Source organism: Leptopilina heterotoma, unplaced genomic scaffold (genome assembly GCF_015476425.1).
Source record: "Leptopilina heterotoma isolate Lh14 unplaced genomic scaffold, ASM1547642v1 Lhet_538, whole genome shotgun sequence".
NCBI lineage: Eukaryota > Metazoa > Arthropoda > Insecta > Hymenoptera > Figitidae > Leptopilina > Leptopilina heterotoma.
In genome coordinates, this window is record NW_025111117.1 from 6,941 (window position 1) to 295,298 (window position 288,358).

Below are 288,358 nucleotides of genomic sequence, written 5' to 3' on the forward strand. Positions count from 1 at the left end.
TTAACATGTTTACTTTCAAAAGCTGTGTTTTGCGTTGATCAGTGAGTGTAACAAGGTTAAAAGTATATGTAGGGCAATAACAATAATAGTATATAATATAATAATAATATCTTGTGCCATGCTCAGTCTCTGCACATCAAACTGGGTCCCGGGAAGGAAGGGTGAGATCCCATGTGAACAGAATATGTCGACCTAAAGCAGAAAATCATGAGTGCAAAAGAGATATATAGATATTGTTGTTTTTTTCACTCTCATGATTTTCTGCTTTTGGTCGACGTATTCTGCTCACATGGGATCGCACCCTTATTTGGATTCTTCTTTAAGGCGCTTGTTTAACTCCCCGTTTATGAATATATTCAGAAACGTGAAGCAGTTTTCTAAGTTGAAAACGAGTTTTCTATCTTGGAAGCCATTGGAAGTCGTGCTAGAAAATTATTATTATGGCGGGATGATTTGAATGTCAGATTGTAATAAATTGTGATTGGTAGAAAATATGACATTCAAATAATCCCGCCATAATAATAATTTTCTAGCATGACTTCCAATGGCTTCCAAGATAGAAAACTCGTTTTCAACTTAGAAAACTGCTTCACGTTTCTGAATATACTCAGAAACGGGGAACTCCGGTATTTTGGTCAAGCAATTTTGTTTGATTTGGTTATTGGCCTTTTAGTCCCCGTAGTTCAAATAGTCATGTTCTAAATTGATTAAATCTCGACGAATTTTCATGGTCGTATCATTAAATTTGATTGGCTACGAGAAATCTTCCATTTTCACTTCAGAGTCAGTAAAAATGGATTAATTATCACAACCAATCAAATTTAGTAATAGCACCATAAAAATTCGTCTAATCAAATTGCATGGGGAACTCCTCTGACTTATGGTGCAGTCCCATCTAGTGCAGGAAATGTAAAGGCCTAAGCACAACTGCTTTGCGAACGTCGTTCACAAACGCTTAGTATGTGTTAGAAAAGGACAGATATATATTTTTGCGCCCTTTTCTATCTCATGTAATGGCACGGCCACAGTTCGGCTGCCTGCTTGCCTGCAGATCGTCATGATAACACATAAGAGTGAAAAAGACAGACAATTCAAATTATTTGTTCTCTTTCTCTTACTCTCGTGGCGTCTACCTGCGCAGGCAGGGAGCCGAGGTGTGACCGTGCCATAAGAAAAAGCAGGCAACGAGAACAGACCTCATAAAGGCCAACGCAGAATAGATCTGTAACCGGAACCGCAATCGTAACCGTAAGCGTAAGAATGAGTTAGAGAAGGATAAACAATATACCTATCCTTCTTTAACTCATTCTTACGGTTACGCTTACGATTGCGGTTCCGGTTACAGATCTATTCTGCGTTGGCCTTTAGGCTTTTTCAGTTGTGACGTCAGAGTCGATTTCAGGTGTGACGTCAGATAGCTGGAGGGAAAACAAACAGACGACGCAATGCAATTCTTATGGGAGAAATAAATTTGGCATTTTCTTTTCAATATTTTGAAAATTTAATGGATTTTAAACACTTTCTATCTACATATATGTAATTGAAACGAATTCTGTAAAATAATTGTAGTGAAATTAATACTTTACACTTCACAGAAACTTGAAAATATGCTAAAATGTATGTTTTTAAGGTTAGGAACGTCTGCTTACCACTTATCTCTATGTATAAAATAGTTGTAAACAAACGTTTCTAACCTCAAAAACATACATTTTAGCATATTTTCAAGTTCCTGTGAAGTGTAAAGTGTTAATTCCACTACAATTATTATTTTATAGAATTCATTTAAATTCCATATATGTAAATATAAAGTGTTTAAAATTTATAAAATCTGCAAAGCATTGAAAAAATGTATCAAAATTTTTCCCTCCCATAAGAATTACATTGGGTCGTCTGTTTGTTTTCCCTCCAGCTTTCTGACGTCATACTCGAACTCGAAATATCTCGATGTAGGAAAAAAGCCTAAAGGTACCGTCCCATGATGGCGTGAAAGCGTCGGCGTAAAGCGTAAACCATGTGAGTGAGTGAGAACCTGATATCTGTTCATCTCTTTCTATCGCACGATTTCTGCTTTACTTGCAAATTTATTTAAAAAAATGATTTTATCATAGAAATTCTTTTGAAAGTAATGTTAAAAAACATGTTTTATTTTAAAAGTTATCAAATTTTAATTCAAAATGTTTTAATTTTCCAAAGAAGTGTAAAAAGCCTAATGTTTTTGAAATGCTAGTACAGACGGTACAGACTGTTTGTTATGAATGTACATAACCTAGCGTTGTGTTGTCGTGCTTGTGATATTATTATATTCTAAATTTAATGATTTAATTATTATTATATTAAATAATAATGAACAGACAACACAACGCTAGGTTATGTACATTCATAACAAACAGTCTGTACCGTATGTACTAGCATTTCAAAAACATTAGGCTTTTTACACTTCTTTGGAAAATTAAAACATTTTGAATTAAAATTTGATAACTTTTAAAATAAAACATGTTTTTTAACATTACTTTCAAAAGAATTTCTATGATAAAATCATTTTTTTAAATAAATTTGCAAGTAAAAACCTTTTCAACATTTACTTATTCAAAAATACCCGCAATGAAAGTACATTTTCCGACCGTGAAAATTCATCGAGCCGATTGCTTGACCAATCCACCGGAGGTATAGAATACCCCTTCAGGGTACGGTCCCATTCTGAGCAGAAAACAGAATGCAAAGCAGAATTTCGTGAGTGCAAGAGAGATAGTCAGATATCACTATCCTTTCCACTCTCACGAAATTCTGCTTTTCATTGTGTTTTCTGCTCAACATGGGACCGTACCCTGATGGTCCCGCTTATATGCATCTTAGATCGAAGTGTGGATTCCCCATAATGATTTTCTGCTTCACATGGGATCCATTCTTATTTGTCTATAGTTCATGTCCACACGCCCTGTCAAAACAAACTGTGTATAACAATAAATTTTTAGATGATATATGCTTCAGTTTTATTAATTACTAAAAATGTAGTTAATTAAATCTAATAAAAATGGAAAAATAAGGAAAAGTTTTCAAACGCTTTTATCGAATTTTTTGTACTTTTCTGATAAAAGCAATTGATTATTTTCTATGTAACAATTAAAATGTTTTTTTTTAATTTTGTTAATTATCAAAGTAAATATTTAAAGAAATAAAATATTTACATTTCTTGAGGTTCGGAATAAAATCACTTAACTTGCAGGAAGTTCTGTGTCGAAAACTACTTTTTTAAAACTTTTGGTATTAACGGCGTTGGAGGTCGGGAACTGTCAAGTGTTGCCAACCCACTCTCCCCCACTGTCCAGTATGTTTCGTGTAATTTTCCACTTTGATCACTTTTTAAAAAAAAACAAAGAACTTAATCAAAAAAAGGGCTCTTTACCTTAAAATAAAATTAAATAAAGAATTAGTAAAAATTTACTTTGTCTCGATACGATGTTTCTACTAGCCACAATATGGTTATTACGATGACAATTTACAGATGTAGTTGGCTTGATATGGGGAAAAAAATGGCCGCACAACAGAAGGTGGAGTAAAGCGGGGTTGCCTACGTAAAGGCATAACAGTATCATAATACAGGGCAGTAAGTTTTATTTTGTTGAAAATTATAAAAATAACATTTTGCAGTAATAAAAACTAATATAATTAATATAAATAAATGGGGTTTTGTTTATAATAATATACATAATATAAAATATGTTGAATTAAAACGAAAAATATGAAAAACATTTTTTTTAAATTTTGTTATTCATTAAAATAATTTTTTAAAGAGATTAAAAATAAAAATTGCTAATTAGTACCCCTAGAGGTACAATTTATTGAATTGTAATTAATGAAAATAATAAAAATGACAAATATACAGAATTTTGAAAAATTAAATTATTTATACCTAAAAATTGAATTTTTTTGTATTATTATATGTAAAAATTAATTAATTAGTAATTGGAAAATTATATAAAATTAAAAATTATTTATTAATTAAAAAACCGTAAAAATATGTATTATTTTTTTCCTTATATATTGGTTACATTATTAGTTATCATGTTTTCTAGTCTATAAAAATTTATTTATTTTAATCCTTTGTATAAAAATAATTAATGTAATTATGTTTTTTTATTCCTCAATTATATAAGATAATAAAAGAAATTTATCGCTAATAAATTTTCTATTCTAAAACAATAATTACTTATTCTACTATTTTGAAGCCCCTTTCAATAGGCGACCAATTTATAAGTTTATTTTTTATGTTGAAACTGTCAATTTGTATAGCGAAAACAATATTGACGCTCGTTGAAAAATCGTATTATTAAAAACAAATTTTTTCTTAAATCGTTATTTCATATATAATCACAATAAAAAGCCTCCTTTTTTTATAAGTTTCTGCTTTTTCTCTTTCCATTTAAATTATCCAACACTTTCAACTGCTTCATACAAAACTTTTTACTTTGACAATTTTTTATAAAATAATTTGACACTTTCTCAAAAAAAGGGCTCTTTATCTTAAAATGAAATTAAATAAAGAATTAGTAAAAATTTACTTTGTCTCGATACGATGTTTCTACGAGCCACAATATGATTATTACGATGACAATTTACTGATGTAGATGACTTGATTTGAGAAAAAAATGTCCGCACCGAAAGGTGGAGTAAGGCGGGGTTGCCTACGTAAAGGCATAACAGTATCATAAAACAGGGCAGTAAGTTTTATTTTGTTGAAAATTATAAAAATAATATTTTGCAGTAATAAAAACTAATAGAATGAATATAAATAAAGGGATTTTTGTTTATAAAAATATACATAATATAAAATATGTTAAATTAAAACGAAAAATATGAAAAAAAAAATTTTTTAATTTTGTTATTCATGAAAATAATTTTTTAAAATGATTAAAAATTAAAATTGCTAATTAGTACCTCTAGAGGTACAATTTAATAAATTGTATAATTAATAAAAATATTAAAAATGACAAATATACAGAATTTTGAAAAAATTAAATTATTTCTAAAATTTATTCAATATTTTTGTATTATTTTGGAAAATTAGTTAATTAGTAATTGGAAAATTATATAAAATCAAAAATTAATTATTAATTACAAAATCATAAAAAAGTATTAATTTTTACCTTATATATTTGTTAAATTATCTTTAATCATGTTTTCTTGTCTATAAAAATTTATTTATTTTATTCCTTTGTATCAAAATAATTAATTTAATTATGTTTTTTTATTCCTCAATTATATGAGATATTAAAAGAAATTTGGAGCTAATAAATTTTCTATTATAAAACAATAATTACTTATTCTACTATTTTAAAATCCCTTTCTATAGGCGACCAGGTCATATAAGTTTATTTCCGACATCAAAGCTGTCAATTATTTGTATAGTGCAGGGCTGATAAAAATCATGACTTTTTTAAAAAATTCATTTTTTTTATTTAAATCATTTTTTTAAATATTTTAAATATTTAATTATTTTATAAGTAGTTTGTTTTTTAATATTAAAAATTATAAAATTAATAATAATAGGGTGGATGGAAAATTTTATTTTAAGAATTCTCTGACATTTCCTGACTAATTTTTCGGTTTCCCTGATTAATAAATTTTTTAATTATTTAATATTCTGCATTGATAATTAAAAATTTTATAATGCTTTTTAAGTAACAATTTTATTTAGAAAGAAAAACATAAGATAATTCAAAATTGTTTGTTAAAAAAAAATTTTAATGTGTTTAAAACTTTTATTATGAAAAAAAGTTAATGAAAATTTACAATTTAAATCGTGCTCAAAAAGTTATATTTATTTATTTAAATATAAACCGCCAATGCCCGTTTATCAAATATTATACAAAAACTAAATTGACTTTTATCAAAGTTTTTTAATTTGTGGTTTTTTTCGATTTAAATTCCCTGACTTTTCCCTGAACAAAAAAATTCTCTGATTTCCAGTTATTCTGTAATTTGAGTCAAATAAACAAAACTAATAATTATTATGTTTACTTTATTATCTCTGTAATGTATTCTTTTTTATTTTTATGAATTCAAAACTTTAAACCAAAATACTAATTTTGCAAACTTTTCTGTTTCTAATGCATTTTGCAGTTTGATTTAAATCATGATTTTAATGACAAGATTTAAATCAAGATTAAAATCATGATTTAAATCAAGTTGATTTAAATTATTGCAGCCCTGGCTATAGTGAAAATAATATTGACGCTCGTAGAAACATCGTATATTATTACAAACAGATTTTTACTTAAATCCTTATTTCATATATAGAATTTTAATAAAGAGCCCTTTTCTCTATAAGTATCTGCTTTTATTCTTTCTTTTTAAATTATCCAACACTTTCGACTGATTTTTATGAAACTTTTTACTTTGTCAATTTTTAAAAAATAATTTGACACTTTCTCAAAAAAAGAGCTCTTTACCGTAAAGCGAAAATAAATAAAGAATTACCTAATTAAAATTTATTTTGTTTCGATATGATGTTTTTATAAGCCACAATCTTATTTCCACCATAAAAATTGAGAGCTGAATGTGACTTGTGGAAGAAAGTGTCCAGAAATTTTGTGAAGGTTGCCTATACGTAAAAGACTAACAACATCAAAAAACTAGGAATTAGTAATTCAATTTGTCAAGTAATTTAAACGATATTTTGCAATAATGAAAGTTAAATATAAGAAACATAAATACCCGTGTAGAAATGGTGGTCGGGTTCTAGTGGGGACCTCACCAGTTTACCCCATTTGAAAAAGGGCTCCAACTAGAGAAACTGATGGGGTTCTACTCGATTTTGTCACGCTCTAGTTGATAGGGCCCCGACTAGAAGTTCTAGTTCACTTCTACCGGTTTTAAAAATTATTATTTTTCAACTTAACTTATTTATAATTGAATTCTCCATTCATATTAACATTATTAATGATTGTTGCACACGAAAAATCTCGTGCCTATGAGGGTTCGAACCTTGGACCTTGGGGACACCAGACGGATACACATACCTCTCGGCCATGATAGGTTGGATGGACTTCCGCTTAAAGTACATCCCGTTTGGAAATTCCGCCATTTGTCCCTATCTCTAGTAGGGCTCTCGCTAGATTCTGACTAGAATCTCTAGTCGAGAAAAACTAGTCGGGTTCCAATCTAATTCTAGTTAGATGATTCTTACAAGCATTATTTATTAAAAAAGTTTGCATATTATTTGATTACTTAATTTTTTAATTATTTAAACAAAATCTTTTATTTATTAAGTAAATTAAAAAAGAATAAACCATAAATAAATATTAATTATGTGGATATAATTAATTTTTATTAACTAAATATTGTAATATATTATTTATTATTATATTATTTATTATTATTATTATTTATTAAAACAATTATAGTAAATATAAAAATATAAAAAGTAATGTAATAAATTAGTTATGTTTAATTTTTCAATAACGTTATAGATATAATTAATTCATAATATTTTGAATTTTAGGGAGTTATTATTCATCACTCTTATTTAACTCTGCATTCCTAATGATAGTTAATAATAATTAATTATGACATTATTGAAAAATTAAACATTACTAATTGCAGTGCTTTTTATATTTACTATAATTATTATAATTATATTATTCAATTTATTATTGTAATTATAATATTATAGCATCTTTTTAATTATTATTAAATACTTGCATTAATTGTGAAAAACATTTTAAAGTATAATTGCACATACATATCTTTTTAAAAAAAAATTATTTTTACGAATAATATTACAATATTTAGGTAATAAAAATTAGTTATACCCACATAATTAATATTTATTTATGTTTTATTCTTTTAATTTACATATTAAATAAAAGATTTTTATTTAATAAAATTGCTTTATTGGAATTTTTTGTAAAAATATTCTACAATATTTAAAATTTTGTTTAAAAAATGTTAAAAAATTAAATAATTAAATAATATGCAAAATTTTTTAATAAATAATGCTAGTAAGTTTTTCTATCTATTAATCTGAATTATTTATATCTATAGAAAGATAATTTATGTATGTCATACTTGTACACTAGTTTGTCTAGTTTGAAATCGATAAGGTCCTAGTGAGTTTTTTCCAGTCTGAATTATCTAACTAGAATTTGATTGAAGCCCGACTAGTTTTTCTAGACTAGAGATTCTAGTCAGAATCTAGCGAGGTCCCTACTAGAGATAGGGACAAATGGGGAAATTTCTACACGGGAAAGGGATTCTTATTTATGAGAAATGTACATAATATAAACATGTCAAATTTAAAAAAAAAGATTTTGATAAATTTTTTATTTTTTCAATTTTGATATATTTATTAAAATAATTTTTTAAAATGATTGAAAATTAAAATTGCTAAATATTTTCTTTTAAGGTACAATTTATTAATTTGTAATTAATAAAAAATTTCGGAAAATTACATTTATTGTATTTTTACATTCTCATAAAAAATGAGAAAGTCTTGGATTTGTGCGATGTTGAGAAATTTCTAATTTTGATAAATCTTCATTTTTCATGACCCCCTGATGAAACGAAATTCACCCCCGATGAAATTTTCAAAATTTTGTATTTTTTACAATTTTCAAAAAAATATTTTTTTCTAATTTTTTTCTTAAATTTTGTACAAAAACAAACAAATTTTCCCTTGGACACTTTTTTGTAAAAAAAAAATTATGAATTTTTTTCAAAATTTACTATTTAATGCTTTTTTAAATTTTATGTCAGCATGTATAAAGTATAGAAAATTTGTCCTAGGGGAGCCGTGTTTATAAAAATCAGTTCATATTACGTTAAAATACATCGCTGTTAAAATTAGAATCGACAATTAAATCGCTTATAACAATTTAAAAAAATTTTTTCCAGAAAAGTGCAAAAAATGAACTAATAAAAAATTTTTAAAAATTAAGATTTTGCTCTAAAATTACTAAATTGCGATTATCTTGAAAACTAGAACCGACAATATGGGCCCTTTTCATGTGGGCGTCCACATAATTATATACATGTACTTGCGTAAAATCTATTCCTGGTATTTTTTCTAAATTTATGTTTTGGGTAGAAATATATTCTTGATCTTTTTATTTTAGCTGAATCTTGAGTTGTATGTGGGACATTCCAGGCCAAATCGGAAATTATTTTGCTTTTGCATCTCAAATTTTTTTTAGACTTTTTTTTCTTTTAGTACTCTTTGAAATGAGCTACCTTGATTTTTTCAAATTTTTTCATAAAGCGGTTCAAGAGATATAGATTTTTGAGAAATGACGTTTTTTACTTAAATTTTTTTTAAATGCTTAAAACTCGATCAAAATTGATTAAATTGGATGTTTTTATAATAAAAAGTTTTGTTTTCACGCGTAACTTGCAATAAAAATATTTGCAAATAATTTACAATAAGATTTTAAAATTTTTAAAATAAAATTTCATTTTTAACAATGTGTGTATCGGTTGATTTTTTTTCAAACTTTTTTGTAAGAAACTAACACTAAATTAACAATTTTTAAGTCTTGTCCGATCGTATGCAAACACAATTTTACACAGAAAATAGGTTAAGTTTGGAGAGACTTAGTCTGAAAACGCATTTGCTGTAAAAAATTTTGGTTGCAATTGAATCAATTTTTGACCGAGTTAAAAAAAATTTAAAAAAAAAAAAAAAATTTCTCAAACATCCGTATCTCTTGAACCGCTTTATGAAAAAATTTGAAAAAAATCAAGGTAGCTCATGTCAAAGAGTACTAAAAGAAAAAAAAGTTTAAAAAAAAATTTGAGATGCAAAAGCAAAATAATTTCCGATTTGGCCTGGAATGTTCCACATACAACTCAAGATTCAGCTAAAATAAAAAGATCAAGAATATATTTCTACCCAAAAAATAAATTTAGAAAAAATACCAGGAATAGAATTTACGCAAGTACATGTATATAATTATGTGGACGTCCGCATGAAAAGGGACCATATTGTCGGTTCTAGTTTTCGAGATAATCGCAATTTAGTAATTTTGGAGCAAAATCTTAATATTTTAAAATTTTTTATTAGTTCATTTTTTGCACTTTTTTGGAAAAAATTTTTTAAATTGTTATAAGCGATTTAATTGTGGATTCTAATTTTAACAGCGATGTATTTTAACATAATATGAACTGATTTTATAAACACGGCTCCCCTAGGAAAAATATTCTATACTTTATACATGGCTGACATAAAATTTAAAAACCGCTGCCAAGTAATTTTGGTGTCCATTTCATGAACACTTTGCTTCCTCATAGAAATAATAATAATTGAAATATAAGAATTACTTTATTACCTTTTATAAAAATATAAAAGGGTTAAAAATCATTAAATCTTGGTCTAAAAAATGTGTTTTTATATATTCTATAAGAGGGTAATAATTGTTTAATAATTACAGATAATTTAATAAACAAAAATGTTGAAAATGATATTTTCCACAATTTTTGATTTTTCAAATACCAATAATTTCTGCCCGAATCGGGTTCAAAAATAGGTCAATCGAAGCGTTTTTTAATGCTCTTCAAGTTGATAATAATTTTTTGAAGTTACTTTTACATAATTTAAAAAAATTTTTATAAAAGTCTTATTTTTCAAAATTTTAGATTTTTAAAAGTTTAATATCTCCGGTTAATATGGATGAAAAATGTTCAATTAGGGCTCAAAAGATGCGTCTGAAAAAACTCTACAAAACTAAATACAAAACAAAACAAAACTTTTACATTTTTTAACAAAATTTTTTAAAAAAGTCTAAAAAAAATTAAAATTAAAATTTATTAATTTATTAATTTAAAATTTTCCAAAATTTTTGATTTTTAAAAGTTTAATATCTCCGGTTAATATGGACGAAAAATGTTCAATTAGGGCTCAAAAGATGCGTCTGAAAAAACTCTACAAAACTAAAGAAAAAGATTTATAAGTGTCCTAACATTTTTTTAAGTTATGTCCAAAAAACGTTTTTTTACAAAATGAAAAATGCAAAAAAAAAAATAGTTAAACTTCATGAATCGGACTGAAAATACTCTCATTTTATGTCCCCCGGGGAGACCTACAATTTAAAAAAAAATTGAGGCCTTTAGCTCTTTCTCTTTCTGAGATATTGAGGCAAATGTAATGTTAGTACACACACACACACACACACATCCGGACAAATTTTTAAAATCCGTTTTTTGAACATCGGAGATCAAAATACGTAGAAATTTTTTTTTATTTATTTAGAACATTTATACGGGGAGTTCCTGTGCATATATAAAGTACTAAAGTATTAGGCATAATAAAAAAAAATTTATAAATATGTCAAAAAATGACCATCCAAAATTTTGCTAATACAAAGCTTCCTTTATGAGGAAGCAAAAGCATTAAATAGTAAATTTTAAAAAAAAATTCCTAATTTTTTATTTACAAAAAAGTGTCCAAGGGTAAATTTGTTTTTTTTTGTACAAAATTTAAGAAAAAAATTAGAAAAAAATATTTTTTTTGAAAATTGTAAAAAATACAAAATTTTGAAAATTTCATCGGGGGGGAATTTCGTTTCATCAGGGGGTCATGAAAAATGAAGATTTATCAAAATTAGAAATTTCTCAACATCGCACAAATCCAAGACTTTCTCATTTTTTATGAGAATGTAAAAATACAATAAATGTAATTTTCCGAAATTTTTTATTAATTACAAATTAATAAATTGTACCTTAAAAGAAAATATTTAGCAATTTTAATTTTCAATCATTTTAAAAAATTATTTTAATGAATATATCAAAATTGAAAAAATAAAAAATTTATCAAAATCTTTTTTTTTAAATTTGACATGTTTATATTATGTACATTTCTCATAATAATAAAAATCCCTTTATTTATGTTTCTTATATTTAACTTTCATTATTACAAAATATCGTTTAAATTACTTGACAAATTGAATTTACTAATTCCTAATTTTTTGATGCTGTTAGTCTTTTACTTAGGCAACCTTCACAAAATTTCTGGACACTTTCTTCCACAAGTCACATTCAGCTCTCAATTTTTATGGTGGAAATAAGATTGTGGCTTATAAAAACATCATATCAAAACAAAATAAATTTTAATTAGGTAATTCTTTATTTATTTTCGCTTTACGGTAAAGAGCTCTTTTTTTGAGAAAGTGTCAAATTATTTTTTAAAAATTGACAAAGTAAAAAGTTTCATAAAAATCAGTGGAAAGTGTTGGATAATTTAAAAAGAAAGAATAAAAGCAGATACTTATAGAGAAAAGGGCTCTTTATTAAAATTCTATATATGAAATAAGGATTTAAGTAAAAATCTGTTTGTAATAATATACGATGTTTCTACGAGCGTCAATATTATTTTCACTATAGCCAGGGCTGCAATAATTTAAATCAACTTGATTTAAATCATGATTTTAATCTTGATTTAAATCTTGTCATTAAAATCATGATTTAAATCAAACTGCAAAATGCATTAGAAACAGAAAAGTTTGCAAAATTAGTATTTTGGTTTAAAGTTTTGAATTCATAAAAATAAAAAAGAATACATTACAGAGATAATAAAGTAAACATAATAATTATTAGTTTTGTTTATTTGACTCAAATTACAGAATAACTGGAAATCAGAGAATTTTTTTGTTCAGGGAAAAGTCAGGGAATTTAAATCGAAAAAAACCACAAATTAAAAAACTTTGATAAAAGTCAATTTAGTTTTTGTATAATATTTGATAAACGGGCATTGGCGGTTTATATTTAAATAAATAAATATAACTTTTTGAGCACGATTTAAATTGTAAATTTTCATTAACTTTTTTTCATAATAAAAGTTTTAAACACATTAAAATTTTTTTTTAACAAACAATTTTGAATTATCTTATGTTTTTCTTTCTAAATAAAATTGTTACTTAAAAAGCATTATAAAATTTTTAATTATCAATGCAGAATATTAAATAATTAAAAAATTTATTAATCAGGGAAACCGAAAAATTAGTCAGGAAATGTCAGAGAATTCTTAAAATAAAATTTTCCATCCACCCTATTATTATTAATTTTATAATTTTTAATATTAAAAAACAAACTACTTATAAAATAATTAAATATTTAAAATATTTAAAAAAATGATTTAAATAAAAAAAATGAATTTTTTAAAAAAGTCATGATTTTTATCAGCCCTGCACTATACAAATAATTGACAGCTTTGATGTCGGAAATAAACTTATATGACCTGGTCGCCTATAGAAAGGGATTTTAAAATATGTAGTAGAATAAGTAATTATTGTTTTATAATAGAAAATTTATTAGCTCCAAATTTCTTTTAATATCTCATATAATTGAGGAATAAAAAAACATAATTAAATTAATTATTTTGATACAAAGGAATAAAATAAATAAATTTTTATAGACAAGAAAACATGATTAAAGATAATTTAACAAATATATAAGGTAAAAATTAATACTTTTTTATGATTTTGTAATTAATAATTAATTTTTGATTTTATATAATTTTCCAATTACTAATTAACTAATTTTCCAAAATAATACAAAAATATTGAATAAATTTTAGAAATAATTTAATTTTTTCAAAATTCTGTATATTTGTCATTTTTAATATTTTTATTAATTATACAATTTATTAAATTGTACCTCTAGAGGTACTAATTAGCAATTTTAATTTTTAATCATTTTAAAAAATTATTTTCATGAATAACAAAATTAAAAAATTTTTTTTTTCATATTTTTCGTTTTAATTTAACATATTTTATATTATGTATATTTTTATAAACAAAAATCCCTTTATTTATATTCATTCTATTAGTTTTTATTACTGCAAAATATTATTTTTATAATTTTCAACAAAATAAAACTTACTGCCCTGTTTTATGATACTGTTATGCCTTTACGTAGGCAACCCCGCCTTACTCCACCTTTCGGTGCGGACATTTTTTTCTCAAATCAAGTCATCTACATCAGTAAATTGTCATCGTAATAATCATATTGTGGCTCGTAGAAACATCGTATCGAGACAAAGTAAATTTTTACTAATTCTTTATTTAATTTCATTTTAAGATAAAGAGCCCTTTTTTTGAGAAAGTGTCAAATTATTTTATAAAAAATTGTCAAAGTAAAAAGTTTTGTATGAAGCAGTTGAAAGTGTTGGATAATTTAAATGGAAAGAGAAAAAGCAGAAACTTATAAAAAAAGGAGGCTTTTTATTGTGATTATATATGAAATAACGATTTAAGAAAAAATTTGTTTTTAATAATACGATTTTTCAACGAGCGTCAATATTGTTTTCGCTATACAAATTGACAGTTTCAACATAAAAAATAAACTTATAAATTGGTCGCCTATTGAAAGGGGCTTCAAAATAGTAGAATAAGTAATTATTGTTTTAGAATAGAAAATTTATTAGCGATAAATTTCTTTTATTATCTTATATAATTGAGGAATAAAAAAACATAATTACATTAATTATTTTTATACAAAGGATTAAAATAAATAAATTTTTATAGACTAGAAAACATGATAACTAATAATGTAACCAATATATAAGGAAAAAAATAATACATATTTTTACGGTTTTTTAATTAATAAATAATTTTTAATTTTATATAATTTTCCAATTACTAATTAATTAATTTTTACATATAATAATACAAAAAAATTCAATTTTTAGGTATAAATAATTTAATTTTTCAAAATTCTGTATATTTGTCATTTTTATTATTTTCATTAATTACAATTCAATAAATTGTACCTCTAGGGGTACTAATTAGCAATTTTTATTTTTAATCTCTTTAAAAAATTATTTTAATGAATAACAAAATTTAAAAAAAATGTTTTTCATATTTTTCGTTTTAATTCAACATATTTTATATTATGTATATTATTATAAACAAAACCCCATTTATTTATATTAATTATATTAGTTTTTATTACTGCAAAATGTTATTTTTATAATTTTCAACAAAATAAAACTTACTGCCCTGTATTATGATACTGTTATGCCTTTACGTAGGCAACCCCGCTTTACTCCACCTTCTGTTGTGCGGCCATTTTTTCCCCATATCAAGCCAACTACATCTGTAAATTGTCATCGTAATAACCATATTGTGGCTAGTAGAAACATCGTATCGAGACAAAGTAAATTTTTACTAATTCTTTATTTAATTTTATTTTAAGGTAAAGAGCCCTTTTTTTGATTAAGTTCTTTGTTTTTTTTTAAAAAGTGATCAAAGTGGAAAATTACACGAAACATACTGGACAGTGGGGGAGAGTGGGTTGGCAACACTTGACAGTTCCCGACCTCCAACGCCGTTAAAGACACTAATAGGAAATTTTATAATTGAATTGCAAACAAGTACATTTTAGAAGTATTTTAGATGAACTATCTTTTTTAATATTTGTATCCTCAATGAAACTGTCATATTTAAAGTTATTGGTCTGCTTAATGTTGCAAACTTATTTCTCGTAGCAAAAAATTTTTAATTTTTTTGTCCAAAAGACATCTTAAAGACGTCAATGGGACATTATATGCAGCAGTTTTTCAGGTACATTTTTTCATGCTAAATTAAAGAGGTTTTTTAAATGAACAGCTTGTATAAAAAAATTTTTTTCGTAAACATTCTTAGTCTCTACAATAAACTCGAAATTGATATTTTGTTCAATAATGCAATCTTATTTCTCATAGGAAAAATTTCTGCATTTTATATCCAAAAGACGATCTTAAAGACGTCATTAAGACATTATAAACAGCAATTTTTCGGGTAATTTTTTTTATCCTAAATAAAAAATTTCTCAACTTAAAAGCTGTAATTATGCAAAAAGCTGTTTTATAAACATTTCTAATCTGAAATTATCTCTAAATTGTTATTCTGATAAATATTGCAATCTTATATACAAAATTTTCTAAGTTTTATGCCCAAAAGACGTTCGGGGGACGTTATTTAGATATTATGCATAGCAATTTTTTTGTAGGATAATTGTTTGTAAAATGTCAAGGATAAAGTATGAAAAAGATAGGGAAGTTTTTCACAATTCTTGTTACACACCCTCATAATTTGGAAAGCTATTTTTTTAATAAAGGTGTCTTAAAAACGACCCAAAGAAGTCAATTTAATATAGTTAATATTTTTTTTAAGCTTCGAAATAATTTTACAATCGATATTTGTAACGAATTTTTATAATTTGATATGTCAACAAATTTTTATTTTCTTTTTATTTTATATCTAAAAATTAGAATGACAAAAAGACGAAAATATAATTTAATAAAAGAATTTTAATGCTTTATTTTTCAAAAATTTTGTTTTTTTAAAAATCCTTGTAAAAAATTTGTCTTAAATATACAAAATTTTTTAAATTATTTAATATTACACAGTTTTGAAAGTTTCAGTTATAGAAATAGTTTTTTGTCCAAAAAATGACTTAAAGACGTCAATTGACATAGCGTGAAAAATTATCATTTCGACATCCCAAAGGCGACAATTGTCCGGACATAGGACAATTTTAAAACGACTTTAAGACGTCTTATGCACGTCCTTCGGATATACTACGCAAGGACAAGTTATGGACATCTTACAGACGGCTTAAGGACGTCTTTTGACAAAGTCCAAAAGACGTACCGAAAAAGACATCTTCAGGATGTCTTTTGAACAAGTGTGCCCACTGGGGAGGGAGTTTTTCTTCCTCTATTTATTGTTATGTTTCGTTTGTTTAATTTGTAATAGTTTTTGTCGTTGGCGGTCACTCATGTTTTTCGTTGGAGGAGAGTTTTTTTATGATTATGTACAATATCTGTTTTTTACTCGTGTTTTGGTAAGTTTTTGAGGTTAACTCTTATAAGATTCGCATATTTTTGTGAAGGGAGGATTTTACAATCTTTTTCCTTTTTTCGCAGATTTATTATCTGAGGAGGCTCTGCGTCGCGGAGCGAAAGCTCATTTTTATATTATTATTATTATTTACGATCAGACGAATAAAATTGACACAAAATACATCTTTGACTATTTAAATAATTAACACTGATCAACAACTTTTACATCTTATTATTAACTAGCTGCGATACCCGTCTTCGACGGGTTATTAGTTATTGTTATTCCTACTTATATATTAATAGCTGCGATACCCGTCTTCGACGTGTTTCTTAGTATTTTTATAGTTTTCCATATTGAGTATTGATTGGTATTTAACCAACTACATTGAAACTAATTTTCTTGATGATTATTAATATTAATTAATGAAGAAGAAAACGAAATTTTAAGGAAAGAAAAAAGATAATGTTTACAATTTTTAAAATCGCCCAAATGTGAAAACCACCATGGCTTAATAACGGCCCAGTACTGGCAAAGTTGTCACCTAGTCTTGGTCGATATTATTGGGACTACTCTTGTGGTGTTAATTACGGTTTGACGTCGGCAGACGTTAATGGCCCAATATTCACTGCCATTACTTTCCCAGTATTGGCAAAATACAAAAACTAATATAAATTATTCTATTTTTTATTAATTAACTACGTCCCAATATTGGCAATTATATTTTGCCATCATTGCAGATACAAAATTTTTACTATTAATGTGCCATTACTGAGCCGATCAACGTCCCAATATTCTGAAACTGAAAATACCAACGTTTATTCGACGAAAATTTTTACTTTAGCTAATTGCTTATTTTAATATTAACACCCTTTTAAAAAAATTACAAAAGGATCACGGATTTCCCGAAATTCCTGGAAATTCAACTAAATTATTGTTTCCTCGCCTCGCAAGCATTTTTTTCTCTTAATAATCAGAATCCATTTAAAAAAATTGCAAGAGGATTCGAGGCGAGGAAAGTTGTGATTTTTATTTTTTTGTCACGGATTTTCCAAAAATCCGAGAATTCAGTTTTATCCAATACTTTCAATTACAACTTGCCATCATAAATAGAAAAGTTTAGCCTAATAGTCTGATAATAATGTGCCACTATTGGTCCGTGCTAAATCCCGTTACCAGCAATGAGACGTTTTGAATGCCAGTATAGGCCCAGTAGTTTTTGCCAGTTTTCTGCAGACATTCACTGAAAAAATTACATTTTAATTTTAAGAAAATCTTAATATTAAAATCTTAATATTCTTATATTCCCCACTTAGATTATGTGGGAAATATTCTTACAATAAGAAGAAAATTAGTATTGTAAGAATATTTCCTACTTAATTTAAGCGGGGAATATTCTTGGCGCATATTTAAGAAGTTTTTCTTAAAATTAGAATGTAATTTTTTCAGTGCTGACGGGCCCGTTTTGCAGTCTTAGAATTTCGCATTTGGAGCTTATAAAAAACCATTTATTATCTTTTTTCCGAGAAGCACCACGTGGAGGTGACCACTATTGGTTGTTTTTGGCAAGTTTTTAAATCCCGTGCAGAAATTACCCTAACAGGGCCCTGACCCCGCATGAAACCGGGAACCCGACCGGGCCCCGGCTTGGTAGCTCGTCCAATCGGGCTTTTCGTCATGGCGCTGGGCGGGTTCCCTGTTTCACCCCGGTCTGGACCCGGCCAGGCCCCTGTCAAAATTTCTACTCGGGATAATTCTCCAGGAGCTTTGTAAAACTAAAAAAAAATTCTTGTTAATTAAATTCGATAAAAAATATGAAACATTTTTATTTCAGTATTACTAAATTATCTTGGATCATAATTTGTAAAAACAAAAAACATCTTATTTAGAAGTAATAAGTAGGTAAAATCAAAAAAATTAGATATTAATATTTTCAATTTTTATGGGTAAAAATATTTAAACTTTTAAATTTTATATTTAAAATTCCTATTTTTTTCTATTTTTATGATACAATTGAAATTAAAATTACCAAGAAAACAAATTAATTAATTAATTAGAAAATATCAATACCAACTTAATGCAAGAATTAATTAATATTTAACCCTTTGAGTAGCAGTGATACATTTAATTTATATGAACATTTTTTTGTTAACTTCTGTATAACTTTCTTGATTTTAAAAACTGAATATTGAAACAATTTTTTTGGTCAAATGAGGCAAATTTCTTGCTTTAAATACTGGTCTTTAATTAAAAAAAGTTTAATAACTTTCCATAAAAAGCTTGTTTAAAAATCAAAAATCATCATTTTTGTAGAAAAAATTTGATCAGAAAAATCGAAAAAAATTTCAAAATACGTCTTTTTTTGAAATTTTAGTATAGAAATGGGTTGTATTTATCTAAAAAGTTAGTTAAGGATAGTTTTTCATCCATTTTATAAAAAATAAAAATTTTTCATTTTTTTGATTTTTCGAATTTTTTGAAAAAATGTCGTAACTTTCGTTTAAGTTAATATTTTTTAATCGGATAAGGCTATGATTTTAAGTTACGTTAATACCTAATAGACTGCCAAGTTTCACTTCAATCGGTTGAACCGTTTTCAAGTGATGCGCGAACAAAGTTTTGCATACAGACAGACAGACAGACAGACAGACAGACAGATAGACAGACAGACAGACATTTTTTTTTTACATTTTTCGAATTCTCATGTCTCAAGAAGAAAAAATATATAAGAATTTTCAAGATTGGAGCAATGTACAGACAGAAGTCTGGTTTTATTAATATAGATAGATAAACTTTTTTGTTTACAAATTCTTTTCAAACTAAAAGTACTATACTATACTATATTTACTATACGTAAGATTTAAAGTTTTCAATTTTTGATTGGCTAGTATTTTATGTAAATATAATTTTTAAAACTCACAATCAGTCTACTAATTCATTTGAATAATTTATATAAATTTATCAATTTACGCGTGATCTTTGACATTTATTTTGTTTAGTGCTTTGTAAAAACTTAATACTTTTGATTTTAATTTATCATTTCTTGCTCGACATATTGTATTGGGTGGCGAAATATTGACCAGTAGGTACATTTGAAGGAATAGTAATGTCGAGCCAAGAACTTGAGGATAAGTTTTATTAAAAACAAAGTATATGCCTATTAAAACTTTGAGTGATTCTACCAGTGTTTCGCAACGCATCACAACTTTTCGGTCCATACATATTAAAAATTTTAATTTCAATTCATCTTCGGGAATTAGGCTGCGGTTACACCTCTGCAGGCAGCCTGCCTGCCTGCAGGTTGTCATGGTAACGTACAAGAGTAAGAGAGTCAGTGACTTCAAACTTCTCCCTTACTCTCGTTGCTCCTGCCTGCGCAGGCAGGCAGCCTGCAGAGGTGTAACCGCAGCCTTATGGGTCTCTCATCGTCTTCTTCATTTTCAGTTTCGAGTGAGGTTCTGCAGCCTTGTAATCGTCGTGAAATAATGCAAGGAAATAAAACGTCCACGTTTACATCTTCATACCTTGTTGCAAACTGTTAAAGAGAATTATAATTTTAGAATTCAAAGATTTTAATTTGTAACCTTTTCAAAATTATATTATTTCTAAAAAATAATTCTACAATGCCTTTAATATTCAATTATTATCTAAAATTACAACTAAAATTCATGTTGAAATTAATTTTTATGAGAAAATTCTACAAATATTCAATTAATTAAATACAAAAATAAACAATTTATTAGATAATTGAATGATTCTTAAAATTAAATTCTCATGAAGAATATTAATAAACTAGCAAATGATACGCGCGCGGAATGTTGTATTCTATTTATTATTATTATTATGCAAATTACAAAACTTTTTATTTTCAAATATGAATTTTTGAAAAATTTCAGATTCAAACTTACAGGGTTGCCACGCTTTTGCTCATTTCAAATTCCCTGATTTTTCCAGGTTTTCCAGGTTAAAAAACGGAATTTTTCCAGGTTTTTAAAACTAAATTTATATTTTATTTAGATATATATATACGGGCTGTGCCCATTCGTACAGTGTACTAAGTATAATAAAAAAGTATGACAGAATTAATTACAAAAATTAGTTGGCCGCATTTACATCATTCCCAGGTTAAAATCCCCGTACAGGATCCTTAAAGGATCCTCTCGGGATCCTGTGCAGGTCCTGTGCAGGATCCCGACCGGATCCCGTGCAGGAAATTGGAACAGGGTTCCTGTGCAGGTTCCGATGCAGGAACCTTAGCTATCAAAGGTTCCTATAAAGGTTCCTGTACAGGAACACTTGCAGGATCATGTACAGGAAACTTTTTAATTTTTTTAATTTTTATATGTTAAGCAACATTTGACATACATAGACTTCATATTTCAATACGTTAGGCTCGTATAACAATGTTGGACAGAAAAATGTATTGCGCATTCGAGAAACTCATAGAAAACTACTGCGCAGAAGTTAAAAATATAAATAAATTAATTGAGGAAACTGTGTAGGATCCTTTACGGGTTTCTTACGGGATCCTTTATACTTAAGTACCTGCAGTTTACAAAACTACAAAGGTTCCTGTGCAGGAACCTTTATGAAGTTTCCTGTACATGATCCTGCAAGTGTTCCTGTACAGGAACCTTTACATGAACCTTTGATAGCTAAGGTTCCTGCATCGGAACCTGTACAGGAACCTTGTCCCAATTTCCTGCACGGGATCCGGTCGGGATCCTGTACAGGACGGGTACGGGATCCGGTCGGGATCCTGCACAGGACCTGCACAGGATCCCGAGAGGATCCTTTAAGGATCCTGTACGGGGATTTTAACCTGGGTGTTATTATTATCATAAATAGCTCGCAAATTTTATAAATACCAAATCGAGAATATTGCCCGAAGCATTAGTAAACGTATTTATTTGTTTAATGTTTAAAAGGTCTAAAGATTCAGATATTCGATTGGCAATTTTATTATATGATTTGGAAGTACGTAATTTTGAAAAGCAAGAGGGTCCGCTATCAGAATGCGAACGCCACGAAACGAAAGGCATGTTGAAATCTCCAATAATAATTAAAATTGCTGACGGGAAAGAATTGTATACTTTTTCAATTATATTGCAAACAGGTAAGTAAGTATGAAAGGTAGAATTAGGGGGTATATAAAATGTGGCCAAAATATACAATGTTTTGTTAGATAAAAACTTTACGAAAATATGTTCAACTGAATTGTCATTAGTGACTATAAGTGAAGCATTTAATGTTGAACAACATGCCACAAGAACACCACCACCACGAGAACACAGACTGGTATTTGCATTTCTGTCAGAGCGAAAAATATTGTAATTTGAAAATCCAAGTTCCGAAGAGTGAAAAGATGAATTCAACCAAGTTTCGGAAAAAATAATTACTTCATAAGTCACTGTTAACAAAGCTTGGCGAAGATTAACTAGTTTACCCCTCAGTCCCCTCACATTCTGATAGTAAACAGAGAACGACTGGAAAACAGCTGAAAATGTATTACACGAGGCAGCACGGGAAGCATTGGATGGGTCAACAGAATTACACAATTCATTGACACCAATATCATGAAACGTACAGGCATCATGACACACACACTGGTTCACTGCTTCAATCGTCGAGAAGTGGACACCAGTGATGGAGCTCCATGACGATAAGCTATGCGAACATTCGTCTCCCCTCCTTCGCGTCGTTCTTCTAACTCCCTCCTTAGCAATTTCATCTCCTCCAGTTGAATTTTTGTCATATCTCGCGACAGGCGCATATTCAAAATAAGAGGTTGAGTGACAACATCCTTCTTTGCTTTCAGGAATGACATATGAAGTGATTTCGCACTCTCTTCTGAGTCGCAAATGATTTTCACTGGTCTCGGGTATCGCTGAGTCTGCGTAAATGTTCCAATTCTGTTTATTTTTGCTTTTTCAATTGGATTTAGGCAAGACAATTTAGAAAAAAGTTCAATGACCACACTTGAAATATCTTGTTTAGAATTAACATCAGATCTATCCTCTGACAATCCAAAAAGAATTAAATTACGGGAACGAGACAGGCGATCATTTATTTCTGACATGCAATTTCTAGTTAATAAATTAACATTCAATTTTTCAAGAGTACCTTCAATTGTTGTTATTCTCCTAGAATTGTCAGTGGTAACAGATATAGCATCATCAACCCTTGAACTCAAGTCAGGGGCCATCCATAAACCACGTAGCCTCTTGAGGGGGAGGGGGGGGTCAAGCAATTGACTACGACAAGAGGAAAAAATGGCGCTAATACATGTAATAGCGTACTACATGGGGGGAGGGGGGGGGTCAAAATTCCCAAAAAATGGGGCTACGTGGTTTATGGACGGCCCCTCATCAAATTTTGAGGATAAATTATTAATTGTTGTTGACATTGACGAGAAGTTATTATTTAATCCCACTTGAAGTCTGGAAATTGCTTTATTGATAATACTGTCAATATTATCAATAGTCACAGTGCCGTTCACGGTACAGTCCTGAGATGAAACAGAAGCGCTCGGGTCTGTCTGAGTCAAAGGTAACGGCGATTTTGGTTCGTAAAAATTTTTACAAAATTTTTAATTCAAACCTTTTTGAAATTAAACATCTTATAAAAGTTTGTTATAAAACATGGAAATATCGATGACTCCGAGTCTTCGACTCGGAGCAATCGATATCTTCATGTTTTATAATAATTAAAAATGTTGGACTGATAAAATCATCATTTCTTACCAATTATAAGAATTTTGTTACTGTAACTTATTCAAAATTACTTTCATTATTTTAATTCTATTATTCTTTTCCACAATTTTTAACTAAAATTCTTCTTTAAATTAATTATTATTAATAATTTCTGAAAAATTTCTTTCAACATTTTCAAATCTTTTTGTTTACAATTTATTTTTACGAAATTTCATCGTTTATTCAGGTATTTGGAAATTTTTCAATCAAATATATATTAGAAAATAAAAACTTGAAATAACTTCAAAAAAATTCTATTCAACTTTTAAAAAAAATTAAATCTACACAATTTTAAGTTAAAAGTATGTAAAATTCAAACATTCAAAGATTATAATTTGAGACCTGCTTTTCAAAACTCTATTATTATCTGTAAAAAATTGTATTGCATATTTATAAAAATAATTGAATCTATGTAAACATAAATTGAATATTTTTGAAAATAATAGAATTATTGCGAAGAAATTTATAAAAAATTTTTTCAATAATTCATTTCTTTTGGAAAATTTTATTCAAATTGTAGATATTGAAAATCATTGACTGGAGGAGAATTTTTGAAAAAAATTGAATTTGTTAAAAAGAATTTCATTAAAATATTTGAAAATATTAAAATAATTGAATTTTGGAGAAAAATTTTAATATTTATATAACTAATTTACTAATTAATTATTCTTGTTTATTAACTTCAAAATTTGTAATAAAATTCTTTGCGCAACGTTTTTTTCGTTGGATGAAAAACATGTCAAATAATTAAATTTTTAAATATTTCAAAATTGAATGACTTAGAGGCATTATAATAGAATATTTCTGCATTATTAGATTTTCAGAATTTAAAATTTTTCCTACAAATTTTTTGCTTTTTCAAAAACGTCTGTTTTTGCATTTTCCAAAAAAGTTGGGGTGATGTGCAACACCAGTAAAATTCAGGTATGTAATGCATAAATATCGATGAAAATTTCTTTAATGATTAATTTTAGGCTTTTTCAATGCAAACTAATCGAAATCTTCCAAAAAAAATTGCTAAGGTATAGTTGACCTCTAAAAAGTGGAAATTTCACCCAGGAAGAAAAATTTTTTTTGTTTAATTTTTTATTTATTAATAACTGAATAAGGAATATAATAAAAGGAAAATAACTAAGAATTTTTTATTCATCATGTGAATCGCAGTTATGGCACGTAAAAAGTAGTTACGTCCACCCCAAAAAAAAGTGTTGCACATCACCCCAAATATGATATTTTGCAAAAAATGATTTGTACGCAATACAATGCAATGGAAACACAAAATATAAACAGATATTTAAAAACACTTACAAAACCAACAATAAACACATTCTTATCTATAAAATAAATTAAAACCCTTCACGAAACGACTAGAAATGTAAAGCGCGAGAAATATTTCCTTCTTGAGAATTTTAAGTCAACTTACGTACAGCAAACCTAGCTGCGAGCTGTCTCGTGAGTTTTATATCAGAAACAAGCTACTGAGGACACAAACAAATGGCAATACTTGGCTCTGTTTAATATCAAACTGTAGATCAGAAATCGGCGGTGTTGCACATCCCCCCATGTTTCACATCACCCCACATCACCCTATGTCTTTTATAATTTTTGATAAATTTCATTCAAAATTAAAATTTCATGGAATTTTAAATTTAAACCTAAAGTTCATCAATTTATTAAATATTTTAAAATAATTGTACAAATAATAAATTATTTAAAAAGAATTGACAGAAATAAAGAAAATAGAAGATTTTTTTTATTAAAATTCGTTTACGAAGAAAACAAAAAAACAAAAATTCAGAGATTTCTTATAAATTATAAAAATTTAATTTTTCCTAGTATTTTTAATAAAAATCTCTGATTTTTCTGAACAATTCTACTTTTTCTGACTTTTCCCTGATCTGTAACATCTGTCTTAAATAAAATATATTGATTTCTCTGATCTGTGGCAACCCTGTAATAGATACTGATACTAAAATATAATACATAATAAACTATAAACTCAACTCAAAAAAATTAACTCTAAAATCAACTCGTGTTCACTTACCGAACACGAATGGAGAAGCGCCACTTCTGTTTCTTTAAATCGGGTTTGAATTATATTCAACACTTGTTTCTGCTGTCGACTTTCGCTGAGATCCTTAAATTCGCAACTTCGGCTTTCATAACCATAGATAAGAATAGTTTTCATTTTTTCTTCAAACCTAGTCCGTAAAGTATCAATTGGTGTTCCCGTCAATTCTTGAAAATGCCAAAATAAGCAGTTTTTTACGAAAAGAAGTGGCGATTCTTTCAATATGTCATCCGTTGATGGAGAATTCGAATAAGAGTTAATATATAATCTTTGTGACGCATATGTAGACTTTATCGTATCAGCAACTTCGCCGAAAGTCATATCAAATAATTGAATGATTCTTAAAATTAAATTCTCACGAAGAATATTAATAAACTAGCAAATGATACGCGCGCGGAATGTTGTATTCTATTTATTATTATTATGCAAATTACAAAACTTTTTATTTTCAAATATGAATTTTTGAAAAAATCAGATTCAAACTTACAGGGTTGCCACCCCGAGTCGAAATTTATACTTTCTTTAGAGTCGACTATGTACTACGTCAGGTAGTACTTAAGAGAGTATAAGTCGATTATGGTACAAAAGAAATTATGGTCGATTTAAGATCTAAAAGGTGGTACAAATTCCGTATTCACCACGTCGTAGTACATAAATCGATCATAATGAACGCAACTACGCATGCCCTAAGCCTCACTGATCAATTCTCATTGGTCCAAAATGATCAATTCTCATTGGTTCAAAATACCGCGCTCTTTTTTAAATAATATATATATATCAAATTGGAGAATTAAAACATCTGATAATAAATATTTGTTATTAAAAATATTTTATTTAAAATTTTTAAAGTTACAACTTATAATATAGGAAATTCTCTGGAATTTTTTAAAAATTACTATTTTTTAAGGAATTGAATATTTTCTTGACGCAAAATCTTTAAATTACGTAAAAACATATAAGTATTAAAATAATAAAATTTAAAATGAAAAAAACTAAAGTAAGCAAGTAAATAATATTAAAAAGTAAGTAATAAAAAATTATTATCATGATATTAAATTTATGTTTTAAAATTAAAAGTTTCAGAGAATTGCCCATGCACACTTTGCTCATTTCCCGACTGACAAAACCACCTTAAACTATAATCTTGATGGCAATCGTCAATTGGCACAATATTGTCCAATGTAGAAATTCGTTCAATTACTTCTGGTCCTTCATCTTGGCTGTTGATGTCCTGGGTTTTTTCAGTTTTCTTACACCTCTTTTTCTTTACGCTTGTAGAATCACTTTTCTTTTCGACAATGTATTTCCTCTTATTACTGATGATTTTATTTATATAAATATTCAATACTGCCAGAGTTACAGCGTCCTTTGAAACTTCATTTACCCAACCTAAAAGAAAGCAAAAAACTAATTAACGCAATGCATAATAAAAATCTATTAATCTATATTAATTTTATCAAAAACAAATAAATGTTTCAAAATGCATTGAAATATGTTCTGCTTGATATTTGATTTTTAAAAAATTAAAAAATGGCTCAAGAAAATTTTTAAGTATCTTATGAAGCCAATACTAACCGTGTAGACCTTTTATTAATCTATAATCGATAGCAGGCCTGGAGCACCTTTTACCTGAAGCAGAAAAGTGCTTCAAGTTTCCACCAAATACCTCTACTAGTGTATTTTTCACTATTTTTTCCCAGTCATAACTGCCACGATCATTCGCCGTTAAATTAATGTAATTAATTACACTTGTTTTTAAATAAAACCCACAACCTGATGATATTTCCATCTGTAAAAGAGAAATGTTAATTGTTTACATGAAAAAAAATTACCCAAAAATTTATTTACCAGTTTTTTGTAAATTATCGAGACAACTCTTATTTTTTAAAATTGTTTGTATCCTTTGATTTTTTTAAATTTCTACAAAATCTATTTTTTTACACAAGCCTAGTTCCTTCATGGGTAAACGATTTTTTGGAATTTTTGAAAATTATGGAATTTGACTATTTTCTCATACAAACTTTGGATTTTCTTGGTATTACGCACACTTATGTATTTTTATGCGCTGATTACGAAAATCATAGTCACAAAACCCGAAAATTTCGTTTTTATGATAGTACCAAGAAAATCCGAAGTTTGTATGAAAAAATAGTCAAATTCCATTATTTTAAAAAATTTCCCAAAAAAGTTTTTGGTTTTTCAGAATTCATCTTTTAAATAATATAGAATATTTAGTTTGCAATTTTAGCTGGTAGCGTATGCTAAGAGCTTATTTAAAAATTAAGAATTTTATTTACCTTTTGAGGCCCAGGTTCAAAGTAGTCGACTGGTATCTAAAAATGAAATAGGTAATAATTAAATTAAATTAAAATACATTAATTGTTTAATAGTTAAAAGATTCAAAAAATAATAAACTAAATTGTTTTTCATTTAAACTCACCGTCAAACTTTTTACTGGTTCAAACTTCATTTTCTTTCTAAATTCATATTGGTGTTTCGCAGCAGCAAGCATAAATTCCAAAAATTGGATGTTGGATCGACTGACTAAAATACATATAAAATTTTAAAGCGGTTAATAATTAATTATTATATTGCTCATTATATATATCGGCGATTCCACGTCAGACTTCAGTTCACATTTTAAATTTGGGCAAACATATTTGATTTTTATTCTTTAATGAAAAAAAGAGATATGTATTTTTTTATTATTTTATAGGTGACCAAATTTTCAAGAAATGAATTTTCGAAAATTTAGTTTTCTGAAAGTAAACCTATTTTTAATGACATAACTAAAAAATTATTAACTTTGGAAAAATTATGCCAAGAGAAAAAAAAATTCATAATTCGAAAATTTGGCCACCAAAAAAAATAAAAATAAGTATACCTCTTTTTCTCTAAGAAATGAAAAGAAATGTGTTTGTCTAAGTTTAAAATATGAACTGAAATCTGATGTGGAATCGGTCATATATATTTTATATTATATAATAATAAATAATTAATTATATAAAATTTAATTTAAACTGAAAATATAAAACTGATAGCAATTGTTATACTTCACCTGTGAAAGGCATTGAATTTGAGAATTTTGGGACTGAATCTTCAGAGTAATCCACCTCAAAATCCGAAGACGAGCAGTTTGATGCGTCATCATCATTATTATTACTACTTGGTTCCAAATTTTTCTCAGTATTGGTTTGATTTTTCATTACAGTACCAGGATTGCCACTAGGTCCGGGCAGTGTATCACTACAATTCATAAAAAATACACATATATTAACAATGAGGTATTAAAATAAATGTTATTACGTTAAAATTATTATTTTGTTATATTTTCTAACCGTGAATGAATGTTCATAATCGGTCGCACAAATGCAGGATTTGATTGACCCTTTTTCTTCTTTCTCTACAATAAAAAAGTTTTATTAATAAATATTTATTCATTTTATTTATCTCCTCCTTGATTTATTAAATTTAAAACATGCAATTTATGAATTTCAAATAATTTTTCTATTTTGAATTTATTAACTATTATAAATATCATCGAATATTAAGATATTTTTTTCCCCCTTTAGAAATGAAAGATATGTCATTAATGGCGTACATCAGAATGAAAGGGAAGATAATGTAGATGTACAAAGAATAAATAATGAGGAAATTAACATTGAAACAAATCATGAGTAAGTAAAATCTATATGTGTGTACACTGTTAAAATTAATTAATTAATTATTTAATTTTAAATAATAATAATAATAATCTCCTAAGTCACCTTATAGTATCCAGCACTTCAATTTCTGAAAAATATTTATGCATAAATTTTTTTTAACTATTTCTTTCAGAAGAAGAAATGTAGAACCAGAAGGTGTTGAATATGATTCAGATGAAAATAATTCCAGTTCTTCCGAAGACGAATTACCTGAAATTGATGAAGATGATGATGATGAGGATGAAATACTAGACGGACTGCTTAATAGAAACATTCATGAACCGTTATATCGGGGTGCTCCAGTAACACTTGCTCAGAGTATGTTATTAATATTAGCATTATTCTTGCACCACAATCTATCATTATCGTGCATTGCAGATATAATTACTGTAATTAACTTTCATTGTTTGAATCAAAATTTAAAAAAAAATAGTTTATATAAATTTTTAAAATTTTTCTCTCTTAACACAAATAATGGATCTGTTAAAAAAATTTACTACTGTTCGACATGCATTAGAGAATTACCAAATGCTAAATTTCGTTGTCCATCATGTCCAAGAAAAAAAAATTCTTACTTTGTTCAAATAGCTTTTATCGATCAATTAAAAGAAATGTTTAAGCGACAAAATTTTTATAATAGTTTACAATATCGATTTCGAAGACCACTTCAGAATTATTTGTCAGATATTTATGATGGCTCTGTATATAAAGAATGGTTGGAAAATGGCTTTCTATCTAATCCAAACAATATATCGCTTAGCTGGTATACAGATGGAATACCAGTTTTCAAATCATCTAAAATCAGTGCATGGCCCGTATATTTAACCATTAATGAATTACCTCCACAAGAACGAAAAAAAAGGGAAAATATTTTACTTGCTGGATTATGGTACGGTCCTGAAAAGCCAGATATGAATACTTTTTTTAAATCATTTTATTCCGAATTTCAAAAACTTTTAGAAGGTGTCCGAATAAATGTTCCAGAGTTAAATGCAATAATAAATGTTCGCGGATTGCTGTTAACGGGCACATGTGATTTGCCTGCTAAAGCTAGTTGTTTAAATTTTACACACCATAATGGGGACTATGGCTGCCCAATATGTTTTTATAGAGGTGAAACAATACATTTGCTTAATACAGGTGGTAACATTCATGTTTATCCTTATGCTCATAATTTTTATTTGAGAACTTTAGATGAATGTAAAAGATTGGCAGAAACAGGAACAGAGAAAGTACCCGACAAGGGTGTAAAAGGTCCCACCAGTCTTTCTCTTTTAATGCCTGACTTTATAAAGGGAATGGCTATTGACCGCATGCATGGAGTTGATGGTGGTGTAGTGAAAAAAATTTTAACTTTATTATTTGATGTTAAATACAGGGCTTATGACTTTTCTTTAATAAATGCTGTTGATACAATTAATCGAAGATACTGTACAGGATTTGGTGCATTGGAAAGCATCTGAGTTAAAGTTGTGGTTTTTTATTATTCGCTTCCTGTTTTTCACGGTGTTATGGAAGCAAATTTTTTCGAACATTATTCGTTATTAGTTATCGCTTTATCCACTTTTAATTCCAGTGTTATAACGTTTGCTAAAGTTGAAGAAGCTCGCGATTTATTGCATAAATTTATCAGAGAATTTCCAAGATTTTATGATATAATTTTTTTAACAATTAATTTCCATCTATTATTGCATCTTCCTGACGACGTTTTAAAATTCGGTCCATTATGGGTACATTGTTGCTACGAGTACGAAAATATTAATGGAAAATTACTGCAACTTGTGCATGGAACAACTCATTTAGATTCACAAATAATAAGGTCACATAATTTATTTGTAAGAATGATAAATAAACTTCAACGGTTAGAAAATGGAGATATTAAAGATTTTTGTTTAAAAAGAAAGAAACAAGTAAAAATTATTGAACAATTGTTTCCCAATTGCTATAGTGCTGGAACATATAAACATCGTTTTCAACTAACTCATATTATACAAGATGCATGTCGAAACTCTGGAATTGTTTTTAATAATTTTAAAGTTTTTCAATATTTACGTTTACTAAAAAACAATAAACTATATGTAGGACAAATTTATAAAGAAAATTTGCAAACAAATTCCTACACGGTACAGTACTATAATAACAATGTTCTCAAACTTGGTTTGGTAAATTGTTTTTTGAAAATTATTCATTGCATTTGCGAGGTACGATTTTGTCAATGTCCCTGTCAGCATTATGCCATCATTCAAACATGTAACATTTTGGAAAATTTTTACGCTCAGGGTGATAATACTCTATGTGATAGTCGTTCGTTTTTATTCAAATGCGAAATAACTGATAGGTCAATAGCTATTCCTATTCAAAATATTTTAAAGGTTTGCATTAATATGAATATTGAAAAAGAGATTTTTATTGGAGTGCCTGTTAACGAAGAAGAACTTGAATAAGAAAACTTCCATATAAAATTTGTGGATATTTGAAGCATTTAAATGTATTAATTAACTCTACTACGACTTGCTCTAAAAGTTTTGAATAAAATAGTGTTTAAAATTGGTAAACGATTTTTCTAACGTATGTATAAGACTCTGCTTTAAATATGCATTGTAAAAAAGTAAATATTAAATTATTATTTGTAATATATTACTCGAATATAAATTCAAGTTTGCGTTCCAAAAAAATAACTCATCGTTGAGAAAGAGAGTCCAAAAGATAATATTCAAATGCCTCATTGAATATTTTGGAAGTACACATTTTCATGCGGCGCCTGCACTTTTCTTACCTGGTCTGCTAATGGTAAGGTAATTTTATAACACCTAACCAGGGCCGTTTCTGAAGTAAGCGGAGCATTTCAAATTGTTAAAATGGCCCTGATTCTACAATTGTATATAATTTATTTACTTCGTTTTCTTAATTTAAGAATTTAAGTGTTAAGCATTATAATAAAACATGCAGCGAATTTCACTTGTAAACAGCGAAACTTGTGGTTTTTTAAGAAGTTTCTTTTTATAGTGTATACCAAATAATAATAATTATTAATTATATTTTTCCATTATTATTGACACGGTAAATTGCAAAAATTATGAAAAATTGCATCTTTGTAAATACATATTAGGATATCCAAAACTTGTATAATTATCCATCAAAAAATTATTTAAAAATTAATTTTTATTATTTATTATCCAAAAAACTTGAAAGAGATTCAACTAATTGGTATATAACCTCCAACTAAAAAGTAGTTTATAACTAATGTGTTTTTTCGTAATAGTAGTAAACGATTGTAATTTTTATCTAATTTTTATAAGCAATAGTTCATATTACTCTTTAAAGATTCTTGTATACTTGCTTTTGCCTCTTATATTATAATGTCTCTCAAATTCGTAGAAATTCTTTCATAGCATATACCTGTCGAACAAGAAGACTATATAGCTATCGAAGTTTGTACTTTGTACGTTGAGGGCAGTATTGAACTATGTGCATATAGTTGTCCCTATTACCGACTTGAAGCAGTGAAATGTCTCCTACACATTCTATATATTTTAATTATTTGAACAATTAATTAATAAAATCATGGCTTATTTTCCATTTTGGAAATTAGTAAAAAATATTTAATAATTGAAAAATATTTTATTATATTATATATATAAAATTGTTATTATATTATTATTAAATTATTTTTATTTATTCAATAATAATAATCTCTATTTGAAATAATAAAAAAAATAATTCTAGAAAAATAAATAATTTAAATAAAAATAATAAACAAAAAATTAATTGAAAAATAAATAAATAAATAAAATAAAAAAATTAATTATTGAAAAATAATTAAATTTTACTATTTTTACAGGCAAATTTCACTAAAATGGAATTAGCAGAATTTCTCATAAAATTCTAGTTATTATTTAACATAACATAGCAATGAATTTACAAATAATTACTTTTGACTATATCAAATTTGAAAAGTGTATGGGTATAATACAATCTAGAATATGTAGTTAAATTTTTATAAATCAGGGATTGAAAATAAATTAAAAAGAAAAAAATAGTAAAAAACCACTAATTTAAAAAAATTTATGTATATATATATATATATATATATATATATATATATATATATATATATATATAAATAATAGTGAAATATACATATGAGGGGCTGGATGCTATAATGGAAAATTTTAAGTACATACTAGTTTGTGTACATTAAAAAATATTTTTAAAATTGACTTAAATATTTTAAAGTTCAACATTCCGCTAAAATTATTCTAAGTTCAAAATTATTATTTCTACATATATAAATCCGTATATAATTGAAAATCGTTTAAAAGATTCTAAAAATCGACCTTAAATTTTGTCCGAGTACATAATCGACTATAAAGAGAATATACAATTCAAGACGGGGGGATCTTAAGAGTCTAAAAATCGACCTTCAATTTTGTCCGAGCACATAATCGACTATAAAGAGAATATACATTTCAAGACGGGGCGAACTTAAAAGTCACTAAACAGACTATACTAAACTATAGTAGACTGTAAATCAAACATGCTAGATCTTAAAAGTACATAAACAGAGTATAATAGCACAAAGTACATTTTAAATCAACTACAAATTTCGACTCGGGACGCTTTTGCTCATTTCAAATTCCCTGACTTTTCCAGGTTTTCCAGGTTAAAAAACGGAATTTTTCCAGGTTTTTAAAACTAAATTGTCGAGTCTAAGATCATCATTCCCTATATCTTCAAAGGTTTTAGGGAATTTGTCCCGAAATTGTTTCGCAACAATTTTTAAATCTTGCTTTCTAATAGGAACATCGTTAAATCTCATATCTCCAATTACAGCTCGAACGATTCCATTGATTTCATCATTATCCGTGGTCCCATTGCTACATTTATTTAATAAATCTGGACTTATTTGTGTCCAAGGTACAATATATTCACTCCAATCTGAAAATTTTTTTTGCGTTGCATCCCCATCCATTAATAAGTTTAAATTTCCAAGTGGAGAAGATACGTGTCCCATGTATTTTCGCATTGAATTATAGCCGATTTGTTTAAAACTGGAATATTTAAAATGAGGTCATTAAAACTTGCAGTGAACCACATTTCATTTTCCTCTAATAATAATATTGGCTTATTTTGATTCGCGTAATATTGATGAATGTCCTCGCTTTCTGTGAGGAACGTGCCATCTTCTTCGGAAGTGAATTGTGTCCCGCTGATTTTTAATTTTTTGTTTCCTTTTTCAATAATAGTTTGTATATTATCCTCCGTGGAGCATGTTATGATAAATTTTTTTTGTCTATTTGCAGACCAGACTTTTATTTGAAACATCTAAAAAAAATTGTAAGCTTTAATATTATTTATAAACGAATTGTCTGTCTGGGAAATGACTAAATTTAGTTTTTGTAAAATTTTTAAGAAAAAGAACCATTTTTTTAAGAAGGTATTTAATTGAAAAATTGGGGCTGTAGCGATGGTAGGTAATTAAATTCTACAAAATTTAATTCTACGCTTGATAAAATAGGTTTTTTGTGACTTTTTATAAATTAATAACTCTACGCAATTAAATTCAACACCACATACTTAGGGGAGAGTGGGGCAAAGACGCTAGGTTTACATTTATCGATGTATATTTTTTAAATTAAGCAATTAATTTATGCGGTCTTTGTTTTTCATTATTCTAAAACTAATCAACAAGAAAATTTAATAGTTGTTATTTAGTATATATTATTATAATTATAAATACATTATTTAATGAAATTTAAAAACAATGCAAAAAATTGATTGTATTACAACTTAATTTTTAATACCAATTGAAATAGACAAAAAATAAAGGAGATATTTTAAAAAACGTCTTTGCCCCACTCTCCCCTATACAAAAAATAAATACATCTTAATAAATAGATTTTTAAAAACATTTACGCAATTAAATTATTAGGATTTGAATTTTTTGCACAAATTAATAGAGAATTAAACTGTTCGCAAGAAATTATAATTGTTGAATTTTCTATCGTAGAATTTAATTTTCTATTCGAATTGCAGACGCCGTTTATAACAATTTTTCAAAAGTTCTTCGACAATTCATTTATTTGAATACAAAAATTAAATTTTTTATAATAATTTCAACTGTAACTTGGTGAAAATAAATTTGATCAATAGGAAGGTATCAAACATAAAAAAGGCTTATGTCATATTTAAATGACATAAGCAACTTAAAATATGACATAAGCCTTTTGTATGTTTTGGAATCAAATTTTTTAAGAATTTGAAATTTTTAAAAATTTTAATAAACATATCTACAAAAGTAAATTTTAAAAAATTTTCAATTACTTTGTTAAAAAAACATGTAAATAAATATAATAAAACAATTCTAATAATTACACTGAGAAAACTGGAGTATTGGACTAAACATCTGGAGGGACAAATCGTTGATATTTGAGAGTTAGCTATTGGATAACAATCTAAATGTTCAAATACACCATTGACAGATATTCGTGCCATTTCTCTTGGAGGGAAAATGAGTTTATAACAGAGGGACAAATTAACCATCTTGAGAAATCCCTTCCTTATCCGGCGCGAAATGAATAAATATGGCAACCTAACCCCTAAATTAAATACATAAAATGTCAGAAAAATAATTTCGCGCGCATCAGATCGTACACATTTTCTGCGCAACTTTTAATCCTCAGATATAATGGGAGAGAATATACAAGTAGATTTCCATTATCAATTCAAAATTTATTTTAGAAGGACTATTCAACTCTCTTCATAAGCAAAGGAAACATACACTTTTTGAACCTCTGAATTTGACTCTCCAGTTTTCTCTGTGTATATATATATTTTTAAATATTCTAATGTAATTTTTTGAAAAAAATTAAATCTTTTAAATTAATTTTTACATGAATTAAAAAAACCATTTTTCTTCAAAATGTTAAAAATAATTCTAAAAAATTTTAATATTATTTCTTATATGTACATATTTGAATTTTTGGAAATAGGTAGGGGAGAGTGGTCCTAAGTTGGCCGCCTAAGCAAATTGGTCGAAAATAGTAACAAAATGAAATTTAATCACTTCGGCAAGTATATATTAGTGTTTAGAGATCGTTTTGCTATAATTTTGTGGTATTTAGAACGTTATGAAATGGCTTTTGTAATCTTAATACAATAAATAGTGAAAAACTGCATTTTTGACATTTCAGAAATAGCGGTCCGAAGTTGGCCACCCCCTGGTCCTAAGTTGGCCACCACTTTTTTTCGCTGGTGTATAAGGAAGAAATGCATATTCTTTTCAATTACGCAGAAATTTTACAAATTTGATACATTTAGGAGAATAAAAACGCATTATTGAACTATTTTTGATTAGAAAATGAAGCATTATTTTATTTCATTTATTTGCAGTGGTGGATGGCTGTGGAGACAGGTGTTTTTGTACTATATATATTTTCTAATGTTTTTTAAACCATTTTTTTTGTTTTTTGTCTTTGTTTAATTCCTACGTTACACTTTTACGGTTTTTCTCGTGATGAAAAACACAAAAAAGAAGTAAAACATAAATAAAAACAATAAAAAACAATAGGTGGCCAACTTAGGACCACTGTAAATTTTTAAAAGTTTCAAATTATTACGCTAATAAAAAAAAATTAATTAAAAAATCAACAGAACTTCTTATTACAACATTAAATAAAGGAACTAGCGCACACACGCATTTAGAAATTTTTAATTATTTATCTCTTGTAGCTGCTCTCAAAAAAAAAAGAAAAATTAAATTTTCGGTCGAAAACAATATTATTGTCCTCACAATGCGTAGAAGAATCTTAGATTATAATTAGGTCCATAAATTATATCATGGTTTATCAATATATCATACCACAAAGTTATAGATTCGTCCAGTATACCATCTCTGAGAAATGCAGGGTGGCCAACTTAGGCCCACGGCCAACTTAGGACCACTCTCCCCTATGTAATTGAAAATATAACATATAATTGAATGTTAAAAAATTTGAGTAACATTTCTGAAAATAGTTGAATTTCTAAGAAGAATTTTTATAATTTACAAAGAGAAATAAAATTTTGACCAGGATTTCTTTAAATTTTTTAATTTAATGATATTCTACGAAGAATTTTTTTACTTTGTAAAATAATTGAATTTCTGCAATGGTTTGTAACTTTTCCAAAATTCAATTTAATAATAGTTATTTATGATACAACACTTTTTGCAACACTCACCTTCCTTTTCACCGAATTTTGCAAAAATATTGATAACATTTGGGCAATATTTCTATAGAAGTGTATTAGATATGGGGGGATATGATATGTCCTTCATTTATAAATCTCTTATTTAAAACCTATTATATTTTTCTTCATTACAGTAAATGATTTATTAATTTCAATTTAAAATACTTTTCATTATTATTTTTTAAATATTTATTGAAAAAGAATTTATTATAAATATTATTCATATTCAATACATAAAAGTTTTAATTCCGTTTTACGTTTTGCTTGAACGCAGGGTTGCGAAGTTACGCGTAACTTGGAGTTTTTGACGTAAATTACATGGGTATTTTACATGTATAAAATTGGTATTTTACCCCCCACCAAAAAAATGCATTGCGTTTGAAATTTTTGAGGTAAATTACATAGTAAATTACTGGTTTTGATTGGCTATGCTCATAGAGAATTTCCAAAAAGTTTAATGTTTTGGAAATTCTCTATGAGCATAGCCAATCAAAACGCTGGACGTTTCTGAATATACTCAGAACGGAGAAGGTGTACAAGCGCCTTAAAAAGGTATTTAACTTGGCTGTTATCTATTCCTTACGTAGACTTACGAAGTATTGGAAAAATCAGGTATTAGATGGAATTCATTTTTTTAATTCCAATCAATTCCAGCCTTCTTGCCGGGGGAATAAGAAAATTTAACCCCAATTTCAAAAACTCAATAATAAGAGGTAAAGATGGAATTTTTAAAAATAAATAATTATTCTATGAATTATTTATTTTTGTATTTAAATATCTTAATTCTGATAAGAATTGATTTAAAAAAGAAATTTAGTTAAAACTTTAGAATATAATTAGCGGTGTTAAAGTAGGATTCTTTAGAAATGATTAAATTTCAATCTTTGAAATTCTAATTGCTGTAAAAGTATAGGTTATAATTTAAATATAAAAAATTATTAATTTGTTAGCTTCCTTAAAAATTAAAAGTTTTGAATAATATTCCCACATAGCACAATAGTATGAGGTAAGGTTATGTTGAGTACTAATCGTAAGGCTCATAAGGTTACACGATATTGCTGTGGTAGACCTAACGTGAACTAAAAACTTCCGCCATGGAGGTAAGGTTATATGTTAGGGTGTGGTAAGTATATATGATAAGGCTATGGTAACCTTACACGTTAAGGTTGAGATAACCTTACACGTTAAGGTTGATGTAACCTTACACGTTAAGGTTGATGTAACCTTACACGTTAAGGTTGATGTAACCTTACACGTTAAGGTTGATGTAACCTTACACGTTAAGGTTGATGTAACCTTACACGTTAAGGTTGATGTAACCTTACACGTTAAGGTTAAGGTAACGTTACACGTTAAGGTTGAGTTAAGGTTATATGTCAAGGTTGAGGTAAGGTAATTATTAAGTTGTAAGGTTGAGGTAAGGATAAGGTAAGGTTGTGATAAGTTTACCAGTTATGGAAAATATTGATAAAATAATTAATAACTAGCAACATATACCTCACTCGCTAACGCTCGTTCGGTTGTATTTAAACTTATTAGTTTTTACTTATTTTTTTTTTTTTATTTGAACTAAGTAAATATTTACTGGACATAAATATTTTAATTTATGGTATCTATTAAATAGTTATTTGAACCAAATACAAATTACTTAAGTCAATTAAATAGAATAATTTAATTTAATAAATATTGCTTTAAATCAATTATAAAAATTACTTGATTAAATAATGCATAGTTTTTAATTAAAATAAATATTTATTTGCATCAATAAAATAATTTTTTTGAAATAACTAAACTTAGAAGGTTAGATTTTGAATGTTAGCCTGATTCTCTGAATAATTAGTAAGAAAAGAGCGAAGATACGTCCATTCTTTTCTTACTAATAGGATTTTCTGTAGGTAATGATCAGGGTGTTTTTTTGAAATTTTTACTGCACTATTCTTACGCATGTCACCGTCACCAATATTGTTACAATATATATTGTAACAATATTGTTACAACAAAGTCTAGACTTTGGGTTTTTGCAAGTCTAGACAATATAGTTGTATAATAATATAAATTTTTCTTTCTAAACCAGAATTTGAACATTTACAAAATTAAAACCTTATAGTGGTTAGAAAATGTAAAAAATTATTAATATTTATAAAAATATAAATTATTTTATTTAAAATCATTGTGTAATAAGACAAAAATTATGAAGTGACATTTACAAAAAATGTCATTGTACATTATACGAAATGTTATTTTTACGTATTCTCTTACTAAACCTTTCATTTTCGTCCGCTATCCTGGATTCGCCATTTTGTATTTTTAAAAAGTGACTTTGGATTCATAATCAGTGGAATTTTACTGAAAATCAGTTGAAAAGTACTAAAATATCAGTCATTCTTCACTGATTATTATTTTATTGTGATTTATTTATTAATATTGTAAATTTCTGTCAAACAAATAATTTTACTAAAAGTCAGTTGAAAATTACACTTACAGTAGTGTTTCATTCGAGCAACACGATCCGAGAAACGAACAAAAAACGATTTTCTTTTTGTTTTGATAACCAAGCTGTCATGTTCGCTCGTCTTATTGAAGTAAATTTTCATAAATGTTTATTTACATTATTCGAAGATAATTAAATCTTAAAAAATTACTATAAAAAAATTCTAATAATATTAGTTTTTAAAAATATTATAATGTTATTTTTCGAAAATAATTGAATTTCTTAAAATAATTCTTATATCCTAATTTACCTTTAAAAATTTTTTTTTAATTTTTGGTAATTCAATTATTTTCAAAATTTGCAATTAAAATTCTTCAAAAAATTGTAACAAAATACTTGAAATAAATTAATTATTTTCAATTAAATTTTGCACAATTTCAACTATTCAAAAAGGTTTCTATTGTAGACATATTTGAAAAATTTAATTGTGTTAAAAAATTATTCAAAGAAATCTAAGTATACTTATTTTTAATTATCTATAACTTAATCTATTGAATTTAGAAAAATTACATCAAGAGGACAAAACTTTGTTCTTTCGTCTACTTTTGAATAATGTTTAGAAAACTAAATTTTTATTAATGTTTATTAAAAAATTATTTTATACCTAAAAATGTTAAATTTTTTTAATTTAGGCATGATTACAATCACAGGCACACAAAAAAAAAGTTGTCTGTTCATTGAACAAGACCTACATTAGAGTGGTCGTTAATTTGCGAAATTTTGAATTTCTTTCATTCCACCCCCTAATTCGCTTCCAAATGTGATAAAAATGAGCTACGCGAAAGAAGAGCTCATTTAATTAATATTAACCCGTGCCTGTAGAGGGTTAAAGTTTAAATGGGGTTTAACATAGGTTTAGTGCATTTATTCAGACTTTATATTCTAACTTTTGTTTTTATTGATTTTTTTGTTTACAACTCTGCATATTTACAGTTTAGGATGTGCTAAAACCGAATATGTAGCCAAAAATAAGTTTTGACAGGTGACAGCTGTCAAAAATGCTGTCAAACTTTTGACAAGGAGTATTTAAGTATTTTATTTAATTATTTTACATTCATTTAAATAAGTTTAAGTATTTTCTAGACAATTGAGATCAAACTAAGTGGCAACATGTCTTTTTGACAGTTGACAGCTGTCAAAAAATGTCAAACTTACAAAATTTTAGTTTTTTTTAGAAATTTTACCTTTCTTTTTTCAAATAAAATTATTCTTTAGACTACTGAGATCAAACCGAATAACGGAATATCATTTCAACAGATGACAGCTGTCAAATATGCTGCCAAACTTTTGAAAATGAGATTTTTTGAAGTATTATGCAATATTTTACTCAATTTTAATTTTTTTTAAACACTAAGATTTATTTAAATGGCAACATGTTATTTTGACAGATGACAGCTGTCAAAAATGCTAACAAAGTTTTAAAAACGAGATTTTTAAAAGATCCTTAGGTCAAATAGACAGTAATTATATTTTGCTATTTATTTACTTGGGAATATGTTGACAGTGGAAAATAAATGAAACGTAAGTTTAATATGATTTATAGTTTATTAGAAAACTTTACTAAAATAATAGAATTACATGGTATTGGGCTGCGCTATTTATGGTTAGTATTAATAGACCTAGCTATCAACAGTTGAGCCTTTTTTTTTCTTTTAAAAATCTCGTTTTTAAAACTTTGTTAGCATTTTTGACAGCTGTCATCTGTCAAAATAACATGTTGCCATTTAAATAAATCTTAGTGTTTAAAAAAAATTAAAATTGAGTAAAATATTGCATAATACTTCAAAAAATCTCATTTTCAAAAGTTTGGCAGCATATTTGACAGCTGTCATCTGTTGAAATAATATTCCGCTATTCGGTTTGATCTCAGTAGTCTAAAGAATAATTTTATTTGAAAAAAGAAAGGTAAAATTTCTAAAAAAAACTAAAATTTTGTAAGTTTGACATTTTTTGACAGCTGTCAACTGTCAAAAAGACATGTTGCCACTTAGTTTGATCTCAATTGTCTAGAAAATACTTAAACTTATTTAAATGAATGTAAAATAATTAAATAAAATACTCAAATACTCCTTGTCAAAAGTTTGACAGCATTTTTGACAGCTGTCACCTGTCAAAACTTATTTTTGACTACATATTCGGTTTTAGCACATCCTAAACTGTAAGTATGCAGAGTTGTAAACAAAAAAATCAATAAAAACAAAAGTTAGAATATAAAGTCTGAATAAATGCACTAAACCTATGTTAAACCCCATTTAAACTTTAACCCTCTACAGGCACGGGTTAATATTAATTAAATGAGCTCTTCTTTCGCGTAGCTCATTTTTATCACATTTGGAAGCGAATTAGGGGGTGGAATGAAAGAAATTCAAAATTTCGCAAATTAACGACCAGTCTAACCTACATGTCTTATAGTATTTTGGCCCCCTGAATACGAATATGAAGTCAGAATTGCTCCAGCACCCTCTGTTTTTTTTAAATCGAAAAAACTACCCTTAAGTCTAAAATTCAAGAATTAAAGTAAAAAAAAATAAAAACACGGCTTTCTTCGGAGTAGAAGAATATATTTGTGCGTTTTCTTCTTTCAACAACTCAAATAATGTCAAAATTGCTCCACCACCCCTGTTTTTTTAAATAGGAGAAACTACCCTTAAATCTAAAATTCAAGAACTAAAGTCAAAGAATGAAATAACCACTTTTTTGCGAAGTAGAAGAATATATTTATGCGTTTTCTTCCTTCAACCACTCAGAAATATTGTCAAAATTGCTCCACCACCCCTGTTTTTTTAAATGGGAGAAACTACCCTTAAATCTAAAATTCAAGAACTAAAGTAAAAAAATATGAAATAACCGGTTTTCTTAGGAGTAGAAGAATATATTTATGTGTTTTCTTCCTTTAACCTCTCAGAAATAATGTCAAAATTGCTCCACCACCCCTGTTTCTTTTAAATGGGAGAAACTACCCTTAAATCTAAAATTCAAGAACTAAAGTCAAAGAATGAAATAACCAGTTTTTTTGCGAAGTCGAAAAATATATTTATGCGTTTTTTTCTTTCAACAATTTAGAAATAATGACGAAATTGCTCCATCACCCCCTGCCCTTAAATCTAAAATTCAAGAATTATAGTAAAAAATGATATAACAGGTTTTTTCCAAAGTAGAAGAATATATTTATGTACTTTTTAAAAAAGCATCAGCATTGCTTCATCACCCTCTTATTGATTTATATTGAAAAAACTACCCCTTTAAGTATGAACCCAGAGTATACTAACAACAATAAAAACAATTAGTTTTAGACAAAAGCATACGTTCCTTTATTTTTGTTCTCATAACTAAAAAGCAGAATCAGAGTTAATTTATCATTATTTGTTGTTGAAAGAAGAAAACGCATAAATATATTCTTCTACTCCGAAGAAAACCGGTTATTTCATTTTTTTTCACTTTAGTTCTTGAATTTTAGATTTAAGGGTACTTTCTTCGATTTAAAAAAAAGTAGGGGTGGTGGAGCAATTTTGACATTATTTGAGTTGTTGAAAGAAGAAAACGCATAAATATATTCTTCTACTCCGAAGAAAGCCGTGTTTTTATTTTTTTTTACTTTAATTCTTGAATTTTAGACTTAAGGGTAGTTTTTTCGATTTAAAAGAAAACAGAGGGTGATGGAGCAATTCTGACTTCATATTCGTATTCAGGGGGCCAAAATACTATAAGACATGTAGCTCTTGTTCAATGAACAGACAACTTTTTTTTTTAATAATAAAAATTAAAAATAATTATTTTTAATTTTTATTATTTAAATACACAATTAAAAATAATAATAATACTCCGCAAAAAAGCCCAACTAATAGAAAAATAAAAAAGTAGGTTAATTTTAAATTTAGATCCAACTATTACAATGTTATAGATTTATTAAGTAATATATAACAAGTAATATTATATATATTTCTCTAAATAAAGATGTCTATTGACTTTTTAAAATTGATTTTCTTAAAAATTTCTTTATTAAAAGTATTAATATTTAAATTTTATAGTAATTGCTGTTTTAAAAAATCAATCCGGGAATATTTATTTTTGGTCCGGGAATTTAAAAATAATAATTCACTAGACACCTTGAATTAATTTTTAACTTGATATAATAATTTTAATTCACTAAAATGAATTTAATTTTAGTTTTTAATAGAATTAATAAAAAAGAATTTAAATGTTTTTGGATATCGATTTTTTTCAAAAAATAGGTTATTACTGTATTATTTTTAGTTGTCAGTTATGGGAAAGTCGAGAAGCAGTCGAGAAGTTCGGTCGATGACAATTAGAAAATTAGACGATACGATTTGACAATTAACAAAAGAATAAACAAGATGATCGTTTGAAAACCAAAGACGATAACCAAATAATCGCTCGAAAAAATGAAATTCGCGGATCGAAGTGAAACACTAACTTACAGAAATATAAGTCATTTTTCACTGATTATCCATTTAAAAAATTATTGTTGATGTCTGCCAAACAAATACAGGGTTGCCACGGACCTGGAAAACCTGGGAAACCCGGAATTGTCATGGAATTTTTTTTCAGTCATGGAAAACCTGAAAAATCTGGAATTGTCAGGGAATTTTATAAAGCCTGATACTAAAAGCTCAATTTTTTGTATTTGAGTCGTAAAAATTTCAAGTTTTCAAGTTGACATACAACTTTTTGATTTTAAATTTAGTGCTTACAATTGAAATCAATATGGCATTTCTAAATTTTAGTTTCTTTTGGTCTCTATCTTCCTTTAACCCTTTAACGCCCGAATTATTTCCACCAATTTCATTTCAACCACACTTGGTATATAATGGTTTTTGGGGTCGCTGATTACGAATCTGAAGTCAAAATTGCAAAATTCAAAATGGCGGATCCAATATGGCGGATGAAAAAATAAAAAAAAATGGGATTCATATGAAACTTGTCACTCGGGGGTTTTTTGGGTCGCTGATTACGAATATGAAGACAAAATTGCAAAATTCAAAATGGCGGATCCAATATGGCGGACGAAAAAATTAAAAATTAACAGGACTTATCTGAAACTTGTCACTCGGGGGTTTTTGGGGTCGCTGATTACGAATATGAAGTCGAAATTTCAAAATTCAAAATGGCGGATCCAAAATGGCGGACTATCATTTGTTCTTTTTCATTCAAGTCATGCGCTCCAGGGTTGTCAATTGTTTTTATTGATTGCCCAGCTGATTTTCATTTGTTCTTTTTCGTTCGAGTCAAGCGTTCCAGGTTTCCTTTCACAAATGGATTAAATTTCTTACTTTTATTTAACATAATTCGCCCTATTAAATCCACCATTATAATTCTTAACATTCTAACTTCAGAAACCACAAAAATCCAGAGCATCAAAATTTAATGTCAATTCCATTAATTTGTTATTTTTTTTCATATTGTATCCGCCATTTTGAATTTTGCAATTTTAACTTCATATTCGTAATCAGCGACCCCAAGAACCCCCGAGTGACAAGTTTCATATAAATCCCATTAATTTTTATTTTTTTCGTCCGCCATATTGGATCCGCCATTTTGAATTTTGCAATTTTAACTTCATATTCGTAATCAGCGACCCCAAGAACCCCCGAGTGACAAGTTTCATATAAATCCCATTAATTTTTATTTTTTTCGTCCGCCATATTGGATCCGCCATTTTGAATTTTGCAATTTTAACTTCATATTCGTAATCAGCGACCCCAAAAACCCCCGAGTGACAAGTTTCATATAAATCCCATTATTTTTTATTTTTTCGTCCGCCATATTGGATCCGCCATTTTAAATTTTGCAATTTTAACTTCATATTCGTAATCAGCGACCCCAAGAACCCCCGAGTGACAAGTTTCATATAAATCCCATTATTTTTTATTTTTTCGTCCGCCATATTGGATCCGCCATTTTGAATTTTGCAATTTTGACTTCATATTCGTAATCAGCGACCCCAAAAACCCCCGAGTAACAAGTTTTAAACGAATCTGATTAATTTTTTAAAATTTTTTTGTCCGTCATAGGAGAAAATGTATCTTGACATTTTTTTTATTTATTATTATTTTATTTATTTATTATTATTTTTTTACTTTTGTTTTTTTTAATTATCTGCTGGAAGAGTTTTACTAGAGCTAAGAATTCAAAATTTTTAGTAATATGTATTAGTTTCAAAATTATGATGACTTTAATGCATTTTTGGTACAGCGTATGTACCACTGGGCGTTAAAGGGTTAAATAATTTTTAAATTAATACATTTTAGAAACCCCAAAATGTTATGAAACTGAAGCTACCAACTTTTATGCAATGAAAATTTTTTCTTTTGCTAATTGTTTTTTAATGTAAGAAGCCCTTTAAAAAATTGCAATCGAAAAAAATTGCTTCTGAAGCAAGGAAATAATAATTTAGTTAAAATTTCGGGATATTTGGAAAATCTACGAAAAAATAATTAAAAATCACTAATTTCCTTGCCTTCCTTAGATCCTCTTACAATTTTTTTAAATGACTTGTCACATTAAAATAAATAATTTGTAAAAGAAAAAATTGCTTATGAGGTGAGGAAATAATAATTTTGTTTAAATAATATATGGATTTTTCGAAAATCTGTGTAAAAAATCAAAATTAATAATTTCCCCGACTTCGATCTTTTAAAATTTTTTAAAAGGCTTCTAACATTAAAATAAATAATTAGCAAAGAAAAAATTGTCATTGAATAAACGTAGGTAACTTCAGTTTCATAAAATGTTATTAAAATGCTTTTTAAAATACTGGTTTAATAATTGTGAAAAATTCTAAACTTAACTAAATTTTTAAATTTAAAAAGATTTGCTCCTCATCTTTCTTCGGAGCGTATCTCAAATAACCTTACAAATTTTAACTTAATTTTTTGTTAATAATGAAATTAAAAATTAATAACTTATTTTGTTAACAATTTACTTAAAGGATTTTATACTTTTTGTCGTAATTAGCTAAAAACATACCAAAACAATTTTATTTCTGGTTTGGAATTTTTTAAGAAATGGTCTGGAAAACCTGGAAAAGTCATGGAATTTTAAAATCGATGTCTTGTGGCAACCCTGAAATAAATAAGTAAATACACAAGTAAATAAATAAGTTCCATTACAACACAGACAGCGCAGCATTAGCGAGTGAGGTATTTACGTATATTTAAAAAAATTTCAACAGACACTACGTGCATCAACGAACCTTAAAAAATTCAACAATTTATATTATCAATCGTTTATTAAATCTATACATATATGTGATTTGTGTATATGTAGGAGTTTATATCTGCATATGAGCAGTATACATGTGTATGTAATTTATGAACATGTGTGAGTATACATGTACATGTGATTAGTGTATATGTGTGAGTATACATGTGTGGGTGTTATGCGCGCATGCTTGATATTCATAGAACACTACTGCGCATGCCTGATATTCATAGAACACTACTGCGCATTCCTCACATTGATAGAACACTACTGCGCATGCCTGACATTCATAGAACAATAGTGCGCATGCCTGACATTGATAGAACACTACTGCGCATGCCTGATATTCATAGAACACTACTGCGCATGCCTGATATTTAAAGAACACTACTGCGCATGCGTAATATTGACAGAACACTACTGCGCATGCGTAATATTGACAGAACACTACTGCGCATGCCTAATATTGACAGAACACTACTGCGCATGTGTAATATTGACAGAACACTACTGCGCATGCGTAACATTGACAGAACACTACTGCGCATGCGTAACATTGACAGAACACTACTGCGCATGTGTGACATTGACAGAACACTACTGCGCATGCGTAACATTGACAGAACACTACTGCGCATGCGTAACATTGACAGAACACTACTGCGCATGCGTGACATTGTGAATATGTATACATTTGTGTTAATATTATTTTTAAAAGATATACATATATATACGGCTAGGGTCGGTCGGTCGGTCGGTCGGTCGGTCGGTCGGTCGTTCTTCAACTTAATATAATAAGAGATATAATAAATAAATATTATTAAATTAGAAAGTTAAGTTTGTTGCTCTTCTCTATTTTGGAAACCTGACATGAAGCAGAAAATTTTGAAAACAAATTTGGGGAGACTGGGATTCGAACCCGGGATCGACGCGCATAAACCAATCATTCTAACTAACTGAGCTAAGTGCAGAACTGTCAGAAGGAAAATCAATTTTACCTTTAAGGTGAAGCAAGAATATGATTAACTCCTTAAAGGCAAAATTAATTTTCTTGCTACCAGTTCTCCACTTAGCTCAGTTAGCTAGGATGTTAGGTTTATGCGCGTCGATCCCGGGTTCGAATCCCAGTCCCCCCAAATTTGTTTTCAAAATTTTCTGCTTCATGTCAGGTTTCCAAAATAGAGAAGAGCAACAAACTTAACTTTCTAATTTAATATTTATTTATTATATTATTAATTATTTTGTCAATATTTTCCATAACTGGTAAACTTATCACAACCTTACCTTAACCTTACAACTTATTAATTACCTTACCTCAACCTTGACATATAACCTTAACTCAACCTTAACGTGTAATGTTACCTCAACCTTAACGTGTAATTGTCACAAAGCGGGATTCACTCAAGCTCTTTGTATATTCAATTGAATTTAATTCAATATGTACCAATTTGTCCAAACGAATTCGCATTCGAAAGAAATGGCCAAGGAATGCATTGAATTCGTGCTAACGAATTGAAAAAAAATTAAAGACTCAAAACTTGTCCAGTGAATTGGTACGAATAGAAGGTTCGGAAGTTCAATACAGCTTCACAAATTCAGGAAAATTGCATCATGGCTCCAATTCGTATTTGTCACAAAGCGAGATTCACGAAAGTTCTTTGTGAATTCTTTTTAATTCATTTCAATTAGTTTTCGTTTACTGGGTAACGTGTAAGGTTACCATAGCCTTATCATATATACTTACCACACCCTAACAAGTAACTTTACCTCCATGGCGGAAGTTTTTAGTTCACCTTAGGTCTACCACAGCAATATCGTGTAACCTTATGAGCCTTACGATTAGTATTCAACATAACCTTACCTCATACTATTGTGCTATGTGGGTTATTAAAAAATTCAAAAAAAATAATTGAATTTTGGAAGACTTGCAAATTTCCATAAAAAGTTTTTTCAACGGTTTTATATTCAAAGTATTTCGAAATTTTAAGCAAATAAAGAAGAATAAGTATTTAAATCTTTATTTTACATAAATGACTTAGGCTTTTGAAAACAAATAGTAATTAAAATTTATTGAAGATATACTTGAATTCCCGAAATAGTTTTAAAAAATTGAAACAAGTGGGAATTTTGTAAAATTTTATACTTTAAAGAATTTTATTTTTTCATTCTTAAAAATCATCTATAAATATATAATTGTATTTTTAAAAATACTTTATTTTATGAATTTACAAAAATTATTCTATTTAAATAATTCTATTCTCGTAGTTGAATTCTAATAGAAATTATAAATAAAAAAAATAACTGTTAAAAGTTTAGGAAATAATTGAATATTTAAAGCGTTATACAAGGAATTTTAGAAATTAATTAAAGTTTTTAAATTAAATTCCTTGAAAATTTATAAGTTGCAAAACTAAAAAAATATTAAAATTTTTATTTAAAAAAATTATTAATTACATTATATTTCGTTAAAAATTCTTAAAGTTTTGAATAATTTAATTCAAAAATTCTGAGAAAATAATTAAATTTTGGAAGAATTACAATTGCAATTTTTTGAAAAAATTAAATTTCAAAAGATTTTTCATTGAAACTATATGAAATTTTAATTCCTGTCGAAAAATAATAAATAAGAATAAGTTTTTATTTTTTTGTTTAAAAAAAAGTATTTAAGTTTTGAATATATAATTTAATTTTAAAAAAATTTCTTTCTTGAAAAAATGTAGGTAATTAAAATTTTTTAAAAATAATTGTAGGGGAGCGTAGGGGAATTGGAGCCCCTTAAGGAAAATTATTTAAAAAACCAACTTATCTTTATAATAAATACATTGTTTTCGTCATTTTCTACTCATTTCGTTATTTATCTTTAATTATTATGTTCAATTAGAAACTTAAAAAGAGAAAGTAAATTGGAAAAAATACATTTTTTGCCATCACCCAATTTGTGGGGTATTGAGAGCTTTCACTTGAAATTTAAAAAATTTCTATTTTTTAGGAATATTTTTTGTTTTCTAATAGAAAAAAGTGTTAATACTTACAATGAAACCAAAACTTTAGACTTAGAATAAATTTGATTGTAAATTATAATTGAATATAAAATTTTTGAAAAAAATTAAATTTTGTATTTTTTCCACCAAAAATTATTTTTTAATTAAAAGTTTTTTTATAAGGTGATATCTTTTACAATTTTCAAAGAAATAATGAATGCCGTAGCATGGTAACGAAAATTCTTTGGGCTGACACTTATTCTCCCATTACCCCACATAATTCTTACAGGCCAAAATTTGAATAAAAAAATAAAAACATAAACAAATTTTATTATTATCTCGATTTTTAAACATGTATACATATCTACACGCATATTAACCTATAATATATTGAAAAAACATAACTAAATAACACGATTTTAACTACTTATGGTGATGTTTAGAAATGTTTTGCATTTTACAACGAAAACTCAAAAAATACATTTTCCCTTGTCTTTACTAAAAATTTGTCAAGAATGTGATCGTTTGTTTTGGAATGATATAAACAAAGGTTGTAGAAGATTTTCTAGACATTGCAGCGAATTTTAAGGCTTTTAAGTATACGCGTGAAATTTAAAAGCTCCCATTACTCCACGCTCCCCTATTTCCGAAAATAATGTTAAAAAATTGAAACAATTGAAAATTTTGTAAAATTTCATTAAAATAAATTTAATATTTTAATGGATTTTTATTTGTTTATTTTTATAAGTTATTTTGAAATATAATCGTATTTTTTTAGAATTCTAATTGTAAAGGATTAAATTTAAAAAAAATTTAGAATAAACTTATTATCAGAATAGTGCTGTGGTACTCGAGTATACCAATATAAGTTCAATTATTTTATCAAAAATATTCAAGTTGCTGTTAGAAATATTTTCAATAATTAAATTGAAAGAAAAACTGTTAAAAAATTATATTTTTTAGTCTATTATATTTATTATCCTTAGCCTAATTATAGTGAATAAAATAAAAAAAATATAATTTTATATGACACTTCAGTGAATTATATTTTTATCCTATATTATGATAAACATATATTTAAATTAAAAAAGCCAATTATTTTTCACTTTAATAATAAATATTCTCATAAATTATGTTATAAACATTATTCTCAATTAAAATAATTATGATGAATAATTGAAAATTTGATACAAATAAATATTTAGTTCTTTGACAGAAATTATTTTATTGATGGAAATAAATATTTATTTGAATTCAGAAACATGCATTATTGCACAGAAAGAAATTCTATATTCTAATTTTTGTTAAAAACAATTTTTAATTTTAGTAATTTTGGTTTTCAATTTAGGGAATCACACAGCATCTAAACTTTTCTAAAGGTTGAGATTAGCTTGACTACAATCTTAGAAATCTTTAGTTACGAAGCCCATTACAGTTGAAGTAATTCTTTAAATTTCGACTGTTTTCCAATGTTTGACGCGAAAGTTGACTGAACATTGCATGAAAGTTTCAAATTTCTTAAACTCCCATGCAATGTTCAGTCAACTTTTACGTCAAACATTGAATAACATGCGGAATTTATAAAGAACAACTTCAAATTTCATGACCTTCGCAACTCAAGATTCCGAAGGTTGCAGTCAAGTTAATTTCAACTATCAGGAAATTTTTGGTGTCTTTATTTCTTAAAACTATACGAAAAATAGTAAATCTATATCAAAATTAGAGAATCCCAAGTAACCTGTAAGTTTGCAGCAAACTTACACCACAAGATTTGCAATCTTACACGTAAGCTTGCTGCAAGTTTGCTGCAAGTACAAAAAGGTCCTACATGCTGCAGGATTGCACAGCAAGCTTAGGACAAGCCAACACTGCAAGTTTCTTGAAAATTCCCAAATATTCAACTATATAATATTAAGCAAATTATTTAATATTTAATTAATTTTAATATATTTAAAATTTATTTAAAATAATATAATGGTAACAACGTTATAATAAAAATGTTATTAATTTCTCCAATCCACAGAATTGTAGTTGTGTACTATTATCCGTGATCAGTGGATAATAGTAAAAAATTGTAAACGTCGTGGCAGACATTAATTATTATTGATATTATGATCTAAGATACTATTGTGAAGCACCTTCTTTCTTCTTTCTTTTAAAAACCTCTTTAATAATCAAATATATCATCTATCAGGGAATTGGAAAAGTAATAGAAGTTTCTCTTATAATTCTCTAACTCCGTGATAGATGGCGAGAAATACCTCTCTCGCGCACGACTTGTCTCGCGGAGAGTACAAGTATCAGTCCCCTAAACAGGTGCTTCACAATAGTATCTTAGATCATAATATCAATAATTAATGTCTGCCACGACATTTCCAATTTTTTACTATTATCCACTGATCACGGATAATAGTACACAACTACAATTCTGTGGAATGGAGAAATTAATGACATTTTTATTATAACGTTGTTGCCATTATATTATTTTAAATAAATATTAAATATATTAAAATTAAATAAAAACTAAATATTAAATAATTTGCTGAATATTATATAATTAAAGATTTGGGAATTTTTAAGAAACTTGCAGTGTTGGCTTGTCCTAAGCTTGCTGTGCAATCTTGCAGCAAGTAGGACATTTTAGTACTTGCAGCAAACTTGCAGTAAGGTTACGTGTAAGATTGCAAATCTTGTGGTGTAAGTTTGCTGCAAGCTTGCTGCAAACTTACAGGTTACTTGGGATCGTACCGAAAAAATACTCTACACTGAAAGAATTTTAGGCAGGCTGCTGGCTTTTCATGTCCGAAATTAGTGCCCCTTGCACAGGGCTCGCAGCTCACCTCAAAAAAGCGAGCATCTACTCCCGAAAGGTGAGCAGCTGCCCCTGAGGAGTTGCTGCTTACCTTTCGGGAGTAGATTCTCGCCTTTTTGAGGTTATCTGCGAGCTTGAAGCAGCGAGCTCTAACGGCACTCATGTAAAGCCTGCAGCCTGCCCAAAATTCTTTCAGTGTATAGGAGATAGATGATTGTTTCGATACATATGTGATTGCACAACCACAATGCAGTCATTCGCTTTGATTGGCTTATCATATTCTAACACTAACTTAACGGAAATACGCATACATACAAACGAACGCTGACGCTGCAATACGAATTGAGTATCTATATATACTAACTTCGCGAGAAATGTTAATAAGTATATTTAATATTAATTTTCTTTAAAGTTATACAAAATATTTTCATTTTTTAAAATAAATTTTTTTAATTATAATTAGTTATAAAATCTCTATAAAATTTTTTCTATTTTCGAAAATAAATTTATATTCAAATTTTAAATTATTTTATTATTTATTTTATTATTTAATTTATAAATTTTAAATTATAAATAATTGTCAAAAAATTTTCAAAATTAAATTCAAACTTAAGAAATTTAATTTTGAAATTGTTTATAAAATTTACAGTAATAACAGTTTAAACCAATAAAAATTAGAATTGATTAAAACTCTGTTTAATTGAATATTAAATTAATATTAAAATTTCGAGAAATTAATGTTTTAATCGTTTTTGATTTTTATAAATTGTCATCGATCAATATTTTGATAAGTTAAGATTTACTGCGGAATGCAAATTAAAAGAAATTAATAAATGAAAGTTTGGATAAAATTTTTTTTACATATTTGAAACAGCGGAAGGTAAAATAGGCAAAAAGATAGGTAGTAAAGATGAGTTACCAATGATCGAGGCGTTACCGCCAGGTAAAGCAGTTCTCTCTTCTTTTTCTTTCCTACATTGCTCGTTCATACTAAGTTATCGACGTGATACGTCTTGTTTGTTTCTTTTCCGAAAACTTTGATTGCTTCGACACCAGGGTTGTGCAGTGACGCGTCACTCGAGGTTTTTGACGTAAATTACATGGGTATTTTACACATGTAAAATACGTATATTTTACCCCACCATAAAAAATGCATTGTGTTCGAAATATTTGACCTAATTTTTTACTTAAACTGAAAATCAGTTATTTTTAACTGATTCAGAAGCAAAAAGTCAGTCACTGATTGGGGGCCGTTCAAAAAATACGTAACGCTACCCGAAGAGAAATCTGTTGCGAATAATGCATAGAGTAAAGGTTGCAGAGTTGGGCCAACTTTTACAAAGTCCCCTGCCGGAAGAATGGACTGAAAAAGTACTGAAAAAGTACTGAAATTTTACTGGCCTCCAGTACAATTTCAGTCCGTTTTTTTTAATGTTTCGGTAGACATTTTTAAAGTCCTTTAACAATAGTTTCAAATGTAGGTTATGTCAACAAACCATTGTTAACAGTCTAGAAGTGAAAATAAAAAAAGGTTAACAAAATTTTCAACGAAATTCCCGTTAAATTTTAAACTTATATTGCAACCCCTGCTTTAACAATAGACCCGAAAGCCTATTATTGTATGGGATTATAATTTTATGGCCTAAAAAGTTTACAATTTAAACAATTCAATTTTCAAAACAAAAAAATTTTAATCCGTGATGTTTCATGATTACAAATATCTAAAATTCAGTATAAGAAATTTTTAATTAAAAAAGTTATAAACTATCTAGCAAACTCTAATTGTTACGTAAAAACGGATATTATTTTTGAATTTAGGTTCACATGAATATTTAGCATACATATATAATAATTACTTGTAAAGAATCTGAGTTCATGAAAAACAAATATAATGTTGAAATATAAATAAAAAATATTTTTAACATTAACAAAGAAATATTCGTCCTTCCACTTAATGACGGTCAGGCCATAAACATCACCTATAGCGACCCTTTTGCAGGTAATTTTTCCCAGTACAATTTCAGTGCCGAAACGCAGCAAATTTTCACTGAAATAGCACTGAGCTCTCAATACTAATTCCCCAGTACAAATTCAGTCCATTCTTCTGACAGGGTCGGTCTAACTTCTCGTGCCAGAGGTTGGGCCAACCATACAGATGATAACGGTTCACCGTCTAATGGTGACGATGGTTGGCCCGACAACTCATAAGGAAGTTGGCCCAACTTAAAATGCAAATGTTGTGACAACCATATACATTTCAATGGTTGGTCCAAACACTGACGCCAATGTTGGCACAACTTTAGATGCGTAAGTTGGGCCAACCACAATTTTCAAAGTTTGTCAAACTTTAACTACCAAAGATAAAAAATTATTAAAAAACTAAATTATTTATACAATTAACACGTTATTATTAGCGGGAACATCAGATATAACCTTTACCTATTATTATTAAACACAATTTTATCCCTCACAGCACCGGGATATTCAGGATATCCCAGAGACGTCCTGGGGATATCGATTTGTTTTCGGAAGTTTGGATATCCCTGGATTATCCTCTGGATATCCATGGACGTCCCTAGGATATCCCAGAGATATCCAAACTTCCGAAAACAAATCGATATCCCCAGGACGTCTCTGGGATATCCTGAATATCCCGGTGCTGTGAGGGATACATTCATTTTCAAAAATATCTAACGCTCGCTGGGATCGAACCCCTAACCTAACGCACCGAAGACTTATACACTGACCACTATGCTACGCTTACATGGGAATATATAACGTTAAATGTATATAAAAGCTGCAACAGCCGGGCCAACCGTGGCCCAGAGTTTGGCCGACCCAGAAAGTATAAGTCAATTACACTGCATTTGATAAAGTTTTGCCAACCGTCGGGCCAACCGTGGCCCAGAGTTTGGTCGACCAAGAAAGTTTAAGTCAATTTAACTGCGTTTCTTAAGTTTTGCCAACCGTCGGGCCAACCGAGGCCCAGAGTTCGACCGACCAAAAAAATGTAAGTCAATTATACTGCTTTTCACAGAGATTTAATGAATTGTTCATTAGTTTTAGACGCTTGTATATTGATTCCCAATCTTCAGTTGGAAGTAATATACCTCCACCAAGATAGGTCTGAAAGTTTAAATATAGGGGAGTGTTGTTAGAGTTGAGCATAGTTTTGACTTTTTCTTCATATCTTCCTCCGTAGAATGAATTTCGCGATTTCGCGCATATTTTTGGAAAGATCAACTCAAATACAATGTTTTTGCTGAACATTGTAAAAAAATTCGACCAAAAGATTCAGAGTTATAAGCAATTCAAAAAAAAAAAAATTTCAGAGTTGATCATGGGCGCCAGAGTTGGGCCACTGTTGAAAATCAATGAAATATTTAGGTAAATGATTAAAAATGACCTTCAAATGATAGAATGACACTTGGAAATGAGGAAAGGAACCATAAACTTAAAATAAAATCCCATATTATGCATTTTCATATAACTTTAGATAATTTATTCCTCATGAACGAAATCCAAAATTGAAAAAAGGTTATCAAAAATTTTTTTTCTCTCTCTTTTCAATTGAAATGAAGTTTTTAACACCTCTTTAAATGAAAAAATAAATTTCTGTTGCAAGTACGCTTTGTAATTGCAAAATTTCCCTCATGGCCCAACTCTGACACACGCGTCGTTTTGCGTCATAGGGGCACAGAACACAAACGCGTGACACAAAATCCAAAATACTTTACACATTTTCACATATCATCCTAATGAACTATTTCTGTAAACTTATTTTGTCTTTGGCACATTTCTTCTACATTTAGATCTCTTTTTTTGACACCACAAAAAAGTTTTTGTTTAGCCTATATCACAAATTGGTACGCTGGTCAAGTATAGGTTCGTATACTTAACTGCGACTCATATGAAAAGATGGCTGACACTTAGTAGCAGGAATTTACGTAAGAAGATAGATGTCGCTAGTGCAATAAAACGAAATAAACGCGGTGGCCCAACCCTGAACCCTGTCCAACTCTGACAACTCTCCCCTACATATACCGCCAATTAAAACGAACAACCTTTATTAAAAATAATTTTTTAATTATAAACCGTCAGTTGTTTATTAATCTTCGGAGCACACACCTCTTTTTTCGAACAAGAAGCACACTTCAGGGTCATTGTGACCTTGTTCATTTTTCAAAACTCTAAAATTTAAAAACTTATCATTAAAAAAATTGTATAATATTTTTTAAACATTGAAGAATAAGTGTCTACAATTAAAAAATTTTATTAAAAATATTTTATTATAGAAAAAAAATAATTAAAGTAGACAATTTTTCAGAAAAACGACAAAAATGAGATTTTTTAAAAAAATTGTAGTTCTTGTAATTTTTAATATTTTTGACTAATATTTTACATTTGTACTCTTGAATAGTAGTACAATAAAAACACTTTATATTTAAAATTCTTACACGTGTCATTCAATTGTAAAAAAAAGTCTGACCAGTTTTTACAATAAGAAATATTTTTTATTAAGTGTGTTTCATACCCTATTTTTGTTTTAAATGATGTTTTTTTCTAAAACTGACATAAATTTAAAGTGTTTTTAGCTAGAGATTGTTTATTTTAAAACAATTTTTTAAATTATTACTTTATTTACGTTTGAAACAAAGTAGTCTTTCCATGGCAAGATTAGGCTCAAAATTTATGTAAAAGAAAGTAGCTTTATTCGAAAATTTCCCCTAAAATATCAAAGGATACAAAAAATTTAAAAAATAATATTTATTGTATCAATTACAAATGAAGAAGTAAATTTTTACGTAATATTCTTGAAAAGTTTATCTAAAACTACAAATTTCCATTGAATGAATATCATAATTAAACAATTTTTATAGACATTATAAATAAAAATTTTTGAAAAATTTATATTTCGAATCGGGTGGAGAAAAAAATTTTAGCTCATAGAGCTTGTTAAAGATGAATTTGATTAATTATTAAATAAAAACAAATCTTTATTTTGAGCAAATTCAACTTTAACTGTATTGAAGATAATTTCAACGAGTTAAATAGAATAAGACTCAAAATTTATCATCCCAAGGTAAACGTTATTTGCTTTTCGGGAACAAAATTTATATTCAAAAGGTATTGGATCCCTCTTTCAGGTTTATTATTAATTCAATAACCCCGGTTAGACGTTATTTTAATTGAAAGAAGTAGAAAAAGGATTAGGTGACAACAGTTAGAAAACCGTAATAAAACACTACTTGCAATATTCCTTGTTCCTTCCTTGTTTCTTATTTATTTTATTCTTTAATAGTTTTTATTCCTCCTTGTTAATTATTTATGTTCAGTATAAGACTTTTTGCTTATCTTAATTCAAAATTATATCAAAATTGATTTTAATATTCAAAAATCGGGGTCACCGATTTTGAACTTTTAATCAACTCTGATATTTGCAGTAGTAAAGACAATTACAAAAAAATGCTTTTATAATCACGAGATAGAGGTTTGTAATTTAACACTCTGTCTTCCCTTTTAAATGAGTTACTTTTATTTCTTTTTAATAATCACATTTTAATAGTAATATTTCCTTTAAACAATTCTTTTTTTTTAATTTAACTTCTTTTTAACTTTCATTCCTTTTTAATGCTGTGGTAAATCACTTTTCTCACTTTATTTCTTTAAAATTACATATTTTTTATATATAATTAAATAATCATATAAATTATCAATTCAATTTGATTAAAATCAACCCTTATTTTGTGGACAAAATATAAAACCTCCGCCTTTTGCGGGAAATAAAACTCAAAAATATAAAATCATCGGCTCTGCGGGAAAAACAAATTAACACTCTACCGATTTTCGGGAGGAACACTTAATTCTACGCAGCTTTACTGCGGGAGGAACAAATTCGGACTCGTTTTATTTAAAACGATCGAAGGTATGGATCACACCTTAAAATCAATATAAAACGACAGAGTGGGGATGCCGGTGCACACGGCTCGCCAAACTTCGTTGTTGCCAGGCAAGCTTTTTGCAAGCTTGCAAATTTCTTAAAATGGCGTGATATAGTTCGATGCTCTGTATCCTCTATTGCCAATGTTTAAATGTATACTTTTTCTTGGTATTTTACCAATACAATTAAGAGTCTTTTCTGTGGAAAGTAACTTATAACAAAGTAGACAAATTCCTTTTGAAATAAGAGTGATGTCCATATTCTTTCAACCAACTTTAGAATTATAATTTTAAAAATAATATTGAATATTATTGGGAATGAAAACAATTGAAGAATGATTATCGTTATTTTTTTAAGTTTGGATATAATTTAATTAGGAAAAAATAGTTAAAAAAAAAAATTTCAAATTAATTAATTAATTAATTAATTAATTTTCAAATTAATTGATGAATTAATTATGTAAAAATCCTCTTATGTCCTGATAATATGTGTATTGAGTACTTAATTCTATTTACAAAAGTCCCAAATTTTTAATGAAATTATACAATATAACAAATTTTTAATTAACGAAAAAATTAAAAAATGTTACGAAGTCATACGTAACAGAGCTCTTCTTCGCGGAGTACAAAAAGGTAAAAAATTTAAGTCAAATAAAAAATTTCAATTATAATATTATGTTAATTTGATGTAGACTACCTTATTTATTACCTTGCCTTTGTAGGTGTCATATTTTTTCAGTTTAATTTTTTTAACTGGATTAGGTCCACCTGTATTAGGTATATCTGGATGAGGTACACCTTGATAGAGTCCATTTGGATCATGTACATCTTGATCAAATCCATCTTGATTAGGTATATCTGGATGAGGTACACCTTGATAATGTCCATTTGGATCATGTACATCTTAATCAAGTCCATCTTGATTAGGTCCACCTAGATTAGGTCTATCTGGATCAGGTACATCTTGATCAAGTCCATTTGGATCATGTACATCTTGATCAAGTCAATCTGGAATAGGTCCACCTAGATTAGGTCTATCTGGATCCTTGATCAAGTCGTTTTGGATCAAGTCCAACTCGATTAGTTTCACCTGGATTTGGTATACCTTGTTCAGGTCCAAAAAAAAATTTTTGTCCAAAAACTCACAAAATCGTCCAAAAGGCTTTTGGACGATTTTGTGAGTGTAAACTATTTTCATTATATTTTATAGTTGCTGGATTAAGTAAAATGTTATAGATATTATTACTGGACGAGTTGTTCAAGGTTCTTCATTTTTGTCATTTAATGAAAGAATTATCCGGTCTTGCATTACTTTATGGTTCTTTAAAATTTCTGCATTGGTTGTCTTTTTTGCCAGTTCTATTTTCGCTTTCTAAATTTAACGTAAAAATAAGAGTATTTAATGTTTGTAAAAAAGTTTATAAGATAATGAATATACAATTACATTGTTTTTTTTAAATTTGTTACCTCTTATTGAGTTATTGGCCTAGTAAAAAAAATTGGGTATAACCGATAATAAGTTGGTCATTTGTTATTTTGCCTATGGGAGAAAACGGCCGCCATTTTTATATAAGTCGAACAAGTGACTGACTTTTATTCCCTGTCGTCTGCTATCTGAAATCGCCACTTTTGTGCATTAGGAATAAAATTATCGTAAGTAACATGGGAATAAAGGCATCCCAATTTGTTTACGATGATTTTTGAGACACGAGTGGAGGTCTAGAGCGTCCTTCGACTTCCACTCGTGTCACAATAATCACCGTAAACAAATGGCTGCCTTTATACCCTTGTTGCTTAATATACTATTTCAATAATTTTAATTGAAAATTTGGAAAATAATTGAATTTTTTTGAAAATTTATTTATTTTGCTTTAAAATGGGTACTCCCCTATTGAAAATCCCCATATGGGAAACCACATGGGATCCTATGTCAAAAACCATGTAAAACCCTACTTCCATGAAGGAAACCACGTGGTTTACCATGTGGTTTCCCATATCAAACCATATGGGAAATTGAGACAGGATTTTAGTTAGGAATAGACATGGGAAATTTGAACAGTTCATCTATGCATAAAACCATATCAAATCCCACATGTTTTTCCCATGTCAAATCCTAAACCGAATCCCATGTGAAAAACAGTATCATTTATTTATAATTATTTTCCCAAGTCAATCCCCAAGTGAAAAACAGTATCATTTATTTATAATTATTTTCCCATGTCAAATCCTAAACCAAATCCCATGTGAAAAACATTATCCGCCTTATTGAATATCCCTACATGGGAATCCACTTGGAATTTTACAAGGGATTTCACATAGGATTTTATATGGGAATTGACATAGGATTTCATGAAAGATTTCACCTAGGATTTAATGAGATATCACATAGTATTTTATTAAAGATCCAATTAAGAAATTTTCAAAGGATTAAAAAATTATTTAATAAAAAATTAAATAATAAATAGTAATAGTGTTACAAGTCATCAAAAAAGTAAAAAAACGATCATTTGAAACACGTACTCTCTGCTACAGGTTCTCAGCTTTTATATACTTCCAGAATCGTCTCAACAGCGAGAGAAGTCACTTTCGCCACCTAGCGGTGAAAGTATAGGAGCGACAGTAATCTTTAACATTACTAAGGAAACCATGTGGAATACCACATAGAATTCCATGTGGTTTCCTACGTGGGGATTTACATGGGATTTTACTTAGGGATTCATTTGGGAATTTATTTCTACTTAAATTCCTAAGTAAAATCCCATGTAAATCCCCACGTAGGAAACCACATGGAATCCTACGTGGTATTCCACATGGTTTCCTTAGTAATGAATATTAAATGTAAAATCCTATTTACCTACATAACACTTTAGTACTTTCGGATATTTGTGATAAATATGGTTTAACAATTTGTACTGCCAAAGCTCTCACAATACAGTCTCTTGTATGTGGTTAACAGAATATTGAAATATATATTTCAATAATTTTCAGAAATTTTTAAACTTTCTACAAATTTTTAACAATTCTTTATTTCAATTATATCTTTACTTTAGTTGTTCAAGTATTACTTGATACTTATAATATATTCTCTCATTACACTGTAATGCAACCACTATAAAAGTCAGATGCTATTGGTGGATCCAGAGGGGAGTCACGTATACTTAACCCCCTTCCCAAAAGCCTTATTTTTAGGTGAGAGAGAGAAAGAGATAACACTATGGCTGTTTTCGGCACTCACCCAGGGTTAACCCCGAGTTAAAAATTATCCAATCATGAAAAACATTCCGTTGGTCTAACTAATCACCATTAACCCGGAGTTAACTCGGGTCGAGTGTCGAAAACAGCCTATATTGACGTCTCTTTCTCTCTCATGCAATACCTCCTTCAAGAACAGTTTGTGAATCCGACACTGTCAGATTAGATCATCACGTAACGTTACGTGATGATATTCTATGTAATAATGTATTGCTGTTTTTAACACTGAAATTATGAATATGCGCAAAAGTGCGCAAGTTATATTAAAGTAGACATCTCAAGCTAACATACGGTATATTATTTTTGTTGTTAACGAGTGGAGACACGGAGAGACATTGAACGGAAGTAAAAAGTTTACTGAGAAATACCATTTTTTTAACTTCAATATATTAAAATACAAATTATGCCTAAATAAAATTTGGCTTTTAATTTTTTTTAAGTTTAATACGTACTTAAGTCAAATAAAAAACATTAAGACCAACTTTCAAGAATTAGAATCTATAGCATGCACTTCTATATAGTTCAGTTTCTGCAAAAATGCTCTTAATTTTTAAGTTTTGAAAGTAATAATTTGTGTTTAAGAGTCATAATGCTCTTCAGATTTCTTATGTAAATACTTTAAAGTATCAAGATTTAAAAAAAAAATTTAAACTTCTACAGCAATATTGACTTTTGGGCACTTTTTGTCGATTCTGGCCCACAGTAGCACGTCAGGTTAATGGCAAAAAAATACTGAAAACCTTTAAAAACACGTTTTTTAGTGTCTTTATATAATAGATTTAGCGATTTTGTCTGTAAATGTCATAATTCCCGGTTTTTATTAAAAATCCCGGCATTTTCCATGCTTTTTCCATGTGTATAAAATTTCAGGCTAATTTCCGGTTTTCCCGGTCAGTGGACACCCTGGTAATTTCAAATCTCTGATGAAGTTGCTAAGCTCTTCTTGCGTAAAGCCTTCTTTAACCTTTTCTTCCTGATAACCATCTGGAATATAAATATCATCATTGCCTTCTACAATATTACTAATCTTATCACTTATATCGGAAAGTACATACTCTAATGGTGAACTGTCGATTTCCATACTTGCAGAAGAAAGAGTTAAATGACTTAAAATTTCGAATTTTGTCACAGATACTACACATGTGTAAATTATATTCTTTTTATTATAGCCCTTTACATTTGTCATGCAAAAGTAGCAATCTTCCCGATTCAATGGTTTTTTCCACAATGTTGGTTTTTTAAACTTCAGGTGTTTATCCTCTTTCGTATCATTCCAACGAGTTAACATTGTGTAGCAGGAACTGCAGATTGTATGTGGAACCCATTTTTCATTCTGATTGATTATCTCAAAATCAAAACAATCTTTGTAAATTTGTTTAATGTTTTCATTAATTAATTTGCGATTTTTCGGGAAATCAAAATGTCCGCATACGTAACAAAATACATCTGCATTGCTGTCACATGTATGTTCTGAGGTTGACACTCCAAAAAGAACTTTTGAAGTTTTTTTATTGTTTTGATTTTTGAAAGCCATGATTCGTAATCAGCGATCTTAAAAACTCGCGAGAAACAAGTTTGAGACAAATCTAATCAATTTTTAAACAATTTTGTATTTTACATAAATTACATAAAATTTGACATGTTTTTTGAGGTTAGAAAAAAATCCTGACGTGATGGAGCAAATCCGACTTCGGATTCGTGTTCAGCGCATCAAAATACATAGGGGTATGGTACTGTGGACTTTCGTGCAGGGTACTTTTCTTTTTTTGTGGGGCTGTGTAATTAATTATTTACTAAATAAGTAATAAACATTTAATTTGCTTAAGAAATAAATTAATACCTATCATTTATTTGAACATTCAGAAATTTGAAATTATAAAAATTTAAGAGAAGTTAAATAATTATAATTATTGAATAATAATAATAGAACAATATAATTCTTAGAAGCAAAGAATTGATTTAAAACTGTAAGAGGGACTTTAAATTTTAAGAATAAAATTATAATCACGGTCACTAACTTCCGTTGATTATTTTCGAAAAATTTAAATAAAATTCTTCAAAAAAATTTAATTATTATTTTTTAAACGATTGAGTCTGAATTTGTTCCTCCCGCAGTAGGGCTGCGTAATATATTGTTTCTACCGAAAATTGGTAGAGTTTATATTTTGTATTTCCCGCAAAGTCGGAGGTTTATATTTTATCCCCAAAAGAAGGGTTGATTTGTGAATTTAATAATTATAGTGAATTTATACGACATAAATTGTGAAGTGAAATATTTATAATAAAAAAAAGTTGATTTACATATTGAATTGAAGTTTTGTGAAAGAAAGTGATTTGAGTAGTAATAAAATAGTAAAGAAATAGTTTGAATTGAATAAAATAAATTAAAATAATTAAAGTCTCATTGATATTAAAAATATCAACCTCCGTCTAATGCACTTAAAATCGATTGATTAAATAATATCATCAAACAAATATTTAAATGCATTGACCCTGTAGTTTGAATATTGTACGTTGATTTGAAATTATTAATTTATCATTGTTGAAATAAATCAAAGAAGATTCTTTATAAAGAAATTAGAGAAAATAAGCGATAAGCAATTTTGATGACAATAGTGTCATTTTTCAAATGACATAACTTGGATTATTTGAGGAAAAACACAGAAGTCTAAGGGTAATAACAATATATAAAATATGTTATTTTTATTGGTGAGTAAAATTGTCAAATAACTATTATTTCATAACGCAATTATAAAAATGGCGTTATTTGTCTCTCCATAGGCCAATGTAAAGTTATTCTTTTTAGTACGTAGTTACGAAAATACTGCGAATGACAGTTCAGTTCAAAAAAGAGCTTTGTTTGTGCTTGTTCAAGTATTTTTGTAACGCTCGAGTAGTTGCAATTCCGTCCAGAAGAGGCGTGATTATGTTTTCGTTCAGTTAACTACATTTACCGTGTCTTACAGCAGCAACACAGTATCTGTCAAATACTGAGAGTTTCTAACCTCCTTTTCGTGATCACTCGTGTGAAAAATTCTGTTTTTATTCTTTAATGATATTATTTTTATTAATACGTCGAAGTGTACGCTCCGCCCCTAGACCCCGTCGGGGGGAGACCCCCCGAACCCCCCCGCGCGATCAGCTAGTAAGTACGCTTGACAGTGGTTCTGTGTTCCGAATCTTATGTATGCGTTTCTCAACATTCTTTTCAGTTATATATGTTTTTCAGTGTCAACGCCTTTTTATGATTTTGTTATGAAAAGTATCGTGCGCAACACGTGTGGCGGCATTTTGGAACTCGCGCTTCTTTTTCCTCACTCCGGTGAGGGCATTCGGCGCCCTCACCTACGACTCGATACGAAAACTTAGCGCTCGTTCCAAAAAGGCCGCTAGTTAACACTTTTTACGCAATGTACTATTATTCACACACACATTGAGAGTCATACACAATACTATTTTACATGAATTTAATAAATTCTAAAAATCCTTTTTCTGTTTATATTAACTAAATATAAAATGTGTAATAACTATTGCTAAAGAGTTATAAAGAGTTATAGCTAATTATTTGGAATAACTTTAATTGTCAATATATGTAAAAATATAAGATACACATTATTATTTTTAATCTTGGAGAATTTAAAGTTGAATAAACTGTGAGAATCACATTACCCACACATTGTAGTGTTTTATTACAATTAACTTTTTCACACCTGTTTTTTTTACTTTATTCCTTTTATTTAAATATAAATACCGTCTTTCCGGGATTATTGAACAATAATAATCTAAGAAAGGGTCCACTACCTTTAAGTAAATAAATTATTTTCGAAGGGCAAATAACGTTTTACCTTGAGACATTTTTATTTAAATTTTTGTGTTTAATTAATTTGTTAGCAAATTGTTAAAACTAATTTTTGTAAAAATAAGTATATTGACCAGAGTTTGCATTCAAAATTAATGTTCCTAAGTATCAAAAGGATGATTTAAAATAAAAAAAATATATATAATTTATTCCAATATGAACTATAAATACTTTGAATAGTAACACGCTTTCAAAATTAAAAAAAAGAAATTTAAATTACCCACCGGATGACCAACTGAAGAGCCGCGCCATCTTTGAAGGTAAAGTGGAAGTCGATGCACAATGAAGCAGTAGACGCCGTCTTGTCAACTTTATGTCAATCACATAACACGGATAGTAAAAACATTTGTAATTAATTTTTTTTGCACATTTTCAAGTCTAAGGCCGCAGTCCCATGGCAGCGTTTTGCGTTGCGTTGTAATGAGAGAGAATGCAGCAAACGTATATTTGCGTCTTTTTCTCTCCCATTACGACGCAACGCAGAACGCTATCATGGGACTCCACCCTAAATCATCGTAGTTACGATCTATTAGTTAAAATATTTCGTCCTGGAGAACACAAAGTTTATTATGTGTTATTATGGAAATGAGACCTCGTGGAAAAATTCCAAAAATTCCTATAAAACTGTACGTATTTATTTTTAACTTGATAATTATTTTTCATCAAATTTCTCTAAAAAAAGGTGTAGTAACATCAATAAATATGACCTTTTATCATATTTATAAATGAAATGTCAACATTTCATTTCGTTCTCAAATGAGACCTTGTGCAAATTACGAGTCGTGGAGAGGCGTGCGATCTGTAAATATCACACCTTGGACTTACCCTTAAATTAAAAAAAGAAAAAATTTCGGAGAAGAGTTTTATTATTTATAAAGATCACTGAAATTGTTAAGAGAATTTTTTTATTTTGAAGATAACCCTATAATTTGACATAAAATTTAATTTTGAATCAATTCTTTTTGATAATTCTACGAGAATTTAATTATTTTGATACAGAAATCAGTAATTCATTAAATAATTAAATGTTTTTTTTATATTGAATTATGGTAAACAATTTTATTTTATGAAATAAAATTAACCCCTTAACTGCCGGCTGAAAAACACTAAATGTGCCCAGAATGCCAAAAATAAAAAATCGTCCAATTTGTCTGAAACTTGTTACTCAGGGGTTTTCGGGGTCGCTGATTACGAATCTGATGTGGGTATTTCAAAATTCAAAATGGCGGATCCAATATGGCGGACGGCTTTTAAAAATTAATCCAAATTACCTAAAATTTGTTACTCGGGGAGTTTCCGGGTCCCTGACTACGAATATGATGATGGTTTTTCAAAATTCAAAATGGCTGAACCAATATGGCGGACATTTTTTTTTAAATTTTGTATTCGCTTGAAAATTATCATTAGGGGGATTTCAAGGTCGCTGATGATGAATCCGATGTCAGTTTTTAAAAATTAAATATTGCAAATTTAATATGGTGGAATTTTTTTTTTTAATTTTGGATTTTGAATTTTGTAAAACTGACATCAGATTCGTCATCAGCGACCCCAAAAACCCCCGAATGATAATTTTTAAGCAAATCCAAAATTCTTTAAAAAAATGTCTGCCATATTGGATCCGCCATTTTGGATTTTAAAAAATCATCATCATATTCGTAATCAGCGACACCGACAACCCCCGAGTAACATATTTCAGGTAAATTGGATCAGATTTTAAAAAAGTCATCCGCCATATTGGATCCACTATTTTGAATTTAAAAAACCGACAGCATATTCGTAATCAGCGACCTCGAAAACCCCAGAGTAACAAATTTCAGGTAAATTGGATCAATTTTTAAAAAGGTCATCCGCCATATTGGATCGGGCATTTTGAATTTTGAAAAACCATCATCATATTCGTAATCAGAGACCTAGACAACCCCCGAGTAACAAATTTCAGGTAATTTGGATCAATTTTTAAAAAAGTCGTCCGCCATATTGGATCCGCCATTTTGAATTTTGTAAAACCATCATCATACTCGTAATCAGCGACCCCGTAAACCCCCGAGTAATAGATTTCAGGCGATTTTAGACATTTTTAAAATAAAAATGCATTGTATTGTCCATGGCAAAGATTTTAAAGAATTTGCTAAAAGTGTTGTTTTTAAAAATTTATAACATTTGTATAGTTCATTGAATTTAAAAAAAGAAACGTGCAGCGCATTCTGCATAGCGTTGACTTTTTAGAAATCATTTTATTTTTAATTTTCAGTCATGTTTGACTTTTTGACATCAGTCTTTATCATGGCAAAGATTGTCAGTTTTCCAGGAGTCAGAGCAAAGTCCGAAATGGCAAAGATGTTTGTCATCGGCAGTCAAGGGGTTAAAAATTGTGGATCCAATATGGTGGACATTTTTTTAAATTTTGTATTCGCTTGAAACTTGTCACTCGGGGATTTTTGGAGTCGCTGATGACGATTTCTATGTCAGTTTTTCAAAATTCAAAATGGAGGGTCCATTATGTCGGATATTTTTTTTTAAATTTTGGATTTTCTTGAAAATTATCATTCGGGGGTTTTTGGGGTCGCTGATGACGAATCGGATGTCTGTTTTTAAAAATTCAAAATGTCGGATCCAAAATGGCGGATATTTGTTTAAAAAATGTTTGTTTTTATCATAAAAGCAGAACAAATTTTACAAATGCCGGTTTCATAGAACAGCTAAAAAATAAAAAGAGTGCAAAAATTGAAATTCCATTGAAATGTCCGAATGCATTTCACCTTTCCAATAAGTGCATGGGTGAAGTGGATCTCCACGGTAAGCCATATTAGATCCGCAATTTTGAATTTAAAAAAAACTGACATCGGATTCGTCATCAGCGACCCCGAAAACCCCCGAATGATAATTTTCAAGCGAATCCAAATTTAAAAAAAAAATGTCTGACATATTGGATCCGCCATTTTAGATTTTAAAAAATCATCATCATATTCGTAATCAGCGACCCCGACAACCCCCGAGTAACAAATTTCAGGTAAATTGGATCAATTTTTAAAAAAGTGATCCGCCATTTTGAATTTTGAAAAACCATCATCATATTCGTAATCAGAGACCCTGACAACCCCCGAGTAACAAATTTCAGGTAATTTGGATAGTGATGAATGTCAAGATGCAATATTCTTGATTATTGAGTTTTATCGATTGTTATTGAAATGATCTTGTCAACAAAATATTGAATTTTCTTTTGTTTTTCAATAAACTGTATTGCCTTGTTTTGTCGAATGAGACAAGCGATATATTGTACAATATTGATTATGAAAATTGTCACTTTGACAGATGAAACTTTTTTGATTTTTTGAAGATAATTTTTTAATATATTGAGTTTCTGTCATCGAAAATATTTATTCGACTCCAAAAATGGAAGAATTGAATTCCGATAAAGGAAAAGCTGATTCATTGTCAGATAGGTAAACAATTTCTTTTTGTTTATTAACCTATAAAAATTCTGTTCATTTTAAGTTTATCAATAAAATTAATTAAAAGTAGTTTTTGTTTGTTTGACCGTATTATATATTTTGTAGGATAATGAAAAGGCCTAGATACGGTTTTTTTATATGATGTTTATTTTATAATCCCGACTAGTTTCGAACCATATGGTTCCTCATCAGGGGATGAACAATTTTACAGAAAATTATCCAAATATTGGACACATCATAAAAAGATTTCAAAAAGGATTAAAATATCTGAAAAATATAATTAAAATTGTTTTAATTTTAATTTAAATAGATTTTATGAGGTTATGTTTTAATTTGTGAAAAAAAATTAAAAAATTTTCTTACCCTTTAGAAGAACATTACAAGTATAGAAAAGGAAAAAAAAATTTTTTATTGTAAAAAAATTTTTTTAAAAAACATTTTATATAAAACAATTTAATTAATTTTATAAATTTTGTAGAAACACATTTTTTGCAAAAAATGTGCTTCTATGAACAGAGAGTTATGACAGAGAGGTTGGGTTGTGTATTAGGGTCCAGGTATGATAGGTAAAGTAGATTTCTATGTTATTAAACTTTTTAAATTATGTTTTAAAATAAGTAATTAAATTATAGTATATTTTATCTAGATTGTCAATATCTGTTCTATAATTAATACTATTAGTATTATTTTTTATATAGAACATTTCCAAATTTTTTCTTTTCCAGTTATTTATTTCAATTTGTAAAATATTTGTATTGTCAAAATCAAAAGAATGTTTATTATCAAAAGTATGATTAGTTAAAGCCTTTTCATTATCCTACAAAAAAAAAAAAAAAATTAATTAAAGTTTTATTGTTCTATGATTAACAAATATAATTTTGAAAGCAGTGGAACGGAAAACAAAAGTGAACGCAGTAAAAGACTGAAAACGAATTTTGAAATTAAAAATGTCGATATACGAAATAAGGAAGGAATTTGCAAACTTTGCCGCGAAGAAATGTAGAACGAATAATTAAGATGAAGAATTGTAACACTTCTGGTTTAATGCGTCATTTAGAAAATCACCACAGCGATCTATTTAAAGATATTTATGGTTGCAACTCATCGGGTTCTGCAGGAAAAAAGGTTAATAATATAAAATCATGTTTCTCCAACACTTATTTTTCAATAGTTATTTTTTATCTAATTAATGTTAAAATTTTTTTAATTTTAATTTCCATGATTCAGAATCAATTAATTTCTTTTACTATATAGCTAATCATAAAAGCAATTAACAATTTTAATAAATCTTTTTGAAACTAGATATCATTTGAGTTTTATTTTAATTAATAAATGAGCAAAAAATACTATTAAAATTACAGTAAATATAAATTTTTATTTTGTACCAAGAAATTTTTTTTTAAAAATTACAAAAAATTGTCTAATTTTATAGATAAAACTTTCAATCAAGAAACCTTCGAACAATTATTGGTGACGATGTGTGCAAAAAAGTGCCTCCCATTTAACTTTTTCGACGACGCTGAATCCAGAAGTGTTTTTGAGTATTTGAATAATGCAGCACAATTACCTCAACGCAATAAATTGAAATCGCTATTTTTATCTCACTATGAAGAAACCAAAAAAATTGTATTAGCAATTTTACAAAATAATACTTCGAAAATGTCATACACTGTTGATGGATGGACGTCAATACGGGGGAAATCGTACTACGGCATTACTGGACACTTTATCGATGAAAATTGGATTTTGAGGTCTTTGGTAATTGATTTCGTACCATCAAATGGAAAACACACAGGCAAAGACATCGCCGATTTATTTTTAGAAGTTTTGAAAGAAAAGGGTTTATAAGAGAAGTTACAAGCAATAACTGTGGACAACGCGTCAGTGAATACGACTTTTATGGAACAGCTTGTGAATCTACTAAATACGACTTTTGGTATGAATTTGAATGCCACAGATTTGCATTTTCGTTGTCTTGCACACGTAGTCAACTTAGGTGCTCAAGATTTGTTGCGCGAACTGGAAATTGACGAAGATTCTGAAGAAATTGAGGATGACGACGGTGAATCTGTTGATGGATTAGAGAACGATGATGTAGAGAACGCAGAAATAACTCGAGGGTCAAAAGTCATGATTCGACTAAGAAATCTTTTCAAAAAACTGAAATACTCCGAACAAATTCGAGAAAAATTAAAGTCAGCTTCCGATGTACTGGGAGTGAAAATGTTGTCTCCAATTTTAGACGTTGCTACAAGGTGGAATTCATCATATGAAATGATTAAAAGAGCTCTGCAGATGAGACCGGCTTTGGATTTTCTTTGCAGTAGCAGTGATTCAAAATTGAAATCCTGCGTTCTTACGGAAACAGAGTGGACACTTTTAACAAATGTTCGCAAACCTCTGCAATGTTTTAAATCATTGTCAACAACTCTTTGCGGTGAAAAATATATCACTCTGCCTCTGGTCGTATTAGGGCTTAATTTACTTTTGGACAAATTGGAACATGATATAACACGTATAAATCAAAATCGAAAAAGAACGTTAATTGACATTAAATTTCGAGATGCTCTCCAGAGTGGTGTGGACAAAATTTTAAAACATTACCGGAAATTCAATTAGATATACAAAGCAATTTTGATTCTTGATCCAGGATTTAAATATAAAATGTTTCAAAAGACAGAATGGGGTCGGGAAATGGCTTCTGAGTCTTTAAAAAAAGTTTGAAAAGATGTTCGAAGACTTGTACGCACCCAAACAATCTGAAAATCAACCAGAAGATAACTTTCAATTGCTATCAGGAAACAGAGCAGAACGAGCTAATGAAGATGATGAAGATGATGAAGATGAATTCAATATTCTCACGTTTTTTAAACAAGTTTCTGTACCTGCATGGCGTGAAGAAATTGATGCATATTAAAAAGCACCACTCGCTTATAGGAATACGGATATCGGTCTCTGGTGGAAGCAAAATCAAAATAGGTATCACAATTTAAGTCGCATGGCCAGAGATCTCTTCAGCATTCAAGCGACTTCTGTACTGGCAGAACGCCTATTTTCGAAAGCTAGATTAATTATGAGAAAACACCGGAATCAATTGAATAATGAATCAGCTAGAATCTCTATCTGTCTCAATTCCTGGATGACATGTAGTTTACATTCAAATATTAAAGAAAAGCTTAACCGTTCTTAGAGTTTCAGATCTGAGTTGTTTAATTAAACAAAAACCTCTTTGCTAATTATGTTAATTGTAGATTATGTTAATTTAATAAAAATTATTATAAAGATTGAACACTTTCCCTTCTGCTCTAAATTCTTTATTAGGTTGGATACAGTTTTTCTAAAAAGTATTTTCTAATTTTTTATTTTCTAAAAAATTTTTTTCTACTAAAATTGAATTTCTAAAAAGCTGTTTTCTAATGAAGGTGATTTTATAATTTTTTTTTTCTAATAAATGTAATTTTCTAAAAAATTCTTTTTCTAATAAAGGTAATTAAAAAAAAATTTTCTAACAATACTTAGAATTTGGTTAAAAATTATAATAAAAGATAGAAATTATGCAAATTTTTTAACAAAATTTAAAAATAATCTAGTTAAAAATCGTAATTAACAAATAGAAATTATAGGGAATTTTTCCTAAAAATATTTTAAATTTTTTTAAAAAATGTTTTATAAATAAATTAATTTTGGAAATTTTGGTATAAAAATGATTTGATTTTTTTAAATGAACAGAATTTTGTTAACAAATTGTGATAAGAAATAGTAATTTTATAAAAAAAATTTCTACTTTTTAAAAAAGAAACTTATATAATATTAAAAACAAAATTGTAATAATATTTCAGATACAGAGAATATGCAAAATTAATTTTTATTTTATTATTATACAAAATAATAATAAACATAATTTTTATTTCAATTACTTATTAATATACGTATTTTATTTAATTAATTTCATATTTAAAAGAACAATAATCAATAATATTAAATTATATCGCTTAATTATTGACTTTAGGGATTCATTTGTCAAGAATAGGTTGACAATTATTCTTGAAGTTCAATACAAATTATTGATCTTGTTTTTTTCTCGACTTTATCGATTTAATGCATCACTAAATTTGGATCAATTTTTAAAAAAGTCGTCTGCCATATTGGATCCGACATTTTGAATTTTGTAAAACCATTATCATATTCGTAATCAGCGACCCTGACAACCCCCCAGTAACAAATTTCAGGCAATTTTAGACATTTTTAAAATAAAAATGCATTGTATTTTCCATGGCAAAGATTTTGGAAAATTTGCTAAAAGTGTTGTTTTTAAAAATTTATAACATTTTTATAATTCATTGAATTTAAAAACAGAAACGTGCGTCGCATTTTGCATAGCGTTGACTTTTTAGAAATCATTTTATTTTTAATTTTAAGCTATTTTTGACTTTTTTACATCAATTTTTATCATGGCAAAGATTGTCAGTTTTCCGGCAGTCAGAGCAAAGTCCGAAATGGCAAAGATCTTTGCCATCGACAGTCAAGGGGTTAATTATTACAAAGAAATTTGTAAAAAATTAAATATTGTAACAAATTAAATAATTTAATTTCTATATAATTTACCAAGAAAAGCATTGACTTACATAAAAAATTAGAGGAAGAAATTCCTCATTTCCTCTACCTTGTGGAGGAAGATCATCCTCTCTTGCAGGAGGCATCCGTCTTCAGCGGTTGCCTGCTTGTTCCCCTGGTATTTCCTCCTCTTCTTCGACGACAGCCTCCTCCTCTACTAAATCGTCTGCCTCATTAGCTGCGTCCTCTTCTTCTCCAGGTGAACACCTGGAGGAAATCGTTCTTCAACCCCCACGTGTACATGCCCGATTGCGCGCGGGGGTGAGTGAACAACAAAAATTTGCCTTGGCAAAAATTCTTCTTCCTCATCAAATCCTGACCGTCTGTAGTTTATTTTTGCTAAAAATGAAAACAGTTGAGAATTATTTTTAATAAGAAAGAAAATATAATTTTTTTTATTAAATTAAAAGAAAAAACTGTTTATTACGAAAGTAATAAAAAATGTTTTATTTTAAACTATAATTAATTTACTTACCTTTTAAATATTTTGCTTTTAATTAAACTATTTATTTACTAGTAAATTACACCATGCGGGCAAAAGGTTGTAGAGAACTGAGAGTTGCTTCTTCTTTCTTTGTGGTTTTTCATAAAAGTAGTGCTCGTTTGTGATATATAATATGTGCATTCATCGCTTATAGAAATAAATTAATATAAAATCATCAAAGAAACATTATCCAATTAGGAGAATAGAAATTTTTTCTTGTATTTGTTATAAACAATTAAGAGACTAAAAACTTGATTTTTTAAAATTTACTATATTTTATAGTTTAAAAGTTATATTTATGGGGCAAAGAATATTCTATGATACCTGTAATTAATATATTGAAAAAAATTATTTGTTAATTAATTTAATAATTAATTAAACATTTTTAATAAACAAATAAATAACAGAAATGTTTCTTATAGCAAATTTTTTATTTTTTATGCAATTGACTAGTAAAACCTTTCATTCTTTCAACATATTCCATTATAATGTTTAAACAATGAAATAACACTGTTGAATTATTTAAACAATTTTAATTAACAAATACCTAATATTGACAATTTTTACAAGGAAGTAATCTTTTTTTACACAAAATCATGTTAATACAACTAATTTACATTTAAAAGTAGTAGAATAAAAAAATAACAATTCAATAATCGCTTATTTAAACAATTTTAATTAACAATTAGCTAATATTGTTAATTTTAACAAGGAAGTATTCTTTTTTTACACAAAATCATTTTAATACAATCAACTTACATTTAAAAGTAGTAGAATAAAAATATAACAATTCAATAATCGATTATTTAAACAATTTTAATTAACAAATACCTAATATTGTTAATTTTTACAAGGAAGTAATCTTTTTTTACACAAAATCATTTGTCTGACATATTGGATCCGCCATTTTGGATTTTAAAAATTCATCATCATATTCGTAATCAGCGACCTTGACAACCGCCGAGTAATAAATTTCAGGTAAATTGGATCAATTTTTAAAAAAGTGATCCGCCATCTTGAATTTTGTAAAACCATCATCATATTCGTAATCAGCGACCCCGACAACCCCCGAGTAACAAATTTCAGGCAATTTTAGACATTTTTAAAATAAAAATGCATTGTATTTTCCATGGCAAAGATTTTGAAAAATTTGCTAAAAGTGTTGTTTTTAAAAATTTATAACATTTTTATAATTCATTGAATTTAAATACAGGAACGTGCGTCGCATTTTGCATAGCGTTGACTTTTTAGAAATCATTTTATTTTTAATTTTAAGCTATTTTTGACTTTTTTACATCAATTTTTATCATGGCAAAGATTGTCAGTTTTCCGGCAGTCAGAGCAAAGTCCGAAATGGCAAAGATCTTTGCCATCGGCAGTCAAGGGGTTAATTATTACAAAGAAATTTGCAAAAAATTAAATATTGTAACAAATTAAAGAATTTAATTTCTATATAATTTACAAAGAAAAGCATTGACTTAGATGAAAAATTAGAGGAAGAAGTTCCTCATTTCCTCTACCTTGTGGAGGAAGATCATCCTCTCTTGCAGGAGGCATCCGTCTTCGGCGGTTGCCTGCTTGTTCCCCTGGTATTTCCTCCTCTTCTTCGACGACAGCTTCCTCTTTTACTGAATCGTTTGCCTCATTAGCTGCGTCCTTTTCTTCTCCTGGTGAACACCTGGAGGAAATCGTTCTTCAACCCCCACGTGTACATGTCCGATTGCACGCGGGGGTGGGTGGACAACAAAAATTTGCCTTGGCAAAATTTCTTCTTCCTCAGCAAATCCTGCCCGTCTGTAGTTTGTTTTTGCTAAAAATGAAAACAGATGAGAATTATTTTTAATAAGAAAGAAAATATATTTTTTTTCATTAATTTAAAAGAAAAAACTGTTTATTACGAATGTAATAAAAAATGTTTTATTTTAAACTATAATTAATTTACTTACCTTTTAAATATTTTGCTTCCAATTAAACTATTTATTTACTAGTAAATTACACCATGCGGGCAAAGGGTTGTAGTGAACTGAGAGTTGCTTCTTGTTTCTTTGTGGTTTTTCATAAAAGTAGTGCTCGTTTGTGATATAATATGTGCATTCATCGCTTATAGAAATAAATTAATATAAAATCATCAAACAAACATTATCCAATTAAGAGAATAGGATTTTTTTTGTATTTGTTATAAACAATTAAGAGACGAAAAACCTGATTTTTTAAAATTTACTATAGTTTATAGTTTAAAAGTTATATTTATGGGGGAAAGAATATTTGTAAATACCTGTAATAAAGATATTGAAAAAAAATTATTTGTTAATTAATTTAATAATTAATTAAACATTTTTAATAAACAAATAAATAACAGAAATGTTTCTTATAGCAAATTTTTTATTTTTTATGCAGTTGACTAGTAAAACCTTGCATTCTTTCAAGATATTCTATTATAATGTTTAAACAATGAAATAACACCGTTGAATTATTTAACCCATTAACGCCCAACTCGTGAAAATTCTTTGGTCATTTTCAAGCTACGTAATTATAAATAAAACGGTTGACAATTTAAACCAGAGGTACATTTTCTAAAGGTTTTGGATGTGCTCTTTCCGATTCCGGTGTCAAAAATAAATTTCGTCCAAACCAAAATTAAATATGGCGGTTTTAATGTCAAAAAACACAAAAAAAATTCATTTTTTCAAGTTTGACATTTTTTTTCACCTTGAAAAAGTATAAGAATAAAATTCTATTTTCAACTATCGGTGCATAAAAATTATACACTTTAAAGAACCGTAAAGTAGAATTAAAAATTTCAAGATGGCGGACCAATATGGCGTCAAATCTAAAGTAAAATTTAAAAATTTTGGGCAATATTGGTCAAATTGCCCAAAATTCAATGGATTCGCCTGAATTTTGTTACTCGGGGGTTTTTGGGGTCGCTGATTACGAATATAAACTTCATTTTCAAAAATTCAAAATGGCGGATCCAATATGGCGGACGAGTTTTACAAAATTTTTATCGAATTCACTTGAAACTTGTCACTCGGGGGTTTTTGGGGTCGCTGATTACGAATCTGATGTTACTTTTTCAAAATTCAAAATGGCGGATCCAATATGGCGGACTAAGTTTTTAAAACTGATCAAATTCACTTGAAACTTGTTACTCGGGGGTTTTTGGGGTCGCTGATTACGAATATAAACTTCATTTTCAAAAATTCAAAATGGCGGATCCAATATGGCGGACGAGTTGTACAAAATTTCATCGAATTCACTTGAAACTTGTCACTCGGGGGTTTTTGGGGTCGCTGATTACAAATATGAACTTCATTTTCAAAAATTCAAAATGGCGGATGCAATATGGCGGACTTATTTTTTAAATCTGATCAAATTCACTTGAAACTTGTTACTCGGGGGTTTTTGGGGTATTCTATTTCACGCGTGTATGACTTTTTAGCACGTTTTGCTTTTGGCGGCATTTCTAAAAACCCAACCGTTAAAATTCAATAACTGAATGCAACAACTATACACAAAAATGACAATATCGTGCTGTATGAAAAAACTGCCTCTCTTTAGGATAAAACAAAAAAATAAATAATTTATGCCATTATAAAGGGCTAGAGAAACATAACGTATGTAAAAAATAATATTCCTATTATACTTCAGATGCAACCGTGGACCACCAATGGCAATTGCAGAATGTGCATATATGTATCGCCTACTATATATAAACTTGCTTTCTTTCTAATTACACTGAAAAAAATGATATTGTCGATTTTGTCATACGAGTATAGTAAGGTATTATAGATGAAAAAGCAATACTGTATTTCTGTTCTTCACATACATATTACTGTCTCTCACATACATATGGCTGCTCTACACTCCATATGGCTGAAACAGCAATACTGTATGTCAGTTCCATATACACCAATATAATATCTGAGAATTGGTTATATTTACATCAGTACCATAAATATATTTTTTTCAGTTTATGTGCATAAACAACACCGAGAACCAATTAAATGAGTTTTCCAATTTTGCTGTCCGCCAAGAGATTCAAAATTATCTCAAAAACCCCTGAGTAACAAAATTTAAGTCAATAGATTGAAATTTGAAGATTCTTGTCCGCCATATTGCATCCGCCATTTTGAATGTTTGAAAATAAAGTTCATATTCGTAATCAGCGACCCCAAAAACCCCCGAGTAACAAGTTTCAAGTGAATTTGATCAGATTTAAAAAATAAGTCCGCCATATTGCATCCGCCATTTTGAAATTTTGAAAATGAAGTTCATATTCGTAATCAGCGACCCCAAAAACCCCCGAGTGACAAGTTTCAAGTGAATTCGATGAAATTTTGTACAAATCGTCCGCCATATTGGATCCTTGTCCGCCATATTGCATCCGCCATTTTGAATATTTGAAAATAAAGTTCATATTCGTAATCAGCGACCCCAAAAACCCCCGAGTAACAAGTTTCAAGTGAATTTGATCAGATTTAAAAAATAAGTCCGCCATATTGCATCCGCCATTTTGAATTTTTGAAAATGAAGTTCATATTCGTAATCAGCGACCGCAAAAACCCCCGAGTGACAAGTTTCAAGTGAATTCGATGAAATTTTGTACAAATCGTCCGCCATATTGGATCCGCCATTTGAATTTTTGAAAATGAAGTTTATATTCGTAATCAGCGACCCCAAAAACCCCCGAGTAACAAGTTTTAAGTGAATTTGATCAGTTTTAAAAAATAAGTCCGCCATATTGGATCCGCCATTTTGAATTTTGAAAAAGTAACATCAGATTCGTAATCAGCGACCCCAAAAACCCCCGAGTGACAAGTTTCAATTGAATTCGATGAAATTTTGTAAAACTCGTCCGCCATATTGGATCCGCCATTTTGAATTTTTGAAAATGAAGTTTATATTCGTAATCAGCGACCCCAAAAACCCCCGAGTAACAAAATTCAGGCGAATCCATTGACTTTTGGGCAATTTGACCAATATTGCCCAAAATTTTTAAATTTTACTTTAGATTTGACGCCATATTGGTCCGCCATCTTGAAATTTTTAATTCTACTTTACGGTTCTTGAAAGTGTATAATTTTTATGCACCGATGGTTGAAAATAGAATTTTATTCTTATACTTTTTCAAGGTGAAAAAAAATGTCAAACTTGAAAAAATGAATTTTTTTTTTGTGTTTTTTGACATTAAAACCGCCATATTTAATTTTGGTTTAGACGAAATTTATTTTTGACACCGGAATCGGAAAGAGCACATCCAAAACCTTTAGAAAATGTACCTCTGGTTTAAATTGTCAACCGTTTTATTTATAATTACGTAGCTTGAAAATGACCAAAGAATTTTCACGAGTTGGGCGTTAATGGGTTAAACAATTTTAATTAACAATTAGCTAATATTGTTAATTTTTACAAGGAAGTAATCTTTTTTTACACAAAATCATGTTAATACAACCAATTTACATTAAAAAGTAGTAGAATAAAAATATAATAATTCAATTATCGATTATTTAAACAATTTTAATTAACAAATACCTAATATTGTTAATTTTTACAAGGAAGTAATCTTTTTTTACACAAAATCATTTGTCTGACATATTGGATCCGCCATATTGGATTTTGAAAAATCATTATTATATTCGTAATCAGCGACCCCGACAACCCCCGAGTAACAAATGTCAGGTAAATTGGATCAATTTTTAAAAAAGTGATCCGCCATTTTGAATTTTGTAAAGCCATTATCATATTCGTAATCAGCGACCCCGACAACCCCCGAGTAACAAATTTCAGGCAATTTTAGACATTTTTAAAATAAAAATGCATTGTATTTTCCATGGCAAAGATTTTTAAAAATTTGCTAAAAATGTTGTTTTTAAAAATTTATAACATTTTTATAATTCATTGAATTTGAAAACAAAAACGTGCGTCGCATTTTGCATAGCGTTGACTTTTTAGAAATCATTTTATTTTTAATTTTAAGGTATTTTTGACTTTTTTACATCAATTTTTATCATGGCAAAGATTGACAGTTTTAACAGAGTTGTTGTTAAATTGATAGTTTAACAGAAATGTTTCTTATAGCAAATTTTTTATTTTTCATGCAGTTGACTAGTAAAACCTTTCATTCTTTCAACATATTCCATTATAATGTTTAAACAATTAAATAACACCGTTGAATTATTTAAACAATTTTAATTAGCAAATACCTAATATTGTTAATTTCTACAAGGAAGTAATCTTTTTTTACACAAAATCATGTTAATACAACCAATTTACATTTAAAAGTAGTAGAATAAAAATATAACAATTCAATAATCGATTATTTAAACAATTTTAATTAACCCTTTGCGGCATAGTGGTAACCCAGATTACCACCTTTTATATTCTGAAAATATCTGTTTATATACAGTCTTTTTCAAGTAAAATCAAAAAATCTTTTTTTATTAAGGGGTAACAACACCCAGAGCCTATACAAAATACGGTCTATTTCAATTAATTATTTTAAGAAAACGGTTCAGTACAATGTTGCTAGGTTTTCTGCAACGTTAAACACATGAATTAAACTTAATTTAAAAATAAAAAAAAAATTTTGTTTTCAAAATGGCACCTTCACAACAGTTCAACGTAGATTACGTTTTTTAAAACAACCTCTGCGGCCGGAAGCTTTTCTACGTTCCATAAGCACCTAGGCAAAAAATTCAAACGAATTATGAAAGAGGATGACATTTACTAGAAAAGTACATAGGATATTTTAAAAATATCAATTTTTCGCAAAATGGTATGACTTCGATGACAAAAATGTTATTTTTTGTTAAAAAATCAAGGTAAAAATGGTTATAAAACGGAAACGCATTAACCGATCTAAAAAATCCTATGTACTTCGATAAAGAATGTTGTTTTAAAGCTACAGTCTAAATTTTAATTGAATCGCTTGGAAATCGTTACTCGGGGGTTTTTGGGGTCGCTGATTATGAATCTGAAATTACTTTCAAGAAATAAACGTTAATTTATTGAATAATTGTATCGTCGGCATTTGCGTTACCCGATGTACACCGCGGGGAGGTTGCACGATCGGATTTTGTACATCGTTTAGCCCTGAAAAGGGCAGATTGGTAAATACTGTTCAAAACTTTATAATAATCAAATTGAGCTGTTTATTTCCTAATAAAATTAACTAACTAATTAAAATCAGCGGATTTTAATTGCTATTATAAAGTTTTGATGTGTCTTGCTTTGGACAATTGAATTTTATTTTCAGCAGTGGTAAGCAGCGAAGCAATTTCTTGTGGGAAGCAGGCAGAGTGGTACATTGCAAGTTTTACACATCCATGATGTTCGCTTTTGGTCGGCTTTAGTACTGCAATGAGCGCAGCGTCTAGGTGAAGCGATAATTTCAGGCATATGAGCTGATTGACTTTTTCTTTTTTCCTCTGACACTTTTGGTTTGTAAGAAGAGATTGTACTCAATTTACCTTTCTTCCCAGTTGAACTTGGTAGTTTGTGTCCTACCAATTCATCTACTAAACGTAACCTGAATTCTTTCGAAGTCAAAGTTGGGTTCAATCTCTTCTCTTTGTACAAAATATACGCATTGACAACAATGACATCTAAGAAATGGAAGCATATTTTATGCCACCATTTCTTAGATTTCCTGTCAATGTTATATGTTGACAAGAGATGGTCAGCCTTATCTACATAGCCCATGTGTTTGTTGTAGTCAAAAGCCATTATAGGACAACTGGTGGGTTTCAGCGTGCCATCTTTTTGTTTCCGATTTACCGACGCAGTTTCACGAGGGTCATGATAGTTAGACAAGAAGTAGACTGCCTTCTTGTCCATCCATTTGACCCATCGATTACCCGTATTCGATGTTCGGAATTCGCTATCACCATGTTTCATTTGTTTGTCTTGCACTTCACTTTTTGGCAATCTTGATCGATTCTGACGTACAGTACCGCAAGCAAAAATTTTATCTTTTTCCAGAGATATCATAAGATCTACCCCTGTGAAAAAGTTATCAAAATAAACATGGTGATTGTTGCCCTTCAATTCGCGAGTGAGATCTTTTACTACTCTTGCTCCTAACTGCTTTTCCGTACTTTCAGTTTTACCTGTGTACATCTGAAATTCGCATACATAACCTGATGGATCTGCTCGAACCTAGCACTTATATCCCCGTTTTATAGGTTTGAGTGGCATGTATTGTTTCATCCTACTGCGACCTTTGAATTTTATCATAGATTCATCGACACTTTGGTATTTATTTGGCATAAAATTTTTTTTAAAATTTTCATTCACCTTATCTAGAAAAGGCCGCAATTTATATAACTTGTCATAAGCCGCATTACCCTTTTTTGGTTCTGTACTGTTATCGGTGATGTGTAAACAACCAAGAAAAAATCCGAATCTAACAACAGACATCAACGAACTTATGTAAGGATCATTTAGTTGCGAAATGGCAGACCAGTAATGCCGATAAGAAGGAGAATTTTTAACACCCATTAAAATATTAATGCCCAAGAAAATCAACAATTCTTCTTTATTAGTGGGTGGTTGTTTATATCCCTTTTGTTGCAAATAACGATTTGTTTCTTGAACAATCAAGTCAAGCAAATCATCGGAAAATAAGCAAAGAAATATTTCTGATGGCGTTTTGACATTATCGGGAATATTAGGTCCAACATTTCTAGTAAAGGGAGCATCCCTTTTCCTCTTTCCTGATTTTACCCACTTTTCATCACTATCTGAGACATCGTCTGCAGAATCTTCTTCATCGAAGATAGCAGAACTACTCTGCTTAGTAGCTTTATTTCGTTTATCCCTAATGTTCAAATCATCATCAATATCGGAAACACATAAGTCATCAATAGAGTCACTATCACTTGGAATATCGACCAACTCCACTTCTTCCTCCATGTTCTCAGTCAAATATAATTATAATAGCAGCACAATGAGCACAAGAAAGGAAACAAAAAACCAACGGGCAAAGTCACGAAAAATAGGATACTGAAAATAATATAAAATACAAAAACAAATGACAATCGCAATAGAAGACAAGCTCTAAATTAGTATTATTTGACTGCACGAATATCCACGTTATTGGTAACAAAAAATAAAGAAAACACTTCTGAGTTAAAAGACACTGTACATACACTGAAATCAAATAAATGCTGCTAAAAAACGAACAAAAGACTGAAAGTGGAAAAAAAGTTCTTTTCACTAAAAGCACGTTCACGCACTAAGCAAGAAATAAAAAACAGAAACACAAATGAAAGACGAAAAACTTATACTTTTTCATAGAATATAAGTTTAAATAACAAGAAATAAATAAAAAACACAAAGAAAAATTAGCCCTAATTCAGAATTATTTGACTGAACGCATACCTACGTTGATGATAACAAACAATAAACAAAACATTATTCAGAGTTTGACAAAACAAATGAGAAGTGCAAAAAGACAAGTTCTAATTCAACATTATTTTACTGAACGCATACCTACGTTGATGGTAACAAACAATAAACAAAATACTATCCATAGTTTGACGAAACAAATGACAAGCGTAAAAAAGACAAGTTCTAATTCAGCATTATTTGACTGACCGCATATCTACGTTGATGATAACAAACAATAAACAAAACATTATTCAGAGTTTGACAAAACAAATGAGAAGTGCAAAAAGACAAGTTCTAATTCAACATTATTTAACTGAACGCATACCTACGTTGATGGTAACACACAATAAACAAAACACTATTCATAGTTTGACGAAACAAATGACAATCGCAAAAAAGACAAGTTATAAATTAGCAATATTTGACTGAACGCATATTTACGTTGATTATAACAAACAATAAACAAAACAGTGTTGAGAGTTCAAAGGCACTAAAATACTAACTGGACTAAAGCAAATAAATTTTGCAGAAAGCGAATTGCTTCGCTGCTTACCACTGCTGAAAATAAAATTCAATTATTGTTCAAAGCAAGACACATCAAAACTTTATAATAGCAATAAAAATCCGCTTATTTTAATTAATTAGTTAATTTTATTAGGAAATAAACAGCTCATTTTCATTATTACTATAAAGTTTTGAACAGTATTTACCAAACTGCCCTTTTCAGGGCTAAACGATGTACAAAACCCGATCGTGCAACCTCCCCGCGGTGTACATCGGGTAACGCAAATGCCGACGGTACAATTATTCAATAAATTAACGTTTATTTATTGAAAGTAATTTCAGATTCGTAATCAGCGACCCCAAAAACCCCCGAGTAACGATTTCCAAGCGATTTCGATCAATTATAAGAAATTCGTCCGCCATATTGGATCCTCCATCTTGAATTTTGGAAAACCGACTTCAGATTCGTAATTAGCGACCCCAAAAACCCCCGAGTAACTATTTTCAAGCGATTTCGATCAATTCTAAAAAAATTCATCCGCCATATTGGATCCGCCATCTTGAATTTTTAAAAACGGACTTCAGATTCGTGATCAGCGACCCCGAAAACCCCGGAGTAACTATTTTCAAGCGATTTCGATCAATTCTAGAAAAATTTGTCCGCCATATTGGATCCGCCATTTTGAATTTTAGAAAACGGACTTCAGATTCGTGATCAGCGACCCCGAAAACCCCGAGTAACTATTTTCAAGCGATTTCGATCTATTCTAAAAAAATTCGTCCGCCATATTGGATCCGCCATCTTGAATTTTGGAAAACGGATTTCAGATTCGTAATCAGTGACCCTAAAAACCCTCATAAGCATTTGTGATTTTTAAATTAATGTCATAATGTTATGCATGCCGCAAAGGGTTAACAAATACCTAATATTGTTAATTTTTACAAGGAAGTAATCTTTTTTTACACAAAATCATTTTAATACAACCAACTTACATTTAAAAGTAGTAGAATAAAAATATAACAATTCAATAATCGATTATTTAAACAATTTTAATTAACAAATACCTAATATTGTTAATTTTTACAAGGAAGTAATCTTTTTTTACACAAAATCATTTTAATACAACCAACTTACATTTAAAAGTAGTAGAATAAAAATATAACAATTCAATAATCGCTTATTTAAACAATTTTAATTAACAAATACCTAATACTAACCGCACTATCCGCGCGCAAGCGCGCGGGAATGTTGTGTGAAACTGCTTATTATAAACAATTAAAAAAATTTAAAGAAATAATTATTATTACCTAACAAAGAGATTTAACTAACTAAAATTCAAATAATTTCACTCAATGGTCTCAATTCAAATAGAATTTACATTACTAGACTTAAACTATGGATAAAACAATTCCAATTAGTATCTGGGTCATCTTTTGCATTGCTTATTTTATAAACACATTTTAATTTAAATACATTTTTAAGAAATAATAATTATTACACACTGAAAAAAGTTTTACTTGAAATAGCGATAAGTTTCTCTAGAATAAGGAAAGTATTAATTGAAGCACTGAAAAATTTCGCTACTAAAGTGAAATCTGTAGTTTATCCAGCTATTTTTTGCCGTGCATAACGAAAAAAGAATTAAATTAACATCAGATTTATTAAATTAAAAAAAACGTATTCAAACAGAAATTCATCACTTTAAAACTTAACCAAATTCACCCCAGAAATCACTGAATTCGATAATTTAGAAGAAAGTCAGACAAAAGCAGGGTTCCTACAGTATCTGTAAATCATGGAAATGGTATGGAATTTTTAAAAGGCTTTTGAAATCAGGGAAATCATGGAAAAGGTCTGAAATTTTTAAAAGTTTTTAAATTTTTCAGTTTTCCATCTTTTTTCTTGAAATTCAAATAATAATAAAGCTTAATCCCATAAAAGAGAGGAAAAAAGTTGAATTTTAAAAAATTCAGATTTTTGAATTTTTGATAATTTTAGATTTTTAACCAAAGAGTCCAGACTATTTAATAAGTATAAAATATATTATATTATAATATATATATATATATATATATATATATATATATATATATATATATAGTATATTATATTTTTATAAGTATTTTCCAAGAGCACAAAAATAATGAAGCTAAATCCCATAAAAGAGAGAAAAAAATGTTGAATTTTAAGAAATTCGGTTTTTTGAATTTTTGATAATTTTTGATAATTTTTGATAATTTTAGATTTTTTACCAAAGAGTCGAGACTATTAAATAAGTAAAGTATTTTCCAAGAGCACAAAAATAATAAAGCTAAATCTTATAAAAGAGTGGAAAAAATGTTGAATTTTAAGAAATTCAGATTTTTGAATTTTTGATAATTTTCGATAATTTTAGATTTTTTACCAAAGAGTCGAGGCTATTTAATAAGTAAAGTATTTTCCAAGAGCCCAAAAATAATGAAGCTAAATACTATCAAAGAGAAGAAAAACTGTTGAATTTTAAAAAAATCGGTTTTTCGAATTTTTGATAAATTTTGATAATTTTAGAATTTTTACCAAAGGGTGGGGACTATTAAATAAGTAAAGTGTTTTTAAAGAGCCCAAAAATATTGAAATTAGATTTAAAATTCCACTGGAATTTCGTAAAAATTTGACCTGGAAATCATCGAAAAGGTATGGAATTTTAAATTCGGATTTCTGTAGGAATCCTAAAAAGGAAGTTCTATTTTGAATTTCTATAATTTAATGTCAAATTTAACGCATTAGAAACGAATTACAAGTGAATCCGATAAATTTTGTTAAAATGCTATTACTGCTGTTAAACTTTCTTGTTGTACGAAGAAAATTGAATATCGCAAAAATTGTTACATATTTTATACTTTTATTTTCAAAATAATTTAAAAATTAAAAATAATTTTAATAACGAAACTTTTAATTATTCTAAAAATTAAAAAAAATAATTATTTATTTAGCTTTTTAAACGAAGAATTCCGTATCTTTCGAATCTAACATAACTGCAAAAAATTAAATTAATTGAAAATGATAAAGTTAAACAACATTCAATTCTAATTTCTTTGGAAAACAAAAAATCTGTAGTAAAAATACTAATTATAACTTGCATTAATTATTTAATTACAAGATGTAATATAATATAATGAAGCAGGGTCAGAATTTCTCAAACGGATCACCTAAAACTAAAAAATTTTCTTTTTAAACCAAAATAGTTTTTTTGACGCCTAATATGGCTAAGAAGAATCCCTTAAAATATTAAGCCAAAGAAAAATTTTTTGTAAAAGTTATTAACAATTGAATTTTTTAGTACTGCTAAATTAACAAATTTTTTTCTCGAGTTCCAGTTGACGGATTTTAAAATTAAAATATGGGTTTTTTTCGTCTTGAATTGCACTATTTGAATATATTTTTTGTATTTAAATTTTTTTATTTTTTATAATTTTTTATATAATTTGTTTATAAAATATTAATAAACAAATATGTTCTTCACGTCCTAATAAAAAAATTAAAATTGTATTCTATTCCTTAAATGTCTCCGAGTCTAAAACTGTTTAGAAAAAAAATGAGCCTCAGTTAGAAAAAAAGTTATTAATTAAAAACTGCAGCTGTGTAGAGCTTTACATGACGTTAAACTGGCCCCGCGCACATTGGCGTTTTTTTACAATTTACTGTTCAAAATTGCCGGTAACCTACAGATTTTATCGGATTTGCATGGGCTTGGTCTTAAATTAAAGGGGATAAAATTTCTAAGAGATCCCACTAAACCAATTTTTGAATTTTAAATTGTTTATATTTTTTTTGTTACTCAAAGTTAACAATTTACAATATTTTTAGAAAAAATCATGTTTATTTTTTTATTGCAGATGATTGGAATCAATTTAAACTAGTCCAGCATGACCACCATAATACAATTTATTTAAATTGTTGCAAACAATGTTAATTAACAAATAGATAACTTTGGATCTTTTTTATAAAAAATTTTTTTTTTGCAGAGAAATTTATGTTTATTTAAGTAATCTATGTCGATTTTAGTAAAAAATGATTTTCAATTTAAAAATTATTATTGTTATTGACAATTATTATGAACTATAATCAAGTTTCTTTAACATTTGTAAACATTTTAGGCATTTTTTAAACATAAAATGTTTATATAATATGTACATTCTTTCAAAAACTTTAATAATTTATTAGCACAAACAATGACATTTTCTTCAAACAAATTATTTACTTTTTAAACAAATAATTGGCTTATTTCTTGGCTTAATATTTTCAGGGATTCTTCTTAGCCATATTAAGCGTAAAAAAAAACTATTTTGGTTCAAAAAGAAAATTTTTTAGTTTTAGGTGATCCGTTTGAGAAATTCTGACCCAGCATCAAATTAAAAAAAAATTCTAAATTTGTTTTTAGAAGCAACGAAAAAAAATGCCAGGTAAATTTTAGGCGTACCATAGCCCCAAAATTTTAATTCTATACATTGGTTGTTTAATTGAATTTTTAACTTTATAATTATCATTTTCTTAGCAGGTATGTGTCCATAATTTAATGTTAACATTATTTAAATATAGAGAAAAGATATTTGAAGTAATATATTTTTAATTGAAAAAATTGACAATATATTTTTATTGATTAGTTGAATATTCTATGAATCACGTATTAATTTAAAACATAAAAAAATGTTAAAAGTTTACAAAATTAACATTAGATTAAACAATATTTTTATGTAATAAAAATTATAAGAAATAAAAATTGTATTAAATTACTATTTTGTAAAATATACTTGGTGGATTCCACGTCAGTTCAACACACTTATTTTCATAACTTGTTGGGATTTGGCTGTACTTTTGTAAATTCATTACTTTTATAGTGATAAACAACTCCACCAAATATTTTTTCAAAATTTTGAAAATTACCAAAAATATGGCATTTTCAAAATTTTTGTCTTTTTTTTTAAAGTGCTATAACTTTGGTTTTAATTAACCGATTTTGGATTTTAAAAAAAGGATTTCTTTGGGTTTGAGTATATTTTAAGTTAAAATTAATATAAAAAAAAAATTCAAAAAAATTTTTTTTTTGAAATTTTGAAAAATTAAAAATCCGTTTTTGAAAACACATCATCTTCGATTTTTTTCAAAATTTTACTAAATGTTAGGGCAAATGTGCTTTACATGTCCTGTAAGTTTTATCTTGGGATCTCAAAGGGATTCGGAGTAAAAAAATAAAACGTAACCATATATTCACGGGCTATAAGCTGGTGACCTTTTTCTATGAGCCATGTAAAAATCAGAGTGGAACCATGAGAATTTTTGAGGAAAATAATAATTTATCATTATTTTACATAGAAAATGATTATTTATAATTAATTTCTTCAAAAAGTTCCATGGTCCCACTCTGATTTTTACATGGCTCATATGAAAAAAGGTAAGCTTTCGATCGGAATAGGTTACGAAAAAATAAAAAACACCGATTTTGAGATACAGTAGAACTTGGTTAATACGATTCTGTAGGGACCGCACTAAGAATGCGTCTTATGCGGGAAAACGTATTAGGTGGGATATAAAATGTATGTCTTTAATTGCAGGGACCACCATAAATGAGTGTCTTAAGAGGGAAATCGTATTAAACGGGATCGTATTAACCGGGTTCTACTGTATATTGAAATTAAGAATTTGACCTTGAATTTCAAGGTCAAATTGACAGAAAACAACTTTTTTTTCATCACCAGCTTATAGCCCGTGAAAACCCCTTTCAAAATCACTATTCATACTTTAAATTTGATTAATTTCACTTATAAATATATTGAATCGAAAAAAATGTATTTTCAAAAAAATCAAAATTTTGAAACTCCATAACTCAAAAAATATTTTATCAAATTAAAAAAAAATTAATATTTACACTTCTACTAATAATAGTAACATTTTAGCAAAGTTTAGAGAAAATTCATTTTTTCATCTGGGCAGTTGAGGAATTTTGCCCCATATGTTCGTAATATATGGTTACACTGAGAGAACATTATACTTAAATGAAACACAAAAATAATGTTAGACATTTTGTTTAATTGAAATTAGTTTGTAAGTTTAATCTCAATATATAAAAAATATCTACTGCATTAATTCAAAAGTATTATTTGTTTGAATAATTATATTTAATTTAAACATATTTTCTGTTACGGTTTAAACAAAAATTATGTTTAAAAATTTTATGTTTAAATCAAACTTAAAAGTTGACTACAGATAATTTAAAATCAATCACAATTTATGTTTGATTTCAATATATAATCTCTTAAACTGAACCAGAAAAGCCGGAAAACAGATACCCCAGAGTCTGCTGCAATAGAATCTTTAAATTGGCAAAACTAAAAGGGAAATCCGTCCTAAAATATAATTGGGCTTTGCAAATCGAAAGTATGCTGGATGAAGTTGATTCAATAAAAAATGTGAATGTGTTGGATGTGAATATTTTAGTGAGAAATACTCGCAAAATTATAGAAGCATATGAGCTCTCCTTAAGGGCAAAAGATAGAGAAAGACTCGAGGGCTCGTCAAGTCTTCAGATTTATCCGCACCTGCCCACAGAAGAGAAAAATAAATATTATTTGAGTGCGGGTCTACCAATGGTTATGACTCGGTTAATAGGCCAAATAAGGTTAGCGCAAACTAGACGGCATGTAATAAAATATAAAAAAGAAAGATTTGTAATCGACCCAACAGTGAAATGTTCTGTGTGTAATCTCGACGAAAATGAAACTATGTTTCATATTCTAGCGGAATGCCCATTATATAGGGGTTTAAGAATTAGTACATTTGGCGACTTGGATGCAAAATTCTCTGAGGGGCGGTTGTGGATGGATCTTTTGACTTCGAGCGAAAGAGGTAAACTGAGAGTTTTTGCGAATTTTGTGTTAAAGGCTCTGAGAGCGCGAGCGATTCTTGTATAAGCAATATTTGGCGTATGTTATAACTTAAGTATGTTTTAAACTTGTATCTTACTTTGTTTTTTTTTTGTTCTATATTGTATTTTATTTTATGTTGCTACTCAACGGTACTCCTTTGTATAAATTCTGAGAATTTTAAAACAATAAACTATATATATATATATAAACTGAACCAGAAAATATGTTTGAATTAAACTTAAATATGTTTGACTGTATAGCAAAGATATTTTAAGTTTGATTTAAACAAAATTTGTTTGAATCAAATAATTTCTTTTCTCAGTGTACGTTTTATTTTTTTACTCCGAATCCCTTTGAGATCCCAAGATAAAACTTACAGGACATGTAAAGCACATTTGCCCTAACATTTAGTAAAATTCTGAAAAAAATCGAAGATGATGTTTTTTCAAAAACAGATTTTTAATTTTTCAAAATTTCAAAAAAAAAAAATTCTTGAATTTTTTTTATATTAATTTTAACTTAAAATATACTTAAAACCAAAGAAATCCTTTTTTTAAAATCCAAAATCGGTTAACCCTTTGCGTCACAGTGGGTCGCTCAGCGATCCACCTTTTCCTTCTCAGTTTTCAGTATTTCTATGGCATATTTATTAATAAATTTATGGTTTTTTTTCCGGGCATGTTCCTCATATCTAAACAAGTCTAAGAAAACTGTTGATTCACAATTTGTTAATAATAAAAATATTATAAACAAATAAATAACAAAAAATAATGCTTCTTTTTCCGAAAAAATTCATTTTCTACTTATCCTTACTAATTTTTGAGATGATAATTTTTTTTCTTTACAAATTAGATCCTAAACTATATTTACAATTACTTTTTTGAAATTTTTTTTTATAATTTTTAATAATAAATAACAATTTTTTGTAATATTTTATGAAATAAAAGTATTTTAGATGAAATTTCAAACCTATTTTCATAAAACTCGTTACTCGGGGGTTTTTGGTGTCGCTGAATACGAATCTAGCATCAGATTTTTAAAATTCAAAATGGCGGATCCAATATGGCGGACGCGAAAATTAAAAATGAACTGAATTTGCTTGAAACTGGTTACTCAGGGGTTTTTGGGGTCTTTGAATACGAATCTGGCATCAGATTTTTAAAATTCAAAATGGCGGATCCAATATGGCGGACGCAAAAATTAAAAATAAACTGAATTTGCTTGGAACTGGTTACTCGGGGGTTTTTGGGGTCGCTGAATACGAATCTGGCATCAGATTTTCAAAATTCAAAATAGCGGATCCAATATGGCGGACGCGAAAATTAAAAATAAACTGAATTTGCTTGAAACTGGTTACTCAGGGGTTTTTGGGGTCGCTGAATACGAATCTGGCATCAGAGTTTCAAAATTAAAAATGGCGGATCCGATATGGCGGACGCGAAAATAAAAAATGAACAGAATTTGCTTAGAACTCGTTTTTTTGGGGTTTTTGGGGTCGCTGAATACGAATCTGGCATGAGTATTAATAAATTTATTAATAAACTTAGAAGATTGAAAACGTTCGGATAAAATTAAAGAGTAAAATCAAAAGTGAATGAATCCTGACAATCCACAGTCAGGTAACTCGTTTAACGTAAAATCCTCTTTATAGTATTTCTGTCTATAAAAAAAAGAATTAATTTTTTGATACTGAATATAATGTACCATTTTTGACAATCCGATTGAACAAACTGTAGATATTAGTAAAGATTTGCTAACCGATGAGTAACTGAAAATGTCAATCTTAATGCAGGATGTGATGTAAAAAAAACACAAACAATAATACTGCTTCTACTCAACAAAATACCTTCTTTCAACGTAAAAGCTATATTAACCTGTTAAGAGAATCGTTAGTAATAGTTTCTCGAATGTCGTTTGTTTGAATGAAGTTGATACTTACCTTTGGAGGGAATCGTTCGTGTTAGTCTGTCATGTCGTTTGTCATTTGTTTGTTTGAAGTCGGTACTTACCTGTGGAGATAATCGTTCGTGTAAGTCTGTTGATTGTGATTTGTCCGATTGTAGCCGATACTTACCTGTGGAGGAAATCGTTTGTGTTAATTGTGCCGATTTTTATTTGTTTGATTAAAGTCGGTACTTACCTGTGGAGAGAATCGTTCGTGTAAGTCTGTCGTTTGTTTGTTTGAAGTCGGTACTTACCTGTGGAGATAATCGTTCGTGTAAGTCTGTCGTTTGTCATTTGTTTGTTTGTCCGCCATATTGGATCCGCCATTTTGAATTTTGAAAATCTGATGCCAGATTCGTATTCAGCGACCCCAAAAACCCCCGAGTAACGAGTTCTAAGCAAATTCTGTTCATTTTTTATTTTCTCGTCCGCCATATTGGATCCGCCATTTTGAATTTTAAAAATCTGATGCCAGATTCGTATTCAGCGACCCCAAAAACCCCCGAGTAACGAGTTCCAAGCAAATTCTGTTCATTTTTTTATTTTCGCGTCCGCCATATTGGATCCGCCATCTTTAATTTTGAAAATCTGATGCCAGATTCGTATTCAGCGACCCCAAAAACCCCCGAGTAACGAGTTCCAAGCATTTTTTTATTTTCGCGTCCGCCATATTGGATCCGCCATCTTGAATTTTGAAAATCTGATGCTAGATTCGTATTCAGCGACCCCAAAAACCCCCGAGTAACCAGTTTCAATAGATTTCAATGAAATGAAAAATGTATGACTCAAAGGGTTAATTAGAACTAAAGTTATAGCACTTAAAAAAAAGACAAAAATTTTGAAAATGCCATATTTTTAGTAATTTTCAAAATTTTGAAAAAATATTTGGTGGAGTTGTCTATCACTATAAAAGTAATAAATTTACAAAATTACAGCCAAATCCCAACAAGTCATGAAAATAAGTGTGTTGAACTGACGTGGAATCCACCACTTTGATAATTTAAATTTATGTTGTAGTCTTTATTAATATAGTAATTATTTCTAATAATTATTATATCTGTCAAACATTATGAAAAATAAATATTATATTTTTAATAATTACAGTATTTAGAGTTTTGCAAGTTAAGAAATTATTAAAAAGTTAAAAAACTAAATATTCTGTAATTAAGAAATTTATAAAATTAAAATTCAATTGAATGTTATATCAAATAACTTTTTTTAATAATATTGAAATAATGTTAACATTAAATTAAATTATAAAAAAGTATTTACCTTCAGAATGAATGATAGTTGAAAAGTTTAAAATTGAATTAAACACATAATAATATAAAACATAACCATTGAAACACATCAAAACACATTAAAAAGTTTGACATTAAAAAATATAAAAATGCCAATACTTAATAAAATGAAGAATATATTTCAGAACTATGGATACGGAAAATTTTTTGAAAATCCTACAAAACCGTAGGTTGAAAATGTACGGAAAAATTTTTTCAGGAAAAGTTCTCGAACTGTACCTGAACACCTGAACAGTGAGAAAAGAACATGAGAAAAAGTTGAGGTCTAATCCTGCATTACACTAAAGAAATTCTTGAACTTTTCAGGAATCTACTGTGTAGAGCAGGAGAAATTCTCGAAGTTCACAGCAGATTTTTGAAAAATTCAGGGACATCTTTAGTGTAATGCAGAATTAGACCTTAACTTTTTCTCATACGAGAACGATCGCGCGCTGCCGCGCGCGCGTTTTTTCTCTTGCGCAATCCTTTTTTTAATTTTTTAATTTTTTTGAACAAAAGTACTTATAAAAGTTATAGAAAACCTTTTTATAATCAAAATAATCTATATGTTAATTAAATTTTGTAACATTTAAAATCTTCCATAGTAAATTTATATTTTAAAAAATAGTGATGAAAGAAAAACGTTACTAAATAAACAATTTTTAACTATTTTTCACTTAGCTAGCAAAAAAACATCTCTACTGTCAAAGAAAGCCATAAACAGAGGATATTAAATTAAAAATTTACTTTTGTTTCTTAAAATCGTTCCTACTTTTGCTATAAATTTTTGTCCGAGACTGTTACTCAAGAGATATATCTTTATTTTTTTAAAGTCATCTTTTTTCTCAGTTCTTTACTTATTTTTGCTTCCTCTTAAAGGAAGCCTTATAGAGATGTCTATTTCCGAATTTTTTAGAATCAATTATTTTTACAAATTTTCAAGTGTAGTATATATAATTCGTCGAGAGGAACAAATGTCCGGATGTATGTGTGTATATGTCACCGATTCTTGTGGACAAATTTTCTCTTACACGTCTTGACGAATTTTGATAAAATTTTGTAGGTGTATTACGGTTACGAATACCAAAAATCAGACAGAAGGATTTTCAAAAATATCCAAAAAAAAATTTTTTCAACAATTTTTTAAATTTTGAAAAAATTAATTTTTGGATTTTTTGAAATAACTTTTTTCTATATTAAAATTTTAATTAATTCTTGTCAAAATTGCATTCCTGACATAAAAACGAATCGATTCATGTATATAAAGTATATATTTTATCAATATTTATAGAGTTAATAAATATTTTAATTTTTCTACAAAAATTGAAATTTTGTATTTTTTGAAATTTTATCTTAATACTTTAAAATAATTATTATAAAATAAAAAATTAAACAATTGGTATATATTATATTCAGAAAGCTTTTTTATCTTCTTTCAATTATTGATAGTTAAAAGTGCCAATAAATTTTTTGGTATTTTTTTTAACTTTACGTTCTGTAGGCCTCTGAAAATAATTTACTAAATCATACTTCTGTCTCAGAAAAAAACAAAAGAAATATTTATAAAAAAATGCATGTGAAAATAAATGGATTTATACAATATAGAATAAAGTAAAGATAATTTTAGAAATGTAGAAAGATTTATAAAAGTCAAACTTACTATTTCGACGCCTCCCGTTCATATAATGCTTATTGAAAAACAAATGCAAGATCATTCTTATTCAGTTTTTAGTGCAAGACAATTCTTATTCGATTTTCCGTGCAATAAAATGCTTATTCAAAATTCTATGCTAAAAAGTACAATCTGAAATTAGCTTACACTATGAGTTTTATAAAATTTTCAATTGAATATAATTTTTAATTACAATTGCTTAAACAATATTTCTTAATACGTAAGAGATAGTCAAGTATTAAATTTTCTAATAACAATAGATACGCACTGAAATTCTCAGATATTTAATTGCAATTTAATATTAAAAAGATGATTTAGGGTTACATTTATTGTTCTGTCAGTGGCAATTGTTTTGCACACAATTTTGAATAAGCATCTTATTGCACGGAAAATCGAATAAGAATTGTCTTGCACTAAAAACTGAATAAGAATGATCTTGCATTTGTTTTTCAATAAGCATTATATGAACGGGAGGCGTCGATTTATTCAGTATGATTAATTAATATTAATAGAAAAGAAATATAAGTGTGGTTTCTGTAAATATTATACAAAAAATGTAAGTACTCCGTCATTTCGATGAAAATAATTTATTTCAATATATGCTTTTCTATAAGATTCATGAGATGCAAAATTTCGTTAATAATCTTGAGAAATATTATCTTTAAACTTTTTTCAAAGTTCATTTAAATGAACTGGTTGGCAGTACATTAAAATACGTACAAATAAGTGTCTTAATTATCTGAAGTTTGAACTATTATTTGAAATTAGGAAATTAAAACGTCTTTGACCAATTGATAAGAAAGAAACGTGTAAAGAAATCTTACGTGTGAATCTTATTACAAAAAAATGACGCAATTTACCAATAAGAAGCGTCGAAGAAAGTCTCACGCGTAAAGACAGCCATACTGAGACACACTCCTTTTTTAAGAAAAAAAATATATAACGACTCAGACATTTTTAAAGAAAAAATATTTACTTTTATTTCAATAATTCAGTGTAAACATAATTCTTGATTAGTAAATTAGGTCTTTGATTTCCTAAATATATAATTAATGATTCCCAAGATTTAACTCGTGAAAATGCAACATATACTTGCCCATGATTAAATACATTTTTACGAAGGTCTACACCAATCTTGTCAAAAGTTTGTCCTTGGCTTTTATTTATTGTCATTGCGAATGCTAATTTTATAGGAAATTGTCGTCGTTTGAAAGTAAAAGGATAAATATCCTCACAATACAGCGTAATACGATTTATAAATACAATATCTCCAACCTTATCACCTGTTAAAATACGACAACGTAGCAGATTGTTTGATAGTTCTAATACCTGCATTCGCGTTCCATTACATAAACCTTCATTAATACTAAGATTTCGAAGTAGCATGACAATACAATTGGCTCTTAATCGTAATTCATAATGCGGGAAATTTGATGGATTTAAAGTATTCAAATACTATGTTAAAATAGCATCATTTATAAGTATAAATTATCATTATCACAATTTTCGGTACTATCAACACTTGTATAAATTCGCTCACTTTTATTATCAAACAGTTCGAGTACCTTGTTGTTAATTTCATCAACATCAACATTTCGAGCAGACAATATTGCTACTTTTGCTAAATCATCGTATTTTTTATTGATAATTAATTCTCCAAATATTTTATGAATGATATCACCATTCTCTACACATTGCTCTGGTGCTAGTATATTATTATCATTATCATTTAAAGTACCATTTCCAACTGATAATAAATATTCTGAAAATTCTATTTCACCAGGTAAAGTTCTCATATTTTCTGTTAATGATATTACCTTAAAATGACTCCATAATGTGCTAGATTTAATAGATAAATTAACTAATTCGCTTCTAGTAGCATTAACTTTAACAGGCAATAATTGTCTAAAATCACCACCCAAAAGCATAGTTTTTCCACCAAATGGCATATCAACATTCATAAAATCGAGTAATGTTCTATCAATTAATTCCATAGCATATCTTTGCGCCATTGGAGCTTCATCCCAAATAAAGACATCAACCTCTTTCAAAAATGTAGCTTCCTTAGATTGACTTTTAATATTTGATGTAGACTCCGCCGCTGGTTGTCCACTGCCGAACATCATCGATGTCTTCGATGTGCTGGGAGAAGTGGATGCATATCCACTGCCAGACATGATTGACATCATGGATATGTTCGGTAGACCTTGTCGTGGTGGCGGGGCTTTCAACTAAAGGACAACCAAACAGCAAGAAAAAATGAATTCAAAAAATTCTGAGAAGGTACCCCATGTGAGCAGGCCGGAAACGGGAAATCTCACCATCGGTCCCAGGACCGATGCTCAAGTGCGCGCGGATTGTGGGGGCGCACAATTTCTTGCAGTGCCACGAGTGATCGTGGAAAGGGTAGATCCACAGAACATCGTGGAAAATAAAAAAACAAGGAAAGGAAGCACGTCGAGCCTTCTGAGTGTGTCAAGCTGCAGTAGCGGAAAAACCGTTCATAGCGCTATCCACTCAGAAGTAGACGACGAGGCGATAAAAGAGACTCGCGAGATATGCTTGCGGCTCAGAAAGGAGGAGGCGACTTGTCTCGAAAAAATGGAGTTGGAGGTCGCAAAGATGATAAAATCTTGCGACATTCAGAAGACCGTCAATAGGACGGTAAAGGATGGACTCAAGGTCATCGACGTCCTGCTAAAGGAGGCAAGGGCAAAGCATGCCGCGGCCGATGAGTCGGACTTCGATTTGGCATGCGTTCTGAGCGGTGCGGAATGCAACCGCAAGGACCGTAAGAAAGAGAGAGAGCGTTTCTATAGGCGTAATCTCAAAAGCGTCTTAAGAGATGCTCAGAAACGGAAGAGAGAGGGTGACAGTCCAGAAGAGACTCGAACCAAAACCGATAAGAGGAAGAAGGAGGAAGCTCCTCCAATGGAAACGGAAGTACCAGATCCAAAGATTCCTCAATTGGAAAGAATTGGGTCAAAAAGATCCACAGTTCTAATCCGAGTCGGTGAAGAATTGACGTATGCTGACGTTCTGGGTAAGCTTCGCAAAGAGGTCAACCCAGAGGACAGCCATACGAGAATAGTAGCAGCAAAAGCTACAAACAAGGGGGACCTTCTGATTAAGTTCAGAGGAGACTCCGATAAGGACGCTTTCACCGCTGAGGTCACCAAGGCGGTTGGAAGCATGGGTAAGGTGCAGTCATTGGATCGAAGAGTTACACTCGAGATCCGTGATTTGGATTGCCTTACCCAAGAAGCTGAGGTGCAACAAGTGTTGTCTGAAGCAATGGGTAAGCCAGTAAACAGGAGAGTGACGGTCTTAGGACCCAACCGCCGATGGATGAAGCTCGCGGTTGTAGTCACCAACCTGGAAGAGGCGAACAGGCTGGAGAAATTGGGACACGTAAAAATTGGTTTTATGTGTTGCCCAATCAAAAGAAGAGTAATGGTCGTCCGGTGTCATCGATGCCTGGGATACGGCCATATTGGAGCCAAATGCCAGAAGGAGGACAGATCAGCTGCGTGCTTTAAGTGCGGTGAGGCCGGTCACAGGTTCTCCAACTGTAAAAACAACTCAAGTTGCTTTTTGTGCAAGGAAAAGATTGGCAATAAGGTGTCAACCACCCATATTGCAGGCAGCGGAGGATGCGGAGTCTTCAGGACGGCCCTTGAGGAGGCGAAGAAGACTCTCGCAAGAACTAAAAGCAAATAAGAAGTATTAAAAGGAGCCAAAAAGCGTGATTTAAACAGCTTTTAATTTGTTTGTTTGTTTTTTATTAATTTATTTTGTGATTTATTTGTCCTTATACATTTTTTTGTTTAATTTGTTTTGTGTTTTTTATTCGTCTTTAAACAGTTTTATCTTTTCAACATTATATACGTGTTTACTTTTTTTTCTTTTCTTTTTTATATCCGTTTACAATTTTATCTTTTGACTTTTTACACTTCTTAAAATATTTGTTTTTTTTATTATTTTTGTGCTGTGAATTCCGCTTGGACTTTGTAATAGTTTTAATCATTTTTTTTAACTACGGACGCAGGAGGACCGCAGAGAAAGGGAGAAGGTCGCATTAGCGACAGAGTTGGAGCGCCACCCTCGAAGGCTAAAGTCTTACGACAGTTCCGAGGGAGGGTAAAGGGCTCCAGAAGAAGGGTTACTGGTTTTAGTGGGTCGGGCTGGTAGTAGGTCGCCAGTTTATTAAATTTATTATAACATTTATGTATTTATCTTTTTTTTTTAATATTCCCTTTTGTTTCATTGTACCAACCCCACATAACCTTGGAGTGCGGAATCCAAGGTATCTGTAGGCAGATTTCCCAAAAGTCCCTAAGCAAAAAAAAAAAAAAAAAAAAAAATATTTGATGTAGAATCATAGAACAATGGAACAGACATCCCAAACGTTTTATGTACAGTTTTACCACGGAGAAGTAATATTGCGGCAATGCCTGTAAATGCCATAGTACAAACACATTTTCCTTTACTTCTTAACAAATGGTATAAAGTTGTATAAACAAAAGTTTTTCTGGATCCACCTGGTCCATCAATTTAATAACATGAAGAAGATGGTATTCTTTTATCTTGGATAACTACATTTAATACTTCATCAACAATATCCTTCTGTTTGGAATTCAGTTTCACATATTGCATTTCACCAATCTCTTTATGTTGTTGTAATGACATTTCGTTGTTCGTTTGATTTTCTGTTTCAATACTTATTTCATTTAACTGTATCATTTCAGGAAAATTGCGAATATTTGATCCTTCATGCAACAGAAAGTTAATTATATCATTATATGCTCTTTTATGAGCTTCATTAGATGGATAATTTTCCTGATAATCTTCAGACATAGCCTCTTTAAACTTTTCCCAAAGTTCGTTTGGATGAACTGGATGGCAATAAATTAAAATACGCACAAATAAACGTCGTAATTGTTGTGGCATCATCCATACTTCTCCTTCTGTCAAAGCACGTTCCCATTCTTCATCATCTTCAATAAGGCCTAATGCTAAACATGCACTACGAAAAGTGTCATGTACAATATTGTTGACAGTTCGCAGATGATCATAACTTGTAGCGCCTTTAACTACTATTAAAAGTAATCTAAGATGAAACAGTTTTGATTGACTGGGCGAAATTGAATGCATCCGTCCAATGTCATTAAATGACCCTTTACGCTTCACCCATTTTAATGTATATTCACCACGTTCTCTCTTAAAAACATAATAACATGGAATTTCTGCATATGTATATTGTCTAGCTTGTGGATCACGCCTATTTAAATCGAAGTATTCTAATAACATAGTCCGTTTCTGTAAAGCTTCATTTATAGCATCATCATTTGCTTCTTCACTAATGGTTACAGTATGCCGATTAATTAAATGAACAGGTAATCGGAGAACAGAATGACTCTTACTCTGTAATGGTCTACCAAATATTCTATCACATGCTTCAACAGGACTAACATATCGAGTTTCAATAAAGTTTTTTATTTCATCACATTCTAAAGAACTTGTATTATTACTACTATCGGTAATTACTACAACAGCAGCATCATGTCCCTTAAAGATATATTTATACAAATATTTTACGGATTTAATACTTGAAACTACTTCTGCATTAATATGACAATTAAATAACTGAAGTAATGTAGGATTGTATGGAACAACGTATTGATTATCTGTAGTTCCTCCATTTAGGCGATCGTATTGTCCTGCATTTAGGCGGCGATACGTTGGGTATCCGTTTTCATCCATTATTGTCTCAGAACAGAATTGCTTTGGGAAACCTTTCAAACATTTACTATTATTATCTTTACACCAATTTCCACATGGGCCATGAATCATATTTTTCATAACGATGTCATGAAGTATAACATTTTCTGATTGACTTGGAATTTCTGTCGAAATATATTTGTCTACAATCTCGGGTGTTGTTATTTTATAATTTTGTTTCAAAGTCACTAATAAATGCATATGCGGCAATCCTCGTTTTTGATATTCAATGACATACACATAAGCAATCACTTCGCCAAATAATTGTTCCTTTACAATAGTATTAATAAGTTTATCTTTTTTTATGGTAAAAACACGCGATACAATATCTGGTCTGTCAGAGGCAGTTTGGTTAGGTAATAAATTTTCCTTTATTTCACGCCAGTTTGGATTACACGTCATCGTAATAAAAAGATCAGGTTTACCAAATTTTCTCACAATAGCCATTGCATCTTGGTAATGCTGTAACATATTTCTCGGAGAACCTGTGAAAGATGATAGAAGTATTACAATTTTCCCAACTTCATTGTTCGAATCATCAGCTCTTCTTTGTAAATGATCAATTAGACCTTCGTAAGTATCGGCACGAAGTTTTTTTTGATTATTTCGACAGAAATTTGTCCTATCTTTTTCAATTTTCACATAACTGTCGACAATCCATTGCTGAAATAATCTACCACCCTTTAAAAATACATTGTTGTCCCTAGAAGCCATTCTATGCCTGATGTATGCAGCTCTTGATACACGTTTATTTGTATTAGCGCAGGTCAGATTTTTGTCCCAACCTCTTGTTTCATGTGGATAAAATAAAGGATATATCCATGGCTCAACATTGGGATTCATAGAATTTATATATTCTAAACTATTTGTATTCTTATTATATACGGTAACATATGATTCTGGAATATCACCATCAGCAGTTGTAGTAAAAATTGCTGCAACTTCATTGACACTTTGTAAATTATAACGTCTACTATCCATCCCAGGCTTTAATGAAAATAATAATTGCATCTCAGGCTCAATTTCTGCATTATTTTCAGTCATTGTTTTTTTAATTTCTTCATGCATCATACGGTAGGACTGTGCAAATAGGTTACAATCCCGAAGGGCTGTATCAATTCCATCAACAATATCTCGGTTTAATGGAACATTATTCTTACAACGAATTTTGGAAGCTTCGTTTTGATCAACAATAAATAACTGTCCAAATGAAGGAGTATCGTTTCTTTCTGCATACAAAGATGTATTCATTTGATAATAAACCTGACCATGTATATTGAAACAATATGGTCCTGGTCGTCTTTTGTCAAAATTAACTAAGTTAGCGTTGAAAGAAGCAAAACCAAATGAATTATTGTAAGGTCGTATATTATGAAGAAAATGCCCAGATAATTCGTGGGTGCCATCAAATAAATTTTGTAATATGAGTGGAGGAGCAGGTAGATCTTCAAGAATGACTTCGCCATGTTTACAACAATCATGAAATGAGTTTTTTTATTAGATACTCTTTCTGCTTGGAAATGTTTAGCATTACAATGCTCACATGAAATGTTCATCGCACCAGCAAAATGTTCTTCTATATGCGAGACTGAAATACTGTCAGAGAAATTTTGATTCTGTGCAGAAGCCCGTTTCTTTGGCGATGAGTTTTTTGATAAGCTACATTTTTTTGACTACCGGAAATATTAGTATTTGACAAATTTGCTGTAACAGTTACATTATCTTTTGCCAAAGATGTAGTAACAGATGTAGAGGATTTTTCTAAATTTATATTTGATTTTGACACTGTAATAACACTGTCCTTTGTTTAAAGTGATTGAGGGTTGAGAATTCTATTATTCTCTTGTTTTTTTTGTCGAAACTTTCTTTGATAAGCAGCTTTCTTTTGACGTTTCATGACTTGATGTTGTTCTTCTTCCTGTAAAGAACATATTATTGATCTTTTTTTTACTTGATTTTCATTTTTTAAATTAGTATATTTTGTAACATTTCTTGAATCATTACAATCATCATTAGTTTTTGATTTTATAAATAATTCACTGTTAACTTTATGTTCACAAAGTTTAACATAAGAATGATCACGTGTAATGTTCATTTCATTACAATAACCTATCTCTATATGTGACTTTGAAATAATATCAGACTGATTTTGTTTTTGAACAGAAGTATGTTAATTTTGTCGAGAGGTGCGCTTGTAAGCAACATTTCTGTCAAGAATTGACATTTTAACTTTAGAAGTAGAAATATTTTCTTCTGCTGATGATAAAGCTGTAGATGTGCTTTGGGGCCTCGTATTTAAAGTTTGCTCTGCACTAATGAATTCATTAGAATCCAATGATTCAGAGCGAACAATTTTATTATTTTCTCGCTTTTTTTGTCGATATTTTTTTTGATAAGCAGCTTTTTTTGACGTTTTATGATTTTATATTTTTCTTCTTCTTCAGGAAAATGAACCATAGCTCTTTTTTCTTCTTGCTTCTCAGTTATTATTAATTTTGTATCTTTCATTCCATTGCTTGAATCAATAGAAATATTATTAACATCATTTGCTGGAATTAAAGGCAAATTTTCTAAACTATCAACAAAATTTTTTTTACAAACATTGCTGGTTGAATTCAACGATGATAAATTATTGTCAACAATTTTATTTTCTTCATTTTGGAAACTTTTTCTCTAGCTCGATTCCTAAGAAGACACTCCCAATTATATTCAACAGTCATAGTTCTAATATTAGTCGACCTTACTGACGGAAACTTACTTAAACGATTGTTTTTGAACATTAACATTAAATAATTTCTCATGTTATAATAATAGTAATTGACAGAGTGGGGCATAATATTAAAAAATATCGATGTTGCGAATGCTATTGCATATATTCCACAAGCAAGACTATTGTTTGGTTGTTGATTAACAGTTGTGAAAACTACTGGAGGTTTAAAAGGATATAATCTACTTAAATATTTCCTTTGATCTTCATTTAAACATCCTTCATTAAGACTATCATAAATATAAAGCCTCATTCCATCATAATAAGTGCAAATCCAATGACCTTTCTTGATAGGTCCACTAAAAAGTATTTGAATATATGCTTTTTACCTTTTTCAATCGGACTAATAAATTCAAGCGTATATAAATACAAAGTGCTTTTCATGCTAAAAGCAGAATTTGATTCTCTTCTTAATAATTTTTCAAATTCATCAATATGAGTATCATTTAACATTCCTCCTTCAGTAAGTATAATATTAAAATCTGTAACACTTAAATTAACAGTTTCTTTTTTGTTCGACATGATTTCTTTCAATTTATTGAAAAGATATCGCTTCTAAAAAATAGTTTTTCATAAAATTAATTAATTCAGAACACATGTAAATAATGTTACTATTGTCACATTTAACAGTAACTGGAATTTTTATCTTATCCTTTCTTATTGAAGATTATTAAGAATGTAAAGAATGTATCTTCGTCTATTAATATTATTAATATCTTTATAAATAAGATCAGACTTTTGTCTGTACATTGCATAGAATTTGAAATTTCATGTTTAGTTTTTCTATTCGAGTAGTAAGAATTGCAAAAATGACAATAAAAAAAATTATGTATGTATGTATGTCTGTACGCAATATTTTGTCCGGGATAAACACAAAGACTACTTGACCGATTAAAACGAAACTTTACAGTCTCTTTGGTCTGAGTCTAACTTAAATTTATAGCCATATCCGATTGAAAAATATTAAGCTGAACGAAATTTATAGCTTTTTTCACAAAATTCAAAAATTCAAAAAAATGCAAATTTTTTAAATTTTTGTCAAATTGATGTGACACTTTTTGTAGCTACTTTTTAATGTAAATACAACTAATTTTTACTATAAAAATGAAATATAAATAATTAATCCGAATTTTTAAGCCAAAATCATATTTTTGATTTTCAACAATTAATTAATTTTTTTTGTTGAATATTGTTTAATTTTTTATTAAGTTGGTAGTGATATCGATTGATGTTTTTAAATTTTTAATTACATTCATTACATTTATTTTATTAAAAAGCTTAGAGTCATGAATTTGATGCCGATTACAAATTTTCTAAAATCAATTAACGTGAGAGTTTGCAAACAATTTCTATATTGATATTTTCAGGTTTTAAGTTTGAAAATTTCATAGTATGTATTATCATATTTAACGTAGAAAATAAAATATTTATGTTTAATATAAAGGGTATACAGTAAAAGTATCAATAATACTGAAATTTGACTTCAGCGGGCACTGGGACACAGAAAGTCCTTAAGATGCCATTAGGGCAAATTGGGATTTATGAATCAAAATTTTCTTTTTTTTGAATTCAAGAAATGTTTTAGAAATGACTTTAAAAATAAATAACAAATTCCTATTTATGAATTAAAATTGTTCTTCTTGAATTTTAGAAATGTTTGGGGTATGTTGTTGCTTTCCAAAATTCTATCCGGGCATTACGCAAAAACGGGTAAAATGTAAAATCCCATGTGGAAATTTTTAATAGGGATATGGAAAAATTATACCATACGGTTTTACATAGGAATCAATATGGTTTCCTTTATAAAAGTGGATCCCATGTAGATTTCCCATGTGGGAATCAAAAACGTGTTATAATTTCTACTAATACATTTAACAGAGTGTCTATTAATCGCAAAGGTATCCCGAGAAATAGCCGGGAATTTAATTCGACTAGAAAAATCGGGAATTTTCTTATCTAATTAAAAAAAGTTTTATTATATTAATTCATTTTTAAAAAATTGTTTTTGCTTTAATTTCTATTGATGTAATATTTTTATTTGTCAAAATTTAAGACCTACTTTCAGATTACAATATAGGTCTTATTTTTGATTTTAGCAGTCGTAACGTGGGGCCTGCTTGCGATACAATTAGTTCGAATTAGACTCTTATATAACTCCAAAAGCTGGTGGAAAATTAGTATTAATTATTAACGGCGTTGGAGGTCGGGAACTGTCAAGTGTTGCCAACCCACTCTCCCCCACTGTCCAGTATGTTTCGTGTAATTTTCCACTTTGATCACTTTTTAAAAAAAAACAAAGAACTTAATCAAAAAAAGGGCTCTTTACCTTAAAATAAAATTAAATAAAGAATTAGTAAAAATTTACTTTGTCTCGATACGATGTTTCTACTAGCCACAATATGGTTATTACGATGACAATTTACAGATGTAGTTGGCTTGATATGGGGAAAAAATGGCCGCACAACAGAAGGTGGAGTAAAGCGGGGTTGCCTACGTAAAGGCATAACAGTATCATAATACAGGGCAGTAAGTTTTATTTTGTTGAAAATTATAAAAATAACATTTTGCAGTAATAAAAACTAATATAATTAATATAAATAAATGGGGTTTTGTTTATAATAATATACATAATATAAAATATGTTGAATTAAAACGAAAAATATGAAAAACATTTTTTTTAAATTTTGTTATTCATTAAAATAATTTTTTAAAGAGATTAAAAATAAAAATTGCTAATTAGTACCCCTAGAGGTACAATTTATTGAATTGTAATTAATGAAAATAATAAAAATGACAAATATACAGAATTTTGAAAAATTAAATTATTTATACCTAAAAATTGAATTTTTTTGTATTATTATATGTAAAAATTAATTAATTAGTAATTGGAAAATTATATAAAATTAAAAATTATTTATTAATTAAAAAAACCGTAAAAATATGTATTATTTTTTTCCTTATATATTGGTTACATTATTAGTTATCATGTTTTCTAGTCTATAAAAATTTATTTATTTTAATCCTTTGTATAAAAATAATTAATGTAATTATGTTTTTTTATTCCTCAATTATATAAGATAATAAAAGAAATTTATCGCTAATAAATTTTCTATTCTAAAACAATAATTACTTATTCTACTATTTTGAAGCCCCTTTCAATAGGCGACCAATTTATAAGTTTATTTTTTATGTTGAAACTGTCAATTTGTATAGCGAAAACAATATTGACGCTCGTTGAAAAATCGTATTATTAAAAACAAATTTTTTCTTAAATCGTTATTTCATATATAATCACAATAAAAAGCCTCCTTTTTTTATAAGTTTCTGCTTTTTCTCTTTCCATTTAAATTATCCAACACTTTCAACTGCTTCATACAAAACTTTTTACTTTGACAATTTTTTATAAAATAATTTGACACTTTCTCAAAAAAAGGGCTCTTTATCTTAAAATGAAATTAAATAAAGAATTAGTAAAAATTTACTTTGTCTCGATACGATGTTTCTACGAGCCACAATATGATTATTACGATGACAATTTACTGATGTAGATGACTTGATTTGAGAAAAAAATGTCCGCACCGAAAGGTGGAGTAAGGCGGGGTTGCCTACGTAAAGGCATAACAGTATCATAAAACAGGGCAGTAAGTTTTATTTTGTTGAAAATTATAAAAATAATATTTTGCAGTAATAAAAACTAATAGAATGAATATAAATAAAGGGATTTTTGTTTATAAAAATATACATAATATAAAATATGTTAAATTAAAACGAAAAATATGAAAAAAAAAATTTTTTAATTTTGTTATTCATGAAAATAATTTTTTAAAATGATTAAAAATTAAAATTGCTAATTAGTACCTCTAGAGGTACAATTTAATAAATTGTATAATTAATAAAAATATTAAAAATGACAAATATACAGAATTTTGAAAAAATTAAATTATTTCTAAAATTTATTCAATATTTTTGTATTATTTTGGAAAATTAGTTAATTAGTAATTGGAAAATTATATAAAATCAAAAATTAATTATTAATTACAAAATCATAAAAAAGTATTAATTTTTACCTTATATATTTGTTAAATTATCTTTAATCATGTTTTCTTGTCTATAAAAATTTATTTATTTTATTCCTTTGTATCAAAATAATTAATTTAATTATGTTTTTTTATTCCTCAATTATATGAGATATTAAAAGAAATTTGGAGCTAATAAATTTTCTATTATAAAACAATAATTACTTATTCTACTACATATTTTAAAATCCCTTTCTATAGGCGACCAGGTCATATAAGTTTATTTCCGACATCAAAGCTGTCAATTATTTGTATAGTGCAGGGCTGATAAAAATCATGACTTTTTTAAAAAATTCATTTTTTTTATTTAAATCATTTTTTTAAATATTTTAAATATTTAATTATTTTATAAGTAGTTTGTTTTTTAATATTAAAAATTATAAAATTAATAATAATAGGGTGGATGGAAAATTTTATTTTAAGAATTCTCTGACATTTCCTGACTAATTTTTCGGTTTCCCTGATTAATAAATTTTTTAATTATTTAATATTCTGCATTGATAATTAAAAATTTTATAATGCTTTTTAAGTAACAATTTTATTTAGAAAGAAAAACATAAGATAATTCAAAATTGTTTGTTAAAAAAAAATTTTAATGTGTTTAAAACTTTTATTATGAAAAAAAGTTAATGAAAATTTACAATTTAAATCGTGCTCAAAAAGTTATATTTATTTATTTAAATATAAACCGCCAATGCCCGTTTATCAAATATTATACAAAAACTAAATTGACTTTTATCAAAGTTTTTTAATTTGTGGTTTTTTTCGATTTAAATTCCCTGACTTTTCCCTGAACAAAAAAATTCTCTGATTTCCAGTTATTCTGTAATTTGAGTCAAATAAACAAAACTAATAATTATTATGTTTACTTTATTATCTCTGTAATGTATTCTTTTTTATTTTTATGAATTCAAAACTTTAAACCAAAATACTAATTTTGCAAACTTTTCTGTTTCTAATGCATTTTGCAGTTTGATTTAAATCATGATTTTAATGACAAGATTTAAATCAAGATTAAAATCATGATTTAAATCAAGTTGATTTAAATTATTGCAGCCCTGGCTATAGTGAAAATAATATTGACGCTCGTAGAAACATCGTATATTATTACAAACAGATTTTTACTTAAATCCTTATTTCATATATAGAATTTTAATAAAGAGCCCTTTTCTCTATAAGTATCTGCTTTTATTCTTTCTTTTTAAATTATCCAACACTTTCCACTGATTTTTATGAAACTTTTTACTTTGTCAATTTTTAAAAAATAATTTGACACTTTCTCAAAAAAAGAGCTCTTTACCGTAAAGCGAAAATAAATAAAGAATTACCTAATTAAAATTTATTTTGTTTTGATATGATGTTTTTATAAGCCACAATCTTATTTCCACCATAAAAATTGAGAGCTGAATGTGACTTGTGGAAGAAAGTGTCCAGAAATTTTGTGAAGGTTGCCTAAGTAAAAGACTAACAGCATCAAAAAATTAGGAATTAGTAAATTCAATTTGTCAAGTAATTTAAACGATATTTTGTAATAATGAAAGTTAAATATAAGAAACATAAATAAAGGGATTTTTATTATTATGAGAAATGTACATAATATAAACATGTCAAATTTAAAAAAAAAGATTTTGATAAATTTTTTATTTTTTCAATTTTGATATATTCATTAAAATAATTTTTTAAAATGATTGAAAATTAAAATTGCTAAATATTTTCTTTTAAGGTACAATTTATTAATTTGTAATTAATAAAAAATTTCGGAAAATTACATTTATTGTATTTTTACATTCTCATAAAAAATGAGAAAGTCTTGGATTTGTGCGATGTTGAGAAATTTCTAATTTTGATAAATCTTCATTTTTCATGACCCCCTGATGAAACGAAATTCCCCCCCGATGAAATTTTCAAAATTTTGTATTTTTTACAATTTTCAAAAAAAATATTTTTTTCTAATTTTTTTCTTAAATTTTGTACAAAAAAAAACAAATTTACCCTTGGACACTTTTTTGTAAATAAAAAATTAGGAATTTTTTTTTAAAATTTACTATTTAATGCTTTTGCTTCCTCATAAAGGAAGCTTTGTATTAGCAAAATTTTGGATGGTCATTTTTTGACATATTTATAAATTTTTTTTTATTATGCCTAATACTTTAGTACTTTATATATGCACAGGAACTCCCCGTATAAATGTTCTAAATAAATAAAAAAAAATTTCTACGTATTTTGATCTCCGATGTTCAAAAAACGGATTTTAAAAATTTGTCCGGATGTGTGTGTGTGTGTGTGTGTGTGTGTACTAACATTACATTTGCCTCAATATCTCAGAAAGAGAAAGAGCTAAAGGCCTCAATTTTTTTTTAAATTGTAGGTCTCCCCGGGGGACATAAAATGAGAGTATTTTCAGTCCGATTCATGAAGTTTAACTATTTTTTTTTTTGCATTTTTCATTTTGTAAAAAAACGTTTTTTGGACATAACTTAAAAAAATGTTAGGACACTTATAAATCTTTTTCTTTAGTTTTGTAGAGTTTTTTCAGACGCATCTTTTGAGCCCTAATTGAACATTTTTCGTCCATATTAACCGGAGATATTAAACTTTTAAAAATCAAAAATTTTGGAAAATTTTAAATTAATAAATTAATAAATTTTAATTTTAATTTTTTTTAGACTTTTTTAAAAAATTTTGTTAAAAAATGTAAAAGTTTTGTTTTGTTTTGTATTTAGTTTTGTAGAGTTTTTTCAGACGCATCTTTTGAGCCCTAATTGAACATTTTTCATCCATATTAACCGGAGATATTAAACTTTTAAAAATCTAAAATTTTGAAAAATAAGACTTTTATAAAAATTTTTTTAAATTATGTAAAAGTAACTTCAAAAAATTATTATCAACTTGAAGAGCATTAAAAAACGCTTCGATTGACCTATTTTTGAACCCGATTCGGGCAGAAATTATTGGTATTTGAAAAATCAAAAATTGTGGAAAATATCATTTTCAACATTTTTGTTTATTAAATTATCTGTAATTATTAAACAATTATTACCCTCTTATAGAATATATAAAAACACATTTTTTAGACCAAGATTTAATGATTTTTAACCCTTTTATATTTTTATAAAAGGTAATAAAGTAATTCTTATATTTCAATTATTATTATTTCTATGAGGAAGCAAAGTGTTCATGAAATGGACACCAAAATTACTTGGCAGCGGTTTTTAAATTTTATGTCAGCCATGTATAAAGTATAGAATATTTTTCCTAGGGGAGCCGTGTTTATAAAAATCAGTTCATATTATGTTAAAATACATCGCTGTTAAAATTAGAATCCACAATTAAATCGCTTATAACAATTTAAAAAATTTTTTCCAAAAAAGTGCAAAAAATGAACTAATAAAAAATTTTAAAATATTAAGATTTTGCTCCAAAATTACTAAATTGCGATTATCTCGAAAACTAGAACCGACAATATGGTCCCTTTTCATGCGGACGTCCACATAATTATATACATGTACTTGCGTAAATTCTATTCCTGGTATTTTTTCTAAATTTATTTTTTGGGTAGAAATATATTCTTGATCTTTTTATTTTAGCTGAATCTTGAGTTGTATGTGGAACATTCCAGGCCAAATCGGAAATTATTTTGCTTTTGCATCTCAAATTTTTTTTAAACTTTTTTTTCTTTTAGTACTCTTTGACATGAGCTACCTTGATTTTTTTCAAATTTTTTCATAAAGCGGTTCAAGAGATACGGATGTTTGAGAAATTTTTTTTTTTTTTTAAATTTTTTTTAACTCGGTCAAAAATTGATTCAATTGCAACCAAAATTTTTTACAGCAAATGCGTTTTCAGACTAAGTCTCTCCAAACTTAACCTATTTTCTGTGTAAAATTGTGTTTGCATACGATCGGACAAGACTTAAAAATTGTTAATTTAGTGTTAGTTTCTTACAAAAAAGTTTGAAAAAAAATCAACCGATACACACATTGTTAAAAATGAAATTTTATTTTAAAAATTTTAAAATCTTATTGTAAATTATTTGCAAATATTTTTATTGCAAGTTACGCGTGAAAACAAAACTTTTTATTATAAAAACATCCAATTTAATCAATTTTGATCGAGTTTTAAGCATTTAAAAAAAATTTAAGTAAAAAACGTCATTTCTCAAAAATCTATATCTCTTGAACCGCTTTATGAAAAAATTTGAAAAAATCAAGGTAGCTCATTTCAAAGAGTACTAAAAGAAAAAAAAGTCTAAAAAAAATTTGAGATGCAAAAGCAAAATAATTTCCGATTTGGCCTGGAATGTCCCACATACAACTCAAGATTCAGCTAAAATAAAAAGATCAAGAATATATTTCTACCCAAAACATAAATTTAGAAAAAATACCAGGAATAGATTTTACGCAAGTACATGTATATAATTATGTGGACGCCCACATGAAAAGGGCCCATATTGTCGGTTCTAGTTTTCAAGATAATCGCAATTTAGTAATTTTAGAGCAAAATCTTAATTTTTAAAAATTTTTTATTAGTTCATTTTTTGCACTTTTCTGGAAAAAATTTTTTTAAATTGTTATAAGCGATTTAATTGTCGATTCTAATTTTAACAGCGATGTATTTTAACGTAATATGAACTGATTTTTATAAACACGGCTCCCCTAGGACAAATTTTCTATACTTTATACATGCTGACATAAAATTTAAAAAAGCATTAAATAGTAAATTTTGAAAAAAATTCATAATTTTTTTTTTACAAAAAAGTGTCCAAGGGAAAATTTGTTTGTTTTTGTACAAAATTTAAGAAAAAAATTAGAAAAAAATATTTTTTTGAAAATTGTAAAAAATACAAAATTTTGAAAATTTCATCGGGGGTGAATTTCGTTTCATCAGGGGGTCATGAAAAATGAAGATTTATCAAAATTAGAAATTTCTCAACATCGCACAAATCCAAGACTTTCTCATTTTTTATGAGAATGTAAAAATACAATAAATGTAATTTTCCGAAATTTTTTATTAATTACAAATTAATAAATTGTACCTTAAAAGAAAATATTTAGCAATTTTAATTTTCAATCATTTTAAAAAATTATTTTAATAAATATATCAAAATTGAAAAAATAAAAAATTTATCAAAATCTTTTTTTTAAATTTGACATGTTTATATTATGTACATTTCTCATAAATAAGAATCCCTTTCCCGTGTAGAAATTTCCCCATTTGTCCCTATCTCTAGTAGGGACCTCGCTAGATTCTGACTAGAATCTCTAGTCTAGAAAAACTAGTCGGGCTTCAATCAAATTCTAGTTAGATAATTCAGACTGGAAAAAACTCACTAGGACCTTATCGATTTCAAACTAGACAAACTAGTGTACAAGTATGACATACATAAATTATCTTTCTATAGATATAAATAATTCAGATTAATAGATAGAAAAACTTACTAGCATTATTTATTAAAAAATTTTGCATATTATTTAATTATTTAATTTTTTAACATTTTTTAAACAAAATTTTAAATATTGTAGAATATTTTTACAAAAAATTCCAATAAAGCAATTTTATTAAATAAAAATCTTTTATTTAATATGTAAATTAAAAGAATAAAACATAAATAAATATTAATTATGTGGGTATAACTAATTTTTATTACCTAAATATTGTAATATTATTCGTAAAAATAATTTTTTTTTAAAAAGATATGTATGTGCAATTATACTTTAAAATGTTTTTCACAATTAATGCAAGTATTTAATAATAATTAAAAAGATGCTATAATATTATAATTACAATAATAAATTGAATAATATAATTATAATAATTATAGTAAATATAAAAAGCACTGCAATTAGTAATGTTTAATTTTTCAATAATGTCATAATTAATTATTATTAACTATCATTAGGAATGCAGAGTTAAATAAGAGTGATGAATAATAACTCCCTAAAATTCAAAATATTATGAATTAATTATATCTATAACGTTATTGAAAAATTAAACATAACTAATTTATTACATTACTTTTTATATTTTTATATTTACTATAATTGTTTTAATAAATAATAATAATAATAAATAATATAATAATAAATAATATATTACAATATTTAGTTAATAAAAATTAATTATATCCACATAATTAATATTTATTTATGGTTTATTCTTTTTTAATTTACTTAATAAATAAAAGATTTTGTTTAAATAATTAAAAAATTAAGTAATCAAATAATATGCAAACTTTTTTAATAAATAATGCTTGTAAGAATCATCTAACTAGAATTAGATTGGAACCCGACTAGTTTTTCTCGACTAGAGATTCTAGTCAGAATCTAGCGAGAGCCCTACTAGAGATAGGGACAAATGGCGGAATTTCCAAACGGGATGTACTTTAAGCGGAAGTCCATCCAACCTATCATGGCCGAGAGGTATGTGTATCCGTCTGGTGTCCCCAAGGTCCAAGGTTCGAACCCTCATAGGCACGAGATTTTTCGTGTGCAACAATCATTAATAATGTTAATATGAATGGAGAATTCAATTATAAATAAGTTAAGTTGAAAAATAATAATTTTTAAAACCGGTAGAAGTGAACTAGAACTTCTAGTCGGGGCCCTATCAACTAGAGCGTGACAAAATCGAGTAGAACCCCACCAGTTTCTCTAGTTGGAGCCCTTTTTCAAATGGGGTAAACTGGTGAGGTCCCCACTAGAACCCGACCACCATTTCTACACGGGTATTTATGTTTCTTATATTTAACTTTCATTATTGCAAAATATCGTTTAAATTACTTGACAAATTGAATTACTAATTCCTAGTTTTTTGATGTTGTTAGTCTTTTACGTATAGGCAACCTTCACAAAATTTCTGGACACTTTCTTCCACAAGTCACATTCAGCTCTCAATTTTTATGGTGGAAATAAGATTGTGGCTTATAAAAACATCATATCGAAACAAAATAAATTTTAATTAGGTAATTCTTTATTTATTTTCGCTTTACGGTAAAGAGCTCTTTTTTTGAGAAAGTGTCAAATTATTTTTTAAAAATTGACAAAGTAAAAAGTTTCATAAAAATCAGTCGAAAGTGTTGGATAATTTAAAAAGAAAGAATAAAAGCAGATACTTATAGAGAAAAGGGCTCTTTATTAAAATTCTATATATGAAATAAGGATTTAAGTAAAAATCTGTTTGTAATAATATACGATGTTTCTACGAGCGTCAATATTATTTTCACTATAGCCAGGGCTGCAATAATTTAAATCAACTTGATTTAAATCATGATTTTAATCTTGATTTAAATCTTGTCATTAAAATCATGATTTAAATCAAACTGCAAAATGCATTAGAAACAGAAAAGTTTGCAAAATTAGTATTTTGGTTTAAAGTTTTGAATTCATAAAAATAAAAAAGAATACATTACAGAGATAATAAAGTAAACATAATAATTATTAGTTTTGTTTATTTGACTCAAATTACAGAATAACTGGAAATCAGAGAATTTTTTTGTTCAGGGAAAAGTCAGGGAATTTAAATCGAAAAAAACCACAAATTAAAAAACTTTGATAAAAGTCAATTTAGTTTTTGTATAATATTTGATAAACGGGCATTGGCGGTTTATATTTAAATAAATAAATATAACTTTTTGAGCACGATTTAAATTGTAAATTTTCATTAACTTTTTTTCATAATAAAAGTTTTAAACACATTAAAATTTTTTTTTAACAAACAATTTTGAATTATCTTATGTTTTTCTTTCTAAATAAAATTGTTACTTAAAAAGCATTATAAAATTTTTAATTATCAATGCAGAATATTAAATAATTAAAAAATTTATTAATCAGGGAAACCGAAAAATTAGTCAGGAAATGTCAGAGAATTCTTAAAATAAAATTTTCCATCCACCCTATTATTATTAATTTTATAATTTTTAATATTAAAAAACAAACTACTTATAAAATAATTAAATATTTAAAATATTTAAAAAAATGATTTAAATAAAAAAAATGAATTTTTTAAAAAAGTCATGATTTTTATCAGCCCTGCACTATACAAATAATTGACAGCTTTGATGTCGGAAATAAACTTATATGACCTGGTCGCCTATAGAAAGGGATTTTAAAATAGTAGAATAAGTAATTATTGTTTTATAATAGAAAATTTATTAGCTCCAAATTTCTTTTAATATCTCATATAATTGAGGAATAAAAAAACATAATTAAATTAATTATTTTGATACAAAGGAATAAAATAAATAAATTTTTATAGACAAGAAAACATGATTAAAGATAATTTAACAAATATATAAGGTAAAAATTAATACTTTTTTATGATTTTGTAATTAATAATTAATTTTTGATTTTATATAATTTTCCAATTACTAATTAACTAATTTTCCAAAATAATACAAAAATATTGAATAAATTTTAGAAATAATTTAATTTTTTCAAAATTCTGTATATTTGTCATTTTTAATATTTTTATTAATTATACAATTTATTAAATTGTACCTCTAGAGGTACTAATTAGCAATTTTAATTTTTAATCATTTTAAAAAATTATTTTCATGAATAACAAAATTAAAAAATTTTTTTTTTCATATTTTTCGTTTTAATTTAACATATTTTATATTATGTATATTTTTATAAACAAAAATCCCTTTATTTATATTCATTCTATTAGTTTTTATTACTGCAAAATATTATTTTTATAATTTTCAACAAAATAAAACTTACTGCCCTGTTTTATGATACTGTTATGCCTTTACGTAGGCAACCCCGCCTTACTCCACCTTTCGGTGCGGACATTTTTTTCTCAAATCAAGTCATCTACATCAGTAAATTGTCATCGTAATAATCATATTGTGGCTCGTAGAAACATCGTATCGAGACAAAGTAAATTTTTACTAATTCTTTATTTAATTTCATTTTAAGATAAAGAGCCCTTTTTTGAGAAAGTGTCAAATTATTTTATAAAAAATTGTCAAAGTAAAAAGTTTTGTATGAAGCAGTTGAAAGTGTTGGATAATTTAAATGGAAAGAGAAAAAGCAGAAACTTATAAAAAAAGGAGGCTTTTTATTGTGATTATATATGAAATAACGATTTAAGAAAAAATTTGTTTTTAATAATACGATTTTTCAACGAGCGTCAATATTGTTTTCGCTATACAAATTGACAGTTTCAACATAAAAAATAAACTTATAAATTGGTCGCCTATTGAAAGGGGCTTCAAAATAGTAGAATAAGTAATTATTGTTTTAGAATAGAAAATTTATTAGCGATAAATTTCTTTTATTATCTTATATAATTGAGGAATAAAAAAACATAATTACATTAATTATTTTTATACAAAGGATTAAAATAAATAAATTTTTATAGACTAGAAAACATGATAACTAATAATGTAACCAATATATAAGGAAAAAAATAATACATATTTTTACGGTTTTTTAATTAATAAATAATTTTTAATTTTATATAATTTTCCAATTACTAATTAATTAATTTTTACATATAATAATACAAAAAAATTCAATTTTTAGGTATAAATAATTTAATTTTTCAAAATTCTGTATATTTGTCATTTTTATTATTTTCATTAATTACAATTCAATAAATTGTACCTCTAGGGGTACTAATTAGCAATTTTTATTTTTAATCTCTTTAAAAAATTATTTTAATGAATAACAAAATTTAAAAAAAATGTTTTTCATATTTTTCGTTTTAATTCAACATATTTTATATTATGTATATTATTATAAACAAAACCCCATTTATTTATATTAATTATATTAGTTTTTATTACTGCAAAATGTTATTTTTATAATTTTCAACAAAATAAAACTTACTGCCCTGTATTATGATACTGTTATGCCTTTACGTAGGCAACCCCGCTTTACTCCACCTTCTGTTGTGCGGCCATTTTTTCCCCATATCAAGCCAACTACATCTGTAAATTGTCATCGTAATAACCATATTGTGGCTAGTAGAAACATCGTATCGAGACAAAGTAAATTTTTACTAATTCTTTATTTAATTTTATTTTAAGGTAAAGAGCCCTTTTTTTGATTAAGTTCTTTGTTTTTTTTTAAAAAGTGATCAAAGTGGAAAATTACACGAAACATACTGGACAGTGGGGGAGAGTGGGTTGGCAACACTTGACAGTTCCCGACCTCCAACGCCGTTAATGCATTAATTAAAATACTACGAACGCATAAAGTACTACAAATTGACAAATACTGTTCTGTAAATCTGAATTAGTTGAAAATAGTATTTGATAGAAAAAGTCATTTACTGATTCAAATGGTAATATTTTGATAATGAAATAGTTAATGGTAACTAATAAAATTATTAGTTTTTCCCAGTCAAATTAAATTCCCAATTGGTAGACACCTGTTCAAATATATTAGTAGAAACTAAAACCCGTCGAAAACGGGTACGACAGCTAGTTATTAAATATAAGTATATTTTTGGTAAGTTTTTCTGTTTTGTATCTGTTTATATTTCTTATTTTTTTATCTTTTATTCTAGTATCTGTTAATCTAGTAGCTCTTGGCTAAATCTCTGTTTACCAAGTATCTGGTATCTCGTAATCACATGTTATCAATAGTACTTATCTTTAATTTTTATATATTTTATCAACAATAAATATATGCGTATTTTTTGTAAGCTTTTCTGTTTTGTAGCTGTTTAGTATCTGTTAATCTAGTACCTCTTGACTAAATCTCTGTTTATCAAGTATCTGGTATCTCGTAATCACATGTTATTTTTAGTACTTATCTTTAATATTTATAAAGTTTTTTCCAAATAATAAATAATAATAACTAACTACCAAAATGTTGAAAAATCAATAATTAAGATTAAGAAAACAAATATAAATCAATATTAAATCACAATTATTACCACTATAATATAATTATGTAATATACAAACATCAGAATTTAAAAAAATCAATTAATATTCTACATTCAGAAATCAAAATAACAGGCAAATGTCCTTTATTCCTTTAAACTTTAATTTAATTAAATTAATGTCTTTAACTTTAATTAAATTTATAATTAATTAATTAATAAATTAAATAATTCACATTATATTTACAAACTCCTCCTAATAAATATACAAATAATATTAGCAAAAAATATAATTAGTATTTACATGTATTTTAATACTTACGTACGTAACGTATGTAATGTACTTTAACTTTTTTTAATATACAAAAAACAAAACCACAAAATTCACAATCAACACTTTCAGAAGAAAAATCACTCGGTAAATAACAGTCAATATTTCTTATCGAAACAATACACGTGTCACACTTTGCAAATGGCTGACAGTTGCTAACACTTGTAACATTTCGTAATTTTCCGTATCAAAAACTATGCGTTTCACACTGAGGTGAGGTTACATAGCTATAGCGAACAAACAATTTTTGTTTGGAAAAAAGATGCGCGCGCAACAATTTTGAAGTGTCTAAAATGAATCATAAAATTAAATATATTTTAATATTAAACTTTTAATTTATTACAAACCAAACCATAATTAAAAATTATTATATTAAACTACTTTTAGTTAACTTTTAGTTAATAATTTTAATTAATTATTTTTTTAATTTTAAATTTTAAAAAAGAAAAACGAAAATATAAAAGTGTGAGGTCACCATCATTATAAAATTCAGCCAATGAGGAAAAAGTTCTACACTTGAAGTTAGCTGCTTTGACATCAGTAAGTAGTGTCACGACGATTATATCAAATCAAAGTAAAGGATTTTGAAAAAGAGCCAAACAAGAAAAAGTTCTACACTTGAAGTTAGTCGATCTTACACACCTCGTTTTTACGAAAGGATCCACCGTTCAGGTACAGTTCGGGAACTTTGACTGAAAAAATGTTTTCCGTGTGCTAAAAGTTTTTGATAAAAATTATAATGAATTTAATGAAAACTTTCTGAACTTAAGATGGAATAATTGTTGAACTACTTAACAATCGCAAAATTTTAAATTGTCTCTCAGTTTTCTCTTTTTTACTAATTAATATTGGTATATATTGTAATTTTTTGTCACTTCTCTAAAAAATTTTCCGTATTCACCATTTCAGAATAAATTCTCGATTTTTGTGAGACAACATTTTTCTTTGTTCCTTTTACAAATTGAAACATATCGATTATAATATCGATGTGTTTAAAATTTTTTTAAAGAATTTTATTTAAATTTTTTGAAAATAATCAGGGGAAGTTAGTCACCATAATTATAATTTTATTTTTTAAAATTTTCTTCACAATATATTCAATTATTTTCATAAATAGTAAAACTCATTGCAGAATTTCAATTATTTTTAAGACAATTTTAATCAAATTCCTGGAAAAATGTAATTATTCTTAAAAATTTTATTAAAATTCGTCGAAAGAATTCAATTATTTCTAGAAACAGTAAAAAATTTTTCTAAAGAATTTAATTATTTCTGTAAGTTGCAAAATTCTTTAGATTTACTAAATTCTTTTGAATACTATTTTTAAAAAGAATCCTTTACTAGAATTCAGCTATTTTCATAAATTTCCATAAAATTCTAAAAAACAACTCAATTATTTTCAAATGTAATAAAATTCTTCGCAGAAATTCAATTATATTTAAAAATTTGTTTAAATTCTTATCAAAATTTTAATTATTTTTATAAATAATTAAATTGTTCTGTACAATTCATTTTTTCAAAAATTTTAATAAAATTAAAAATGTTGTTTCTTAGCAACATCTGGTGTCCCACAAGGATCAAATCTTGGACCACTTTTATTTATTATTTACATGAATGATATTAGGCTAGTTTTTAAGAATTCGTTATTTTTATTATATGCTGATGACCTCAAGTGCTATAAACTGATTGGCCCTGATGAACCCTGTCAAGATAAAAATGGATTACAAACTGACATAGATTGTTTAGGTAAATGGTGTGACAACAATTTGATGTCAATAAATATGAATAAAAGTTCTATTATATCTTTTTCTAAAAGGCAAACTTTAATATATTGTTATACCATTGGCAATCAGGAGTTTGTAAGGGTTAATCAGATACGAGATTTGGGTCTACTAATTGATAGTAATATTTGTTTTAATAATCATATATTGGAAGTGATTTCTAGGTCCTTGAGGATGCTCGGATTTGTGATGAGAAGTGCCTCTTCTTTTCGTAGTCTAAGTACACTTAAAGTTTTATATTTTTCTCTTGTGAGATCCTTGTTCGAAAATCTGTCGGTGATTTGGGTACCATTCTATACGTTTTATATGATACGAATTGAGCGAGTACAGAATAGATTTCTTCGATTTACGGCAAAACAAATTGGAATTCCTTTTGATAGGTTTACTCATGATTATATGTAGAAATTTACGTTAAGCTTTTGGAATGCCTTTGATAAAATCAAGATTCATGTTTGCTGATATGATCTTTTTATATAAATTGATAAATGGTAAAATTGATTGCCCATCTTTGTTGTTGTCGATTAAATATGCTCCGACAAGGCCTACAAGGAAATGCTGCTTATTTGCAGTACAGTTGTACAGAACGAATTATGGGTTGCATTCATTAATTAACAGACTTAGTAGAGAGGCAAATGAAATTTCGGTAAATATAGATTTCTTTGATGAGAATGAAAGGAGATTCACCTCTTTATTGCGGAAAATTATATTAATTGATAAATAGTAGCTAACCTAGTTTTTAAGTGATTTAATTTTTATAAATAATATTATATTAGGCTAAGAGTACTTATGTACAAAAGGGCAAGTCCCGTCTATAATTGAATAAATAAATAAAATTCTACGCAAACATTCAATTACTTTCACAAATAATAACATTCTTTGGAAGTATTCAATTACTTTCATAAATAGTAAAATTCTTTGCAGAAATTCAATTATTATCAATAACATTTTAATAAAATTAAATAATCAAATTTTCAATTAAAATTATTAAAAAAAACATTATTTTAAAAAAATTGTAAGAAACTCGCCAAAAGAATTATTTAAACCAGGAACAAAAAAATTATTATTACAAATTTTTAATTCCTTAAATTGTCAATATTTAGGGACGTATGACTCTCCCCAAATTTAACTCTATATAACTGTTATTTCATGGAATTTTAAACTTTATAATTATTATTTACTTAAAAAGTAGATATCTAAAATTTAATGCTAACATTATTGCTTAGTTCTTATTTTATGTCACTGAATACGTAATTCGTAGAATATTCTATATTCTATATTCTATATTCTATATTCTATATTCTATATTCTATATTCTATATTCTATATTCTATATTCTATATATAAATATTAGAAAATCTATTGTTGATTATATGCAATAGAGATTATAAAAAATTATATCTTCCATTAAATTAAAATTATGTAAAATATTATTTCGCGTATTTAAATTTATGTTATTTGAAAAATATCCTATAAAACCATCATTATTTCAAATAAATAAAAATAGTTCATAAAAATTATGAGAAATAAATATATTTTTAACGATTGTATTTAAAAATTAAAATTTAAAAATTGTAATAATGTTGTCATTAAATTATAGCCACTCACCTTAAGAGCAATTGGTGTTTATAAATTTTAAAATTCTAAATAACAATTATAATTGTATAAAGTAGAATTTGGGGGAAGTTATGCGCCCCTAATTTTTAACCACAAAAATAGAAACAATACTTTAAAACATATCTGTCATCAAAACATTAATTATATAGAAAAACAAAAGGCGACACTTTTTGTTCACGGAATAGCAAATTATTATTATGTATATTGTTAATTTTTACAAGGAAGTAATATTTTTTTCACAAAATCATTTTAAAACAACCAACTTACATTTAAAAGTAGTAGAATAAAAATATAACAATTCAATAATCGATTATTTAAACAATTTTAATTAACAAATGCTAAAAAAATGTTAATTTTAATATTTCAACTATTTAAGAAAAGTACGTTTTTTATAATTGTAAGAAAATAAAACGGCCTTATAATTTAATGTCATATCTATTTTATTTAAACTTATGCATTAGGTAATTGTTTAAAAAAATTTTTTTTCTTCATTTGATAAAACTTTAATTAACAAATGCGTCATTTTATTAATTTTTTCTGTACAGATCTTAATAATTAAATTGTTATCCTATATATAAATATATTAATACAGTGTACATTCTATACATTTATGTTGCGATCATCCTTAACAGAGTATATTTTTCTGTTCTGTAAAATGTAACTTTAGACTTGGTCTGTTAAATAATAAAAAGTTGAGCGATTACCAAATGTAACATTTTATGGTTTATATGAAAGATTACAGAAAATAAATTTTTTTCTTTAAATGAAAACAAAAATCAGAATAATAAAAAAGTGTTTCGAACACAATAATGATTTCTGCAAAATTACAACAATTTAATTACGTATGTTTAATGATTATTAGTTATTAGTTTAATATTACTATTATTAGTTTTAGAAAAAGAGATCTATATATAAAAAATTAATAAAATGACGCATTTGTTAATTAAAGTTTTATCAAATGAATAGAAAAATAAAATTTTTAAACAATTACCTAATGCATAAGTTTAAATAAAACAGATATGACATTAAATTATAAGGCCGTTTCATTTCCTTACAATTATAAAAAACGTACTTTTCTTAAATAGTTGAAATATTAAAATTAACATTTTTTTAGCATTTGTTAATTAAAATTGTTTAAATAATCGATTATTGAATTGTTATATTTTTATTCTACTACTTTTAAATGTAAGTTGGTTGTATTAAAATGATTTTGTGTAAAAAAAGATTACTTCCTTGTAAAAATTAACAATATTAGGTATTTGTTAATTAAAATTGTTTAAATAATTGATTATTGAATTGTTATATTTTTATTCTACTACTTTTAAATGTAAGTTGGTTGTATTAACATGATTTTGTGTAAAAAAATTACTTCCTTGTAAAAATTAATAATATTAGGTATTTGTTAATTAAAATTGTTTAAATAATTCAACGGTGTTATTTCATTGTTTAAACATTATAATGGAATATGTTGAAAGAATGAAAGGTTTTACTAGTCAACTGCATGAAAAATAAAAAATTTGCTATAAGAAACATTTCTGTTATTTATTTGTTTATTAAAAATGTTTAATTAATTATTAATTTAATTAACAAATATTTTTTTTCAATATCTTAATTACAGGTATCATAAAATATTCTTTGTCCCATAAATATAACTTTTAAACTATAAAATATAGTAAAATTTTAAAAAATCAAGTTTTTAGTCTCTGAATTGTTTATAACAAATACAAAAAAAATTTCATAACGCGGTGCAAAAAAGGGCACTTTTTAGCACCTTGTTATGAAAAATATCGTTTGTAACTAGTGCGAGCAGTTGCCAATTTTTGAACGAGCACTTTTTTTGGAACAAACTGTAGGCGAATTCGCTTCGCCTACAGTTTGTTCCAAAAAAAGTGCTCGTTCAAAAATTGACAACTGCTCGCACTCGTTACGGAATATACTATTTTCTATTCTCTCAATTGGATAATGTTTCTTTGATGATTTTATATTAATTTATTTCTATAAGCGATGAATGCACATATTATATCACAAACGAGCACTACTTTTATGAAAAAAGTGTTTTTTTTAATGTTTATAAATAAATAAAAAAAAATTGAAGCTTTTTTTAAAAAATCTGCCTCGAGCGATCTCTTAGGAATTTAATGACGAGTGTTTAGAAAAAAAAGAATAAAAATCGGTCAAGATTTACGTGCTCTACGCTATTTTTAACCCCGTTTTTCGACTATAAACCACTGTGCATCAGTACACTTCAGAAAGCCTTACCAGGGTGTCTAGCGAAATATGATTTTTAAATTCCCGGATTTCCCGGATCTTAAATCAAATTTTTCCCGGATTTCTTTTTTTAATGATTAATAGCTATACTATTAAAATATTAATCGGATAATAATAAATATTAAGGGTCAGAATTCGTAAAATTTTTACAGAAAATAAAAAGTATTTTTTTTAAATCGTAATGTTAAAAAATCATTTCTATTTGGCCTTAGGAATGTGTCCACCAAAGAACAGAAAAAAATTATTTTTTATTAAAGTTATTGCAAAATTAATATTTTGGCAACTTTTTAAACAAAATTTAATTTCTCCTAAATGAATGAACCGATTTAAATGAACCAAGCGGGAATATAAAGAGGATAAAATATACTTTCGTTCAGATTTAGAAAATTTTTAAAAAGTTTTTTTTTAATAATTATTTAATAAATTTTTTACAAACAATTAATTTTTTTTAATGTTCTGCGCCTTTGAAATTTTTAAAAAAATATTAACATACACTTAAAACTTTATAAGAAATCAATATCTGTTGAGAAAATTTAGGAGCGACAATTATTTTAAAAGTAATAATGGAAATTATATTGGCGCGGTGTAGTGCATCAACGCTGAACTTAGTTTTTGATCATTTTTATGGTTATATAATTGAATAAAAATGTTAATTCGACAGTTTTTGTTCATTTCGTAGTTAAAAATAATGTTTTAATTCTGAAAATCAGCAAAATCGCATCTTTGTTCAATATAATTTTTATTATAACTTTTAAAATAATTGTCGCTTCTAAATTTTCTCAACGGACTTTGATTTCTTATAATTATTAAAAAATAAACTTTTCAAAAATTTTCTAATTCGGAACGAAAGTATATTTTATCCCCTTTATATTCCCGCTTGGTTCATTTAAATCGGTTCATTCATTTAGGAGAAATTAAATTTTGTTAATAAAGTTGCCAAAAAATTAATTTTGCAATAACTTTTATAAAAATATATTTTTTTCTGTTCTTTAGTGGACACATTTCTAAGGCCAAATAGAAATGTTTTTTCAACATTTCGATTAAAAAAAAATACTTTTTATTTTCTGTGAAAATTTCATGAATTCTGACCCTTAAGCAGATCGGTTTTAAAAAGTCAATATAGGGTAACTGCTCCAGTCGTTGGCACCCTTAAGGCCAAATTTTGACTTTAAGAATAATTTAATAGATAAAAACTTATATTATATAATTATTAAGAAGAGGGTTGTGGACTTAGGACCTTGCAGGTCAACGCCACTAACGCTTGGGTAATCCCTTTACGTTCCCCATAACTACCCCTATATCCGAAGTCCTTTCCACAACAGGAGGACTTCGGCCAGGTTTCTGGTAGCAATAACGGCCTCTCCCAGAAAGAAATAGACCGTAATGTGTTCCCGCTCCTTCACAAGTGCAGGGCAGTGACACAAGATGTGTATCGGGGTTTCATATTCCTCTCCACATCTACGGCACTTCGGGTCGTCTAGGATCCCCATTTTGTGCCTATGATAGCGCAGATCACCATGGCCAGTTAATAGCCTTGTTATGATCTTTGCCTTTATATTATATAATACTTATAGTAATATATGTATTCAGAATTTAATGCAGAATACGATAAAATGATCAATTTTGAATAAAAATAAAAAAAAACTTTTAAATTAATTAATAATGATATAATGACACCAATTTCCAGTCGTTGGCACTGCAAGCACCAGTTTTCAGTGGTTGGCACCTATACATAACCTTTAAGTTTCTTATGTTTCAAACAAGCAAATTAATTTTTTTTTATTTTCTGATTAATCAAGAATAATTCATTATAATTTTGAGTAATAAACAAATACAAGAAAATGTACTTATATACAATTCAATAATAAATGTATATATCACTTTTCAAAGAGACTGAAATTATTGACTAGACGTAAACATTGTTACATAACCTCACTTTTCATTGCGAATTGAGGGGTGTCAACGACTGGAGCTTGGTTAAAAATACGGCTTGTCCAGTCGTTGAAATGTGTGTGCCAATGACTTGAACAGTTGCTTTTCTTAATATTTTCATTGGCACCCCATTGAAATAAATAAATTAATAATTTTTAAGACAAGACGTGTAAAACTAATCAATATTTATATATTCTACTAAAATATTCGCAAAGAAAAAGCAAATTTATCCACTTCTAATAATAATAAATTAATAAGAAGAAAGAAGCTATCAATTATCCGAATCAAATTTTTACTAAATAAATTAAATATCTTAAATAAATCTCTATAAGCTCTTAGATTTCATATGTATCGACAGCACAGCTGCCCGAATACAGAAACCTGCTTAATCTGAAAAATATTTTCGAAATTAATTAATAATTTCAAAATTATCAAAGAATCCAGAAAAAACGGTAGCATGGTGGGATACGAGCCCACGACCTTTCTATTGCCGGTATAGTATAGTATATGTCAAAGAATTCGGAGAATCTCGGGGTGCATGTAGCTCAGTGGTCAGAGCAGTCTACCGGCAATAGAAAGGTCGTGGGCTCGTATCCCACCATGCTACCGTTTTTTCTGGATTCTTTGATAATTTTGAAATTATTAATTAATTTCGAAAATATTTTTCAGATTAAGCAGGTTTCTGTATTCGGGCAGCTGTGCTGTCGATACATATGAAATCTAAGAGCTTATAGAAATTTATTTAAGATATTTAATTTATTTAGTAAAAATTTGATTCGGATAATTGATAGCTTCTTTCTTCTTAATATTTAACTGCCGAATGATAAATTCACTTTCTATAATAATAAATTAAGTTCAAAAATTTCAGTTTTCTTAAGATTTTCTTTATAAAAATCGAAAATTTCCTAACACTTTGAGAATGATATTAATTTTATTTTTTTAATGCAATTAAGTAATTACTTCTAATAAGTTATATATTAGATTTTTGTAAAAAATGTTAAAAATTCTAATAATCATATGCAAAACATGCTAGATTTTTGCTATATCTTGTTATTTAAAGAAAACCTAAGAGGGGTGCCAACCACTAGCGCAGTGCCAACGACTGGAGCAGTTACCCTACGTCTTTATTATTTAGAAAAATATGCTATAATTTGTTTTATGAATTATCATCAGTGAACAACACTGCGATCTAAGTTTAAATATTAATTTAAAAATTTAAAGATCTTATAAATTTACATAACAGACAGATATAATTCGTGTTATTAACTAATCAGTCGACAACGTTGCGATCTAGATCTAGATTTAAAATTCGAATTTCTAGATTTAAGATTTTAAAAGTTTACACAACACTTATATAATTAATAATATTATATATAAGAATAGTAACACATGAATAGGACAATTTTCCTATTTAATACTTTTTTTAACCCTCTATCCGTCGCATGGTGAGAATTTCCCTCACCCAGTTTCTTTTTTTATTTATAACTTTTAAAATACAAAAAATTATAATTTTTTATTTAAATAATTAACAGGAAATAAAAGTTAATTTTACTGCCAATAGGTTGTTTAGAAATTCTAATAAACATTCAAAAAAAAATTTTGCATTTTAGAACAAGTTTAGACTAATTTATGAGGGTGAGAATTTCCCTCACCTGCGACGGATCGCGTTACAAAAAAAGGTGCGACGGATGGAGGGTTAATCATGTAAAATTGCGTTTAGTTCTTTGACTTTTTCATTCAAGTAATTGGTTTGATTATTATTTGTATCACATAGAAGTTTCAATTTTTTAGCGGTAATTTCTTGCAATTCTTTGGCAGCTTTCTTTTTTACCTCATTAATCAAATTATCTACTGAATCGAACACAACTTTTGAAAATTGTTGAAGAAGAAGACTTAAATATAAATTTTCTGTACATTTTAATTATGTAGTTGGAATTTTTAGAAATTCCCGGATTTTTCCCGGTCAAAATAAATTCCCGAATATCCCGGGTCGCTAGACACCCTGTAACTTAAACTTATACGATTACTTTCTTGTGTCGTAGTATAAGACAATATTTTTAATAACGACAAAAAACTAGGTGCGTTTTTGATAGTTCCGTTATGCGTCATCAGGTTGGGCTGTGTGGTCAAAAAATAACCTAAAGGCACTTTTTTAACGAAGTTCATTGTGTCTATAAAAGATCGATCTTTGATATACGCAAGTAATCGTCAACTCACCGCTTTGCCCCGATCCCCACTTTGCCCCACATTCCCTTCCAAGTATATTAATTCTTTTTATTTATTATCTACCTCAGTAGCACTATTAGTAGTAGCAATATTAAAATTATCTATTATTAAGAAATAGAAAAATTACAATGATATATAAAAGTTTAAAAAAGTCCAGAGACTCAACCCGACAACTAATTGTCTTTACGTTCCTCTAATTCGTATATTCGATATTTCACACTTCTTTCACGTTACATTACGCTCGTATAGCTTATCTCGATTACAGACCTTTGTCCACGATTTTATGACAACTCTTTTAATACTCTCATTCTCGAGGAGAACATCTCGCCAGATTCTCTCGAAGTCAACTGCCGAATTTACGCATTCACGCTCACTTACAGATCTCACTTACGCACTACTGCCAACCTGAATATTCTTAGGGTTCCTAGTCCCAATGACAAACTTCCTAGATACTATAATTTAATTTATAACACTATCATGAATTTCAAAATCAAAAGTGTGACAAAATTTTATAAAATTGGAATAACTGAACTTAATTGAAAGGACCAATAAATTTTCAGACTCAACCTCAACAAATATAGATTGTTGACCTTTGGACAGTTTTATTTGTTTGGTTTTGCTTGGTCCTGCACTATTTTCATCATTTTTAAGACTATGTGTAAAATTAACTGCAGGTAATAACGCTGGTAAAAAAACGAGAGCTCTTAAATTCCCTGTAAAAAAGTTTATCAGAAAAATTAAATTTTTTTACCTTTCGTCATTGTAGATTTCTGGCCGAACTTACTCTCACTTACTCTTCCATTCAGAAATGCTAAGTCAAAAACAGAACTCTTATATACATACTGATTAATAACTAATTTTAATACCATTGGAACAATGCCACATAGGAAATCATGCATTATGTCGAATATTTTATTGCGTGAAATGTGAAAGAATTTTGAACTATTTAAAGAACACTCACCAGAAACGCCACTTTCTGTTGTGATGTTTTGAAATTCTCTTTCAGCAGCTGCATTTTTTAAACGTTGCACATGATTGGAAAATAATGCTTCTGTTCTTTTTTCTTGCATAGTAACATTTCTAGCATACAATTGTTCTCTAGAAATAAGTCACGCATAAATTCTTTGATATCCATATTTTTTACATCTTCGGGGTAACATAAACATGCGACATGAATATTTCCAATTTTGGTTTTGATATGTAATGGCAAATTGTCAATTATAAAATAAAACACTCCCAGCTTATGAGGCCTAATTTTCGAGCCAAGAGGATTAACTATTTCCAAATAAGACAATTCTTAAGGCATGTTTAAATCGCTGGAAAAAATGGTTTTGTTTAAAATGTTCCCCATTTATATACGATGAAAGAACTTCTTTTTCTGAATTCCTCTCAGTTAAAGGATTTCGGATTGCAGGATTTGACATAATTAAGGTCAAAACTTCAATGAGGGAACATATTGAAACGTTTCTTTGACTAACTTAGGTACTGTAGTTGATGAATTAGTATCCAAAATATTATCTACTCTATCTCCTAAAGAAACTTCAATGCCATCTATATAATTACAATAGTTCTTAAGAGAATTTATTTGTTCCTTTAATGTTCGCAAGCCAGAAAATGATGTACTTGGTGACTGAAAATTCTTCATTAATTCTTGACTATATGGATTTTGTAGTATGTTATTGTTTTGAAGAACCTTCTCCGTTTCTTTCTTTAAAAATTTATTATAACTTGTTAATGTTTGTTCAAATTCATCCAGAACATTTGTTACAGTACTTCCTGTCATTGCTGGTTTTAATTGTAGTCTACTTATCATTCGGATAATACTGACTAGCAAGTTGAATTTAGGGTCATTTACAATATCTATATTTCCATCTGCATCATTAACCCGTTGCCTGTTTGCGACCCAACGTTGGGTCGCGAAAAAAGATGGCCCAGACTGTTTGCGACCCAACGTTGGGTCGTGAAAGTTTTAGCAAAAAATAGAAATTTGTTATTTAAATTATAAAATAAATTCTTTTATATCATTATTCACATACTATATGTATCAATGATACCAGAAAAAGTAATAAATAAATAATTGTTTATTATTTTTAAGTAATATAACAATTTAAAAGCTTTTGATGGACATTTTGGGGCACTAAAATGAATATTTTTCCAAACAGTGCAGGGGTTAATTTCAATTAAAGGTTCAGCCAACTCCAAATTTTCATCATTGCAATTATATTCATCCTCATGATCCTGTCTGCATTTAAAACCCAATTGTTTACCTCCTTTACTAAGGGTGAATCCACACGGAGAGAAGTTTGAACCTAAAATCACGGTGTGATCAGAGTCTTAGACGATGAATGGAAACTCATCATAATTTTCGACAAGATGTAGCGCTATCTGACGGTAACTGCAGGGTTGCCAGAATGAAATAGCGAGTTGTACTGACATCTGGGTCCGATATGTACTGAATTGTACTGATATGTAGACTCTGTAGTAATAGGTAAGACTATTGCCGCCAAAGTCAAATATTATAAATGATAACCTTTATATTAATATTTAATTTAAATATTTTGTCACGTAATTCAATTTAACTGTTTAAAAATCAATAACAATAATATTAACCTTTTAACGCCCAAATGGACAAAATTTTAGCATGAAGTTTGAGGACTTATTTCGGTACTTAAAAATCAATAGAAAAATTCACGAATCATCATTTCTTATGCTTTCATATGCACTCTATCGAATGGCGTTAAAAAAAGTCAAAAATTTATAAACAAAAAAGTTATTAATGTTTTTTATAAAAAAAGTCCGATTTTTTTCCAATTTTTGTTTAATTTTCAATTTTTTCTACTATGAAATAGCGAAAAAATAATTCCAAATGTTACAAATAACGTGACATAGATATATAACCTAGAAGATAGGACTATAGAGAAAATTAAAAATTAAAATGGCGGCTCAAAACTGGAGTTTGAAGTTCAAATTCTTTTCAAAATTTCATTCGAAAGTACGAAATTGTTAAAAGTGTTTAGATCAGCTTGAATTTTGTTACTCGGGGGTTTTAGGGGTCGCTGATCACGAATCAGAAGTCCAATTTTCAAAATTCAAAATGGCGGATCCAATATGGCGGCTAATTTTTTTTAAAAACTAATTAAATTTGCTTGAAACTTGTTACTCGGGGGTTTTTGGGGTCGCTGATTATGAATATGAAATCCAATTTTTAAAATTCAAAATAGCGGATCTAATATGGCCGACAAATTTTTCAAAAATTCATTAGATTAGCTTGGAATTTGTTACTCTGGGGTTTTAGGGGTCGATGATCACGAATCAGAAGTCCAATTTTCAAAATTTAAAATGGCGGATCCAATATGGCGGACAATTTTTGTAAAAACTCATTAAATTTGCTTGAAACTTGTTACTCGGGGGTTTTTGGGGTCGCTTATTACGAATATAATATCCAATTTTTAAAATTTAAAATGGGGATCCAATATGGCCGACAAATTTTCAGTTGAAATTCGATAATCACGTTCTTTAGCCATTGAAATACTTAAAATATTTTTAATGTTTTCCAACTTTCACCACGTGGAGGTAAACGTGAACTGGAAAATCTTTTTTTTTATTTTTAAATTTTATATATATTATTTTACTGTTTTATTTTTTTTATGTATTTTTCTTCTTTTTATTTGTTATTATAATTTTTGAATTTAAAGGTAAAAAAATAGAAATGCATGTTTTATTTTAATTATTACTTATTTCAGGGTCAAATTGAAAAAAACAATTGTTTTTATCTCCAGCTTGAAGCTCTTGTAAAACCTTTCAAAAATCATTCTTCATAGTTTTAATTCGATTAAATTTACTTATCTATATATTAAATCGAAAAAAAAAAAAATTGAAAAAAAGACTTATCAGTTCACGTTTACCTCTACGCGGTGAAAGTTGGAAAACATTAAAAATATTTTTAATATTTTAATGGCTAAAGATTGTGATTATCAAATTTCAACTGAAAATTTGTCTGTCATATTGAAGCGGCCATGTTTAATTTTAAAAATTGGACATTATAATCGTAATCAGCGACCCCAAAAACCCTCGAGTAACAAGTTTCAAGCGAATCTAATGATTTTTTAGAAAAATTGGCAGCCATATTGGATCCGCCACTTCAAATTTTGAAAATTGGACTCCAGATTCGTGATCATCGACCCCTAAAATCCCCGAGTAACACATTTTAAGCTAATATAATGAGTTTTTGAAAATTTGTCGGCCAAATTAGATCCGCCATTTAAAATTTTAAAAATTGGATATTATATTCGTCATAAGCGACCCCAAAAACCCCCGAGTAACAAGTTTCAAGCAAATTTAATGAGTTTTTACAAAAATTGTTCGCCATATTGGATCCGCCATTTTGAATTTTGAAAATTGGACTTCTGATTCGTGATCAGCGATCCCTAAAACCCCCGAGAAACAAATTTCAAGCTAACCTAATAAATTTTTGAAAAATTTGTCAGCCATATTAGATCCGCCATTTTGAATTTTAAAAATTGGATTTCATATTCATAATTAGCGACCCCAAAAACCCCCGAGTAACAAGTTTCAAGCAAATTTAATTAGTTTTTTAAAAAAATTAGCCGCCATATTGGATCCGCCATTTTGAATTTTGAAAATTGGACTTCTGATTCGTGATCAGCGACCCCTAAAACCCCCAAGTAACAAATTTCAAGCTGATCTAAACACTTTTAACAATTTCGTACTTTCGAATCAAATTTTGAAAAAAATTTGAACTTCAAACTCCATTTTTGAGCCGCCATTTTAATTTTTAATTTTCTCTATAGTCCTATCTTCTAGGTTATATATCTATGTCACGTTATTTGTAACATTTGGAATTATTTTTTCGCTATATCATAGTAGAAAAAATTGAAAATTAAACAAAAATTGGAAAAAAATCGGACTTTTTTATAAAAAACATTAATAACTTTTTTGTTTATAAATTTTTGACTTTTTTTTAACGCCATTCGATAGAGTGCATATGAAAACATAAGAAATGATGATTCGTGAATTTTTCTATTGATTTTTAAGTACCGAAATAAGTCCTCAAACTTCATGCCAAAATTTTGTCCATTTGGGCGTTAAAGGGTTAATCAAACTATTATAGGTTATGTTCAAAATAGATATTCAAAAATGTTATAAACTTACTAATTTAGTTAAATAAGTATAAAGTTTTTGCATGTTTCGACATTTAGTAATTGAAAAAAAACATTTTTGTAAAGATTTTCCTTCCTTTGAAATATTGTATAATTTGAATATGCACAAACATACGCCCCTGAATATACTTTACCGAAAGCTATATATATTCTCGTGTCTATAAAGTAGTCACGTGGTTTTTACTGTGAGTGGGGATAAGTCAGCGTAGGCAGAGGGTTAAATAATTATATTTGAAAATAAAATATTTTGTAATTTGCATAACAATAATAAATTGAATATCACGTTCCGCGCGTAACATTTGCTAGTAATAATATAATATACAATTTATTTAAAGATAACAAAAAACAAAAGTATAAACAAAAGACAACTTCAGAGTGTGAGGGACAGAAAAAAAGGATGAATGAAAGAACATTTAAATTATTAACAGTTAATTACTATTTTTTATTTAGCTCCTGCTGTCAATGTGTTGGACCTCCTAATTGCCGAAAGAAATCAGAAAGGTAAAAATTTTTTAATTTCTGTAAAAAGATACTAATTGTTTGTAGGAAATTACTAATTTGATCCGTTTGGAAGTATTTTAATTAATTGTAATAATAATAATTACTATTTTATATTTAGCTCCTGCTGTCAATGTGTTGGACCTCCTAATTGCCGATAGAAATCAGAAAGGTAAAAATTTTTTAATTTCTGTAAAAAGATACTAATTGTTTGTAGGAAATTACTAATTTGATCCGTTTGGAAGTATTTTAATTAATTGTAATAATAATAATTACTATTTTATATTTAGCTCCTGCTGTCAATGTGTTGGACCTCCCAATTCCAGAAAGAAATCCGGAAGGTGAGAATTTCTAAATTTCTGTAAAAAGATAGGGGAGATTGGGGAATTGTGGGCCACCTCAATTATTTAATAATATTTATAAGTTTAAACATCCAATTAAAAAAAATTTTTTTTTGTTCATCCAAAGTAAATTTTTCATAAGCATTTAATTACTTTACAACGCTTTATAATTACCTATAAACCGCAAACAAAAATCACCTGAAGAATTGCATTCAAATATTTATTTTGGACCTTCATGTTTTTATTGTTTTTACAAAGATTTTCAAGAATAAATTATGAAAAATATTATTTTAATTATTGTGTGGGATTGGTACTTTGACTAAAAAAACCCTTCTTTCATTTGTTTGACATTCGAGTCCCTTTATTTAAAAAAAACTTCAAACGCATTTTTCTCGAAACACCATTTTTTAATTTTGTGAACACGATTGAGAACGCCCTTTTAAACCAATTGGGCTTTATGATACATCATTTTAAAGATAATTAAATAATCTTCAATATGACATTTAGTGTTTCTTGAAAAAAAATTTTTTTTCATATTTTTTTGGAATTTTAAAGTCAATTTTTATGCACGAAAAATCACTTTTAACTTAAAAGTGGGTAAAAAAATCAATTCTTGAAATTTTTTTTAAAAAATCGAAATGTCATATAGAAGGTATTATCCTAAAGTTTAAAAAAAAGGTTGGTTTCTTTGTTTTCGAAAAAAATTCAGAGCGCTAGAATGTTCACAGATAAAATGAGGTGCCATGGACGCGGTGTATATTTCCATACTAAAAATGTTTTGTTTTTTCTCCAAAAATTTTTTTAGACTCTCAAGACATGTATTAAAGTACCCTATAAATTACAAAATGTTTGAAGTTATTTTACCCGAGAAAAAAGATCCCAAAAATGACGCATTTTTCGATCGTCTAAAGGAGGTTCCCCCCTTAATTGCACAATGTAGGTACATATTATTAAAATCACTCATACCTATATTAATTTAACAAAAACAATTCGTTACATTGCGATTTATGCGATAAAGCTGTTTACTTAAAAATTTGTAATTAATTAATTGTGATTCCGATTAATTTCATTTTCTTACTTTTTCTTTTCAAATTTTAAACTAATAATTAAACATTTTTAATATTTCTAACCATGTAATAAATATATTTCATCGCTATTTTTGATTTTGTTCTCAATTTTGGCAGTAGCCCACAATTCCCCAACATTTTTAAAAAACATAAAATTGCACTCTTTGGTAAATCTGAAATTTCTTTAAGGTAATTTTTGTAATTTTTTTTTTAAAAAGTTCTTCTTTGAGAATTTTTTAATCCATTTATTTACAATTCAATTTTACCTCAACTTTCGATTATTCTGTCATTCTTCAATTAAATAAATTAGAAATTAAAAACTTTATATAATTAAAAAAACTCCATTAAACTTTTTGAGAAAAATTAATTACAAATTTCCTTAAACATCTTGTCAAGAATTTAATTACTTTTATAGATAATAAAATCATTCCCAGAAATTCAATTATTCTTAAAAAAATGTTAATAAAATTGTTCTGAATAATTCAATTATTTTTAAAATTGACAAAATTCTTCGCAAGAATTCAATTATTTTCAAAAATGATAAAATACTTTGTAAATATTCAATTATTTTCAATATTAATTTTTACTTAATTTTGATTATTCTGACATTTTTTAATTAAATATATATTAAAAATAAAAACTTCCAAAATCAAAGAAAAATTTAATTAAACTTTTTTAAAAATAAATTCTACAGTTAATTAAAAGTATAAAAACTTCAAATTTTCTAATAGATTTTAATTTGAAACATTTTCAAAATTCAATTATTTCTAAAAATTTACGCTATATTGCTTTCAATATTCAATAATAATCTAAAACTTTAACTGAAATTCATTTTTAAATCAATATTTACTAGAAAAATCCACGAGAATTCAATTATTTAAATACAAAAATAAATATTATATTAAATAATAATTGAATGTTTTTTAAAATTGAATTTTTTTAAAGACTTTTATCAACAAATTTTTAAATAATTAAATTCTCTTGACAAATTTTAATAAAATTTTTAAGAATAAGTTTATTTTTCGGAAATTTGATAAAAATTTTATAAAAAATAATTGAATTTCTCCAAAGAGAAAAAAGTTTTTGAAACTTTTTTTTATAAGAGTTTTTAAAAATACACTACCGTCCAAAAGTATCAGGGCGATTACATTCGACTCTATGAAAAAACATGCCATCACTTTTTCAATCATATCTCGAAAATAAAAGGAGGTACAAAAAAAACTTAAATACGGTTAGAAAGCTGATTAAATTCTGTGTAACATAAGCCGTATTTGAAGTTATTAGAGTTGATTATTTTTTTAAGTTGTAGAATGAGAAAGAAATAAAAAAAATTATCAAATTTTGTCATTTTTGTCTCTTGACTTCAACTATTTTAAAAATCTAGAAAAATTTAAACAAAATTTTTTTAAAAACATAGAAATCTTCGTTAGAATTTTAGCTTTAAAATAAGCCTTTGAAAATTAAAAAAGGTTAATCCGTCTTCGATATATCATTCAAATGTGAAGCCGTGTTTCGACTGATTGGTGCATTGAAATTCAACTGTGACGACTCGATTCTGGCTTCGCGCGGCAGCGAATGAGAGAAAACAGGGGCGAATGTTTGCTGGAGAATAATAAATAATGATGTTTTACAAGTAATATAAAGAAACTTAAAAGTTCATCGTTCCCCCGCATGAATTCGTTCCTATTTTCTCTCTCATTCGCTGCCGCGCGAAGCCACAATCGAGTCGTCACAGTTGAATTTCAATGCATTTCAATGCACCAATCGGTCGAAACACGGCTTCACATATTTAATGATTTATAGAAGACGGATTAATCTTTTTTCATTTTCAAAGGCTTATTTTAAAGCTAAAATTCTAACGAAGATGTCTGTGTTTTTAGAAAAATTTTATCTAAATTTTTCTAGATTTTTGAAAAAGTTGAAGTCAAGAGACAAAAATGAGAAAATTTGATAATTTTTTTTATTTCTTTCTCACTCTACAATTAAAAAAATAATTAACGTAATGACTTTAAAGACGGCTTATTTTACGCAAAATTTAATCAGCTTTTTAACCGCATTTAAGTTTTTTTTGTATTACCTTTTATTTCCGAGATATGATGGAAAAAGTGATTGCATGTTTTTTCATAGAGTCGAATGTAATCGTCCTGATTCCTTTGGGCGGTAGTGTAATTGAAATTTTGATAAGAATGTTGAATGTTGGTTGTAGTTCATGGCATAGCCACTGACATATATTTTAAGAAATTCTTTGGATTTCTTGTTTCCGACATTTTGAAGCAGAGATATCGTGTCAACCAGTTTTTCCGGACAATCACTTCAGCCGCCATTTTGTCGCCATGAAGGAGAGAATTAATAAAAAAATACTTTTTTCTTAATCTTCAATATGTGTGTTAATATGTGTGAAAAGAGCCGAGTTTTTCGACACATTTTACTATGAAAAAATAAATGTTGAAAAAACACGCAAACGTGGTGTACGGTTCCCTGAACTTTTCGCCCCAGTCTCCCCTATTATTATTCAATAATATTGTAATTATTGAAATTTTCTTAAATATTTATAATTTTAAATTTCTGAATTTTAAAATAAATGTTATTTATTTATTTCTTGGTAAAATTTTTATTACTATGTAACTTATTAAATAAATAATTAATTATTACTGCTTATTATTTTCAAAAAATTTAATAAAATTCTTCGCATTCTTTGGAAGCATTTAATTGCTTCTATGCTCCACAGTGAAAGGGACCTAACGTGACAAACGCTGATTTTTCAGGAAAAGCATTTAAAGTCGAGCGTTCTGATTGGCGGAGATGCTTTAGCGAAAATCAGCCCCACTACTCACTACACATTGATAGCTGTCCGTGTTACACGAAGCGCACGAATTGTACGTACATGACCAGTGTAGTAGTATTGAAAAGTAGAGTGGCTGATTTTTTGAACAAGCACGTGTAAATATACAACAAGCTCATTTTTAAACATTAATAACAAAAAACCTGTAAGTAGAAATTATTTTTGCTTTTTGTATATGAAAGAGCAACTGAGGCATTTCACGTCAGAAATATCACGATTTGCAAAGGGTCTGCTGCTTTTCGCAAAACTTCGTGGGATTATAGTTCTATATAAGAGACTTCTTTCTTCCAAATATTTTCAAAAAAAAAAAAATTGATAATTGTTGAAGATACGCCATTTTGAATTTTAATATTAATTTTATAAAATTTTGAATATCTCGGAATATTGTTTATGGATTTTTATGAAATTTACACATTTTTCAGGTAGAAGTATGTACTTTAAAATACAAATGAAGTTATTAAAAAAAAATTAATTTTTAAATAAAAAATTAAAAAAAAAATTTTAAACAATTTTTTGTATATTTACTCCTCTCTGAGTAAAATGTTATTAACATATTTGGAATCCTTATGAATTTACTTTTAATTTCATAAAAAAAAATTGATGGAGACTCAACTGAGTCCGGAGACATTGAAAATTTTGTAAAAAAAAGCGTCGCCGCGCTATCGCACCATACTGCACAAGTCGCGTAGTAGGTTACCATAGCCGTGCATTTCCGTTGCAACTAGGCCTATTATTTACAAAAACTTCAATATCTCTGGACCCAGTTGAGTCTCCATTAATTTTTTAAATGAAATTAAAGGTGAATTCATAAGGAATCCAAATATGTTAATAACATTTTTCTTAGAGAGGAGTAAATAAACAAAAAATTGTTTAAAAAATTAAAAAAAAAATTTTTAATTTAAAAATTAATTTTTTTTAATAAATTTATTTGTATTTTAAAGTACATACTTTTACCTGAAAAATGTGTAAATTTCATAAAAATCTGTAAACAATATTCCGAGATATTCAAAATTTTATAAAATTAATATTAAAATTCAAAATGGCGTATCTTCAACAATTTAAATTTTTTTTTTAAATTTGGAGGAAAGAAGTCTCTTACATAAAACTATAATCCCACGAAGTTTTGTGAAAATCGGCAGACCCTTTGCATATCGTGATATTTCTGACGTGAAATGCCTTAACTCAAAAATTATAGAATGATATAAATAACTCAAAATTAATTTTTTGTCACATAAGGTCCCTTTCACCGTGGAGCGTTACAAATAGTAAAATTCTTTGCAGGAATTCAATTATTATCAATATAATTTCAATAAAATTGAATCATTAAATTTTTAATTATAATTATAAACAGACAAGATTATTTTAAAAAATTGAAAAAATTCTTTATTTAATTCAATAATTTCCAAATTTTTATTTAAAATTATTAAAAAAAACATTTTTGAAGCCATTTGTAGATTTATTCATGTTTGAAATCAAATTAATTTAAATTTGAGACCTGGAAAACCAGGAAAAGTCAGGGAATTTCATTCGAGAAAAAATTGTTGCAACCCTGTACTAATTTTTACTAAAAATGACTAAAAAATAATTGTTATAAATAATAATAGTATAAACAATTTTTTCGACAGAAAATGCACCAGTATGCTGCGTTTGCCAACGTCTTCGACCAACACGATGTTTTGTTCCATGTGAACATCTATCTACATGCGAAGAATGTTCAGCGCAGTACGTTTTAGCAAATCCACAACAAACCTGCCCGATATGCAGAAAGCAGTACACGAGTATTCAAGTAGTTAGAGAGCATATTGAATGTTGCATTTGTTATGAAAGTATTCCGGTCAGCTGTTTCATTCCATGCGGTGATATGTGCATTTGTGATTTTTGTCTTGCCGAATTTTTAGCATACGATGCACAAAGCTGCCCCGTATGTGGAGAAGTATACCAATACAACTAAAGAGTATTTTTATAATTTTAACTTATTCTATTATAATTTATCGATTTTTAATAAGGTATAAGGTCCCAATCATTTGTTAAACGTTGTATTTATTTACATTGAATAATGTAAGAGACCTATATGAAGGGACTATAAAGTTTGAAGCACGATTTCCAGTATTACAAAAATTTATCTATATGTGTCACGATCTGAGGAAAGGTACCTAAGAAGCAAAAAATTTGAGGTTATGTTTTTAATTTTTTGAGTAAAAATAGAGAAAAAAATTCAATTATTAATTAAAAATTGTTGGTCTTAAAGTCTTTATTATATACAAAATATTTAATAAAAATTGGTTTCAAATTCAAATAATTAAAAATAAACTTTTAATCAAGATAAATCTAACACGAACCCAACCTATAAATTATTTGCTTTTTAGGTACCTTTCTTGGGAGCGCGTCAAAAATGTGCTATTAAAGTTTTACTTTTAATAATATTTAATAGATACAATTTACAGTATTACGACTAAATTCAACAAGATGTGTTATTAAAATTTCGAAAATTTCTATTACTAAAATTGTTTGGAAAAAATAAACAATTACTTATAGCACTCGGACATTAGTGATATGCCACTGTCATTTTAGGGTTATCCTAAGCATTTCCGTAGTTTAAAGAAAATACCTAAGAATTACGAATATTATTTTGAATTATTTTTAAATTTCGTTTAACATATCTAAGCATCGATGTATTTATAAAACGTTCCTAGGACATGTTCTGCATAGTACGTTATAGCTAATAAAAAAAATCTGCCTGATATGTAGACAGCAGTAAGGTAAATGTCCCAGTATCTGGCCACCTTAAGAATGATCCTGCCCAAAACCTGGTCATTCATTTATAAGCCGCATTTATATTGTGACCAGGTTTTGGGTGGGACCATTCTTAAGGTGGCCAGCTATACTGGGACATTTATCTTATACGACTATTCAAGTGGTTAGAGAGCATATTGAATGTTGCATTTGTTATAAAAATATTCCGGTTAGCTGTTTTTTCTATGTGTTTAAGATATCTAAGCATCGATGTATTTACAAAACGTCCCTAGGACATCATTCTATCGGGTTATAATAAGTATTACAATACATTAGTATTGAGTATCAATCGATTTTCTTCAAAATTTTAAATTTTATTTGAAGAAAACAATTAAACTTAAAAACATGAAGAAAAATCGACTGAGACACATTTTCTAGAGTTCGAATAAACATAAATTTTTTATATCTACTGATATTTGTTCGACATTATTAGAAATTAAAAATTATTAATGGTGATTGGTGTTTTCTAAAAAAGAATTTAAACTTGTAATTTTGAATAATTAGAAAGCCAAATTTTTTTGTCTGATGAACATGAATTTGTGCTTAAAAGTTAACTATACCGTCAAAATAAAAAAAACACTATTAAATATTCCAAAAATGCACAGAAAAAAAATTTAGCAGATTTTGACGAAACTGAGTTTTGAAAAATGTAAGAAATATTTCAGGATAAAGTACAAAACTTTCGTATTTTATACTGAATATTTTTGACGTTTATCCTGAAATATTCCTTACATTTTACAAAACTCAGTTTCGTAAAATCTGCTTATTTCATCTTTTCCGTGTGATACTTTTTATGATTTGGGAGCGTTCACAAACGACGTCAAGCAATTTTTGGAGATTTTCGACCCCCCCTCCCCCTGTCACGCAATTTTTGCAATTTCATATGAGAAAAATACATTGTGTCACGTTTTAGAAAAAACACCACTTTCCTTTCGTTTGTGATATCATGAATATTAAGCAAATAATTGAGGGGCTGGATGCTATAAAATAGGTTTGTATTGTGATATTTATTTTAAATTATCTGTTTGCAGAATATGTATTGTTATAATATTATATTAGGGTGGTTCTCTCAAACTAACAAATTACTTATGCCCAGTATAAAATGGTATTTTTGTTCAAAAATAATAAAATAAATTCAAGTAAACATTCTTCTATGTTACACTAGAATATATAATATTTCAGTAATTTACACTTTTTTTTATTGTTCATACTCCTGCCCTATTGGCCTTACGCACTTCGACAAGAGTCCCCGAGAAATACTTTTTGGATTAAGCATAACCATTCTACTTATGAAATTTTCTATATATTAACCTAATTTGCGTCTACAGCCGACTTTTATTAGGAGTACTCGCATTCCGCCTGGACCACCCGTCAATGGGTTTTCTCGCCAGAGAAGAGGGAAACTGTAGAAAACCTCTCCTGAGTACAACCGGTTTATCGACAGTCGAGCTCTAATTGTGTGTACCGGACAATAATTGACGGTGCACATCATTATACCTCGACGTCAAACCTCCCGCTCAGATTTTCTCACGTGCCGGAAAAATACCAAGCCAAATGGGCGCGAACCAAGGGTACTTATACCCTTGGTCCTTAAGCGACCGCCAAGCGAGGCATCTATCCGACTGAGCTAATCTGTAGGTGTGATTTACACTTTTTTATAGTGATATGATTGAAAAATATTAAATCTTACAGTATAAATGGCTAAATTTTAAAGAATTTAAATCCATTAATTTTTAACAAAATAACGTAAGCGAGTAAGTTGTCATTTTTCAGAGATCCACCCATAAACATATATTATTACTAGCTTCGATACCCGTCTTCGACGTGTTCTTTAGTACCTTTATAGTTTTCAATATTGAGTATTGATTAAAATTTAACAAAAGACATTAAAATTTTCTGGATGCTTTTTAATTTTAATTTTAAATAATGCCCTAAGTGCGAATACCATCATGAGGATCCAAGTCGGGGAAATCAGTAATATCGATTTTGTCACGGATTTTCCAAAATTCCCTGAAATTCAACTAAATTATCTTTTCCTTGCCGTGGAAGCATTTTGTCTCTCTTGATAATGATATATTTTACTATCAGAAGCTATTTACAAAAATTGCAAGAGAAAAAAGTAGTAATTTTGAATTTTTTGTCACGGATTTTCCAAAACTTCCGGAATTCAGTTTCATCCAATATTTTCAATTACAACTTGCCATCAATAGATAAAAAAGTTTAGTCTAATAATCTGCTAAAAATGTGCCATTATTGGTTCATGCTACGCCCCGTTACCAGCAATAAGATTATCAGGACGATTGCACGCGACTCTATGAAAAAACATGCCATTACTTTTTCAATCATATCTCGGAAATAAAAGGATATACAAAAAAAACTTAAATACGGTTAGAAAGCTGATTAAATTCTGCGTGAAATAAGCCGTCTTTGAAGTCATTTCGTTAATTATTTTTTAAGTTGTAGAGTGAGAAAGAAATAAAAAAAATTATTAAATTATCTCATTTTTGACTCTTGACTTCAACTATTTTAAAAATCTAGAAAAATTTAGATAATTAACGCAGCAACGAATGAGAGAGAAAGCATGGACGAATTCATGCGAGGAACGATTAACTTCGAGTTTCTTTATATAACTTGTGAAACATCATTATTTATTATTTCCCAGCATAAATTCGTCCCTGTTTCCTCTCCCATTCGCAGCTACGCGAAGCTAGAATCGAGTCGTCACAGTTGAATTTCAATGCATTTCAATGCACCAATCGGTCGAAACACGGCTTCACATTATTAATGATATATCGAAGACGGACTAACCTTTCTTAATTTTTTAAGGCTTATTTTAAAGCTGTAATTCTAACGAAGATTTATGTGTTTTTAAAAAAATGTTATCTAAATTTTTCTAGATTTTTGAAAAAGTTTAAGTCAAGAGACAAAAATGAGAAAATTTTCTTATTTCTTTCACACTCTACAACTCAAAAAATAGTTAACGAAATGACTTCAAAGATGACTTATTTTACGCAAAATTTAATCAGCTTTCTAACCGTATTTAAGTTTTCTTTGTATCTCCTTTTATTTCCGAGATATGATTGAAAAAGTGATGGCACGTTTTTTCATAGAGTCGCGTGTGTCCTGATACTCGTGGACGGTAGTGTATAAAGGTCAAAAGGTAAAATTATAAAAGGACTTAAGACTCCGCATCCACCGCTGCCTGCAATATGAGTGGCTGACACCTTATTGACAAACTTTTCTTTGCACAAAAAGCAGCTTGGGCTAATTTTACAGTTGGAGAAACTGAGACCGGCTTCACTGCACTTAAAGCACGCAGCCGATCTGTCCTCCTTCTGGCATTTCGCTCCAATATGACCGTATCCCGAGCATCGATGACACCGGACGACCACTACTCTCTTTTGAATTGGGCAACACATATAACCAATTTTTACGTGTCCCCATTTCTCCAGCCTCTTCGCCTTTTCCGGGTTGGTGACAACAACCGCGAGCTTCATCCCTCGGCGGTTGGGTCCTAAGACCGTCACTCTCCTGCTTCTTGGCTTTCCCATCGCTTCAGACAACACTTGTTGCACCTCGGCTTCTTGGGTAAGGCAATCCAAATCACGGATCTTGAGTGTAACTCTTCAATCCAACGACTGCACCATACCCATGCTTCCAACCGCCTTGGTGACCTCGGCAGTGAAAGCGTCCTTCTCGGAATCTCCTCTGATCTTAATCAGAAGGTCTCCCTTCTTTGTTGCTTTTGCAGCTACTATTCTCGTATGGCAGTCGTCCGGGTTGACCACTTTGCAAAATTTACCCAGAACGTCAACATAGGTTAATCCTTGACTGACTCGGATTAAAACTGCGAATTTGATACACTCAGAAGACTCGATGCGCTTCCTTTTCTCTTTCTTTCTCCTTCCACGGTGTTCTGTGTATCCAACCTTTCCACGACCATCCGTGGCACTGCAAGAAATTGTGCGCCCCCACAATCCGCGCGCACTTGAGCATCAGTCCTGGGACCGATGGTGGGATTTCCTGTTTCCGGCCTGCTCACATGGGTTACCTTCTTTGAATTTCGTAAATCCATTCTTTCTTGCTGTTTTGGTTGCCTTTTAGTGAAAAGTCCCACCACCATGGCAAGGTCTACCGAACATATCTATGATGCCAGTCGTGTCTGTCAGCGGGCCCACTTCTTACAGCACATTAAAGACATCAATGATGATTGGCAGTGGACCCGCTTTTCCCAGCACATCAAAGACATCAATGATGTTCGGTAGTGGACAACCAGCGGCGGAGAATTGAATTCTTTTTGGAAGTTTTATTAAAATAGTAGACATACAAATTATTGAATTAAGAAAAATTTGTGAAAATAATTGAATTCTTGTCGTAAATATAATTGAATTCTTGTTATTTATAGATTATTATAGAAATAATGGAACTTTTACAAGAATTTTGTTAAAATTCCTGAAATTAATTTAATTTTGTCAAAGAATTTTCCTATTCATTTATAAAGATAATAAAAATGTTGTTTTTTTAGATTTTTTTAAAATAATTGAAGTTTTGCAAAGAATTTTATTACTTTTGAAAATAATTAAACTGTTTTTTTAGAATTTTATGGAAATTTATAAAAGGGTCAAATCATACCTAACAAATCAAAGTTGTCCCTCAGTTCTCCGATTTTTGTGAAACTTTAAGAAATTGTAGGGGAATACATGCAAATAAAAATTCCAAAAAAGATTTTCGAAAATAAAAAAAATTTGTGGTTGTTCAGGGTTTTCAAATTTTTTTTTTGAAATTTTGAAAACGCAATATCTCAGAGACTAATGGATGGATTTTAATGATTTTTTCAGGGATTACTTATTATTTAGAAACAATTAAAATAAAAAAAATTGCAAAAAATTTTTTTTTTGTTTTAAATAAAAAATTTAAAAAATATTGTTTAAACAAATTTTTTGTTTATAAGCGTATCTTTAATTTTTTCTAATAGCGATATTTTGATTCCTTAGGATTTCACGAGTATTTTGACATAAAGAAATCGATGGAGACTCTTCAACTTTCGGAAATATTGTATTTTTTGTCTTTGCGCGCAGGGCCAAAAAGCGCACTGAAGCAAAGGCTCTGTGTACAAGGTAACGGTCAAAATTACCTAATACTCGCGTAAATTTCAAACAAATTGAATTCTTTCTTTTTTAAATCAATTAATAACATTTTATTAATAAATAAATAATAAATGAATAATATTTCAATAATAAATAATAAATAATTAAATAAAAAATAAAACTCGTAAATTTCAATCGAATTGAATTCTTTCTTTTTTCAATCAATTAGTAATATTTTATGAATAAATAAATAATAAGTTATTAATAAATAAACAAATAATTTGTCTGCGTAAAATAAAATAAACAAATTAATGTAAATTAAAAAACAGTTCCTAGCAGATTATTTGACTACTTTTTAACTACTCTGATTTGTTCAACAAGTCCTACATTAAATTAAAAAACCTGTTTTAATCATCAAAAAGTAGTTAAAATAAATCAGATAAATAGAAAAATAAAAAAGTAATATATGATGAAAAAGTAACATTTTTTTCGTTTACATAAAGCAAAGACCTAGTTCGCGAATCGAGTAATTCTTTATATGAAGAGTGCGCATGCGTAGACTCAACTCGGATAACTTCGTTCAGTCTCGTGACGCGATTGCGCGTCCGGAAGAGTAGATTTGTCAAAGATGGGTTTCTAAGAGTCTCATTTTTAAATCAGCATTCGTTCGAGCTTCCTCTATGCTTGTAACAAGTGATAATTGTAGAACTAGGTGTTTTTAATAGTCTTTTTCGTAGTTAAAAAGAAATTATAAATTTAAACCTAAGGAAAAGATTAAAAAGAAACGCAAAGAAACTTATTTACATTTACTTAAATCTAAAAAAACAGAAAACTCAAATCAAACAAACAAACCTTAAACCACAAAAATGACACTGAAAAACATGCAATAAAACCTGAAACTATGAAAAAGACTAGTAAAAAGACCTAGTTCTACAATTATTACTTGCTACAAACATTAAGGGTGCTCGAACAAATGCTGATTTGGAAATGAGACTCTTAGAACCCCCTCTTTCACAAATTCACTCTTCCAGACGCGCAGTCGCGTTACGAGACTGAACGAAGTTATCCGAGTCGAGTCTACTCATGCGCGCTCTTCATATAAAGAATTACTCGATTCGCGAACTAGGTCTTCGCTTTATGTAAACGAATAAAATGTTACTTTTCCATTATATATTATTTTTTTATTTTTCTATTTATCTTATTTATTTTAACTAATTTTTGATGATTGAAACAGGTTTTTTAATTTAATGTAGGACTTGTTGAACAAATCAGAGTAGTTAAAAAGTAGTCAAATAACCTACTAGGAACTGTTTTTTAATTTCCATTAATTTGTTTATTTTATTTTACGCAGACAAATTATTTGTTTATTTATTAATAACTTATTATTTATTTATTCATAAAATATTACTAATTGATTGAAAAAAGAAAGAATTCAATTCGATTGAAATTTACGAGTTTTATTTTTTATTTAATTATTTATTATTTATTATTGAAATATTATTCATTTATTATTTATTTATTAATAAAATGTTACTAATTGATTAAAAAAAGAAAGAATTCAATTTGTTTGAAATTTACGCGAGTATTAGGTAATTTTGACCGTTACCTTGTACACAGAGCCTTTGCTTCAGTGCGCTTTTTGGCCCTGCGCACAAAGACAAAAAATACAATATTTCCGAAAGTTTAAGAGTCTCCATCGATTTATTTATGTCAAAATACTCGTGATATCCTAAGGAATCAAAATATCGCTATAAGAAAAAATTAAAGATACGCTTATAAACAAAAAATTTGTTTAAACAATATTTTTTAAATTTTTTATTTAAAACAAAAAAAATTTTTTTTGGAATTTTTTTCATTTTAATTGTTTGTAAATAAAAAGTTATCCCTGAAAAAATCATTAAAATCCATCCATATGTCTCTGAGATATTGCGTTTTCAAAATTAAAAAAAAAAATTTGGAAACCCTGAACAACCACAAATTTTCAAAATTTTCGAAAATCTTTTTTGGAAGTTTTATTCGCATGTATTCCCCTACAATTTCTCAAAGTTTCACAAAAATCGGAGAACTGAGGGATAACTTTGATTTGTTAGGTATGATTTGACCCTATTTTCATTACTCTTATTCTCTTCGGAATTACTTTCTTTATTAATGTATCTTTTTAAAAATATAAACACTGAAAAAAATTAAATATTTTTTTGAATATAACATAATAATAAAAACCTTAATTTTAATTTTATAAAAATGTAACATTTTTTTAAAAAAAAATTTTAATTTTTTTTTAAATTAAATTTTGTTATTACTTACTTTTTATTTATTAAATAATTTTTGAAGAATATTGAATTTTTTTTTAGATGGTTGTTCGCAAACTGGCAGTTGACAAATTGCGATTCTATTTTTTTATTTAATATTATCTACACTTCATATTGTTCAATTTAACTATTTCATTTTTTTTATTAAAAAATTGTATAAATTTATATAATTAAATTTATTTTATTTAAAACTATTTATAAATTGTGAACAACTATCTAGAATAGAAAAATTTAATATATTCCAAATATTATTTTTAAAAAGTTACATTTTTTATAAAATTAAAATTTTAATTATTTTTGTTTTTTTATTATTATATTATTTTTAAATAAATATTTTAATTCTTAAATGTTTATATTTTAAATAGATTATTTTAATAAAAAAATAAACCTGAATCTAAATAATCTATCTGAAGATAATAAAGCGCTTCAATCAGAAGAATATTTACGGAATTTAGGAATCTTTTGAAAATTTTAATTATTTATTTATTTTATTTCTCTAAATTAGATTATTAAAAAGTTGAATAATTATTTTAAAATTAAATAATTAATTATTTCTTAAAATTAAATTATACAGAAGTTTATCAAAATCTAAAAATGTTTTTAAATAGTAGCAAATTGTAAAAAAAAATTTTTTAATTAAACAGAAAAATTTTTTTAATGAAAAAAGTTTGAAAAATTAATCTAAAAAAAGAAAAATAATTAACAATTAAAGTTTAAAAAAAATATTAAAATAAATAAGATTGAGAAGAAAATTTAAAACATTTAAACATACATAATTTAAACATTTTACATGAATAATAGTTTTGTTTTATTTTTTTTGTAAATACAATTTTCTTTATATTTAAGAATTATCTTTTTTTTTCTTTTTTCACTATAATTTTTCTCCCATGTTAAAATAAATTCTAAAAGTTCTTCATCAGAATCTGTTAATTCTGTAAATACAAGAAAATGAGGTTAATAGAAAATAATAATAATTAATAATAATAATAAATAATAATAAAAATAATTACAACTATGAATAAAAACAGTTAATTTAGAAATAGTATGAATTACAAATTTTTGTATATCTTTGCAAATTTTTTGTCAAGAGATTTTAGATAGAAATAAACAATATAATGCGTTTAATTGTGAAATAAAAACCTTTCCTTTAAATATTTACAAGTATTATAATATATTACAATATATATCTAACGCTACAATGAACTAACCTGCACACTTATCTTCTTTATTATTTTGATTAGTTTCATTTTTTGGTTCACTTTTAATTTTTTTATTTTGTGATTCTTTTGAATCTTCTGGTTTTCTTTCTGTAAATATATCACAATTTTTATTTTTATCATTAATATTTTAATTTTATTTTTTGTTTTCTATTTTTATTATTATTATTATTATTATTATTATTATTATTATTATTATACATACTTTTATCATTATTACTATTATCATTATGCTCCATTTTATTCTGAATAATATTTTTATTATTTAATGTCAAACTTGATTGGTTTTAAAAATATCGAATTTTGTTGTTGTATTGTTTGTATGCTAACTTCAAGTTTAACTTTTTTAAATAAAAAGAAAACAAACACTAAATGTGTCAGATTAAAAAATAATGAACAATAATATTGACAATATTTTAAAAAAAATATATATTCCGTTTTGAATTATATAAATATAAAGAAATAATATCTGAAAAGAATTATACAAAGAATAATAAAATACTTAATAAAATATAAAAATTCTTTGGTGGAAAAAAAGAAGGAATCAATTGCAAGAAAATTTATACATAAATGTTAGAAATATAAAATTATTTAACCCCTTCAGTGTGTAGCTAAAATATAACAAAATGGTCCCAAAATGTGTAAGACCTTCTTGTAAATAAATTTTCATGACAATAGGTACTAAGGGGTTTTTGGGGTCGCTGATTACGATTCCGGTGTTAGTTTTCAAAAATTCAAAATGGCGGATCCAAAATGGCGGACACGATTTTGAAAAATTCATTGGATTCGCTTAAAAATCGTTACTCGGGGATTTTCGTGGTCGCTGATTACGAATCTGACATTAGTTTTTTAATATTCAAAATGGCGGATCCAAAATGGCGGACACGATTTTGAAAAATTCATTGAATACGCTTAAAATTCGTTATTCGGGGGTTTTCGGGGTCGCTGATTACGAATCTGTTATTAGCTTTTCAAAGTTTAAATGGTAAGAATTATTAAAAGAATTTATCCACTTTTAAAATTTTTCAAAATTTTTGGCGACCATTTTGGATGAAAAATTATTTGTTTTTAAAATCTTACTTCAGATTCATGATCAGCGACCCCAAAAACCCCCGAGTAAAAATTTTTAAAAGAATTTATCCACTTTTGAAATTTTTCAAAATTTTTGGCGGCCATTTTGGATGAAAAATGATTTATTTTGAAAATCTGACTTCAGAATCGTGATCAGCGACCCCAAAAACCCCCGAGTAAGAATTTCTAAAAGAATTTATCCACTTTTGAAATTTTTCAAAATTTTTGGCGGCCATTTTGGATGAAAAATGATTTATTTTGAAAATCTGACTTCAGAATCGTGATCAGCGACCCCAAAAACCCCCGAGTAAAAATTTTTGCGAATATACGTTAAGATGTTTTCTTGTTCGGGCCATGACGTGTATACACGTCATCCACTGTTTGGGCCAGTTTTTTTCATGACGTGTATACACGTCATCCACAGTCAAGGGGTTAATAATAACATTTAAAAAAAATAATATTTTAAAACATTACAGAATTAAGATTCACTGTTAAATTTTATTTATTAAATTCAATAAAATTAAAAATAGTGGTAGTTTAAATGTATAATATTTTCGTCTACTATTTTTGTTTAACAAAATTCCCGGTTTTTCCCGGTTTTATTTTCTTATTAAATTTAAATTTATTTTATTTCGAACATAAATAAATCTACAAATGGCTTCCAAATTTTTTATAAGAGTTTTTATGAATAATTAAATTATTTTGACTAGTTTTTTTAGATTTGTTTTATTATTAATTAATCCTTACAAAGAATGTTATTATTTGTGAAAATTATTAAATATTTTTCGTAGAACTTTATTAAAATTTTTGAAATTAATTCTATTGTGGAGTACAATTTAATTATTTATAAAAATAATTCAAATTTTAAGGATAATTAAAAAAAAATTTAAACATAATTGAATTTCTGTGAAGAATTTTATTACTTTTGAAAATAATTGAATTCTTCTGAAGAATTTTTAAAAGAATATCCAAGAGAATTTAGTTAATGTAAAGAATTTTCCTATTTATGGAAATAATTACATTCTTGAGAAGAATTTTTTACAGTTTCTAGAAATAATTGAATTCTTTCGACGAATTTTAATCAAATTTTTAAGAATAATTACTTTTTTCGAGGAATTCGATTAAAATTGGATTAAAAATAATTGAAATTCTGCAATCAGTTTTACTATTTATGAAAATAATTGAATATGTTTTATATAGCGAAGAAATTTCATAAAATAAAATTATAACTAACTTTCCTTGATTATTTTCGAAAGATTTGAATTAAAATTTTTTAAAAAACCTTTAGTAAATTATTTTTAATAGAATGTAAAGAAATTTCAATTAAGTATATAAAAAATTTTAAATTATTTGTTTATAAAAATTTAATTATCTGGAAACAACAGAATTAAAAAAATTTAAAAATCTTATTTTAAAAAAATTTTAAACAAGCTTTGTGAAAATTCAATTTTATTAAAAAATTTATCTTTATATAAAAAGATTTTTAATTTATTTTTAATTTAATTTAATTTATTTTCAATTTAATGTATCTTTTTTTAAATTAACTAATAAAAATTTTAATTATTAATCTTCGCACTAAGAAGAATGAATACATTAGAATGTGACTCTTTATAAAATTTAATTATTTTTAGTTTTTTTAGATTATTTTCGAAAAATTTGAATAAAAATTTTTAAAAAAACTTAAGTAAATTATTTTTAATAGAATGTAAAGAAATTTCAATTGAGTATATAAACAATTTTAAATTATTTGTTTATAAAAATTTAATTATCTGGAAACAACAGAATTAAAAATTTGTAAAAATCTTTTTTTTAACAAATTTTAAACAAACTTTGTGAAAATTCAATTTTATTAAAAAATTTATCTTTAAATAAAAAGATTTTTAATTTATTTTCAATTTAATGTATCTTTTTTTAAATTAACTAATAAAAATTTTAATTATTAATCTTCGCCCTAAGAAGAATGAATACATTAGAATGTGACTCTTTATAAAATTTAATTATTTTTAGTTGCATTTCAGGAAATTTCTATTAATTCGATAAACTTTTTAAAATTTATTTATTTACATAGAATATTTGAATCAATAACTGATTTTTAATATCCAATTAATTATTTTTAAATATTTCAAATTTAGAGAATAAAAATTTATCTATAAAAATTGAAATAAAAAGCTATTTTTAAAACACAAATTAAAATAATAAAATTTTTTCTAATTTTGTGTAATAATTCCTGGCTTTAAATAAAATTTCTGGCTTATTCCCGGTGAGTATACACCCCTGAAAATATGAATACTATTTTTTTTGTCACCGAGGCTACTATTTCTTACTTTTTTGTTATTGAAGCAAGTTTTTCTTACTTTTTTTAAACTTATAATGGAGTGCGAAGCCTGAATAAACAATTTTTAAAAAATTGTTTATGTTAATTTAATGACCAAAATTAAAGAAAATGATTTAAAAACTAATTACGGTAATTTTAAGACTCGAGTAAATATTTTTATTTACATACGTTAACTTTTAAAAAATTTGGTCGCCATAATGGATCCAAAATTTAGAATTTAAAAAAAACTCGTTTTAAAAAAACGAAAAGCTAGCAAATACTTGATCAAGCTTTTAGCCTTTTACACAAATCTAATGAATTTATAGAAATTTCCCTAAATTTGAACAAAATTCTTTGACATTACCTTAGTTTTCTCTAATTAAAAAAAGTTCTTGAACTTCTGTGACCTGTAAATGAAACCAGCGATTTAAGGGGTAATATCACTCAGAGCACATAAAAAATATACTGAATATCAATTAATTAAATTAATTGATAATTAATATGGGAGACGTTTTGAAAAAGAAATTTTTTATTTTTATTAAATTAAGTTTGATATGTGTTTAAAGTTAAATAAAATTAAGCTTTATGATAATAAAATGTATTTTTCTTAAAATAATTTATTAAAAAAATACTATATTTTTAGTTAGCTCTGGGTTATGTTATTCCTTAATGTTGCGCAAAAAATCTAATAACTTTAAAAGTTTATAATTTATTATTTTCAGATAATTTTTGAAAATTATAGAAGACTTTTATTATACAATTGAATTATCACATTTCTAAAATCGAAAGAAACAAAAAACTCATATTATTATGCTAAATTTGTATTATAATTTTATTTAAATTTATAAAATCAAAATTTATTTTATTTATAAACGGTTTTTATATTTATATTTTATATTTATATTATAAAATGGGTTTGTGTAAAAGAAAAAGTTTTGATCACCGTAAAAAAATGAGAAAAGATATTATGAGAAAAATGAGAGAGAATTGTTAAGAAAATCTTTCTTTGAATGTTTTGACCAGAGATAAGACTCATTCTAAATTATTAAAATTATTAAAGAATAAAAAACATAAGAAATTATTAAGAAATGATGTCACTTATCGAAAAAATGAAACAATTAAAAATATGCAACGTAATAAAATATTGCGATCTAATGTCGTGTATCGTAATACAGAAGCAATTAAAAATAGAGAGCGTAATAATATTTTGCGTATTAACGAGGCGTACATTCAGAAAGAGTCAATTGGAAATATTAGGCGTAATAAAATTTTACGTTTAGAAGAGGCGTACAGTCGGAAAGAATCGATTGAAAATATTAAACGTAATAAAATTTTACGTCTAAAAGAGGCGTATCGTGGGAAAGAATCGGTTGAAAATATTAAGCGTAATAAAATTTTACGTTTAAAAGAGGCGTATCGTGGGAAAGAATCGGTTGAAAATATTAAGCGTATTAAAATTTTACGTTTAAAAGAGGCGTATTGTGGGAAAGAATCGGTTGGAAATTTTAAGCGTAATAAAATTTTACGTAATAATATAAGTTTTTCAACAACAGAAAAATTATTAAACATTGAACGAAATAAAGTATTAAGATCCAATGAAATATATAAAAATACAGAATTGATTAAAAATAATGATCGAATTAAAAGTTTACGGAATAATGAATTGTATTTAAAACGAGAAAATGCTTTAAATATAAAACGTAATAAAACTATGAGAGAAACCACATTTTATAAAAATAGAGAACTAAATAACAATAATAAAAGAAATAAAATTTTAAGGAGTAACCAAAATTATAAGACTAACGAATGTACAAAAAATACTATACGAATTAAAAAATTGAGATCTGACAATAATTATTCAGAAAGAGAAAAAATAAAAAATCAAAAAAGAATAAAAAATTTAAGGAAAGATAGTTTTTTTTCTAATTCAGAAAAAATAAAGAATTCCAATTATAAAAAATTGAACGATATATATATTAATAAATCAGTGAAAGAAAGGGAAAAGAAAAGGAAAAAAGATCAACGGTTAGATGAACTTCTTTATTTTCGAGAACGTTATATGACGAATATTAGAAACAATTTAAATTTAAATAGTGAAAATTATAATGAAAATAAATTGATCTATGACTTTATAATGGAAAGAAAGAATGGTCCAAATGATTCATGTGTTTGTTGTGATAATTTATTTTTCTCAAGATCATTAGTTTCATGGAAGAAGGAAAGTATTGAAAATCTTTTACTAGATAAATGCTCTAAAAATGACTTAGAAAATTTTTTCATTAATTATAAATAACGATTTGAATTTAATTTGCAAAACTTGTAAAAATTATGTAACAACATTCCAAGTTCCTAAAATGGCAGCTAATTGGAATCTTAAATATCATGACGTTCCAGAAATTGTAAGAAGTTTATCGCTGGTTGAAGAACGTTTAGTTTCACCAATTATACCATTCGGGCAAATAAAGGCATTATTACCATTTTCAATGAATTCTCAATTATCTTTTAAGGGTAGCGTTGCAAACATTAAAGTTGAAATTAATGAAATGATTAAAGTTTTGCCAAGAAACTTTAATGAATTATCAACTGTGCAAATAAAACTTAAGAGACATGAAGATCATAAATCTCATTATATGTTTGAGACAATAAAACCATCAAAAATATGCGAAGCTTTAGAACATTTAATTGGTTGTCCTTTATATTTACAAAATGAAATAAAAATTGATGATAATTTTTTTAAATCATATGATAAATCATTTGAAAAAGAAATTAACTTCATTGTTTCTCCGCGAGATGAGAAATACGTTAACAAAAATAATGAATATAATAACAAAAATTGCAATGATAATGAGCAAAAAACGAATGAGTGTAATGAAACTAAAAATGAAATTGATAATGATTATACTTTGAATGATAAAACTGAAAATGAATTTAATAGTGAAAATAATTTTAATGATAATGATGAAGTTCTAATTATTGATAGAAATAAATTTATTAGTAATGATGTAATCAATATTGCTCCTGGTCAAGGGAAATCCCCTCTTCCATGGCATGTTATGAAACATATTCAAGAACTTTCATTTCCATCAATATATGGTGGTTTCCCTATGGATCCAGAAGAGAAATTAACTTATTCTGAACGCATAAAATCAGAATGTCGACGTACTGATCGTCGAGCGTGTAATCCTACAAACATATTATTTATGGCTGATAAAAAGATTGAATTGTCTGTAAATTTTAATCTTAATATTTGCCTAAGAAAACATAAATTAAAAAATGTTATAAATGCAAAACAAGCTAAAGACCAAGATTTTCTTAGCGGTATAATTAAACACGATGATGGCTTTTGATTCTTAAAACATGTTAGAGGATCTCCTGCTTATTGGGAATATAAGAAAAAGAAATTATTTTCTTTAATAAATTTATGTGGAATTCCTACATTCTTTATTACATTTTCCGCAAATGAAAAAAATTGTCCAGAGCTCTTACAAATATTATATAAATTGAAATTTCATAAATCTATTAGTGTTACTGATGCGCTTCATTTAGATTTAGATAATAAAACTAAATTAATTAGAGATGATCCCATCACATGCGTGCGGTATGTAGAAAACAAATTTAATGAAATACGAAAAATTTTAGAAAGTAAATATGGCCCATTTCGAGAAAATTTTGTAAATGATTATTTTGAAAGAAGAGAATTTCAATCTATAGGATCTGTTCATACCCATAATCTTGTTTATTGTAATAATGCACCTATCTTTGACAATAATAATAATAATGCTTCTCGTCTTGAATGTACGGAGTTCATTGATAAGTTCATAACATGTGAATATGATTCAAAGAATCCATTGGTATCATTTCAAAGACATTCTCATACACAAACTTGTTACAAAGGGTTTAAAAATTTGAAAAAATGTAGATTTGATTATCCCAAATTCGTAATGAAGGAAACTTTAATTCTTGATCCTTTAAATGAAAATGAAAAACAAAAAGATTAAAAAAAAAGAAATTGTAATTTAAAATAGATTAGAGATTTAATGGAACTATATTTTGATAAAATAACTTATATATCATTTGAAGAAATATTAGTTATTTTAGAAATTTCAGAAACAGAATATATTGACGCTATTAAATCTTCCTTAAAAAGAACTAAAATTTTTCTAAAGCGACGAAGTGAAGACGTTTCAATTAATGCATACAATTTAGAGCTTTTGAATTTAATGGAATCTAACATGGACATTCAATTTGTACTAGATCCATTTTCGTGTGCGTCATATATGATAAATTATGTGACAAAAATTGATGCAGGACTTTCAAAATTAATACGTGAAGCAGCAACTGATGTTAAAAATGGTAATCTTGATTTAAAACAACAATTGAGAAAATTCGCAAATATATTTATTAACGGCCATGTGTTATCAAGTCAAGAAGCTTCGTATCATGTTTTGTCACTTCCATTATCAAAATGTAGTAGGTCTGAAACTTATATAAACACTGTACATCTACAGATATATAGTATTCAAATGTATTCGAGAATTATTCTAAAGGATGTGAAGCATTAAAAAATGTATGTTTGGCTAAATATGCAACATCTTTGATAAATCCCACAAATTTTGATAATGAATTAAGTGATAATGATTTTTCCGAAGCAGATAATGTTAAGAAACGAAAAAAAAGTAAAATTTTAAGGTACAGAAGATATAAATTAAGTCAAGATAAAAATAATTACTTTCGCGAACAGATACTTTTATTTCTACCTTGGAAAAATGAAAAATTGGAAGTAGAAGATGTTAATCTAGAACAGGTTTATGATCAAAATCTTACATTAATTCAAACCAATCGTCAAAAATTTCAAAATACTACACACATATTACATTCTTTTAAAAATAATAAACTTCCTTTGCGAATTTTCATAAGTGGTTCAGCTGGAGTTGGTAAATCAAAAACTATTAATGCTATTTATCAAGTAATATCACATTATATTAATAAATATAAAATAATATTAAGTCCTGATAGTGCTAAAGTTTTATTATGTGCCCCTTCTGGTAAGGCTGCATTTCTAAAAAATGGTGTCACACTTTATACAGCTTTCGCATTACCAATAACACAATTCGGTGGAAAAATTCAAGAATTGTCATCCAATGTTGCAAATAGTTTACGCGAGAAAATTAACGATGTACAACTTTTAATAATTGATGAGGTTTCTATGGTTGGTAGTACAACTTTAAATAGAGTTGATATTAGATTACGACAAATTAAAGGAGTTAATGATAGTTTTGGGGGTGTTTCAGTAATTTTGGTCGGAGACCTCCATCAATTACCACCTGTTATGGACAAACCAATTTACTTAACACCAAACACTTTTGATTTAAGCATATTAGCATGTAATCCTCTTTAGGATGAGTTTGAATTTTTCGAGTTAACAGAAATAATGAGACAAAAGGATGAAAAAGTTTTTATTGAAAGCTTAAATAATTTAGCAAATGGGACAATTTGTTTAAAAGACATATCTCTACTTTCAACTCGAATCGTAAAAGAATCTGACATTCTAAAACAAGCTATTAGATTATTCACAGAAAATAAACTTGTAGATATATATAATGAAAAGAAAATTAAAGATAATGATAATTTATGTTATCATTCTTATGCAAAAGATCATATTCTTGGTAAAATTGATATAAAGAAAATTAAATATTTACAAAAAATTATGAAAAATAAGACAAGAATTCAATGTGCAGGATTTTCTTATAATTTAAATTTGAAGTTTGAAATAAAGTATATGATAATTACTAATATCAAAGTTTCCGATGGACTAGTAAATGGAGCATGTGGAACATTGAAAAATATAACATTTTCTGAAAATGGCACACCATCAATATTATGGCTAGACTTTTATAAAGAGACTGTAGAATGTAATAGTCGTCGCACGAATAAAGAATTTATGATACAAAACAATATAGATAAAAATCTGGTTCCTATAATTAAATCTAAAGTTCCAATTAATATAAATGAAAGAATGGGTTATAAAATAATAAGAGAGCAATTTCCTTTAGTTCCTGCTGAAGTAATAACCGTGCATAAAAGTCAAGGTCAAACATACAATGAAGTTTGTATAGACTTTAGAAATAGTTATCGACTAACAAGATCTATGGTTTATGTTGCTCTTAGTAGAGTCTGTCATTTAAATGATTTATATATTTTAGGTGATTTAAATTTTTTAAACAATTTAAAGAAAGATGTAACACTAAATTCTGAAATGGATAAACTCAGAACTAACAAAAAATTAAAACTGTCTTATATAAATAACATTGATGTTGATATCAAAATTATTTATCAAAATGCATGTTCGTTAAAAAAGAATATTAAGCATATACAATGTGATGCATGGTTTAAACAAGCAGATGTATTAATTTTTTCTGAGACCCGCTTGAAAGAATTAAATGAATTATCAATGGATAATTATGTAACAGCTTTCAGATCTGATTATGAATCATCAAAATTACCGCGAGGAGTTATTTGTTTTGTTAAAGAAAATATAAAATACCAAATAGTCAAGCATGTTCGTAAAACCGCTATTATATCCGATTATGAACATCATGTTGATTTATTTAAGGGGAGGTTCTCATTGCAAAGGCCAAAATAAACACAAACTTTGACAATTTTTTGCAAAGAGCGGCTATGACTTAGCGATGTAGTTCTTTTTTCTAAATAAAGATACATTCTTGAACTTTCAAAACATATATTTCATTTTTAAAAAAATGCAAAATGGCGGCCAATATGGCGCATCTAGAAAATAATGTTTTTTTAAATATGGAAAACGGTGGGCATTCTACACTGCGCAATTTTTAGTCTAAAACAAAAACTCAAAATTTTTTATAAAGATGACATCCTAAAGAATAGGTTATACCTATAAAATAGTTAAAAAGTTAACAAAATGACAAAATGGCGGACACATTTTTAAAAAAACTGCGATTTTGCATTATTTTTCTATATTTGACCTCTTGTAAAAATCTCTATTGTTAACAATTTTACCATATTATAGGTATAACCCCAGTAGAATTTAGTTACCTTTAATTAGCCGCAAACCCGAAGTTGATTGACTAAATAGTTTAGACGCTACGATGCCCACCAGTTTGAAAAATCTTGTTTCGAGAAAAACGCGTTTAAAGTTTGAGAAACATTTTTGTGCAATAATTAAATTCTTTCCAATTCTTTGTTCAATTTGCGTATTTGATAAATATCTATAGGTATTTAGGGTCACTCTTTACGATTCTGAGGTCAGATTTGCAAAATTTTTAAAAATCGATTCGATTTGCCTGACATTTGTTATTCAGTGCTCGGGACGCCGGTGAGTTCAAGACTCCATAAGAACGAAAATATTCTTCGGATTAAAAAATCGCTATACACACATATTCTACATATATATAGCTTTCAAAAAATACAATAAAAAAGAAATAAATTTTTTTGATTCCCGCAATGAGAACCTCCCCTTAATATAAAAATTTTTATATTTAAATATAATAAGTGGTTATAAATCTCCTAGTACCTCCAGAAAAATGTTTTTGAATAATTTTTGTAAAATTAGTAATTGTAATAGTGATACCAAGAATAATATTATTATTGGTGATTTCAGTTTTGATTGTTATCATGTGAATTCATTTTTAGAAAAACATTTATTTAGCCTTGGGTATAAAAGAGGTATTGATGCTGGAATATCAACGACTAATTTCAATACTCAAATTGATATAATATTTATATCCAGTGAATTTAAAAATTATTTATCAGGTGTTTATGAGAGCGTTTTTTCTGATCATAGACCGATTTTTATTGGTTTATTTACTAATGAAAATTTAAGAATTCAAAACACTAGAGATCAAATAAAAAATAATGAAAAAAATATGTATACTCATTTTAGTGATCTTTCTAATTACAAAGATGAAAGCAAAATAGGTAATATCAATGAGATAATAAAAATTGAAAATAAAGTAAACAATTCTGATATGACAAACAAACCTATCATTTTGCAAAATACATTAATTCGCAAAACTGAAAATATTCAAACAATAAATAAAAGCAAAACTAAAAGGAGGAAAATTAAGTTCTTTGACAGGAGTTTGACTGTGGGCAGATACTAATCGGTAATGAAAAAGTAGTAGGAACCCACGGTTGAGCAAGCGGATAATTCGATTGTGGGCAGATAGTGAGCGGTAATTAAAAAGTAGTAGGAACCCACGGTTGAGCAAGCGGATGGTTCGACTGTAGTCAGATAGTGAGCGGTAATTAAAAAGTAGTAGGGACCCACGGTTGAGCAAGCGCAGTGTTCGACTATGGGCAGATACTGAGCGGTAATTAAAAAGTAGTAGGAACCCACGGTTGAGCAAGCGGATAGTTCGACTGTGGGCAGATACTGAGCGGTAATTAAAAAGTAGTAGGGACTCACGGTTGAGCAAGCGAATAGTTCGACTGTGGGCAGATAATGAGCGGTAATTAAAAAGTAGTAGGAACTCACGGTTGAGCAAGCGAATAGTTCGACTGTGGGCAGATAGTGAGCGGTAATTAAACAGTAGTAGGAACCCACGGTTGAGCAAGCAGATAAGTCGACTGTGGCCAGAAAATGAACGGTAATCAAACAGTAGTAGGAACCTACGGTGGAGCAAACGGATAGTTCGACTGTTGGCAGATAATGAAAGGTAATCAAAGAGTATTTGTTTATAATTAGAAACCCTCCTTTTTAATAGAAATTCTTGATGGGTTTGTGTTATAATGTTCTTTGTTTTCGTGTTTAGATTTATATTTCAAGATATGTTCAATTTGTTTTTTCGGTATGTACAAATTTTTATTATTACTAATGAAATATTTTATTTAAAACTTTAGTAATTTATTAATATTAATTTTTTTTAAAATCTAGAAGAATTATTGTACAAGGAGTATTTAGAAGCATACGAATTAAAATTAAATTTGGATGAAGTACCACGGGGAAAATTTATTATTGAATGGGAGTCTAAAGAGTCGGCAATGTTTCGAGAATCAACAGTAACAAAGAATTCGAATTCGTCTAAGACTAAGAGAAGAAAGTTAACGAAGTCAAAAATCAAATCAAAATTATATGGTAAAGGAAATCGTTTGTGAAGAAAATCTGTATGTAACTACAAATTTTCAACAATTTCTAAAAAATTTTATATTTAAATTTATTATTTAAAATTTTTTATTGACTTTAATTTTTTTAATATTTACAAAATTTATAATTCATTTACGTAAAATAGTTAAAAAAATTTAAAGACAAATAATAAATTTTTTTTAGATTATTTTGAGATGTGAGATTGGTTACCTCCCCGTGGTACATCTTGGAAACAATGTCATTGATTTAAATTTAAATATATTTGCTTATATTAAATATAATATGAAAATTAAATGGCATTGGCAAAAAGCCAATTATCTGAATCATAATTATAATAAATATAACTAATTTTTAAAATTAATTTTTAATTAGATTTGAAGACAACAACATGGAAAATATGTCAATACGTGAAAGAAAAAAAAATTTAAAAAGACTCTTGTGGTTAGTGCTTCCTCCACGAGGAAGCAAATTTTTTTGCTGATCGTATAGAGGAAGCAAAATGTTCATGTAATGAACATCTGGATTTACAACTTGTTTAATTTTCGAAGGCTTATTTTAAACCTGAAATTCAAACGAAGATTTTTGTGTTTTTAAAAAACTTTTATCTAAATTTTTTGAGGTTTTTGAAAAAGTTGAAGTCAAGAGAAAAAAATGAGAAAATTTGATAATTTTTTTTATTTATCTCTCACTCTACTCGTGGACGGTAGTGTATTATGCACATAAATAATAGTACCTAATAAATGAAAGAAAATATTAACGAAATTTTTATTATACTGGTTCTACTGATTTTAGCGGCGAATTAATTTTTACTTTTAATTTTGTTTTTGTATGTACCACTTTTTTTAAAAAAATTGCAAATTCGTTTGCTGCAATTTCGCCATTTTAAAGAAGGAGAAACTGTGAAATTTTGTTAAAGTTGGGATTTACTTAAAAAAAGTAGTCAAAAATGAAGCTAGATGCTTTTTTTAAACTGCATTGGAAAGCTTATTAAATTTTCAATGAAATGCCACTATTTTCATTTGTATTGCATAAATAGGAAGAGAGATATCATGTTATAAACACAAAAAAATAATTCTATTTTTTTCGGAATTTCTTACCCTGACTTTGACTTCTGGCAAAATTTAGAAAAGTTGATGAAAAAAATTGTTACTTTCACAGACAATTCCTTGTAATCTAAGCTTTAAATAGAGATCAAGAACAGCAAAAAATATTAACGGGTTCCCGAGATATTACAAAAAGAATCTGACCGTGCGAAGCAAAATTTATAATCATCGATTTCTGTATTTCGCCGTTGAGTCAGTTGCGTGGCTGTAAAAAAAGTGTCGAAAATGAATTTAACCAAGTACATTCTTACTGGGAACCACTTTTTAAATATCATTATATAAGAAATTAATTTAAAAAGTGGTTCCCAGTAAGAATATAGTGGGAAGGGGGTTTTGAGGTTATGTTTGCCATGTGACCTGTGAGTGGGAAGGGGGTTTTGAGGTTATGTTTGCCCTTTGACCTTTGAGGAGGGGGGGGATGGAATCTTAAATCAGCGGCGACAGCGATATATTTTTGTAATATAGGGAGATATATTCAAGAAAATTGAAGAAAACATTAAAATATTGAAATTTAACCCTTTAACGCCCAGCGGTTTCGATCGAAACCACTTTTCATTTCTAAAATCTATAACTTCGACAAAAATTAAGATATCTTTTAATTCTAAACGCTTATGACCCACAAATTTATAAACCTTTATGAAAAAAATTTACGTTTTAAAAAATAATTAACAATTTTGTAATTACAACAAAAATAAAAAAAATTATTGTTGCAAAATTTGCAACAAAATTACAAATTCGAAAATAAAAGAAAACAAAGCAACTGAAAATTGTTACTCCGGGGTTTTTGGAGTCGCTGATTACGAATTTGATGCCAGATTTTAAAAATTCAAAATGGCGCATTCAATATGGCGGACATCATTTCTAAAAACTGATTCAATTTGCCTAAAAATTGTTACTCGGAGGTTTTCGGGGTCACTGATTACGAATTTGATATCAGATTTTAAAAATTCAAAATGGCGGATCTAATATGGTGGACGTCATTTCTAAAAACTGATGCAATTTGCCTGAAAATTGTTACTCGGGGGTTTTCGGGGTCGCTGATTGCGAATTTGATATCAGATTTCAAAAATTCAAAATGGCGGATCTAATATGGTGGACATCTTTTTTAAAAATTGTTTTAATTTGCCTGAAAATTGTTACTCAGCGGTTTTCGGGGTCGCTGATTACGATTTTGATTTTAATTTTTTAAAATGTAAAATACCGGTTTCAATTTAGTGTATAAAATGTCCTAATAAAAACAAGATCAGAATAAAATGTTCGATACCTTCGTGACAATGTGAAAAACAAATGCCTAACGCGAAACCAGCATCATAATGATTATTGAAATATTCATTTCTATATTCGTAATAATAATAATGTTACCCCTGAGTAACAATTTTCAAGCAAATTGAATCCGTTTTTAGAAAAGATGTCCATCATATTAGATCCGCCATTTTGAATTTTTAAAATCTCACATCAAATTCGTAATCAGCGACCCCGAAAACCCCCGAGTAACAATTTTAAAGCAAATTGAATCAGTTTTTAGAAAATGTGTCCGCTATTTTGAATTTTGAAAAAAGGACATCAGATTCGTAATCAGCGCTCCCAAAAACCCCCGAGTAACAATTTTCAGGCAAATTAAATCAATTTTTAGAAAAGATGTCCGCCATATTGGATCCGCCATTTTGAATTTTTAAAATCTGACCTCAAATTCGTATTCAGCGACCCCGAAAACCTTTATATACGAGCAATGACGTGAATTGCACTGCTACAAAAAAGTCGGGCGGTAAAGGGTTAAATAAAAGTTTATGAAAGAAATTAAAACATTTTACTTAACCCGTTAACTGTCGCTGACGCATATATGCTCAAAACTAAGACTGTCCAAAAGTGTTCATGACGCATTATAACCTGTCGCCACGCCGGTTTATTTATGGAAATTATGATCTCAGAATTGGGGAAAACAATTCCGGTGGCGAGAAATTATAAAGGCGATCTTTAGTATTTTTATTAATTTTGAGCGCCTGGCTGCTCCTCTAATAATATAAGAAAATACAAGCCATATTTAAAAATTGATTAGAACGTTTAGAATATATAAATTGAATTTACGATTAAATAGTTTGCCGACTAGGTATGGGAACGAATAGTGACTTTTGTTAAATAAATAAACACTAGTTTACACACATAACTCACATTTATTCTAAATATTTAAAACTTTAAAGAGACATTTATTATTCAAAGAAACAGACTTGCTAAGAGTCGGAGAGCGAGCAATTTTCAACAAGAAAACAAAGCAAATTTATTACTATGGCGAATTAATAGTCTAACTCACCATTATTCCACGAAACAAAATAACAATTTCTGCTTTAAAACTTATTTTCAACTTTGGAATTTCCAATAAATAATTCTTTCTCCTTCTTTATCTTAATTTTTCCTCTCCTTATAAAACAATCAACCATCCACCGTGATGTACAAAAACGTGAAGGACGAGCGCCACTCAGCTGCTCGTACTTTTCGCCTATTAGACGCGGCTCTTACTCAACGGCCACCCTGTCGATAAATGTAGATTAATACATCCACAAGTAGCGATTAATGGGTTGCAGCCTTGTAGGCGCGACTTAATATTAATCTTAATATTAAATTAAGGAAAACAGCTAATCTTGGACTAGTGACATTAATTACACAGGCCTGCAAATTTTGGCTTAGTTCTGTTACAGAAAAAGTGGTAGGTGATTCTTATAGCTTTTTTGACGTAAAATACGAATCCGATTTCCAAAATGGCCCATCACGTCAGGATTTCTTGTAATATTGCCTTAAATAGCCAAAAAACGGCTATTTTGGACACTTTTCGGAATTTTTTTTGGTTAACCAAAATTTTTTTGTTCAATTTGCAAAATTGCATCGTATAGTACTATATCTAAGCTTTAAAACCCATTTTTCAAAATTGCTTTACGATATTTTAAAAAAAAGTTATGTAGATTTGAAATTAAATGCCATTTTGAACTTCTTTATACCTACATTTTCCTAAATAAAAAAATTTCAAATCTACATAACTTTTTTTTAAAAAATCGTAAAGCAATTTTTAAAAATGGGTTTTAAAGCTTAGATATAGTACTATACGATGCAATTTTGTAAATTGAACAAAAAAATTTTGGTTAACAAAAAAAAATTCCGAAAAGTGTCCAAAATAGCCGTTTTTTGGCTATTTAAGGCAATATTACAAGAAATCCTGACGTGATGGGCCATTTTGGAAATCGGATTCGTATTCTACGTCGCAAAAGCTATAAGAATCACCTACCACTTTTTCTGTAACAGAACTAAGCCAAAATTTGCAGGCCTGTGTTATCACGTAATGAGCCTGGAGCAGTGCAATAACATTTTAAAATAATTTTGTAAACATAAATAATTAAACAATATTCTGTTTAATGATGATAGTTCTTATAAAAGAACTTTTGGCTGCATTAATTGATATTCGTCCTCAAGACTGCTCCCTGAACTCTGCTCGCTCCTTCTGAGAGTTCTCATTAGTTTCGTTGCGCAGTTTTGGTCGCATCTAGTAGGCTTAAACAAAATAAAAAAACAATGCGGCAGAAATTATTCTTAATTGATATTATTTCTCGGATGTGCTCTCGAACTCTTTGACAGGTTAAAATTATTTAATTTGACATTATGTGTATTTTCTGTATTTACATATATTGATAACCCCTTTCATAACTTAACAATTTATTAATAATAAAAAGGGGGCTTCACGTCCACATCACGGTCGAGGAATTTTGAGATGTAAAATATACAGCGTTACAGCATATATATGCGCAACTTAAGAAAGGTAAATCATTGCACTACAAGTATGTGTGGCATAGGGACGGCACTATTTTTGTAAGACGCCATGATAAGGAGGAAGCTATAAGGATCAATATCTCTGAGGATCTTAATAAGTTAAGTGAATGACGATCATTGACATCTGTTCAGCTTTCTGCATCTGGAAATGTATCTGTAGCTGCTACTAGTGTCTTAAATTCAGTGACTGATTCTACCTTGGAAATTTGCCATATTAACATCAACTCGCTCAAGTCAAACATTAATCTCTTGCGTACTCATTTATCATTGTTTACGTACGATGTCATAGCATCAAGTGAGACTTGGCTCTCGGAATCAATTAATGATTGTATGGTTGATCTCAGTAATTTTGTTTTGATTCGTAGAGATAGAATTGGTAAGAGGGGAGGTGGAGTTGCAGTGTATGTTGCAAGATTTCTTAATTTTAAAATATTATTTTCATCCCCAGGTCATTTTGATAATAAACCTGTGTACCTAATTATTGAAATTTCTAGTAAAAATACAAAACCGTTACTTTTAGCTGTAGTTTATCGTAGACCTGGAGGTGAGAATCTTGATGACTTTGAATATAATTTTAGTAGATTTTTTAATTTGTATGACAATGTCGTAATTTGTGGGGATTTTAATTATAATCTTAATAAAATATCAGCGGACTCAACTTATATGAGGGATTTTTTTGAATCATTTAATTTATATGTTGTTCCATTCACTGTTACTCATCATGTTGTAAGTTCGTCTTCTTGGATTGATTTGTGCGTTGTGGATAGTGAGGACAAAATAGTGTCATCATCTCAATCTCATGTTCCTTTTGTAGCGGGTCATGAACTTATTTCAATATCCTATAAATGGAAATCTGATAATGTCAAATACTCTACTCAAACATATAGGAATATTTCTGGAATTGATGATGAGGCTCTTTTGTCTTCTTTAAATCGAATTGACTGGTCTGCTTTTTATCAATCTCAATCTGTTGATTTTAAACAATTTTTTGTACATAATATTATTTTTGCGGCATTGGAGGAACATGCTCCTCTAAGAACTCATGTAATCCGAAAAAAAGTGTGCCCTTGGATGAATGGAAATATTCGTGATATGTTAAAGCAAAGAGAAAATGCTTTTAGAGCTTGGAAGAGATCTGGAAGTGAAATATGTAGAAGTAAATTTAAGACACTCAGAAATAGTGTTAAGTTTTCTGTTAGAAAAGCTCATGATGAGTACAATGCTGGTAGACTGAATAGTATTCATGATTCGGGTAAACTTTGGAAGGAGCTTAGACACATTGGTCTCGTTAAGGATAAAAAGGATGATGTTCCACTTACTTTCAATGTTAATATACTTAATAATTACTTTTTATCTATTAGTGGAAATTCATCTTTTAATATAACACCTTCCTTTATTTCTGATCTACTCATTGACTGTGATTTTGATGAAAACTTGTTTTATTTTGTGGATGTATGTAGTTCTATGTTACTAAAGGCTTTAAATAGTATTAAAAGTGATGCACAGGGTTTTGATGGTGTGTCCAATAGTGCAATTATGAAGTTTATACCAGCATTGTTTCCTTATGTGCTTGATCTTTTTAATATGTCTTTGCAGACATCTATCTTTCAAGAAATGTGGAAGAGAGTTCTCATTAGGCCGATAGCGAAAGTGAAGGATCCGCAGCAGCCTGGTGACTACCGACCGATCGCCATTCTGAGTTCTTTGTCTAAAGCTCTTGAAAAGATTGTCTACTATCAGCTGAATGAATTCATTGAGTGTAATGATGTTCTTAGCCCTTTTCAGTCTGGTTACAGAAAAGGTTTCAGTACTCAGACACTGTTGGTTTCTGCTGCTGATGATATATGTAGAGCAATTGATCAGAGAAAAGTAACTATAACTGTCTTTTTTGATTTTAGTAAGGCTTTTGACATGGTTCCTCATACTCTTTTGCTTCTTAAACTAAAAACTATTGGTTTGTCGGGTTCGGTTTTAAGATGGTTTGCATCATATCTGTCTGGTAGAACGCAGGCTGTTGTAGGACAGAATGAAATGTCTGAGTGGGGAGACGCCGGAACTGGTGTACCTCAAGTATCGGTATTGGGGCCTCTTTTGTTTATACTTTTTACGAAAGATCTGGGGAGTGTTCTCAAGTATTGTAAGCACATGTATTTTGTTGATGACCTGCAAATTTACTTACATTCAAGCATTGACGACTTAAACAATAATCTAGCTTTGATTAATGATGATGTTAAGTCGGTTTTTAATTAAGCGGAAACAAATTTTCTTAAAGTTAATTTTGATAAAACTTGTTCCATGATAATAGGAACTAGTTGGTACATAAATAATATTAATCTCAGTAATCACTACCAAATTGAAGTTGATAATGTGTTCATCCCTTTTGTAGATTTAGTTAGAAATTTGGGAGTTATCTTCAGGTCAACTCTTTCTTGGGATAAACATGTTGGGAAAATTTACAAAAATGTTTATGCCACATTATCGAACTTCAAATCAAACAAAAAAGCACTTTCTATTGAAATAAAATTTAAACTTCTTACTTCTCTGATTTTTCCCCATTTTGATTACTGCTGTGCTGTATATAATGATTTAACTGAAGAATTAAATCATAAACTTGAGAATCTACTAAATTCTTGTGTGAGATTTATATTCAATTTAAAAATGGATGAACACATAACACCATATAGATTAAGGCTGGGTTGGCTTAGCGTGAGTGAGAGGCGTCTTTGGTTTGTTGGTTGTCTCACGCATGTTATCTTAAAAACTAAAAAACCTTCCTATTTGTATGAAAAATTTACTTTTAGAGATGAAATTACTACCAGAGTATCAGTTGTCTAAAAACATTCAAAATAGTATTGTATAAACATCTATTTTCTCAATCAGTCTAGAGTGGCTTAGAATGTTGTATCTTACAACTGTACTTTTATTTTGTTGTATTATTGTGTTAACTATATTAATTTTACAATTGTTATTTTTATTTTGTTTAATATTAATTTAAAGAATTCTTTTTGTTACATGATTTATGAATTGTATGTTTTCTTTTATTGTATTTTTAATGCTTGTCCTCGTGGATTCCCTAGGACAAAATAAAGAAATTCTAATTCTAAATGTTCCTGAAACCGGTTACTCGGGGGTTTTCGATGTCGCTGATTACGAATATGATATTCGTTTTCAAAAATTCAAAATGGCGGACGACAAAATAAAAAAATTGATTGGATTGATTTAAAACGTAATACTCGGGGGTTTTTGGGGTCGCTGGTTACAAATCTGACATTAGTTTTTCAGAATTAAAAATGTCGGATCCAATATGGCGGACAACAAAATAAAAACCGCTGCCAAGTTGTATATTTTTTTTTATAATTTTGGTGCTCATTTCATGAACACTTTACTTCCTCATAGAGATAAAAATAATAAAAATATATAAATAACTTTTTATAAATATGGTAAAAGTGATTGAATTTTGGGTTAATCAATTTATTTTTAAATACCCTACAAGATAGTTACAATAATTTAATAGTTAAACAAAAATTTTCAAACAAAAAAGTTGAGAAAATGTCATTTTTCACAATTTTTGGTTTTTAAAATACCAATAATTTCGAAATTTATTATCGAATTAGGTTCAAAAAATGGGTCAATCGAAGCGTTTTTTAATGCTCTACAAGTAAATAACGATAATTTTAAAGTTACTTTTACCTTTTTCAACAAAATTTTCAAAAAAGTCTTTTTTTCCAAAATTTTTTATTTTTAAAAGTTTAATAACTCCGGTTAATATGGACGAAAAATGTTTAATTAGGGCTCAAAAGATGCGTCTAAAAAAACTCTACAAAATTATGGAAAAACATTTATAGGTGTCCTAACATTTTTTTAAAGTTATGGGCGAAAAACGTTTTTTTGCAAAATTAAAAATAAAAAAAAAATGTAGTTAAACTTTATTAATATATCAGAAAGTACTCTCACTTTATGTCCGCAGGTGAGATCTACAATTTAAAAAAAATTCAACCCAAAAGCTCTTCATGATTTCGAGATATTTATGAAAATGTGACGTTTACACACACACACACACACGGAATGACATTTTTTAAAATTGTCATTTTTTAACTTCTGAAGTCAAATAACATAAAGATTTTTTTAAAAAATCGAACTCGAAAAATTTCGGTATTACAATACTTCCTCTATGAGGAAGTAAAAATTGATTAGATTGACTTAAAACTGAACACTTGGGGGTTTTTGAGGTCGCTGATTACAAATCTGACATTATTTTTCTAAAATTCAAAATGGCGGATCCAATATGGCAGACGACAAAATAAAAAAATTGATCAGATTGACTACTTGAAACTGAATACTCGGGGATTTTCAGGGTTGCTGATTACAAAACGGAATTCAGTTTTTAAAAATTCAAAAAAGCTGATACAATATGGCGGAAGACAAAATAAAAAATTAATTCGATTAGCTTGAAAGTTACTTAGGGGTTTTAGTATTACGTAGCTCCATGCAACGACGCGTCTAGTATATAAAAAAAATTTTTTAAAATATATAAAATTTTTTTTAAAATAAGGAAATAAAATGTAAAATCCTATGGCAGCCTCCTCGTGATACATTCTGGGGGCGTGAATTAAAAAAATTTAATAAACTATAAAAATTTAATTCACTAGCTAATGTCAGGGTATTTAACGAAATTTGATTTTACTAAAAATTATTATACTGATGTCAGATTAACCAGTTTCAAACAAATTCAATAAATTTAAAAAAAATTTCCGCCATATTCAATCAGATATTTTGAATTTTGAAAAACTGATTTCAGATTCGTAATCAGCGACCCTGAAAATCCCCAAGTAACCATTTTCAAGCGAATTTGACCAGTTAACAAAAATTTCCGACATATTGGATCTGCCATTTTAAATTTTGAAAAACTAATGTCAGATTTGTAATCAGCGACCCTAAAAACCACCGAGTATTCAGTTTCAAGCCATTATAATTAATTTTTTATTTTGTCGTCTGCCATATTGGATCCGCCATTTTGAATTTGGAAAAACTGATCTCAGATTCGTAATCAGCGACCCCAGAAACCTAAGGGCACCAAGTTTCATAAAAATTTATTAAAAATTTTTTCAAAAAAACTTTTGGCCCAAACAGTGGAAATCTTGTTGACAACCAAGGGGTTAAAAATTAATTTTTAGTAATTCATTATATGTTATAAATTAGAATTTTAATACAGTTAATGGAAAAAAATATATTTTTTATCCCACATGCACAAAAATAGCGCTTTTAAAAAGCTGACGACAGGGAGTAAAGTCACTCATTTGTTCGACCATATGAAAATGGCGTCCATTTTCTCCCATGTGCAAACATAACCACTGATCCCATGCGTTATTTTTGCCCAAGGAAGAAAACGGCCGCCATTTTCATATAAGTCGAACAAGTGACTGACTTTTATTTTCTGTCGTCTGCTATCTGAAATCGCCACTTTTGTGCACCGTAAACAAATGGCTGCATTTATACCCTTGTTGCTTAATATACTATTCTGAAATTTATCTGCAACTTTATTTGATTTTGAAATTAGTAGGAATGATCTTAATATTTAAAAAATAGTCGAATTGATATTAAGGGAAGAGTAATTGTATAATTATAATCTATAGGTTATGTTTTAATTATTTTATTTACATTTATTTTATTATTTTGTAAATATTGTAATTAACAAATGGATATTTTGTTCATAAGAAATATAAAATTTCTGAAACAAAATGGGATTTACAAAATTTTTTCTGTTTCTTCTAATTAAAACGTATATGTATGTACATTGTTATTGAGAAACAAAAAAAGTGAACAATATTTTCTATTTCTTAAGCTTAATTTTTAACGAATTTAAAATTTATAATTTTGTTAAAAGAAAGAAAAAATGTCGAACTATTAGGTTTTTTTATTACCTATTTGTTTATTACCTGAAATTTTTAGTACAAAATGCTAATTTGTTTTAAAAGCAAAGAAAAAAAATTTGAATAATATTCCATTTTCAATGACAACTTCTCAACTATATTCCAAGTTTTTATTAATTTTCTGCGCATTTATGTTTTATGAGTCTTTGTAATTTATAACTCCAACGCAAAGGTAAAATAAAATAATAAACAAAAACAATAATTTGTTAAGATTAAGATCAATAGAGATTTTTTTAAATTATTTAAAAAACTAAAATAATATTAGGTATTAAATTCAAAAAATTAAGAAATGGGATATTATCTATCAAAATTAAAAAAACAAAAATATGCACAAAAGTCTAACTTTAGGAGTAGCAAAAATGAAGGAAAGAAAATACAAAGATTATTATAGTCAATTATAAAATTTTTATAAATATAAATTTACAAATCATTAATAAAGAGAATTACAACCCGTGTCTCACAGCAATGAAGTGAGATTGTTGTGTTGTTACTGACAGTTGTAACAATCACAGGCAAATCAGTGTGCTTTATTAAATCTGTTCTACAACTATCTTTAACTATGTAAGCATGATAGTTAGTAGTCATCAAACGTCACTTCAGTAAATACATTTACTTTGAAGTAAACATCATCGTTTACATCGATGATTTCTATAATTTCCCCGAAATCTTTTTCAATGCTTCTTACATTAATAATTAAAAACATACCAATTTTGAATAGAACGCCATTAACGTTTACCTGTTGATAATATTTACATTTTTTCGTTTATCTTCATCGGGTATATAAACATTTCCAAAATACGAGGATAATGAACCATGTTGTGAAATTTTGGGTACAGAGTTTCGCCAACTTGAATATATAATGAATTGCGGTCTTCTATTAATTGATTTAATATTTTAATATCAGCAGAAACTATTCTTGGTGATGTTATAATATCAATTATTTGACGCAAACATTTATTTGAGCTGCCGGATCAAAGAAGGGCACATAAACTCGCCGCGCTGAAAAACGTTGGCCCCTGGCCACTTGAAATTCAACTTTTGATTTAAAATGTTTATTATACATATTCTTATAGAAAATTTGATTGCGCATCTTTTTTTCTTATAAAATTTTTTTCTATTTATTACCGTTTTCAAAATAATGAGGAAAAACCATTTTTTAAAAACATAAAATTTAATTAAATTTTTCACTTCAACTCGCGATATTTTAGTCAATTTTGGATATTTTTTAATGAGACAATAACTAAATTACTCGGTGAAATATTCTGTGAATGATAAAAGAAGAAGAAAACTGTTTTAATTAAAAATAAAATTGTTATTAATTTTTTTCTAAAAAATTGCAAAAACCGTGAAGTGCAATTTTCACGAGCTTCGTTTAACGGGCGACCCCCATACCGACAATGCAGATCAAAAATGGTTAAAAATCTGCAACGACCGTTTCTTGAAAAATATAAGGAATTATGACCTATAAATTTGTGAAAGTCATTTTTTATTATAAATACATAGGATGAGTATTTTATTTGTTGTAATTATTAAAAAAAATATATTGTTTGAAAATTAAATATGGTCAGTTTCCAAGAGCCCAAACTGCAACGACCTTTTCTTGAAAACAATAAAACAAAATAATTTTTCCATTTAGCAAACTTAATTTTAATAAAAAATACACATAATAAGATTCATTACATATGAAAACAACAATAAAAAACTTTAATTTATGTAAATTGTTTTGTATAGCAATTTACAACAAGAAGAACACATGTGACAGCTTTTAGTAGTTCATAGAACCAAGAGATGGCGCCAAAGGTTCCAAAACTGACAAATTTTGATTATTTTTAGCTTTAAATTAACATCAATAAAATATAATGTTTTCTTTTTTAGTAAAAATTCATTAGTGATGAAAGACACACAATGTGAGAGATTTATTTTGTTCAAATTGTTAAAGAAAAGTTAATGCTAGTAAATTAAATATCAAGTGCCACCGAACAGCTGTCACATATACACTTTACAAAAAATAAAGTTTTTATTTATTCCTAAATGGCAAATGAGTCTCATCCTCCGTATTTTCCTACAAAATTAAATTTCCCAAATGGAAAAATTATTTTGTTTCGTTGTTTTCGAGAAATGGTTGTTGCAGTTTGAGCTAGTAGTCAAAGATGTGTTACAGGGAAACTGCCCATATTTAACTTTCTAACAATAATTTTTTTCAAATAATTACAACAAATAAAATACTCATCCTGTGTATTCATGATAAAAAATGAGTTTTCCAAATTTATAGGTAATAATATCTTATATTTTCCAAGAAACGGTCGTTGCAGACTTTTAATCATTTTAGATCTGCAATGTCGATAAGTGGGATCCCCTTGGGATTTTTTTCCCCTTAACCCCTTCAGTGTGTAGATAAAATATAACAAAATGGTCCCAAAATGTGTAAGACCTTCTTGTGAATAAATTTTCATGACACTAGGTACTAAGGAGTTTTTGGAGCCGCTGATTACGATTCCGGTGTTAGTTTTCAAAAATTCAAAATGGCGGATCCAATATGGCGGACACGATTTGAAAAATTCATTGGATTCGCTTAAAATTCGTTACTCAGGGATTTTCGTGGTCGCTAATTACGAATATGACATTAGTTTTTTAAAATTCAAAATGGCGGATCAAAAATAGCGGTCACGATTTTGAAAAATTCATTGGATACGCTTAAAATTCGTTATTCGGGGGTTTTTAGGGTCGCTGATTACGGATCTGTTATTAGTTTTTTAAAGTTTAAATGGTAAGAATTTTTAAAATAATTTGTCCACTTTTGAAAATTTTCAAAATTTTTGACGGCCATTTTGGATGAAAAATTATGTATTTTTAATATATGACTTCAGAATCGTGATCAACGACCCCAAAAACCTCTAAGAATTTTTAAAATAATTTATCCACTTTTAAAATTTTTTTAAATTTTTGGCGACCATTTTGGATGAAAAATTATGTTTTTTGAAAATATGACTTCAGAATCGTGATCAGCGACCCCAAAAACCCCCGAGTAAAAATTTTTGCGAATATACGTTAAGATGTTTTCTTGTTCGGGCCATGACGTGTATACACGTCATCCACTGTTTGGGCCAGTTTATTTCATGACGTGTATACACGTCATCCACAGTCAAGGCAACAACAAACTTTCAGTGAGAAAGTTGTTTATTATAGTTCATAGAAGTTTTCTGGAAAGGTATATTACAATTGAACAATTAGCAACAAATTGGTTAATTTTTAAAGTTGCGCGCGCGGCTGAACGTTTGACGCGCGTTTGTTGTTATAAGCTCGACTGAATATGTCACGGTGTTTCAAAACGAAAAAAGACCAAATTTAGTTTGCTGTTAAATTATATTTATTAATAATAAAACAATAATCAAATATAGTTTTTTATATTATATAAATTAAAATTTATTGTAGTAAATTTATTCTTGTAAAAAATAGTTAACAATGTAGAACACTTATTATTATTATTATTAACTATAATAATCGTCGTATTCTGTCCATTCTGTCCAGTCTGTCTAGTCTGTCCACACTTGAAGTTGGACTATTGTGCATGCTTTTGTTTTTTTGATATAGTCTGATAGATAATATTATACGTCATTATTTTTTCACTAATTTTTTAATTTAATAATATTATTTTTATATCTCAAATAATTCAAAAATATTTTTATTAATTTAAAAAAATTATTAATGTTATTATATTATTCATTATTTCCTTTTATTTCTAAAAAATAAATCCTGCAAAATATTTTCTTTTTTTTATATGAAAAGCTTAATTACTTGACAAAATTTTGACTTCTTCCCTAACTCTAAAGAAAATTCTGATACACTCAGACACTCTAAAAATGATTAGACACTCAAAAAATGTTCTATGACATTTATTTACCAATTTCTGAAATTATTTAAAAACATCAATAACTTGTTTTCTAAATAAATTTTAATCATTAATAAATACTTACAGGAATAAATTATATTTAATAATTTTTGAAAAAAGCTCTTTGAGAATTTTAAAATCCATTTGTTTACAAATCAATTTTACGAAATTTAAATTATTCAGAAATTCTTCAATTAAATATGAATTAAAAAATAAACACTTCAAATAATTTCAGAATAAAATTCAATTAAACTTTTTAAAAATAATTAATTCTACAGAATTGTTAGTTATAAGTATGAAAAATACAAATTTTTAAAGAATTTGATTTGAAGCCATTTTAAAATTTAATTATTTCTTAAAATTCATGCTATAATGCTTTTAATATTCAATTATTATGTAAAACTTTAACTGAAATTCATTTTGAAATAAATTTTTATTAGATAATTTAATAATTTAAATGCAAAAATAAATAATTTATTTAATATATTTAAAATTTCTTAAAATTGAAGTCTCATAAAGAATTTCATCAAAACATTGTAATTTAAACTCTGCGATTAGTTTGATTTCTGAAAATAATTTAATTTCTAAAAGAAATTTTATTATTTATAAAAATAATTAAATTATTGCGAAGAAATTTATTAAAATATTGTAAATAATAGATTTCTTATTAATTTCTTTAAAAATAATTGACATTTTGACGAGAATATAAAAAAATTCTTGAACATTATTGAATTTCTGCGAAAAATTGTATTACTTTTGAAAATAATTGCATTTATGCAATCAGTTATAAATTTTCAAAAATTCAATTTATTATTGGGAGGCTTACAAATGAATTTTGTTCAGAGTTAGCAAAGCATTCAAAATCTTTGCTCACAAATTTTTTTAGTTTTTTGTTATTTGTAACAGGAATTTGTCGTAAATTACTGAAGTAACATTTCAAAAAATTTTAACTAAATCATTTTTTCGGTGGGGGATCAATTTTCCCAAAAAAAATTATTCCCAAAAAATGTTTTCCCAAAGAAAATTTTCCCAAGCAAATCATTTTTCCCAATATTTTATTTCCTAAAAAAAATAATCCAACATTGTCCACCAATCTGTTCGAACTAGAATTTATTAAAAAAAATTTTTAAACTAGAATTTACTCAAACTATTATTTTTTCAAATTACAATTTATTCAAATTATTATTTTTTCAAACAAAAATTTATTGTAACTATTATTTTTTCGAAATAGAATTTACTCAAACTATATTATTTTTTCAAAGTAGAATTTATTGAAATTAGTCTTTTTTCGAATTTTGAAACTAATAGTTTGTCGAACTAGAATTTATTCAAACTACAATTTTATTAAACTATTAATTTTTCAAACTACAATTTATTAAAAGTATTTTTTTTAAACAAAAATTTATTGAAACTATTATTTTTTCGAAATAGAATTTACTCAAATTATTGTTTTTTTCGAAATAGAATTGATTGAAATTAGAATTTTTTCAAAATACTATTTATATTTATTCAAACTATTATTTTTCTAAACTAAAATTTGTTCAAAATATAATTTACTCAAACTATAATTTTTCAAACCACAATTTATTCAAACTATTGTTTTATCGAAATAAAATTTATTGGAACTATTATTAGTTCGAACTAGAAATTATTCAAATATTTTTTCAAACTAGAATTTACTACTCAAACTTTTATTTTTTCAAACTTGTTACGTATTTACAATCACTTGGACATTACGTTTGAATGTGATTATTTACTACTAATTTGACAATAAATATACATTTTGGAAAAAATATAACATTGGGAAAATTTTTTGGGAAAATTATTTTTTGGAAAATCCAGCATTGGGAAAAAAATATTTTGGGATAAACTGTTTTGGGAAAAGTTTTTTTTGGGAAACGGATTTTAGGAAAATTGTCCACCAATCCATTTTTTCACTCCGAGTCAACAACCTGATTCGGGGTGATCGATAATTTTAACTCTATTATTTAATTCATTCATTTTTTGAAGGCACAAGTAAGGCACTTATATAATTTTATGCAAAATTAGCAAAGCAGTGATAAATTTTGTAAATTTTAATTTTTAACGAAATTCATTTTTCTTACTAAACGAAAAAGTAGGCATGATTTGATAATTTCTATTTTATAATCATAATTTTCGCACAAAATTTTGTTTTTTTAAATATTTGAATTCATTTTTGTGATTACACATGTGTAATCCCGTTTTTATTGTTTATATGCATTATTATTAATTATCTATTGATACTAAGAGAAACTAAACGCGCGTTTGTTTAGCTGTTATCTATACAATAATTTAAAAAGATAACATTTTTGTAATTTTTCATAAATTTTTCGAAGAATTTTTTATTGAAATTTTGTAAAGATAATTGAATTTCTTTTGAGTAATAATAATAATAAATTAAATACTTCATTTGACGGGCGTGACAGTTGCTACTTATTTATATTACTTAATAAAAAAATTTTAAATACAAATTTCATATAATTCAATTATTTTTTTATTTTTGAAATAAAAAATTATTCCAAAATAATTTATAAAAAATAATTTTTTCTTTACAGTTTTTCAATAATTAAATTATTTAAAAAAATCAATTTTAAATCTGTAAAGTCTAATTATTGTTAAAAACAGGAAAAGTTTGAAATAAATACAATCTTTCAACGCTGAAGAATAACATTCAGAATTTTCTTATGAATTCTTGAAGTTAAATATATTATTCCAGCACTTTTGACAAAATTCCCTGACTTTTTCCTGATTTCCCTGAATAAATTTAGAAAAATAGTGATTTTGTGCAGAATTCTTCTGAATAGTTGAATATTTTTTAATGTTAATAACATGAAAATAATATTATTTAATTTTGACTAGAAAACTATTAGAAACAAAATAACAAATAAGTAATTAATTGTAATTAAATGTAATTTATTTTTGATAATTAATAAGTCAAAAATACAGTAATAAACATATCTTCCATTATCGTCTCATTGGCAATCACGCTTTTCTATGAACAATAGTCAACATTAAAATATAACATGCTTAACGAAATAAAAATTTAAGTCTTATTCTCATGTGACATGTAATGTAAAAATTACATTATTGTTATTTATGAGGCGTTCCATTTCAAAACGACCCCCTTCGTAAACAATTGACAATGAAAGACAATTTTTAAATGAATATTTCTTCTATTCTGTAGAACCAAACTACTTTTTATATTAGTGATTTCGAAAGTAGAATTTCTGTACTTTCTGATAATAAAAATATATATTTTTTTAATAATTTAATTTAAATAGAAAATTGAGTTTTGACGTGAGGGATTTTTCCTCACTTTTAATTTTTTGATCGATCCGGAAAAATGAGCGACCTTACGGTATTTTCACCGTAGGTGGCGCCTGTTCTCGGCCACTTACCGGTAAAGCTACGCAATTTTCCATATTAATTACATGAAGTGCTGTGTGGTGCGCATACGCGATTCGTACGAATATGACTTCGCTCAGTGCGTAGATATAAGCGGATCACCGAGAAATGTACTTCGACAACCGTACCCGACCTCTCATTGCCTGGAGGGGGAGGTACCGGTTCGAGCTAAGAAATAAAAGCAAACTTGAAATCACACAAGCTAGCTTAATTTTTCTCCTATACCCATTTTCCTATCTTCCATGCTACGAGCCTCGACTAGCAGCCAGACGGAGAAGGAAGGAAGGAGAGAAGGATGGAAGCTATTCCCCAGCCGCCTTGGGTCCCCCACCGCCTGCCAATTCTCTCCTAACCACGATGTCAGCTCAAAGGCCCCCATCGTCCGCCTCACTGCCACGTACCCCCCCCCCCCCGCTCAATGACGATACCAAAATTTAACCTACATCGCCGCACTGAGGGTTGCATTGGTTCCCCATGCAGTTCCCCATAAGGGTGAATTTTCATTTCCCCTAAATTCTCGCGGGTCAACCGGCCACTCTTAAAATACTAAAAATTCGATCTACCCTTTTTAAAGTTTCGCAGCACTCTTCTGTGAACAAATTTGACGAGAATTTCCCTACCCGTAAAAAAGGGAAATTCGCCCATGTCAAAATGGCGCCCAACGTGGGGCCCGAGTTAAAAAAGTTACTTTTACCCACCCTGCTTGTCTCAAATGCTCTTCTCGAAAGAAATTAATTTTTCTTTTCTTAAATGTTCTCCAGTGAGGAAATTAATTTTCCTCTTTCAAAAACCGCCCCCTGTGGCTTCCAAATATTTTTTAAAAAATTTTTCTTCCCCCTGTGGAAAAATTTCTAGGTCACCCTCTCCTGTGGGACTTAGCTCAAAATAAAATACCAGTCACCCCCTGTGGTGCACATTGTTAAAAAAAAAATTTTTTTTCTCCACCCTGTGGAGCTCTTATTGTTTTAAATCCTCCAATGGTCCAGACCAATTAAATCTGGTGGCGCCCTCCTTTAAAATATTTTTCGTTTTTCGTTTCAAAGGTGAAAAATAATGCCTGTTGAACGAACACCTCCAACTAATACCTCTATTTCAAATTCGCTTCTTGATCAATCCGATTTTGCGGGATTTGCAAATACCCCCCCTCCCCATTCCATGATGTCTCGGCGAACGGAAGAACCGACACCAGGCCCGTCCGGAACGCAGCCTCCTGGATACCGTACACCTGCAGCTGAGAGAACTTCACCGCCAGCCTACAGTGATCTCATCCCTGGATTCTCAAGACGAATTACTTCAGGCAACCTTCGAAATCAACTTCCCTTGGGTGGGACTTCACATTCGGTAAACCCGTGATTGACCTAAACGTGTTTCCCCTGAACAGCAGACTTCGTCCGACCAACAGGGAAACTGGCAAAAAAGGTCAACTCAAGGCTCTGATAACCACCCATTAGTTTATTTTCGAGTATATCTACTCTACAAACATCCGTTCCAATTTTTGTTACGTTCGAATTTAACAACTAAATAAGTTAAGTTCTTTTTGATTCGGCCTCTACTGACTTACCTTTCTCCCCTATAGTTAAATAATTAACCAGTTACCGTGAGAGTAGAAGTATTAAAAAAGGAGTTACCCTAAATATTGTCGGGTAATTTAGATTAAAATTTCTAATCAACAACCGAATTAGAAAAGAGATGTTTCTAATCTCGGAATAAATTTCCAATCCCATGGATAGAAGAGCACCAAGTAGTCTACGACCGATTCCGCCGATGTATCCATATTGGAAAACAAAACCGAGGTACCAGTTATTTCGGAAATCACACTCCCTCCTTTTCGGTAGAGAATCTTGATCCTAGTTTATTAAGACGGTTTCTGACATTCCGACAGATTACCGAACATTAATTTTAAATGTTTCATTTCGATTTCGGGAAACCGTTAACCCTGTGGGTCCCCTGACTCAAACCAATTGTATGGTCCACGAAATCAAATTATTAGTCCATAAGACGTTTAACATTCGTCCTTACTACAGCTGTAAAGAAAATAAATGCAGCGGTCTCATACCCAGTGAGATTCTTTAGCGACACAATTTAAATAGACCTGGTGATTGAACACTCCCCCTCTCAACTTATCAACATCCAAAGACAGAGTTGTTCAAGCCAGATAAAATCGCGGTAAAACATCTAAGTGCCGCCACGACTCCGACGGATATTCTCCCTACAAACTGGGCAATCTCGTTTATTTAAGAAACTACCAATTGTCAGACGCTTCAAAGCCTCATTATCTCCATCAAGAAGAGGACCTTACCCTATTATACGTCATCTACAAGGGCAAGAGTATGAAGTAAACCTGTTCAGCCGAACATCAAAAGCTCACGCGTCACAATTATGGCCAGCGAGATCCCGGACAGTCACTCTTACCGATCAGGAGATCAGCAACAATTGACCCCACTCTCCAACAATTACAAGTTGTCGAGAAAGGCCTAAGATTAGGCCTCCTTCAAATCCCATAGTGACCCACATCTATCCTGCAGCGCCTCTGATTCGCCGACGAGGATGACTGAGGAATAAGATAGTGACCACTCCAGAGGATCCAGTTCGTGTCCCTCCGATTTCGCCGACGAGGTCGACCACGAAGAACCCTAGTTGAACCAGATGGTCAACACTACAATTGTTCGCATCCCTCTGATTCTCCGAAGAGGTAGACCAAAAAAAAAAAAAACCTGTTGAACCAGACGGTCAACACTACAACAGCACCGCTCCCTCTAAACCTTAGCGTCAATCAAGCGGTCGGTTTATTTTACCCCCGATCCGCCGAAGAGGATGCCCAAGGAAACAGCGGTAATTGGTCCAGTGAATCAGTCTAGTAATCCTCCGATTCGCCGACGAGGAAGACCTAGAGAAAATTCTACTGTAACGACATCGAGGGAAGACCTCCTCACCATTCCTGGTTGAGTAGAGGCGACCGAAGTGAATGGTCCCAGTCCGTCGAGGGAAGTCCTCCTCACCGTTCCAGGTTGAGTAGAGGCGACCGAGGTGAATGGTCCCAGCTCATCGAGGGAAGTCCTCCTCACCGCTCCAGGTTGAGTAGAGGCGACCGAGGTGAATGGTCCCAGCTCATCAACGTGTCATACATTGTTAATAACATTAGTGTTAAATCTTCGGTTGTACCGCTCCATCTTTCTGAATCGATCAACCCTGTGGTTTGACGTGAGGGATTTTTCCTCACTTTTAATTTTTTGATCGATCCGGAAAAATGAGCGACCTTACGGTATTTTCACCGTAGGTGGCGCCTGTTCTCGGCCACTTACCGGTAAAGCTACGCAATTTTCCATATTAATTACATGAAGTGCTGTGTGGTGCGCATACGCGATTCGTACGAATATGACTTCGCTCAGTGCGTAGATATAAGCGGATCACCGAGAAATGTACTTCGACAACCGTACCCGACCTCTCATTGCCTGGAGGGGGAGGTACCGGTTCGAGCTAAGAAATAAAAGCAAACTTGAAATCACACAAGCTAGCTTAATTTTTCTCCTATACCCATTTTCCTATCTTCCATGCTACGAGCCTCGACTAGCAGCCAGACGGAGAAGGAAGGAAGGAGAGAAGGATGGAAGCTATTCCCCAGCCGCCTTGGGTCCCCCACCGCCTGCCAATTCTCTCCTAACCACGATGTCAGCTCAAAGGCCCCCATCGTCCGCCTCACTGCCACGTACCCCCCCCCCCCCCCGCTCAATGACGATACCAAAATTTAACCTACATCGCCGCACTGAGGGTTGCATTGGTTCCCCATGCAGTTCCCCATAAGGGTGAATTTTCATTTCCCCTAAATTCTCGCGGGTCAACCGGCCACTCTTAAAATACTAAAAATTCGATCTACCCTTTTTAAAGTTTCGCAGCACTCTTCTGTGAACAAATTTGACGAGAATTTCCCTACCCGTAAAAAAGGGAAATTCGCCCATGTCAGTTTAAAAGTTAAACTTTGAAAAATCTCAAAACACGTTACCTTCGATTTTAATAAAATTCATATCAAACGAAAGCTTCAATATTCTACTTTTTATTTATCAAGCGATAATAATGGACATTTCAGTAAATTTTAATTAATTAATTAAATTTTACAGACATTTAGAAGGTTATTATGCATAAATGGAGAAGAACAAATGCCGCCCTATACTTAATAAATGGTTCTCTCAATATAACCTTCGAAATGTTTGTAAAATTTAATTATTTTCTCAAAATCCACTGAAATGTCCATTATTATCGCTTGATAAATAAAAATTAGAATATTCAAGCTTTCGTTTGATATGAGTTTTATTAAAATCGGAGGTAACGTGTTTTGAGATTTTCCAAAGTTTAACTTTTAAACTCAATTTTCTATTTAAATTAAATTATTAAAAAAATATATTTTTTTATTTTTAGAAAGTTCAAAAATTCTACTTTCAAAATCACTAATATAAAAAGTAATTTGGTTCTACAGAATGGAAGAAATATTCATTTAAAAATTGTCTTACATTGGCAATTGTTTACGAAGGGGGTCGTTTTGAAATGGAATGCCTCTATATTAAAAGTGAAACAAGAATCTTCACGCGCGCTTTAGCGCGCGTTATTTGTGCTAGTATTATAATAATTCATGATAACAGTTAAAATTTTTTAATTTACATGTTTCATAAATTATTCTTTTAATTGAAATCACTGTCATCACTATAAGATTCATCATTTTGACTGACACCTTTGCGTGTACTTTTTGTTCCCACTGTTAATAAATAATCGTTGATACATAAACGTCCTTTTTCGGTGACATAGGTCAATAAACTTTTTACATCATTTTTTTTAGACTGAGTGATTCCTATTGTAGGTGGTTTGCATTTGGGAAGATCTTGGATCTTTTGAAGATTCGTTTTTATTTCGAATATTTTGGGATTTTTTAAATCGTAGCTTTTAAAAACTTCAATATTTCCATTTAGAGTGTATCGAATTGCTGAAGCTTCGCTAATTTTTAATCCTTTCGGCTTTATTAATTTGTTTTTAAATAATTTTTCAAAATCTTGAAGCTTGTCAGTCGCTGATTTATCTACTGTAAAAGGTGGATTTCTTGCGTTTTCAATTAAAGCGCAATAATCATCAAATGTTTCAATGCGCTCGAGTTTTTTCTTTTTCTTAGCGTACATGCCGAAATTACGGTCACATTGGCAGTAGGAGTGTCCGCGAACAGGAAATATATGTACAATCTCGACATTTTATTCCATTAACAAAAGAAAGCAGAAAGTAAGCACTGTATAATTACGATTTTGCCCAGGAGCCGCATCACAAAAGAAATATATTTTTTTATGATTTTCTACATCAAATTCTTTCTTCACGCTATCATAAAGAAAGCTGTAAACCACATTTGCTCCTTTTTTGTGATTCCTTCAAAAAAGGGATACATATAGCTGCCTTCTGAATTATGTATGTGAACATTAAATAAATAAAGCCAAACTAAACGTTTATAAAATTGATTATTTACAGGAATCTTTGGCAACGGTAAATTTTGCGCGTAAACAAACTCACAACACAAAACGTTTGTTTCTGATAAATACCGATTTTTTAAAGTTAAATAATCGTTGGCTTTTTTTATGTTCAACATAATTCTCATTTTCATTAGTATTTGTTTCACTTTTGTAACATAAATTACAAACATCAGTGCGAGGAAGACTACAAGAAAATGGCAAATTGTGGTTAAAATATTTCGCGTACGTCGATCTGTTTAGAGATATTTCATCTTTTTGCGTGACACTTTTATAAAATTCAACGAACAAATCATAGAGTAAATCCAAAGTTAATTCCGAAATTTAAAAATACTTTAAACCATGTAACGTTTTATTACGTTTCTGTTCTACTGACAATCCTTGTTGTTACTCAGATTGAATAATTCATATTAATATTATATTTTCAAATTATATTTCGCGCCTTAGCGCCAAACTTCAACACCAGGCGTCGCGCACGCCAAAAACAGCAGACGACAAAAGCACATGTTGCTTTTGACCGGCAAGAGACGCCAGATTGGTGTGAACTATAAGTGCGAAAACGCACCATTGCGCATAATTAATATAATTGTATTTTTATTCCTTGTGCCAAATAAATTGTTGTTTATTGTGAGTGCGCTAATTATTTCCGCCGTTTCCAGCGTCATAATCGCTAATTTCAGTTGTGGGAATACTAAAAAGGTTAGTCTTCTAATTTCGTTTTTCTTGGCTTGTCACCGAAGGAAGGAGGAGATATCTTTCGAGCAGTGGATTCCTGGTTGGTAATTGTGTCTCGCTAAGCGAGTCGAACCAATCCTCGAACGAGCAACTCCTCGTAACCGAAAAGAGTTGCGCCGGTTTAACGGCTCAGTGAACTGGTATCACCGTCACTTGCGCAATATTGCAAAAGTGCAAGGACCGCTAAATAAATTAGCGAGTCCCAAGGTACCTTGGAACTGGACCGAAGAACACGAGGCCGCGTTCAACGAAGTTAAGGAATCCTTAAAAAGCGCCTTGACTTTAGTCGCGCCTAGGCCCGGTTTACCCCTCTACATGTATACCGATGCAAGCGACACCGGTATCGGTGCTATCTTGACACAGCAAGATGGAGAAAAAGAATACTTAATCACATGCCTAAGCAGACCTTTAAGAGGTGCTGAATTAAATTACACCACCACTGAAAAGGAATGCTTGGCTGTGATTTTCGCTATTAAGAAGCTCCGCTGCTACCTCGAATGCGCTGAATTTACTGTGATCACAGATCATTCCAGTTTAATTTGGTTGCAAGGTCTCAAGGACCCAAAAGGTAGACTTGCGCGATGGGCTCTCGAGCTGTCCGCAAATAACGTCAAGATTGAGCACAGAAAAGGTACGACTAATGAAGCGCCGGATACGCTTTCGCGACTTTACGAAGACGATACTAGTGATACGCTCGTTACCGAACTAAATTCCGTTAAAAGTCAAAGTTGGTACGACCAGATGCTAGAAAAAGTTCGTAAAGATCCCTCGCGCTATGAAAGATATAAAGTTGATTCGAACAATCAACTATACTATTATAAACCAAATATGGTTAAAGAAACCATCGGCGATAATAACGCCTGGAAAAAGATCCTTAAAGAAAATGAAATTTTACCGATTATTACCGAACATCATTGCACTACTCAATCCGCGCACCAAGGCATCAATAAAACTTATCTTTCGATAATTAATCATTTTTATTGGCCCGGTATGCGCGAAGACATCAAGCGTTACGTTAATGAATGCGAGATTTGCCTCAAGTGTAAGCCGAAAAATACGCCCCCACAAGGTTTAATCTATCCGCGCAAAATTACGGAACCCTGGGAAACAGTGTCACTCGATATCGTAGGTCCCCTACCTCGGTCAAAATCCGGTAAAAATTATATCTTAGTTTGTGAAGACACGTATACTCGTTACATTGACTGCTTCGCGCTTTCTAAAGCAGACGGTCCCAAGATTGTAAAATCTTTAAACACCCTTGTTAACCGCTGGGGAGCGCCTAGAATTGTCATCACCGACAACGGTACAGAGTTCGTAAATCGGAATATCACATCGTTTTTACAAAAAATCGGTTCGGTACAACGGACAACACCCGTATACCATCCTCAGGCCAATCCTGTCGAGCGCGTAAACCGTAATTTGAAAACAATGTTAGCAAGCCTCCTCGGCGAAAATCAACGCGAATGGGATGTTCTGCTCGAAGATATCCAGTTCGCCTACAACACCATTGTACACACATCCCTTGGAGTCACTCCAGCTTTCTTAAATTTCGCTCGCGAACCGAGACGAATAGGCGAACCGCCACGTGACACAAACACAGACGTTAAAATTGACGAAACAATTAACACATGGTTAGATCGAATAAAACATATAGATGCGCTTCGCGCAAAAGTTGAACAATTCATGAAAAAGGCTAGTAAGAAGCAAGGCAAGATATATAACAAAAATCGAAAGAATAATATTGACTTTCAACCTGGAGATCTCGTATTCTACCCTAATAATGTCTTGTCTAACGCTGCACGTGGTTATAGTTCTAAACTAGCGCCACGTTATAAAGGTCCAGCAACAGTTCTAGAAAAATTGTCACCCATGATAATTGTTATCGGCAATTCGCATGGCAAAAAGTTAGGAAAATATCATATAAACGACTTAAAACCTGCAAGAAAGAATCTTCGATCGCGCTCTACGTTGTAAAATTTCTATTACAGATATACGATCACCATGGAACCAGCACCCAACGACAACACGAACAACGCTACTGGATCTGCCCTACAAGAGATTCCGGTTCTGTGCATTACGCCACTCCCCGAAGACCAAGGCGAACCCAGCAGCGCCGTCACTCTCGAGCAACCACCAAGTGGTCTGGTTGTTTTACGCAAGACAACCTTAGAAACCCTCTTAGCCGAACGTGACGACCTTAAAGAAAAGTTAACTACTATTCAACAACAATTGTCCTCTTTTGAAGAAAAAGAAAAACTAAATTGCGCAACGACCAGCAAGACCGCCGACCAAAAGGAAGAACACTACCAATTTATGGCGGATTTGAACAAGGAACGCTACAACCTAACAAACACGATCTCAGAACTCCAGAAAGAGATCACTGATCTAAAAGTCGAACGCGCCACCATGAAGAAAGATCTCGATTCATATGAAGCCGATTTCAACCGAGTTTGCGACGATTACTCTTACCAGGAAGACTACAGCCTCCGCCTCAAGAAACTCTTTTACAACACGGTATCCGAAGTATGCCATGCTCTCGCAAATTTGCGCGAACCGAAGCTGAGACCTAAGGCCCCCGAAGGCTGCCTTAACTGTGGTATCAGCGGGCATAGTTTTCGTTCCTGTCAAAGGAAGTATAACGGACGTTTCTGCCAAACCTGCGCACACCCCGACTTTTCAACCGAAGAATGTCCTTGGCCTCACTACCCTAATGGACCCTCTAGCATTCCCGAAAGCAGCAGATGTAAATCGTGCTGGCAATCAAAGACTACGCCAAACCCGCATTGCGCTGAGTGCCGTCGAAGAATGATAAGAGAAAATACCATTAAGCGCAATAAACTCGCCCAAGAATTAGAAGATGCATCATTCTCACTCCCTTCCACCAGTCAATCAATGAAGGATGGAAGACAAGCAACTCGCGCCATCATCGCTCCCCCAGCTTCTCAAGCCCAGCAGATAGCCATTACGTCAGTTGTAACTAACAACTCTAAGAGCGAATTTTGCATTCAATCCGAACCAAAAGCCGAGATTGGAATGCAGCCTTCTACTCAGCCAGCAAATCCCAAGACTGATCTGCAAAACGCGCAATCCAACGAAGAGCCAACGGTTTCACAAGACCCAATAGTTGAACCATTAGTACTCTCACTCCAAGTACAGCCCAGTAATGTGCAGAACCTGATCTCTCCAAGGGAATCGATCGATGACAACGTTGCTCTATGGGAATCTCTCACGGAAGCGTTTAAAATTGGACTAAACAAAGACGTCGAAAAAAATTAAATTCCAGTCTTCCTTGTACAACTAGTTTAGTAACGATAAACAGTATTACTTTAATTTTTTTAATTTAGTTTTCTTTTAGTTAAGAACGATCTCTTGACAACCAAATATTATAATTATCACCAATTTTGTTTTCTTTACTAAGTATTATTTTGCAAACTAAACTAAGTCATGATTACTATAGTAACTATTATTAAACAAAAAAAAAAAAAAAATTTACTTATTTTTGTTAGACTTCTAATAATAGTCGAAATTTTTATATATTGTTGCACCGTTGTGCCTTCGCGCCGTTGCGCAGTAAACTATTAGTAAAATCAAAAATATTAGCTTAGTATTTCATTTAGTTTCTAACCACCAAAGTTACTTAGATATTAGCGCCGTTGCGCAGTATTATTCTCATTATCTAAAGATTATATATATTTTTGTACTACTTAGATCCTAGCGCCGTTACAATTGTAATCAACGACTTCTCAGCGCCATTAAAACTTTTCGAATAAAGCAAATCTAATTGAAATATGTTGTTAGATATAATTATATTAATTAATATCCCACAACTGATTATTAAGACGAGAAGTGAGATATCAGATAAGTTTTGATTTCAGATTCTTTTCCTTCCTTTCATTCAGTTATCTTTGCATCTCAATTTTTAATGCTTTGTTTTATTCCTAAATCATTCTAATAATTATTCAATTCTAACTTAAAAGGATTAGTCTCTTTTGCAAGCCAAGGATTATGGGTTGGAGAGATTTAGCCAAACGACTCAATCCTGGGTAGCAACAACGATTTAGGAAGGGGGAATTGTAACGTTTTATTACGTTTCTGTTCTACTGACAATCCTTGTTGTTACTCAGATTGAATAATTCATATTAATATTATATTTTCAAATTATATTTCGCGCCTTAGCGCCAAACTTCAACACCAGGCGTCGCGCACGCCAAAAACAGCAGACGACAAAAGCACATGTTGCTTTTGACCGGCAAGAGACGCCAGATTGGTGTGAACTATAAGTGCGAAAACGCACCATTGCGCATAATTAATATAATTGTATTTTTATTCCTTGTGCCAAATAAATTGTTGTTTATTGTGAGTGCGCTAATTATTTCCGCCGTTTCCAGCGTCATAATCGCTAATTTCAGTTGTGGGAATACTAAAAAGGTTAGTCTTCTAATTTCGTTTTTCTTGGCTTGTCACCGAAGGAAGGAGGAGATATCTTTCGAGCAGTGGATTCCTGGTTGGTAATTGTGTCTCGCAATATGAGTCGAACCCTTACTCTATTTTTACAATAAATTCTTATATTGTTGGTCACAACCAGTGTTTTCTCTTCTGTAGTGAGATGATCTATGAGGTATACTTATGCAATGGATTTCAATCAACTCCTTTAAAACGTCATTTAATTTTACTACATGGTTACCATGTTTTCCTCGAAGATCGCTCACAGTATCTATGTTTAAAATTTTATTTTGCACAGTCCGTATTTTTTTATTCCTATATTGAGTACTTCGCAAAGAAATTTTTGGCAAATTGGAATATTTTTGCTCTTGTGCAATAATTCGAAGTTCCAACGAATTAATCTCGGTTTTGCAGAATTTTTATTTATTGACAAGGGATCGCTACATTTCATTACTGTACTCAATAAAACATTTTGTTTGTCATAATTGGCTAGTTCCCAACAATTTTAGTAAAATTTTTGTTGATCTGAAACGTTAATTTTCTCATAACATTTAAAGCGCTGACAACAGGAATCGACTTTTTTAAACGTTTTTGCATCAACCGCTTTACTTGAAGTAGATATATATTCTTCTCCCTAAAAAGTAATTATTAAAAATAGTTTTTTAACCCGTTGACTGTCGCTGACGCATATATGCGCAAAACTAAACTGGCCAAAAGTGGTTCATGACGCATATATGCGCAACTTAAAAAAGGTGATTAAAAACTTCTTAAATGTTCCTGAAACCAGTTTCTCGGGGGTTTTCGAGGTCGCTGATTACGAATATGACATTCGTCTTCCAAAATTCAAAATGGCGGATCCAATATGGCGGACAACAAAATAAAAAATTGATCAGATTGACTTGAATCGTAGTACTTGGGGGTTTTTGGGGTCGCACAGTGGGACGATATCACCAAAACGTGGCCAAAATAGAAATTTTTTTTTTTATTTTCTACTGTAAATGGTGTGATTTGTTGCCGTGATTATCCAAACTTTAATACCGAGAAGGACGATTTTATGTAAGGTTTGATTCAGCTAGTTGTTCATCGCAAAGTTAGCCTTCGTCCCGCATCCACACGACGCGTTGCACTAATTGTGATATTAAGAACTCTAAAAGTGTAGAGAAACAAAGAAAATTGGTCTTTTTAAATCGCTCTCAAAATAGAAAATCTTGCTGAAGGTATATATAAACATTTTATATAACGTTAATATTAATCCACGTTTACGTAAGTGCAAATAAATATACATATATATACGTATCTCTATAAATAGTGATTAAATAAAAGTCTATTTTAAAGAATGTTTTTAAAAAAACTTACGCAAACTTATGCTTTTATTCTACCTGGGATTTGTACCTTATAATATTACTTTTGACATATTTTAAAGACAGCTGCCATAAACTGCCTAACAAAGTTTAATAAGCAATTCTCTACCTGAGCGCAGTGGGACATAATAACAAATAAATAGTTAAAATCTAAAAGCGGTTTCAAAATCAAATTAAACTTATTACTCAGGGGTTTTTAGGGTCGCAGATTACAATTCTGAAATCAAAAATTAAAAAAAAGAAAATGGCGGATCCAAAATGGCGACAATTTTTTAAAAAAATTTATTAAAATTTAAAAAAAATACTTGTTAAGGAGATTTTGGGGTCGCAGGTTACGAATCTGAAATAAAAAATTATAATAAAATTAAAAACAAATACATGTTAAAGGGGGAGTAAGGTATTTTTTTATATTAATGTATGATATCTTAACCCCTTGACTGTCAACGAGATTCCCACTGTTTGGGCCAAACGTGTGTTAAAAAATTTTTTAATAGATTTTTATGAAACTTGGTACCCTAAGGTTTCTGGGGTAGTTGATTACGAATCTGAGATCAGTTTTTCGAAATTCAAAATGTCGGATTCAAGATGGCAGAAATTTTTTCAAAATTCATCGAATTTGCTTGAAACTGGTTACTCAAGGGTTTTAAGGGTCGCTGATTATGAATCTAATATTAGTTTTCCAAAATTCAAAAGGGCGGATCCAATATGGTGGACGACAAAATAAAAAAAATTAATTATAATGGCTTGAAACTGAATACTCGGGGGTTTTTAAAATTGCTAATAACGATTCTGACATTAATTTTCCAAAATTCAAAATGGCGGATCCAATATGGCGGACAACGAAATAAAAAATTGATCAGTTTGACTTGAAACTGAATACTTGGGAAAATTTATTGAATTTGTTTCAAACTGGTTAATCTCACATCAGTATGATAATTTTTGGTAAAATCAAATTTCGTTAAATATCCTGACATTAGCTGGTGAATTTAATTTTTATAATTTATTAAATTTTTTAAATTTTTTAAATTAACGACCCCAGAAGTTACTACGAGAAGACTGCCATAGGATTTTACATTACATTTTTTATTTATTAAACATTTTTATATATATTTTTTAATTTTATTTTTTATATACTAGATTATATACTAGACGCGTCGTTGCATGCAGCCACGTAAAACTGAAACCCTAAGTAACTTTCAAGCCAATTCAATTAATTTTTTATTTTGTCGTCCGCCATACTGTATCAGCCATTTTAAAGTTTCAAAAACTGATTTCAGTTTCGTAATCAGCAACCCTGAAAATCCCCGAGTATTCAGTTTTAAGTCAATCTGATCATTTTTTTATTTTGTCGTCCACCATATTGGATCCGCTATTTTGAATTTTGGAAAAATAATGTCAGATTTGTAATCCGCGACCTTCAAAACCCCCAAGTATTCAGTTTCAAGTCAATTCAATCAATTTTTTTATTTTGTTGTCCGCCATATTGGATCTGCCATTTTAAATTTTGAAAAAATAATGTCAGATTCGTAATCAGCGACCCTAAAAACCCCCGAGTAATAAGTTACAATTGATTTAAAACATGTTTTCATATTTTGACCAGGATTTAGTGATTCTGTCCCACTGTGCTATGCCGCAAAGGGTTCAAAAAAATCCAAAATTGACTAAAATATCGCGAGTTGAAGTAAAAATTTAATTAAATTTTATGTTTTAAAAAACATGGTTTTTGTTCATTATTTCGAAAACGGTAAGGGGCCGTTCAAAAAAAACGTAACGCTATTTTTCGGAAATTTGGACTTCCCCTCCCCGCATGTAACGCAATGTTGTATACATTAGCGCCATTTTTTCTACTGACCGTAACAAATAGCTTGACCCCCCCTCCCCCCAAAAGCGTTACGTATTTTTTGAACGGCCCCTAATAAATAGAAAAAAATGTTATACGAAAAAAAGGTGCGCAATCAAATTTTCTATAAGGATATGTATAATAAACATTTTAAAACAAAAGTTGAATTTCAAGTGGCCAGGGGCCAACGTTTTTCAGCGCGGCGAGTTTATGTGCCCTAGCCTGGCCGCGATTTGTTAAGATAATTATTTTTTAATCTGGTGATATCATTGAGCGCCGGGCAGAAAAAGTTTCCTTTTTACCTAAAGAAACAAATACGAATATACTTAAGTTGATCTATAAATAATTAATAGACCCAAAAACTTAATAATATTAAAGAAAAAGAAATTTTATTGACATTTTGAATTTTAATATTAATTTAATAAAGTTTTGAACATCTCGGACTATTGTTTATGGATTTTTATGAAGTTTACACATTTTTCAGGTAAAAATGTGTACTTTAAAATAAAAATAATGTAAATAAAAAAATTAAAAAATTTTTTTTTCATTATTTACTTCTCCCTGAGAAAAATGTTATTAACATATTTGGAATCCTTATGAATTCACCTTTAATTTAATAAAGCAAAATTGATAAAGACTCATCTGGTTCCGGAGATATTGAAGTTTTTGTAAAAAAAGACTAGCTGCAGCAACAAGGTGAGCTTCGAATAAAAAGCCAAACGTTCTTGCCCATCCCATTTTTTAGTATCGTTTCGGTAAAGCCATACAATAATTTTAAGACAAAAAAGAAAAAATCGGTACATGAAATTTTGAATAAACTCAGTTTTTCGATTTTTTCATTTTGGAAATTTCAAAAATCTTCATTTGTTAGTAAGTTGGGCAAATTCTACAAAAATTGAGTAGAAATAGACAAAACTTCGATAATATAGAAGAATTTAACTACAAACATCTAAATTTCAAATGGTTCTGGGTCAAATTTTCTCAAAAAAATCAAAGTTGGTCATGGGTCTTTCAATTTTTGTTAAACTTGGTATAAAGGTAGTGTTTTATGACAGAAGATTTTAGGAAAAAAAAAATTTTTAAAAATTTTCAAAATTGTGGATTTTACCGGGCATTAAATATTAAAGCACATTTTTTTTGAAAAACGAATAACTTTTGTCCATTTAGTTACATTTTGTTTATATTTTAGGTAATAATAGTTGATTATATAACAATTTAAAGTGCAATATTAAAGAAAAAAAAATCCATAATTTGCCCGGAAAAAAAGTCAAAAAAAATTTTGATTTAATTTTTTCGGGCATAAGCACCCCTTCGACTTTTTTGTAACTATAATATTTGGATTCGTTATCTTCTCCAGAATTTTTTGCAAAAAAAAAATCTCTGGAGACTTTAAAATTAACCGAAATATCGAATTTTTTGTCTCGAGGTGCACAAATATCGATCTCGCGTAAACACGCCTGAGATGTGCACCAAACGTTTTTAAGCGTTAATTTTCGCATTCTAATATGTTTTTGTTAATTTTTAGTAAACAAGGAAGATTTAAAATCAAGTTTTGCAATTATAATTTTGTTTTTAAACAATTTTGAATCTCAAAATGTGTATGTAATATATAAGGGGCAAATTTTCTCAAATGTACCAATGTCAAAATTGCAAGTTGTTAGATCGGGCTAATATTTTCACAGTATTTAGAACTATGAATGAGTACTTAAAACCACCTAGTAATTATGAAATTTTTTTAAAAATTGTAGGGGGAGGGGGTTGAAGAGTTTGGATAAGTATAAACAGTGAGTTTTATAAAAAATCGTAGCTTTTATATAATAAAGAAAAAATAATTGTGACCTATATGTTTTTGGTAGGTTTTTTTCTGCTCTTTCAAATAGTGAGAATTTTTTTTCAAAAATTCAAAATTTAACCCTTCTTTTGAAAACTAAATTTTTTTTATTTTTCTTCAAAAAAAGTCCCCTTTTTTTTCTTGTACCAAAAGAAAGCTTATGATGTGTACTTTCAATATGTGAAACGAAAAAATGACGTTTTTTTGTTTTTGAATTATTAATTAATTAATTAATAAAAATTGAAATATTTTACAATATGAAGTATTTTGACTAAATTGACGTTTTACAAATAAATATTTATAAAAATAAAGATAAAGAGTTAGGTTTTTTTAAACAAATGTTTATATAATTCTACTTAAAAAAAATATATTCCAGTAATTTGCAACGATTGTTTAAATAAAATATTCAACACCTTATGCGTGTATCACGCTTGATACAGATATTAAAATAATTAAAAATTATTCTGATAAAAAAATCATCTCTTCTTACATCAAAAAAGTAAAAATTAAAAAAATGTACTTTAGAAAATGTCAAAAAATATTAAGCCTTGAAGTTTAGTTAAAAAAGTTTAGAAGTTTAGTTTTTTAGAAAAAAAATTTTTCATTTTCAAAAGAAGGGTTAAATTTTAAATTTTTGAAAAATAATTCTCACCATTTGAAAGAGCAGAAAAAAACCTACCAAAAACATACAAGTCACAATTATTTTTTCTTTATTATATAAAAGCTACGATTTTTTATAAAACTCACTGTTTACACTTATCCAAACTCTTCAACCCCCTCCTCCCTACAATTTTTTAAAAAATTTCATAATTACTAGGTGGTTTTAAGTACTCATTCATAGTTCTAAATACTGTGAAAATATTAGCCCGATCTAACAACTTGCAATTTTGACATTGGTACATTTGAGAAAATTTGCCCTTTATATATTACATACACATTTTGAGATTCAAAATTGTTTAAAAACAAATTTATAATTGCAAAACTTGATTTTAAACCTTCCTTGTGTACTAAAAATTAACAAAAACATTATAGAATGCGAAAATTTACGCTTAAAAACGTTTGGTGCACATCTCAGGCGTGTTTACGCGAGATCGATATTTGTGCACCTCGAGACAAAAAATTCGATATTTCGGTTAGTTTTAAAGTCTCCAGGGATTTTTTTTTGCAAAAAATTCTGGAGAAGATAACAAATCCAAATATTATAGTTACAAAAAAATCAAAGGGGTGCTTATGCCCGAAAAAATGAAATCAAAATTTTTTTTGACTTTTTTTCCGGGCAAATTTTGGATTTTTTTTTCTTTAATATTGCACTTTAAATTGTTATATAATCAACTATTATTACCTAAAATATAAACAAAATTTAACTAAATCGATAAAAGTTATTCGTTTTTCAAAAAAAATGTGCTTTAATATTTAATGCCCGGTAAAATCCACAATTTTGAAAATTTTTAAAAATCTTTTTTTCCTAAAATCTTCTGTCATAAAACACTACCTTTATACCAAGTTTAACAAAAATTGAAAGACCCATGACCAACTTTGATTTTTTTGAGAAAATTTGACCCTTCTGCAGATTTTCGGTATAAATGGATACGAATTCTATGTCAGATTTCCAAAATTCAAAATAGCGGATTGTATATGGCAGGCGATTTGGTAAATTCGACATCGTATTCGCATTTAACCGAAAATACTTAGAAGTATTTAAAATTTATATTCTGGTTTGTAGTAATATTCTTCTTCATTATCGAAGTTTTGTCTGTTTTTATTCTTAGTTTTCAAAGAATTTGCCAAACTCAGTAAACAGAATGACCGATTACTCAGAGGAAAATGAAAATATTTTAAATTTTCAAAATGTATTTTATTACATATACGCCATTGGTATGATTGCTGAGCTAATTCACTAAGTTCTCATAACAAAAACTCACGACAGAGGGCATGCAAAGCACGTTGAGTATTTCAATTTCAATACTATATTATGTAGCAATTTCTCTCAGTTTAGGCAGAACTGAATCTTGTAAAATCAGTTTGTTGCATAATGCAGCGCCAGCGGCTGAATGAGTAAATACTGAATTTCGATAATTTAAAAAAATTCTGAAAAAATAGTAAAAATCATATACCTACGACGGGACAAGGATTAAAATTTGCGTAAAGAGAAGTAGTTTTTTTGGAATTTTCTTAAAGAAAATCGAAGGATACAAACAGATTTGAAAATTAAATTTTAATCTTAAAATTTTTAAAAATGCAGTAAAAAATTTTTGAAAAATATTTTTCATAAATTTTTTTAAAAGTTCATGAAAAAACAAAAAATTTTCATATAAGAAAGTTTAAAATCGATCAACATTTGTAGAAGTTGTGAGCATTCAAAAATTTTTTTTTTTCAAAACGTAAAATTTTGAAAAATTCGTATCTTGTAAACGGCTGGGTAAAAAAAGTTGAAAAAAATCATGAAGCTCTTTTTCAACTAGTGCTAAAAGATAAAAAATGTTTGATCCAAATAAAAAATGTGAATTTTGACGATATGTTGGTTTGGCGTGGAATGTCTCATATACACAAACTCCTTCTAAAAGTTCAAAAATTAAGTCGACAGTTAGATTTTTAGCAATGTAAAAGTCCTGAACTTTGTGAAAAACGCACGGTGCCTTAATGCCATTTTGAGATGTATTCAGTATTTTGCTATGTTCATTATAATTTTCTTTTGTTCGTAATTTAGCTGCATCTTCTTTCACCATTTTCGAAATTTCTTTTGATGTTGCTATACATATTCTGCATTACACATTTGCATTAAAACACTCTACCAAACCGAATATTTGATTTAAGCCCAAATTATCGCCTAAAATAAGTATTAATTGAAATTTAACAAGTTTAAGAACGCCATTAATATTTATAAAAATGCCTGTAGTGTGCAAAAAATTCAATTCATCAATAAGCTTAAAAAAAGTCTTTTATTGTCAAATTTTTTTTATTGTCAATGTGTATTAATTTTGAGAATATGATGCTGGATAATTTAGAAGCAATATCTGGCGGCAGGCAAGCAATTGACGCGTAGACAACTCCAAATTTATTGGTTCCAGTGTGGCTTCCTAGAAGGTTTCCTGTTTCTATTTCGTCGTAATAAATATTGTGATGCGGAATTTTCCACGCACAAAATTTTCTTAATTTTCTCTTGTTTTGAATTGGATTTAAAAAAAATAACTCGTCAAAACGAGAATATTTCCTTTCCTAAAATAAAAATAAACTATTAATTAAACAAATACAAATTATAATTAAATTATTATTATAATTATTAATTAAATTATTGAATTAAATGAAACAAAACCTACCAGCTTGTCAGATCAACAATACTATGAAACTCGAAATTAGAACATTTTCTGCCGTTCGTATTTTATTATTTTTATAGTCATCGAAAAAATGTTCACTGGAAATCTGCTGGTCTTTTAACGCTGTCACAAGTCGAAATCTACAGGGAAAGTGCTTTCTGGTGCATATATTCGGATGTGAGTCTCGAATATTCAAGAGCACCAGGAAGACGAAAATTGTTTATTGTTTTGGTCCTGTTAAAACACTGACAGCGGTCACATTGGATTAATGGGGGACGCGGAGTAAACGACAGCGACTAATAAGTAGGCGCTCTGCATTATCAGCGGCGGATATCTTACCTCGCGCGGATAAGAGTAGAGAGAGTAAAGTTAAAATAATAGTACGCCGGGGACTCACCTTAAAACTAAAAAGAAGCGCGTGTGTAGCGACGCTCTCGTAGCCAGACACACGGCCATTTTTATTCATTCTCGTTCTGATTGTATAGTAAGGCGCATCACGCCACTCTAAAATTATTCAAAATTGTTTAACTAAAATTAAAAGTTAAGTGTCATGTCTGAACGAGGGGCCATGCAGGGTCGCAGGCGCATTGATGGTGAGTCACAGTAATCTCAAATTATAATTTTCTCGCCAGATTGGCAACTATTAATATTATTCGAAAATTGTGAAAAGTGATGCTTGTCACTGCCTTTGTCATGCGGTAAATTAATTTGAAAATTCGGCCTTTTGCCGAATATAATAATTGTTAATATTAAAATTTAAAGTAAAATTTATTGAATAAAAATAATTTTGTGTAAAATCTAAATTCAGTGACAGTAATAATTGTGTTGATCTCCTTACTCCTCCTTTCTCCGCGGTTTATTAGGAATTTTTCTAATAATTTCTGAATTAGTCTGGCAAAATAATTAAAATTAACTAATTTAATCTTTTGGATATTTTTAAGTAAAATATCCTGGCGCTAATAAAATAATATATTGTTACGATCCTAATTATTATAATTTCCCTAATGTTTCCCGATTTTATTTTAAAATTAATTAAAATAGGGACGGGGTAGTAAATAACAAGAAATTACTTTAGTTGAACAAATGTATGTGTATTTTATGAAATAAGATAAAATTGATGAAAATAAGAGATGGACACAGGCTTTTTAATGTGAGTCTTAGAGTGGTTAATTGTTTACCTTGGGACAAAGGGTGATGCTAGACGTTCAGGTATAATGGCACTGGTCCTTTAATGGTTGACTAATTGGATGCAGTATTGTGTCTCGAGAAACAGGAACACTCTTTTCAAATGGCAAATTTGACTTCCAGATCGACTTTCCAAAATGCACTTTTGAAATATACGTAGAGTAAAGGACAACTACTGAAACTGGGATTAGGGCACTGTGTCGTGAAGAACCACTTGTTATAGATAAAATTTTAAGACTGACTTGTGCAGAGCACCACTTCTCAATTTGAGACTTATAATGTTGACGACTACATTTTCTTGACTGCTTTTCTAGACTGATTTCTTAGACTGAACTGCTGTTGATGGTCTGGCTCTTCTTATACCCAAATTTTCCTGTATATTTTAGAGTTTGTTCGACTTTTCATGTATTTTAGGAATCGTTCGAGTTTCCATGCATTTTTAGAAACCCTCTGTTGCGGGAACACTTGTGGTGACTCACCATTAGATCGCACGTGTCCATTGTTTATTATTCATACGTTATTTTATAATGTTGTTATTTCCATTAATTGTTTATAATTTGTTGTTACAATTGATTGTTTATAATTTGTTATTACAATTCATTATTTATAATTTGTTGTATTATTTGTTGATATTTATTATTACAATTCTATTATTTAATATTTATTATTACAATTTATTATTGTTTATTATTATTTCTTAAAGTTTGTTGTTAAGATTGTTATATTTAACTATTTATTACATTTTGTTATTATTTGTTAATATTTATTATTACAATTTATTATTGATTATTATTAATATTTATAGTTATTATTTATAATAATATGTAAATAACAATTTTGTTATTAACTTTTATTATGATTATTACTATTATTATTAATTATTATTAATATTATTAATTAACATGATTATTATTATAAATTATTAAGATTAATTATTATTCTACATATTATTATTGAAAATAGGTTACGGTGACGTAACAATATCCAAATTTATTAAAATAATTAAATTCAAAGTGTAGATAACGTTCTATTTTAACCTCTTGTCAAAATATTATTTTGTTTTGGTTAAATAAAGTTAGAACAGGAGTAAAATCTCAAAATAAATATCCTAAATGTTTAAAAGTCAATAAATAATTATTAAAATAATAATTAAAAAATAAGCATGAACGTTATAATATATAAAGGAAGAACTAGACTGTCTGTACATTTTTTAGAATATTTACTTAACCATAATTTTGCCTACATGATATTAGATATCATTACTTGTGATTCTTCAGAAAGAGTTTAAATATAATTACATATTTCGCAAACAACAGAACAACAGGTTTAAAAAGTTTTGCATGTTGATTAAAACACTTTTCCACATTTCTTAAAACTGAATCATCAGCTTTATTTTTTAAAACATCAATAACATCCTTTTTAAGTGATGGTATATAAGTGTTTCGCATGAAATCATTTAAATAATCGAAAACAATTTGAACAATCTTTCTCGGCAAGATTGGATCACCGTACAAAAGTAAAATAAATGTTAAAATATGATTCAACATCATTAAAGGATCCATTATTAAAAAAACTTTTAAAAAAATTTTGCTTATCGATATATATGGGCAATTCCACGTGAGATTTCAGTCGACCTCTTAAAATCGGCCAAAAATATTTTTTTTCTATTCTGTGTTGAAAAAAAACAGATACGTATTTTTTTATTATTTTTTTGGAGGCCAAATTTTTGAGTTATGAATTTTCAAAATTTTCGCTTTTTAAATGTAGGTATATTTTTAATGTCAGATAACTCAAAAAATATTGCTTCTTTTCATTTTTTGACAAGAAAAAAAAAGTTTTGTTTTTCTCTCTACTTTTGAATAATCACAACAAAAAAATTTTTTTTTCATTTTCTATTAAAAAAATAAAAAAATTTTATAAACAAATTAATTTTTTTTAACTTTGGGTATGATAAATTTTTAATTTTCTTTTTTTAAAACATACCTGGAAATGATAAGAAGGTTTTGCAAAAAGTTTCAGAGTGGGCCTGACAAGTTTGATGGGTCCAAAAAAATAATTAAGCTGTCCGTGCAGGTCGCACGCACGTGGCACAATGGGATTTATTTACAATTTATTATTAAGAATTGTTTAGAGCCTAAAAATTCAATAATAATCAAAATCCGATAAAATTTGTAGTTTCTAGACAATTTTTAATAATAAATTGTAAAAAAATCCCATTGTGCCACGTGCGTGCGACCTGCACGGACAGCTTAAATATTTTTTTGGACCCATCAAACTTGTCAGGCCCACTCTGAAACTTTTTGCAAAACCTTCTTATCATTTCCAGGTATGTTTTAAAAAAAGAAAATTAAAAATTTATCATACCCAAAGTTAAAAAAAATTAATTTGTTTATAAAATTTTTTTATTTTTTTAATAGAAAATGAAAAAAAAATTTTTTTGTTGTGATTATTCAAAAGTAGAGAGAAAAACAAAACTTTTTTTTTCTTGTCAAAAAATGAAAAGAAGCAATATTTTTTGAGTTATCTGACATTAAAAATATACCTACATTTAAAAAGCGAAAATTTTGAAAATTCATAACTTAAAAATTTGGCCTCTAAAAAAATAATAAAAAAATACGTATCTGTTTTTTTTCAATACAGAATAGAAAAAAAATATTTTTGGCCGATTTTAAGAGGTCGACTGAAATCTCACGTGGAATTGCCCATATATAATAGTTTGAAATTTCTCTTTATAAACTCTGTTAATACTTTTAAATATTAAGAATGAACTTCGACACGAACGAATTAGCTTTAAAAAAATTCAAGGCATACACTATCTTTTCGAAGAATGCCCATACACAATCACACAAGAAAGAAACCGTATGTAATGCAGTTATGCTTTTATAGCATGCAACCACTGCTTTCAAATGGTCACAGTAAATGTACTATTCACTATTCAATACAGGATACGTTTGGAAATTCTCAATTTTTCCTTGAAAAATTAAATACGGATGAATCGGGAGACCCAAACTGCTCAACCAATTTTCAAATTTGGCTTTTTTTTCGTCAATATTGTCCGATTCCTAGTAGAATAAAATATTATTAAAAATGGATAATCTAAATCTGTTATTTATTATAAATTTTTTACCTTTATTTGTAGAATAAAGGATTTTGTAATATCCTATTTCGCAAAAGTAACAGTTTTCGTTTCAACTTTAAAGACTATATAATTTTGATCCATAAAGGCACCAATATCCTTGCCTTTCAATTTTTTGGCATGTGAAATATTTTTTTTTGATAACGTCGGCCAAGTTTCACAAACTAATGTTGATTATGATGGGATTAAATCGATTGAAATAATTTCTTTTCTCAACAGATCTGCAATTATTGTTTGGAAATCTTGTTCCAACAATATTATACCTCGTAGAGCTGATATACACGGAAAGCTTTTAAAATATTTTTCTAACAAGTCGATATTTTTATTTTTTACTTTTTTCGTCAATAATTTCACTCGATCTTTAAATGTTTTTTCCCATTGTATCAGTGTTTTTGCAAATGAATTTTCAGCTAGACATTGGCTCGTTAAACAATTATTATCAGTTTCTGGTAATATTTCTGTACCTATGTAACAAATATATTATTACAGTGGAACCTCGATTATCCGAACTAACCTAGGCAAGGCCGGGTTCGGATAATCGAAAGTTCGGATAATAGAGATTTAAATTTTTTTTTATATAATTAAAGTAAAAAAATCGACAGTTGAATTATATATATTTCATTTAATCCATTTCTTAAATATACATAAGTATATATACGTAAATATATATTAATTCATAATAATATATTAATAAAACATAGAATTTAGAATTTTTAAATATTTTTCTGGCATAAATTTCGTTATTTTCCTTTGAAAGATTCAGGAGGCCAAAAAAAGTTCGGATAATAGAAGTTCGGATAAAATGATTTTCGGTTCGGATAATCGAGGTTCCACTGTACTAAAAAGGTTAAATATCAAATTCTAAATATTAATACTGTAAAAGATTTTTATTACCTTCTGCAGTTTTTGTGTAATTTTGCAATTTTGGACCTAAGATAATAAACAATAATTATTAAATGTCAATTCGATATGTTAACAATTGTATAAACAATTAATTGTTGTTATTTATTAACTTTTTTTCTATTGCATCTAGGAAGATGCAGTTTTTTTCTAACCAACAAAAACGTTGGTAAGGTTTACAACGTTTATTATCAACGTATATTATCTTAGATCCAAAATTGTAAAATTAAAAAAAACTGCATCTTTCTAGGTGTAATAAAAAAAGTTAATAAATAACAACAATTTATTGTTTAAACAATGTTAATTAATAACTATAGCAAATTTAATTTAATGTTTTATTTAATTCATTAATTTAGCATTAAATAATACCGATATCATGCTGCCAAATATATAGAAATTTGCTTTATTCTCTATTTTGTTTTAGGAATTGTTATAAATTACAGGGCTCGAACTAGGTCCGTAAATCCCGTAAAAGTCCGTAACTTTGCTTGAAGTCCGTAAAAGTCCGTTTTTTTGAAAAAAGGTCCGTAAAGTACGTAAATTATACGATATAATTTGGATAATTTTAGAGAAATTACAAATGATTGAAGGAATTCAATTATTTTCAAAAGTAATAAAATTCTTCGCAAAAATTCAATTATGTTCAAAAATTTTTAAAAATTCTCGTCAAAATTTCAATTATCTTTAGAAATAATTAAATTCTTCTCCGAAATATCAATTATTTTCAAAAATTTTAATAAAATTCTTAGAAAAATTTCAATTATTTTTAAAATTTTTCTCAATTCAATGATTTTTAATAGGTATCTATACTATTCTAATAAAATTTTCCAACAGAATTCAATTACACAGCCACACAAAAAAAATAAAGTGTTTTGATCTGGGGTCGAGACATATGTATTCCGATGTATTTCGATGCGCTGAATCCGAATCCGCCATCAGAATTTGGCCAATGGGTCCTGGTTTCGTCCTAACCTCAAAAAATACCCTAAAATCGTTAAAATGGTCACTTTTAATTTATCAAAATTGAATCTAACCGCATATTGTTAATTTTCTAAGATCCCTTAATTTAAATAAACTATTCTATAAGCTTTTTAATTCAAAATTCATATAAAACATTAAATCTATCGAACCTAACCTCAAAAACACATCTAAGATTCCAAACAAACAAATTATACCATACACAGCGCAATAAAAATTATGTAAACTCATGAAAGTTACAACTTAGGTGTTTTTATGATTGCTAATTACGAATCCGGTGTTGATTCTATGATCAGTATCTATAGGCTCACAATTTTGAAAGGTATTTTTCGGTACTGGTTTAAGAGTGTCCAAAATAATTCAAGAATCTTCATTACTAAAAATGAAATTAGACGTACGTTATTAATTATAAAACGAAAGGAAAGAATGTGTATTAAAATATGAATTATAACTTTAGAACTATCGACTAGGATAAATCTAAGACACTAACAGTAAATTTGGTTTTAAGTTTACAAGGCTCGAAGCAGTGAAAGTATTTAAAAATACGGACTTTACGGACCAACTGACAAAAATAGAATCAGGCCTAATCAAATAAGAGAACATTTTACTTAAAACTACAAATTCAATTTTTCATAACTATAAAACATAAAGAAATCGATAACTCCGAGTCTTTGACTCGACGTCATCGATTTCTTCATGTTATATAATAATTAATAATAATAATTATTAATAAAATTAATTTATAATAATTAAAATCATTATGAATTCAATTATTATTTTTAAGAATTTTTATCTAAAATTCTTTTTTATATCGATTTTTTAAAATAATTTTCGAAAAAGTTCTTTGACAATTTTCAAATTCATTTGTTTATAATATTCAATTTTACGAAATTTCAATTATTCGTAAATTCTTTAATTAAATAAATAGGGTGATGGAACCATTTGTCGAGGAAATAGTGAGGTTCAACATTTACACATTTTTTAATCACAATTAAGGCCATCCATGTAAATTAAAAAATATGATTTAAGTAAGAGGAGTACCTAAGCTATTATACTTAATAAAATTTCGTTAAAAAAAATAAATTATATATTAAATAATTAATATAAAAGAAATTGTTTGTAAAATACCATTTGTTGAGGCTCAGATACCAATTGCTCGAGTTTTTGACCCAGTTGTCGTTTTTGTTTTGTCATATAATAGAAATTAATAGAAATTAATTACCGACGGATTAGCTTAGTCGGATAGATGCCTCGCTTGGCGGTCGTTAAAGGACCAAGGGTATAAGTACCCTTGGTTCGCGCCCATTTGGCTTGGTATTTTTCCGGCACGTGAGATAATCTGAGCGGGACGTTTGACGTCGAGGTATAATGATGTGCACCGTCGATTATTGTCCAGTACACACCATTAGAACTCGGCTGTCGATAAACCGGTTGTACTCAGGAGAGTTTTCTACAGTTTCCCTCTCCACTGGCAAGAAAACCCATTAGACGGGTGGTCCAGGCAAATGCGAGTACTCCTAATAAAAGTCGGCCGTTGACGCAAAAATTAGGTTAATAATATTAACATTAATATTAATAATATATATTATATAGAATTTTCATATGTAGAATGGTTATGCTTAATCCAAAAAAGTATTTCTCGGTGACTCTTGTCGAAGTGCGTAAGGCCAATAGGGCAGGAGTATAAACAATAAAAAAAATTAATAATTAATTATATTTCATAACAAATGTTTCCAAAAAAGTAAATTTTAAATTGAAAATGATTTCTATAAAAAATTTAATTTAAAGAACATTTCTTACGTTATTAGATAATGTTTACATAAACCTAACCATATATTAATCTACGAAAATGACAGATAATATTTATGCTTACGTTTTTAATTGACAATCGAAAAATGGTGTCAAATAATAAAATATGCCAAACCCATTTCTCGAGTCAACAAATCGACAATTGGAGAGCAATCAAAATTCAGTACCAGTTACCAAGTATTAATTTTATTTAAACTAATAAATAATCATATAAAGTAATTATCAACAGTTATATACTCTTTGTTTTCTTCTAAATTTGATGGTATTAAAGAAGTTTTTAAATATTAAAAAATATACTGTTTTTAGAAGTAAAATAACACTAGTCACATTACGAATGAAAATAGCAAATGGTGTCATTCCTCTGATTTCGTGAGCAATGCACATAAAATTATTTTTTTTAAGAAAAACAATTTAACATTACAATATAAAACATTGTTTTATAAATAACTTTATTAAATTTGGAATATTGTTATATTATTTTATTTTACGTATTTAATATAATTTACTATTTATGGACATAAATGACTCGAAAACTGGTGTCGACTCGACAACTGGTTCCTTCACCCGATTAGAAAATAGAAACTATAAAAATAATATTAAAACAACTCAGTTAAACTTTTTAAAAAAAATTAATTACAAAATTCAATTTCGTTTTTAAATTCACGCTCTATTGCATTTAATATTCAATTATTATCTAAAATTTTAACTGAAATTTATTTTTACGAAATAAAAATCAATTTTTATTAGAAAATTCTACTAGAATTCAATTATTTAAATACAAATAAAATGCAAATAAATAATTTATTGAATAATTGAACGTTTCTTAAAATTCAATTCCCATTAAAAAATCGTTATCGACAAATTTTTAAATAATCCTATTCTGTCAACGAATTTTAATAAAATTTTTAAAAATAATTACATTTTTCAACAAAATTTGATTAAAATTGTATTAAAAATTATTGAATTTTATTATTTATGAAAGTAATTGAATTCTTGCGAAAAATTTTATTAAAATCTGCAAGAATAATTAAATTCTTGTAAAAAATTAACAGGAATTCAATTATTTAAAAAAAATTTAATAAAATTCTTGGCATAAATTAAAAATAACAAAATTATTAGCACATATTCAATTATTTTCAGAAATTTTAATAAAATTTTTCGCAAGAATTTAAATATTTTCGTAAAATAATAAAACTTTTTGCAGAGATTAAATTATTTTCAAAAGTCCTAATAAAATTCTTCGCAAAAATTCAATTCTTTTCAAAAATATCAGAATTTTAGCAGAAATTCAAACATTTTAAAAACTTTTGATAAAACTTTTTTTGGTAGAAATTCAATTATTTTTAAGACAAATTAAATAAAATGTCTTGATAAAATTGAATTATTTTAAAAATTTTAATAAAATTCTTCGACAGAATTCAATTATTATAATCTAAGATTTTAACTAAAATCTATTTTTAAATCAATGTTTATGAGAAAATTTTACCAGAATTCAATTATTTAAATACAACAATAAATAATTTATTGAATAATTGAATGTTTCTTAGAATTCAATACCTATTAAAAATTTTATCAACAAATTTTTAAATAATTAAATTTTTTGGACGAATTTTAATAAAATTCTTAAGAATTTTTTCGATGAATTCGATTAAAATTCTATTGGAAATAATTGAATTCCTAAAAAGAATTTTATTAATTATAAAAATAGTTAAATGATTGCGAAGAAATTTATAAAAAGAAATTTGTTATTAATAAAATTCTTGTGAAATTTTTATTATTTTTTAAAAATAATTAAAAGTTTTTGTAGAATTGTATTACATTTTTTTTAAATAATTAAATTCTTTTGGCAAATTTTATAAAAATAGTAGTAGATTGAACAATATTTAATTTTTGCGAAGATTATTATTACTTTCAAAAATAATTTATATTTTGCAATGAATTTTATTAAAATTTTTGAAATTAATTGAATTTTGTCGAAGAATTTTGCTATTTATTTATAAAGATAATTGAGATGTTGACCATTTTTTTAGATTTTTTGAAAATAATTGAATTTCGGAGAAGAATTTTAATATTTCTAAAGATAATTGAAATTTTGACGAGAATTTAAAAAAATTTCTGAACTTAATTGAATTTTTGCAAACAATTTTATTACTTTTAAAAATAATTGACTTTCTGCAATCATTTGTAATTTCTCTAAAATTCTCAAAATTATATCGTACAATTTACGAACTTTTCATCCTTTTTGAATGAAATTACGGACTTTACGGACCATTTTTCAAAAAACGGACTTTTACGAACTTAAATCAAAGTTACGGACTTATTAGGATTTACGGACCTCCTTCGAGCCCTGAGTTTATCTATGTTTCAAATAATATGTTACCTTTAGTGACCATTTCAGAAAACATTTTTATTTATTCATAAACGGGCAAAGTTTTTAGCAGAGCCCAGTCGTACAAAGTACTAAGAGTATAACAAAAGAAAATACATTAAATAGCCGCATTGCCAACATTATCGTTACTATTATTGTGATAATACAATTTTCTGCGCAACTGTGTAAGAAAGGAACTTAGTTGAACGCCATAGAAATCTAAATCGTGACAGAAGTTATTCGCCTCGCGACTTAATTTATGAACTACCGAATTATCTACATTATTGGTTCTGGCTAATTTTAATTTAAATAATGGAGCATTTCTTGATAAGCGTGAAGGTATATAAAAATTAAAAAGACCTAAAAGGTCAGAACAATTAACAAAACCATTAATGATTTTAAACAAAAAGAGTAGGTCAGAAAACAAAAATCTTTGGGAGATTAACGGGATATAAAAAATTGCTCGTATATTACTATAATCATGATTATAAAAATCAAAAGGCACGCCAGTTTGCCTTGCCAGAAAGCGTAAAAATCTATTTTGTATTCTCTCAATAGAAGTCATAAGGTACTCTTGACAAGGCCACCACAGAATCGAGGCAAACTCAATTATAGGTCTAACCAAAGTAAGAAATAGAATTTTCAATGCTAGAACATTTTTAAAATGAGACGCGTTTCTGATAACAAAGCCTAATACTCTGTTAGCCTTATTTATAGTAGTAATAATATGGTCATAATAAGAAAAGGAACAATCAATTATCACCCCAAGGTCACGTACCTCGTATACTCTGGAGATTTCAACATTACCAAGACAATAATTGTAAACTGTACCACTCAGAGATCTAGAAAAAGATATCAGACTACACTTCTTGACATTAAAAAACAATTTGTTTTTTATTGACCAATCATATAGCCGTTTGAGATCAGATTGTAAATCCAGATGATCCTGATCACAAGAAATAATTTTGTATATTTTTAAATCGTCAGCAAATAAAAGGAATTTGGAAAATTGAAATACGTTTTTAATGTCATTAATGAAAAGAATAAAAAATAGCGGTCCGAGGTGCGAACCCTGAGGCACACCAGAGGTGGGGAAAAAGATATCGGAGAAATCATAATTAATACGTACTGATAAGGTTCTAACCGAGAGGTAACTTTTAACCCATAACAGTAAATTATTTGAAAAACCCAACGTTTCAAGCTTCGTCAAGAGTATACTATGGTCGACCTTGTCGAAAGCCTTTGCGAAGTCAGTATATATAGCGTCGACCATAGACCCAGACTCAAGGTTATTTATAACGAAGTTAGAAAAAACACTAAGATTAGTTAAAATAGATCTACCCTTCAAGAAACCGTGCTGCTCATTAATAATTAAACATTGAAGCTGAAAATAGAGCTCATCATAGATTATGCTTTCAAATATTTTTGAGATAGCACTCAATATAATTATCGGTCTGTAATTTGAAACATTTTTTTTATCACCATCCTTATACACTGGAATAACTATCCCTCTTTTCCAAATAAAAGGAAATATTCCACACGAGAGAGACCAATTAAATAGTAAGTACAGAGGCTCAACAAATGACAAGCAGCACGATTTCAGGAGAGAGGGGGGGGATTCCATCAGGGCCAGCCCCCTTCTTTACATCAAGTGATTTCAATTTAATCAGTATAGATTCTCTAGAAATATGTGATATGTTAATCATGTTATTATTAAATGAGTCTGTATCCATGGTAGTGATATAATTAGAAGATGTATAAACAGAAGAAAAATAGTCCTTAAAACAATTCGCAGAATCAATATTTTGTTGAAATTAAAATCTTGTGTTAATTGTTTTTCATTTTCAGAAGAAAGGGCTTAATTCGAAATATGATCGTCAATTTCAGAAGATATTTCCCTATAAGCAAAACTTCGAGGTGAACATTCTCGACCGTCTGAAAGTGTCTGATTCGAATTCTGATTGTCAAATATTTCGCTAAAATTAAAATCTCGAGGTGACCCTTGTTGATTTGTCTCAGTCTCAGCAGATGTTTCAGTGAACATTCTCGACCGTCTGAAAGTGTCTGATTCGAATTCTGATTGTCAAATATTTCGCTAAAATTAAAATCTCGAGGTGACCCTTGTTGATTTGTCTCAGTCTCAGCAGATGTTTCAGAATGAATGTTTTGAGGTGATTGTTGTTGACTTTCAGAAGAAACTTTTTGATCAACATATCCAAAATCTACTTTCCATTTTGTTATTAGTAACCCCAGCATATCTTCAAGTAATTAATCATATGTTTCTCCAGTATACTCTGCTGCAAAACTGGCTAAACTTCGCCCAAAAATGAAAGCTTGATTATATCGCTGATTCTTTGTTAATGTTTTATCAACATTTGTGACGTGGATCATGCCTTGAAAATTAAAAATGATAGGACTTTCAGCAGACTGAATTTCAGAACATACTCGTAGGAAGTAATTTTTACTCCAGCGTTGATCCAATAAACTCTGGTCAAACAGATTCATGTTTTCCTGTTCCCGCATAACGAAGATGTGTCTGTAATGAATTACAAATTTAAAGAATTGTAATTATTTTTACTTTTTTATAGCGTTCTTTTCAAAGTTTTAAATACAATACTTTTTAAAAATTCTTGTCAAGAATTAAATTATCTTTATAAATAGCAAAATTTTTTGCCAAAAATTCACTTATTTTCAAAAATTTATAAAAATCTTTGCAAAAGTTCAATTATTTTAAAAGTTTTTTGCAATTTAATAATTTTCAATATTTACTATTTTCATAAAATTTATTAACAGAAGTAATTATAGAAAAAACTTGTTGATATAATTCTACGAAAAGATTCAATTATTATCATAAATAATAAAATTTTATTCACGAATTCAATTATTTTCATCGCAGAATTTTAAATATTTGTAATACAATCTTAAATAAATTCCGTGAAAAATGCAATTGTTATTAAATTTTTTTTAAACTTGAGGAAAAAATTCAATTTTAAGAAACATTCAATTAAATAATAACGTTATTTTTATTTATTTATCTAAAGTTGAAAATAAAGTCAGAAAAATATTTGACTTTATAATTTTTTAAAATTCGCGGTCTCAGCGATGCGCATGTGCGCAGGGTGCGCAGCCAATTTTCCCAATATGGCTCAAAATGTACTTCTTGCTGTCCGTCTCAAGTCACATGACGTCCAGTTTTATCGTTTGGTGAATGTCGTGATTGTTTGTTATTTATAAAAAGTGCGTGTGCGAATCACAGTTTTGTTTCTTTTATGATTTATAAATATGTGTGCTTGTTTAAACTCGTTTTTTAATTGAAAAATTAAAAAATGTAATGGTCATATCGCAAAAGGGCATTTAAAGTTGATTTGCTTCAGATAGAAAGGCTCTTAGACGCAGTCCAAGTTGTAAATTTATTATATTATACAGTTGACTTTTGTTGAATTCGTGTTGAAAAGTTTACATTTATTACGAATTATGATCTCAGCTAATGTTTATTATAGGTTATTTAGGAGATTATGTATGTTCAAGACTAAAGAGAAAAATGTTCATTATTAATGCCATGTTTATATTAATAAAATAAAAAATTTTAATGAAACATTTTTAAATTTAACCTTAGTTTTTTGTATTTAATTTTTTACAATATATTTATCATAAATAATCCTCAAAAAACGCACGAGACTCGCATTTCACTCTCATGCATCATGCACCTTTATGACATGCGAGCGTAATGCGTCTCATATGAGGACACATCTGTCAGCATCAGTGAAGGTACGAGTGTGAAAAGAAACCTCATACATGCGAGCGATATGAGACGCATATCAATCTCAAATTGTTAAATATTGTTATTGCAATATATTGCAACAAAATACAACATTTTTAGTATAAAATTTAATATTGAAACGAGTCTTCCAAATTTTGTTAAATGGAAATAGTTCTTAATAAAGCAACTTATATACGTTAGTGAGGTAAAAAAATAAGCGTAAACAGAAATTGCTGTCCAGACATTATTCAATTTAATAAAAAGTCACTTTGGTTAATTAAACTATATTATATAAATACACTATTAGAACATTACAAGTTTCATCTTCAAACGTTAACGGTAAACTGACTGTAAACTGACTCATTCCAAAAAAATTCTCTCTCTCTCTGAACTTGACAAGGTAATGCGAAAGTATACAAATAAAAGTGCAGATATACTCTGGCATCAATCTTACGTTAATTCAAATTGAGGGGTGTTACGAAAACAAACGCAATCAAGATTCAGGATAAAAAATCACCCCCGATGAAAATATAATCGAAAATAGTTTTTATTTAAATTTTTCTGCACAAATAAGTTTTTTCAAATTTTCTCTTTGTGTTGGAATATTTATATGAAAATTTAATGTAATCAAATTAGTTTTTAAAATTAAGAGTTAATTTTTAAATTTAAAAATCGGGAGTGTTAGTTTTCTTGCAAAGAAATTGAAAGAATGTTTTTCTTCGTATCACCCAGCGAAATATCAAATCACACATTTAACCTATTTCGATTTTTATAGTGTGAAAAATAACTATAAACACATCTTTCAAAAATTATTTAGTAAGATAATTAACTTTTTAAAATATATCTGTAATAAAAGTTTTTAAGTAATTGAAATTTTGTAAAATATAATGGAAAATAATTAATTTTTTTCAAGTATTTTGTTAAAATTTTTGAAAATCAACTTTTAAAGCATTTTAATTGCATGAAAATAATTGAATTATCAAAAATTTTAATGAAAAATTTTTAAATGCAAATTTAAAAATGAAAATTAATAATAATTAGCTTCTAATTTGGTAAATTATATCAAAAACATTTTATGAAATTCTATTCATTTTGAAAAACTACATTATTATATTTTTAAAAACTAATTATTTTAATTGTTTTATCTTAATTTTTAAGATTTAATTATTTTCGAACAAAATAAATGAAAAATAACTTTTTTTACTTATTTTTAAAATATTTTACCAAATTTCAATTGGCAGAAAAATGTCCAATTATATATAATTAAAAAACTATTACCTTTCAAAAATTATTTTAAAAAATGAATTGTGAGAATTTTTTTAATAATATTAAGGTATACCTCAATAACTTAAGAAAAAACATGTTTAGTAATTGAATTCTAGAAGAATCTAAACTAGAAGTTAAATTGAAAATTGTAGAAAATAATTAAATTCAGGAAGGATTATAGGTAATTGCATAATTTTTAGAAATTATAAAGTTTCATAAATTTTACTCATTTTCTCCAAACCTTCATATTCTCCTGTAAAAAGAAATTTGCTACGGAAAATAATTTGAATGTCAGGGAAATTGATAAAATGAAACTTGTGACCACCCTGGTTAGGTTTACACGGAGAGAAAAAAAAGAGAGCCGTTTGATTTGGCAAGAGAGCGCTGTTTTCCTTTTATAAAGCGCAGCAGTAGCGCCGCAATCGTCGAACGGTTATACTTTTTGAGGAGTATCGGTTCTCTTCTCCACACAAATAGAGCCGCTTACTTTCCAAAAAGTGTACCCGCTTTCCCCAAAAAGGAGAACCGTTCTCCCCTCGAGAGTAAGCAGCGTGCTTAACCTCAAGTTGAACGGCTGTTTCGCATTTAACGCAACCGCTCTACCGACAGGTAGAGCCGCTTACTTTTTCTTCTCTCCGTGTAGGAAGCAATTTTTCGATAATAACAAAGAGATGATAAAAACCAGTTAAATAATTTATTATTCATTAAATTAATTAATTAAATCAATTTCCAATACTTACTTTCAGTCTGCATTGCTTTGGCACTCATTTTTTTCTAAACTTATACGACTTATACTAATTTCATATTACGTAGGTAGGTAATTCACTTTTTATTCGCAAAGGCAAACAAACATGATTGAACTTGCATAAGCCTTGAAGTTATTTCATAGTCGATTATCAATCGTTCACTATTGATAATATATTGCATTCATGGTTACCGCATTCATTCATACCCGCTAAATTTCAAACTCAAAAAAAATACTTTTAAAATCTTCATTAATTAAAGGTCTTTCTTAATTAAAATCTTTCTCTTATTAAAATTAAAATATTATTTATTTTATATTATTTAATGTAAAAATTTTACTAATTGTTCCAATTAATTGTTTCAAAATTTTTTTTTTAATATTCATTTAAAAAAATTAAAAAATCTAATAAAGCTGAATTTTACATTTTGGAAATGGAACCTTTTTTTTATAAAATTTAGAAAATTAAAAATAACAACTGATCCAACCGGACTCTTACTTTATAAAATTAGTCTCCCGATCAACAGTAGCCAGACCTTATTCGAAATGGCTAAAAGTTCCGGTCGACAATTCAACAGTTCTGAGCGCAGCCGGATCTTTAATATTTCACATTGAAGTTCCGACTAGAAGTTGAATAATAGCCAGGGTAATAGCCATGGCCAAAACTTTAACGGCAGTTTAAAACAAATAAAAAAAAATTTTGTTTCCATGCAAAAAAAGAACAGTTGTGTTGATATTAATATCGGTAGATTTTTATCTGATATCTGTAAACAGTGTTTTTAAACTGCATAAAAGCATGCAGTATATAAAAATTATTCGACTGCGGTTATAGACGGTTACAAGGTTTCGGGGTTATTTCCTGAACTATGATTAAAAGATAATAAGTGATTAAATTTTTAAATAACCAATGAGCAGCGTTTAAAATGTCTTTAATCATTGATGCAAATATATTTAATTATCCTAAAATATTTTGTAGCAATTTCTATTTTGACACAAATAATGTTATTTTTTATCGTTTTGAAATTAACTAATTTTAAAAAATTAAGTATTAAAATATTTTTTTAAGTTATTTATTTAATTTATAAAAAATAAAGAAAAGTATTAAATTAGCTATTCCCATTTGGTTAGCATTGGGACGAGTCGCATCAGGGTTGTGTTTTGTCATTCTAGAGCTGTAATGTAATAGTGCACTCACACCTTGGGTGGCTGCCTGCAAGTGCAGCAGAGATGGGAAGTGACGCGTCACTTTATGGAGCGTTTACACCTTCTGTAAAAATTGTCCAGAAAGGAAAATTTGCATTGGAGTAAGAGAGTCAGATGCACAGTCTGTCTCTCTATCTCCATTGAAAAATTTTACGTTCTGGAAATTTTTACCGAAGGTGTAAATGCTCCCTAAGGCTTTCTACATAAAGTACCTTAAATGAGGTATTTTACGTAATAAACTGTAAAATATTGTAAATCACACGTTCATTATAGCGGACTTAATATTATTTTAAATTTGACGTACCGTTTTTATGTTTTTAATAAACACTATAATTATTTAGGTTTAAGAAAGCTTTTTTTTAAAGAAATAGTGTTAAGTGTTTTATTTCAAAATGCCTAAGCCAAGAAAAAACGATTTCTTAAAGTCTCAAACACAGTAAATTTAATTTTTGTTTACGTTAGATTGATAATTACGTTTCTCGTTCTGCAAAAATAAAGAAATTGAAATTATGAACAATTTGATACATTTTAGTAATTTTTCATCTACAAATATATAGGAGTATTTAAAAAAATCTTTTTTTATATCACGTTCAAGTGACACTTTTTAGGTGTGGAAAATTTTTATTTTACAAATTAATTAATCTATTTCAGTTGTGACGTCAGAGTCGTTTTCAGGTGTGACGTCAGATAGCTAGTGTAGCTAGTGGTAAACAGACGTTTCTAACCTTAAAAACATACATTTTAGCATATTTTCAAGTTCCGGTAAAGTGTAAAGTGTTACTTTCACTACAATTATTTTACAGAATGCGTTTCAATTACATGTATGTAGATAGAAAGTTCACTTTAAAACAGACAAAATGAAGATAATGAATTTTTAAGCGATTGAAGAAACACCCTTACCTTTATATATAAACGTGGTTTCGACATTTTTAGGTAAATTTCCTTTTTAGCGACATAGGTATAAATAAAATCCAGATGTGGTGTAACTCTACCTAAATTCAAAAATCATACGAATCATTTTCACCTGTTTTGTTTATCTTTTGTATCTCCATAACCTAGAATGATAAGAAAAATATATGATTAGATAATAATAATAATAATAAGTTTTCATTCGTTATTCATTACATACATTTACTTTTTACAAGCATGTAAGTGTTATAATAGTAAGAATCTGTGTGACATACTTATTGTACATATATATATATATATACCCAGATACCATTCGTATTTTAAGGTAAGGATATTTTCAAATTGGTTTAAACTAAACTAACTGCGAAACGAAGTACAAATTAAATTAAGAAAAAGATTTACTATTTATTTTCATTTACTAATGATTGGAGAATAATTTAATGCTTTTTTCTCTTTATATTCTATTCTATTTTCCTATTTACATTCATTTCTACTTGTAAGGTTTCATTTTTCTTATCTATAATTACAATTTTTCTGATTTGTGACAAATGTACATTTTAAGGTTATGTAGGAAAAAGAATGTTGTTTGACAACAATCAAGATTAAAAGCCCGTAAATATATTTAATAATTTTCTAAAGTAAAGTAATTGTAAATTAAAAAGTATAAGTTTGTTAGTTTATTTATTTATTAATCTGTTACTAATTAAAAAAAGTAATAAATAGTAAAACTATATTTTTTAAAATAATTTTATTATCTTTCTTTTATGATTTTAAAGTTTCAAAAGTTAAAATGAACGAAAATATTTTTGATACTACTTTTAAATTTTTATTTTAATAAACGAAATTATTTTACACAATAGAGAAGTTACTTCTTAAGTGAATTAAATGTTAAATCTACATTACTTTCCATTTTAGTGAAGTAAATTTTAAAAATATTTAAACAGAAAGGACATACTGTTCATTTGAACATTCAAAACTTTAATGGAATTTTCTTTTTCCAGCTTATCATTGTAAAAAAATAAATAATGTACTGGCTGAGTATAAAAAGACCTCGAAAACCGAAACCGAAAACCTCGTAGTGAACGCCGAATGATTCAAATTGATAATTCAAATAATATTCCCATGAAACCTGATTTTTTAGAAAATAGTTCAAATGAATATCATGATTTAGAAAATTATCCGGATCATCATTTAGATTCTAAACCTTCAATTTCTGTCACGCCAATCAATTTTAATAATTTAAATAATACACCAAATGAAATTTTTAATGAATTTAATGTTGAAAATGATGAAAATGTAACAATTTTGACGACAAATTTAAATTATCACAACGAATTGAATGCGGAAGATAGTGAGAATTCCACAATTTTGTTAAAAGAAATGGAAAACGAAATTGAAAACACTATCTCTCTTCTTCGGAGTTCATTTATTAACACTGGAATGAATCACGTTCAAATAAATTCCATTTTGCGCGTTCTTCACAATCATTTTTGTTTTAAAAACTTCCTCTAGATGCTCGTACTATTTTGCAGACTCCCCGTTCAACTTTTTCTCTTTTTAATATGGCTGGTGGAGAATATCTCCATTTAGGAGTGAAAGAGGGCCTTATAAAAATTTATCAAAGAACTCCCATTCAATTAATTCTTGATTGTTTGCTTTTAGATTTTAGTACTGATGGCGCGACTTTAGATGCTCAGAATAAAATTCAAATGTGGCCTATTCAAATAAAAATAGCAAATATTTTTCAATGTAAACCAGAGATTGTTGGTATTTGGCGTGGATCTTCAAAACCCACAGATTTTTATGAATTTTTCAATCCATTTATTGAGGAATTATTAGGAATATTAGGTGATGTAGGTTTATGCTATGGAACTGCGGTGTATTCTATCAAAATTAGATGGTTTATTGCAGACACACTCGCTCGTGCAACAGTTTTGGGACATGCAAATCACAAATCTTATTATCCATGCTCAAAATGCTGGATAAAGGGTAAGGTTATTCGTCAAGGGGTCATGTCTTATCCTTCTGTAAAAACTAAATTACGAACAAGCGAAGAGTATGCAAATCGCGTTGATAATAATCACATTGCTAATGCCCGCAATTGTCTTGACCGTCTCCCAATGGATTTAGTAAAACAAGTTCCTTTTGAATATATGCACATGGTATGCCTAGGATCAATGAAAAGATTTCTAAGCGTATTAATTCACGGAAAATATGCAAGACACTGCAAACTTTCTGCAGATTTGATTAAATGTCTTAATAACCGTCTTGTTGAAATAAAAGCATACTGTCCATCGGATTTTTCACGTAAACCTGTCAATCTATTTACATTTTCAACTTTCAAAGCAACAGAGTTTCGACAAATTTTGTTGTACTTTGGTCCTGCTCTTTTTTATGGAATTTTAGATGATGCTATTTATTTGCATTTTCTTATTTTCCACACAGCCATTCGAATTTTAGTTAATCCGTCTTCATCAAAAGAGAATATTGAAGTTGCCGACAATCTTTTACATATCTACATATCTAGATTCGAATAGAAATATTCGGCATAGAATTTATCTCTTATAATATTCACGGCCTTTGGCACCTTGCGAAAGATGTTTTAGAACATGAGGCATTAGATTCCTTTTCAGCTTTCCCGTATGAAAATAATATGACATTCTTCAGGGAAGCTTGTCGTAAACCACATCAACATTTGCAGCAAATTGCAAAAAGATGTGCTAAAAGTAATTTAGTAGTATCTGAGGAAAGTGAAAATGTTGATGTGTTTTCTGGTATGGTTCCAGGAAAACCTTGGAGAAGTGTTTTAACTCCATGTTTAACAGTAAACTGTTGTCAATATGAAACACTTAAATGCCCGTCATTTTCGGTCTCAGTAAGAAATAATGACAACACATTAATGTTACTTGATTGTACAATCTGTGTTGTTCAAAATATTGTACAAGTTCAAGATGAATATAATTTAATTATAAAAAAATTCCGAAGGTCTATTAATTTTTACAATGTGGGTTATTGGTCATCGACAGTGGGTATTTTTTTATGCTCTCATCTTAACGATGACCTAAAGGTAGTTCGACTTGGTGATATTCGTGGAAAATGTTTTCGTATACCTTATTGGGAAAATAACAAATCCGATGTCCCTATTCCAGACAAATTTGTTGTTGGGTTACTGCCTTCGACTATTCATTAAATGTAGAAACGGTACAATAAATTCTAATTTTATGAGAAAAAATAATAATACATAAAATTCATTTGTATAATTAAAATTATTAATATTTTCCAGATGAATTCAAAACCTTTGTCGAGAGAAGGGGGAGAAGAGAGGGGTCGAGTTCGAACTCGAGGACGGGGACAAGGACGAGGAAGGGGACGGGAAGGACAAAAACAAACAGGAACTACATTTGATCAACCAAAAGAATCGTCATCAGAAGAAAAAAATTCATATCGTGGACTAGCGAAGAAAAGTAGTGGAGTTACCAATAAGCCACAGAGGCATGACGATCATCAAACTCAAGAAAATAAATTAATAGAAGATCGTGGAAAGGGGAAACAAATAGTTAAAAAAAGCATTAATAATAACACGTTGGTTTCAGCAGCATTAAAAGAAGACTTAACTACTATAAAAAATAAATTCTCATCTACCTCTGTTGATCTACTCTCTGAACAGGATAATCCTGAATTTACGAATTCACAACCTCTTGTAACTAGTTCACAAACCTGTTCACAAACAAAACCTGGAACCTCTAAAATTGTAGCTCCCACATCTCAACCTAGACAACTTGGAACTCAATCTACAGTTGCAAAATATTTATCACCTCAAATATCACAAACTGGATCAAATTCAAACCAATCAGCAATGACTTCATCTTCAAGTAAATTACAAATAGGTTCAACTACAAAACCCACTTCTAAAAAATCTGAAATTGAATCAAATTCAAATCGATCAATATTAAATGTGCCAAAAATTAAGGCTATTGAAATTATACCAAAAATATCTGAACCTGAAATTCCTAAGGTTCAAGTTGAATCATTGTCTATTCCGCCTCCATTAATTAAACCTCCACCAGCTAAAACGGATTAGACAATATTAGTGGAACAAAATTTAGATGTTCAGGACGTGCCTGAACTTATACCTACATGGGGGTATGTCTTTATTTTAAAGAAAATTTTTAATTTATTTACATTACCATTATAATGTTAAGCATTTCTAACTTAAAATTTTTATTTCAGTTTATATATACTTGAGCAGCTTCAGAGCTTATGTGAAAAAATAGAGTAAGTTTGAAAAATCTGTTTCTACTGATGTTATAAAAATTTCCTTTAAATTATATACGTTTAGGTTTTATAATATTATTTTTTAGTGTCAACACTGAAATGATTAGGCGTCAAAATAGGGAAATTTTTAGACGTGCTGAAGATTTTCCTGAAGGCATGCCATTTAAATTACTTGATGACTTTGTAACTTTTAATAATTCTAACGCAAAAGCATTTGATCATTTGGTATGTATAAACTTTTCTACAAATAATTATAAACGGGTTTGTTACAGTCTTCTTTCTATTAACAATTACTATTTGACGAATCGTGTTATTCATCATTCTTATTTGCCTTAATATAGAATCCTATATATATATATCTAGAATATATCTAATATATCTAGAAGTTAAAACAAATAGACACGTAAAATATATTTATTAAAAAAATAAAAGTAAGAGCTAACGAAAATAAACTTTTTAGTGAAATTGACCCGGAATAAGCTAGGAATTTTATGCTAAACCGGGAATTTTTTCATCAAATTAAAAGAAGCTTTATTATTTTAATTTGGATTAATTAATAATTGATAGAAATTTTGTGCAATTCAACTGAAAATAATTAAATTTGTTAATGAATTTTATTAGAAACTATTTAACAAATAGAATTTTCAAAGTATTTTAATTTTATAATTGACTAGCTGTCGTACCCGTCTTCGACGGGTTTTAGTTTCTACTAATATATTTGAACAGGTGTCTACCAATTGGGAATTTAATTTGACTGGGAAAAACTAATAATTAGTTACCATTAACTATTTCATTATCAAAATATTACCATTTGAATCAGTAAATGACTTTTTCCATCAAATACTATTTTCAACTAATTCAGATTTACAGAACAGTATTTGTCAATTTGTAGTACTTTATGCGTTCGTAGTATTTTAATTAATGCATTAATAATTAATACTAATTTTCCTCCAGCTTTTGGAGTTATATAAGAGTCTAATTCGAACTAATTGTATCGCAAGTAGGCCCCACATTACGACTGCTAAAATAAAAAATAAGACCTATATTGTAATCTGAAAGTAGGTCTTAAATTTTGACAAATAAAAATATTACATCAATAGAAATTAAAGCAAAAACAATTTTTTAAAAATGAATTAATATAATAAAACTTTTTTTAATTAGATAAGAAAATTTCCGTTTTTTCTAGTCGGATTAAATTCCCGGCTATTTCTCGGGATACCTTTCCGATTAATAGACACTCTGTTAAATGTATTAGTAGAAATTATAACACGTTTTTGATTCCCACATGGGAAATCTACATGGGATCTACTTTTATAAAGGAAACCATATTGATTCCTATGTAAAACCCAAGAAGACTAGAGACAGGAGGTAAAACTTCGGTAGTGGGGGTATGGCAATGCTGAGTCGCTCAGCTGATGTATGGTCAGGCGTTTACTTTCAAAAAAAGTTTTCGCCGCAGTAGACCAGACGGACTTCTGCGCAATCTAACACACGTAAACACGGGAAAATATATTCTATACAAATACAATATGAAATATAAGTGTTTATATTTTCAAACATCTTTTAGTTATTAAAAAAACGTTTTAAAAACAAAAAAATGTGTAAACTGTAGCATGAAGTGTATTAAAAGTTAACAAAAAGTAATAGTCATAGTGTTGTGTAGGTTTATCTTTCTTCTTGTTACAACTTTTCACACAGCACGTTTTCGGAATTTTTAACTATTTGAATAACAATTTAATAATCACTCACAATATTTCTATATATCCGTTATGACACACATTGTCAATTGTGTCTCGATTGCACTGATTGCACTTTAAAGTTAACCTCAAATTAAAATCATATCATACACATATGTAAAACATGGTATACAAGAATTTGAATGTGTGAGTGATGTGCAGAAGCACCGCGCCGGCGACTTTTCGAAACGAAAAACGCCTGGTTAATGAAAGGCTTTTGACTCATCCCCACTACCGAAGTTTCACCTCCTGTCTCTAGCCTTCTTGGTAAAACTGTATGGTATGATTTTTCCATATCCCTATTAAAAATTTCCACATGGGATTTTACATTTTACCCGTATTTGCGTAATGCCCGGATAGAATTTTGGAAAGTGTTGAGAATTTAATACTTAAATTTACGCGGTAATATGTCTCCTCGTTTTTCGTCGATTGAGGAAAGGGACATAGGGGTATCCCTTCCTAATTTAATTGTAGTGGGAAGGAGTTTTCCTGAAAATTTGCTTATCGCCAGATACGACCAAACGACCGAAATAGCAAGACGCAACATTTTGTACAGAAGTTTAAAATATATATTCGCTAATCAATTAAGTGGTTATTATTCATATTACTCCACTTCAATTATATTAAAAGTGAAAAGTGAATTATATATATTTATTAATCCTGCAATTCAAAACATGGTCCTTCGAGCCGGATAATTATAATACCGGAAATAAAATAATTACTCGCCACGTGCTTGACGCCATTTTTGTGCAAAAATTCTTCAAGAGTTATCGCAGTGGATCATCTGAGTAATAATTATACAAAAAGTAAAATTGTGTGATATTACTAGTCACACATTTTTTAAAAAATTGTTGCTGTCTATCGGTCGTCAAAACTCAACATCGAATTTCCTTGGGGATCGATATTGGAGAAGCTGAGAATTGGATCATCGAAGCCAGTCATCTACTGGAGAATACCAGCCAGGCACCCGCACCCGTTGGATTTTTTGTCTCAACCTGAAGAGGTCAACAGGACAATTAAACCAAAAATTGGAACCTGCAGAGGACCGGAACCTGGGGTTACTTCGCCATTCATCTCATGCATCTATAATCCAGTCGCCATCCGAAACGAGAATTCCATGAGTCGAGTTGCTGCTCTATCTCAATCAACTTATAAGAGGACTGCATCCTGGAGGAGAGATCATCGCACACGTCATATATCAGGTGAATGCGCTTCCTTCTTATTATTTTATCCTTTTTAAAATAAATAAAATTGATTCCTTATATCTTTTCTATTACAAAAAACGCTTTTATTTGCATGTTTTGATTTTTTAACAAAAAAAAATATAAATATATAATTAATCATGCCTACTAATGAATCAAGTGATGAGTCATCTAATATGAGTTTAGAGTCGTTAAAGCAAAGACGAAAAATAATAAAAGCCTCATTGACGCGTTTCGAAACTTTTGTTTCTAAGTATAAAAATAGTGACAATATTGAAATTTTAAAAGCGAGAACGAAAAAAATAAATAGTGTTTTAGATTCTTTTATGGAAATTCAGGAAAAAATTATTGAAATCGAAGGCGAAGATGAAAAATCGTCGGAAGATTTGACAAATTTTGAAAATTCCTTTTTCGTAATTATCGGATCGGCAAACTTGATAATAAATAGAAACGAGAGATTAAGTCAAGCACTTTCACAAATAAACAATTCGTTAGGTCATAACTCTAATCACGAAGTAAACACAATTTCGAGTCATGTCAAGTTGCCTACTATCAACATTCCAACGTTCTCGGGAGCATACGAATCGTGGCTAAATTTTCGAGACACATACAAGTCATTAATTCACGAAAATAACTCGTTATCAAATATACAAAAGTTTCATTATCTTCGATCCTCTTTAGCGGACGAGGCCGCTGAGCAGATACAGTCTTTAGAAACAACAGACGCGAATTATGATATTGCATGGTCACTGCTAAAAGATCGATATGAAAATAATAATCTTATTATAAATAGTCACATTAATGCAATTTTTGAAATTCCGAGTATAGAACACGAATCTTATCAAGGAATTCGTTTAATTCAATCGGGAATTGAGAAAAATATACGCTCCCTGGAGGTGCTCGGGGTGCCTGTGGGGGGGTGGGACATGATAATAATAAACATAATTATGTCGAAATTAGATCCTATTACACTTCGAGATTGGAAAGGGTGTCAATCAAAAAGCGCGTTACCTACATTAAAGGAAATATTAAAATTCTTATCCGAGCGTTGTCAAATGCTCCAAGGAATAAAGAGTAGTAATGCCAAGGTCATTCCCTCAAAATCTTCCTCGGGCACAACACGAACACGTCAGCCAAGTAAAACATTGGTCACTACAGATACAGGTTATTGTCATTATTGTAAAGGGGCTCATTTTATAAATTCGTGTGGGTCTTTTTTGAAACTCGATATAAATTCACGAATAAATGAAGCTCGAAAATTGCATTTGTGTCTCAATTGTTTAAAAAAAAGACACAATACTCGTGATTGTAGAAATCAAAGTAATTGTCAAAAGTGTTCGAAAAAACACAATACTATTCTTCATTTAGAGAGAATGTCAGACTCAAGTAGCTCGAATCCATCATCTTCTAATTCTGAGATATCCGCTTTATCTTCCCTTACCGCTTGTGCTACTTTTGGCAAAAAGAAGCAGGTACTATTGGCGACAGCGTTGGTAAATATCAGAGATAGTGATGGGAATATTCACGAGTGTCGTGCTTTATTAGATTCTGCATCACAGTCGAATTTTGCAACAGAAGAGTTATGTAAAAAACTTAAACTTAAAACTAAACCCGTTCACGTGAACATTTCAGGCATTGGTCAGGAAGAGTCTCGTATATCAAAGCATGTAACTTTTACAATTGGTTCAAGGTTAAATAGTTTTAAAGCAAAATTGTCTTGTCTCGTTTTACCCAATATTACAACAAATGTTCCTTCGGTTTCCTTTGACATAGATAATTTAAACATTCCAGAAGATTTACGCTTAGCTGATCCTGAATTTTTTGAATCAAATCGTGTCGATATATTAATAGGCGCATCTCTTTTTTGGGACTTGTTGTGCCAAGGACAAATTAAATTAGGATCAGATTTGCCTACTCTACAAAAAACTCATTTGGGGTGGATTGTCTCCGGGACTTTGTCATCATATAAAGAACCAAAAAAATTACTTTGCCATTTTGTAAAAACGAATGATCTCGATAGTCAGGTTCGAAAATTCTGGGAGATAGAAGAAAAATATCTTGAATCTAAACCTGTTGTCTCTATTGATTGTCCCATGGAAAAACATTTCAAGGACACGACGAGTGTTTCGTCCAATGGTCAATTTGTCGTTACGTTACCTTTCGAGAAATTATCGAGAAATTATTTTGGGAGATTCTAAACAAATTGCTATTAATAGGTTTTTATCATTAGAACGCAAATTAGCAAAAAATAAAGAGTTAAAGTCCCAGTATGATCAGTTTATGAGAGAGTATATTGAATTGGGTCACATGATAAAGGTTGACGATAGTGATTCGAGTGTTATCAGTTATTATATACCGCATCATGCCGTTATTAAATTATCGTCGTTAACAACTAGTCTTCGCGTTGTTTATAATGCTTCATCTGAAACAACAAATGGTGTTTCACTTAATGATATTCTTTTATCGGGACCTCCTATATTGAATGATTTATTCGAAATTTTGCTTCGGTTCAGAAAACATAAATTTGTAATCACCGCGGACATTGCAAAAATGTACCGACAGGTGTTGATTGTCGATTCTCAGAAACCTCTACAGCGCATTATATGGCGATTTGGTCCAGATTTGCCGCTGGAAGTTTATGAACTGAATACTCTCACCTATGGTACTGGTCCAGCATCCTACTTAGCAATCAGATGTTTAATTGAAATAGCGCAAAATATTAAAGAGTCATTGCCGGTAATAAGTGAAGTTGTTTTGAATGATTTTTTTGTCGATGATATGCTGACGGGATCAAATTCATTGGACGAATTAAAATATATACAGGTTGAAGTGAGTAAAGCTTTGAAAGCGCGAGGTTTCGAATTGAGAAAATGGTCATCAAACAATCAGGATTTTTTAAACGATCTTCAGGGTGATAAGGGTAATGATTCGAATTTTTTAATTAATATGAGTGAAGAATTTAAGACTTTAGGACTTTTATGGAATCCTAAACAAGATATATTATTTTTTACTGTTAATCTTAAATTAAAGGGTCAATTAATTACTAAACGACAGATTTTATCATGTATGGCTCAAATTTTCGACCCCCTGGGTTTTATCACGCCATTTTCCACGGTTGTAAAAATTATCCTTCAAAAATTGTGGCAGTTGAAGCTTTCATGGGATTAGTCAATTCCTTTAGACTTGAGAACTCGATGGTCGGAACTATGTAAGAGTTTACCTGCACTCGACGAAATAAAAATACCGCGACATGCATTATGTGTCAACCCTGTAAATTTGCAGCTGCATGCATTTTGTGACGCGTCTGAGGCCGCTTACGGCGCCTGTATTTATATAAGGGCGTGTGATGAAGTTGGAAATGTGTCGGTTAGTCTTTTGACCTCGAAATCTAGAGTAGCTCCTTTGAAAAAAATCTCAATTCCTCGCCTCGAATTATGTGGAGCTCTTGTTTTAAGCCAATTGGTAAGAAAGGTGTGTGAGTCTATGAAAATGTCATTTGATAATTTTTATTATTGGAGTGATAGTACGATTGCCTTATGCTGGATACGGTCATGTCCCAGTAGGTGGAAGACATTTATTGCAAACAGAGTCAGCGAGATTCATAATAATATCGGAAACTCTAATTGGTATCATGTTGATGGAATTGAAAACCCAGCCGATTTGTTGTCGAGGGGATTGGATCCTGTCGATCTCAGAGATAATAAATTATGGTGGAATGGTCCAGTTTGGTTGGAGCGATCTGTGTCTGAGTGGCCAATTCATGATGTGGATGAGGTAATTAAACATGTCATCGTTGAGGAGGAAAAAGTTGTAACTTTAACAGTTATTGATAACGGGGTTTCGGATTTGCTTTCGCATCATTCAAAATTTCCCAAAATGCAAAGAATCATTGCCTATTGTGTAAGATTCATTAATAATATAAGATGTAAAAATCAAAATAAACAACTCGGGAATTTGTCTAGTAGAGAAATTTTTAATGCTACAATTTCAATTTGCAAAATGATTCAGCGCAGGGAATTTTATTCGGAAATTGTTGCCTTGGAAAAAAATAAAAATGTATCGAATAAAAGTAAATTGCTCTCTCTTAGCCCTTTTTTGGATGACGGATTATTAAGAGTGGGGGGGAGGATAAAAAACTCTAATTTTAGTTACACTAAAAAACATCCCATTTTATTGCCTAAACATCGAATTACAAAATCAATAATTGAATATGAGCATGAGCGTTTGTGTCACGCTGGTCCTCAAGCGGTCCTGGCATCTCTTAGGGAGCGATTCTGGCCAATTTCAGGTCGTAGTCAAGTACGCAGTGTAGTGATGAAATGTATTAAATGTTACCGAACAAATCCAAAATCTGCGGTTGCCTATATGGGAGATTTGCCTGCGACTCGATTGCTTTCAACCCGCTCTTTTTTGAGAGCTGGCGTTGATTACGCGGGCCCGTTCGCTATTAGGGATCGAAAAGGGCGTGGATCAAAATTATTAAAATCATATGTGTGCTTATTCGTATGCTTCTCAACCAAGGCAATTCACATTGAATTGGTGGGCGACTTGACAACTGAAAATTTTATAGCGGCCTTGAGACGTTTTGTGTCAAGGAGAGGAAAGCCTATTGATATTTATTCCGATAATGGGACAACATTTGTTGGTGCGAAGAGAGAACTTTCGGAATTGTCGAGTTTTTTAACGCGTGAAGAAGCGAACATTGAAAATTCTGCATGTAAATTGAATATTCAATGGCATTTTATTCCCGCGCGATCGCCACATTTCGGTGGGCTTTGGGAAGCGGGAGTAAAGTCCGTAAAAAATCATTTAAAAAAAGTCTTTGCTGACGCCTCGTTAATTTATGAGGAATTTTATTCTGTGTTAGTGCAAATAGAAGCGTGTGTCAATTCGCGTCCATTAAGTCCCATGTCCGATGACCCGAATGATTTCCTTCCCTTGACCCCAGCGCATTTCCTGATGGGCGAGTCATTGAAGTCAATACCTGATCCTGATTTGTCTCATCTTCCAGAAAATCGTCTGTCCAGATTCCAGAACATGCAGCGGTTGGTGCAGCACTTTTGGAAGCGATGGTCTGGTGAATATGTTTCCGAACTTCAAGGTCGTTCCAAGTGGAAAAATCAAAAGGAGTCGAATATTAAAGTAGGCTCCATGGTTATATTGAAGGAGGATAATTTGAGTCCGGTGCATTGGAGGATGGGCCGCATCGTTTCTACGCAAGAAGGCACTGACGGTGTGATCAGAGTAGCGACAGTCAAGACTGCACTCGGCGAATATAAACGGGCAATTAATCTTATGAATACATCAAGGTGGCCGGTATGTTGAGAATTTAATACTTAAATTTACGCGGTAATATGTCTCCTCGTTTTTCGTCGATTGAGGAAAGGGACATAGGGGTATCCCTTCCTAATTTAATTGTAGTGGGAAGGAGTTTTCCTGAAAATTTGCTTATCGCCAGATACGACCAAACGACCGAAATAGCAAGACGCAACATTTTGTACAGAAGTTTAAAATATATATTCGCTAATCAATTAAGTGGTTATTATTCATAATTACTCCACTTCAATTATATTAAAAGTGAAAAGTGAATTATATATATTTATTAATCCTGCAATTCAAAACAGAAAGCAACACCATACCCCAAACATTTATAAAATTCAAGAAGAACAATTTTAATTCATAAACAGGAATTTGTTATTTATTTTCAAAGTCATTTCTAAAACATTTCTTGAATTCAAAAAAAGAAAATTTTGATTCATAAATCCCAATTCATAAATCTTAAGGACTTTCTGTGTCCCAGTGCCCGCTGAAGTCAAATTTCAGTATTATTGATACTTTTACTGTATACCCTTTATATTGAACATAAATATTTTATTTTCTACGTTAAATATGATAATACATACTATGAAATTTTCAAACTTAAAACCTGAAAATATCAATATAGAAATTGTTTGCAAACTCTCACGTTAATTGATTTTAGAAAATTTGTAATCGGCATCAAATTTATGACTCTAAACTTTTTAATAAAATAAATGTAATTAATGTAATTAAAAATTTAAAAACATCAATCGATATCACTACCAACTTAATAAAAAATTAAACAATATTCAACAAAAAAAATTAATTAAAAATTTTGTCGAAAATCAAAAATATGATTTTGGCTTAAAAATTCGGATTAATTATTTATATTTCATTTTTATAGTAAAAATTAGTTGTATTTACATTAAAAAGTAGCTACAAAAAGTGTCACATCAATTTGACAAAAATTTAAAAAATTTGCATTTTTTTGATTTTTTGAATTTTGTGAAAAAAGCTATAACTTTCGTTCAGCTTAATATTTTTCAATCGGATATGGCTATAAATTTAAGTTAGACTCAGACCAAAGAGACTGTAAAGTTTCGTTTTAATCGGTCAAGTAGTCTTTGTGTTTATCCCGGACAAAATATTGCGTACAGACATACATACATACATACATACACACAGACATACATACATACATACATACATAATTTTTTTTATTGTCATTTTTGGAATTCTTACTACTCGAATAGAAAAACTAAACTTGAAATTTCAAATTCTATGCAATGTACAGACAAAAGTCTGATCTTATTTATAAAGATAAATAATTGAATTTTACAAAGAGTCACCTCCTAATGTATTCATGTTTCTTAGTGCGAGGATTAATAATAAAAATTGTTATTAGTTAATTTAAAAAAAGATATACACTTAAATTTTTTTAATAAAATTAAATTTTCCCACATTTTTTTTTTGAAAATTCTGAAAAATAAGATTTTGAAAATTTTTTAATTGTATTGTTTCAAGATACTTAAATTTTTATAAACAAAAAAGTTAAAAAATTTTTAAATAATTGAAATTTCTTTACATTCTGTTAAAAATAATTGAAATTTTTTTAAAGAATTTTATTTAAATTTTTTGAAAATAATCAAGGGAAGTTAGTGACTGTAATTAAAATTCTATTTTTAAAATATAAAGTCCCTTTTTTTTAAATCAATTTTTTGCCTCTTAAAAATTATATTATTATACTTTTATTCAATAATTATAATTATAAACTGACAAGATTATATTAAGAAATTGAAAAAATACTTTGTTTAATTTAATCATTTTTCAAATTTTCAATTAAAATTGTTTAAAAAAACAATTATCCCTTTCACGTCCATGGGACATATACGTCCCACCTACAAAAACCTCAATATCTTTGAAGAAACTTAATATTTTTGAATCTAATTTAGTGCGTTCTCTTCAGGAAGAATAGGGCTTTCAAAAAAAGTAACCTAGATCATGTTAAAAAATTCCTATTGTTTAAAAAAATTCATAAATTATTGTTAAAAACCATGAATTTTTAAAATATTTTAAAATCGCCTGAAAATTGTTACTCGGGGGTTTTCGGGGTCGCTGATTACGAATCCGGTGCTAGTTTTTCAAAATTCAAAATGGCGGATCTAATATGGCGGACGACAAATGTAAAAATTAAACGGATTGGCATGAAACTTGTTACTCGGGGGTTTTTAGGGTCGCTGAATACGAATCCGGTGTTATATTTTTAAAATTCAAAATGGCGGATCCAATATGGCGGGCGTTATTTTTAAAATCGTTTAGTTTTACCAGAAACTTGTTACTCGGGTGTTTTCGGGGTCGCTGATTACGAATCCAGTGTTATATTTTTAAAATTCAAAATGGCGGATCCAAGATGGCAGACGATTTTTTTTAAACATTTTAATTTTACCTGAAACTTGTTACTCGGGGGTTTTCTGAGTCACTGATTACGAATTAAGTGTTAATTTTTAAAAATTCAAAATGGCGGATCCTATACGGCGAACGACAAATGTAAAAATTGTTTGGATTAGAGAAAAACTTGTCACTCAAGGGTTTTTATGGTCTCTTATCACGAATTTGTAGTTTATTTTAAAATTGCGATTGTGTATTTATTTATTTCTGTCAATAGATGGACTTGTTTTTTCTACTCTCACTGGATTCGTAATCAGCGACCCCGAAAACCCCCGAGTAACAAGTTTCTGGTGAAACTAAACGATTTTAAAAATAACGTCCGCTATATTGGATCCGCCATTTTGAATTTTAAAAATATAACACCGGATTCGTATTGAGCGACCCTGAAAACCCCCGAGTAACAAGTTTCTGGTAAAACTAAACGATTTAAAAGAAATCGTCCGCGATCGTGGATCCGCCATTTTGAATTTTTAAGAAATGATGTCATATGCGTAATCAGCGACCTATTGGATACCGCCATATTGGATACGCCATTTTGAATTTAAAAAATTTTATAATTCTGATATCAGATTCGTAATCAGCGACCCCGAAAACTATGAATAACGTTACACTTACGTTTTTTAACAGTCCAGTTATACCTGGGTGTGAAAGGGTTAATTTCAAAAAATTTAAACAAACTCGTAAGAAGAATGTAATTATGCATAAAAACTTATATAAAAATTTTTGAAGCCATTTGTAGATTTATTTATGTTTAAAATCAAAGAAGTTTAAATTTGATGAAAAAAAAACCGGGAAAAATTAGGACAAAGCCGGAAAATACCGAGAATTTTGTTGAACGAAAATAGTAGAAACCCTTGTAATGTTAATGTGATTAATTAATTTATTAAATTAATTATTCCTTTAAATTGGTTTTCTTGTGAGTCTTGGGCGTGACAATGCTACTGAATGTGGTAATGTTTATTTCCATGCTTCTTTCCATGAAGAAGAAGAAGTATCCCCTCATCTAACGTGGAAAGGAGTACCAAGTCGCAATAAACTTTCCATGGAAAGCAGTCGTTTCGTATCAGCATGTCGTGGTTAGTAAAGTGTTCTAATTAAAGTTTTACGCACATAAATAGTATATATTTGTTTTTGAATAAGCATGATGATTTAGAAAATATTTTTTTAGAGGCAATGCGGTTAAATCCAAGATTTCATGGTCCAGTTGACAGCGAATTTAGAGTGAGTATAGAGAAAGCGTTTAAAGCTCTTGAAAATCGAAGAAGGCGAAGATTTAAGAATGTGCAAATTGAGGAAAACCTCATTGAAAATAATGAATTAAATGATGGCGACGAAGGTGAAAATATCGAGTTGGATGATGAGCGTAACAAAGTAGATGATCCAGATGAAGAAAATGAAGTAAATAGAGAAGAATATTGGGATGATGAGGACGAGGGTGACGAAAATGATGGACGCTAATATGATGGTAGACACTAGTTGTATTTCTAAAATGCAGTCAAAAATTTTTTTTATTTTAAAAAGTAAAACTTTATTTATAAAAAATATTGTTACTAGAAAAATCCAAAGTTTCTTACCAATGAGTATTATTATATTTAATGTTTTTCAAGCGTACTTATTTCATTATTGTTATAATATATAATATATATATATATTTATTTATTTATTATGTATATTATAAAAAGTTAACGTATATGTATAACAGAAGAGTTCTAATAAAAAACAAGTTTTTTTATTGAAATTATATATTCTTTTCTTGACAAGAAAATTATTTATAATACATAAAATGAAAGGGGGGGGGAGGAAAAGGGGTGGATATTTAATAGTATGCATTTAGAAGCACGTACTGGTAAAGTAATAGTAATATACCAGTATTTCGTACGCCGGGATGGTAATACAATCACTGTTACGCCGTACTAGTATAGTACAAGTACAATAATAGTACTACAAACAAAATTGTCAAATTCTTTTAGCATGCTATACTTTTAATGTACTAGTATTATACAAGTATAGCGTATAAGTACGACGTACCAGTACAGTACCTGTTACCGTGCGAAGGTAGATGGCGGGTACAGTACCAGTACGACTTTTACGCCATACTTGTATTGTTCATGCATAGTACTAGTACGCTCGTTATCTGGGTATATATATATATATATATATATACGTGATAATTTATTCCAATATGAACTATAAATACTTTGAATAGTAACACGCTTTCAAAAGGAAATTTAAATTACCCACCTGATGACAAACTGTGGCGACATCTTTGAAGGTGAAGTGGAAATCGATGCACGATGGCTGTTTTTGGCACTTGCCCCGAGTTAACTCCGGGTTAATGGTGATTGGTTAGACCAACAGAATGTTTTTGATGATTGGATAATATTTAACTCGGGGTTAACCCTGGGTGCGTGCCGAAAACAGCCATTGAAAGCAATAGACACCGTCTTGTCAACTTCATCATGTCAATCACATAACACGGATAATACAGTAGAACGTCTCTAATTTCAAGGTCCTATAATTTCAACTTTCCCCTATTTTAGCTCCCCACCATTCAGCCGAGTCGTGACGTCGGCAAACAGTTTTTAATGGCGGACCGGTATATGTACATAATTTGAACTAGCCCGCGTGTTACGTCACGCGCAGAAACCTACTGCGCAACAATTTTCCCCTATCGCGCAAAAAGTGTATAATTTCAAGTAATTAATTTTTTTTACATATTTTCAAGTCTAAACCATCGTAGCTGTGACCTTGGACTTACCCTTAATAGAATTTATTTGAAAAATTGAAGTATCTTTGAACAATTGAATTAAAATTTCTTTAAAATACAATTTATTTGACTTTTCCTTTAATTTCACTGACTTATAGTTCATAAAATTTATTTCTCTGGCAACAAGAATTTTACTATCTGTCACTTTTCAAAACACTTTTTAAGTTAGGATACGTTAACTGGCTGTTTATTTGACGCTCCGTTAATGTCTTAATCGAGGTTGGTGGAACCGGGCATAAAACTTTTATGCTCCAGGGCCACCATCGGTTAGCATTTACTGTAGCTGTGTAAAATGCCAAAAAGGTATCTCGTTAGATGGGTCAAAACGAGCTAAAAACGTATGTTTCTTAAATAATTTTTTTATTCAAACACTTTGGTATCTGAAAGTGCACTATTACATGAGTAAGATATTAAATTTTTGATAAAAAATATTAAAAATCAGGCCCGTAACAATAGTTCTTCGGGCCCCTTTCAAAAAAATTGCTTTTGCGGTGGTCAAGACATCTTTTGCCTGTTTCATCTAAAATCAAAATACAAAAAATTTTCTGTTAGTGGGTAGATATATCTAGTGAATGAACGAAGGGTTTTTAAAAAAAATTGAAATTTGTATTTTTGACAGTGTCTTTTGTCAAAAGTTACAATTTTTAGAACCATTAAGACCATGTAAAATCGGTTCTAATCAACGAAAAAAATATTCCTTCGTTCAATCACGAGCTATACTCATCCACTAACAGAAAATATTTGGTTTTTTGATTTTCAATGATCCGGTCAGAAGATATCGTGACTACCGCTTTTTTGGGAGGGTTCTCAAGGAACCTGTAGGTACGGCCCTGATTTTAAATATTTTTTAAAGAAATTTTTACAAGTTACTCTTTTAATAGTGTACTTTAAGATATAAAAACACTCTAATAAAAAATTTATTTATTTTATGAAAAAAAACTTAAACAATCATACATTGTCTGGACGTTTTGACCCATGTAACCCCTTAAGTATATTTCAGTTTCACCTTTCTTACTTCTGATCTTTTGTGAAAACTTGCATTTTATTTGATTTGAAACTTGTTTCAGAGTTTAGAAAAATGAAAAACATTATGAAAAACGATATGGAAAATTATAAACCAGTGAATGTGGAGATAAACAGTGATGCACTAGAAAGCAATGCAGATGTGGAGATTGTAGTTTTTCATGAGTACTATCATAATTCTTATAAGGAGGAGGAGTCTGACGATGAAATTACAAGTAATGCAGATTATGATAGTCAGGGTTCCACGATTACACAGCCACACAAAAAAAAAAAAGTTCTGATCTGGGGGTCTCACTATGTAGACTTTATGTTTTTTGGGTCGCTGAATCCGAATCCGAGGTCCATTTAACCCCATCAGATCAGGATTTTGACATAACCTCAAAAAACCAATATGGCGGACACATTTTTGAAAAGTTCATCGGATTCGCTTGAAATTCGTTACTCGGGGGTTTTTGGGGTCGCTGATTACGAATTTGAAGTCTGATTTCAAAAATTCAAAATGGCGGATCCAATATGGCGGACAAGTTTTTGAAAAATTCATCGGATTCGCTTGAAATTCGTTACTCTGGGGTTTTTGGGGTCGCTGATTACGAAACTGATGTCGGTTTCTCAAAATTCAAAATTTTTTTTTTTTCAAAATTTTTTCAAATTCAAAATTTTGAAAAACCGACATCAGTTTCGTAATCAGCGACCCCAAAAACCCCAGAGTAACGAATTTCAAGCGAATCCGATGAATTTTTCAAAAACTTGTCCGCCATATTGGATCCGCCATTTTGAATTTTTGAAATCAGACTTCAAATTCGTAATCAGCGACCCCAAAAACCCCCGAGTAACGAATTTCAAGCGAATCCGATGAACTTTTCAAAAATGTGTCCGCCATATTGTTTTTTTGAGGTTATGTCAAAATCCTGATCTGATGGGGTTAAATGGACCTCGGATTCGGATTCAGCGACCCAAAAAACATAAAGTCTACATAGTGAGACTCCCAGATCAGAACTTTTTTTTTTTTGTGTGGCTGTGTTATTATTAGCAGCGAAGATGATGAGCTGGAACATGCTGAACTGGAGTATGAAAATGATGAGCTGGAAAATGACAATGATGACATGGAACATGAATTTGGAATATTAAACGATGTGTGTGACTATACTTTCGAGGATTTCAACAAATACGACGATATCTTCTTCAATTCCGTTGATGACGAAAGTGATGTTTTTGACGACGGTGATTTGTTAGAAATCAACATTAGTGAAGATGAGGTGAACAATACATTTTTCGAGACAAATAATAATTATTACATTCATTCATTAAAATTAATTTACTGAACATTTGATTTTTTGCAGATTTCAGAAGTATTAGAATGTGTTCCAGACATAGACGAAATGTTAGAAGCATATTAATTTACACCACTTCAAAATCTAAAAGAAGATGATTTACCATGAAGAAATTGTTTACCTTCTATTTAAAAAAAAATTGTCTAAGAAAACAATTGCAGTTTTTTCTTAAGTAATTATTGTCCACTCATTATATTTTACAGATGCGTGCACAGAGTAATGGGATTGCAGAGTAGGGAATATATGTGAGGGGCGCTATTATATAAGGTGGTGTTCAAAGAAGAGCGTCTCATTTCTGTTTCAGCAGTTTACATAAAAGAGCATCTTCTTTGTGCTTTCTTTTTTTCTTTGCAGGTATTATTTTCTGTTTCTGGTTTATTATTTTGTTCTGTTTCAGGTTATATTTTCTCTTTCTGTTTCAGGTTTCTGTCACAGGATTAGTTTCGTGTTTTGTTTTAGGTTATTTTTTCTTGTTTTGTTTCAGGTTATATTTTCTCTTTCTGTTTCAGGTTTCTGTTACAGGATTATTTTTGTGTTTTGTTTTAGGTTATATTTTCTTGTTTTGTTTTAGGTTATATTTTCTCTTTCTGTTCCAGGTTTTTCTGTTTCTTTTTTTTGTTACAGGATTATTTTCTTGTTTTGTTTCAGGTTATATTTTCTCTTTCTGTTCCAAGGTTTTTTTTCTCTTTCTGTTACACGATTATTTTCGAGTTTTGTTCCAGGTTATAATTTCTGTCTGTTCCAGGTTTTTCTGTTTCTTTTTGTTACAGGATTATTTTCTTGTTTTGTTCCAGGTTATATTTTCTCTCTGATCCAGGTTTTTCTGTTTCTTTTTTTTCTTTTTGTTACAGGATTATTTTTTTGTTTTGTTTTAGGTTATATTTCTCTTTCTGTTCCAGATTTTTCTGCTTTATTTCAGTTTTTTTTCTTTTTTCTGTTTCTGGATTTTATTCAATGATTAAGCAGTTATGGATTTGGAAAAAGTTAACGCAGTTGGAAGATTGGACGGTTTCCTACCAACGAAGCCACTATCAGAGTTAGCTTTTAATGGCCGATACGTTGTGACCAAAATCAAGAAAGTTCAAACGAAATACGGACCTAGGATCATCGTAGAACTTGATGCTAATTTCATGACATACCTTCCATCCCGATTTGCAAAACATTTCGATGAGGAAGGGTCCAACAGCCTTAAACTGATGCAGGAGGCTGCATTAACTAAAGACATGCAACTTCAATATTTTGGAGGACCATATAACAACGTTTAATTTAAATGATTAAAGTGAAAAATATGTTTTAAGATATGAAGAAGAAAATTGTATAAAAAAAAGATAAAATAAACATAATTTTGTTAGCAATTATGTATGTTTTCAAAGTAATTTTCTTACCTTCAATACTTAATTTTAAGTAAAATAAGATTATTTTAAATTATTAGGGTTTTCGAAAAAAATGTATTTAATATTGAAATAAAAGATTTTTAAGGTTAGGTTTTTAAAATTAAGATACAGTATTTCAATTCATATTATTATAGTTTTTTTAAAAAAAACTTATAATATTTTCAAAAAAGATTCCCAATTTTCATAAAACCATTTCAAAGTAGAATCAACTTTATCTACTCCTTTAACGACAGCAATTACATATTGGTTTAGAGGGTTTAAAAACCATTCTCGAAGAAGTTTAACATTTTTTGCAGCACAATTTTCTTTACGTGGAGTATGATGTAAACATCATACTCATATCATGTTAACATCAACATGTTGTTGTTAAAAATTTCGTTTCGAGTTTTTTTCATCAAAGTTTAGGTTTAAATTTCCATACGGATAATATTGTGAATTTAAAAAAAGTTTAACATTTGTAATATTACAATGGTCAAAATGACCTGTTTGAAATACAACAATAACGTAGCGTGGTTTTTTCAATTGCGTTAAAGTTTTAATTTGCCACAAAACTTTTGAGCTGGCAGGAAGTAAAGGATATTCATATATTTCCCATGATCGAAAACTTATTGAAATTAATGGATCTTTTTTAATATATTTAATAGTTTTATTTTATTATTATCAGCAGGTAAAACGTATGGAACTATCCATTCAAGTTTATTGCTAAAAATTTTGAATTCTTCATCACCGCCTTGTTCTGTTTAAATTATAGCATTCATATCAGAACGTGCTCTTGTTAAAATAAGTTCATAATAATTTTTTATAATCTTCAGCTAAACCAAAAATCATGCTAAGTGGTATTCTGACATCAAAATAGCCATTTTCCAATACAATTTTTGCATCAGCTGTCATTCTTAAATATCTAGCATTTTCAATAAAGTTTAGCTGAGTAGGTGTTTGTGAGACATAATTTTTCATAATTGTAGAATGTTCAACGTATTTGCATCGATCTATTTCAATTACATTTATTTCATAGCGAATTTCATCAAACAAAAAACATACAGCATTATTATATAGCGCTGGTAACACATGCTCATGAGAATGATCATTTTATTAGTTTCGATTCGACAAACATTATTTGTAGTGAGCGAAATTACAGACGCAGGAAATGTAGAGAAATGTTTTACATTCTCAAAGTCCAAAACTCTGTAAATAAGCAAACTGACATAAATAATTTAAATCAAAGAATGATGCTGAAAAATGGTCAAAATTTGCCCCTGAAGGGGATTGTAAAATAAGTGTATGTTTTTAAAGATTTTGACCTGCTGAATCCAAAAATCACCCTTAGAAAGTTCTATACCTTGGGGAAAGGGTTGAAAACCCACCCTTAACTCAGAGATACCGTTTTCAATAAAAAACAAAAACAAAAAAAAACATATATGCATTTAAAAATGCATAAAATTTTAAAATGCATAAAATGTGAAAAAAAATTTGTAAATAAGAAATGTTTACACGATAATTTAATAAAATAAGTAATAGCAACCGCATAACTTAAATCACGATTACGACCCTTAAAAATTAAATTAATTAATTAATTAATTAATTTTTAATTAAATTTATTTATAAGATTACGACCCTTGTAGTATAAAAAACTACCCCCTCATACATCAACCCTTATGCCAAAACCCCAAAAAGGTATAAAACGTAAATATATTGATAGATAACAAAGCAATAATTAATCCTTCAAAAATAAATCATGATCAGAAACCATCCCTATATCATCCCTAAAAAATTACCTCCGAAGTTACAAATTAAAAACCAAGTTATTTTGCTATTTATGACACTTTAAATAAACATTTGATATGGTGATAATCAATTTTTATCAATCAATAAAGAAAACACATAAAATATTCAAACCTTGAAGGTAAAGTCTTTGCTTGTCCAATCAATAAAGATCAGGGCTAAGGGATCAAACCACTAAAGGTAAGATACATTGTTGTCCAATCAATGAAGATCAGGGTTATCAGGTCCAACCACAGAAGGTAAGAAACATTGTTAACCAATCAATGAAGATCAGGGATTCAGGTCCAACCACTGAAGGTAAGATACCTTGTTGGTCAATCAATGAAGATCAGAGTTATCAGGTCAAACCACTAAAGGTAAGATACATTGTTGTCCAATCAATGAAGATCAGGATTATAGGATCCAACCACTGAAGGTAAGAAAAAATGTAGTCCAATCAATAAAGGTAAGGGTTATCAGGTCCAACCAATGAAGGTAAGATACATTGTTGCCCAATCAATAAAGAAAACGGTTATCAGGTGCAACCACTGAAAGTAAGAAACATTGTTGACCACTCAATGAAGATCAGTGTTATCAGGTCCAACCACTTACGGTAAGAAACATTGTGGACGAATCAATGAAGATCAGGGTTACTAGGTCTAACCACTGAAGGTAAGAAACATTGCTGTCCAATCCATGAAGATCAGGGTTATCAGGTCCAACCACTGAAGGTAAGATACATTGTTGCTCAATCAATAAAGATCAGAGTTAATAGGTCTAACTACTAAAGGAAAGAAACATTGTTGTCCAATCAATGAAGATCAAGGTTAACAGATCCAACTACTGAAGGTAAGAAACATTGTTGACTAATCAATGAAGATCAGGGTTATCAGGTCCAACCACTCATTAGACAACAATGTTTCTTACCTTCAGTGGTTAACCCTGATCTTCATTGATTGGACAATAATGTATGTTATCTTCAGTTGTTGGACCTGATAACCCTGATCTTCAATGATTGGTCAACAATGTTTCCTACCTTTAGTGGTTGGATCCCATAAACCTGATCTTCATTGACTGGTCAACAATGTTTCTTACCTTCAGTGGTTGGATCCCATAACCTTAATCTTCAATGATTGGACAACAATGTATCTTACCTTCAGTGGTTGGACCTGATATCCCTGATCTTCATTGATTGGTCAACAATGTTTCTTACCTTTTGTGGTTTGACCTGATAACCTTGATCTTTATTGATTGGACAACAATGTATCTTACCTTCAGTGGTTGGATCCCTTAGTCCTGATCTTTATTGATTGGACAACCAAAGACTTTACTTTCAAGGTTTGAATATTTTATGTTTTTTCTTTATTAATTAAAATGAATTGATTATTACCCTATTAAATATTTATTTAAAGTGTCATAAATAGCAAAATAATTTGGTTTTTAATTTGTAACTTTGGAGGTAATTTTTTTAGGGATGATATAGGGATGGTTTCTGATCATGATTAAAGGTTGTTGAGTTAATGGTGGATGTAACAATAGTTGCTTATTTGTTATTGGTGAGTATAAATCTTTAACAAAAACATTAGAATCTTAGTCCATGACATTTCGAGTTTTTTTTTGTTTTTGGTTGTTTAGGGGTGGTTTTTTTTAACATATTTAGGAGTGGCCGATATTTCTACAGTAGTGGTAAACGTTGTTTATTTTTAAAGGATTAATTATTGATTATTGACGTTTTATAACTTTTTGGGGTTTCGGCATAAGGGTTGATGTATGAGGGGGTAGTTCTTTAAACGGCAAGGGTCGTAATCGTAATTTAAGTTATGTGGTTGTTATTACTGTTACCTTATTTTATTAAATTATAGTTTAAACATTTCTTATTCACATAATTTTATCATATTTTACAGTTTTTGATTAAAAATGGTATCACTGAGTTAAGGGTGGTTTTTTAACCCTTTTCCCAAGGTTTAGAACTTTCTAAGGGTGATTTTCGGATTCAGCAGGTCAAAATCTATAAAAACATATACTTCTTTTACATTCCCCTTTGGGGGCAAATTTTGACCATTTTTTAGCATCGTTCTTTATTATTTGTTAATTCTAAACACTAATTAAATTTTTCAAATTAATCAAATTGTCTTTATTTTTAAATTAATTAAATTTTCTTTATTTTCATTTTTGAAATTATCGATTAAGCTGTTTTCTTTTTTATCATACTCCGAATCTGCTTTATCCTCATATGGCATTCAAAAAACATTTTTTTATACTTTAAAGAGCAAGTATGCTCACACGTTTTTCAAATTATTTAACGTTTGTTTTTTTTCTAATCAAGAACAAAATGTTCTTGATTAGACTGTTAATATATTATAAAAATTTATAAAAAATGCAGTTTTTTACATAAAGTTTTTTGTTTTCATTTTTGAAAGAGACCTCTTGGTAAGTTTTTGGTTAAGTTATTTACAAAGTTTTGTTTTTTTTAAAAAAAGCTTTTTAAAGATGTAAAAGAAAAAAGTTTTTAATTAAAAATTACATGTATTTCAGTTTTGAATATCTGAGGATGCCTGTCGTCGACGGGCGAAAGCTCATAAATGAAATATTTTAAATAATTAAGATTATGGATTTTTATCAAACAATATAATATCACACTAAAATTATAAATATAAACAAAATAACAGCACAATATATATCATTATTGCTTAAATGTACATTTTCTGTAAGAGTAATTGGGACGCATGAATACTCCCCACATGGAACTTGCAACAATATTTTTGTGGTATCGAAATAAAAAACTTAAAATTTCTACTTATCAGAACTGCAATAGTTCGAGTTTTCTTTGAAACAAATTTTTATCACAAGAAATAAGTATTTGAAGAAATATTTATGAAATACATTTTTTATTTGACTGTATTTCAATTTATAAAGATATTCATGTAGGGAAATATGATAGAATAGAACATTGAGTTGTTTAGAGTTTTTTACAGCATGCATTTAAAAAAATAAAAGTTTGGCTTAAATGAGATTTTAAGTACATAAAAGTTTATATAAAGGGATTAGAACCAAAAAGATTGGTCAATTATCAGAATTTGTATGTCGCAGCATTTCTGTATTATCGAATTTTTATGTAACGTAAAATATATGTAATCGAGGTATAATCTCACAGAATATATATTTAACATAGTTTTGATGTACAACTATTTATATGTAGTTGAAATTATATTTAAAATAATTTTTATTTAATCAAATTTTTATTTAACTATATTTGTAGTTAACCGAATTTTCGTATGAGTGAATTTCCAAAGTACCGAATCTATAAAACATAGAATTTTCAAAACGTCTAATTTCTAAAGGCGATTGTACACCTCACCGATTCTGAGTATGTCCTCGTCGTGCAAGCAGTTTTTCAAAATGGAATGAGTTTTCTAACCAAGAAAACCAAGTTAGAAAATTGTTTGCATGGCGGGATAATTTAAAAATATAAGTAATGATCAGTAATAATTAGTGAAAGATATGTAATAGAATAAGAATAAAATGATTTTTTTTAATAAAACTAATGTAAAATAACTTGTGAAAATGTTATGAGAAATATGTTAAAATAAAATTACATGGAAATCGCAAAAAATATTTAACTACAACATTACCTTTTCTGCAAACATCGACTAAATCATAACTTTTATTTTTTTAAAGATATTTCTTGTAACATTTTCACTTTTTTATTATAATAATTTACCACAAATGTATTTTACATAAGTTTTATTTAAAAAATTCATTTTATTCACATTCTACTATTACACATATTTCACAAATCATTGATCATTACTTATATTTTTAAAGTATCCCGCCAAGCAAACAATTTTCTAACTTGGTTTTCTTGGTTAAAAAACTCATTTCGTCTTGGAAAACTGCTTACGCGACGGGGACATAGTCAGAATCGGTGAGGTGTACAACCGCCTTAAAGCATTAAACTTTTAAAATGTCGAATTTTCATTTGTCCTAACTTTTTTTGCCACAAGAGTTTCCTCTCTATAATTCTTATTGATTTATAAATCTCATTTAAGCCAAATTTTTATTTTTTTTAAATGCATGCTGTAAAAAACTTTAAACAACTCAATGTTCTATTCTTTCATATTTCCCTACATGAATATCTTTATAAATTGAAATACAGTCAAATAAAAAATGTATTTAATAAATATTTCTTCAAATACTAATTTCTTGTGATAAAAATTTGTTTAAAAGATAACTCAAATTATTGCAGTTCTGATAAGTAGAAATTTTAAGTTTTTTATTTCGATACCACAAAAATATTGTTGCAAGTTCCATGTGGGGAGTATTCATGCGTCCCGAGTAATTCCAACATTCTTAACTAATCTACCAAAAATGTGTAATGAACTTTTACTTAGTAAAATGCATATATCTTGATGTTGTACTGCAATTCGAATTTCATCACTATTATTGAAAGATGAAGATGCATATGGTTGATGAGCATGAATTTCATAATGAGCTATGGACTCATCAAAATTTACTGCTGCTGGAATGTTGAGAAGTTCGTCCATTTTTATTGCAACAGGACCTAAAAATATATAGATTAATTGTCCTGTTGTCGTTTTCCTTGAGGAATAACTCTTAGTCCTAGTTCTTAAAGAAAGCGTCGATTCTGAGGTTTTAACACCTTGTGAGATTCTTTTAGACTGATCTGACTCTTGCACGTTGGCTGACTTTTATAGTTTCCACCAACAATAGCTCTTTGATTATAAACGATTCCCATTACAATGACTTTATATGCAATCGAATCGTTATAGTTTCTTCTCTAAAATTTATTAAATCACCGTCCTGATCAACAATTCGCAGCTGTATATTATGTATTGTCTTGGTGGCAATCGGAAGATAAATAACGTTTGCAGGCACTTCCACAATCTTATATCCTGGTGGAACGCTGGGGAAGAATTCATGGATAGTGTGGACTTTTTAGTTATTTATGTAAGCTCTAGATGTAATATTGCACTCAATTCTAACTGAATTGATCTTTAAAATAGCTACAGGTAAATCAGAAGTATGTGCTCTGTGAGGTGCTAGATGCTGCGATGTAAATCCTAACAATTTACCAATCGAATCAATAGGTTTAAAATTAATTGGCAAATTTGATTTAACTACACTGCACAAAATTCTATAGAAATTGGAAAAAGTTCCAATTTCTATAGAATTTTGTATATAGGATTCAATGTCTTTAATTTCATAACTTCCAGTTGGAATATAAATTACTTGATTTCCAACGCAAAAGTTGTTATTTTCTTTATCAATATTGGGAATTGAATTAAAAGTCAACAATTCAACAAGACCAAGTACATAACTTTTATTTGAATTTAGTTCTATTAGAGGGAAATATTCAGCTTCAAGAAGTGAAGAATTTCCCGTTAACGTTAAAGTAAATGAATCACTCATCTTGCTATCAGATTTTATACTGAAAGCTTACAATCGTTACACACTTTTATACAGGTTAAAGCTACTCTTAATATTTAGTTGATTACATAAAAATTTAAGACACTAGTGCCCACACACATATGTATCATAATTTTGATGTATTTCATGATTATATTTTATTAAGCTACCATTACCTAGATAAATGACTAGATCTGTTGGTGGAGCAAGGTTGCCAAAATTGTCAAAATACATGGTTTTATTATTCCATTTTTTATATGCTACCCAATGTGTTCCTGAACCTTTATTATTATCAAAATTAATTATTCATGATTCATATCGATGAGGACCGCTGACAGGTAGTTCATTTCGCATAAAAACACCACGAAAACGAGGTATTTTGACAGGTTTAGCATATTTTATCAGATCAAAATCAGTTAATGGTCGGTGAGGTAGCTTCACTGCAAGTTTTTTTTCTTTCTTGTTGTTCGCTTCTTCTTCTTCTTTCTTGATGCTCGTTTTTTAATTCCTTCTAATTTAATGTAGGGTTTCAAGTGGAGACCAAGTTCTTGTCGATAAGGTTTAAGGTGTAATCCTTTTCCAAGCGATATAGCTTCCATTGTTTTATTGTGACGCTGAGCTTCTGAAAGCTGTTCACTAGCTGTTTTAGCCTTATTAACAGCTCTTGCTATTCCTGAAGCTCCTCCAGCAAGAGCACCTAAAGCACTAAGTCCATCAAAAATTGGAACTAGCGGTAATATTCCACCTACTTTAGTAGGTACAGGAAGAATTCTAGGTGATAAAACTTTGATTTACCACCAACATTTTTTATTGCTTTTCGTGCACCAATCATAGCTGCTCGAATTGATTCTTCAGCATTATTACTAGGAATCATGCTTTTTCGCGCAGCGTCAACAATTTATTCTAATGCTATCCGTTTCTTTTTACACATTGTGTTCCTTTTTTTATTTCTTACAGATTACTTTCTTTTTCTTCTTTTCACCCCAATACCTAATTTTGATTTAGTTTTTATAGTTCCAGAAATAGCTAAAGCAGCTGCTCTTTCACCTAAACTAGAATCACTAGTTTTAACACGTTCCCAAGCTTTCTTAGCTAATACTATATCTGCCTCGTTTCTAGCTTGAATATTTTTACGATTTTGTGAATATGCAATGTCGTGTTGTTTGCAAGCAGCGTCTAACGGATTAATTCCTTGTCACCACGAGACAAATGCTTTGCAAACTTTGTACCAGGGCCACAGAATGGTAACCTGGTAAATGTAACTCGAACGGTAAACTATTGATAATACGATTAATTAAACCTTTTCCTTGACAGCGACCTTTTTCACGTTCTGATGCAGAATTATTCTTCACTCTACAAAGGTTGGCGTAAAACTGACAAAACGAATATAAAAGCTTGGTATTTATAGATTTTAAGCCAGTTACTGGCAAGATGAAGCTCATGAAACAACCTGTTGCTCTGCCAAACACTAGTATAGACGTAGAAACTAATAGAAAAAAGATTAAACGTCATGGTAGTCTGTTTTCAGACAGCATTCGAGCTGTTTTCTGTGGTCTTTCAAATTGTGGTAAAAAAATGCTCTTTTTCCCTAATAATACATCCAAATGGTCTGAGTTTTGAAAATATTTACCTCTACTCGAAATCTCTACAACAACCGAAATATAAATTTTTGGAAAATGTAATAAAAATGTAGATGGTGTTGAGTATTTCCCATTTAGTGAAAATGAAGAAGTAGTATCTCCAAAAGATGCTAAACGAAACTCAATTTCTGTTTTCGATGACATTGCTTGTGAAAAGCAAGATAATGTTAGAGCTATTTTTTGTGTGGGTAGACATGTAAACGTTGACAGTTTCTATTTATGTCAAACGTATGCTCGTATTCCTTAACATCTAGTTCGAGATAATGTAAATTTATTGGTTTTATTTAGACAAGATAAAAAGAATCTAAAACATGTATATGAAGATCATGTTAATACAGATATGGGTAAGACTCCGTCAAAAATATCACGATTTTCAAGGGGTCTCCGGATTAATTCGACATTTGGCGAAATTATAGTATTGGATAAGAGTAATAAATGTACCAAAATTTTTTTGACAATTTTTAAAATTGTAAAAGTTACGCCATATTTAATTTTTTGACACTTATTTTTTTAAATATTAATATTTCCGAAGCCATTCATCGGATTTTAATAAAATTTAAATATGTTATCTCTGAAATCATACCTTTTAAGACTGACCTTTAAGAGGACCGATTTTCAAGTAGTTTTTTATATACAATAAAATATTCTTTATAATTTCACCTTTATTTTAAGCATGTACGTGCACGTTTTTTGGAAATTAGAAAACACACTTTTTTTTACATATATCAAAAGTTTTACGTAAAAAAAAAATTTCTTGCAAAGTTTGGAGTCTGTTTACTACGGATTTTTTGAATAATACGAATTTTAAATTATAAACTTTTAACATTGATTCTTATAAAGAAATGTGAAATTTATCCTTTTAATTGAAAAAAAATGTTGAAAGAAATCCAAATCAATTCATGTTTTTTAAAAAATAAGTGCATGGGAATATCACAAATCGTTTCAAATAAAAATTATACCATGTTGCCGGAAATATATTCTTTTCAACGATAAATTACATGCACTGACATTTTTCTGCATTAATAAAGAATATTTTAATTCTAACCAACTGATCATAAAACAATAACATTCGTGCTATTGACGGTTGTGAAGTTGGCAGATTTCAACACGACAGTTATGACATAGTATTTGTTTATATACGAATATAAAATTTTTCTGGTGTGTGTGACAGTAACAAAAAAAAGTTTTTTTCTGAAGTATGAATATATCCCATATAAAACATCTCATTTTGAGGTTTATATTTTTGTCAGGGAAAGTCGTGCACGTTCTGTACTGGGCATTGCAATTTTAAAAATTTAAAAATCCTCATTTGTCTCTGAGTAATCGTTTATTGGATTTTCTGAGTTTGTCAAATTCTTCGAAAACTGAGTAAAAACAGACAAAACTTCGATAATTAAGAAGAATATACCTACGAACATCTAAATTTTAAATAGTTCTGAGGATTTTCGATATAACTGAATACGAATTCATTGTCAGATTGACAGAATTCAAAATGGCAGATTTTAAGCAAATACAATCAAGTTTTAAAAAACCGTCTGCCATATTGTATCCGCCATTTTGAAAATCTGACATCGAATTCGTATTCAGTTATATTGAAAATCCTCAGAACTATTTAAAACTTAGATGTTTGTAGTTATCCTTCTTCAAAAACAAATTAAGATTTTTTACATTTTCAAAATGGATATTAAAGGGGAAGAGTAGCGCTTTTAGATGTAATATTGACCTTTTAGAAAAAAATTATCTCTTGACGTAACATGACATCATATATTCGGTAAAGTTATATCGAAAATCCTCAGAACTATTTAAAATTTAGATGTTTGTAGTTATCCTTCTTCAAAAACAAATTAAGATTTTTTACATTTTCAAAATTGATATTAAAGGGGAAGAGTAGCGCTTTTAAATGCAATATTGACCTTTTAGAAAAAAATTATCTCTTAATGTAACATGACATCATATATTCGGAAAAGTATTGTCTGATTATTGGAAAGTAAATTGAATCAAATTTTGTTGGCCTGTGTAATAATACGTTATATTATTAAAATGCTATTGCATCATTAATGAGCCGATTTTTCAACAATGAAAGCCTAGCAGCAAGTGAGATACATAAACAAGAGTGCTTTTGCGCAGCAGTGCCCAGTACAGTAAGCTATAGCGAGGCATGATGCCCAATAGGCGTAGCACCGTGCGGCACTGCGCCAGCGCTAGAACGCTGCACGCGTTCACGAAAATTGCGATATCTCGAAAACTATTAAAGTCTTCATAGTTTTCTTAGTCTAAAAATAAAGTTAAAATTATAAGGAATATTTTATTGTATATAAAAAACTACTTGAAAATCGGTCCCCTTTGAGTAAAAACGTTTCAAAATTTTTTTTAGATTTTTTTTAGTCAAAAATAAAAAAAAATTTATTACACAACAGTCTTAAAAGTATGATTTCAGGTATAACATATTTAAATTTTATTAAAATCTAATGAATTGCTTCGAAAATATTAATATTTATAAAAATAATTGTGAAATAATCCAATATGGCGTAACTTTTACAATTTTGAAAATTTTCAAAAAAATTTTGGTACACTTATTACTCTTATCCAGTACTATAATTTTACCAAATGGCGAAATAATCCGAAAACCCTTTGCAATTCGTGATATTTTTGACGGAGTCTTACCCTATTCAATTCTTATGTTATTACACGGAGAAAATTTCTTTCGTAATGATTACAATAGTCTATATTACAGCTCGGATATGTGACCACTTTTTGTAATGATTACGAAAACTATGTAATTTATTAAGAATTTAGTAGGAGCGATTACTATAGTTACTTTAATAAATCCAAACACTGTATTAATCGTGTTGAAATTTATTTTTTGGAATCATTAATAATTTAGACGTACAGGTTCAGAAAGGGAACTGTACTCATTCACGCAGAGACTTGTTATAATTACAATAGTCTACGTTAAAAGGAAATCTTGGATTCTGTTCACATTTGCAGTGGTCTAAGGGAATCAGTAATACAGACTGTCGTAGCCCTTACAGCAGGACTATTGAAATGTAATAAAAAATAGACCTTATAATATTCAAGACTAACAATGAACAATAATTGTATTAATTATTAAAAACGAAGTGATTTATTTACATTTAAAGTGTATTAGTCTTTCTCGCAAGCGGTGAATTTTCATATCAGTTAGTATATAATGAAGTTTAAGTCATGTATAAATATGTGTAAATAGCGATCGTTATTATGTTATGCGTTTAGTATTTACGTTAGATTTATGTACTTAAGGTTTAGTAAAATTGTCTAGGTTAATAGTATGATTAATCTTGAAGTTGGGAGTCTTGGAAGAGTAAAATTAATGTGCAATATATGATTAGAAGTCATAAATTACAAAAAAAAATTATTTTAGTTGAAAATTTTCTTTTTTTACTTTACAACAGTCATTTGTAATCAGAAATATAGCAATAGTAGTCTATACGAAGAACTATAGTAAAATAAGAAGGCAAGGCAGCCGCGGTCACCTTATTTTACAATAGTCCTGTTGTAAAGGCTACTACAGTCTGTAGCACTGGTTCCCTTAGATTGCTGTAAATCTGGATATAATGTTTTTTCTATAGATACACCTAAAGGAAGAAAACCTACCACATGGCAGTCCTGGCAATCCAAATTATTTTTTGTGTGCCGGTGTAATTTGTTTATAGATTGAAAGGTTGGTATTTTGTGAACAGTATTTAGGCCCTAAAATGTTTATTTTTCATGAAATAAAAATAATATTAATTAAATTGTGAAACCCTGCACTAGTGTCGATTATGAAGCGATGGTTTCCTGTATGTACCGGTATTTCAAAATGAATGTCCCGATTATGAAACACCTATTTTATTCAATTAGTAATTGAAATTGTATTGACTTATCCCAATAATTTGAATATTAACTATAAAGAATTAAATACAAAGAATAAATTCTAGTTAAATAGGTAATTATAAAATCAATTTTGTTGGTAGAAAAGTAATGCGAAAATATTTGAGGTTGTGTTTGCTGCATATTTTCTATCTGTTCCATCAATCAGGACAAGCAAATAATAAGTGTATCTAATGTAAAACGGCATTTTGACGGAAAACCTGGCTAACCTTAATTTAAAAGCAAAAATGCAATTAAACATTTCTTATTAAATTAAATACTATACAGAAGGGTCAAATCATACCTAACAAATCAAAGTTGTCCCTCAGTTCTCCGATTTTTGTGAAACTTTGAGAAATTGTAGGGGAATACATGCAAACGAAAATTGCAAAAAAGATTTTCAAAAATTTAAAAAATTTGTGGTTGTTCAGGGTTTTCAATTTTTTTTTTGAAATTTTGAAAACGCAATATCTCAGAGACATATGGATGGATTTTAATGATTTTTTCAGGGATTACTTATTATTTAGAAACAATTAAAATGAAAAAAATTGCAAAAAAATTTTTTTTTGTTTTAAATAAAAAATTTAAAAAATATTGTTTAAACAAATCTTTTGTTTATAAGCGTATATTTAATTTTTTTCTAATAGCAATATTTTGATTCCTTAGGATTTCACGAGTATTTTGACATAAAGAAATTGATGGAGACTCTTAAACTTTCGGAAATATTGTATTTTTTGTCTTTGCGCGCAGGGCCAAAAAGCGCACTGAAGCAAAGGCTCTGTGTACAAGGTAACGGTCAAAATTACCTAATACTCGCGTAAATTTCAAACAAATTGAATTCTTTCTTTTTTAAATCAATTAGTAACATTTTATTAATAAATAAATAATAAATGAATAATATTTAAATAATAAATAATAAATAATTAAATAAAAAATAAATCTCGTAAATTTCAATCGAATTGAATTCTTTCTTTTTTAAATCAATTAGTAATATTTTATGAATAAATAAATAATAAGTTATTAATAAATAAACAAATAATTTGTCTGCGTAAAATAAAATAAACAAATTAATGTAAATTAAAAAACAGTTCCTAGTAGATTATTTGACTACTTTTTAACTACTCTGATTTGTTCAACAAGTCCTACATTAAATTAAAAAACCTGTTTTAATCATCAAAAAGTAGTTTAAATAAATCAGATAAATAGAAAAATAAAAAAGTAATATATGATGGAAAACTAATATTTTTTTCGTTTACATAGAACGAAGACCTAGTTCGCGAATCGAGTAATTCTTTATATGAAGAGTGCGCATGCGTAGACTCAACTCGGATAACTTCGTTCAGTCTCGTGACGCGATTGCGCGTCCGGAAGAGTAGATTTGTCAAAGATGGGTTTCTAAGAGTCTCATTTTTAAATCAGCATTCGTTCGAGCTCCCTCTATGTTTGTAACAAGTGATAATTGTAGAACTAGGTGTTTTTAATAGTCTTTTTCGTAGTTAAAAAGAAATTATAAATTTAAACCTAAGGAAAAAATTAAAAAGAAACGCAAAGAAACTTATTTACATTTACTTAAACCTAAAAAAAACAGAAAACTCAAATCAAACAAACAAACCTTAAACCACAAAAATAACACTGAAAAACATGCAATAAAACCTGAAACTATGAAAAAGACTATTAAAAAGACCTAGTTCTACAATTATTACTTGCTACAAACATTGAGGGTGTTCAAACAAATGCTGATTTAGAAATGAGACTCTTAGAACCCCCTCTTTGACAAATCCACTCTTCTAGACGCGCAGTCGCGTTACGAGACTGAACGAAGTTATCCGAGTCGAGTCTACTCATGCGCGCTCTTCATATAAAGAATTACTCGATTCGCGAACTAGGTCTTCGCTTTATGTAAACGAAAAAAATGTTACTTTTCCATTATATATTACTTTTTTATTTTTCTATTTATCTGATTTATTTTAACTAATTTTTGATGATTAAAACAGGTTTTTTAATTTAATGTAGGACTTGTTGAACAAATCAGAGTAGTTAAAAAGAAGTCAAATAATCTACTAGGAACTGTTTTTTAATTTACATTAATTTGTTTATTTTATTTTACGCAGACTAATTATTTGTTTATTTATTAATAACTTATTATTTATTTATTCATAAAATATTACTAATTGATTTAAAAAAGAAAGAATTCAATTCGATTGAAATTTACGAGTTTTATTTTTTATTTAATTATTTATTATTGAAATATTATTCATTTGTTATTTATTTTTTAATAAAATGTTACTAATTGATTTAAAAAAGAAAGAATTCAATTTGTTTAAAATTTACGCGAGTATTAGATAATTTTGACCGTTACCTTGTACACAGAGCCTTTGCTTCAGTGCGCTTTTTGGCCCTGCGCGCAAAGACAAAAAATACAATATTTCCGAAAGTTTAAGAGTCTCCATCAATTTCTTTATGTCAAAATACTCGTGAAATCCTAAGGAATCAAAATATCGCTATTAGAAAAAAATTAAATATACGCTTATAAACAAAAAATTTGTTTAAACAATATTTTTTAAATTTTTTATTTAAAACAAAAAAATTTTTTTTTGCAATTTTTTTCATTTTAATTGTTTGTAAATAATAATTTATCCCTAAAAAAATCATTAAAATCCATCCAATTGTCTCTGAGATATTGCGTTTTCAAAATTTCAAAAAAATTTGAAAATCCTGAACAACCACAAATTTTCAAAATTTTCGAAAATCTTTTTTGGAATTTTTATTCGCATGTATTCCCCTACAATTTCTCAAAGTTTCACAAAAATCGGAGAACTGAGGGACAACTTTAATTTGTTAGGTATGATTTGACCCAGAAGTAATAATTCTTATATCGTGTAAAATTTATTGAAATAACTAGAATTTTCTTATTATTATAGTATTATACTATACTATGTAGTACTGCACTACAATATATAGTACTGTACTATACAATAAAGTACGATACTATTCAGTAGTGTACTATACGAGATAGCACTGAACTATAAAGTACTGTATTGTACTGTACTGAAGTATATAGTAATGTACTAAAGTATATGCATAGTACTGTACTAAAGTTTGTAGTAATATGCTGAAGTATATAATAGTTTACAGTACTATATAGTACAAGACTGTATTGTACTATATAGTACTTCACTATACTGTACTGTTCTATATAGTACTGGACTATACTTTACTATGTAATACTGTACTGAATGGAACTGTACCATACTATATAGTACTGTAATATACTGTACTATATTATATAGTACTATACTGTACTGTACTATATGGTACTGGACTATACAATATAAATCTGTCAATCTCTCAATCTCAGTCTCTCAATCTCACAATCTCTCAATCATTCAATCTTTCAATCATTCAATCATTTAATCATTTAATTATTCAATCACTCAATCATTCAATCTTTCAATACCAATCTCTCAATCTGAATATTAATCTCTATATTAATCTCAATATAAATTTCAATCTCAGTAAACTGCCATAAGGCAATTCTGCACAACTGCCATAAAAAGTCTTTTTACGGCAGTTGTCCAGAACTGCTTGAAAAAGTGCTACTTTATTTGCCCAAAATAGGTCCCAAAAAGACACTTTTTTATGTCTATGTCGAAAAAACAAATATTTACCGATCATTATAAAAAGTGGTAGTTTCATTCTATATAAAATTGCGAAGAACATGAATCAACATTTGAGATGTTATCACGATTTTAATGATAGTTCTTTTTGTATAACTAGAGAAAAAAATGGTTGAAAAATAAAAAAAAATTTCAAACACCTTCAAAATTTTTAATGTAATTATTTTAACCTGGATTGAAGTTCATATTTTTAAAAAATAAGTTACAAATGTAAGAACAAAATTAAATTTGATTTCAGATAAAAATTAAAATTGCTACACGATACGCAAGCTGAGAAAAAAAATCAGGACCATCAGCGGTTACCACAGCATAACTGACTTATTTCTGGTTAAAATAGATCAAAAAATATAAAAACATTTTTCAAAACCCCCTAAAAAATCTTTAAAAATCCATTAAATTGAACCTCCTAATATGGTTTCCCCGCTTAATTAAGGCACAGTAGATTCCACAAACATTGCAAATTCTGTTAAATAATTCGATTAAACATACCAATTTTGCATCATATATCTAAATAATAAATTTTAAATAAAGAATGATATAACAAATACATTTAAATAAGCAAATTAAAATTTTAATATTTTCATTTTACCTTGATTCGATCGAATGCTGTAAACTCAAACAGTAATAATCGCAAGATTATTTTTGAAATTCTTTGGTTTCGGACAGAAGTTCAAGAGCCAGTTGGAGCAGCATAGGACAAAATTTGCCTTCATCTTCTCTACTTTTTACTGCCGTGTATCCTTTAGCAGTTTGGTTAACAAGCATAGGAGGTAGTAACAAGACGGTCAGGCAGAATGTTCCAGAGTCTTGATCGACGACGGCAGCAGTATTGCATCCCAAAATGTGCATGTTCTAGAATCAAACTAGTGAGCTCCTTGCTCAGAGGTGATATACGTCGTTCTAATCGATTGTACGCACTACGTCCGGAAGCATTAGTTACGAGATAATAAGCATCCAAATTATATTTTAGAAAATGCTTAACAGCCTCAGCAATGACTCAAGCGTAACGCAGGTTTTTATCTGGGCCCCCGTCAGAAGTTGAAATGTAAATCGGTTTCACCAAGCCATCTTTGGTTTTCACGAACGAAATGCTTGCCACCGCGAATTGCGATATAGATGGGTCCCGAGTAAGACACAGCTGTTTATTGACCTTTCCCATTTCTAGCAATTTCAATGCTTGTGTACACCAAGGGAATCATTTTATGTCGCTCAGCAACAACAAAATCATGGTCTGGTAAATAAATTTGGTAATCAAGATGCATTAAAAATAGGAGCCTGCTTATTAGCAGCAGTGATTTCCAATGGTACCCTGGCTTTGTCATCTTGAGGCAAGATATCCTGGTGTTGTGAGGGCAGTTATATAATATAACAAACTTGACACAAATTTTTGCATCAAAATAGCACCGACCTCATCATATATGTATTACCTACATATAATAAATACAAAAGATTATTTCGGTTCCTTCATTATTTATTATAATTAAACACTTTTTTATTGATACTTTTAAGATAATGTAGGCCTTTTAACAATATAAAAAATTAAAATAAATAATTTAGAACATAATCCTTTTAAAAAAAATTATGGAGGGGGCCTCAAAATTTTTATGTGCTTCAGGCTCGCCAAGGCCTTAATCCGGCGCTGTTAGACACATTAAAGGGTTAGAAAATTGTGTTGCTGTTGCTTTGTCTCGAATTAAAACGGTTTCAGAAAGTGTCAGTTATATATTACTTGAAAATGAACAGAAAATTGACATCGAATTAAAAAGTATTCTGTCATCATCAAATTCTCTAAAATTAAAGAAAATTAATTTTCCGGATCAAAATGTCTCGATTTATTGTGATATTGCAAATGATGTAGTTAGACCGTATGTTCCGAAGTCATTGCGATTTTCTGTTTTTAATTCTCTGCATGGACTTTCTCACCCGGGAATAAGAGCATCGCAAAATTTAGTTCCAACTCGTTTTGTATGGCCTTCCATAAATAAAGATTTCAAGGATTGGGTTCGTCAGTGCCTAGCTTGTCAAAAAAATAAAATCACGAGACACGTTTCAGCACCGGTTAATAAATTCCATACTTTGTCTGGCAGATTTGAACATGTACATTTAGATCTAATTAGTTTACTAAATTGTCAAGGGTTCAGGTATTGTCTGACCTGCGACGACCGTTTTTCACGCTGGCCTGAAGCTGTGCGGCTCGCCGATATGGAAGCCCATACTGTTGCCGAGGCATTTCTCTCTACCTGAATAGCCCGTTTTGGGGTGCAACTTAGAATTACATTCGATCAAGAATAACAATTTGAGTCGGACTTATTTAAATAATTGAACCCCTTGATGCAAGAACCAGACATAGACCATTGAAATTAAATGGGCTGCGTCTGGTTCTTGCATCAAGGGGTTCAATTGTGTATTTTGCCTGGTTCAAAACATTTGCGTACTACAGCTTATCACCCACAATCAAACGGTGTTGTATTCAAGGTAAGTTTGATACCAGTCAAATTGTAGGGGGGAGATTAACTGGCTCAGAAATGGACAATTGAGATTGTCGGTAAACAAAGGTTCGATGAGTTGAAAAGAGAGTTACTAATAAGCGCTTAATTGATCTACTTGATAACGGAGTGATGTCGAGAGGATAACCAGCTCGACGTTGATTGTTGTTGTGTTGAGAGAATATCCAACTCGAAGCATAGTGTAGTAAGCCCAAGAGGATAACCAACTTGGTTGATGTGTGTGGATATCGAGAGGATAACCAGCTCGATGAAAAGTGTTGGTGTATTGAGAGGATAACCAACTCAACGTACGATGTAGTGTGTCCGAGAGGATAACCAACTCGGTTGGTATGTGTGGATGTCGAGAGGATAACCAACTCAACGTATGATGTTGTGTGTCCGAGAGGATAGCCAACTCGGTTGTTATGTGTGGATGTCGAGAGGATATCCAACTCAACGTATGATGTTGTGTGTCCGAGAGGATAACCAACTCGGTTGTTAGGTGTGGATGTCGAGAGGATAACCAACTCAACGTACGATGTAGTGTGTCCGAGAGGATAACCAACTCGGTTGGTATGTGTGGATGTCGAGAGGATAACCAAACTCAACGTATGATGTTGTGTGTCCGAGAGGATAGCCAACTCGGTTGTTATGTGTGGATGTCGAGAGGATATCCAACTCAACGTATGATGTTGTGTGTCCGAGAGGATAACCAACTCGGTTGTTATGTGTGGATGTCGAGAGGATAACCAACTCAACGTATGATGTTGTGCGTCCGAGAGGATAGCCAACTCGGTTGTTTTGTGTGGATGTCAAGAGGATAACCAACTCAACGTATGATGTTGTGTGTCCAAGAGGATAACCAACTCGGTGGTGATTTGTGAATGTCGAGAGGATAACCAGTTCGGTGTTACTCTAATATTCAGAGGATAACCAGCTCAATGAAATATAGTGCACGGGTATTGAGAGGATATCTAACTCAATACTATGCTATGTTTAAAGACGGCGGGGGGGGGGGGGGTGCATGCAAATAAATGAATTGAATCGAGTCAAAAGCATGTAAAGTTTCAAAGACAGTTTATTTTAAAAGTACAAGTCAATGAAGAAATTTAAGTATCGGAGCTCAAGAAAATATTCTAAGTTCCTAAGGACGAAAACATTTTAAGTTCAAAATTGGACGAAAATATTCTAAGTTCAAAATTGGGTGAAAATATTATAAGTTCAAAATTGGACGAAAATATTCTAAGTTCAAATTTCTTCGAAATTTTCTAAGTCCAAATTTCTTCGAAAATTTTCTAAGTTCAACTTTGGGTGAAAATTTTCTAAGTCCAAATTTCTTCGAAAATTTTCTAAGTTCAACTTTGGGTGAAAATTTTCTAAGTCCAAATTTCTCCGAAAATTTTCTAAGTCCAATTTTGTGCGAAAATTTTCTAAGTACAAACTTCGGAATTTTAGTATAAGTATAACGTAGTGGTTAGGCTGAGCGGAGGAGGAAGACCAACCTCTAGGTGAGCTCAGGACAGAACTGACGTTTTGGTCCAGTGCATCGAGCTCCCTCGATCTGCAACTTCCCAAAACGTACGGTGGGAGAACTTCTCTAAGAGAGAGGGCAACTCGCGTCTGCGCTTCCTATCTCTGACTCAACGCGATGCGCGTACGGTTCACTCGTTTCGCTTGGGCCAGAGACAGAGTCGCGCGTCTTCTCGCGAGTTATTCCTATATCTCAAAGAATTCTCTTAAAATAAAATTAAAAAATAAAATTACTCAGCCTTTCCTAATTTACTAAATTTACTTAACTTTTAATTAAAACTAAAATTATAACTAAGTTATAATGTACGGTATTATTAGATTATAAAAATGTTATATATTGAACTATATATATATATACATATATCTATATAATACATAGCATAAAATATACATATTACAATATAACCTAATAACCCTTTATCATTATACGCTAAAATACATTTAAAATTGTTAATTACTAGTATTGCTTCGAAAAACGCTTGGTTTTAAACAACTTACCGCGAAATAATGTCTAAAAGGAAAACTAAAAAAAAAGATATTACAATTTTCCTTTAAGATAGTAAGCATTGGCTCGGCCAAGAAAATACGGGAACGAAAAATAATGTTTTGTTTTTTCCCTACCATTTAGTGACCTGTATCAACCCCCTTCTTGGAAAGACAATAGTTACGAATTAAAGAGTTGTTCGAAGCAGACTAGTAGTTATGAAGTTACAGATTTTATTTCAACGAAGGAAGTTCGACTGTATATCTTCTTTGTAGATGTCCTCTTCCTGGTCGTTGGTTGTTGGCGAGTTGGACACGTGAGCTTTTCCAGCTACATGTGTCATTGTTGTTGTTTCATCCAAGGGTCCTCTGGTGGTGATTCTTGAAGCGCTGGTAGCGTGAACTGTTCCGAGTTCACGTTTCGTCTTTGTCACTTCGTCCGAAGTGACGGTATCTCGCAGTAATCCTTGAATATTTCGAGGTCCTTACGTCGGCCGAGGCAAGGAGCGGCTTGCTGAGAAACTCGAGTGAAAAGGTGCAGCACGAGTTTCGTCATCGAAATATCGGGATTAGCTGAAGATGGTGAACTAAACCAGTATGGATTTGAGTGTATACAACTTCATGATAAGACAATTTCTCGGAATTGGCAATCAACTGGTTAAGTTCGTTCAACGATTTATTATTGGTATTATTCCAGGAGGAATAAAGTCCCTTAGAGAGAACCTATTGGGTCTGGATATCTTAAATGAGAGTGTTTTTTGGTACAAGAAACGACTTGATAATATTTATAAAATGCTAATCTTAAACTTATTTTTTATGACGTGCGTAAGGACGAGCGTCGCGATATTTCGCGGTTTTACGAGGACGCAAGCGATATTGTAGTTCGACGTGTGGAGTATCGTCGAGTTGTTCTTGCTGATGCGAGGTAGCAGGAATCTCCAAATCAATTTGCTCAGCAAGTGGAATCGTGGTTGGTTGCGTAATTTCAGGGATTGAATTGTTGAGAATAGTCGGAGATGTAAGCCTGAGTGGGAAGTTGACTTGAGCGTGTACCGCCTCATTTGTAAATAACTCTTCGGAGTTATCAGTCATCTTCTCGTTTTCATCGAACGTTGTTCTAGTTGGAGTGGGATCCTCTGATGGTGAAGGTACTTCTGGAACTACTGGATCGCGTTGCAGGATAGGAGCTAATATCACGTCCGTAACATAGACTTTATGGGGTCCATCTTCTTTTTGGATCCAAAGTACTCCAGGGGACACGATTTCTAGAACTGGATAAGGCCCGGTCCGAATAGGTGCCAATCTGGCATTGTACCGTTCGGCGGCATTTGAAAGGCGTGTATTTTTTGCTAGAACCAAATCTCCAACTTTGATGGGGGGTTCGTTTGGTGGACCCGCGTAGCGTCGTTGGTATTTCGTTTGGTGCTGGTAGGCCTTATTCTCGCGATGTTGAAATTCTTCATCCTGTTTTGGTTCCAGATCCATAGGTAAATCCCATTCTCCGGGACGTCGGATTTGTCGACCGAACATTAAACTTGCTGGAGTAAATCCTGTGGCGGCATTTCGGCGGCGTCGAAGACCAAAAAGTAGTTGTGGTAACTTTTGGTCCCATATTCGCTGATTTCCATCATGGAGACGGAGTCGAAGACCTTTTTTCACCTCTTGGTTACGTCGTTCCGTAGGGTTTCCTTGGGGATGATATTCTGGTGTAGTCCACAAGGTACAAGCCCATTGTTCACCAGATTTGGCCCACAAATTACTTCGGAACTGAGGGCCGTTATCACTTAAGATTTTTCGTGGATATCCGTAACGGGAGAAAACTTCTTCCTCGAGAATTCTGATGATAGTTGAAGAGTGAGAATTTCTTATCGGAAAGGCTTCAACCCATCGGGTAAAAAGGTCTGTGATTACCAGGATATAGCGGTTACCTTTAGTGGTTAGGGGGTATGGTCCCATTAAGTCTAGGGCAATTGTTTCCCATGCTGAATGAGGTTTTCTGGGCTTTAGGCCGACGTGGTTCCGGTGATGTATCGGTTTTGAGCAGAGGCACAAATGACAACTGGCCACGTAGGAGCGGATGTCGCGACCCATTTTCGGCCAAAAGAAATGTTCACTTATACTGCGGAAAGTTTCTTCCGCACCGGGATGCCCAGCTAAAGGGACATCGTGGTATTCCCATAATACTCGTTCTTTCATTGTGGTAGGAACACGTAGTTGCCATCGCTCGTTGTATGGGCAAAACTTCCAGAACCCACGCTCGTCGAGGTAGTTGTTTTCATAGAAATTCTCCTCTCGTTGGTTGGATGGTCCCTGTTGTCCTATGGAGATCCACTCTTGCATTTGTCGACCAATGAGTGGGTCATTTTGTTGCAACTCCACGATCTCGTCTCGAAGAGTGGGGGTATAAATTGCACTAATGACTGGTAGATCTATTTCTTGTGTAGGAGGAGAATTTTGATCAGGAAACATGATTCTCTCCAGATCTGATTCTCCAGGGGCTCCTTCCATTGGATCAGGAACGGAGGATAGGGCATTAGGTAATCCTCGATCATTTTTCGGTGCGTGCTTTATAGTGAATTTAAACTCGTTTATCAAGATGTGCCAACTTGTTAATTTGGTCCGAGTACCTTTTAGTTTGTCCAACCAGACTAGGGCTTTTTTATCTGCTCGGAGGACAAACGGGCGTTCTTCTAAATACGGACGGTATTTTTTAAAGGCCCAGACGATAGTCAGACAGGTTTGTTCGTCTAACGGATAACGGGTTTCCACGGGTTTAAACTTTGCACTACCGTACGAGATGATCCGCCTTTCTCCAGTTTGAGTTTCTTGGAACAGGACAGCTCCCATACCAAGTGAACCTGTTTCAATCTGGAGTACGTAGGGGAGTTGTGGGTCGGGACGACTTAAAGCTGGAGGTTCTTTAAAGGCTTCTTTGACTGTTTCAAAGGCCTTCTGATGCACTTCCGTCCATTTGTAGGGCTTTTTTACGGACAACAGGTTCGTCAGAGGGACCGTCAATTCTGAGTAATGGTGCACGTACTTCATTAGCCAATTACACGTCCCTAAGAAGGAAGCTAGTTGTCTCCGGTTTCTTGGAGGTGAAGCATTTTGAATAGCTTCGATGTGTTTTGGTTGTGCCTCGTTTCCGTCTGCTGAAACGACATGACCGAGATACGGGAGTCGGTTGTGTCCAAAACGACATTTGGCGGGGCTGCATGTGAGACCAAAGATTTGGATCCTTTCGAGAACTTTGGCTAAATGTACCAGGTGTTCTTCCCACGAATGTGAGAATATGATGATATCATCCAGATACGCTATACAAAACACCCCCCAGAATGAGGCGAGTACTTGACGGATCAAATTTTGGAAGGTGCCCGGTGCGTTTTTTAAGCCGAAGGGCATCCTCTTGAATTGGTATTGGCCTCCATCAGGCGTTGAAAAGGCGGTATACTTTCTCGACTTTGGGGACATGGGGATTTGCCAATAGCCATTTTTAAAATCCATTGTTGAGAAAATCGTAGCGGTCCCTACAGTTTTGAGGACGTCGTGGATTCGGGGCAAACACTGTGGTGCGTCCTCAGTCTGTCCGTTGACGGGACGATAGTCGACACAGAAACGGAAACCCCCTCCAGGTTTATCAGCAACAACGATAGCCGAACTGAAATCAGCTGTAGCAGGTTCGATGACTTCTTGGGCGAGAATTTCCTTTGTCTCGGTGTCAATGAATCTTCGTTTTTCTACCGAATATTGACGGGGAGCAGCTCTGAAAGGTCGGGGGTTTGCTATTCGGATTTCATGACTAGTGGCAATGGTGTGGCGAAGTTTTCAGCCCTTATAGAAGATCGGGTCAAAAGTACTTAAGACGCTTCGAACTGCTGCTTCGTACTGAGTCGGAACAGAGGTTAAATCAAAGGGGAGCGGCTCTGTTGGATCAGCGAGGGGAATTGATAGTGGTGTCAAATAAATTTGGCGGCGTTGCTTTCTTCCAAGGTAGAGACAATCGTTTCGATGTTCATGATGAACATCGTGATCTTTGAGCCATGCTCTACCAAGGACGATATCAGCTCGCAAATCGCGGCAAGCGTGGAAAACACCAGGGTAAACTTGATCTCCGATGAGGGGGCAGAGGGTCAGCGAGCCTTGTAGTTGTATCGTGGCTCCGCTAGCGGCAAGTTTCGCCTGTGTAGGTCCTGATTGAAGAAGGGAACGTTCGTGAGCAGTGAGGACTGCTAATCGTACGAAGTTGTGAGTGGCGCAGGAGTCAATTTCTGCCACGATTTCTCGGGTACCAATGCGGATTCGAGCACGAGGCAGATCCTGTGCTGAAGAATAAATGGCGCTTAAGACTGGGAGTTCCCCGCGACGGGTGCTGTTGGAGTCGTACCCGCCGGGGCTCGCCAGTTTTCCGGACGGGGTTGAGAACGCTGAGTTTGGAGTACGGGACAGTCCCGATGAAAGTGCATCTCGGGACAGAAGTGACAAGGGGGCGGTGATCTTTGTTGACGAGGGTTAATTGGTTCCGAAACTGATTTTTTTGGAGGTTCTTCTTTAGTAGGAACCGATTTTCGGGGAGCACAATCGGCCTCGTCTTGTTCCGCTTTAGAGGACACTTCTAAGAGTTCCGTGACTGTTCTCGGTTTTGAAAGTCTAACGAGTTTGCGCAAGCTAGGCTTTAGGGATTCTAGCAGCAAGGTAGTAAGGTCTGCGGGATTAAATTGGGGATTTAATCGTCTCGCTAACAAGATTTTTCGCTGGAGAAAGATAGCGACAGGTTCTCTCTCTCTCCTTGTTTTTGCGAATACAGAGATTCATGTAATCGCATTACTGCAGTGCTACTAGCATATTTGCTTAACAGCAAAGACTCGAATTCTCCCCACGGCAGGGAGAGATCTTTGTACAATGCCCACCATTTCTGGGCATCCCCCTTCAGTCCCTTATTTACGAGCTGCGTTCGTTGGTCTGGATCCGTGCGAGCGTTACGGAAATATTTCTCACAAGCTTGCAGAAATTTTTGTGGATCTTCATAATCCTGACCGTTAAATTCGGGAAAGGGGGGAGCGGGAGCCTGGATGGCTCTAATGAGTCCCATCCAATCTTCTGCCGTAAAATTCGACGGCATGGCTAACGGAAGAGACGGTGGAGGGGCGAACGAGGAGCTCTCTGATGATCCCGAACCGCCAGGTATCGGGATGAGCGAACCAAGAAGGTTGAGAGGAGGTTCTGTCCCCCCCCGATGTAGAAGGTGGAGAGGAGGTGATAGGCGGACCGGAAGTCGCCATGTTTAAGATGAGGCTGTTTGAAGGATTGGGCGCCACCGGGTTTTCTTGACCACTCCCGGAAGTGTCTCTTGAAGGGGAAGTCGTGATGGTTTCTTGAGAGCTTCCCCCTTGAAGTGGAGATACTCTAATCGAAGATGCTGACGCAGAAAGATCGCTACGTATACTTTGGTTAGTCGTAGGAGGGCTGTGTTGGACTGGAGGACCTAAGGGCGGATTGAATGGAGGTATTTCGATCTCCGTGAGATTATCTAGCCCCTTGGCGATAGATTCTCGTCGGCTTGGACGAACTCCCGAACTCAGACGCTGCTCTGAAGCGTGTCTGATGAGTGGCGGCGAGCGGAAAAGTCCGTTCGCTCGACGACTTGGTAAGTTCCTTAGGGTCCTCTTTTCTGGATCAGAGGTTATGGGCGTTTGTTGGTTAGCTCGGCTGGGAGAAGGAGATATCAGGTGTGTGAATTCGTTCTGACATCCATCAGAACCAAAAGCTAGAAAAGCAATGTCGAGCCCCACGTTGGGCGCCAGTTGATACCAGTCAAATTGTAGGGGGGAGATTAACTGGCTCAGAAATGGACAATTGAGATTGTCGGTAAACAAAGGTTTGATGAGTTGAAAAGAGAGTTACTAATAAGCGCTTAATTGATCTACTTGATAACGGAGTGATGTCGAGAGGATAACCAGCTCGACGTTGATTGTTGTTGTGTTGAGAGAATATCCAACTCGAAGCATAGTGTAGTAAGCCCAAGAGGATAACCAACTTGGTTGATGTGTGTGGATATCGAGAGGATAACCAGCTCGATGAAAAGTGTTGGTGTATTGAGAGGATAACCAACTCAACGTACGATGTAGTGTGTCCGAGAGGATAACCAACTCGGTTGGTATGTGTGGATGTCGAGAGGATAACCAACTCAACGTATGATGTTGTGTGTCCGAGAGGATAGCCAACTCGGTTGTTATGTGTGGATGTCGAGAGGATATCCAACCCAACGTATGATGTTGTGTGTCCGAGAGGATAACCAACTCGGTTGTTATGTGTGGATGTCGAGAGGATAACCAACTCAACGTATGATGTTGTGCGTCCGAGAGGATAGCCAACTCGGTTGTTTTGTGTGGATGTCGAGAGGATAACCAACTCAACGTATGATGTTGTGTGTCCGAGAGGATAACCAACTCGGTGGTGATTTGTGGATGTCGAGAGGATAACCAACTCAACGTATGATGTTGTGTGTCCGAGAGGATAACCAACTCGGTGGTGATTTGTGGATGTCGAGAGGATAACCAGTTCGGTGTTACTCTAATATTCAGAGGATAACCAGCTCAATGAAATATAGTGCACGGGTATTGAGAGGATATCTAACTCAATACTATGCTATGTTTAAAGACGGCGGGGGGGGTGCATGCAAATAAATGAATTGAATCGAGTCAAAAGCATGTAAAGTTTCAAAGACAGTTTATTTTAAAAGTTTATTTTAAAAGTGAAAATATTATAAGTTCAAAATTGGACGAAAATATTCTAAGTCCAAATTTCTTCGAAATTTTCTGAGTCCAAATTTCTTCGAAAATTTTCTAAGTTCAACTTTGGGTGAAAATTTTCTAAGTCCAAATTTCTCCGAAAATTTTCTAAGTCCAATTTTGTGCGAAAATTTTCTAAGTACAAACTTCGGAATTTTAGTATAAGTATAACGTAGTGGTTAGGCTGAGCGGAGGAGGAAGACCAACCTCTAGGTGAGCTCAGGACAGAACTGACGTTTTGGTCCAGTGCATCGAGCTCCCTCGATCTGCAACTTCCCAAAACGTACGGTGGGAGAACTTCTCTAAGAGAGAGGGCAACTCGCGTCTGCGCTTCCTATCTCTGACTCAACGCGATGCGCGTACGGTTCACTCGTTTCGCTTGGGCCAGAGACAGAGTCGCGCGTCTTCTCGCGAGTTATTCCTATATCTCAAAGAATTCTCTTAAAATAAAATTAAAAAATAAAATTACTCAGCCTTTCCTAATTTACTAAATTTACTTAACTTTTAATTAAAACTAAAATTATAACTAAGTTATAATGTACGGTATTATTAGATTATAAAAATGTTATATATTGAACTATATATATATATATATACATATATCTATATAATACATAGCATAAAATATACATATTACAATATAACCTAATAACCCTTTATCATTATACGCTAAAATACATTTAAAATTGTTAATTACTAGTATTGCTTCGAAAAACGCTTGGTTTTAAACAACTTACCGCGAAAGAATGTCTAAAAGGAAAACTAAAAAAAAAGATATTACAATTTTCCTTTAAGATAGTAAGCATTGGCTCGGCCAAGAAAATACGGGAACGAAAAATAATGTTTTGTTTTTTCCCTACCATTTAGTGACCTGTATCAAGTTTAGTGAATTAATCTAACCATTCAAGGTAAGTATAGTGTATGAATCCAACCATTCAAGGTAGAATCAGTGTATCAATCTAACCATTTAAGGTAAGTTTAGTGTATGAATCCAACCATTCAAGGTAAGTTTAGTGTATTAATTCAACACTAAACTTACCTTGAATGGTTGGATTCATACACTATACTTACCTTGAATGGTTGGATCAATTGACTAAACTTACCTTGAATGATTGGATCAATTGACTAAACTTACCTTGAATGGTTGGAATAATACACTAAACTTACCTTAAATGTTGGATTCATATACTATACTTACCTTGAATGGTTGGATTGATACACACATGCTACCTTGAATAGTTGGATTAATTCACTAAACTTACCTTGGATGGTTGGATGAATTGACTAAAGTTACCTTGAATGGTTGGATTAATACACTAAACTTACCTTAAATGTTGGATTCATACACTATACTTACCTTGAATGGTTGGATTGATACACACATCCTACCTTGAATGGTTGCATAAATTCACTAAACTTACCTTGAATGGTTAGATTTATACACTATACTTACCTTGAATGGTTGTACTAATACACTAAACTTACCTTGAATGGTTGGATTGATAAACACATCCTTCCTTTAACCTCTTCGCAGTCAAGACCAAAATCTCATAAGTGGGTTAAAAATGTCGACAACTATTTAGAAAAATAAAATTTGCGCAAACGAGTATACTATTGTATTTGAAGTCGCTGATTACAAATCCAATATTAAATTTTGAAAATTCAAAATGGCAAAGAACCTGTCTCGAGACTTAACATCCAAATTGGAATTTATGATACGCTCTTTACATATATTTAGTGATTTATTTAAAAAGGCGACATGTAAATGAATATCGTTGATTTCAGTATTTAGTAATTTTTTTAAATAGGAATTATTAAGTTTAGAAAAGGTTTTTTTGCAAAACTTACTGTGAAAATAAACAATATTTAAGCGCTTTTGGAAGTTGTTTATATGTTGTGGAAAAACGTTTTGAATTTTCAAAATCTGATATCGGATTCGTAATCAGCGACCCTGAAAACTCCTGAGTAACAAGATTCAAGTGCATCCGATGAATTTTTGAAAATGTCGTCCGCCATATTGGATCCGCCATTTTGAATTTTTAAAAATCTGAAAACGGATTCGTAATCAGCGACACCGAAAACCCCAGAGTATAAATTTGTAGACAAATCTGTGTGTCTATATAGCCAAAAATCTGCTTGCGTCTATACACGTCATCGACAGTTTAAGCCCACAAGCACCATGACGTGTATACACGTCATCGACAATGGGTTAATGGTTGGATTGAAACACTAAACTAACCTTCAATGGTTGGATTAATTCACTAAACTTACCTTGAATGGTTGAATTCATACACTAAACTTACTTTAAATGGTTGGATTGATACACTAAACTTACCTTGAATGGTTGGATTGATACACACATCCTTCCTTGAATGGTTGGATTGAAACACTAAACTTACCTTGAATGGTTGGATTAATACACTAAACTTACCTTAAATGGTTGGATTCATACACTATACTTACCTTGAATAGATGGATTAACACACATCCTTCCTTGAATGGTTGAATTGAAACACTAAACTTACTTTGAATGGTTGGACTAATACTCTAAACTTGCCTTGAATGGTTGGATTAATACACACATCCTTCCTTGAATGGTTGGATTCATACACTATACTTACTTTGAATGGTTGGATTAATTGACTAAACTTAATTTGAATGGTTGGATTAATACACTAAACTTGCCTTGAATGGTTGGATTCATACACTAAACTTACCTTAAATGGTTGGATAAATACACTAAACTTACCTTAAATGTTTTGATTGATACACTCCATCCGACCTTAAATGTTTGAATGAATAATGCTCTGTAGTCAGACGATTTGACAGTCAATTGTCATTGGTGAAATGTTCTTAATTTAATGTCTAATTCGCAATCTGAACCCCAAAAACCTATATAATTTAATTTTTATTCAATTAAATTTTTTTTAGCAAAGTTGACAGTTGACTTGACAGCTGTCAACTGTCGTATTTTTAATCTGTTGTTAAATTTGCAATCTGTGACAGTAAAAACCCATATAATGCTATTTTTATTCAAATAAATTACTTTTTTTAGAAAAGTTGACAGCAGATATGATAGCTGTCAAATGCCAAATTTAAAAATTGACATAATATTTGCTGTTAGTGACTCTACAAACACATAGAATGTCATTTACATTTCTGTGGAAGAAAGGCATAACAGCATAACTGACATTTTTATCAAATTTGAGATAACATCAGATTTGTATATATTTAATATTGCTCTTTAAAGTTCAATAGCTGAAAAATCATTAAAATGGTTATTAATGTAGAAAATAATGGAAAACATAATCGCATAATTGCGTTTTTGACAAAAGGAGACCAGCATAATAACATAACTGCATTCAGCAAAAAACAATTGACATAATTAAAAATGAAAATAACCTTTATGAATAGAAACAATAAGAATTTTGTAATAAAATGTTTTTAGTAAAATACATTTTTCGTACTTTAAATTAAATATATTTATTTTAATAAAACTGGAACAAATTTTTTATAACATAAATTGTGCATTTAATTATGTACTTATTTTTAAGGGTATTTCTATTCTAAAAAATTTTGTAAAGTATTTCAAAAAATAAATTGAAAAATTCTTCAAGTTGAACAGTAAAGTAAATTTTTTTTCTCGTTTCAATAAATTTAAAACATTTTATAAAAAAATAAATTTTGTAACTAAATAAACTCTTATAATTTTTTCTAGCGAATTAATAGTTTAATTTTTTTTTGTATGAAAAATCTTTTTATTATGACAAATCAAACCAAAATAAATTGTGACATTAAAAGTGTCTGAAGTTGGACTCATATACAATCTGAACTTGCATAACCGCATAAGTGCAATAAAACTCATGATTCCGATGAAAAATTATCAAAATTTATATCAAATCGTGTGTTTTATTAAATGTTATAAAAAAATTTTGAAAATATATTAAATAATAATACTAAATGCAAAAGACCGAACAAATCTGTTGATTTTCTGAATTGACAGAAGTGAGAGAACATTAAAATTAATTTATCTCGAAATCATGACAAATGCAGTTATGCTGTTATGCCTTTCTTCCACAGATTTAGAGAAATCACTCTTTACCAAAGATGATAATTATTATTACAGTTGTCAACTGTCATACTGTCAATTTGACACTAAAACTCAATATTCAGTACAGTTTTGATTTATAATATGTTAATTTGTAAGTTTCATGAGATTTAAAAAAACAGTAGATTTTGTGCAATAAACAGGCGTATACTAAAAAATTTTATTTAATATATTAACTTTGATAATTATTAACAATTTAACAACAATTATTTTTAAAATTTGACAACCACAGAGTTGTTAGAAATTTATTAAGCTTTAATTTAAAAAAAAATTTGTAAATCGGTTAAGAATTGTAGCCTCTGGAGATTTTTGAACAGTAAATTCTAGTTTCAGACCACTGTGCGCCAGCATGCCAACCTTGAAGAGGCTCGGTGGTTGGAAGAGCGATGCAGTCGCCGAAGGTTACATTAACGAGTCATTGAAGAACAAAAAGGACATACTTTATCAAATATGATGGCCAGACCATCAACTTCTACACCAACTAATTCGTCTCCAAAACGACTTAAGCTTCAGGAAATAAATATGAATGAAAATAACGGAAATCCTTACCCTTCGATAAATGATGATTTATCCAAAGACAACCGTTTTAAATTCGAAAATTGTAACATTACTATTAATTTCAAGTAATTACAAATTTATGCGTAAATAATCTTTTATATGACTTTTACTTCAATTGTTATAATTTCACATTCTACTTCGTATGTTCTTATAAGTTAAATTTTGTATTGAATTAAAAGACTAAATATATTTTAGCCAATCTTACGATTGCCAAAGATTTAAAGTAGTGCAAAATACAAAATAACATGAATATCATTGTAAATTATTTGTACTACTTTTAAGACTAAAATAATAAAATATATTTTCTTGAATTTTCGTTATTATGTTTCTACGCAAACGTGTGCGCGGAAAGAGTAGAAGACTACTTTCCGCGCACACCTCATCCCATGAAAACTGCTCTTAAGAACTGTCGTTATTAAAGAAAATATTTTATGGCATTTTGTTCCGGGGGGCTTCGCCCCCCGAAGCACTGTTTTGCTTGTAGGCTACACTACAGTTTTTTTTAACATTTATAATGAAATAAATTGTTCACTTTTGGACTGTCATTAAAAGTTAATCTTTTGCGTAGGTTTTTTTTTGCAGTCGGGGGGCTCCGCCTCGGGACTCCGCCCCTGGACCCCGTCGGGGGGGGGGTTACCCTCCGAACCGCCCGCGCGACAAAACGTGCATGTACGATTGAATGTATATTGGTTCACTAGTCTCTGATACTTGTTTTTTCGCACGCCATTAAAAAAAGTGTGTGTGTGGTGCAGGCATAACAAACTTAACATTACTTATTGTAAATTATCATTACACTGTAACGCTGTATATTTACATCTTAAAAATTCCTCGACCGTGATGTGGACGTGAAGCCCCCTTTTTATTATTAATAATATTGTTAAACTATGAAAGGGGTAATAATAAATAATGTAAACAAAGAATACACATATAATGTCAAAATACAATAATTTGACTGTCAAAGAGTTCGAGAGCGCATCCTAGCAACAATAGTAATTAAGAATAATTTCTGCCTTATTTTTATTGTTTTTGTTTAAGCTCGTTGGACGCAGCTTTCAATAGCGCGAGTCTAACCAATCACTAATAAGTCCTTAGTCTCGGAGTGAAAAGGACTCGGAACACAACTTGAGGGCGTTTAAGTCAGAAGAGCAACGTAAAAACAAGGAACAATATTCCTTGCAACAAATAATTATATTTGTTATTTATTTTAATCGTTAATGCACTACTCCGAAGCTCAAAGAAAGGCCAGTCCAAGATTAGTTGTAGTTTCGTGAAAAATATTAGATCGACGCCTGAAGCGGCTGGAACCCATCTTACATCTAGATTAATTAGAATTAGATCTTATCGACAGGGTTGTAGCCACTCAAAATTGTATCCAACGAGTTGTAACGAACGAGCTACCGCCAGGCGCTCGTTCTTCACGTTTTGTACATCACGGTGGATGGTTGTTTGTTTTATAAGGAGAGGAAAAATTAAGATAAAGAGAAAGAATTATTTATTGGAAATTCCAAAGTTGAAAATAAGTTTTAAGGCAGAAATTGCTATCTCGTTTTGTGTAAAATGGTAATTAGACTATTAATTCGCCATAGTAATAAATTTGCTTTGTTTTCTTGTTGAAAATTGCTCGCTCTCCGACTCTTAGCAAGTCTGTTTCTTTTGAATAATAAATGTCTCTTTAAAGTTTTAAATATTTAGAATAAATGTGAGTTATGTGTGTAAACTAGTGTTTATTTATTTAACAAAAGTCACTATTCGTTCCCATACCTAGTCGGCAAACTATTTAATCGTAAATTCAATTTATATATTCTAAACATTCTAATCAATTTCTAAATATGGCTTGTATTTTCTTATATTATTAGAGGAGCAGCCAGGCGCTCAAAATTAATAAAAATAATAAAGATCGCCTTTATAATTTCTCGCCACAAGAGTTGTTTTCCCCAATTCTAAGTCTCTAATTTTCAATAAATGAACCGGCGTGGCGACAGGTTATAACACGCATTTTTGTGCCTTTGGAATAAAAAATATCGTAAGTGACACGTGGCTACGCCATTTATATACTCGACTGATGTTTGCAGCACTCGTCTCCGTCTCGGGCTTTTTCGGAGCCCTCACCGACGACTCGTACTGAAAACATCAGTCTCTTAAATAAATGGCGTCTTTTAGCCACTTATCACTTAATATACTATCCCAGTGGGCACAAAGACAAAAAACGTTCTTTAAACGTCTTTAGAACGTTTAATGTCTGCCAATTTATGTTTTAAAAACGTCCGACTGTTCCAAAAATGTTTCAGAACATTCGGATGTTCTTTGAACGTAAATTGTCAGACATTAAACGTTCTACAGACGCTTAAAGAACGTTTTTTGTCTTTGTGCCCACTGGGATTCTTCTTGTTCAAAAAGATCTGTGCTTTTTCCTGATCGTTTACAAGAAGGATTTAATTAAAATTGTATTATTTCTGTTTAGGATGCGCGATGTGTTTTCATTATTATAAACCGTATCAGTGTGTTTATTTTACATTGTACTATTCTTTATTCTTAAATTAACATTAATGCAACCATTAACACTAATTTTTATATTATATCGCTATCACTGGTAAGGGGGTACTGTGGCGGATGAGATGTTTTTACTATTTATTTATTTAGGGTTTTAAGATTAAATTTTATACAGAAATTTATGATTTTTTTTCAATTTTCATTTCCAAACACTTTCTATTTTATTTAACCCAGCAGTTGTTTTGCACATTTTACCGTAGGGTTTTATTACCGCGTATCGGCCGTCTAGAGTTTAATTGCTTTTCTACCCGGATTAACGCTCGGACGACAATTTACCGATTTAGGTATACATTTTTTCATGTTTAAGAAAAATGTATACTCTTTTCGAAAACATCTCCTTACCTTCCACCATATTATTTTACAAATTATTGTCTACTATCTTTTTCAGCAAAAATGCATTTTTGCCATCTTTGTGAAATCAGTTTGGCTTGGGTCTTCGAGTTATACGTTTCTTTTTGTCGATTACGTTTTACCCAGCCACGACTGATCACATGAATTACTATTGAATAAATTATATATATTTATTTGTTATTTAAAAGTAAAATATTTGTGTCAAATTTATTGTTCACCACACTCCTTCATTCCACAGTATATACTAATAAGTATAGTTAGCTATTCTACTACTATCAAATTTTCGATTATGAAATTTTAATTCATCTATTTTTGTGACTTTATTATTACTTAGTTGTGAGTATTTTCACACTTAATTAATGTTCTTTATTTAAAAATGATGATAATAGTATTTTTTCTTTATATATTTTTGAATTTTATTATTTACATTTTTTAATTGGTTCTAAATAACCTAAAATGACCATTAAAAACAAGGAAGGAACATTTTTCCTTACAAGATTCTTACTAGAATTCAATTTTTGATAAGGAAACTTAGGGAAATTTATACATGGGAATAAATATAACATAAATGTAATAATGTTGAAATAAATTTTTGTAGAAAGCGATATAATTTATATAACAAAGATCTTAAACTTTTTTGTTTGGCCTAATGGCTTCAGTATATTTTTTACGTTAGATAACGCGGTTCGATACAGTATACTGTATCCTCATCAGATCTACAGAAAAAATTATAAAATAAAATAATGAGACGATAACTCGACATTTTTTACCGGTAAGAAAATGAAATAAGTAAATATTTTTTTACAAACCATGTATTAATTAATATAAAGTCACATGACCCATTTGTCCAAAAATGTTTTTAGGTTATAATGTTTATGTTGCAATTTAAAGGTTAAAAATTGATGGTCATGATTTATAAATAAATATAAAAATTTGATTAAAAACAAAGATAGTTTAAAAATAGGTATCCTGGAATAAATATTCATGGTATTAATATTACAATAGAAAATAATTATAAAAATTGAAAAAAATAATTCATTAGATATTATAAAATCATAGGTACCTTTGTTCTCTGTACTGAACAATTTATTTAAAATAATAATATAATTGATGTCCATAAATGTAATAAACTTGTCACGTTTGTAAAATTGCTTATTTAAACTAATACACAATCTGATTTCAAACAATTAAATTAAATCTTCTTCACTGAAATAGTATAGTATAGCACAATAGAGGGCTTCGAAGTTTATGCCCGTGTAATATACGTAGGGGAGAGTCTCCAGTTGTGAGACGGGTTTTATTTTTGACCCGTAAATTGTAAGCGGGTAAACGAAATTGTAAATAAAATACACCGATCGAAAGGTAACAGAAATACGCAACTTTTATTAAAAGAAAGTATAGTGTTTCGATGAACTCAAAAAATTTTACGATACATTTTCCGAGCACATCGCTTTTTTCAAAAAAAAAAAATGTCTCCAGTTGTGAGACACTCATTAAAAATTGCTAAAATTTAATAAGTTTGACATAAAACGTTATGTTTAGTAGAAATAATTAAATATATTAATAATATATATTATTATATACTGAATAATAATATTTATTCGCCAAAATATGACTACCAAATAAACACAATTTAATAGCTTCAACAAGAGTATTAAAATTGATTTCTTCTGAATCAATTGACTTTTTTCCACTTGACATGCCCAAAAATACTAGAAAAAGAAATCAAAACAACATTTAAATAGTATGCCTGCAAAGTCGTATTTTTTATGCTGCCCAGATGGGTGTTGACACCGTCTCACAACTGGTGATATGCTGTGTCTCACAACCAGAAATTGGCGCTATTTTGAAAAAGGAAAATTAAATTATTTTCAACTGTAGATTGGAACAATGCAATATTGCATCACAAAATATAAGGAAAACACTAAAAGAAAATGCATTACATTTACCTTTTCCAATTAATTAACTTGGAAAAAAATTACTTTGCATTTATTGAAAAAACGCTTTTTAGTCGATTATCACACACAGTGTTGGTATTTATCAAAAACAGTTTATATATCCGCTTCGGCGTACACGAAAAAGTTGGCTCATATAAAAAGAAATGTTTTTATATAAACCAATCGGCTTTTTAATATTGCATGTTAAAAAAAATTGACTGTCTCACAACTGGAGGTGTCTCACAACTGGAGACTCTCCCCTATACTATTTTTCTTTATATTGTGACGAAGTGATTACGTCAAAGATTATTTTTGTTTATTAATATTATCATTATTATTATTATTTATAACTTTTGTACTACTTTCTTTTTTTATAATTTACGCGCGCTCTGTATCTTGACCAAGGGTGTACGTGAGATAGAAACTCACCTTTATGACGAATACTGCGCGACATAGAAAAAGGGCAGACAAAAAAGTGATTTTCAAGTGTTGAGAGTTTATTTTGAAAGAGACAAGTTTGACAAAGGACAAGGAGTTGTATTTTTGAAAGTTATTTTATAAGAGTTTTGTTTGATAATAAATATTGTCTAAAAATCATAAGTTGTGTTATTTCGCCGAGGAATTGTTTTTACCTGACCTGGTGACAAGCAGAGAAAATATTTCGACTAGAAAATAGTAAGTGAAATTGCAATATGATGGAGTTGTGTCTCAGAGGTTAAATTTCCCTTTATTTAACTTTTCCCAACGGAATCTTCTTTGAGATCTTTTTGATTGAAGTTATTGTTGGTTCTATTTTTCTTTATCATTTATTAATTATTGTCTTTGTTAGTTTTTCAATAATTAAACTAACTGGCGTCTGACAAACATGTTTGGTGTTGAATTTACTTTTGACGAATAAGGAAATTAATAATCTATTTGAACTTTATATATTTTCTGATTTATTATTAAACGAACCGTCATAAAATTTGGCGCCCAACGTGGGGCACATTTGTTGGGAAACTTTTGAGACACGACAAGAAATTATTTTATGAATTTTGACTTGTGAATTTTTGACTTGAAATTATTTTAGTGACATGTATTTTTGATTTGACTAGGGAAAGGAGGAGAATTTATGTGTATTTCTATATTTGACTTGGGAGAGGAGAAGATTTACATGTAAATTGTTCTTTTTATTGTATTTGACTTGGAAAAGGAGGACATAATTGTGTAAAATGAAACATTTTTACACTTGAGAATTTTTGTTGACGGCATGGCGAGAGACGCCATAACCTCATGTTAGACATTTTTTTTTGAAGTTGAATATTTCGTGTAATTCTTGGACGATTTCAATAATTTTAATTTTAATAAATTCAGTGAATTTTTCTTGATTTTTCGCGAGTGATAAATAATTTTTGCCATTATTATTTAAATAATTAGTCAACACGTGCTTGGCGTTGAATAAAATTATAGTAGTCACGTGACATATAGCGCATGCGCATAGTGACAATTTTTTGCATCTTCTTTTAAATTCATTTTCGTTCATAGAAATTGGTGGTCAATGGAAAATTTCGACTAGGGAAATTATTGCGCATTAAATGGGAGACGTGCCCCCTTTTTGTTAGTAATTGACAAATTTTCAAAATTTTTATCCTTTCTAAAATTGATGAAGAAAAAAATTGATTAAATAAATTATTGAATAGTATCAGGACCGTATATAGTGTGTGTTGGGCCCTAAAAATTAATTTTTATTTTTAATGATTGGAAATTTTTCAAAATTTTTCTAAATTAAATTGAAATTAATTTATTCTGATTTTTGATAAAGCGTGAAAATTTAAAATTACCCTAATTTAATATTAACTAGTGTAATAAATTTTTTTTGACAGTTAAATTTGTTTTAAAATTTCTTTTTTACAATTGAAATCGCTCACGCAATAGAGAAAATAATAGATTATAAAGAAAGAATGGCAATACTTTTAGATAGTCCCGAGATTAAAGATATCTGGACATCTATTATTGCTATGCCAGTAGGACAAATAGAGACAATGTTACTTGCAAAACAATTATCAATTGCAGGAACATTAGAAGTTTTCCGAGAAAGATTGTTCCGAATCGAATTAAGAACAATTTTTACAGATGAATTAGACATTCCTTTTTGTATTAGTATTAGTCCTGAAATTAGACAGTTTATTAAATTAAATAAACAAATGACTAATACTCTTCTCCCTATCGATGAAAATAATGACTACATTAGGTTAGAAAATAATTTTGAATGGCCACCAAATGACATGAACCCTCATTTAAAAAGAGAAAAAGTCCAACATTATTATCAAAATCAGAATTTTGAACAAAATGACAAGACAGATGTTTCTCAATCCATTCAAAATAAGGATAAGACAAGAGAAAGTAAACATGACAGAAATATTCCCCAACCAGTACAGACAAATAAAAAATTTCTGTCCAAGGGGGGAATATCAAATAACGACAGTGATAGTGAAAATGACTCTGACAAATCCGACAAATTTTCGACTAGGGAGAAAAAGATTTCTCAGAACAAGGACAAGTGCAAACGACAAACTAATAAAAAATACAAAGAAAAGAATGTACGAAGGACATTATTTACTAATTCATCAAGTGACTCTGACTCGGACATTTCTAGTGAATCGTCATTAAAATCAGGCAAAAGTATAGCAATTAATAGGTCAAAAACAATTAAAACGTTGATTAATTGGGATGTTAAATTTTCGGGAGATGACAATGCTGACCCTGAAGATTTCCTTGACAGATTAGAAGATTGCAAAACTTGTGTGGTAACTGACGACGATGACTTAGTACATTCAATTCCCAGTATTTTAAAAGGTCAAGCAAGTCGTTAGTATAGGACTATAAGACGAGAAATAGACACATGGAAGATGTTCAAGAGAGCTTTTCGCCATGAATTTTTAACAACAGTTGACGACGACGAGGTAATTGACGAACTTAGGGCTAGAACACAAGCAAAAGGAGAAAAGATTTCTTCATATTTGACAAGTTTAAGACTAATAATGAGACATTTAAAGAGACCATTACCAGTCAAGCAACAGGTTAAAATTGCTTATAAAGGCCTTATGCCCACATACCGCAGACAAGTTGACTCATCAAGTTTAGAATCACTGACTAAACTAAAAAAAAATCTACGACAATACGAAAAAGTTAAAGACTTGAACGACAGATATGTTCCCCCACCATCGAAAGACAAAATGCGTTTTTCAGCCGCTGCATTCCATGGTACCAAGAAGGACGATAAGACGCATGAGACCAATAAAAATGAAAAGAAAGTAGCAGCTATAGAAGACGAGGGAGTTGTCGAGACAAGTGAGGAAGAGAAGATGAGTAAGAAGAAGGGTGAAAAGAAGAAAAAGGACAAAAAGACAAAAGGGGAGAAGAAAGTTGACAAAATTGACGAAAAAGTTGACGCTCTCAACCAGACAACCCCCACCACCAATGTGACACCAACACCAACTCCAAATCCAGCCATGTTGTACGCGGCTATGATGGCAGGAAAATGGAAGAAGAAGCAGCAAAATAACAACCCCGTTAATCCTGCTGCAGGTCAAGCGGGTACGGCAAGTAATACTAATGCACCAACCCCTTTTTATGGTGCATGTTTCTCTTGCCAGTCAGTGGGACATAGGGTGTCGGAATGTCCTTTAAAAATATGTTTTGTATGCCAACAGCCAGGTCATATCGCGAAACATTGCCCTAACAAAATAAAGCAGACAGAAATTTGTCTAGTTTGCAAAACTCCTGGGGTAAATTTCTTGACTTGCCCAAATTGTATAAATGTTAGAAACGCATTGGGAAACGGCCCATGGGGGCGCAGTCACTGCCTGTACCCCCCACCAACCCCCCTCAGACCCAATAATTACAGTTTCTTTTGACAAAGAAAAAATTACAGTAATTGGGAAAAATAGGGATAAATTAGACAAAATTAAAGGTTTAAATTCATTCCCTATTAATGAAGGTGCAACATGCAGTTGGGACATGGGTGACGAGATAGTAGACGACAAGAGTGGGGAGATACCACTCATTTGGAAAGAGGATAGAATAGGAACTGAAGAATTAAATGAGAAAAACTCATTCAAACTATTGACATGGGATGAAGGAGAGAGTAAGAATGAGAAAGACTCATTTAATTTTTCATTTAGGGATGTTGAGGCCAAGAGTGGGACTAGTGATCCACTCTATAAGCGGTGTTTAATTGAGGGGATGAATGATACTGATAAAAGATCAGTATCAATGGTCCAAGGGAGGGGAGAGGTTGTGATGGGCACAACTGACCCATACCTTAATATTGACAAGGATGTAGACGGAAGCCGACTGGAAAATCGATACTTTTTTCGAATGCACATCGGCAACAATTCATATGAAGCAGAGTCTACAATGAGAGAAGGTGCGCATCGATGTTCATAGCTATAGATATACCACAGCATGCTTTAGTATACCTATAGCTATGAACACCGATGCGCACCTTCTCTCACATTGGAGATTCAACTTGAGGCGCTTTTTGACCCTGGAGCGATGATATCTGTGATCAGCGACAGAGTGGCAGAGCCCTATAGGAACCGACTACAGCCATGCAATACCTCAATAAGGAGCGCAATTGGTGGCAAGACAGAGACAGCAGGGTTGTTAAAACTGAATATAACAGTTGACGGACATTCAAAACAGTTTGACGTTAAAGTTCTCAGTTCAGTTACACAAGACATCATTCTGGGCATCGACTTTTGTAAAGCCTGGAATATGGAAGTTCAACTCGGACCTGGTCTCTGGAGAGTATTTGATGGTGATTGGCATGTATTCTGTATCAAAGATGTTATCAAGGGTGAAGAAGAAATTTATGCTGAATGTGCTGGTATCTCTGCGTTGACAAACCAACAAAAGGATATTATTCAAGACCTGGTGAGAAGATTAGTACTACCGCCATCTGAAGAACTACCAATGACCAACTTGACAGAACATCACATTAGGGTAACTGAAGAAACCCCTGTCCAACACAGACAAAGACGTATGTCGCCAATAATGATTACTTGGTCACAAAAAAATACAGCAGAACTGTATAAGAAAAAAGTAATCGAGACTTTCGACAATGTTTGGACTTCAGAGACGTGAATAAGGTCACAATAAAGGACATGTACCCATTACCGACCATTGACTCCATATTGGACAAATTGAGAAAAGCAAGATACATCTCAAAAATTGACTTGACACTAGCCTATCACCAAATTCCATTATCCCAAGATAGCAAAAAGTATACAGCTTTTGCTATCCCCGGATCAGGACTTTGGCAATACTGCCGAATACCTTTTTGACTGGTAAATGCTTCAAGCACATTTTAAAGACTTATTGACTCTCTTTTTGGACCAGAACTCGAACCCTATGTGTTCGGATATCTTGACGATATCATCATCGTGACGGACAACTTTGACGAACATATAAAAAGATTAGAATTTGTATTAGAGGAACTTAGGAAAGCAAATCTGGCTGTTAATCCTGACAAGTGTGAATTTGGATGTTCACAAATCCGATATTTAGGATATTTATTAGACGAGGAAGGATTACGACCAGATCCAGAGAAGACTTAAGCAGTACGAAGCTATTCACCACCTTAAAATGTCAAACAACTAAGGAGATTTCTAGGAATGGTTGGATGGTATTCAAGATTCATCAAAAATGACAGTGAGATCAGACTGCCACTTTTTAAGATGCTGCATAAAGGACGACAATGCGAATGGGGAGACGAACAACAGGAAGCCTTTGACACTTTGAAAGTAAAATTGACGACAGAACCAGTACTCGCTCGCCCTGACTTTAATTTGCCTTTCACAATCCAGTGTGATGCAAGTAATTATGCCCTTGGCGCTGTTCTGACTCAGGAATTTGATGATGGAGAACATCCAGTGATGTATATCAGCCGTGTGTTGACCGGGGCTGAAAGGAACTATTCTGTGACAGAAAAGGAGTGCCTAGCACTACTTTGGTCTATAAAAAAGTTTAGACCTTACATTGAAGGATATAAATTCAAGGCCATTACTGACCATTCAGCTTTGAAGTGGCTGAAGAATTTAAAGGATCCGACTGGACGAGTCGCAAGATGGGCTTTGGAGATGCAGAACTGGGACTTTGAAATTATTCACAAAAAGGGTGCATTAAACCAAGTCCCAGACGCATTGTCAAGAATGACCGAAGACGACGAATTGATTGATGCTTTTGAGACGATTGAGGATCAATGGTACATCAGACGACAGGAAATGATCAGAAAATTTCCAAGACGATTCCCTGGTTGGAGAATTGAAAATGACTTTTTATACCGTCATCGTAGTGACCCTTTGCTCCTCCCTATTATTGGTGATGAAGATGGATGGAAGCTGTTGTGCCAGATGAACATAGACTAAGGGTGTTAGACGATGCTCATTCTATTCCATCTATGGGACACTTAGGAGTGGAGAAAACATATGACAGGGTTGCGAGAGAATACTATTGGCCAGGAATCTGGAATGGCGTTCACAAATTTGTGACTCATTGTGTAAAATGTCAATTACACAAAGTATCTCAAGCCGGACCTGTAGGAATGATGGGACAGAGAATAGTTGAAAGACCATGGGCAGTAGTTGCAGCTGACACGATGGAATTTCCACCAAGTAAAAATAAATGCAAATACCTTGTTGTTTTTCAAGACCTGTTTTCTAGATGGATCGAACTAAAGCTATTAAGATCTGCAGATGGGAAATCAGTGACTAAGGCCATCGAAGAATTAGTCCTCTTCAGATGGGAAACTCCAGATTTTCTTTTGACTGACAACGGGAAAGAATACGACAACAAGACTCTTAAAGAAACACTTGACGAATATGGGGTGAAGCATATTACAACACTACCATACCACCCTCAAGCTAATCCGGTAGAGAGAAGCAATCGGACCTTGAAGACTATGATATCTACATTTATTGGAAATGATCATCGAGACTGGGATCTGCATATTCATGAATTTCGACATGCAGCAACACTGCCACACAAACTGCAACAAAGACTTCTCCTGCATTTTTAAACTTTGGTCGGCGTCCACGACCAGTAAAAAGTTTACGAAGAGAAATCGAGAAGAAGGATAGAGTACACAGAATTTCTCCCGAGGAATGGATTGACAGGATTAAAAGACTTGACGCACTACGTGACTTGGTTACAAAATTTATTGACAAGGAGAGAAGTAGGCAGACTAAGTATTATAATAAAAACCAACATAAAATTGACTTTAAGGTTGGTGATTTAGTACTTAGAAAATCTTATAAATTATCGAGTGGGGCACAAAAATTTGCATCAAAATTAGCTCCGAAATTTGAAGGCCCATTTAAAATTATCAAGCAATTATCTCCTTCAGTTTTTATATTACGTACTCAAGATAGTCGTAGAAATCCAAAAATCCACGTCACAGACCTAAAGAAATACTTACCTAATTAAATTAAATATAATTGTTATTAATTATTTATTTGATTTAGGCTATGACAAAATCTGACTTGGGTTAAGATTGATCTTCAAAGTGGAGAAGTACCAAGGAAAATTTGACCAGGGAAAGTAAAGAACCAGGACGTTGGAAAAGCAATCACCTTATCGCCATCAATCAATCATGTTTTGACGTGGAATATTACGTAACCAATCAACATCTCGACACCAACCTATGGAGGAATTCCAACCTCCTAAAGATATTTCAATGCCACCATCATGGTTGGACTTTCCAGTGCATGACTCCATCGCAAGAAATTCTTCGAGTATGAGACCTCGAGGTAATGAGACTGACATTGGGAAGGGAGAAGTACATGAGATTGCAACACTTAAAACAATAAATCCAATTTTATTGCAAAAGGCAGAGGTAATTGATTCAAATTTGACAAGGAGAAATCAAGAAAGCTGGGAGGAATTTAGAAGCAGACTAGCTGTTGAAGAATTAGACAGATTTGTAAAATCAATGGATCCGAAGACTTCAGTGGCAATAGAGAAACTCAAAGAACAACAAACCATCGAATTAAAAGCTAGGAAATCTGTTCTTAGAAAGGAAGATATTGTTAGCTTAAATAATGATGACGAGGTCGGTGAAGCTCGCGCTATCACTCCTCCAGGACCACCAACAAGAATCACACCAAGAGATCCAAATTTGACAATGGGAGAAAGGAGTTCTGGTAATATTGATCCAATGACGACAAAGGAAGCATTGCCTAGGAAAACCACTGGAGTAATGTTTGACGACATCGAATCTATTCCAACTGATCCGACAGTTGATCCTCCTCCAAGAGTTTGTCAAAATTGTTGGAGGAAGGGTCATTACAGAGCGAAATGTCCCAAGAAGATAACGGTAGCAAGTTGCGAAAATTGTGGCCGTAAATTCCAAACGGTTGCTACTTGTCCGCGATGTGCTGCCGGTTATCGGAGATTCCTGTTACGAGGCAAAAAGAGTGATAAAAAGAACTTCCAAAGGACCAGGGATGAAGCAGAAACGGATGCTTTGGACGATAGGACAAGGGGAATCAGGAGAGAAGGAAATCCATTTTTGCCAGAAATTTGGACGAGAGAAGTGAATTTAGGAGTAAATCCTGAAGGTCTTGGAAATAGTCAGCGAGCACGGCAAATTCCGAAGACCCCATCTCCTGCAATATCAAAATATTCATCAGCTGAATCATTATTGGACATCGATAAACCCCAATCACTTGTGAAAATTCAGGATAATATTATGACGGTTTCACAAGGTGGAACGGGAAAACTGCCTATTTTTGACGAAGGGATTTCCAGTGAACCACCCGCATACAGTGAGATTGAGCCGAGAACCGAACAAGTGGACCTGATTACTGCTATCCTAGAAGTTACAATGGTTATGAAAGGACTACCAATTGAAACCATTAACATGGCCATACAACAATTTATTCGTGAGAGAGAAAAAAAGTTGAACAAGGACTAGACTAGAGTGAGATTATTCTAAAATTTTTTTTGTGTTACTTTTGGTACAAAATGTGACCAAAATTTAAAATTCACTATAAATTATATTTTTTTTGTTCATTCTACGATAAATTGGTTGATTTTGTTTTGTTTTTCTCATTTTACATTCAAAGTTAATTCTGACTTTTTTTTTTGACAGAGTGGAAGAATGATATTATATTTTTCTTTAATTAGTTATTTACTTGTAATTTTTAGTTTTTTTTGTAGTTGAATATCCAGAAGTAATTCAATTCTTAGTAGAGGGGTGTTGTGACAAAGTGATTACGTCAAAGATTATTTTTGTTTATTAGCATTATCATTATTATTATTATTTATGACTTTTGTACTACTTTCTTTTTTTATAATTTACGCGCGCTCTGTATCTTGACCAAGGGTGTACGTGAGATAGAAACTCACCTTTATGACGAATACGAGACATAGAAAAAGAGCAGACAAAAAAGTGATATTCAAGTGTTGACAGTTTATTTTGAAAGAGACAAGTTTGACAAGGGACAAGGAGTTGTATTTTTAAATGTTATTTAAGAAGAGTTTTGTTTGATAATAAATATTGTCTAAAAATCATAAGTTGTGTTATTTCGCCGAGGAATTGTTTTTACCTAACCTGGTGACAAGCAGAGAAAATATTTCGACTAGAAAATAGTAAGTAAAATTGCAATATGATGGAGTTGTGTCTCAGAGGTTAAATTTCCCTTTATTTAACTTTTCCCAACGGAATCTCCTTTGAGATCTTTTTGATTGAAGTTATTGTTGGTTCTATTTTTCTTCATCATTTATTGATTATTGTCCTTGTTAGTTTTTCAATAATTAAACAATCTTGCGTCTGACAAACATGTTTGGTGTTGAATTTACTTTTGACGAATAAGGGAATTAATAATCTATTTGAACTTTATATATTTTCTGATTTATTATTAAAAGAATCGTCATAATATACGGTTGAACGTACGCTAGCTAATTTATTTTTTAAGAAAATTACAATTACAATTAAAGTCTTTAATGTTTACTAAAATATGTAATTTTTGAAAATAATTATAAATTTTGTATATTTGGATTTTAAGAACTTGTGAATAATAAATTAATAGAATATAAAGTATTCTTGTTAATTTTTCGTCTCATTTTATATGCCAATAACAATTATTCTTTAAATTTACATGGAACTCGCAATTTTCGTATCTACCGGTAGTAGTATTTTCACCGACAGAGAATTCTTTTTCTCCCACGTAACCTGTTCATTTGCGACAATTAGAGGGCGAGATTAACAGAGGGCTAGTGCGTAGATCAATCAAAGCACAAATGTTCGACTTTATGCTGCGAAATCGAAGAAGGAAGTACGTATACTTTCGACCGAGGTATAAATAAAAATTTTAGTTGTGTAAATAAAAAAGGATTTTACTCATGGAGACATTCCCTTATTCTTAAAATATTCTATGCACTCTAAAGCTTTATCTATCTA

At 29.4% G+C, this 288,358-nt stretch overlaps 8 protein-coding genes and 3 long non-coding RNA genes across 15 annotated transcripts; 6 read left to right on the forward strand and 5 right to left on the reverse strand.

Annotated features, from left to right (window-relative positions):
* Positions 1–3,264: 3,264 nt before the first annotated feature.
* LOC122508327 lies at positions 3,265–3,515 on the reverse strand. Its single transcript, XR_006302216.1, has 2 exons — positions 3,443–3,515; positions 3,265–3,356 (listed from the first exon to the last, which is right to left on the reverse strand). It is a non-coding gene; the product is annotated as an uncharacterized LOC122508327 (long non-coding RNA).
* An 11,388-nt stretch (positions 3,516–14,903) lies between these two features.
* On the forward strand, positions 14,904–15,323 carry LOC122508328. Its single transcript, XR_006302217.1, has 2 exons — positions 14,904–15,144; positions 15,231–15,323. It is a non-coding gene; the product is annotated as an uncharacterized LOC122508328 (long non-coding RNA).
* A 4,524-nt stretch (positions 15,324–19,847) lies between these two features.
* LOC122508329 lies at positions 19,848–26,014 on the reverse strand. The gene is made up of 3 exons (XM_043621608.1): positions 25,608–26,014; positions 20,216–20,346; positions 19,848–19,932 (listed from the first exon to the last, which is right to left on the reverse strand). The coding sequence occupies exons 1-3, from the start codon at positions 25,953–25,955 to the stop codon at positions 19,848–19,850; spliced, it is 564 nt and encodes a 187-aa protein (XP_043477543.1). The 5' UTR covers positions 25,956–26,014.
* Positions 23,187–32,376, forward strand: LOC122508322. 2 transcript variants are annotated; one of them, XM_043621600.1, is made up of 4 exons: positions 23,187–23,375; positions 28,846–28,918; positions 29,207–29,311; positions 29,472–32,376. In XM_043621600.1, exons 2-4 carry the CDS (start codon positions 28,914–28,916, stop codon positions 30,799–30,801), a joined length of 1,440 nt encoding a protein of 479 aa, XP_043477535.1. In that variant the 5' UTR covers positions 23,187–23,375; positions 28,846–28,913; the 3' UTR covers positions 30,802–32,376. The 2 variants fall into 2 exon arrangements, with proteins under 2 accessions (XP_043477535.1, XP_043477534.1); XM_043621599.1 differs by having other exon boundaries at positions 23,187–23,360.
* LOC122508324 lies at positions 26,606–120,429 on the reverse strand. Of its 4 annotated transcripts, none has more exons than XM_043621605.1 (7): positions 120,151–120,429; positions 28,973–29,037; positions 28,693–28,880; positions 28,075–28,178; positions 27,932–27,967; positions 27,210–27,423; positions 26,606–27,023 (listed from the first exon to the last, which is right to left on the reverse strand). In XM_043621605.1, the coding sequence occupies exons 2-7, from the start codon at positions 28,987–28,989 to the stop codon at positions 26,692–26,694; spliced, it is 891 nt and encodes a 296-aa protein (XP_043477540.1). In that variant the 5' UTR covers positions 28,990–29,037; positions 120,151–120,429; the 3' UTR covers positions 26,606–26,691. The 4 variants fall into 4 exon arrangements, with proteins under 4 accessions (XP_043477540.1, XP_043477537.1, XP_043477538.1 ...); XM_043621602.1 differs by lacking the exon at positions 120,151–120,429 and adding an exon at positions 74,201–74,543; XM_043621603.1 differs by lacking the exon at positions 120,151–120,429 and adding an exon at positions 29,549–29,645.
* On the reverse strand, positions 82,821–83,879 carry LOC122508325 (piggyBac transposable element-derived protein 4-like). The gene has a single exon (XM_043621606.1). The coding sequence runs from the start codon at positions 83,587–83,589 to the stop codon at positions 82,834–82,836; it is 756 nt and encodes a 251-aa protein (XP_043477541.1). The 5' UTR covers positions 83,590–83,879; the 3' UTR covers positions 82,821–82,833.
* LOC122508331 lies at positions 100,924–102,132 on the reverse strand. Its single transcript, XM_043621610.1, has 2 exons — positions 101,979–102,132; positions 100,924–101,825 (listed from the first exon to the last, which is right to left on the reverse strand). Exons 1-2 carry the CDS (start codon positions 102,130–102,132, stop codon positions 100,924–100,926), a joined length of 1,056 nt encoding a protein of 351 aa, XP_043477545.1.
* Positions 118,747–119,165, forward strand: LOC122508326. The gene is made up of 2 exons (XR_006302215.1): positions 118,747–118,987; positions 119,074–119,165. It is a non-coding gene; the product is annotated as an uncharacterized LOC122508326 (long non-coding RNA).
* On the forward strand, positions 120,356–143,845 carry LOC122508332 (E3 ubiquitin-protein ligase mib1-like). Its single transcript, XM_043621611.1, has 6 exons — positions 120,356–120,372; positions 120,740–120,831; positions 135,611–135,661; positions 135,780–135,830; positions 135,949–135,999; positions 141,534–143,845. Exons 1-6 carry the CDS (start codon positions 120,356–120,358, stop codon positions 141,857–141,859), a joined length of 588 nt encoding a protein of 195 aa, XP_043477546.1. The 3' UTR covers positions 141,860–143,845.
* Positions 143,846–157,053: 13,208 nt separating this feature from the next.
* On the forward strand, positions 157,054–170,983 carry LOC122508333. The gene is made up of 4 exons (XM_043621612.1): positions 157,054–157,384; positions 159,787–160,083; positions 168,894–169,109; positions 169,254–170,983. The coding sequence occupies exons 1-4, from the start codon at positions 157,054–157,056 to the stop codon at positions 170,981–170,983; spliced, it is 2,574 nt and encodes an 857-aa protein (XP_043477547.1).
* Positions 170,984–187,130: 16,147 nt separating this feature from the next.
* On the forward strand, positions 187,131–191,962 carry LOC122508330. The gene is made up of 2 exons (XM_043621609.1): positions 187,131–188,251; positions 190,200–191,962. Exon 2 carries the CDS (start codon positions 190,213–190,215, stop codon positions 191,485–191,487), a length of 1,275 nt encoding a protein of 424 aa, XP_043477544.1. The 5' UTR covers positions 187,131–188,251; positions 190,200–190,212; the 3' UTR covers positions 191,488–191,962.
* Positions 191,963–288,358: the final 96,396 nt, after the last annotated feature.

Excerpts from the sequence above, each read along its gene's own strand:
- LOC122508329 (XM_043621608.1), bottom strand. The coding sequence starts at position 25,955 with ATGACTTTCGGCGAAGTTGCTGATACGATAAAGTCTACATATGCGTCA. Across the intron at positions 20,347-25,607 it reads CGCTTCTCCATTCGTGTTCG|TTTGCAACAAGGTATGAAGA; the intron begins GTAAGTGAACAC and ends TCTCTTTAACAG. Across the intron at positions 19,933-20,215 it reads GAGAGACCCATAAGGCTGCG|TTCTTGGCTCGACATTACTA; the intron begins GTTACACCTCTG and ends CTTATCCTCAAG.
- LOC122508322 (XM_043621600.1), top strand. Across the intron at positions 29,312-29,471 it reads AACATTGAAACAAATCATGA|AAGAAGAAATGTAGAACCAG; the intron begins GTAAGTAAAATC and ends TATTTCTTTCAG.
- LOC122508324 (XM_043621602.1), bottom strand. The coding sequence starts at position 74,275 with ATGCCTCCTGCAAGAGAGGATGATCTTCCTCCACAAGGTAGAGGAAAT. Across the intron at positions 28,881-28,972 it reads ATTATGAACATTCATTCACG|TGATACACTGCCCGGACCTA; the intron begins GTTAGAAAATAT and ends TATGAATTGTAG. Across the intron at positions 27,968-28,074 it reads AACCAGTAAAAAGTTTGACG|ATACCAGTCGACTACTTTGA; the intron begins GTGAGTTTAAAT and ends TTTCATTTTTAG.
- LOC122508325 (XM_043621606.1), bottom strand. The coding sequence starts at position 83,589 with ATGGAGGAAGAAGTGGAGTTGGTCGATATTCCAAGTGATAGTGACTCT.
- LOC122508331 (XM_043621610.1), bottom strand. The coding sequence starts at position 102,132 with ATGGATGAAAACGGATACCCAACGTATCGCCGCCTAAATGCAGGACAA. Across the intron at positions 101,826-101,978 it reads TAATGCAGAAGTAGTTTCAA|CATGTGATAGAATATTTGGT; the intron begins GTATTAAATCCG and ends GTCCTGTTGAAG.
- LOC122508332 (XM_043621611.1), top strand. Across the intron at positions 120,832-135,610 it reads CGAAAGGATCCACCGTTCAG|CTCCTGCTGTCAATGTGTTG; the intron begins GTACAGTTCGGG and ends TTTTTTATTTAG. Across the intron at positions 135,662-135,779 it reads TGCCGAAAGAAATCAGAAAG|CTCCTGCTGTCAATGTGTTG; the intron begins GTAAAAATTTTT and ends TTTTATATTTAG.
- LOC122508333 (XM_043621612.1), top strand. The coding sequence starts at position 157,054 with ATGGCAGCTAATTGGAATCTTAAATATCATGACGTTCCAGAAATTGTA. Across the intron at positions 157,385-159,786 it reads AGCTTTAGAACATTTAATTG|CTTTCGCATTACCAATAACA; the intron begins GTTGTCCTTTAT and ends CACTTTATACAG. Across the intron at positions 169,110-169,253 it reads GATTCGTAGAGATAGAATTG|CTGTAGTTTATCGTAGACCT; the intron begins GTAAGAGGGGAG and ends CGTTACTTTTAG.
- LOC122508330 (XM_043621609.1), top strand. The coding sequence starts at position 190,213 with ATGGAACCAGCACCCAACGACAACACGAACAACGCTACTGGATCTGCC.